General features: G+C 36.8%; 2 protein-coding genes across 2 annotated transcripts; one reads left to right on the top strand and one right to left on the bottom strand.

The window, feature by feature from the left end:
- Positions 1-59,507: 59,507 nt before the first annotated feature.
- LOC140158690 (EH domain-binding protein 1-like) lies at positions 59,508-184,165 on the bottom strand. Its single transcript, XM_072181910.1, is given in 25 exon segments — positions 59,508-60,524; positions 73,596-73,710; positions 82,931-83,004; positions 83,337-83,430; positions 84,403-84,523; positions 89,819-89,985; positions 91,540-91,605; positions 94,684-94,854; positions 100,745-100,771; positions 110,943-111,087; positions 111,583-111,738; positions 120,264-120,959; positions 121,549-121,597; positions 122,813-122,966; positions 122,969-122,981; positions 123,693-123,927; positions 127,903-128,116; positions 133,116-133,327; positions 135,733-135,914; positions 137,140-137,196; positions 137,872-137,967; positions 140,702-140,713; positions 149,253-149,310; positions 175,365-175,962; positions 184,111-184,165. Coding segments are annotated over 24 exon segments (3,312 nt in total). The 5' UTR covers positions 175,469-175,962; positions 184,111-184,165; the 3' UTR covers positions 59,508-60,430.
- Positions 184,166-260,985: 76,820 nt separating this feature from the next.
- LOC140158774 (uncharacterized) lies at positions 260,986-276,004 on the top strand. Its single transcript, XM_072182025.1, has 8 exons — positions 260,986-261,095; positions 263,230-263,637; positions 264,079-264,281; positions 267,204-267,849; positions 268,636-268,704; positions 269,594-270,837; positions 273,713-273,851; positions 274,743-276,004. The coding sequence occupies exons 1-8, from the start codon at positions 261,029-261,031 to the stop codon at positions 275,042-275,044; spliced, it is 3,078 nt and encodes a 1,025-aa protein (XP_072038126.1). The 5' UTR covers positions 260,986-261,028; the 3' UTR covers positions 275,045-276,004.
- Positions 276,005-288,358: the final 12,354 nt, after the last annotated feature.

Below are 288,358 nucleotides of genomic sequence, written 5' to 3' on the forward strand. Positions count from 1 at the left end.
ATAAAAACATAGGCCGTCCGATAACAGTTAAGTCTTCTGACACGCACACCACACCATGGAACACCAGAAAAACCGCTTAGCAGATTAACCGATTTGAAATGAAAATCTTGCATTTACATTGATAAGTATAGACCCTAAATACGCTTAACCAACTCAAAAAGGGGTTTCCTTAAACCCTTGTGCATGTCTATGTGTATATATTTACCATGTTTACTATCTTGTTGTATTATAACGGGACCCGGTCATGGGCAAATTCTTAACTTCATGGATAATCCTGAAATAATCTGGAATTTAACTGTAACGAATATAGGTTTACTATATATAATCGTATCAATGATAATTCGTCTTATGTTATAATGATATTATCCGTCAATTTGATTTGCTGCTATAGATTTGACTTATTTTATAATCAAACACTGGTATTAATATTATTATGGACGTTTATAATGTAGGTGGCTTCCCTGAAATTAGTATATTGAGCATGTAAACACACAGTCTTTTCGCATTCTAAAGGTGTGCCGATGTATGGTCGGTTTGCCGGATTTGTCTCAAGACAAACTTCCGTGCTTCTGAGAGTGGATCTTGTATATATCTCGTATAATTACTGAGAATTACTGATCGAGATAAGCTTTGTATTTCCATGTCTTGCAATTTCTGAATTCAACATAAGTTCGAGGTGTAAGTGAATCCTCTATGCAAAACGACCAGATGCCTTCTCTAGCTGTAACCAGTACAGTGCTGTCTAGTGTGTACTGAAGATAACACTGCAGTAGAAGATAGCACTGTAACCAGTACAGTGCTATCTACTGAAGATAGCACTGTAACCAGCATAGTGCTGTCTACTGAAGATAGCACTGTAACCAGTACAGTGCTGTCTACTGAAGATAACACTGTAACCAGTACAGTGCTGTCTACTGAAGATAACACTGTAACCAGTACAGTGCTGTCAACTGAAGATAGCACTGTAACCAGTCTCTAGGTGTAACGGCCAGTTTGAGTAAAGTTATTAGCCAAAACGAACAATATGAACTCCCGGAGATTCTGGGACTTTAACTATATGGGTCCTGGGAAACTTTCAAGTTCGAGCTAAACAAAAACAGTGGTTAAATATACATGTCTTTTTTTTATCCACTTCCAGAAGTGAATAGTCCTTCAAGAAGGACCTATAGGCAGAAGGACCTATGAGGCAGCAATAGCGAATGCCTATAGCTTTAACTGCATCTGAGAGTCTTCTGCAGTTCTTAATGGACTACTAGTCTACTACTAGTGTGGAACAAGTTCCTGAAGAAACAACTCAAGAACCCGTGTCACGCGACCTCTAAATAAGACCAATGAGTTTCTTGTCACACGTAGGAAGTGTGAAAAAAGTCCAATAAACTTCCGAAATGACCATTTTTGCATAAGTTCGCCCACAACAAATACATTCAGATATTTTACCATGATATCGGCATGTATGGACATCAAATGCAACGCGGCATGCACATATACAAAATGTGATGTATCAGTCATGACATCGTGTTTATTTGGCACATTGTTTGCTCATTTATGCGGAAAATTGTTATTTTTTCTAATCAAAAGTTGAAAGCTATTGTTACTTGGTATGAAAGGTGTTGCCAAGTTCACACCAAGGTCGCATATTGGGTATATTAATCATGCATTCATCGTACTTTGGTTCACATTTAACATTTTGAAGTAAAATAGAAAACCATTACCCAAGGTTGTGCACGGTGCTGTGACATTTGCAGTAATACTATAGGGGAATAAAATATGAAAGATTTGGTCGCGATGCTGCATACTACTATGCATATTTTAATATTTAACAATGATCTGAAGTATGTCAATTTCCTGCTATCTTCAGTAGATAGCACAACCGGGACTATACCATATTATGTTAGCTTATATAAACAAAACAAAACGAACCAAAAAATTTGTTTTTCCATGAGTGGAGATTAGGTTTGGTTATATAATAAAAACAAAACATCCTGCCTGCAATCAATGACTTTGTTAAACAGGACCGCCAATCAATTGGCCGCCAAGAATACTTTGAATGCAAAGAATTTGTCTTGCCTGTCGTGCCAAGATGCGGAAAGATAACAATAGTTTATACTTTATACTTTACGGCTCGCGTATCATCATCATCATCATCGTCGTCATCATCATCGTCATCGTCATCGTCATCATCATCATCATCATCGTCATCATCATCATCATCATCATCATCATCATCATCGTCATCGTCATCGTCATCATCATCATCATCATCATCATCATCATCATCATCATCATCATCATCATCATCATCATCATCACCATCATCATCACCACCACCATCGCCATCATCATCATCATTATCATCATCGTCATCATAAAAGTAGTCATCGTCGACTTACGGATATAGATTGTTTGGTGTTCAAACTGATGAACTCCTCTGAAAACAGATTGCAGTTTGACAACAACAATTATGAATTGCTTTGTAAAGTTATTGATATACAATGCACCTTCAATTGTTTAAGTTATTTCTAAACATATTTCCCAAAACATTACAACAGTGGTTGGTTAGAAGCATAAGTATATCTATCCTTTTTGGCTAGGTAAACAAAAATGACAGCAGTGTCATTTTACCACATCTCGACACGTGAAGTGCAAAGTGATACGTTTTGAAGCACACACTCGAGTTCAAATACGACATATTTACTCCTAACTATCACTCCAAAGTGCCTTTAATGCGATGATTCTTTCATTCTTTACTATACCATGAATAAAACAACACACGAAGGAGGAAAAAAACGTCGCTCGTGACAATTTGACCATGCTGATAGGGGCTGTATCGTGCATTTGTAAATTCATCCGACTCTCACAAGTACGACAGGTTTTTTGTGGCGTGTACCTCGAGCCTCTCTGCACAGATAAAATCAGTGCGCGAATACGTTGGGGACACGGGATGCGAGGATTCCTCGTTGCATGGCTGATCGACTATTTGACATTTTATAACAAAAAGGCGTATGTTGCATGGAGTCAATCTGATCCAAATTTTTGATCATATATATTTATTTAATAGCAATATAACACCTACTAAAATCTTTTTAAGAGCGCAATTTTATCAAGCTAGTGGAATGTACACCGTACGCTTTTAAAATGCCTAATATCAAGCAGCTAACCGTGCCTGAAAAAGTTCAGTACAATGATTGTTTAAATAGGAAAGGAAGATAAGAAGAAAGTTTTCATTATCTTTAAAGGTAACATCTTTTTTATTGGTAAGAGTATACGTTTCATGTTGACAAGTAGAGCCATACTGCAATGGTACCCCTCTTTCGAGCAAAATTCACTCGCAGTGTAGGTGTCGAAGGTGCACATTCGCCACATTGTATCCACAATAATACCCATTTCTGAAGATAGCAATGTAATCAGCATAAAGATGAATGAATGAATGAATGAATAATCAGCGCAGTGCTGTCTACTGAAGATAGCACTAGCACTGTAACCAGCAGAGTGTTGTCTACTGAGGATAGCACTGTAACCAGCATATTGCTGTCTACTGAAGATAGCACTGTAGTGCTGTCTACTGAAGATAGCACTGTAACAAGCATAGTGCTGTCTACTGAAGATATCACCGTATAGTACTGTCTACTGAAGATAGCACTGTAACCAGCATAGTGCTGTCTACTGAAGATAGCACTGTAATCAGCATAGTGCTGTCTACTGAAGATAGCACTGTAACCAGCACAGTGCTGTCTACTGAAGATAGCACTGTAACCAGCATAGTGCTACTGAAGATAGCACTGTAACCAGCATAGTGCTACTGAAGATAGCACTGTAACCAGCATAGTGCTGTCTACTGAAGATAGCACTGTAACCAGCATAGTGTTGTCTACTGAAGATAGCACTGTAACCAGCATAGTGTTGTCTACTGAAGATAGCACTGTAACCAGCATAGTGCTGTCTACTGAAGATAGCACTGTAATTAGCATAGTGCTGTCTACTGAAGATAGCACTGTAACCAGCATAGTGCTGTCTACTGAAGATAGCACTGTAATCAGCATAGTGCTGTCTACTGAAGATAGCACTGTAACCAGCATAGTGCTGTCTACTGAAGATAGCACTGTAACCAGCATAGTGCTGTCTACTGAAGATAGCACTGTAATCAGCATAGTGCTGTCTCCTGAAGATAGCATTGTAACTAGCATAGTGCTGTCTACTGAAGATAGCACTGTAATCAGCATAGTGCTGTCTACTGAAGATAGCACTGTGCTACCAGCATAGTGCTGTCTACTGAAGATAGCACTGTACTACCAGCATAGTACTGTCTAGTGAAGATAGCACTGTAACCAGCAAGTGAATGAATGTTGATGGGCGAGACCCGTCTTGGTCCACAAAACTGAAAAAAAAAAAAAAAGTTTGAAAAGGTCACACTTATTTGTATTATTGCATGATTGATATATAGCTCTCCTTATAAAGATGCAAAAGTTACACACAAAAAAGCCCGGCATGTAGGGGCACGCCAAAATGACCAAAATTTGTCAGGGGACAATCGCCTCCCTCTCCCACTAACCCCTGGCAATATACGCCACTGGTTTTAAGGACAGTCCCTGTACGTTATATTTATTTTTTTAAATTTTGCTCATTGTATGAGCATTCGCATCACAATAATTATACAAAGTATAATTATAACGTGGGTAATCTTGAATAGAAACCAAATTAATTATACAAATAATCCGTATCTACACTAAATATTACTGTATTATGGAACGTAGAAGTTAGAAGTACACTTTTCTTCCAAACATCATGTTAACATCATCATTACTCTTTTTTGGCAAAGTAATTCCTCACACCTTTCTATAATTTTATACATTGAAAAACTATTATGCCTAGATACACATTCAAAAGAGATACTGCCTTTTAGTAATGAATACACGCAACTTACCCAAGTGTCTGACCAGAGCAAAAGAGGCTATGATGTAATACGCAAAAGATACATTTATTCTGCATGAATGTGAAGGATGTGAAAAGGGGAGATCGTACACCAAATCAAAAGAGCGCAAGGAACTGATGGCTGAAACAACAGACTACAACCTTTTGTATCGTAGGATGCGTCCTGAAATATTCATCACCAGTCAGACTCTATCTATCTCTTTTAATATACAGAGACACAACCACAGAGAGCACGTGGATTTTACAGCAGGTCACAAGGGAACATCCATCTCGCGTAGCGAACACAGATAGGACGAGATGTTAGATATCCAATATGGCCGGCCCGAGAAAGTCAAGACTGACCTAGGGGCGATACGAGGTGGGGAATATGCATGTTTTTCACTATCTTTAACAATTTCTACTTGTGCTATCAACAGTAAGGAAAAGAACGCCTTGGGAGAGTGATGGTGATCAAAAACCCCCAGTGAGTTACGGTGAAAAAGATACAACAAGCAAATTCGCTTTTACCATCATCTATTTTTTGCGCGCTCGCTTCTGCACTTCGCTCCGTATCATTCATAGCGAGTCATTCATAGCGAGTCAGGCTTTTACCCCCATATAGATGCCAGATTTTACTAAAATGTACCCCCGGGCAGGATTTCTTTTCCTTTCTTATTATTACCTATGTTTTGCCATTAGCCTTGTCGACTACTGAGAAGTGAGATGAAAATAAAGAGTAGTTTACACGAGTATTGATGCGAAAAGAAAGGAGAGGGAAAAATCGTCGTGTTTCTTTGGTCGTATAAATTTTCGCTTGATTTGACGCTTTACGGGAGAAGTAAAATATACATGTAGCTCAGTTATACGGTATAACATGGATAGCGAGTTAATAGGCAAGGCGTTTTAACCCTTTGTGTGCGAATAGCGGTATGTCCCCCAAGTGTAATTAAAAATGTATATTGCAATTTTATATAATTTTGATATCAGGGTACATATTTGAAATTTGTCACAAAAATGCTAATGAACATCAAAAGTTTGCAAATGGTTTAGCGTTTTTTGACATGACAATCAGCGAATTTAATATTTTTGCGGAGTAAAAGTTACTTTACATGTTTTTGTACATACTGCTAAGCTAAAAAGGCATAGCGAAGAGCATATCATCCACATAGATCGCTATAGACTGATTTGAAGGCTACTTGGGGGAGACTCGGAAGCATAAGAAATCGGTTCCTCTTTTCTGATATGTTATTGTATAACGTCCATTAGCACGTATTGAGGTTATCTCTTGGGAGCTCACTACATTAATTCAATACGCATGAGACAAGGTTTACAGAAAAGTAAAAAAATCCCGGTAGTAATGTATGCCTCATTGTCTACGACTCGTTGAACTTAGATCTGGCCCCTTCAGGGGGTATGTAATGCGAAATTTATGGCCGCAATATTTGGGTGTATTCAATGCCATGGATGCCGTATGAAACAGAGAGTTGAAAATGACAATTTTATTGCCAATGAATTTGTGTGTTATTATTGCTTAGTGTATGGAAAGTGTCGGCTTCTCGTGCATGAGTAGATGTACCAAATCAGGGTTAAAATGTGCGGTGATAAAGTTAACTATCATGCGCATGATATTGGTGCAATAAATGGAGAAAACCAAGGCTTTGTGGCTAATGCTTAAATCAATTGGCGTAATTAGGGAGGGGGATGATAGTGACCTTTTACCCCTGTTTCTTTTAAATGAGCCGGTCATTCAAAGCGGTCTTTGGATACGGTTACAGTTATAATATGTTCCCCTATCACGTTCGGTTGATCTGTTTCACATCACTGCTAACCTAAAAGTTTACGACATACCTTTTAGGCTGAGGCCCTACACGTTTTAGAAGCTAAACATAAATTTCAATAAGTGCTATCTACTGAAGATAGCAAAATGCTGCTTTGGTTAGTCCTAAATACCAGAGATAAAAACAATATTAAATGATGCTATCTACTGAAGATAGCACAGTGGCATACCAGGCTGGAGATGCAAAATCTATACTAATTTAAAAGTTTATCTATATCACTACATAATAGACTTACAATTAGTTTTAAGCTATATACAACGGGCTAACTGTATCCACAAAAATGTTACTTACTGAAGATAACACTGTAACAATCAGATTGCTGTCTACTGAAGATAGCACTGTAACCAACAGAGTGTCGTCTAATGATGAAGATAACAATATAAACAGCAGAGTGCATGCTGTCTAATGAAGATAACAATGTAATTAGCAGAATTCTACTGAAAATCGCACCGTGACCGGCATAATGCTGTCTACTGAAGATAGCACTGTAACCGGCATAATGCTGTATACTGTAACCGGCATAATGCTGTCTACTGAAGATAGCACTGTAATCGAAATAATGCTGTCTACTGAAGATAGCATTGTAACCGGCATAGTGCTGTCTACTGAATATAGCATTGTAACCGGCATAGTGCTGTCTACTGAAGATAGCACTGTAACCGGCATAATGCTGTCTACTGAAGATAGCACTGTAACCGGCATAGTGCTGTCTACTGAATATAGCACCCGGTATAATGCCGTCTACTGAAGATAGCAGTCTAACCAGCACAGTGCTGTCTACTGACCATTGCTGACAGAAAATAACAACGTGGTTAAAATAATGCCAACTACTGAAGATGTTGGCTATAGCAATGCAATAGGCATTGTGGCTAAATTTATGTCATCTACTGAAGATAGCACCGTAGCTCAAATGTGCATGCTACCTACTGAACATAAAACTGAAGCTAAAATTATGCTGTCTATATAATGAAGTAGCATTATGGCTCAAATACTGAAGATATCATTGTGGCTAGAATAATATCTACCCAGCACGGAAGCTATAATAATTTAAAAGTTTATCTATATCACTACATAATAGACTTACAGTTAGTTTTAAGCTATATGCCTATACAACGGGGCTAATTTTACAAGGACGAACGTTTTTTCCTAATTCTAACTTTCACATTGATTACTGGCACTGTGAGTGGATGGTACATGTTATATATTCATAATGATTAATAGCATGATTAATTAGTCGCTAGGTTTTGAATGCTTCCATAAATCAGAACTAATTATCGATAGAATCGCCAAAAACTGGACTTGACACGACCTTGTTTTTCAACAACAACATGATGATAATTCCCCACATCATGTTCACAAAGAGACCGTTTACCGCTAAATAAACGCTCTGCACGTGCTTGTATCAACCATATTAATAAAGGCTTTCCTTAAGTCACCGAAATATTATGACCGTCAACGAAGAACCAACAAACCAATAAAAGGTGCGTTTTACTCACTTGGACGCACAGTGGTGTAGTGTCATAGGGGCACGTATCCCGCCAATCGATTTGAACATTCAGAAAATCCCATAGGAAAATTGTCGAAAAATAGTTTGTACCCCCAATCAGACCCGGCCCACCCCATCATGCCCCCTCCCCAGGATGACTCACGCTACGCCACTGTGGACGCATACATTATTATTGGAAAAAATAAAAATATTGCACGAAAACTTTGGTGAACTGTCAACCACTGTCAATGCACTTGCCATTATGTGGTGTGGATATTGATATCGTACCGCACCGGAACACCCGGGAGGAAGTCATGGACTTTTTGCCCTCAATACACCGGACCCGACATACATGGTTGAGCGTGTAATTGGCTAATAAAAATATAAATGTATCATACAAATCATATTCGTACGCTCTGCATATCATAAGTTATTGTATACGTGGCTCTATTGTAACCAAAAAAGTTCAACTATCAGTTATTGACTTTTCGCACGTGATCTTGCAGCTTGAAATCAGGCTTGAAATAAGCCGCTCAATTTTAGCGGTGGTTTTTTAACAAGCGCGGGGAAAAACTGAAAATTTTGTTTTAATGAGGTTGTAGCGGAAAAGAGGAGAAGAAGGGTAAAATAATAAAATGTGCCGTCAAATGGTAAAGATGAGATTAATTTAGATGAATTGGTATCATGTTTGTGTCGATGTTTCATCGATCTGAATTTCAAAACGATAATTCTGACTGAGGCGTTTGAATAGGTTGTGTATTATATACAAGTATATTTATGATATAACTTGGCTTTTGAGTCTTTGAGAGACCCCGTGCTGGGTTAGAGAAGCACTATTGAAGTCACGATTTTACGCGAATACGCTTCCATTAGCAGCTAAGAATGAAAATACGAAATATGCCAAAATCATTAAGTACGGTTTGGCAATTTCAATTGAGATTTCGCGCGCCTGTTGATTGTATGATGCAGCCTTTCATTGTTATTATTATTCAACATTAATTGCAACTTTATTATCTAGAACAAAGGGGACATTATTTTTTATTACAAAGTCAAAGATAAACTATCACTTTATCTTTGTCTGTAAAGATAGTTGATAGTTGAATGGATATCTTCGCAATGGGATACTTCTAAGCAAGTCATGTTGCTATCTTCAGTAGATAGCATTGATCATCATGATCAAGTCAGCATATCTTCAGTAGATAGCATTAATCAAGGTATATTGCTATCTTCAGTAGACAGCATTAATTAAGACATATTTCTATCTTCAGTAGATAGCATTAATCAAGGCATATTGCTATCTTCAGTAGATAACATTAATCAGCATGATCAAGTCAGCATATCTTCAGTAGATAGCATTAATCAAGGTATATTGCTATCTTCAGTAGACAGCATTAATCAAGACATATTTCTATCTTCAGTAGATAGCATTAATCAAGGCATATTGCTATCTTCAGTAGATAACATTAATCAGCATGATCAAGTCAGCATATCTTCAGTAGATAGCATTAATCAAGGTATATTGCTATCTTCAGTAGACAGCATTAATCAAGACATATTTCTATCTTCAGTAGATAGCATTAATCAAGGCACATTGCTATCTTCAGTAGAGAGCATTAATCAATGCATATTACTATTTTCAATAGATAGCATTAATCAAGGCACATTGCTATCTTCAGTAGAGAGCATTAATCAATGCATATTGCTATCTTCAGTAGATAGCATTAATCAAGGCATATTGCTATCTTCAGTAGATAGCATTAATCAAGTCATATTGCTATCTTCAATAGATAGCATTAATCAAGGCATATTTCTATCTTCAATAGATAGCATTAATCAAGGCACATTGCTATCTTCAGTAGATAGCATTATTCAAGGCATATTGCTATCTTCAGTAGATAGCATTAATCAATGCATATTGCTATCTTCAGTAGACAGCATTAATCAAGTCATATTGCTATCTTCAATAGATAGCATTAATCAAGGCATATTTCTATCTTCAGTAGATAGCATTAATCAAGGCACATTGCTATCTTCAGTAGATAACATTAATCAATGCATATTGCTATCTTCAGTAGACAGCATTAATCAAGTCATATTGCTATCTTCAATAGATAGCATTAATCAAGGCATATTTCTATCTTCAGTAGACAGCATTATTCAAGGCATATTGCTATCTTCAGTAGACAGCATTAATCAAGACATATTTCTATCTTCAGTAGATAGCATTAATCAAGTCATATTGCTATCTTCAGTAGATAGCATTAATCAAGTCATATTGCTATCTTCAGTAGAGAGCATTAATCAATGCATATTGCTATCTTCAGTAGACAGCATTATTCAAGGCATATTGCTATCTTCAGTAGACAGCATTATTCAAGGCATATTGCTATCTTCCGTAGATAGCATTAATCAAGACATTGCTATCTTCAGTAGATAGCATTAATCAATGCATATTGCTATCTTCAGTAGACAGCATTAATCAATGCATATTACTATTTTCAATAGATAGCATTAATCAAGGCACATTGCTATCTTCAGTAGAGAGCATTAATCAATGCATATTGCTATCTTCAGTAGACAGCATTATTCAAGGCATATTGCTATCTTCAGTAGATAGCATTAATCAAGGCATATTGCTATCTTCAGTAGATAGCATTAATCAAGTCATATTGCTATCTTCAATAGATAGCATTAATCAAGGCATATTTCTATCTTCAGTAGATATCATTAATCAAGGCACATTGCTATCTTCAGTAGATAGCATTATTCAAGGCATATTGCTATCTTCAGTAGATAGCATTAATCAATGCATATTGCTATCTTCAGTAGACAGCATTAATCAAGTCATATTGCTATCTTCAATAGATAGCATTAATCAAGGCATATTTCTATCTTCAGTAGATAGCATTAATCAAGGCACATTGCTATCTTCAGTAGATAACATTAATCAATGCATATTGCTATCTTCAGTAGACAGCATTATTCAAGGCATATTGCTATCTTCAGTAGGATAGCATTAATCAAGACATTGCTATCTTCAATAGATAGCATTAATCAAGTCATATTGCTATCTCTAGTAGACAGCATTATTCAAGGCATATTGCTATCTTCAGTAGATAGCATTAATCAAGGCATATTGCTATCTTCAGTAGACAGCATTAATCAAGACATATTACTATTTTCAGTACATAGCATTAATCAAGGCATATTGCTATCTTCAGTAGATAGCATTAATCAAGGCATATTGCTATCTTCAGTAGATAGCATTAATCAAGTCATATTGCTATCTTCAGTAGAGAGCATTAATCAATGCATATTGCTATCTTCAGTATAGAGCATTAATCAATGCATATTGCTATCTTCAGTAGATAGCATTAATCAAGTCATATTGCTATCTTCAGTAGATAGCATTAATCAAGTCATATTGCTATCTTCAGTAGATAGCATTAATCAATGCATATTGCTATCTTCAGTAGACAGCATTAATCAAGTCATATTGCTATCTTCAATAGATAGCATTAATCAAGGCATATTTCTATCTTCAGTAGATAGCATTAATCAAGGCACATTGCTATCTTCAGTAGATAACATTAATCAATGCATATTGCTATCTTCAGTAGACAGCATTATTCAAGGCATATTGCTATCTTCAGTAGGATAGCATTAATCAAGACATTGCTATCTTCAATAGATAGCATTAATCAAGTCATATTGCTATCTCTAGTAGACAGCATTATTCAAGACATATTACTATTTTCAGTACATAGCATTAATCAAGGCATATTGCTATCTTCAGTAGATAACATTAATCAATGCATATTACTATCTTCAGTAGATAGCATTAATCAAGACATTGCTATCTTCAGTAGATAGCATTAATCAATGCATATTGCTATCTTCAGTAGACAGCATTAATCAAGACATATTACTATTTTCAGTAGATAGCATTAATCAAGGCATATTGCTATCTTCAGTAGACAGCATTAATCAAGTCATATTTCTATCTTCAATAGATAGCATTAATCAAGTCATATTACTATCTTCAGTAGATAGCATTAATCAATGCATATTGCTATCTTCAGTAGATAGCATTATTCAAGCCATATTGCTATCTTCAGTAGATAGCATTAATCAAGACATTGCTATCTTCAGTAGATAGCATTAATCAATGCATATTGCTATCTTCAGTAGACAGCATTAATCAAGGCATATTGCTAACTCCAGTAGATATCATTAATCAAGCCATATTTATGTCTTCAGTAGATAGCATTAATCAAATCATATTTCTATCGTCAGTAGATAGCGTTAATCAAGTCATATTGCTATCTTCAGTAGATAGCAGTAATCCAATCATATTGCTATCTTCAGTAGATAGTATTAATCAAGGCATATTTCTATCTTCAGTAGATAACATTAATCAAGTCATATTGCTATCTCTAGTAGATAGCATTAATCAAGTCATATTGCTATCTTCAATAGATAGCATTAATCAAGTCATATTGCTATCTTCAATAGATAGCATTAATCAAGTCATATTACTATCTTCAGTAGACAGCATTAATCAAGTCATATTGTTATCTTCAGTAGATAGCATTAATCAAGTCATAGTACTATCTTCAGTAAATAGCACTTATCAAGGCATACTTTGCTATATTATTCAGGCAAAGTACAAAAACTGCATTTTAAAATTCAGTCAGGTTCATTGATTTATAATTGATACGAAGGTTTGAAGGAAGCTTATTCCATGCAACTGACGGACGATCTAATCAAGGCATATTGCTATCTTCAGTAGATATCATAAGCATATTCATATCTTATAGCACTTATCAAGGCATATTTCTATCTCCAGTAGATAGTATTAATCAAGTCCAATTTATCTTTTTCGAAAACTCAATCATTGAGACACGAAAAGCAGTGGCGGGCACGGGGGCGACCGCCCACTGACGAAACTTTGGCATTTGGGCCTCCACCACTTGTACTGTAGTTGTAAAGCTGGGTTTTTTTTGGGAATTTTATGTCTAAAAACTAAGTGTAACTTTTGTTTCTGCTCGTCGGTTTTGGGAAATAAGTTAGCTCTTCGCCTCCAATATGGACTTGCCCCTGATAAATATCCCAGCTACTCCACTGACGGAAAAACGCACGTGACGTAGACCGAGCAAATATATTCTACTCGACTACGACAGCTATCTTTGGTAGACAGCAAAACCAATACAGCCATCTTTCCATCATGTTTATATTCTGTAGCTATAGACATTATTGCTTTTTGTTTCTTTGATATTTTAGGATGCAATTGATTCACTTCATCGTTCTCATAAGTCCCAAGGGCGACCCTTCCCTTCCATCTTCCATTGTTTCTTAAATGCATGAGAAAGAAAACAAAATTCGAGCCGAGTCGACTGATTTCTATTACACGTTTCCCCAGCCAATTCAACTATATACGTGTGTGTATAAAAGCTCTTATTAAATCAAGGATTCTTATGTATAGATATTGTTTAATGAAACCAATTTCTTTTCTTTTTGTGGTAATTCAATTTATTCAAAGTTCATAAATAAGGACTGGTATGTAAACTACTAAAAAAAAGCCCCCTGCTGAAGAAATATTACATGGATACTTACTTGCATACAATCCAAACTCATGTTGGTATTGTTGTCTTTTTAATTTTGACCATTTTAGCCATTGACCGACGTCCAAAACCTCAAATCTCAACCAAAATCTCGTGCAATCTGTTCTTTCTGATCACCAACCGGAAATAAATATTGTACCCAAAATGTGTTAAATCAATCTGGAAAATTAACCCTTTTCTAATATGCTTAATCCTTTCTCTGCGAAAGTTGCACGAATGAGGTCGAAATCTTCAAGAAATGTTATAACCAAATCTTCATGACCACAAATCTATATAATGTTACTAGGCCTACATGTAAATGTACATGCGATCGCGAAGTATTGGGCGTTGTGGCTCTCAAAATGCTTAGAAAAACAGTTGTATGTCATTTGTAAGATCTTGAAAACTATATACCCACACGCGTGTATAAACCACAACGTGATGTGTGAGAAAAAACTAACCGTGGAAAACCCCTTAATCCCAAGACTTCTCTGCCAAAAATGTGTATGATATTATATCCATAAACGGGTTCTCGGAGGAGGTGGTTTTTTCTTACTTACCGTTTTAAAAATCACGATTTTATCTGTCAGCATTTATGCAAGTTTGAGTGGAGTTATTTCAACATTTTAAGCATTTTAAATAAGAAATATTTAAAGAAACGTTGACGAACAACATCACAATCATTCGACTGAAATATCTAAATCAAATCATTTCTTAATACAAATTTGAATACATTATAGTCATGGTCTTACTTTTGTTGAAATATTAAAGTTCTATGTCTTTGTCACCAAATATGATTTCCGTAATGCCTCAGGACCTACTTCCACTCCGTTGCATCCTCGTATTCAAACCTAATACATCTTGAAAAGAAGATTTTTAATCTCATAAATACCGGTCAAAGTAGGAATATTTCATTAATTAATAATTAGAACGCACGCGCCGCTCGCGTCTTGCGCACGCCCGAGTTTATATTAGACGGGTAAGTCTCCCACGGTATTTTGACAACCTGGCGGTTTTCACACAAATATAGACACTTTGGCATGCGGACTGTGGGTTTCACACCCGTAACAAATTTCTGATACTGCCCACAATTATTTGAAAACATGTCCTATAACTATAATACTAAACCAATACCAGTCAGTCATATTGTCTTAATTTCAATTCTTTTTTCAAGTTTTATTTCTTCTCGAAAGTTTTACACTAAGGATAGGCCTATGTAGGGGCCTACTATACTCTCTTAAGGGCGAACCAAAAGTGCGAGATCTATATGCACTCTAAAAAGAGTGAAAATCACTCCAAAAGAGTAAACTTTCACCCCAAAGAGTGAAGTCCACTCTTAAAGGTATGATATAAGGGGTAACTTTTTGGAGTGGTCCTTTACATGGTTCCTTAAGGTAGTACTACACCCCTTGATAAATTTGCGACTATTTTTGCATTTTTCTCAAAAAATAATAACACACTGGTAAAAAAAAGTTATGTATATTATAGGGGCAAGGAACCCAGTTACTACACTGGAATTTCAGTGACTCACGACAAGCGGTACGTTATTTATGATAAGAAAAGAGGTACCGCTAGAATGTACCTCATTTCTTAACATACCACTTGTCTTGAATCACTGAAATTTCAGTGAAGTAATTGGATTCCTTGCCCCTATAATATACATAACTTTTGTTACCAGTGTGCAGTTATTTTTGAGGGGATGTAGTACCACCTTAAAGAATGAAAATTGCACTCTTTTGGAGTGATTTTCACTCTTTTTGGAGTGCACAAATACTCACTATTTTGGCTCACTCTTTTACATTAAGAGAGTTACCGTTTTCACGGCACAGATTTTTACGTTAGGGTGCAATAATGACGGTGATATAAAACAGGTTATTTGATAGATGCACGGTAACTGTATACGGGTATCAGAAGCTTATGCGAAGGAAAATAATGACGTATAAATGATTAAGTAATTTAGAGTGTCTAAACGCCTGGTAAGGGATCTCAATCTGTTTTGATATAGGATCATAATGCGTATAAATTACCACACCACTATAAACTATATCATTTCACAATGGTCTATCGATAGGTTTTTGTTGGCAATTGTTTCAATTGTGAGCATTGAAACGAACCATTTTGAATCTGTAATTTGTGTTTTGAACCTCAAAAAGGTGTTGGTGAGGAATTTTTTAAATGTATCTATTATAAAATTTTGCACTCACTCTATGACATTTATAGGCCTAAAATTGTTATAGTAAAAAATCGCACAGACAAATACAAGAAAATTTAACGTATAAAAGCAACAGAAATAATTTAACTCACCGCAGCATGTTGGCATGACAGGCCGTTATAAGAAATGTAAATCATAAAGGCTTACTCCCGGAATTGATATCATTGTTGTGATACCATTTGCATCATTCATCTGGCATAAATGCATTTGCGGATATGATGTAGCCTATACATTTTTGCAATTGCTGATGACTTTAATAGTTGTTATAGCACAACAAAACAATCTGTAATCCACAGAGATATAGACCGCTTATAGACTGAATTCAGCGATTTCTCTGCTTTTTTCTTTTGATACAACATACTAGCTCTTTTGATTATGGAGGCTTTTAGGCCATTAAGGACCGGTTTCTCGAAGCATGGTTAGTGGTCAGGCTTCCTAACCCATCAGGTCTAGCTCAATTAGTCCTATACCATTGCTTACAATTTCACATCAACTAGAAAGATAAATCAATAAAATGAATCCACATTGGCAGGACTAGCCTTTTGGCTTCGGAAGCCTGATCACTAGCCAAGCTTCGAGAAATCGGACCCAAGTGTCTTCCCGACTGTGCTATCTACTGAAGATAGCGCAGAAGCCCGCACGTACGTATATACGAGCACCCGTGTAGGGGTACCGGGTATATTCTTAAAAAAATAAGTTTTTTGTGGTGCTTTGTATATCACCATTTAAGACTGTACATATATATGGCAACTTAAAAGTCTTTTTTTCCCCTGAGAGTGTATACATGCAGCGTCCACAATTGATAGACCAACATTTGTGATGCGATCAAGTAAAATCAGTCGGAACTCGTATATTAAATTTTCAATTTCTTTGTTTGGCTATATCTCAAAATCAATATTTCCGAGTTCCGACTGATTTTGCTTGATCAAATCACATTTATAGTAGTCTTACATGGACTCAATAAACCGAGGGTTATAATCATGGAAAGGGCTTTAGTATTTGATATTGGATTTTTATACCGAGATTTATGCACACAGGTACTCACTAAAAGTAACTTTAAGTTTAAAGTTTCTTTAAGAAAAAAACCCCGAATTTAAAAATTGCAGTAGACAGCATTTTGTATTCAACGCGAAGATAGTGGCGGGTCATGCTACAATGTTTGCGTTCAATAACCATGGATCGGATTTTTTTATTTTTTTAAATACTGCTGTGTTAAAGTTGATATTGAACGGAATTGGGCAAATGAAGTGTAAAATTGCGCGTACATAAACCACCCTTCCTTCTATTGTATGAATACGATTACGGTAATAGTTCTGAAGCTGTAGCCAAATTTGTTACGGCTTCATTACCTTTAATGAAGACTTTAGATCACTTACACCCCCCCATGTGTGCACCCCTGCATACCATCACACACCCCTACGTGCGCGGGCCATTCAACGCGAGGACTTGTTATACACACGTGTGTATTATGTGTCTGTCCCGGCATTCAAAGCGAGGACATTTTTTGGTACAACTCATTCAAAACGAGGTCTCCTCACTTTGTCGGTAAACGCGCATACAAAGTGAGGAAATGGTCTATACCCCCTACAACTCCTATAGGAAGAGTGTTTCAATTAACATATTCACAAAGCGAGGACTCTGATTTTGACCTCACTTTGTCAAAATGTCCTCGCTTTGAATGCCTCGGCGAACACATCCCGTCACACCCTCGCCCATACCCGTACTCTATCACCACAGCCATGCACCTGCGAATGCGCAGCATAAAATAAAAAATTTTGCTCTATCTATGCAACACATCACACTAAATGAACAATTATTTAAAAATAACCCGATTTAAGGGATTCCAGTCAAAAAATCCAACTAACTCGCGAAGTCAAAATATTTCAAACAAATAAGCCTTAGTTGTTAGTACAAGCCTTTATCTCATATAATTACACTAATAGTCGGACTTTTTCATACTTTTTTCGAATCTTGGGTCGAATAACAGACGGTGTGGTTCACATCAAACCGAGCGGGATTAATTCGAGACAAATCAGTTCAATTAAATTGTCATTCAACTCGAATTGTATGGACCTATTATGATAACCCATTCAACGCGTGCCGTGTATACGACAAGGAAAATGTTTGAAAAAAAGTCAACAAGAAATAAAATGTTTGTGGAATTTGATGATCATGTTCAAAGATTAGGCCTCTAAAATGAGTATACATGCCTAGTAATAATTCAATGTTTCTGGATATCAGAGTTTTTGATATTTAACATCCTTGATGACGCATATACAAACATGGTAATGAGCATGTTTTATTACATCAAAAAGAAATACAGTATCACAGCGCTTGTCAAAATGAAAATGATGCTCACTGCAAAACAGAAAATCATAAAAATGCGAGTAATAATCATGAAAAACAAACGAATCAATCATTAATAGTGCTTTTTTAAGAGCACCATGCATGGCTTTTTGTATTGGTGGTCTACTCATTCCTGTAAGCATACTATGACTTGTACTTTTGGTCAGAAAAAAACGAGGTTGTTAAAATAATGCCCAAGTTAAATATTGGCTGTCATATCAATATGTACTCGTGGTATCAGAATCACAAAGGCATGAATAAATTAATTCTTTCATACAGAAAATACTCCCCTCTCCCCAACAAACAAACAAACATGGGTATTTAAAAACATATTTATCGCCGTAAAAGTACGATTTTTAATACTTTTCGTGTGCAGTAAAACCTAGTCAACGGGATGCGTAAAATTCTCCCATAGATGACGAGCTCAGTCAAAATGAAAATATACACAAGCAGATATACAAATAAGACTGGAATGACATTGCGGTCTTAATTGGATCACAATATTATGAACATACTTTTGATAGTGGTGGTCTACTCATTCCTGTAAGCATACTATGACTTGTACTTTTGGTCAGAAAAAAACGAGGTTGTTAAAATAATGCCCAAGTTAAATATTGGCTGTCATATCAATATGTACTCGTGGTATCAGAATCACAAAGGCATGAATAAATTAATTCTTTCATACAGAAAATACTCCCTCTCCCCAACAAACAAACAAACATGGGTATTTAAAACATATTTATCGCCGTAAAAGTACGATTTTTAATACTTTTCGTGTGCAGTAAAACCTAGTCAACGGGATGCGTAAAATTCTCCCATAGATGACGAGCTCAGTCAAAATGAAAATATACACAAGCAGATATACAAATAAGACTGGAATGACATTGCGGTCTTAATTGGATCACAATATTATGAACATACTTTTGATAAAACATTTGTAAGGACATCTCACATGTTTGAAGGCCTGGCCGATGGCTAATGTTTACAGAATCAATTCAGCCCGATACTAACGAAAACATCGGATGAAAACATGGACACAAGGTGCCGAAATGAACACGGTTTAGGTCGGGGATTTTGTCCCGTATGTCAAGTTGCTATATATGACACCTTCAAAATAATGCTAAACAATGTATTCTTTTGTAGCTTTGATAAAACGCCGGCAACTTATTTGATGGGAAAACAAATCTCAATACATTGCAAGAAGTAATGTTGATAATTATGCACTGATATCAAGTAATTGGCGTGTTTGTACTAAAAAGTAAATTTTCATATGGCCATTCATATTACATTTGTACATTTTTAGCATTCGATTTCTGGAATCTTGGTATTTTACGAATAAAATAGTGCTTTGGGTCTTGCTCTAGGAAGTTACTTATGGTATATATGAAAGCATTAACTAAAAATGCTTTGTCACTAGTTGTTATTATAAACATATAAAAATTATTCTTAACAATTTGTCATTTTTATTATGTTATACGAGATTTTATTACAATTCCGCACCAAACTTTAAACCACATTTCCGCTCCAAACTTTACATTGCACCGTTGCCATGGCAACGGAGACACACCCTTCAACCAACATTTTTGCCTCTAACTGCACTTACAATAGCTCATTGTCATGTATGTTGATTTTATAAACAGTGCAGAGCAAGATCTATTTAATGCAGTGGTTTTACAATTTATACAAGTTACGATCGCCATATTTACACTTTTAGTTTGATTATTTGGAGTGTAAATGAAAACCCACTATTAGATTCAAAGTAAATGACTTCAAATGCATTTTGCACTGCTCCGCATGCATGGAGTCGCGTAAATTAATTCTTGCAAAACTTTTCAGTTGAAATGACGAGATAAAAACCAGATAAGAAAACGCTATCTTCAGTAGATAGCATTATACAGGATGTATTCGTTGTAAGCACATTGTTTATTTAGAAATTAGAATTTAATGAAACCCCACCATAACATTCAAAAGTATATAACTTAAAGGATGATTTCTTGATCCTTGCATCCTCTTTTTATGACATTTTTCAGTAGATATCTACGAAAAAGGCTTATTCCCAAAAGTTCAGTTGATTCCGATTTTGCGTTTGAGAGTTATACATGATCATGTGTATTACACTGCTCCATAGGCCACTGGTATACCAGAACGAAATTCAAATTTGACGATATTTTTGCTAAACGAATCAATCTGCAAGAATTTTTTGGTGCATAAACATTATGTAGCCAGAGGTTTCCAGTGGTATAAAAATCTCAACTTTTGTTGTTGTGAAACGTAGGGGGTGAGGCTGTGGATTACGAAATGTCCTTTTAAAAAGTGCTTTTTGCATCGCTCCGTTTGGATGTCGCGTCTCATATTGACGCATTCAAAATGTGACCATTTTCAGTACAAGTGCTATCTTCAGTAGATAGCATGTATGCCGTAAGCCGAATAACTTATGTGCGGTATATAAACTTGGCAGTGATATATGTGCTTTATAGATTCCAATATTTATCATGCTCCATTGGACTTTGTTTTTCATTTCAACTTTGTGTCCCTTAAAATTGGTCCAGTGGCTCTTGAGTCTCAGAATCTATCATTTTTGTTTTTCCACATAGGCCTCGGCTATAGTATTTACACAACTTTAGCCGATACAAAATTAATAGTGCTTTTGGAAGATGTGTGTCATGATAAATAGACCAAGTGTCAAACTTGACAGGCGGAAACACTAATTATGTTTAGCTGACTTGATCACTGCCGTGCGAAACAATTAGTCGGGCTCTCCCGAGAAACGAAACAAACAGTGAAAATCTGCGCGTAACGCTAAGTCAAGTTACGAGTGCTGGATCTCTAACCTGAAGGGAGATTTAATGTCGGCTTAAAGATCCCTCATTGCACTAGGGGCACCGCCTTGTTGACTTAAGGCCCGGAAATTAGAACTTGATAAAATAAGAATTTCAGTGAGTTTAATTTGATCTCGAATCGCCGAGGAGCTATCGTGATAGATCTGGTATGTAAATTGCGCTATTCCATTTAAATTCCACACTGTGGAAGATTATGGAAATATCTGCTACAGGGGCGGGGGAGTATGAATTTCAAATGGAATGAACACAGTAGCAGCTCTATTTTAAACTCACTCTCCCTTAGAGGGTGCATGAAATTCAAATGGAGCTGCCTAATGCACCCATTCCGTTTGAAATTCATACTCCCCCTGTGGCAGATATTTCCAAAATCTTCCACAGAGGTAATGTGGATTTTAAATGGAATAACCGATTGGAATGTAACATGATGATCATGAAGAAATTCACTGTTTACAACATTCCAAAGTAAAATGTGTGAAAATATTGATTGGAGCAATCTTAATGAGAGCAAACTCGCACAATTATCTACAAATCATCATTGAATCGTGAATTTTGTTTAGTGAAGGCAAGATTGATATGACAAATTAAGAGTCTTGTCTTATTTTTCTTTCTCCTTATGCACACCGGATCTATTTGTGCACTCATCAGCGCAGTGTAGCGAGTTTGCGAAGCGTAGAGCCATCATGCTAGTAAGGCGGTTCCCGGTTCGCGCGCTAATCCGCAAGGGACCCGCACTGCGTCACGGTTCCAACGGAAATCAAATCTCGCTTTAAAGTGTGATTGATTGGGTCTGATATCATTTTGTTTAGATTACATTTGTGACGGCCCAAAGCTTCACATATATTCCACTTAACTATGCTATCATGGCAAATGCTAGGTCCCTATGATGATGATGATGATCGTGATGATTGTGGCGTGGCATTCGGGTATAAACCGTGGGCGGCATAGAGACGCGCCGCATCATGACGATGACGACGCGGGGGGAACAAGAAGGGGAGATTCGTGATGCGAGGGTTTCTTCTTCATCAGTAATGATTACACAAACATGGTGAGCAACCCAACCAACCGTGATAAGATATCGCCAATTGCAATTTGAAAAATTAAACTATATTCCAATTGAAATTATATACACAAGTGCCAATTTGATGCGCGGGGAATGATATGGTAGCAATTATGAGTCTGTTGCGCGGCGGGGTATGGGGGATACATGTCAAGCTTTTCTGTACGCAGGCATGATTACAGCAGACAGTCACGAAATTCCATATTTTCTTTTGAAAATGTCAGCGCTCATCTCGAATACCGCCAAACCAACATGGATTTGTCTTTCATGCTAAAACGCATTTGTATGCTGATTTAATTAATTCAAGTTCGGGTAAAATTTAGAACATTTTAATAAAATATTATCGAGTGCAGCATGCAGCACTGTGAGGTTTAAAATGTTGAGGCTGTTCAGTGAGTCTAGCGGTGGTGTGCGGCACCTATTACCGCGACTACATATTTAGTTCAACCAATTTCCTATTTGCTTGAAGTCAAAAGATACCGTTTTTGATTAGAGCTCATTTGAGTGATTATATAAATTAATTGGAATAATATAAATCCTTATTTCCTGGCTTGATTTGATGATATGTAGGTGGTAAATTATAAAGTTCTCGCACTCTGCTATCTACCGTAGATAGCATAACAGAAAATAGCATTTTTACTATCTATCAAAGATATCAAATAGGCTACCATTATATTCCAACTTGTATTATCCGTTATATTACATCGGATAACACTTTTCTCAAGAAATATATAGCAATTATTCAACTATTTATTTCATTATTAGTATTATTAATGCTATCTACTGAAGATAACAATAATGCGAAGTCTGCAGAATATATGCCAATCTTTATGTTACAAAGTGTACTATTCGTTTATATTACATCTAATATAGCGCTTTTCTGAAGAAGATACAGTTATACCAATTATTCAACCGTAAAATCACTGCTATCTACTGAAGATAGCAATTGCAGCTATTATCTAAATTATCTCTGTTATCTAAAAAGATAGTATTTTGAAATGTTATTGAAAAGTTTTACATACTTTATACAACCCGACATTAAAACGTTTTCTGTAAACCCTTTCTAACATTTTGCAAATTATGTTTTCGAAAACGATTTGTGTTTGCTTGGCAGCTACTGCTTCCTACATCAATTATACTGCATTCTTATTCAATGGGTGCGTCTTGTAAAGAATTCACGTAATTTGATTGGTTTTCTGGTGTATAATATCTCACAATAGTTGATAGTGATATTTGTCAGGGCGCGCGCCGCCACGCAACGGCGGCACGCTTGTTGCTCCTCAATGATCGCGCGATAATGCGTTCGCGTAATACACGTGTGAGAACTAAAACGCGATTCGGTGGCTTAGATGTTCGTGATGGCTTCGTTCATTTAAAACAACGGGGATGTCCTCACAAAAGTAACTTTATTTTTTTCTGAAAGAAGGCAGTTTTTCTCGCAAAAATTACATTAAAACTGAATAAGAATGAGAATAAAGATAGGATTTTGTCTTTTGCCTATCAATATCGTGTCATAATGGATAGGCTGGCCAATATTTTTATCGTAGTGGATACCGGCTGCGCCGGCATCCACTACTCAAAATATTGGCCAGCCCATCCATTATGACACGATATTGATAGGCAAAAGACAAAATCCTATCATTTATTCTCTAAATCAAGATAGCAATTATTTCTATCTACAAAGATAGCAATAATTACTGTTATCTTCAGAAGATAGCAATAGAGGCTATCTTCAGAATCTACAGAAGAACATACTGCTATCTGAAAAACATATAAATGATCATCTTAAGGGGGTACTACACCCCTGTGGTAAATTTGTGACTATTTTTGCATTTTTCTCAAAAATAATAACACCCTGGTAACAAAAGTTATGTATATTATTGGGGCAAGGAATCCAAATACTACACTGAAATTTCAGTGACTCAAGACAAGCGGTTCAGTATATATGATTGGAAATGAGGTACATCCTAGCGGTACCTTATTTCTTATCATAAATAAACGAACCGCTTGTCTTGGGTCACTGAAATTCCAGTGTAGTGATTGGATTCCTTGCCCCTATAATATACATAACTTTTGTTACCACTGTGTTATTAGTTTTTGAGAAAATGCAAAAATAGACACAATTTATCGAGGGTGTAGTACCCCTTAACTCTCTTATTTTCCTCTTTGTATTGTTTTTGTACTTTTGTTAAGTCAACACCAAAAGGCTAAACTGGAATGACTTATTTCAGATGGTAGCAGTCATTCAATGCATTATCTACAGAAGATAGCAATAACTGCTATCTACAGAAGATAGCAATAACTGCTATCTGCAGAAGATATCAATGACTGCTATTTACAGAAGATAGCAGTGACTGATGTCTACTGAAGATATCAATGCCTGTAATCTACAGAAGATAGCAATAACGGCTATCTACAAAAGATAGCAATAATTGATATCTACGGAAGAAAGCTATAACTGATATCTGCAAAAGATAGCAATAACAAAAATATCAATATCTGCTATCTACAAAAGATAACTGCTATCTACAGAAGATAACAATAACTGATATTTACAGAATAAATATACCAATGACTGCGATCTTCAGAAGATATAGCAATAACTGCTATCTACAGAAGATAACAATAACGGATATCTACAGAATGAATATAGCAATAACTGCGATCGTCAGATCATAGAAATAACTGCGATCTACTGAAGATAGCAATCACTAATACTTACAGAAGATAGCAATGACTGCTATCTACAGAGGATAATAACAACTGATATCTACAGAAGATAGCAATAACTGCTATCTACAGAAGATAGCAATAACTGCTATCTACAGAAGATAGCAATAACTGTCATCTACAGAAGATTAAAATAACTGTTATCTACAGAATATAGCAATAACTGTTATCTACAGAATATAACAATAACTGCTACCTATAGAAGATAGCAATAACTTATATCTGCAGAACATAGCAATGACTGCTATCTACAGAAGATAGCAATAATTGCTATCTACAGAAGATAGCAATAACTGCTATCTACAGAAGATAGCAATAACTGCTATCTACAGAAGATAGCAATAACTGCTATCTGCAGAAGATTGCAACAACTGATATCTGCAGAATATAGCAATAACTGATATCTACAGAAGATTGCAATAAATGATATCTGCAGAAGATAACAATAACTGTTATCTACAGAAGATAGCAATAAATGCTATCTACAGAAGATAATAATAACTGCTATCTACAGAATATAGCAATTACTGTGATCTACAGAAGATAGCAAAGACTGCTATCTACATAAGATAGCAATAACTGCTATCTACAGAATATAGCAATTACCGCGATCTACAGAAGATAGCAAAGACTGCTATCTACATAAGATAGCAATAACTGCATGCAAAAGATAGCAATAACTGCTATCTACGGAAGATAACAATAACTGCTATCTTCAGAAGATAGCAATTTCTGTCTAATACAATGATAAATTGGATACAAGTGACTGAGAAGCTGACTACTGCTACCTATACCATATACATACAGAAGATATCAATTTCTGCTCTCACGAGCAGATACCAATTATTGTTATCAACAGAAGAAATAAATAACATTGAATGACCTTTGACCCGGGCCTTTGACTTCTAACTACAAATGTGTAAACTTCCAGGGAGCAATATTCATTTTTGAACTAGGCGAATCCAATTTCTTTGGAGCTTCTTTTTATTTTTAAATGTTAGTACGTCAATATTGTGTTTATATATTGTACAATATATTTGTTTGTCTTTTGGTTTGTCATTGTATTTGTATTAGGTTAATTAAGGCGATGACCGTTTCTGGCCTCCCTGGCTTCTTGGTCACCACCTTCATGTATAAATAATCTATGTCCGTAATGTTTTGTGTGATACCTTATTATAATGTTATTTTTTGGTGATTTCAGTAATTACGTCTCTCTTTTGTAACTTTATATAAATCTCTATACACGATAGGCATATACGGACATTTTGTTGATGATTATTTATAGATATTTCGCGGGCAATATCTTTTTAATTTATTTGTTATTTTGATCTTTCTTCCATTCTTTTATTCTTCCTCTCCCTATTTATTCCATAGCTCATTTATTTGTTTATACATTTCATTTGGGATTTATTGTTAATTCATTGGGTTGATTTTGGTTGTTAATAATTTCAATTTGATTTATTCAGTGATATTTTATGTAAATAATGTGTATTTTGCTTCTTTTCTCATCTTTCCTAATAAAGTTTTTCCAGCGCAGGAGATGAGGATATTTTACACTTTTAAACATACCAGTCTTTTATAATTTATCAGAAATAGTTGACTAAGTACATACATAATTATGCGGCATGTTACCGATATGTTGTCGATATAACCATGATAACTGGAACCACTGAGCTATGAGAGGGTTACCCAGTACAAATGACTATACGAGAATGTGCCACAAACACTGGGCGGCATTTTCTGCCTTTTGGTATAGCCTATCAATTAATTACGTTTTCTAGCCCAAATTTGGTATAGGCCTATTGATGGGTAATTTTTGTCGGAAAATAACCAAATTTGGCCTCACTGTAGCCAAAATTTCCAAAATGTTTCCAACAATTTGGGGGAAAATTCTTGACTATTTGAGCAAAAATGTTATTTCGACTTTGATATATCGATTCAAATTTAGATGAATAATTCAAATTCAGATAAAAATACAAATAATTTAAACAGAACCTCAAACTTACCTTTGTATTCTAAAAGCGCTGTTATCATAAATTTCAGCATGTTCGGCGGGCCCAGGCGACAGCGGAGACGGCGCAGCAGAACTCGACACAGAAAAAACAGGGGATGATGATGACGACTCCACGGTTCCTTGCTCCAAATCTACCGATGAAGTCCCGGGTAAAATTGGTGCAGAATCGGGCCTGGAATCGGGGCACTTATCCTCATTCATGTTGGCCCACTTACACAATTAATCTCTTAGCTATGTATCAACTGGATAAGTTGGATTAATTTCCAGGATTACTTAAGATTATCTCAGCAACTTAAACTATTATATAGCTATTACTGCCTTGCTTGTTCACACTTCTTCGTGTATGGCAATGGCGTGATTAGAACGCAGCCACTGTACCAAAACACACGTGCACGATATAATTGTTACGTAATACCTTTTGTTTGTTATTTGAATGTTTTTCTTTCTGTAGTAGACACACCTGGAGATCGGAGCCGGGTTCTATTCAATTAATTCATGTACAAACATTTACAATGTGGGTATACAAAGGGTCCAAAAGTACACGACCTTTATTTTAAAAACTCTAAAATAAAAAAGGAGTAAAATTATTCAGAGCTTGACTTTGATTGTTTATAACCCCTTGCTATGCAAGTTTGCCCGTATTGTGACTTTTGCTAAAAATAAATAAAAAAACCAAAAAAAACCCGATTTTTATTTATTTTTTTTTGTAGGAGAATTTCCAAGAATTGCAAAAATGTCATAGTAAAAACATCTTATGGTTTATTCTACTTTATCATTACTCATTTGTCATAATAATTATAGAGAAAACATACTGATAAACGTAAGATCCTGCTGAAATATTAATGGGAAGTTTAAATTTCTCCAAAAATGTCAATAATTATGCATAAATTAATATACTAATATTTACGAAAATGTTGCGATTTGGGAAATACAAGCAAACAAACAATAAACACAAAATCGAGCCTTTTTTGTTGATCTTAAGTTTATGCATTTGGTCACTCAACAATTGTTAAATAGAAAATGCGTAAATAACATTTTGATAATTTGTATTATTTTGGCATTTTGAAATGTTATGCGCGTCTTGAAATAGTGCAATATATAGGCCCCCTAAAGGGTAAGACGTATGTTTCAGAGTAAAATATTTGAAAATAGAAAATGCGTTCAAAATAACATTTTTGATAATTTTTGATAAGTTGTTTTGGCATTTGATAAAAAAATATTATACGCGCGCGTCTTGAAACAGTGCAATATAAAAAGCGTAAGACGTAAGTTTCAGAGTATTTAAAAAAAAATGTAAGTAGGTACAGGGCCTATATAAAATGCTTGTGAGTTTGGCATGCGTAGTTTCCCATAAATCACAATTTTAAACCACCCTAATTAATAGTGGAGAGGTAAATGGCCGCACTCAACGATGCTCAAGTCCATCTCGGTGCGACGTGGTTGCGTTATTCCATGATGGATCTATCGGGCTCAGATGGTCGAAGAGATAATAATCCATGGATGATTTTAAGAACCGTCTTTTAAGATACGGGTTGAAGTAAAAATGCATTAAGCTTTATCAAAATCATATCATCATCAAAATAACGGATTGGCCAAATATCGTTATAATGAATCTCGTTATTGACTAACCTTTTATTCGCATGGCTGTGGCACTTTGCTCAAAATAACCAAATATTAATATTTTCTTTTTCATAAAATAATACAGCAAATACGTTTTTAATAGCCTGGGCACACATTTTTAAATTTAGCAAAGTGAATGGCGAATATATATATTCCTCGGTCAACTTTATTGCATAGACTAGATATATACGTAACAGTAAGCCCTAAACAATAAGATTCTTCTTCAATCCAAAGAGGAAAGGTAAATTAGCTGTGCATTTTAAAAAGTGGAGATTTGAATTGTAACTCTCTCTTTTCCCATGCACATTGTGGATCTTGTTTTTCACTTGTACAATGTTTTAGTTGTACCACTGTAATCTATTTTTGTATGCTGCTTTTTTTGTTTTTTCATGTGATTTCTTGTGATTTTTCTGTGATTTCTTTGTTTTGATAATAAAAATACATGAAGATAAAAAAAAAGATTCTTCGAATTATTGTACCATTGTTCATTCAGGTTATTGGTAACTTTTAACAAAGAACGTAAGGGGAAAACAAGCTTAAACAACAACAATAACAATAACAATAACATCAAGACCAGCAACGAGGCAACGAAAACAACAACAACAACAACAACGACGACGACGACGACGACAACAACAACAAAAACGACGACGACAACGACGATGACAACAACAACATCAACAACGACGACGATGACAACAACGACGACGATGACAACAACAACGACGACAACAGCAACAGCAACGACGATGACAACGACGACGCCGACAACAGCAGCGACGACGACGATTTTTGTCTGCTTGATTTGTTGGACATGTTGAATGGTGTGGTGGCTGGAAGGGGGTAAGTAAAACTTTTTGATTGGTTTGTAAACTTCCATCCTCATCATGCTCATACTATCTACTGAAGATAGCAGTTTAATATCAGCAGTGGAATGCCATGAATCCGACAAGGTTGTTGGGTGGGTGGGTGGGGCAAAGATACAACAGGCATTAATATGGTATATCTTCTGAGGATATTCCTTAAACGTTTTTGTGCCGGTGTGGAGATGTGGGGGTGTGTATGTTTATGTGTGTGTGTTGGGTTTTGGGGGTGGTGGAGGTGGAGGTGAGAGAGAAAAAGACTGCAAGAAGGGTGTATATCTGGGGTGTTCTTACAGGGGTGTATATTAGGTGTGTAGGTGGTTGTTGAGAGAAGGATGTATGGTGTTGGGGTTTTTGGGTGGTTGTTTGGTGTGGCTGATGAAATTTGTTGTAACAAATGGGTGTATGTTATGGGTAGGTGGTTGTCGAGAGAAGGGTATATGTCACGATGTTAATGGTGTTGCCGGTGTTTGGGTGGTTGTTTGGTGTGGCTGATGAAATTAGTTGTAACTTATATGGGTGTATGTTAGGTGGGTAGGTGGTTGTTGAGAAAAAGATGTATATCATGATGTGTTAACTGCCGGTGTTTGGGTGGTTGTTTGGTGTGGGTGTGTTGAAATTGGTTGTAACTTTACTTTCATGTTATCGGCTGAAGGAAAGAACTGGCCTCTATCTGTAACTGGGAGATATACTGCAAAAACAGTGTTTAGAAAGTAAAGGCAAGAATGTTTTAGAAACGTTATTGTTTAGAATGGATATAAGATATTTAGAACACCATCACTGACCAATGTTCAGAAATTTGATCTTTAGCTTCTAAACGTTTTTACAAAGTGAAGGCAAAATTATGTTTAGAAAAGTGTTTCTAAACACTGTTTTTGCAGTTAATGTGTCCAATTGGATTACTTTGATTTTCATACAGGTTATTGACCTAAATCCGATATTGATAAGCTTAATATCAATTATCGAATTCATGACGATTCACTGCTCTCTCAGATCATGTCTTATTTTTCTACATTGTTCTTTTTTTGGTTCAAAACATTTTGCAAGATTAAAGATTAGCTTCGTAAACAAACAGATAATAAAATTACATCTCCTATTTTGATTTCTGCATGATATCACTTAAATCTTCCATTCTTCGAGAACAAAAATGCGGATGCGCTGCGCGTATGATCATTGTATTATATTTGTTAAGACGGACACGTTTTGACATATTTTATTACACATCATGTATAACATATTGTTGTAACTTCCGTCTTATAATAATATTACTTTGCATCTCAGTAAGACTGGGTACTTTACACGGTTTAAGTCACTAAATCAGATTATTGTCCCCAAAATTCACTGGCTCAAGAACCGGAGAATCAGAAAGAAATATGCTTGTGTTATTTGCATTACATTTTCATATTAATATTCACCGCAGCGTTAATAAATTCCACGATGAAAATTTTTTCAATCATCAACACAACATCCGCATATTTACTTTCACAATAACCAAGTAAGAAAATATTGCCAATCTGATAAGAGGGTATAATCATATTCTCTTAGGAATGTAGTCAAGTTGATCATTTTTGTTTAATTGAAAAGAGCCCGTCATTATAAAGCAAAAGAATCGCATCTTGATGCCCCGCTTTATGCCAACAGAGCGCCAGGGAACGGGTAGACATAGAGGATGATATAAGCGTTAATGGTCATGGTCATCAGTTTTTCCTGCTAATGTTATTATTGCTTAATTTAGTGCTTGATTTAAGAAATACAATCAATCAATCAATCAATCAATCAATCAATCAATCAATCAATCAATCGATCAATCAATCAATCAATCAATCAATCAATCAATCAATCAATCAATCAATCAACCAACCAACCAACCAACCAATCAATCAATCAATCAACATTGGTTAGAGTACCGGCTTCAGACAGTATTTATCAGGCTGGCCAGCTAGATACAAGTAGAAAGTGGACCAAAAGTCAACAGGAAGTGCAGTGTGCATTTTTTGTCACATTTAACACTAAAATTCACACTTTACTATGGCCCAATTTTTCGCGCGATGAATATCCCAGTAGAGTTATTTCTAGAGCAGATCAGATAAGAGTCAAGATATTTATTATACAGTTCCTCTAAATATTGCCCTACAATGTACTTATAATGTAGGCCTATATGCCACTGAACATATAGGACCAGATATTATAAAATCATGAACAATAATGCGACCATCTTCAGCCGACAGCACATCTCCAGTATAGATATCACATCTAAGATAACACATCTTCAGTAGATAGCACATCTAAGATAGCACATCTTCAGTACAAATTATATAGAATGAAATCATGTTATATAATATTAGCATTATGATATGGCACAATAAAACTACAAGAGGCTATTCTGCCTAGTCTAGATAGAGTCCAAATTTGTTATCTTTAAAGCACAATTTAGGCATTTCCTGGAGTTAGCGATTACAATGCGCATAACAGTGAACATGCTTAATGTGTTCACCAGTATAGGACCGACTATCTTCAGTAGATAGCACGAGGCCGGGCGTTACTAATGCCTATGCCTTCCGCAGAACCGATAGCAACATGAATTCTCTTGACCTATATTTTAGGTTATTTTCCTATTTGCACCAAAGCATTTCCCTCACTCATTAACTCCTGCATGTACTCCCAATATGTGCTCCCAAGGTGATCCCACGTTTGAAATACCCATGATACCCTTCAATCTACACCAGCAAGAGCACTGAAATTCACCATAGCAAGCAACGGATACCACCCGAGGCAAGAACAGAACAGAATACGGCGATGAGCCCCGGATACAATAGCATCCTGCAAGTGATGATGGGGATTAAAGAGGATTTGCGGAGTGTTCTTTGGGATCTAAGTCGCGCATCACGCCACTAAAGCACGAAGGCTTAACTGGGGACTCAAAGATCTTGAAAAATGATCCTTAAAATCACTGCCTTAAGGCATGCTTGACGTTTAAGTGGCCCATCACATGGTTTGATGTAAATGATGCACACGGTATGGGGCAAACTATACAAAACTAAGAATGAACTCAATATTATAATGCGTACCATGAAACATTAGGTACTAATGAGCTCATTGTAATTCAGATTTCAACTGTGTGGACATGAATATTTATCACTGTCAAATGTTCTGTGAAAAACATGTGTCAGGTTTACGTCCAATTTCGGTGGATAACAGATGATGCGGCTATCTTCGTAGATAGCATCAATGTGATGCTATAAGTATATATCTTCAGTAGATACTAGTAGCAGTTATTTGCAGTATAATTTGCAGATATAGCTATCTTCAGTAGATAGCAAAGGCAGTATTGCATATATAGCTATCTTCAGAAGATAGCAATTGCAGTATTGCAGATATAGCTATCTCAAGAAGATATAGCAGATGCAATAATTCAGATGAAGTAACACTACCTCTGATAGCACTGTGGAGGAAGTAGAACTACCTCTGATAACACTGTGGATGAAGTAAAACTACCTGGATAGTAACACTGTTGATGAAGTAAAACTACCCCTGATAGTATTGTGGATGAAGTAAAACTACCCCTGATAGCACTATGGATGAAGTAAAACTACCCCTGATAGCACTGTGGATGAAGTAAAACTACCCCTGAAGTAGAACTACCTCTGATAACACTGTGGACGAAGTAAAACTACCTGGATAGTAGCACTATTGATGAAGTAAAACTACCCCTGACATGCCTGACAGTATTGTGGATGAAGTAAATCTACCCCTGATAGCACTATGGATGAAATAGAACTACCCCTGATAGCACTGTGGATGAAATAAAACTACCACTGATAGCACTGGGGATGAAGTAAAACTACCCCTGTTAGCAGTGTGGATGAAGTAAAACTACCCCTGATAGCATTGTGGATGAAGTAAATACTACCCCTGATAGCATTGTGGATGAAGTAAAATTACCCCTGATAGCACTGTGGATGAAGTAAAACTACCCCTGTAAGCACTGTGGATGAAGTAAAACTACCCCTGATAGCACTGTGAATGAAGTAAAACTACCCCTGATAGCACTGTGGATGAAGTAAATATACCCCTGATAGCACTGTGAATGAAGTAAAACTACCCCTGATAGCACTGTGGATGAATTAAAACTACTCCTGATAGCACTCTGGATGAAGTATAAAACTACCTCTGATAGCACTGTGGATGAAGTAAAACTACCCCTGATAGCACTCTGGATGAAGTAAAACTACCCCTGTTAGCATTGTGGATGAAGTAAAACTACCCCTGATAACACTGTGAATAAAGAAAAACTAACCCTGGTAGCATTGTGGATGAAGTAAAACTAACCCTGATAGCACTATGGATGAAGTAAAACTACCCCTGTGTGATAGCACTGTGTATGAAGTAAATCTACCCCCGATAGCACTGTGAATGAAGTAAAACTACCCCTGATAGCATTGTGGATGAAGTAAAACTACCCCTGATAGCACTGTAGATGAAGTAAAACTACCCTTCAAGTAGAACTACCTCTGAGAACACTGTGGATGAAGTAAAACTACCCCTGATGGTATTGTGGATGAAGTAAAACTACCCCTGATAGCACTATGGATGAAGTAAAACTACTCCTATAGTGTTAGCACTCTGGATAAAGTAAAACTACCCATGATAGCACTGTGAATGAAGTAAAACTACCCCTGTTAGCACTGTGGATGAAGTAAAACTACCCCTGATAGCACTGTTAATGAGTAAAACTATCCCTGATAGCATTGTGGATGAAGTAAAACTACCCCTGAAAGCACTGTGAATGAAGTAAAACTACCCCTGATAGCACTCTGGATGAAGTAAAACTACCCCTGTTAGCACTGTGGATGAAGTAAAACTACCCCTGATAGCACTGTGAATAAAGTAAAACTACCCATGATAGCACAGTGAATGAAGTAAAACTACCCCTGTTAGCACTGTGGATGAAGTAAAACTACCCCTGATAACACTGTGGATGCAGTAAAACTACCCCTGATAGCACTGTTAATGAAGTAAAACTACCCCTGATAGCATTGTGGATGAAGTAAAACTACCCCTGATAGCACTGTGGATGAAGTAAAACTACCCCTGATAGCACTGTGAATGAAGTAAAACTACCCCTGATAGCACTGTGAATGAAGTAAAACTACCCCTGATAGCACTGTAGATGAAGTAAAGCTACCCTTCAAGTAGAACTACCTCTGAGAACACTGTGGATGAAGTAAAACTACCCCTGATGGTATTGTGGATGAAGTAAAACTACCCCTGATAGCACTATGGATGAAGTAAAACTACTCCTATAGTGTTAGCACTCTGGATGAAGTAAAACTACCCATGATAGCACTGTGAATGAAGTAAAACTACCCCTGTTAGCACTGTGGATGAAGTAAAACTACCCCTGATAGCACTGTTAATGAGTAAAACTATCCCTGATAGCATTGTGGATGAAGTAAAACTACCCCTGAAAGCACTGTGGATGAAGTAAAACTACCCCTGATAGCACTCTGGATGAAGTAAAACTACCCCTGTTAGCACTGTGGATGAAGTAAAACTACCCCTGATAGCACTGTGAATAAAGTAAAACTACCCATGATAGCACAGTGAATGAAGTAAAACTACCCCTGTTAGCACTGTGGATGAAGTAAAACTACCCCTGATAACACTGTGGATGCAGTAAAACTACCCCTGATAGCACTGTTAATGAAGTAAAACTACCCCTGATAGCATTGTGGATGAAGTAAAACTACCCCTGATAGCACTGTGGATGAAGTAAAACTACCCCAGATAGCACTGTGAATGAAGTAAAACTACCCCTGATAGCACTGTGGATGAAGTAAAACTACCCCTGATAGCACAGTGAATGAAGTAAAACTACCCCTGTTAGCACTGTGAATGAAGTAAATCTACCCCTGATAACACTGTGGATGAAGCAAATCTACCTCTGATAGCACTGTGAATGAAGTAAAACTACCCCTGATAGCATTGTGGATGAAGTAAAACTACCCCTGATAGCATTGTGGATGAAGTAAAACTACCCCTGATAGCAGTATGGATGAAGTAAAACTACCCCTGATAGCACTGTGGATGAAGTAAAACCAATCCTGATAGCACTGTGAACGAAGTAAAACTACCCCTGATAGCATTGTGGATGAAGTAAAACTACCTCTGATAACACTGTGGATGAAGTAAAACTACCTGGATAGTGGTGAAGTAAAACTACCCCTGATAGTATTGTGGATGAAGCAAAACTACCCCTGATAGCACTGTGGATGAAGTAAAACTACTCCTGATAGCACTGTGAATGAAGTACATCTACCCCTGATAACACTGTGGATGAAACAAAACTACCCCTGATAGCACTGTGAATGAAGTAAAACTACCCCTGATAGCATTGTGGATGAAGTAAAATTACCCCTGATAGCACTGTGGATGAAGTAAAACTATTCCTGGTAGCACTCTGGATGAAGTAAAACTACCCCTGTTAGCACTATGGATGAAGTAAAACTACCCCTGTTATCACTGTGAATGAAGTAAATCTACCCTAGGCCCTGACAACACTGTGGATGAAGCAAAACTACCACTGATAGCACTGTGAATGAAGTAAAACTACCCCTACCCCTGATAGCACTCTGGATGAAGAAAAGCTACCTCTGATACCACTGTGGATGAAGTAAAACTACCCCTGATAGCACTTTGGATGAAGTAAAACTACCCCTGTTAGCAATGTGGATGAAGTAAAACTACCCCTGATAACACTGTGAATAAAGTAAAGCTAACCCTGGTAGCATTGTGGATGAAGTAAAACTACCCCTGATAGCACTATGGATGAAGTAAAACTACCCCTGTGTGATAGCACTGTGTATGAAGTAAAACTACCCCCGATTGCACTGTGGATGAAGTAAAACTACCCCTGATAACACTGTGGATGAAGCAAAACTACCCCTGATAGCACTATGGATGAAGTAAAACTACCCCTGATAGCACTGTGAATGAAGTAAAACTACCCCTGATAGCACTGTGGATGCGGAAATAAAACTACCCCTGATAACACTGTGGATGAAGTAAAACTACCTGGATAGTGATGAAGTAAAACTACCCCTGATAGTATTGTGGATGAAGCAAAACTACCCCTGATAGCACTGTGGATGAAGTAAAACTACTCCTGTTAGCACTGTGAATGAAGTACATCTACCCCTGATAACACTGTGGACGAAGCAAAACTACCCCTGATAGCATTGTGGATGAAGTAAAACTACCCCTGATAGCACTGTGGATGAAGTAAAACTATTCCTGGTAGCACTCTGGATGAAGTAAAACTACCCATGTTAGTACTATGGATGAAGTAAAACTACCCCTGTTATCACTGTGAATGAAGTAAATCTACCCTAGGCCCTGATAACACTGTGGATGAAGCAAAACTACCACTGATAGCACTGTGAATGAAGTAAAACTACCCCTGATAGCACTCTAGATGAAGTAAAGCTACCTCTGATACCACTGTGGATGAAGTAAAACTACCCCTGATAGCACTCTGGATGAAGTAAAACTACCCCTATTAGCACTGTGGATGAAGTAAAACTACCCCTGATAACACTGTGAATAAAGTAAAACTAACCCTGGTAGCATTGTGGATGAAGTAAAACTACCCCTGATAGCACTATGGATGAAGTAAAACTACCCCTGTGTGATAGCACTGTGTATGAAGTAAAACTACCCCCGATTGCACTGTGGATGAAGTAAAACTACCCCTGATAACATTGTGGATGAAGCAAAACTACCCCTGATAGCACTATGGATGAAGTAAAACTACCCCTGATAGCACTGTGAATGAAGTAAAACTACCCCTGATAGCACTGTGGATGCGGAAATAAAACTACCCCTGATAGCACTGTGGATGAAGTAAAACTGCCCCTGTTAGCACTGTAAATGAAGTAAATCTACCCCTGATAACACTGTGGATGAAGCAAAACCACCCCTGATAGCACTGTGAATGAAGTAAAACTATTCCTGGTAGCACTCTGGATGAAGTAAAACTATTCCTGGTAGCACTCTGGATGAAGTAAAACTACCCCTGATAGCACTGTAAAAATACCCCTGATAGCATTGTGGATGAAGTAAAACTACCCCTGATAGCACTGTGGATGAAGTAAAACTACCCCTGATAGCACTCTGGATGAAGTAAAACTACCCCTGATAGCATTCTGGATGAAGTAAAACTACCCCTGTTAGCACTGTGGATGAAGTAAAACTACCCCTGATAGCACTGTGAATAAAGAAAAACTACCCCTGATAGCATTGTGGATGAAGTAATACTACCCCTGATAGCACTATGGATGAAGCAAAACTACCCCTGATAGCACTGTGGATGAAGTAAAACTACCCCTGATAGCACTGTGAATGAAGTAAAACTACCCCTGATAGCACTGTGGATGAAGTAAAACTACCCCTGATATCACTGTGGATGAAGTAACACTACCCCTGTTAGCACTGTGAATGAAGCAAATCTACCCCTGATAACACTGTGGATGAAGCAATTTAACTACCCCTGAAAGCACTGTGAATGAAGTAAAAATACCCCTGATAGCATTGTGGATGAAGTAAAACTACCCCTGATAGCACTGTGGATGAAGTAAAACTACCCCTGATAGCACTGTGAATAAAGTAAAACTACCCCTGATAGCATTGTGGATGAAGTAAAACTACCCAGGTTGATAGCACTGTGGATGAAGTAAAACTACCCCTGAAAGCACTGTGGATGAAGTAAAACTACCCGTGATAGCACTGTGGATGAAGTAAAACTACCTCTGATAGCACTGTGAATGAAGTAAATCTACCCCTGATAACACTGTGGATGAAGTAAATCTACCACTGATAACACTGTGGATGAAGTAAAACTACCCTGAAAGCACTGTGGATGAAGTAAAACTACCCGTGATAGCACTGTGGATGAAGTAAACTGAGAAGTGATAGCACTGTGAATGAAGTAAATCTACCCCTGATAACACTGTGGATGAAGCAATTTAACTACCCCTGATAGCACTGTGAAAGAAGTAAAACTACCCATGATAGCACTCTGGATGAAGTAAAACTACCCCTGTTAGCACTGTGGATGAAGTAAAACTACCCCTGATAGCACACTGTGAATGAAGTAAAACTACCCCTGATAGCACTGTGGATGAAGTAAAACTACCCCTGATATAACTGTGGATGAAGTAAAACTACCCCTGTTAGCACTGTGAATGAAGCAAATCTACCCCTGATAACACTGTGGATGAAGCAATTTAACTACCCCTGATTGCACTGTGAATGAAGTAAAAATACCCCTGATAGCATTGTGGATGAAGTAAAACTACCCCTGATAGCACTGTGGATGAAGTAAAACTACCATAGCACTCTGGATGAAGTAAAACTACCCCTGTTAGCACTGAGGATGAAGTAAAACTACCCCTGATAGCACTGTGAATAAAGTAAAACTACCCCTGATAGCATTGTGGATGAAGTAAAACTACCCAGGTTGATAGCACTGTGGATGAAGTAAAACAACCCCTGAAAGCACTGTGGATGAAGTAAAACTACCCGTGATAGCACTGTGGATGAAGTAAAACTACCTCTGATAGCACTGTGAATGAAGTAAATCTACCCCTGATAACACTGTGGATGAAGTAAAACTACCCCTGAAAGCACTGTGGATGACGTAAAACTACCCGTGTTAGCACTGTGGATGAAGTAAAACTACCTCTCATAGCACTGTGAATGAAGTAAATCTACCCCTGATAACACTGTGGATGAAGTAAAACTACCCCTGAAAGCACTGTGGATGAAGTAAAACTACCCGTGATAGCACTGTGGATGAAGTAAACTGAGAAGTGATAGCACTGTGAATGAAGTAAATCTACCCCTGATAACACTGTGGATGAAGCAATTTAACTACCCCTGATAGCACTGTGAATGAAGTAAATCTACCCCTGATAACACTGTGGATGAAGCAAAACTACCCCTGATAGCACAAAAATACCCCTAATAAACAACACGAAACGGAATATTAACGGCACCAGAAATTAACTTTACCCAGTCGTTGGAAGCACCAACTCGTCGACGTTTCTGAGGCAGAAGAGAAGTTTGGTGGTAAGAAAACTTCTTTCGTTTCAGAGTACCCAAAGAGCGATTCTTCACGATCCGTCGACAATCACTCACTGTGTTGACTCGTTGACTGCTTGGAGACGAAGATCCATCACTGCTACCCGAATCGGAAGACACATCCTTCTGGGGATGAACGTTGCAATCATCCGGGCATCGAACCGGAGACTTAGGATCGAACACAAACTCATTTCGATCGGGCGCCGGTGAGGTAGAACGAACACTTTCAAACTCATCGGAGTCCGAGACGGAATTATCCATATCAGTCCAAGGAAGACTTTTCAAAGTCATCTTAGGCCAATTCAGGATGCAAACGTAGTCAGGATACCCAAAAGGGTATCTACGATCGATAGCTGGTCGCTGCATGGCGTATGAAACACTAAACATCTATCAAAATCAAGATATCAAAGTGAAATAATGGCACAAGAGCCTACCTTCGACTGACCAGAGGAAAGCCGCAACAAGGTATGGGTGAATTTCGCGCCTGTTTTGTTTACTGAATCCATGGATACCTGTCGCGTAAAAGCCCTTAAAGCGAGACGCTCGCGTTTATACGCGACGCTTTAACTGTTAAGCTGAATTTATACTCGATCGCTTTTGCAGAAAAGCGATTTTCACGCATGCTCAATGTTTACTTACATTTCCAGAGCGTCAAGCCGATCAATCGATTCAAATCGCGGAGGCAAAAACGACGTCGCTTTTGCAAGTTGAAGAAATCTCAACTTCCCAGCGATATCACTTGACACGTGAATGCGTCAACCAATCATATACAACCAACTGGATCTATTATTTTGCTAATTAATTTACCTTTCTTGATTTTTAACTTTTGATGATGAATTAATTCAAAGCAATAATTATTGACAGCAACTGATGTTTTTAAAATGTATTTTGTGGCATTTAGAATATTTTAATTGTCGTCTGCAATCGCTATCGCCGTGATAAGTATAAATGCAAAAGCGACGGGCGATGCATCGCAAAATTCGGCGATTGCAAATCGCTTTTTCAAAAGCGATTAATCGCATCGCTCGGCGATCGAGTATAAATTCAGCTTTACGTCACAATTATTACGAGTCGCTTGATTGCGCGGCAGTCGCGATTCGTGCTGCAGGAAAAGTCGTTAAAATTATTGGATGATCTGCTTTGATGCGAGTCGGCTCATGTATAACTCTACCTATACTTTACTCTAATTGCAGTAGTGTTATAGCTATTTTTAGTGTCATTGTCATCAATAGCTTCTTTTTGATCATGTTGTTTAATAGCGATGTTTCTACTATTTTCATTTATAAGGAATAGTGAATCCTCCGACTATCTTCAATAGATAGAATAACATGGCAAGCAGAACAAAACACCAAACACTAACAGCTACAGCTTCTAATTTAAGTCCAATATAATTATAATGACAGACAGTTAAAATATTTTAAAATTTGATAATAAAAAGTCTGATAGCCGAAAGTTCGCTAACTGATTCTGAAAAAAAGGGATGTGAAATATGAGATATTTTTTCACAAAAATGAAAATGATTGGGACTTCTTGAAAAGACATCACTGCACTTTCTTATGATCGAAGGAGGCCTGGAATGTGATTGAAAGTTTGCAGCAATATCATCGCATGCATACAGTTTCTACCGCAAAAATAACTTCATCTACGCAGCTACTGTGAGATGAGCGTTCTGGGCCGGCCGATTAATCAACAAAGACGGGACAATTTAATTTTCTCGGCTAGTAGAAACAGACGAAGATTGGTTTCAGGTGCCCCAGAATGCCTTGCGTATATCATGTGTGTTAAAAAAAACTAATTTCAGTTTGTAATTCAGAACCATGCCATAGAAAAATAAGCGTGCCGTTGATCATGGTGAACCCGATTGCATACTGACACTTCACTGCACTAATTATAACCTTAAAATTGTAACATGCCTGCTAATACATAAATAAACTAATCAACAACATCAAAAAATAACATCACGAAAACCAACATCAACCAGCGGCCAACCAACCGCCATCCTGACCAACCAACCTAAACCAAAAGCCACATATTTTTTGAAAGATCCAGCCTTACTGATAATAGATTGAGAAGTTGTAATTTTAATATGAATGGCATAATTAAATGGAATGGCATAATTAAAAACATACAATGTGCTGTTCATTTTAATACATTGATTTTATAGAAAATTAGTCAAGGAAGCCAATAATCGCATTTCCACAGGTCGAGCGTTGGCATTTCCTTTATAGAACCCATACCATTCCTCTTGTGTGTCAGCTTTATTTGCCTCAGTATTTGAGTGCAAACACCACTAGGTCATGCTCCCCTCCGACCCGCTTTAAATCATCTATATGTTGCTTTCTCGATGAAATTCCATATTTAAAAGGGTAAAAAGGAGTTAAATTTACACTTCAAAGAGTTAACTTGTAGGAATTACAAATGCATTATACAGTTCATGTACAAAATCATGACAACACATTTGGATAAGTCGAAAAGTATGATGGGAAGGCTGTGAATCATTCTTCAAGCAACAACAATTTTCCTCCTCGATTGACTCCGGGTCACATAGGACATGGCTTTTACTGATTGCTTGCATGACACAATTAGAAAATATTGCAAATTAAAACTAGCTGTATATGCCCTAACTCAAAATTTGACGACAGAGAAGTTTATCATACGGGCTGCATAGACACGCAGAAACTGTTTGAAAATCAGAGTGATGAGACTTTAAGGCGACGAAGACCGTGGAATGTTTCCTTTTTTAAATAAATGAATAAATATTTTTCTATGGACATAGTTGTGATGTGATTAAACCCAGGACCTTTTGATATCTAGGCCGGTGCACTAAATGCAACGAAAACTTCGCCGGTGCACTAAATGCAACGAAATGCAACGATCGTCGCATATTACCGACGCGACATACAAATGTGATGATTATTCCAGAAGCTGGTGGTTTGGAGGGAGATAGGTGCCAGTGTAGTGTTTCAAAACGAAAATAATTGAACTTTCCACTATTTCAGGCAAAAATTACCAAAATTTAAGAAAGTTTTCAGTCTTTTTACTCCCATGCTCCCTCAAAAAATCAGCGTGCTACCACTGCTAATAATCTAAGAACTACCTTAAACTGAAGAGGAAAAGAGGGAGGAGAAGATGTGAAGATTAGGAAAGATGTGGAAGTATGACGAAGGATGCTAACTCAATGCCTTGCCATGCCATGCTGATGCCGTTAGTTTCCCTAAGGTTTCATTTTACTCCTCCGTTTTAGTCCGTCGGGCGTTGACTTCAAAGATCACTTTTAATATCCCCTGAGCAGAATTTCATTTTCAGTTTGCATCATTTCTCACTTCCCTAAGGTATAAACTATACCGCTCATTTCATACAGTAGCGTAACCAGAATTTAAGTGTGAGGGGGCAAAGTCCAATTTTCGTCCTCATTTGTCAATTTTTGTCCCATTTTTAGAATACTCTTCCCCATTTTATCCCTGAAAATGTCCTGTAAGGGAGGCTCCCCCCCCTTCCGGCTCCCCCTGACCACGCCACTGATTTCATAGCACAAATGAAGTTGAACTGTCTATATAGGACCGATCCCATACACTAGCATCATTATTCACTTCTCGTGGGTTTGAATAATGTTTGAACATTCAACCCCATTAGTGGTGAAAATGGTGCTCGTGGGAGAAATACATTTCCGGGATAAATTTATGCTCCTCTAGTAAGCTGTGGTGGCAATATTTGGCTTTGATTGTTGTGTTTTATTAATTACTTTAATTGAGTCAGAACTCATTAAGATGATCACCGATAAAGACAGCTAGTAATTAAATTTAACGTTCTATGCTTCAGGGAATGAACTATAACAAATTCAAAGTTGCGTAATTATACAGTACTAGATTTCGCGGTTCTCGGGTCGGGCGCTTCTCGTGATCGGCCTATTTCTAATTACCCAAACCCATATACCTGCCCTGATTTTTTAAACTATGAAATGCGTCTCTCAATGATCAAGACCCAACTTGAATGTTGGCGAGAAACGTGAACGCAAAAACGGTTCATATGCCTTCCGGAAATAGTCATGTTCTGCTGAAATAGGCCTATATGCACGTGTTTGGTGTGTGCAGATGCGTCGAAGGAATTGAATCTCAGAATTGAACCCCTTGTACTCTGACTGCTCTTTCACATGCATGTGTGGTGCGACTGAGTGATGACTTGAACTTCTCATCTTTCCCTTGTTTAGGCCAGTACCTTTCCATTTTTAGATCTTTTTAGGTCATTAGGCCATAATGCTCTTCCACAGTGCGCCGAGTGGAATTGAACCTGGGACCTTCCTTGCTATTACCTCAGCTATATACCAACACAGCCATGATTGGGGGCACCGTTTTTTTGCAATTTTCCTATGGGACTTTCTAAATTGTGCAATCGATGGGGGGGTGGCACATTCCCCCATGCCCCTATGGCGCTACGTCACTGCACATGGTCCCTGCCTTATTGTGTAAGTCCCCACCTGAGGTAGAATGATACGGGTCTGATGAGTATAAGGAATTACACTACATACACTTTTCCCTTGTTGTGCAAGTAATAAGAACTAGTATAATGAATTCAATGTGAGTGTTCTCCCAGCAGAGATAACAGGTTAGTTTCAGATGAGTACAAATAATTGAGCCTCCAATATTTTCTACCTGATGTAACAAGGAATTGAACCCTGAACTTTGTTGATATGTGAATATTTTCCACATGAGGTACCACGGTCTGATCAGGAAGGAATAGAACACCTGATCTCTACTAGTTATGGGAGTACAATATCTTCCATCTGAGGTGGCAATATATATGTCTGATAAAGTATGAGGAACTTCTTGATGTGCATGATGTGACTAAATTTCCACCTGAGGTAGCAAGGTATGTGTCCGATGAGTAAAAATTTGAACGCCTGGCCTCTCCTTTGTTGAGTAAAAATTTGAACCTGTGAACCTTTGTTATGCGAGTAATCTCCCACCAGAGGTAGCAGGGTGTCACTGATTATGAGAATAAACTAGTCTTCTCTCATGTAATGGGAGTAGCGCACTTGAGTGTCTGATCATACAGATGGGTATGGGGATTTTAATAAACCCTGACCACTCCATTCTTTGGCAAGTTACCTCCTACAACATATACCAAGGTATGCGTGTGAGTTGTACCCCTAATGAGTAAGGTATTGAACCCATGACCTTTAGCTGTACAAGTGTTCAAATAATGGTAACCACAGTGACATCTTTAGGCATGTGAAACAATAGTGATGTATTACTGTGTGGATGGATGATAGGTGTGTTGCAAATCTTCGAGTTTTGAGTCTCATTTTTCGAATTTTGAGTCTTGAGTTTTGAGTCTTGAGTTTTGAATCTCGAGTTTCAAATTTCGAGTCTCAAGTTTCGAGTCTCGAGTTTCAAATTTTGAGTCTCGAGTAAGTCGAGTTTCAAATTTTGAGTCTCGAAATTTGAAACTCGAGACTCAAAATTTGAAACTCAAGACTCGAAATTTGAAACTAGAGACTCAAAACGTGAGACTCAAAACTCGAATTTCGAGACTCTTAACTCTAAAAATGAGACTCGAAACTCAAAGATTAGCAACATAGGGATGATACTACAATTGGAACGGTGACTCTTGATGCTTTCAACCTCTAACACATGCTTACCTACATACACATTGACCTATCATTAAATTGAAGCTGTTGAAGCTATAGGCATTTCCGTATTATAACAACACATAATAAGATACATATAAGCAGTTTTCTGTCCATTTGAAAGCAATCAAACTCTAATCATGTCCTTCCACATCAGAACATTGTGAATACACACTTTTAAGGTTATATGGAGCATCTACCAAAGATGTTACTTGAAATGTTCATGTCTTAATTGATGCCAATATAAAAATATTGTTAGGGGTGCGCAAAATCCTCCGTATGGCCTTAAAAAAGCTCAATAACCCCAAATTTTTTGATTGATAGATAATGACAACACACTTACACAATATAGCCCACAACTATGTTGTTACATGCACTATACTTGTTAACTTATCACAATGAACTTTTCTAATCGGACAAAGTTTACAGTGATTGCAGCCACTGGGTGTTGGTTGGAGGGACTGACAGTGAACAACAGCCCTGGGATAGGGCTGTTGGTTTGAGACATGAAGCAACAGCCCAAGGGAGGGGCTGTTGGTTAGAGACATGGAGCAACAGCCCAGGGGAGGGGCTGGAGGATGGACGGCTAGGTGGTTCCTGCAAATTACCACTGTAGATGATTGGTGTGTGCCTTCAGGTGGTGGAGACTGCTTCAGTAGTTTGTTAAGTTACATGATGAGGCATTTTGCTGTTTAAAAGTGCATTGGTTACCTGGTAAATAAATGTCAATTACAGAAAGCTTACTACATAGGCCTATATATATCCAAAATTGCAATTCATTCATATGTTGCATAACTTGTGTCCTAATGTTCAGACATATGTATGAATCTCACCAAGCTGCCAATGGTAACATGCAATAAAAGTGTATGCCTGAAATTGGTGAAAATTGGTAATAGTACATTAATTTGCAGGCATGCCATGAGAATGATCATCCATGAAAAAACCTGAAAAAGCACTTGAAACTAGGCTAAAAAGGCCCAAAAATGGGAAAAGTGCTGAAATTTGGACCAAAAAAAAAAAGCCTCCATTCACGCTAAAAAACTTGAAAGTGGCATCATATCTTATTCAATTATCCAAATTGCAAAAAGCACAGTTGATATTGTGCAAAATTATCATCATCATGAACATGTGAACTTGTAGTAAACATTTTGTCCAATTTTACTATGATAAAATCTGGTACAATCATGCCAAGGTTGTGTCAAAAAGGTTTCACAGCAAATATAGTAAGCAAACGGGAGCAGAGGTATCTGAAAAGGGGTGGCCACAAGCACTTGTAGCAATCAACTCAATTAAAATCAAAATGCTACTAACATTCAAAAATCTGTTTGCTTGCTGTATTATGCCTATAGGCTTCACGTGACCTTATGGGCATTAACCCTTAGCATATGAAGGGCGAACACAGGACAAGGTAAAATTTGCCATTTATAAGCCAAAAAATATGTAAAATTGTATGAAATAAGAACACTTGCTTACATGCTATTGGTAGAGTGAATCTGATAGTAGTTGAAATGTAGATTCAAATAAGTTCATATTTATTTATTGTATAAATGTGAAATATTAGATATCAGCAGTATAGTTGAACAAGACCAAATCAACATGGACCAAAAAGGTGAACTATTGTTCCTTTTGATTTAGCCCCCAGTTATTACTCTTTTTCCCTGTTTTTACCTTTTTCAACAGGAACAAAATCTTGGTCAGCGAGTCGATAACCTCCAGGGTTTAATCACAGACCTCTAGTGTAATTACCGGCAGTGTTAATTAAACAGCCACTCTGGCACACTGCTTGGCTTTTAGTTTAATTTCCCCCTTATTTAGTGCTTATTTGCTACTATAGTATCGAGCTGACTTCCGTAGCCTTGAATCACGACCGTGCATGACCAGTTGCATGGGTCTACGGCTTATCTGTTCTTTATGTCTGCCGTTGGTTGCTTGATGTGATCACATGTCATTTGTTTTATTCAAGTTCACAATGTAACTTTGATTTGATTTTTTTGTTTGTGACTTACAGAACATGCAATTGTTACTATTGGTAGCCAAGCTTGCAGTATAGGTTAAAGCTTTTTACTTTATTGTTCTTTTTTATATGTGACACATTGCAATGATTACTATATTGGTTGTTTACAATGCCACCGGTTAAAACTCAAGTTTGATGGATAAATAAGCTACCAATTGATGTTACCATGGCAACGTGTTTTTTTCACCCCCTTTCATGCAATTCTTACAAGTTTAAGTTGGTAGTTATACACGAAAAGCATCTGTTTCTTGTTAAAGTTTGTTCGACTTACAGTAGGCGAAAAAATGAGACTCATAACATTGTGTATTGATGTAAAATGACATGCACGTAGTTGGGTGCAGCACTTACACTAGTTGCCAGGCATGAGAATTTTCGGTTTAAAAACTGAATTCAGTTTTTTTATAGTCAAAATTTCCGCAACTTTATTTAATTTCAGCCTGTTTTTGGTACTTTTTGCCCAATTTCACGCGCATTTTCAGTTTTTTCAGTTTTTTTTAGGAAAGTGCAGTCTCATGCCTGAGTTGCGTATTGCGTGACTGGCGCATGCTTATGTCAATTTACGCAAGCATACGTTGGGACTTTATTAACGCATGCAGTAACGAAAACCGAATAATTTCCGCCATTTTAAGCCGAACACACTATTTACCTGCTATACCACATTGAAAAAGATGATAACAGACAAAAGTACCATTATTTTTACAGTGACATTTTCAGTATAATTTTATTGACTGTAGTATACAACCAAGTAATTCATTTCATACATACACCAGGCAGGGCCTCTTTGGCCTATATCATCACATGCACACAATTTAGTATCAGTGGTGTAGCCAGAAAGGGAGGGGAGGGGAGGGGTATAGTGGGGGGGCTTGAATTGTGAGCTAATGGGCTATTCCAGTTTAAATCCATACACCCCCTATTGAAGACATGACCATAATCTCCCACACAGGGGGTGTAGATTACAAATGGAGTCACCCATTCAGGTAACCCCATTTAAAATTCACACTCCCTGTGTGGAAGATTATGGTTATGTCTTCCATAAGGGTGTATGGATTTAAACTGGAATAGCCCAATTTAGCTATTGGTTCATGAAACAGGCAGGGTAGAGTGTATTGACCCCAATCATTTATGTCCTCCTCATTGAAGTTTATACAGGTTATCTGAGGAGAACATTACATCTTTACCTGTCCCTCCCCCTGGCTTCTGACACAAGACTGTCACTTGCTCCCCACCCCCAATCACATATCTGGCTACACCACTGACATTTCACAATAATAATATGCAATTTGAGCAAAATAATATGCTTTCCTACATGCCAAATATATTTAGACTATTGTATGCAAATCACCTGATTTGTGTAATTTATGCAAATTTATGCAAATCACCTTGTGTGAATTTGCATAATTATTAAATGTCCATTTATACGGTGGCTATACCAATAATAAACATAAATAAATATTTGGTTTCTTAAAATAAATTTTAATTTTGTTACCATCAACCTTTCAACCATCACACAAGTGAACAAACATAAAATTGAAAATGGTAATATCATCCCTTTTTGTGATGAAGGTCCACTAATAATAGATTCCCTAAAAGTAAACATTTTAATCAAGAAACTTTCAACATGAGTTTTATAAGTTACTTTCATACACCTGTATGCTGAAATTTAACGACTTAAAGTCCATTTTTTTATAAGTGAGTTGTTTGACATCAAATACAAATGTACAATGTTTTTATATGAACAGAAAATAAACAAAATAACATATTATACCATTTTTTTTTTTTTTTTGGTGTTCTATCGCCATTCCATTTACCGGCGTTTTGTACATATTACTACGGCAAATTCCTGCTTCATAAGTACCTTCGTCCTAAGAACACACACATATTCCATGGATTTAGTCCATTTGGGCAATTTCTGCAAGTTTGCAAACTACATAATATGATAAGTAATGATTCCAGCAATCCCATTTGCTTTTACCCAGAATGCATTGCACTCATATATAAACAAAAACAACAAAAATCATCCCTAGACTGAACCGCAGAGAAATGTTTACAATTCTTTTGTTACACCTGTGTCAGGGTGATTGATTCAAAACACAATATATTAATTTCAAATTTGATATATTTTATTTATGTATCAGCATTAATTTATTTCAGGTACATTGTAAAGAAAGTGTTGAAGAGAGCGAAAAAATATAGCAGATATTTCAATTTGGTTACCAAGCTGATGATTCACCAAGTGCCCTTTGTCATCATTAAGCTATCATCTGATGCCCTTTTAAGCATAAACTAAACATAATGTCGAAAATGGCACATGATTCCACCAGGAAAAATACAGCACTAGCTTTCTGGTACACACTCTTAGAAAAAAAGTTCCACAAAGAACTTTAAAAAGTTCTTTCGCTGTCCGGCATGTAGAGCCTTAAATAGTTCTACAGAGAACTACAGGTCCTAAGAAGGCCAAAGAGAACAATTTTAGACATGAAAAGGTTCTGTAAGGGTCAGAAAGAACCATTTTGGGGTTCATGCAATTTCCTAGACTGAACCTTAGCTGTCCTGTATGCAAAATCTCCAGAACCTTTTTTCTGCAGCATATAAACTTCAAAATAGTAGAGATTTTTCATGTTTTCCAAACATTGCCCTCATATTGAAATTAAACTTTCTTCCCCACAACTTAAGCACTGTATTTTCTGACATATGGAGCAAATTTCCTTCTATAACAAAATTAAAAGCAATCAGTTCAAAATATCAAAACCTCATCATCTCATCCCTTACACACTCTTGTTATGCTGAAATAAAACTAAATGCAGCAACAAACGGTGTGCTAGATCTATGTTACTGTACAACACATGTGTGATATAGCATTATCTACAGTATCTATGACAGGTGACCGTTCACATCTCTAAGTTAACATTTTTTTATCTCGAGCTCCACAAGACTAACAATTATTACATAACAATTTATCAGCACGAATGATATTTTTTTACCAAAATACAGATAACTCGGCTCTTGTCGTCTTATTTGTTAAGCTTTAATCAGATACGGGTACGACAAATTGAAAGAAAATATTTCAGGCCAAAATTGTAAGGCGTTTGGTTTCTTGTTGTTCATCATGTGGTGAACGTAGCCTGGCTGATTAAAGGTATAAAATCCACTGTTGCGTTGGTTTCTTGTATCTATGCTAACGATGTAGACAAAATCCCCACTGATAAAATAATTTTGATTTTCAGAGTGATCATTATGCAATTTGTATACATACAATGTTGATTTTGCAAAACTTAGAATCTGATTTAAAAATGTTTTGCTAAGGTTGTACCCACAAAGAACTTACTGCTCATATGATAAAAAATTATTATCATTTTCAAAGAATCTCTACGGTTTTATCCTCCAGAATCAGTGGGATTTTGTTCCAATGGCATTTTTTAATCTATCCAGATTGTTGGAAAGAAGTTCATCTATATATTCATAAATGTGTGCTAATCATGAATATCATGATCACATTGCTACACTTATATAAATAATGCCAACAACAAAAATGCAAAAAAAAATCACAACAAGAAACGTATCGTCTTTCAACTTTGGCCGTACTGAAAGGCACATGGATAACAAAGTTCAGAATATCACCACAGAAGTGGCTAATTTTACATCATTTATTTTTCACACCTTTGTAATGTCAAATACTTTGGCTTGATGAAAAATGTTTTACACAGTTGCCTCCTGTTTACCTATACTCTTATATACTACATAAATTAGACGGGTAAAGTGTTACAAAAGAAAATTGACATAATTAATAATTATGCAGAAAGAATTGCCCACCATCTTACGTATATTAGGCCGTTGCAGTTGAAATCCATACACCCCCTATGGAAGTCACAACTTTAATCTCCCACGCAGGGAGTGTAATTTTCAAATGGGGTTACCTAAATGGGTGACTCCATTTGAAATCTACACCCCCTATGTGGGAGATTAAGGTCATGTCTTCCATAGGGGGTGTAGAGATTTCAATTGGAAAAGTCCATTATCATTGTCTGCAACATTAATTCAAAAAAATGTTCATCAAATTTTGGTGAAACTTTCAGCATATTCTAGCCAGTTCGGACCAAAATAAATAATTATGTAACACATTGGATGGATTCAACTGTTCTTTTTGTTGTTCCGAAATATAAAGTAAAGTGAAAAAGTAATTTATATCACACAGAAATTGACCCACTTTGGCTTGAATGTTACATACCTAGTGTCCACAATTTAAATTTTCATGCCAGCTTATAAGCATACAAAAGGGTGAAAATTAAAGGACGTCAAAAAAATAACCACATCTACTGTAATCTTCGTGGATGACACACACATACACTTATTAATCATATTCCCACGCAAACAAACACAACTTTATCTGCGATGTGCATTAACTATCTTAACATCACATGGTGAGTTCACATAAACAACAGGTACTTAAAAGGTTTTTTTCAAAAGTTTTTGTGTCCAATTTCATTGGGTACTAGGGGCTCAGTGAATACATAAAGCTTGCCGTGATTTTCAAGAAAAATATTGACAAACAACTGTAGATACTGTAAAGCTATTTAATTTCGCTAGTACTTAATTTCGCTAATTGCCAATGACCACCATTTTTGTGGGTATTTAATTTCGCTAATCCAGCAATTTATGTGTACAATTCAATGTAAAACTGTTCAATTTATGGAATTATTTAATTTCGCTAATTAAGGCTTCTAGCTTAAATTAGCTAAATTAAATCCCTAGCGAAATTAAGTGGTTTTACAGTATACGCAACATAAGAAGGAACAACTTCTAAAAATAATTTTTTGGAAGAAATCAATATAATGGTTTTTCCAAATATAACCTTCGTGGGACCAAGAAATTCATAATAACAGTTGGGTAGCCTATTTCTGATAACATTTGATATAAAATATAAAGGTCGTACAACCAAATTACTTCGACTTGTAACTAGAATTTTTTTACAATTGTACACTTTAAATGATACAATCATAATAAATTGCAAAAATCCCCCAAACATTAACTTAAATAATAAGAACTTTTAATTTTTTTTGCCAACAGAATGATATCATGGAATCGATGATCAAGCAATTGATCAACCAATCAGTTAATCATCTATCAATAAAACAATAAATTAACATTCAATCAATAATTCATTCATTTATAAATAGATCCAAGTTTTGATATATCAATTGATTGATCAACCATATCAGTAAATAAATTTGGACATTAGGCGATGAAATAAAACAAACCTGTTCTACATGTCCGCAGTGGGGGCGCCAGTAATTTTTTTTTCGGGAGGCATGTGGGAAAAGTGAATTTTATGGGGGGAGGCAAAATCAACAAATTTTGTGCAAAATTGCTGCAAAAAGTGGGCATTTTCATTATTTTGGGTTTTTACTGGGGGGGGGGGGATTTTTTAAGATTTTTACGGCCATTTAGCTTCTTTAAAAGTCCACCCACCATAGAACATGATTGTTTTATTTGTTGCCTTACATGGACTCCCAATATTTCAGAGGCAAACATGCTCTATAAACAAATATCCACCTCTTTGAGTTCTTAATCCACATAATATTCAAGCAATATTTTAAGTTATATAAAATAATATATACACACATGTAATTCTCTCATTATTAAACATTTCATAAGATTCATATATACCACATCTTTTATATACAACATCATTTTAAAGACATCCACTAGTGTTTTTTAGATGACTTTTTTCAAAGCATTTCTTGTTGGACTTTGCACAAATTTCATTATGCATTTATTATCTACCAATATCGGGACTCAGGAAGTCAATAAAATGCAACATTTCTTTTAACCACCTCTAACATCATCCTTCTTTACTGGGTTTTTTAATATAGAAAAATTGAGGAAACAAAAATTAGCATTGCAAATGATCAACTTATAAGGTTTTGAAAAAATCTATGAATCAAACTTGCTTCATTTTCTATTTATTTCCTTTAAATGAATACATAAGACAATGAGGAGTTTAGATAATCATCTACACACCACACCACAGGGCTTTGGAGTTTCTCCTTCACTTTAGGCATCATCTTCACCCTTATAAGATATAGAAGGTGTGCTCAGATAACCATAGAATTCTCAAGGATTTGCGTACTTGAGAATTGTGATTCCCAAGTCAATCCCAAACTGCAAGTTGTGTGATACCTGATGATATCAGCTTTGGAGCTACAACTAGAAGCTTACCTGTGACCTATCTAGTGGTATATCTAGTGATATATTAATTATAATTAAACCAAGGTCTGAGATGCCACTCAGTTTCACTCAAAAAACCTGAAACTGGTGAGAAAAACCTGAAAAAGCATGTGAATGCAGGCCAAAAAGCCCCAAAAAAGGACTGAAAATAAATAAAAATGTGGGAATTTGGACTCACAAAAAAATCTGAATTCAGGCTAAAAAAACTCTGAAAAGTGGCATCTCTGATAGGTTTAAGCTCAGCACTTGAAGAATGCAAAATGGCTTGTTCACATGGCAGTAGCACTCAAGGTTCACTCCGGGAATTTCAAACTGCCCCTAAATTTCTTGGGGATAAATTTGAGAACAACTTGTGGATTGGAATCCTCAAGACAGTTAACACAGCGGATTTGCCCAAGTCTTTGCTTGAGAACCGTTTGCTCAAGCAAAAAGCCATACGTGTGAACGTGCATAGAGATGTATCATTTTGTATCAGAAACAAAATGCATTAAAAATTGAAATCTTAGTGACAAGATATCGTTGATTCCGTAAATCGCAAAAAAAACCACACCAATTCCCTTGAGGTCTGGGGTAGAATTTCAATAACAATGGAAACAAAGAAGTAGCCATTGCCAATATACCTCAAAGACAATGCAAGAAAGGCATGTCCGTAAATGTACCGACTTGCATCCGCTTCATAACAAATAAAATCAATTTGTTTTTTAGTTTAAAATCTTCACAAAATTAACCTAAAGAATACTATTAGTTCCGTTTTTTGTTCATCTTTATTCCTTGAAATATCATCATAAAGCCGCATCAATTTACTCCCATTTTATGACACATTTTGGTCATTTCCCGCTAGGCCAATCGACTCATAATGCTCTGCCTGCTAGACATACAGGTTTCAACATAAAAAGTCCCAAGCTTTGCGATATTTTCTCTAAATATCAAGAGTTATCTTAAGAACCACCGAACCAACACTAGGTTTGTTTGTACTCATTTTAATGCATTTTTCATACCGATTCCAAATATGGTCATGAAAATGTACAATTCTGAAATTTTTGAAAAAAAATAAAATTGAAACCTGTCATCTGCAGTTGATACCGGTGGAGGGAGTTAATATCTATACTTTCATTCTTTCAATGGACATTCCATATTCCTTTCTGTACTACTCTTTAAATTGATACAGCATTGAAATTTGCTATTAAGGAGATAAAACAATGGATAAAACAAACAACAGGGACTGGTATTTGCATGGATGAAAATATTTAAGAACAAAACAAGAAAATATCTATTGTTGCTTGGATTTGTAAAAATGCCAGTGTCAATTGATGTGAGCTACTGAAGGAAAATAACATCATGGTTGAATAGTTTTATGGATGTCATTTTTGAAATATTTTTCAGATACAAAGTAACAAGAGAACCTCAATTTGATTATTTATTTTGCAACCAATGACAAAAAACAATATGAGGACCTTAAACTCTTCAGTTTGCAATTTGAGATATGCCTGCTATTGCTGTTTGCTACTTTAAAAGAAAAATAATGGGAGAAAACAATGTAAATTGCTTGGTTTTATTACTGTAATGTTAGCATATTTTTTCTATGATGTTTAACATGATGATAATACTCATCACTAATCAATTTCATGAGGAAAGCTCATAACTCTTTCATTCCAGGGAGTGAGGGGAGGGAGGGGGAAACATAATTTTTTGGGTAGTATGCTCCCTGTGGAACTGGGAATGGTGGGTCTTTGAGAATGAGCAATTTGGCGTTCTTTTAGAGTTGAAATATCAAAATAAAGCGCTCTTGTTTGAGAAAAATTCAGGAATCTTTTGGTCTGCATGGTCAAAAAACAGGTGTCTTTCTGGGGAACATACCCAAATGATAATTTGCCCCCAAGCCCTTTTGTAGAGCAGCACAGCATGCCAGTCCTATAATTGTGGAAGGGGCCTTTTTATGTAATACAACGCACACAGACAAAAACAAATAAACAAAGGTATGGTTGCCCCCAAAATCATGACATACTAGGCCTAAAATGAGTGGACAGACAGGATAGTTCATATATACAGGCATCTGTGCAAGACCAAATTTGGTCACTTCATCTATGCTACAGGACTTCCTTATCAATTTCTATTCCAGTTCTCATAAACCTGCACAATTTCACAATCAACCCAATTCAATGGTATCACATGCTTCGAGTCCATTTCTTATTCATTCAATTGCTATATCATCGCTTCCACTCCAATGGTTAATGAGCCACTTATGGAGCCACTTCAAAAAAACGCTTGACTTCGCTACCGACTCTCCCGGAGAAACAATATTGGATTCATAAGTGCCTCGTGTCTGTCACCAAATGGAATTGGAACAATATCAGCCGACCTTGCTGTGTACGGTCTTTTGGCTATCGATTGATATGCTTTGATGATTTGCAACTATTTATTTATTTAATTTCATATTTTTCAGTTGTTAAGAGTGTATGCAGCCTTGATATCATGACATAATTATTTCACAAGTTGTATTAATTTGTAAAATAAATGGCAAGGCTCTTTTATAGAGGAAATAAAATATGCATGTTTCTTTTGCACACATTTGTGTACATGCACAGATTGTGGTATCAAAAGGACCACGATGAACCAATACTAAGCATATTTGTACTTGAGATTAACTTTAAAAAGTCAACAATTAAATATCCCAGAGTTTTGAGACCTTAAAATGTCTATTTCAGAACCATAGAACAAATTCAAGATGGCTATTTGTTTTAACTTTCTATGCTTCTTTTATATAGGTTTCATAGGCTATGGAACGCTGATGTCAAGGAAGTTTACGGTTAAGAAAAATGTACCCAAGAATCTTTTGAATAAATCATTACCTATTTCTACTTGCTGCATTTGTAATTTCTAGGTTTTTGCTCATATTTTAGTCCTATTTCTTTATGTAAATTTAAAGAGCAGCATTGGCATTTTCCTAGAACTTCTGTGCTGGTACATTTTGAATCAAACCATAGACAGCTTACACTGAAAATCATCTGACATGAACACAGAGTAAATTAAATAATTTCCAATGAAAGAATTATGACCAAATGCCTTAACACCCAGAACACAATATTACCAAAATAAGCTCTTTCCAAGCAATAAACTACTTATTTTTAAAGATTTATTAAAAGAATAGTTAAAAAAAGTTTGTTTGTTTTCAATGATGTTTTCATATCACCTATTTCAATTCATCCAGCTCTTGCGGTAGGCATCATGTTGTGGAAAAAAATATTTGTAATCCTGCCATATATCAATGATAAATTAATAACCAATAGCCACATGCTTACCAGCGATGTGCTTGTTTACTATACCAAGAGACGACTCAAATCTGACAGTTATGAGTAAATCTCTTACAAACAAGCCCCTGCTCGCCCATATTACGATGACGACACTCACGGACCGAGAGTGCTTTTTAGTTGTCGGTCGCCGCTCACTCTCGCTCCATCCATCTACTCAATGCCGCTAATCCGGTAAAATACGGAGGGGAAATGACCCGTGTGGCAGACGGCTTATGGCCATTTGTGGAGTCCTATGTTTTTCTCTTTCTTTAATAGATACTGTAAAGATATGATATTTTGTAAGCTAATAGGATGCATCTCATATTTGATTTTTATGTTATTGTACCTTCCTTTGCTGTGGTACATGATGTCTTCGTCCCTATGCCGCCTAAGGTTGATATGTACCAATGATAGAGCATAATAAAATAAATAATAAACTAATAAGTTGAAAGAGGTGTAACGAGATCTGATTGGAGCATGCACAGCCAGCAGTGACAAATGAGTTATGACCCTGAATCTGTGAGAACCGGAAGTGATCCCTTAATTACCTTTGACCCCGCAAAAATATTACATAGTGCTTAGGATGTCATAAGGAATATTCCTGGTGAATTTCAGCTTAATCGGAACTTATACATGGATTTTGATTTTTTTAAAAATTTATGATTGACCTTTTGACCCCTTAATGACCTTTGACCTCAATGAAAAAAAAACCACATGTACAACGACAAAATGCATTGTTCCAATTTTAATTAAAAAATTCTACTATGTTTAGATGTTGAGATAAAAATTCTTAAAGTTATTTAGCCAAAAACAGAAAAGTGACCCCTTAATGACCTTTGACCCCCAAAATAAAAATACCTTGCATACATCAGGTAATACTAATTCATGTATGTTGATTATATTACTCTGGTCTGTTTAGATTTTGAGATAAAATTTTTTAAACATTTTTGATAATTTTGGTTTTTGACCGGAAGTAACTCCTTAATGACCTTTGACCCCAAAACTGTAGGCATCCTAAGGACCCTGGCTAGTAGTTGTGCATGTGTGCTAATGGCGACTCTCTGCTATGTAATTTGTAAAGACAGTGATTTTTTGAATATTTTTTACAAATTTTTCAGACTTTTACTGGAAATGTCATCTTAATGACCTTTGACCCAAATTCTGTGAGGAACTTTTAGACACTGGCTATAGATGATGCATGTGTGTAAGTGACGCCACGGTGCTATGTAATATGTGGGAGGAGTAGCATTTTTAGTGAAAATCCAAGTTTTGGCCATTAACCGGAAGTGGATGACATTTGACCGAAAGTTAATCATGTGACATCTGTGGCACCACCCAATAGTCCTAGTGACCAACTATGATCAACATGGCTGAAAGCATGTGGCTACGATGGCTGATTTAATGATGTTGACAGAAAGAAGAAGAAAGAAGAAGAAAGAAGAAGAACGCGGTAAAAAGAATGCACAGCGCCGATGGCGGCTGTGCAACAAACATTTAAGGCAATGCACATTCTTGTGCTGATTCTATAATGAAAACTGAAAACCAAAGACTATATTGAAATTCTTCGGGTGGGGGGTACTCAAGTTTGGGGGGGATGATATTTTTAAATGACCTATCCATATACCAAAATTGGCTTCAAAACTCATTAAAGCAGGCCTACCAAATGGCTGAAAATGTGACCTATGTTTGCGGCACATCCCCATATAGTCTTTTGTACCTAGTCCCCCTGTGTTATCTTTACTGAATCACCAAATTTCTCAATTGATGGAATTTTGAACGTCAAGAACATACTTGAAAGAGCACAACAATAATTCCCAAGTACAACATCTAGTATTGGGTTAGTGGTTCTTATTGGAATGCATACTGATAGCTACCGATCTCTACAACATAACATCAGTGTGTGAATGGGCATATTAATCATATCTTTTCATTCTCTTCATTGAATTTTAGTAACATATTTTGAGATTTTCATTTTATCTAATGAAGAAATGCAGGTACATCTTTCTGTCATGCAAGTGTCATCCACGCTCAGTGACCAAGGCAGTCAAATCTTAATGACCAGATCAAGATATACCTCATCTGCTCATCCATGCGGAGATATTTTTTACGCAACTGCTTTTTATGTCACCGATTCCCATGCAGTTAATGTCCATTAAAAGGAATAAAGAAGTTTTGACCTTGCTCGGTCATTTTATTAGCATTTTTGTTTGATAATGACATGGTATAAAGAAGCAAAAATTGAAACAAATTTGATGTAAATTGCTCTTGTACAAAAGAAATTGACAAAGACTTTAAAAAACATCAGGTCTTTAGGGTTTTGGTCAGATATAATTGATTTTAAGATGCAGTTGACTTAAACATGATATCCGACGTATTGACTGATATGAAATAAGAAAGACAATTGAAGCAATTTTTGATCTAAATTGCAAAGATGTTTTAAAAGCATCAGTTATTTTTAAGTCAGTCTTTTGGGTTTTGAGTCAATTAATTTTGTGCTGTGGTCAATACTAATATTTATGAAAAAAAATACAACCATTACTACAAAAAGAAATAATAAGAATATGAAGCAAGTTTGTTAAATAAGATTATTGTTACATATAACATCTAAACAAGCCTTACAACTTTTTAAATATTTTACCTCTTTGTTTTTAACCAAGAGTCATTTTTGAGTTGTGACTCCATCCTCTTTTTTTGAAAAAAAAATTGAGAAGTAAGTCAAGTCATTAGACCCCAAAAGTAAGAAAGTTGTCGCAGTCTTATGGCCTAAGGCTTACATAGTACTTGTTGACATGGAGTAGGCAGGCCATTTGGCCCAATGTTAGAAAGTTTGCAAGGCCTGACATGATTTTTGCAGGCTTTCATAGGCCTCCAGGGTCCACTTAGATGCTTGGAGAAATCTTCCACAGGTCATTTGGGACTGCCATAAATGAGACTGGCAGTGAGCCTGGTACAATTTTCTGCCTCGGGGACCACCTTATTATCGTATCATGACAGATTAAAACTTGTCTAAATCTTTCCATTTTGAAAGGAAAAAAAAAGTGAAAATTTGAATAACGAGAATGAAATGAATATTTAAATAACCCGCAGCACATGTGCCAACAGGTTTTGCCCCCCTCCCCATCTTCAGACTTGCACTACAAAAAGTTACAGATGGCTGAGTATGGTGCCTCCTGGTGCATCCGATACCCAGGAGACATATCAAATCTGTTCTCTAACCTCCCCCTACTATGGTGAACAAAGTAGTGTCTCAGAAACTGGAGTGAGATAAACACAAATATGACGGGTACTCCTCTCTACCCGCCACTCAGTCAACTTAAAAATCTTGGACTACATGTAGTGTGACATATTTATCTTGTATCATAACCTTTGCTACTCATCTGGTGTGTGAATGGAGGTAGAGGGGTTGATGTACCAAACCCCCATCTCTAAACCCCTGGGGTAGTTGTGTTATCCACGACACGATAAAGCATATCACAATTTATAGAAATACATGGAGCAGGAGGCACAAATTGATCATTTTTGTGGTTTAGCGGTTCTTAATATATAGCGGATTTGGATGTCCAACTTCTGTTGATGAGCAGACACACTGGAGGTGTAAAGAGTTCCATGTGGTTCTTACTGAATGCAGCATTTCTCATCTTTGCTTCCCATGCTTTTGTTTTTTCGTCTCTGCAATACATTGTCCAAGTATTCTTGTTCTTCCTCAGCTCTGTAATGAGACAAAGACAAAGAAGAGAAAACATAATTAATCAAACTGCACCAAAAAATTATATCTGTAAATATATGGGAAAATCAGAAGATAGAACTTGCAACCTGCATCATCACTGTAAGAGAGGGTAAGAGACAAAAAACACACAGAGACAAAGACAGACATACAACAAAGACAATATTTCAACATTTTAGGCCAAAAATGCAACTAGGCAAATAGGCAAATTTTCAGACAGACAGATCAAGAAATAAGTTAAGCCAGAGTTAGCAAATTTGACGGAATCATAGACAGACACAGATTACCTGCTATTTTATAGGCGCTGTTAGTGTGTGAGGGGGAATTCCCCCCACAATCTTAGATTTTGATCCATTAGGAATCAGAAAAATTTAAACTTTATTGGCCCAAATTTAAAAAAAAAAAGATTTTTTGCATACTCTAATAAAAAATTCCTGAAGCCGCCACCGGTCGTAAGGTCTCGAAAGCCCTATAAAAGAGAAATTGAAGAGAAAAGAAGAAAGAGAGAAAACTTATCTAGCAGTACACCTCATCCGTAAAAAACGGATAAAAAATTAAATCAAACCGACGGCATACATCATTATAAAGTGATTAATGACAGACAGATGCCTGGAGGCCATCAATTGTGTGTTGTGTGTGTGGGACGGTCAACCCCTGGTACCTTAGCTCCTCATCGACATGTTGTCTGTTGTGCTGTTGTTGTGTTACCGGACTGTATCATTGTTCCCTGTGTTTTGTTCCACCCGTATTTGACATTAATAATACATGGCTCAAGTGGATGGTTTTCATGTCAAGGAGAGATGTGGTACAAAATGGGAAAAAAAAAAAAAAAGTATAATAGTGAAAAGAAAGAGCTTGGTTTGCCTTTATCAATGAAATATGACCCCAGAGGATTAAAGCTCTCTCGGTCTCTACTCTAAGGCTGTAGCGACAACTTCCGGATGAACTTCACATTTCTCTCTTTTTATTCCCCTTTCTTCCTCTCTCTACTTTGTAAATCTCGGCACTCGTACTCGGCGGCAACATGTGGTTTTGTAAACTTTTATCCTACCCATTAACTTCCCAATAATGTACAGAGTTAGGGACGGTCTTTTGGAACTTGCAGGAGAGCATGAAATAGCTCTTCTGGAGCCTTTAGGGAGAGCTGTTTAGAACATTTACAATAGAATTGTAAGGAGAGAATGGTCAACTAAGGAGAGCTAAAAGCCCGGCTAAAAGTCACTCTCCTATATTGCTCTCGCTCTCCTCAAAAAGGCAGTCCCTGCTGAATCTATGCTGTTTTGAAACTTGAGCTATTTATCACATAATATTAAACATTCTACATGTGATAATTCTCATGGTAGAATGGTTGGCATGGTAGACTAGAGTACAATTATGTGGCAAATAAATTGGATCCGTCCTTTTTATTGGAAATTTTTGAAAACTTGTTTAGCTGTTTTATCATAGAAATATATAAATTATACATTGAACATAGGATAAGATATTGTTCATGATTTATCCTATGGAAGAATGGTTGGTATATGGTATGGTACAGTACAATAATGCAACACACAAATTTTATTCATTTTTTTAATTGGGAAAAAATTTAACTTGTTGAGCTATTTTATCACAGAAAATTGAACATTTCTAAAAAAGTTCTACATAGAATGTGATATTATTTATTCATTTTTCTATTCTACAGAACAATATGGTCAGCACGGTACAATACCGTACTGCACAGCACACAGCAAAGTACAGTGCAGTGCAGTACAGCCTAGTACATTTAAGCAATACTAATTTATCTCCTCCTTCTAATCCTACTGTATCACACTAAACTTAATATAAATATTTATTGGTACTTCAATTTTCAACCAAATATTAACAATTCCATTTTTTTGTTGTAATTAATAAAAAAAATAATATCATTTTTTACTTTATTTTAAGTAAATATGAAAGAGTCATCATCAGATGTCACAACCTGCTATCAAACACTTATTCTTTGGTAATTTACTGCCATAATTAATAGTCATATCATCAAATCATCGTTAGTAAGATCAATTCCAATTAAGGTCTTAACGAGGCGTGGCGTTATCATTGACAAACTCATCTCTTATTAAACAACACTGGTGTCGAGTTGTGTGTGAAACCACACCACTAAACACAAAATTAATGACCCATATCCAGTTCCCGATTTCATCCTCATGTGAATGAACTTGTGCTAAAGGATTATAATACAACAATGAGTTCTTTCTCTGTTTATCTAAAATCGACAGGAGTAAGATAGGATGACAAATGATGGTACAGTAAGTCCACGACATATGGTGTTACGCTGAAGACCTCGTATCACGGCTAATGTATCCTGCGCGAAACCTTGCCGACAACACGCATCAGTTTAAGTGAAAAATACTTTTACAAAATACATTATTTACCGAGCTATCAGTGTGATGCCTCGCGCAACACACTAAACAGCTTTCATTTCTTGCCCCCTAACAATATTGTCCAAGCAAACAGTGGCCCGGTGGTAGCACAATGAATAAGGGTGCTCAAATATTCATACTAGTGGTGACAAAAAGGGGGGACAGATACTGATGATAAAATGAAAAGAATGCGGCGTGAAATCGTTGGTGGGCCGTAACAAACCCTAGACAGATGTGAGGTTGACATTAAGAAGGCGGATGATGAAGAGGAGCGTACGTACGTCTCGCTAAACAGGAAGTCACTTATGGCTACTTCAAGAGGCAATAACAATATTGTTTTCCTGTCCCCGAGTGTAGCGTACGTCCTTAAGTAGAATCTGCATTTTATTGTTCAGGTTACCTGGCAATAGCTGCACCTGATGCTATGCCTGTCAGTTTACAGATGATAAATGAGTTTGGAGTTCAATAGCTGCCGTCAGTTACTAACTTAAGGTTAGCAACTATTTTAAACTGTTGCAATTTGGTAGTTCACAGCATCTTGCGAACAGGGCTGGAAAAAATTCCCTGTAAGATGATCAAAATTTCCCTTCAAAAAGACAAATTTCCCTCCAAATTCTCTTTCCCTCCAAACATCCAAATTTCCCAGGAAGGAGCTTCCCACTTTCCACACTTTTTCCAGGCCTGCTTGCGAATGGTAGTGAGCTTTGGCAAAAATTGCATAGATCATTTCATATCGAGTGTGTAGAATAATTCAAATATCACAGATACACTTTTGTAGGTCCTGTGGTTCTTGAGTTACGTTGTAAAGAGGGCTGAAACAAGAACACTTTTGTAAAACTAAAACGCACATAACTCATTAAGAGCAAAAAATCAAGTTTTCAAAGTATATGATTTGTAGAATGAACTTTTGCAAAACTTTTTCAATAACATATTGATTTAGATAATGAAAATCATTCTTTTTTTTTTTTTTGCTTCGACCAACAATACCTCGTCTACCCTTAAATTTTCAATGGTTTTTACTGATGTTTCTGTTCAATTGATATAAGAAACATCAAGAGTCTAGCAACCTGGAGTAGTTTTGGTGAAAACCTACATTTTCTGACAGCACATCTGTAATTGTCAGAATTTTTTATAAAGGCAGGAAAAGAGATACAATGTCTTTATTAAACAAACAGATGACATCTAAAAACAACCCACAGCAGCTTTCTCATTTTAATCCCCTCAATCAAATCATTTTCTATTTAAGTAGATCCACTCGTGCTGGAGAACAAATGCTCACTTTTCTTTTTTCGGTTGTTACTATTTGCCTTGTATCCATCCATCTCGAGTTCTTGATGAGCTTTAAATACACTCTAAATAGTCATTAAATGGAGGCTAGACTATTAGAACACAATACCTCACCGTTGGCTGGTAACAATGCATGCGATACCGGTCACGTGTCACAAATGCTACTAAATATGGCCAGGGATTTTTTTTTAAATACACTTTATATTTCAAGAAACAACAGCAAACCGGTCGGATTTTGTTTTACTCCGACCATCTGGATGTTTTGCAAGTGGGAGGAGACGGCAGATGCATGAGATAGCGAGATGGAGAGAGAGAGAGAGAAAATGAAATGAAACTCTCTCGAGCTGATTGATAGAAAAACAAGACTTAAGGAAAAAGAAGGAGGGGATGCAGCACTAGTTGCGAGTGAAACAAAACACAAGATTGGGTTTTGATAGCGGCCGTCATGGGGGTAAAACAAGATGGGCAGCGCCAGGGGAATACTGAGATTGTGGATGCGATCGTCCGTCAACCAGTCCCGGTGATGCATACGAAGACCTTGCTCTTTTACCCTTGCTGTGCCGAACTCAGATTATAGTCCGAAAGTTTTACAAATATTTACAACAATATTGATTTTTTGTTCATTATAACCAAATTTGATATTGAAATTATAAAATGCATTAAAATAAGTACAAATAGCCCTAGTATTTAACAAGTAGTTGCTATAATACATAGTAGTGTACTACAAGAATTCTCAGCGAGTTTCAAGCAGCAAACTCATAGCCTTGTGGTTGGCATAAAGCCCAAGGGCGGTGAGCGCAGAGGAAAAACCACTATGTTGCCGTATTGAATAGAGACATCATGAAATTCTAATGAACGAGAGCAGATTAAGACATGACAAATATAATTTATTCATACTGCCTTGGGGAAGACCATTTGTCGGTGGTACCGGCTAGAAAATCTTTTTCCTTCACTCTCTTTTCTTTTCCTATTTTTCTTTTCTTTTTTTCTCGCACATTGCTTTTGTAACAGCGTGTTTTTGTTCTTGTTTCAACACAAGCTCACATATGTACCAAGGGGAAAGGGAAGACGAAAGAGACGGAAAGCACTTGCCTCACAAGTGTGTGTGTTTGATTTCAAAACCACCAGTCGTTACAGGGCCTTATTAATACTGCACGACACACTAGAAACAATTCAATGTGCAAAACTTGCACAATTTCTTGGATATTAGCCAAAGTTTTAAAAGAAAATTTTGAGAAACACTAAACCAATACTAGGCCTATTTGTACTCATTTGGATGCAATAGTCATGCTGATTTTGTGATGTTATGGATAATGGATTTGACCTGATTTAGCAATAACTTATATCTAAAATATCAAAACTCTTGATTTTTGCCGAAATATTTTACAAAAAAATCCTACATCTGCATTGTACATCCTTGTAGGAGAAGTTATTCTGTCTATTTCTAACTTACTCAGTACCTAAGTTTACTGATGTTGAATTAAACACACTTTAATGCAGAGTTCTGAACTTTTTACATGTTCATTTTCTCATGTTCTTATTGTTTTTTTCTTTCAATTTCATTATTGCCAACTTTTTGATCTGATTAGATCAGATTATGGCACATTTGACTACTTAATTAGTACCCTTCCCTTTCCTTAACTAGTGCCAGTGGCGTATATTTCTTTTTGACATTGGGGGGGGGGATGGGGTTGGAAAAATTTCTTGAAGTATTGTGAATCAAATGCCATTTGGCGACATAATAAGTGTATATGGTACAAATTTGCTATTTGGAAGCTAAACTGGTGAAATATGGTGCAAAAGTGGGACAAATGCGCGCGAAGGGCGCGAAAATTTGAACTTTTGGGGTTAAAATGGGCAATTGGTCAGAAACCAATATTCAGGCGTCAACATTGGGGGGGCCGGGGATGATAATGTATGGACCATCCCCAGGCAAAATATTGGATCTACGCATATGACTAGTGCCTTCTGTAGGAGTTTTCTAACATATACATAATGTCTACATGTCTAAGGCAGTGTCTAAGCATCTCTAGTGTTCAGTCAACTTTGCGCATGGAATTCGGAATCACACAGAATCATCCATGTTCGATGACTGTGTAATTTGTTTGAATTTCAACAGTATAATTTGCAAGGGAAATGTAATGTTCAGTTTGATTTTAATAAGTCCTCCTTCTTGAAATGAGTTCGTTTAAGCACCCAAGCACCTATTAGGTAAAATACAATAGTTATTGCAGAATTTTGGGGTATTGTTCCATATTTTGAGATATTATTATGAATGACAAGCTCTCCCTGATACAGGCCAACAAATAAACACACACAAAAAAAAAAAAAAAATGCAATCAAACAAACATATTTGTGTTCAGATGATCAGTTATGTTAAAATGTTCCTGTTGTTTTTTGGAAATACAACAAAAATACCTATAGGCCTATTAAAACTGTAAATAATACAGGTGGAAAAGAAAACATGATATCATAATTATAGTATCAATACACTTTCAGAACATTCAATATTTCCATGAAAAGTATTTTTTTTAAATCATATACTAAGTATTACCAGTACTCCATAAGGTTTTCAATATCTTTTAGCATTCTTGAGTGATTTCAGAATAAAATCAATACTACATACTGAATTCAAAATGAATGGTATTCTATACTCCCTGAGAAGTCCCAGTTTAGTACTGTAGCATCTAAAACATAGCTACTACTAGGGGTGAACAAGCTGTGACTAGTCCAGGGATAACAGCTGGGCAAGATACGGCTGAGATCAGCCTCAAGTTTTGCTATAGTTGACAGGCAAGCTACTTGGTTTGGCGAGTTTCGAGTGTTCAAGCAACAAGTACTGGCATGTAAATTTGTGGATGAGCGTTTTCTAAACATTAGACATGAAGGCACGCTGTCATTGGCCTACTCCATTCAAAATCCAGACTACTCCTGTGGAAGATTTAGCGGAAGTCTTCCAATGTGATAGTATGTGTTTTGAATAGAATAGACAATTGGATAACGTCCATTTGAAATACTCACTCCAGTTGTGGAAGATACAGGTAAAGCCATAATACAGGGGGAGTATGGGTTTCAAAATGATTAACCCTGACCAATTATATTTGAAAAACATACTCCCCCTGTGGAAGATATTTTCAAAATTTTCCACAGGGGTAGTGTGGATTTTAACTGGAATAGCCCATTTGGTGCCATTCAAGAGTGCCTGGTCACAGCGCCATCATGTGACATCGCATGTTCTGTACTGCATTCATGTTCGTTGACCTAGAGCTGTCTACTGTCAATCGTGGACACACACAAGAAATCACTGTGAATGGGTACCGTGGACATCCACAATTCCATGGTGTGTACATTATTAACAAGGACCACAGTTGGAGGTGTAGGTGATTCGACACTCGGATAGTGAAAACTTAAAAAAAACTTTAATGTGTGTGTCCACAATTGGATAGTCAGAAAACTTAGAGTGTAGTGTTGTCCCTTGATACCGGTGTTTACTTGCAGGCCGGGGTGGGGTGGGGATGTACATCCGAGTTTGTGTTAATGCACATGTTAGGCTTGTCAATGTATACAAGAGAAAGATTCAATGACTTAAGATATACTTTCTTTAAACCCAAATTATTCTTTTACAATATTCTTTTTGTTCACACAAGAATTTTCGTTCATATCTAATGATATCTTCATCAATAAATTGGCAAAAATAAGAGCAGAAAAAATATTTGCATACTGATTTTTCTCTCTATAGCTGCATATTCAATGACAACAGTGCCTTTTGAAAATATATAGATGCTGTATTAGTATGCTCTATACCAGTGATGCATTAAGCATCAAGGCAAATCAGCCATGAAAGTTGAGGGGAAACAACTGGGTAGAATGCAGCCATGATAAGCCTCAGATTGGCTAGCTCACAAGGGAAGTCACATCATTGTGAGTGCATGGCACATACTAGGGATAAGATGCGACAGGTGCAAGCAAGACATGTAACCAAACTTTGCACATCTTTTCAAATGGAAAAAAGGATGTCAAGCATTTTGGTTCCCTAAAATGTCTTCAACCAAAATTCAATTATTTCCTCCTAAAAGTGTCTTACGAACCGTGGTACTATTACTACTATGAGTTATATGAACCGTACATCAGAGAGTAAAATAAGAATATGGGGCTGTGGAGCGAACTTCATGAGGAGCTTGACGAGCCATGGACCTTTTTGAATATTAACACATACATTTATCTAATCACCAGAACAAAAAAACAGAATCAAAACAAGACAAGACAAGACAACAGGGCAAGGACATATTGAACAAGTAGCTCAAAAACAATATTATTACTATTATTATTAGGCATATTATACTGCAACAAAATCATGTTTAATGAAAATCTCACAAACATTCCCAAATTTGTGAACAAGTTTGGGAAGAATCAACCCTTTAAAGGAATATTTCGTGATCCTAGCATCCTCTTTTTATTACATTTTTCAGTAGATATCCACAAAAAAAGCTTATTTCTAAAATTTCAGTTGATACCGATTTTCGCATTTGCGAGTTATGCATGATTATGTATATTACACTACTCCATAGGCCACTGCTGTAATTTCGTTCTGGTTTACCAGAACGTAATTGAAATTTGGGGATGTTTTTCCTAAACAAATTTAATCTGCAAGAATTTTTTTGTACACAAACATTATTTCCAGTGGTATAAAAATCTAAACTTTTTTGGAGAAAAGTGGGGGATGAGGCTGTGGATCATGAAATGCCCCTTTAAAATAGCAAAATTCAAATAAATGTGCACCAAAATGTAGGACTTATTGACAAATGATTTTAATTTCTGGACATTTTCACATTTTATTGACACTATCGAAGGCTATGAATTGAGAAAAAGAAAGAGGGTGAAGTAGAAATTAATAACAACCACACTGGATAATAATAACAGAATTGTTACTATTCTATAAAAAAAAAGCCTTGATAAAAAGGCCGCATACAATAAAAGAAACAGATTGCATTAAAATAGAATTTCAAATAAAACCAAATATACTCAAATCATTCAAACGTCAGCTGGGCAGTTGGACAGATTTTCTTGCAACTATTAAAAAAAATGCTTCGTGTTTTTTTTCTATTGATACATTCTACAACAAGAGTAGCAAGTTTAAATTCAAATGGGAGCAAATTTGTACAAATCATTTAAAATGTCAGCTGTTAAGATTTTTCTTTTCAAGTGCAGCTTGATTGAGTAGATTTAAGTTTCATTTTCAATTTCGAAGGGGTTAAGTGTAAGAAGGCCCTGCTTGCAAATAGCTGCCTTATAAACACTAGACAATTTCTGCATTCTACCTTGTACACATCTACTATATAATATGACACCTGGCAGCTATTAGCAGTTGGGTCCTTATTGCACTAAACCATTTATTTAACAAAGGAGAATCATGTTATCAAGTTTTAAACAAAGTTGTTCAAATTCTTTATAGATGTGAGCCATATTAAAATTGTACTGCAAATATTAAAAAAACCAAAACAGTTAACTTTGTTTTAGGTACAAGGTGATCAACAAAACTAAACACATTACAAATGAGAATTCTGTGACTGGATTGAGATGGACCCAACCTCAAATAAAGAATAAGAATCTTGCCTATTCTGCATGTTGAATTAATTTGAGAGTGGCGATGGCACAGTGGTATAAGGTCTTTGACTTTGGTGTCAGGGGACCTCCTGTTCAATCCCTGGTGTTGGAAAAAATTACAATCAATTATCCATCATGCATTTAAATTGTGGGACAGAAGCAGTGGATGACAAAGATCTCACAGTCAGTTCCAATCAGGTCAACACATCACATATTTAGACCCTAGCTACTATGGGCTATTTTCGGAAGGAGATAAGATTATGTGACTGCTTATAGGTTCAAATTTCAACCTGCATAATCATGAAGCTCATAGGCTAAGTGGTTAAAGCTAAAGTCTCGTAAACCTGAGGTACTGGGTTCGATTCCCAGACGGGATCACCTTTTCTACTTGTTTCCTTTACTGTTTGCGATGGCAAACCTGGTGAAAAATTATGTTTATTGCATTTTGTTCCCATCAATCACGCCACAGTTTTTCTACGATATCATGAATAATTTTGACAAAGTTGTTTCTTGATATAACATCTGCACCAATTTCCCATCTCAAAATCATCACCATCCAACACAAGCCAATAAAATTTAGCCCCAGGGCTCAAAACTTTCCCTAAAAATCAACAGCGTTTGAACCAAATTATCCCCATCTCTCACCATCCCATTTTCCCTTACTTTAATCCGTATCTCTTATTTACGAACACTTTTAAACATCTAAATGCTCACTTTGCTAATCCCAAATCCTGTCTTACCAGTCAATTTTTAATCATTTTATTATCTATATATGCATCCGCTTAACTCTTAACAATCACACAGCAAAAAAGTTTCCCCCTTTTTCCCCTTTTTTCTTCCATGCCTGCTCACAAGGGTAAAAAAGATTTAATCTGATTGTAGGCTTAGCATGCATCATGTATGCTGATATTTCCAAGATACAAAATGGCAAAAGATAAATCTGTCTATTTTTATAGCACAAATAGAGTCTATCAATTTATTGCATATTTGTAAAATATTGTCATTAATATTTTTCAGATTCCTAAATTGGAGAGGATGTGTTTATCCCTTAGGGGAAGCGATTAACACTCATCAGTTTTTAATTTATTTCTTTTACCGTTTCTGAATGTTTTTTAATCGGCTGTCAATCTAGCATTGTAGAAGAGAAGTGATTTTCAACTCGCATTGCATAATTTACCTTTGACCTCATTTCTTACAGTTTCTCATCACACATTATTTTTCTCTGGTTGTACAGCCCTCGAATTAACCCACGGCACCCATGGCATTTTGCCGTGGGTGCCCAACCCCACTGCCGTAATGCCCTCAAAATATGTCCTTTACCCAAGGCATTCACTTGCCGTGCCCTCTAATGAAGTTGCCGTCGGTGCCCCAGCCCTGCCCCTTCATTATAAAATCATCTAACTAAGTTTGTGTGTGTTTTCTTCACTTTTGAGAAATTGCCTTGGTGCCCTTCTCAAATTTTCAACAGTTGCCATGATGCCCTCTTGAAATATTACAAATTGCTGTGCTGCCTTGCCTTTTCAGTGAAAATCCAAGGCAATTATCAACTTGCCCTAAAAAGTTGCCGTGCCCCTTCAGATCCTTAATTCGAGGGCTGTGGTTGTACTTTCACTGACAATAGAAAACAGCGGTTCAAAGGGCTATTCCAGTTGAAATCCATACACCCCCTGTGGAAGACATGACTTTAATCTCCCACTCAGGGAGTGTGAATCAGTTATCTGAATGGGTGACTCCATTTGAAATCTGCACCCTGTGGGGGATTAAGGTTGTGTCTTCCATAGGAGGTGGGGATGGATTTCAAATACATCACATTTTACATTTGTCACATGAAAGCCACACATTGTATCTGGAAAATCATGGAATTCTCAACATATAAATGCCAAAGTCATGATTCCCTGGTAATATTTGTTCTGAAATAAACTGGTTTTACTGAATTTTTCCCTTTTCAACATTTTGTTTTGGATTTAATGGCTGTAGTAGGGGAACCAGTAGAAAACAGTAATGATGCTTTGTAAGAGGAATCACTGGAAATTTTTCAGTGCAAATTGGCTTACTTGTTTGTTTTTCTAAAAATCAAATTATTCATTAAAGCAGACTTTTAGAACAAAGTACAGACATTGTTGGACACAAAAATGTAAAATTTGTATTCATAGAAATATTGCACACTTCATTAAATCAAAGATGAAATAAATATATTGTACACTTCTGCGATACAATTTTACAATGTACATCTTTATCTTACAGATAAAAGGACAGACAACCAACATAGAGGGCTCTCTGACTCCAATAATGATGGCAGAGGAAGAATGTGTTCTATCTACAAGGACTCAGCTTAGAGTGACAAGTATTATAGACTTTGGGCTATTCCGGTTGAAATCTGTACACCCTACGGAAGACATGACCTTAATACCCTACATAGGGGGTGTATATTTCAAATGGAGTCACCCATTCAGGTAACTCCATTTGAAATTCACACTCCCTGTGTGGATGATTTTGGTCATGTTTTCAATAGGGGTTGTATGGATTTCAACCAGAATACACATTCATTCAATACACAAATCATGGAGAACAATTTTTATCGAGATAGAAGTTATGAAACTACCAAAACAACACAACACAACCAAACATCAATAACAATTAACATTACCCTGATATTTAATACAAATCTGATATTACTGTGCTTATAGCTTTGTATAATTTTAACTCTCTTGCTCATTATTATAAACATTGTTAAGTCATTGTCTCCATATTGTTACCATCACAACATCATCACCATCAATATCATCTTTATCATCATCCTAATCAATATCTTTATCATTTTTATCATCACCTACACCACCACCACCAACCATAATTATTATTTGTTATCAACATTATCATCACTGTCACCATTACCATCATCATCTCAATCATTGCAGCAGCTGTCCTTATTCCCATAACCATTGCCACCACCTTCATCTCCACCATTTTCATCATCATCATCATCATCACCACCATCATCATCCGAGTCACCATCATAATCTGAGTCATCATTATCCGAGTCATCATCATCAGAGTCATCATCATCATCCGAGTCATCATCATCAGTTCAGTTCAGTTCAGTTCAGTTTATTTCATCCATTCAAAATACATGTTAACATAATACAGAATAATATTTTCTTGTATAAAACAGTGTGGAACATTTTAAATTATATGACAAAAGTATGAGAAACAGAGGATGAGGATGCCACCAAACGCACAGCGTGATGACGTGGCACCCTATACATAGTGTTTCAATTTTACAATAAGCAAAACAAAATTTAATACATTAGGAAAAAAAAAAGCGAACAAAGACAAACAAGCCTTGTAAGTAGAGAAAATACAAGATTTACCAATGCAAAATTCAAAGTATACAATGCATATTAAATAAGAAATAATTTTATAACCAGTAGGCATATCTAGAATATTAAGTCATTTTAGGCAATTTCCAAAATATTACATGAAAAAGATGTATTGTAAATGTAACACGTATTGGATATAGGCCTACAACCTTGAAAACAAAACATGTATGCATGAGCAAATCAGAGGCCTAAATCCAACATTTACATGTGAATTTGTAAAAAGGCTAGTACCTACAAAGTAAATGATAAATTATCCAAGTCATAACATAACATAACATAACAACAAGTCATCATCATCTGAGTCAATCATCTTTTGAGTCATCATCATCCAAGTCATCATAATCCTCACCACCACTAAAAACAACAACAAACACAAAACAACAACTTACTCTCTTTCTTGTGCATCTAGCTGTTGTACAATTTCATCTCTCTTGTTCACCAAGATGACTAAATCCTCTAGCAGTAGCTGCTCTCTCTTCCTCTCCTCCTCTGTCTTTTGCCAATCTGTAGGAATAAAAAACCATCATAAAATTAATACAAGGGACTTTATCCATGAATGAAGTGTTAGTGGGGTAAATATACAAGGAGCAGTGTGGGCTCTTTTAACTTCTCCTTTATCAGCCCTATCCGTAACCCATATATTGCTTGGGGTCGCTGAACCTCGGGGTCACTGGACTTCATCCACTGTCCGCCCATTTGATATGCTGGGGGAGGGGGTGCTTGTGGCGGTGGTTTTGGGGACAGGTACTTGGACTTGCAAATCATTTCCCATCCTCATTTACATCATTGGACAGTCCCAATGGAAATATATCACAAAACAGGGGGAGTGTCAATTTCAAATGGATTCATCACATTAAGCAATTTTATATGAAATGCACCATTCCTCTGTGGAACATTCAGGTTGAATCTTTCTTAGAGGGTGTATGAAATTTAAAAGGAGCTACCTGATCTATTTGAAATCCATATTTGATATTTTCAACATCTTCCACAGGGGTAGTGATTAGCCCATTCAAGCTATTTTTGCCCCTTCCCTTACATGATTTACTAAGTAAGTTGATTTTCTTATCATTTTGTCCCTCAAACCCTGAATTATGTACTTAGTTTAAATGGATGATACTGGACTAGTTCTGGTTGTCAAACTAATATTTCTTGTTTCAAATTTGCAACTTGTAATCTTTGAAACACATAGATAGAAGGAGCATAAATCAGATATCACAAAACACACAAACTAACCATTGATTTTCTACATGGCACAGTATATTTAAAGGAAACAAATGTCTTTTTTCCAAGCAAATATGATTTCAATTTGCATAACAGTCACAATAATTAATGATTTTTTGCCGCCAAAACCGTTTCGCTCTACAAATCTGAAATAACATCAAACAACCTTCAAATTGTCTATCAATTCAGATTAAAGCATTAAATCTGTAAATCCTAAGGAGATAAAAAAAGGTATTATAAAAAAGAGAGAGTTTTTTGAATAGAATGTATCAAATTCTTTATTCATACAAATCTGACAATAGAATCACATAAAGAGTTCTCTGACAGTTTCATAATAAAATTCCAGAATTATCTCAGGAATTAAGGAATTAGATAAAAAGAAGCCTTTTTTCGTTTATTAAAAATCACAGATTAAAGTCTAATCTCACAACTGTTCTCTTTTCATCCCATTCTTTGGTGACAAAATTTCCTCCTTGTTTCTCTTTTCATAGGGGACAATGCTACATCATAAGAGGCTTTTGTTGCATTATTCACTGCAGTTTTTAGGTAATCAGAGCAACATTTACGTAGTCATAAAAGAAAAGATTTGTCCCGCTAAATTTTAGATTTGATTGGGGTTAAGAACATTTGGAGTTGGGTTATTCCAGTTGGAATCCATACACCCCTTGTGGAAAGACACAATCGTAAACCTTCCACACAGGGAGGGGTGGGGGTTGTTGGGTGGGGTGGGGGGGGGGGGGTTTAAAATAAAACCCGCCCACTTGTGGAAGACATTACCTTAATCTCTCACACAGGGGATATAGATTTCAAATAGAGTCACCCATTCAGGGAGCCCATTTGTAATTCACACTCCCTGTATGGGTGATCAAGGTCATGTCTTCCACAGGGGGTGAAAGGATTTCAATTAGAATAGCTCATTTTTGGTTCTGTTATTTGGACGCATAATTAGATACAATACGCAGCAGGAAGTCGTAAGATTCACTGATCTGAGCTGTCAGGCTGGCGCCTACAAAATGTGTAGACTAATCTCTTATGCGACAGCCAATCAGAAACTAGGCATAATCCGGTATGCGACAGCCAATCAAAAACCAGGCATGCTGAGCTGTACTTGTGTAAAATGGTTATGATCACTTGTAGGCATCAGCCAATCAGAATACAAGCTTGGTTTAAAAAAACTAGTGACCAAAGACCCTGTATAATGGAAAGTTTATTGCCCTTTCAAAGTAAATTACCTATTTATTTACTACAGTTTTACATCTTATTTCTTCTATAAAATTATTAGGTGATTCTATTTGCTTGTTCTTTGCAGAAGATATGTTCTAAAAAGATGTTAAAGGCTGAAACAGAAAAGGTTCTGATTGGCTAATTGAATCATGTCATCATCACATCGGCACCTCATTCACAGAACATGATGCGTAAAATTGTCGAGTGACGCAGGCTTGACCTGCTTCTTTATTACGCAAGGGATCCGGACAATCGGTCGACCAATGCGAAAGGTCTTTGCAAAATACTATGATGGTCTGTATTGATCGAATGAGCCATTTTAAAAATTATTTTACATTTCAGAAGGGCTCTTTTCCCCATTTTTTACAACAATATTCAAAGAAAGTAATGACTTTTCTGGAAAGAAAGGTTGATATTTATTTGTACAGTACAGCCTAAGAGTTGGTACCAAATTAGAATCCATAGAGCTATGCCAAAATAACAGTTTTAAGGTCTAATTATGAATGTTAGGTTAGAAATTAAGGCAGGAAGTAATGACATAAATATTTGAATCATTGGATATTATAGGGGTGTGGTATTAACAAGGTGAAATGAAGGTCTTCTATGCAGGCACCTGTATAAACTTTAAGCTTAATCATTCTGAAGAATACTGGGAAAGTTAACAAAGAGTCCTCAACAAGAAGGTCATGCTCCTGACACCCTCACATATATATGCTACTGGTGTCTGATAATATCAATGAGGTAAAACCAAAGAGTGACGACTCCACCATATTTGTGTATCCCTTATGGAGGGCGAAATAGTGTACCTCCCAATGAGGTGGAACCAGAGTACCGACTCCACTATGTTTGCGTGTCTCTCATGGAGGGCGAAATAGTGTACCTCCCAATGAGGTAGAACCAAAGAGTATCAACTCCACCATGTTTGTGTGTCTCTCATGGAGGGCGAAATAGTGTACCTCCCAATGAGGTAGACCCAAAGAGTACCGACTCCACTATGTTTGTGTGTCTCTCATGGAGGGCGAAATAGTGTACCTCTCAATGAGGTAGAACCAAAGAGTATCAACTCCGCCATGTTTGTGTGTCTCTCATGGAGGGCGAAATAGTGTACCTCTCAATGAGGTAGAACCAAAGAGTACCGACTCCACTATGTTTGTGTGTCTCTCATGGAGGGCGAAATAGTGCACCTCTCAATGAGGTAGACCCAAAGAGTACCGACTCCACTATGTTTGTGTGTCTCTCATGGAGGGCGAAATAGTGCACCTCTCAATGAGGTAGAACCAAAGAGTACCGACTCCACTATGTTTGTGTGTCTCTCATGGAGGGCGAAATAGTGCACCTCTCAATGAGGTAGAACCAAAGAGTAACGACTCCACCATGTTTGTGTGTTGCTCATGGAGGGCGAAATAGTGTACCTCCCAATGAGGTAGAACCAAAGAGTATCAACTCCACCATGTTTGCGTGTCTCTCATGGAGGGCGAAATAGCGTACCTCCCAATGAGGTAGAACCAAAGAGTACCGACTCCACCATGTTTGTGTGTCTCTCATGGAGGGCGAAATAGTGTACCTCTCAATGAGGTAGAACCAAAGAGTACCGACTCCACTATGTTTGTGTGTCTCTCATGGAGGGCGAAATAGTGTACCTCTCAATGAGGTAGAACCAAAGAGTACCGACTCCACCATGTTTGTGTGTCTCTCATGGAGGGCGAAATAGTGTACCTCTCAATGAGGTAGAACCAAAGAGTACCGACTCCGCCATGTTTGTGTGTCTCTCATGGAGGGCGAAATAGTGTACCTCTCAATGAGGTAGACCCAAAGAGTACCGACTCCACTATGTTTGTGTGTCTCTCATGGAGGGCGAAATAGTGTACCTCTCAATGAGGTAGAACCAAAGAGTACCGACTCCGCCATGTTTGTGTGTCTCTCATGGAGGGCGAAATAGTGTACCTCCCAATGAGGTAGAACCAAAGAGTACCGACTCCACTATGTTTGCGTGTCGCTCATGGAGGGCGAAATAGTGTACCTCTCAATGAGGTAGACCCAAAGAGTACCGACCCCACTATGTTTGTGTGTCTCTCATGGAGGGCGAAATAGCGTGCCTCTCAATGAGGTAGAACCAAAGAGTACCGACTCCACTATGTTTGTGTGTCTCTCATGGAGGGCGAAATAGTGCACCTCTTAATGAGGTAGACCCAAAGAGTACCGACTCCACTATGTTTGTGTGTCTCTCATGGAGGGCGAAATAGTGTACCTCTCAATGAGGTAGACCCAAAGAGCACCGACTCCACTATGTTTGTGTGTCTCTCATGGAGGGCGAAATAGTGCACCTCTCAATGAGGTAGACCCAAAGAGTACCGACTCCACCATGTTTGTGTGTCTCTCATGGAGGACGAAATAGCGTACCTCTCAATGAGGTGGAACCAAAGAGTACCGACTCCACTATGTTTGCGTGTCTCTCATGGAGGGCGAAATAGTGTACCTCCCAATGAGGTAGAACCAAAGAGTACCGACTCCACCATGTTTGTGTGTCTCTCATGGAGGGCGAAATAGTGTACCTCTCAATGAGGTAGAACCAAAGAGTACCGACTCCACTATGTTTGCGTGTCTCTCATGGAGGGCGAAATAGTGTACCTCCCAATGAGGTGGAACCAAAGAGTACCGACTCCACCATGTTTGTGTGTCTCTCATGGAGGGCGAAATAGCGTACCTCTCAATGAGGTAGAACCAAAGAGTATCAACTCCGCCATGTTTGTGTGTCTCTCATGGAGGGCGAAATAGTGCACCTCTCAATGAGGTAGACCCAAAGAGTACCGACTCCACTATGTTTGCGTGTCTCTCATGGAGGGCGAAATAGTGTACCTCTCAATGAGGTAGACCCAAAGAGTACCGACTCCACTATGTTTGTGTGTCTCTTATGGAGGGCGAAATAGTGCACCTCTCAATGAGGTAGACCCAAAGAGTACCGACTCCACTATGTTTGCGTGTCTCTCATGGAGGGCGAAATAGCGTACCTCTCAATGAGGTAGACCCAAAGAGTACCGACTCCACTATGTTTGTGTGTCTCTTATGGAGGGCGAAATAGTGCACCTCTCAATGAGGTAGAACCAAAGAGTATCAACTCTGCCATGTTTGTGTGTTGCTCATGGAGGGCGAAATAGTGTACCTCTCAATGAGGTAGAACCAAAGAGTATCAACTCCGCCATGTCTGTGTGTCTCTCATGGAGGGCTAAATAGTGTACCTCTCAATGAGGTGGAACCAAAGAGTATCAACTCCGCCATGTCTGTGTGTCTCTCATGGAGGGCGAAATAGTGTACCTCTCAATGAGGTAGAACCAAAGAGTGCCAACTCCACCATGTTTGTGTGTCTCTCATGGAGGGCGAAATAGTGTACCTCTCAATGAGGTAGAACCAAAGAGTACTGACTCCACCATGTTTGCGTGTCTCTCATGGAGGGCGAAATAGTGCACCTCTCAATGAGGTAGACCCAAAGAGTACCGACTCCACTATGTTTGTGTGTCTCTCATGGAGGGCGAAATAGTGTACCTCTCAATGAGGTAGAACCAAAGAGTACCGACTCCACTATGTTTGTGTGTCTCTCATGGAGGGCGAAATAGTGTACCTCTCAATGAGGTAGAACCAAAGAGTACCGACTCCACTATGTTTGTGTGTCTCTCATGGAGGGCGAAATAGTGTACCTCCCAATGAGGTAGAACCAAAGAGTACCGACTCCACCATGTTTGTGTGTCTCTCATGGAGGGCGAAATAGCGTACCTCCCAATGAGGTAGAACCAAAGAGTACCGACTCCACTATGTTTGTGTGTCTCTCATGGAGGGCGAAATAGCGTACCTCCCAATGAGGTAGAACCAAAGAGTACCGACTCCACCATGTTTGTGTGTCTCTCATGGAGGGCGAAATAGTATACCTCCCAATGAGGTAGAACCAAAGAGTACCGACTCCACTATGTTTGCGTGTCTCTCATGGAGGGCGAAATAGTGTACCTCTCAATGAGGTAGACCCAAAGAGTACCGACTCCACTATGTTTGTGTGTCTCTCATGGAGGGCGAAATAGCGTACCTCTCAATGAGGTAGAACCAAAGAGTACCGACTCCACTATGTTTGTGTGTCTCTCATGGAGGGCGAAATAGTGCACCTCTCAATGAGGTAGACCCAAAGAGTACCGACTCCACTATGTTTGTGTGTCTCTCATGGAGGCGAAATAGTGCACCTCTCAATGAGGTAGACCCAAAGAGTACCGACTCCACTATGTTTGCGTGTCTCTCATGGAGGGCGAAATAGTGCACCTCTCAATGAGGTAGACCCAAAGAGTACCGACTCCACTATGTTTGTGTGTCTCTTATGGAGGGCGAAATAGTGCACCTCTCAATGAGGTAGACCCAAAGAGTACCGACTCCACTATGTTTGCGTGTCTCTCATGGAGGGCGAAATAGTGTACCTCTCAATGAGGTAGACCCAAAGAGTACCGACTCCACTATGTTTGTGTGTCTCTCATGGAGGGCGAAATAGTGCACCTCTCAATGAGGTAGACCCAAAGAGTACCGACTCCGCCATGTTTGTGTGTCTCTCATGGAGGGCGAAATAGTGCACCTCTCAATGAGGTAGACCCAAAGAGTACTGACTCCACCATGTTTGCGTGTCTCTCATGGAGGGCGAAATAGTGTACCTCTCAATGAGGTAGACCCAAAGAGTACCGACTCCACTATGTTTGTGTGTCTCTCATGGAGGGCGAAATAGTGTACCTCTCAATGAGGTAGACCCAAAGAGTACCGACTCCACTATGTTTGTGTGTCTCTCATGGAGGGCGAAATAGTGTACCTCTCAATGAGGTAGAACCAAAGAGTACCGACTCCACTATGTTTGTGTGTCTCTCATGGAGGGCTTAAATAGTGCACCTCTCAATGAGGTAGACCCAAAGAGTACCGACTCCACTATGTTTGTGTGTCTCTCATGGAGGGCTTAAATAGTGTACCTCTCAATGAGGTAGACCCAAAGAGTACCGACTCCACTATGTTTGTGTGTCTCTCATGGAGGGAGAAATAGTGTACCTCTCAATGAGGTAGACCCAAAGAGTACCGACTCCACTATGTTTGTGTGTCTCTCATGGCGGGCGAAATAGCGTACCTCTCAATGAGGTAGAACCAAAGAGTATCAACTCCACCATGTTTGTGTGTCTCTCATGGAGGGCGAAATAGTGTACCTCTCAATGAGGTAGACCCAAAGAGTACCGACTCCACTATGTTTGTGTGTCTCTCATGGAGGGCGAAATAGTGCACCTCTCAATGAGGTAGACCCAAAGAGTACCGACTCCACTCTGTTTGTGTGTCTCTTATGGAGGGCGAAATAGTGTACCTCTCAATGAGGTAGAACCAAAGAGTACCGACTCCACCATGTTTGTGTGTCTCTCATGGAGGGCGAAATAGTGTACCTCTCAATGAGGTAGAACCAAAGAGTATCAACTCCACCATGTTTGTGTGTCTCTCATGGAGGGCGAAATAGTGCACCTCTCAATGAGGTAGACCCAAAGAGTACCGACTCCACTATGTTTGCGTGTCTCTCATGGAGGGCGAAATAGTGTACCTCTCAATGAGGTAGAACCAAAGAGTACCGACTCCACTATGTTTGTGTGCAGTGTTCGAATTAAGGAAAAATAATTGGTTGTCCCATGGACAACCAGGTTACAATTTCTGGTTGTCCGTCTAAGTTTTTGGTTGTCCGTATATTACCAGCTAAAAGATACACATACAAAAGTGAGTTTTGGCTACACATTTATGGTTGTCCGGCGGACAACCGAATCAGTATTTTTGGTTGTCCGGCGACTTTTTTAGTTGTCCCGGGCAACCGGACAACCAAAATTTCGAACCCTGTTTGTGTGTCTCTCATGGAGGGCGAAATAGTGTACCTCTCAATGAGGTAGACCCAAAGAGTACTGACTCCACTCTGTTTGTGTGTCTCTTATGGAGGGCGAAATAGTGCACCTCTCAATGAGGTAGAACCAAAGAGTATCAACTCCACCATGTTTGTGTGTTGCTCATGGAGGGCGAAATAGTGTACCTCTCAATGAGGTAGAACCAAAGAGTATCAACTCCGCCATGTTTGTGTGTTGCTCATGGAGGGCGAAATAGTGTACCTCTCAATGAGGTAGAACCAAAGAGTACCGACTCCACCATGTTTGTGTGTCTCTCATGGAGGGCGAAATAATGTACCTCTCAATGAGGTAGAACCAAAGAGTGCCAACTCCACCATGTTTGTGTGTTGCTCTCGAGGGCAAATAATGTACTTCCAAATGAGGTAGAACCAAAGAGTAACGACTCCACTATGTTTGTGTGTCTCTCATGGAGGGCGAAATAGTGTACCTCCCAATGAGGTGGAACCAAAGAGTACCAACTCCACTATGTTTGTGTGTCTCTCATGGAGGGCGAAATAGTGTACCTCCCAATGAGGTGGAACCAAAGAGTACCAACTCCACTATGTTTGTGTGTCTCTCATGGAGGGCGAAATAGTGTACCTCCCAATGAGGTGGAACCAAAGAGTACCAACTCCACTATGTTTGTGTGTCTCTCATGGAGGGCGAAATAGTGTACCTCCCAATGAGGTGGAACCAAAGAATACCGACTCCACCATGTTTGTGTGTTGCTCATGGAGGGCAAACAATGTACCTCCAAATGAGGTAGAACCAACGAGTAACGACTCCACCATGTTTGTGTGTTGCTCATGGAGGGCAAACAATGTACCTCCAAATGAGGTAGAACCAACGAGTAACGACTCCACCATGTTTGTGTGTTGCTCATGGAGGGCAAACAATGTACCTCCCAATGAGATAGAACCAAAGAGTTCCAACTCCACTATGTCTGTGTGTCTCTCATGGAGGGCGAAATAGTGTACCTCTCAATGAGGTGGAACCAAAGAGTACCGACTCTACCATGTTTGTGTGTCCCTCATGGAGGGCAAAAATGTGCACCTCCAGATTATTTTGTCATTAACCCAGCAAACTTGGCTTTCAATTGCATGGTTGTTTGCATTCTGCAAGTAACCCATGGTACCAAAAACAAGCGCTAATAACTGCATACTCAAGCTGAAATGTATCATTCCATTTTGCGTTTAACCAATAAATGCCAGAGGTACACTATTTTCCCCCAATGAGCAACAAACCAAAATGGCGGATTTACCATAACATTACACATGGGATAATTTTGAGTTGGTACTCTTTAGGTCTACTCTCTTTGGATGTTATAGGCCTGGCCAGGAAGCCACTCCAACACTTACCTTCAATTTCCATCATTTTCCTCAGCTCTCTGTTTAACATGGCATATTTGGTCTCTAAATCATGTTCCTTCTCCCTGTGAAACACAAAAAAACGATACACAAATAAGCACTCGAAAGAAAAACATTTTTTTTTTGGTATTAGGCCCAATATATTATATTCACCGATAAGTTGGGTACTGTGCAAAGTTTGACTCACACAGATGTGCTTGATGCTCAGCAGAATTTGGACATCATGATCAGAGGGACTGGACCAGGTCTAGTATAGATGTATCCATCATCAAAACTGCACAAAACCGTTCTCTAACTCTTGTTGATGAGTTCAATCCCATTTTTTGCATTCTTTATGCTTTTTGGCCCCTTTTTTCTTGTAGGGTAGTTGATGTTACATACATACATGTACACTTACATAGCATTTAATTGTTCCTCCCTTCTGATCAGGGCATTCTTCTTGTTGACAAGCTCAAACCATTCTTGCATCAGCTGTGCTTCATCATCATCACCTAAAGCAGTAGAACATAATAATGGGTTAATTCTCTTAAATTACTGTCTGTTCAATTGATAAAATGTGAACATTAACATGTGAAATTATTGTTAGGAGGGTGAATTGGACAAGGGTTTGGAAAGAGAAAGGAAGGACGGATGGGGGACAGGGAAGAAAGGAAGGGAGTAAGCAAGAGGAGGAAGGGAAGAGAGTGGGGTAAGATTGAACTGAGTTAGGGGAAGAGGAAAAATGAATGGCAGTGGGAGTGTAAAGGGAAAAGAAATGGCTCTACAGCTGGATGGAGGGGCAGGGGCCCAAATGGCCATTTTTTTTTGTCGCAGGTTACGGGAGGAGGGGAGCACCACCTGTCCCACATAAAGCTAAGCTACTGTTCATATCTGAATCACCAAAGCAGATGTGGATAGTGTGTCCCCTTAGGGAGGGATATATGTATTGAACTCCACCCTAAACACAGTCTGCTAGGTCTCCAATGCCAGAATACTACCACCAGGCCTGTAGCCAGAATTTATTGGGGGGGGGGGATTTTAAAAATGTGGACGCTTTTTTTTCCAAATTTGGACCTTTTTGGACTGGGGAGAAGGATTTGGACATTTTTGGACCAAAAAGTCATAAAAACCCTCTATTTTTTCGCTCGCTACGCTTGCAAATGGGACTTTTTTGGTCAAAAAAGAGGACTTTTGGCATTTTTGGCTACGGGCCTGACTACCACTGCTGTTGTGAGTGTGTACCAATGTACCCTCCTCTCAGTTACCAACAACCTTTAGTTGCAGTGCAGAGTGGGTGCAATATGTGGCTGTCATGCTCAGAATACACAGACTGAAAAGACAACTGTATTCTGCACATGACAACCGAACAGTGCACCCACTCTACATCCTAACTAAAAGTCATAACCATCTTTACCAAACTTAGCCAAGCACAGATATTAAAGACCCCAAAGATAAGAAAGAAATTTCTCACTGGGATTACTCACCTTCTTCCATCGCTCTACGTAGCGCCTTCTCCACAACTCCTGCCCTCTGGTCAATTTCAGTTTGTTCTCGTTCCAGAGCTGCATATTCTCCCAAGATGTAGTCATTGGTGTCTTCCAATTCCTGTGATTACAAGTGAAATACACAGACTTGTTTAAATGCCACTGTTAAGCTTCCACTGTTTTCACAAAATGTACACAACACAAAATTTCAATTAATTTGTATGCTGTGCATACTGTTTAAAGGCACATATAAAATTAACAGATGTGGAAATAGGAGTATAAACTGACCAGTAGGTACCAGTTGTAGTCCTACTAATTCATGGCATATTGGATGGCCATGGGGAAAGTTAGCCCATATTAGGGGAAAGTTAGCCCATATTAGCAAGACTATCCTTGCCTTCAAGGTGAAACAAACCTACTCATGTTACCCTCTGGCCATGGGCTGGCCTGGTGTCAGATCTTACCCAGGGAAAGATGACATTCCAATATATGCCTTTAAGCAGCCATTTTTGTTTCTGCTATTCCTATTTCTCTGTGGCACTGAAATGTTTATACTGCTAATATCTTTTACTCAAAAATACAGTATATTTCAGTAAACACAAGCATTTTCAACAAACAAAATTCTTTAAAAGACCATCCATGGAAAGCACAATATATTCTACCAATGGTAGTGGCATGACAATCAGATATCAAATTTGGCATTCAAATGTAGGCCTAACAATGAGCAACTCTTACATTAACTCAATATCGATCCTGTGTATATCTCCATTATGGAATGACAGCAACTGTCAAATCTGGTATTCCAAGGTTATCAATTTGCATATCATTTGCATATCTGAATATTCAGTATCATAGAACTTCAACTTTGACATTGTTATACAACTAGCTCCCAACTCATATCCACATAACTGAAAGATAGTAACTCTATCCAACTTTCCTGGTGTATCCAATTCGGTATCCGAACTTGACAATTCTAGAATCGTCAACATCCAACAATTTTAGTATCTTCTTAAATCCTGAACAGCGCATCATAATATCCTCTTTATCCAACATACAATATCTCCAGAATGAAAGGGCAATCAATTGTCAAACTTGGTCTTGTTGATATTGCATACGCCACAGTAATCTAAGTCTTTTGCATTGCATGTGTATTTCCATGTACAAAAATCCAAATCCAAATATATCCATATATTCTGAACTGCTAAAACTCTTCACTGCAAAATGTTGATGATTTTCTCCCCGACAAGATACAAATCAAACTGCCGAACCGACATGAACCATCTTTGACTCTGCATATTATCTAAATGACAAACCTCTCATTTGACATGGCCGATTTATATACCCAACACTATCATCATAAGGAAGATTAAAAAGCCGGATCGAAAAAAATAAATCTACTTTTAAGTTTTAAGAAAGAAAGATTTTCTCTTCTCAGTCTGAAAAAAAAAAATTATAATCTTACCAAGGGCTTGCTTTATCATCTTCAAAGTTATAAACCTCAAAACCTATCCGCTAATAGAATAAAACCCTTACTAAAGTTTTTATCTAGAAAATAAATACCAACACCTGTGTATAAGATCATATAAGCAGCTTGCAAAGGATAAGTCACTCAAATACAGATAAAAATATTACTAGGGGCCATGCTATCATCACGATTATGATGAGTCTGATTAGTATTTTATTAATAGTTTGTTAAAGACTAAGACCTACTTTGGGTCATTTCACTACATAACAAAGGAGTCATCAGTTTTCAATATAAATTTGACATGAAGGAGTAAAACGGGTCGTATGTGAAGCGAAATCGATTCTCATTTTTTCGCACCGTTTGTTTGCTCATTTTATAGTCTACAAATTACCGAAACTCCGATTTAAATTGGGTCTACCGTTCTTGAAATATTACAAATTTACATCATGCAAAAATAATGGCATATAAAAGAAATTGAGCATCAATTTTTAGCCGTAACTCAAAAATCTTATTAGCGGCAAACAACTCTTTTTATTCTTGAAAATGTCACAAATGCTATCAAGTTCTTACACAGGATTTTTGTTTTGGGGAATAAAATTAAACTGATGTAATATCTGAAAAGAGGTCTTAGCCTGGCTAAGCCCAGTATTAATATAGGATCATATATATGTCAAGTCAGAATATTTTACTGAAAATTTATTCACAATTTTGGATCATTTGCAGAGTTTTTGGTGTATCTGATGAAAACTAGGTAATAGCTAGCTAAATATAAATGTGCTATGCAAAATTCCCGAAATTGAGATAAAAACCTGGATTTAAACTTTTTTTAAAGTAAATAAGTAATTTCATGAAAATAAAATCGAGGTAAAATAGACACTAATAACTAATCTAGTAAATTATATTAAAGATTATTTTAAATACAACAGCTATTAGTGATCTTATTAGCCATCTTAATCGAAAGACTTAATACTTTGCTGTAGGTGTCCTAGTATGTACAAAAATCACAAAATCTTACAATTTCACCCTGAATTTCAACCCCTATCTCGAGAACTATTGCACCAAATCCAGCTACTTTGTGCTTAATTTCATGCAGATATCAAGTATATTGTATGGTAATTAATAAAATGCAAAATTCTGATATTTTCGATCAAAATTATGTTTTTTTTAGATCTTGGAACAGCATGAGATGTAAGATCAGAAATGGTTAGGGTACATAGGGTATAGTTAGCTTTGATGTAGATGAAATCTTAAGATTTGTCAAGATTGATACTGATGATTAAGACCAATCTGATTAGCAGCTTTTGAGGGCTTAGGATTTGGCTAACAAGCCGACTATATGTTTAAGTGGGGCCCATTCATATCCTTTTAATGTGCAATTATGACTAAATCTCGAGACATTCATGTTCTGAAGTATATTAAAAGAAATCTTACACTTTCAGATTTGTAACTTTTAAGCTTACATTTTGTGTGTATAATGTTCATTGGATTTAGAATTGTCATGAAAGCCACAATAAAATGAGTATAAACATGCCTAGTATTGGTTCAGTTCTTGATATAGACAATGATCATTTTAGTGGGCTGTTTCATTGTTTCGAAATCTAATGCCCCACTTTTTAAATCAATTGATATTGCACCAATTTCCATTATTATGTCTGTGCTTTTATTCCAATTATTTATATCAATTTATATAGCTCAATTACAGAAGCGCATTGCACTTTTCAGGAAGCAGTTGATCAATTTGGTCCAAGACACACCTTATAAACTATTTAGCATAATACATGTATGTATTATGCTAAATAGTTTATAAGGTGTGTCTTGGACCAAATTGATCAACTGCTTCCTGAAAAGTGCAATGCGCTTCTGTAATTGAGCTATATAAATTATTAATAGTTGAATTTACTATTGATTTAGACAATAAAAATCAGATTTTTTTTTTTTGCTTTTTACCAACAATACCGCATCTACCCTTAAAAATTTAGTATTTCAAATTCAATATTGGCAGTTAGGTTAGCTCAATCAGTGAGGCGCTAGACTCTGGGTTGGGCCTTACGGTACGAGTGCGAGCCCAACATTGTCGTAATTCTGTTCTGAATGCAATAATTGGGCAGTGGCATAGTCAGACTGTGCTGACATTTTAAGGGGCAAGAAGGAGGGGTGGGGGAGCATATGAATTCCAGACCTTAATGAGTACCTATAATGTGCCAGTTATGGCTAACTGGGGCTTATGTCCCTGCCTTTGTCTGCATGTTGGCCATTTTTGTTCTCTTTATTATTGAAAACATTTGAATTCCAACTCTATAATGTTCTCAAAACAGAACAAATGCAGGTTTTTAATCCTCTAATTAAGTTAATGCACCTTCTCTTACATACCTTGATAAAGAAACATCTACTACGCCCTTCAAAAATGCCCACCATTTTATAGTTTGCCATTTCATGACTTACAAGAAAAAAAAAACCTAAAATGATTGCACAACATAGTCCAACTAATACAATAATTTTCATCCATGCAGAGTTGACCGACCCCATTTGCAGACAAGCCCCTAAAATCTCACCGTCTCTCAAACCGTACCTAGCCGTCCAATTAACCCGCACACAGCACACTAATGTGCCCGCAAGGCTCAGCAATGCGGCACACAAGCCCAGATTGAAACATATCCCCACAGGGCCTTTTATATACATATAAGATATATATACACTCCCCGCTTTAATTTGATTGATTACTATGTAGCCTAACATGACTATTACTTTATGTCCGGGAAATTACTACCAACTGGAAGGTGTCAAAGTCACTAGCCGCTTGATTAGTGTATGCCCAGATTTCATTATACTGCTGTAAAGTTTGTGTTAGACTTCCTTCTTTCATTTAGACAAGTCAGCATTGAAATGTAGGAAACATTCAGTTGAAATAGATTTTTGAATAAGTGGATATAACCTTTCCAGATGTTTGTGTAGTGCAGTGTAGTGTTGGTGTACTTTTTCTTTCATAGTTTTAGGCCCAGCTGTTTTTAGTAGTCTTCTTTGTTTTTACTTGTTCCCCCCTCTCTCACATAGGCCTGCAGAAAAGAACATTCCCAACAGCTAACCTTTAACCCCATGGGCACTTCCGGCTGAAGTATTTGCCTGTAAGAATTATTTTGATTGGTTACGAAGGGGGCTATATCATGTATTGAGCCAATCAGAGATATGGTAAGATTAGTCAGTGCGGCTAAAGGGGATAAAGAGATTTAAAAGCTCAATTTTGATTGGTTATTCAAATTATTATATCATGTAAATACCAATCAGGGGAACTGTAAAAAGGGCACAGTGCAAATCCTGAGCATCAGGAATTCTGGTGGATCCTGGGAAGAATTCTCCCTTCCATCTTATGTGCTCATCTTCCAAACAATTCAAAGAAAAATCAAACCAAAAAAATGGGATAGGCTTAGTTTTGTTTCTTTATGCCTGTATTTTCACTTTTTTTTTCACTACTATATTCTTTGCACCATTTTATATTAGCTACCTATACAAAATGGATCATTTGACTTTTTCTGATTCAATACTTTGAATGTCAGTACAAACAGCCAACATACAGTCATTTGCCAAAACAAGAGAGGAGTTAAATGGTTAGGTGTCTGCAGGTCTGTTACTAGTGTTACCAGTTTCCAGGTTAAAGGTCAAAAAGGTTATGCCCTAGTAGTGACACTCTCCATAAATGGAGAGGAAGAGCCATCTGAAAATTCTGCGATAGGAATTTTTGTTCAAATGCAATAATGGAGAGAGTAAATGATGCCTCCACTATGGACCTCTTGCACCAGAGTCAAAGACCTAAACCAATGGGCCATGCTACTCTCTCAGGGAAGAATAATAATCATTGTACTTGCATCCAATGTTATCCTGTTAGTCATCAATTTACATGAACCAATAGTTCAAACAAATGTAGTATGATCAAACAGACAAGACAGTTCAACTTACATTATCTTCTTCCTCCTCCTGTTTCTGTAATGCACTCAACCCGTTGGGTGTTTTTGGTTCCTCCTCTTTCTCCTCTGTGGTCCTGTGTTCTTCCGTTACTGGCGTTGATGGTTTAGGCACTGGTATGGTTTCTGATTCAGGCGTGGGTGTGGTGATTGGTTCGTCTTCTATAGTGGGCATTGAATTACACCATAAAGTCTTACATTAGTCAAAATTAAATTTACTAGTGGTAGAAGTTAACTTCTTAAAATTGAAAGTTGCTCACTTTATAAAATAATAATTTATTTTCTATTGTTTTTAGCCATGTTTTTACGCATCCTCAAAAGTGTCCTTGCAACTTTTGCCTAGCTTTGCCATGATGGGTGACAGATTGGAAAAATAAGCACAGTTCCTAGTGCATTCAAATAACATACTTTTAGTCAATGGTTCTTTAGAAAACACATTATTCAACTTTCTTTTCTTCTTTTTCATGAATTGTGCATGTTGTAAAAAAATGATCATTTCAGATATTAGACTAACCCGACTCAGTTCTCGACTGAAGTCAATTGTTGAAGTATTATTTACCCGTATTACCAATCTATCTGTCGTCCCATTCCCAAATGTATTAATCCATTTACACAAAGCTGTATCGGGAATCTTGTTAACTTTCCCACAAAAAAAATGGAAAAATTGACATAAAATGGTCTAAAAAATGTACTCCATATAAATACAGTAAGTTTCCCACCACAAAATCACACATTTTCACTTCTCAAGAAGCATTCCCACATTAAATAAAACAAATAAAATTTGCATGCATAAACATAGTCACCGTAATATGGAAAATAAAGCCCAGATGTATCACAAACTGCACATTCTATACACCTATAAGGCATTTGCAATATATAGTTTAAGTGTACAGATGGTGAAAATCAAGTGAGTTGTGATACTTCAAAAGCTTTAATACAGCAAATTCATGGCATAGCAAAAAGAAAGTGAAAAGCATAAATAAAGCTTGGCAATGAAAGAGTTAATGAAATTATAAAATATGTCAGAATGCAATGTCTGAAACCCCAATGAATTATGTTGGTACATTGTTTAAACATGTTTGAAAGTGGAGTTCAAAGCCTGATATGCAGGTGATGATGTAACTTTCAAAAAGGGGGTCTTTCACGGGGGAGGGGTCTTTCAGGGGTAAATGCTAAAAATTGGGGCATATGCTAATCAATGTGAGTCTATTAGAGACAAAAGTGGAGTTTTTTGGGAAAGAAAGGGTCCATCGGAGCGAAAAATTAAAAAAAAATGAGAAAAATTTCAAGAGGAGGTCTTATGGTGAGTATTTTATCCCAGATTATGTTAAAAAGCAGGTATGTGAGGGGCAAATAGGAATAATATAGGGGGACAGTGGGCAAAAAAATTGGGTCTTAAAGGTGGTAAATAGCGCAAACATCAATTATTGAGTGCCTAACCCAAGAGGTCAAAGTCACAAGCACAATTTGGGCTATTCCAGTTGAAATCCATACACCCTATGAAAGACATGAGCGTAATTTCACACAAATGGGTCACCCATTCAGGCAACCCCATTTGAAATTCATACTCCCTGTGTGGGAGATTAAGGTTGCGTCTTACATAGGGGTGATGGATTTCAACTGGTATAGCCCAATTGAATCTCATTGTGAATCGTATCTCGTCCGTGTTGCGATTTTTGTCTGTCGTCTTTTGCCCAACTTTTTGCAGATTCTTACCCTCTATGAATATAGTTCCGAATCGCTTTGATCGTTTCAGCACCCTGTTCACCGAGTCTGTTCGTACTATAAACAAAAAATAAGGCAACTGGAAAGCTAGAACAAAGGGTTGTGCTACAAAAAGAAATAATGCTATATAAAATGGAACAAAACAGTATTATACTTGCAAAAGAAAACACAGCTAAGAAATAATTACAACAAAATGTTTAGCAATAAAAGATTTTATGTATTGAATCAGTTTTTGTTGCAAAGGTGGCGATTCTGTTTGAAAACCACACCCCTTGAGAACGATTTTGGAATTCAACTTAAATTCAACAGTTTTTGCTATTCCAGATACAACATTTTTTTCAACCCAAAGTAATGGAAAAAAACATGGAAGAACTTGGAATTCGAAAACCATATTTCCCAAATAGGGGCCAATGCACTATTCCAGTTGAAATCCATACAGCTACTGTGGAAAACATGACTTTAATCTCACACACAGGGAGTGTGAATTTCAAATGGAATTACCTGAATGGGTGACTCCACATGAAATCTACACCCCCTGTATGGGAGATTAAGGTCATGTCTGCCATTGGGTGCATGGATTTCAACTGATATAGCCCAATTTATGTATTCTATTTCACCCTTTACCACTTTTCAGCTGGATTTTTACCACAAAAAAGTGCCTGCATTTCCACATGTCCAACTGGAATTGAAATACATGTAACAGTGTCATATTCCACAGGGGTGTGTGGATTTCAAACAGAATAGCCAATTCTACACATATTAGGCGCACATTTGGAATCTTGTTCATTTTGGAAGAAATCTGTCAAATTTGCATCTAATACCACACTACAAGCAGTGACACCATTACTGCCTCACGAAACAATCTTGACTGCAAAAATTACTAAATCAATTTTGATCATCAAAAACTGATTCTTGATAAAATTTCAAGATGCTATAATATTAATATAATGCAAGAAAGGAAACAGTTCAAAGGTACATAACAAAAAGTTGAAGACTAGTACCAGCTAAGAAATGAAAGTGAAAAGCACTCAAAATACAAGCAAGCAAAAATGGTTAACCAAATTCACCACTAAAAAAAACACTATGTTTAAATGATGTGGTACATTTAATGCAAACAGCCATTTAAAGCAATGGTTTTTGAAAATGGGGGTCCAATTTCACAAAATGAAAGTAATGTTGATTACAATTGCTCATGTTGGCTAAACTAATGGTATATGTATTTGCTGCTCAGTAAACAAAACATTAATATTTGGCAAATATAGTAAAAAATTATATATGTAATGTTTGCGAGCCAGTTGTAGACATCAACAGCTTGAGAAGTTGTTTGCAACTAATACCATACTGACGCGAGTATAGTCCCACCTTCGAGTAAAGTCCCACCCCAAATTTTCAAAAATTTGAACCAAAAAAAATTCAACGATTTTGATATCATTAATAGAGTATGACATGAAAACAAAGTATCAATTATCATATTAAATTTATTTAAAAACACAAAACACCGTGCAAAATTCAAATTTAAAAAAAAAAAATTTTTTTTTAGGTCAACCATGAATGATCCTAGCATTTAGGTCTAGGTCCAGGGACACTACAAAACCGAAAAAATAAAAACCGAAAAAATTTGAAATTGAGTACTGTCCCACCCCCAATTTTGAAAATGTTCACCCAAAAGCGGGGTGGGACTATACTCATGTCAGTACGGTAAATAACATGATCATATTGCTATAGATGCTACAGGCTGGATATTGACCCTTTGCACAGATCCACCATCTAACTGCTCTCAAAACGAGGTTCTCCCTGCCCCGCAAACGCGCTATTATCGCAAAAGCACCAAAAGGCTTTAGCTAAGCGTACAGGGTAATTAAGCATGCGTATGAAAGGCGTACGCACACACAACAAATACTTTGAGGTATAAGTACAACCTTATTTTGAAATGACAGTGCAAATGGTCAATAAATAAGGAAGTTGAATGGGACAGCCAAACTGCAAGTTTTGCCAGTTAGCAATGATGAAAATTGAACAAAAGACATCTTTTTATCTTCAATTCTATTACCCCCACGACCCATTATTCAAAATCGCGCACTGTGATTTGTTGAAACGCGTCACGTGAAAGACCATTAATTAGCAATAAAGTGACCAGGGCAACAAACTTTATGTTCTTCTCGCATCACAGCGCACAGCAAAGCGTGATGCTGTATATTAGCGTCGTTACGCATTCTACGCAAAGCATTACGCTTGGTTACGTGTTCTGCAATACTCGCTATCACTTACGCTTTGGCTACGCGTAGGCGCTCCACCTTGAGGAAAACAACTTGAAATATTTGCAAAAAATGTGATATTTTCTCTTTAAATCGCACTATTTTGTGGTAATACAATAGAAATAAAGGGTGCAGCATTATCCTTTACATGCAAATAATGTGTCCTCGGCAGTAAAAACATTTAAATAATGGGTGAGGCGCGTTTTTACTGCCTCGGACACATTATTTTCGTGTAAAGGATAATGCATTACCCTTTATTTTTTAAATATATTATTGTGTGCAAAATCTAGGAGATTTAATGTGTTACATGATCCAATAATGTGAATGTGCACTCCCCATTTTGACTTCCTTGTGTAACCAGTGAAATGATAAATGGAAGAGCTGTGTATTGGGTAAAGTCCACACTCCCCCCGTGGAAGATTTTTGAAATACCTTCCACAGTGGGAGTATGAATTTCAAATGGAATTAGCACATTAAAAACCCTATTTGAAACTCACCCTCCATCTGTGAAAGATTTTCTCAGAGGGTGTATGAAATTCAAATGGAGCTTCCTAATGTATTCATTCCATTTGAAATTCATACTCCTCAAGTAGAAGATGTTTCTAACATCTTCCACAGGGGTTGTGTGGATTCTAAATGGAATAGCTTATTTTGTTTGTGTTTGTTTGTCTGATGGTTATTACTTTAATAAATACGATGAAAAAAAAAAGAACCACAAAGCTATTCAAGCACAAGCAAAATCATACGAAAAGCTACAAAATCAATGAAATATGGGTTTAAAAAAAATTAAAATCTGGTAACCACAAACTCCTCTCACTTGATGCAGACAATAGTCTCATACCTACCATTGATGTTTGCTAACAATTAACCTCACACCTACCTTTGGCGTTTGTTGGGGAAGGTTGTACCAATTCAGTGAAAGACCGTAGTGACGTTCTCATAGCTACGTTATTGGGTGTCGATAGTCTCTTCTCGGCATCCGTAATCGTGTCTGACCGTGAAGGCTTTTGTTCTGACGGCGTAGTATCAGAGATATCGGGTTTGGTGCCTCCTAAATAAAAAGTGAAAATGGATTGGAATTAGAAGTCTATATTGATGAGCTAGCAAATGTAACCTTTATTGCATTTAGGGGATTTTGATTTTGATTTGATTTGTTCAGGTTTTGACAACCCTGGATAACCCAAGAAAGCCTCTATTGAAGCTTATTTCCATTGGGGTCCATTTGAACACCGGGACGGGTTGGGAACAGTCAGGGGTTAACACCCTACTCTTTTTCAAACTGGCTGCGAGATACATGTACAGGTATGGCTCTCTGTACACGGACCGACGGCAACGTCCCCTCCGAAGGATTTGAGTACTTTCATGATTCATTTACCCAATTCTAAATGAACCACGGAGAGCGGAAGTCTGAATTTAATCTACAGAAGTTGCCAATTAATTTCAGACTTTTTTTTTCCACGTCAATATCCCAGCAAATTGCCACCGCCGGGAATCGAACCCGGGACCTCATGCACTAAAGGTAAGTACCCTAACCATTGCGCCACGCTCTCCCTATGGAGACCACCTGATCAGTGGTCTTGTAAATAGTTCAGGGCATTTCTTAATTTCCCCACTGGTTAGTAGCAAATGTGTTAAGATAGTTGATGGTCCAGGGAACTCAAAATCTTTTACCCCCACATTCCAAATGGAGATAAAACTCCTTTATATTGATTTCAAACTCGTTGAGTTTTCCTCAAGTTTACCACTTCTCTGTAGTACATTTTAAATAGCAACTCAAATGTCAAACCAATGAAATGCCATCGAGAATGATGGCATTTGTCTTGGAAGATGGTAACCCCAACGAAGCTTAATGGATAGTATTATAAAATAGATTATGAATAAAAGATGGATAATTGTACAGTAATGAAAGTGTTTGTAATTACTGAATATTCAATATTATGATAGTGGAATGTTATGTTATGTCAGTATGATTTTAGTCAACATGCACACACCACGGCAAATAACCCCGGTTAGTTAATGAACTTGATCATCACTCATTGAAAGTGTGATTGAAAGTAGTAGTAAGGAGATGGGGAGGGCGGAGGGAAGAGCATTTTCATGCCAATGTGCTGTGAATGATTATATCAGAAAAGGATTGATCATGTATCTATGAAACCCATATTACATGGACCACATATTGGCGACTGTTCACAATGATATTGTGAAAAGTATCAAATTCGGTTTAATACAAGATAAGATAGTGATAGTAAGGAGCTGTGGGGAGGGGGGGGAGCATTTTCATGCCAATGTGCTGTGAATGATTATATATCAAGAAAGGATTGAATGGGAGTCTCTGAAACCCATATTACTTGGATCACAAAATTTTACTTGAAATATTACTTGGATCACATGATTTGTTCAATAATATTGTGAAAAGTATCAAATTCATTTCAAAACAAGATGTGGTATTGAAAGTAGGACAGAGAGCAGGGGGGGGGGGAGGGGGGAGGAGGGAAGAGCATTTTCATGCTAATGTGCTGTGAATGATTATATCAGAAAATGATTGAATTGAGTCTCTGGAACCCATATTACTTGGTTACTTGCAATTTGTTCACAATGATATTGTGAAAAGTATCAAATTCAGTTATGAGGTTCAAGGAGAATGTAAATACAGAAAGGCGGTATAAATATGAAAGATTCTGAACAGGTAAAGAATTAGGTAAAGAATTATTTTTTGGTACCACTAAATCCGATGTTTGGATATGAGAAAGTTGTAACTGCTCTGTTAGTATCATGCACTTATCACCTTCTTTCAATTCAACTACCAAAAGTATCTCACACCATCAGGGACATGTAAGGGTGATCAAATCCAAAAGAAAAATACAAACAAAAAACACACATTCTCCCGCATTAAGAAAGAATGCACGCTTACACCTCCCTAATTGGTCCGAATTGTTGCAATTCACCAAGGGGTGAAACATTCCTTGTGCCAGGATTGACAAGTTTTTGGAAACTGTCATATTATTTGAGTGGTAGGCAGGGCAACCTGTCAACATTTTGATCCGTAGGCAAGGAAATACTTGTCAATAATTCCATTTGGTGCTAATAGTCAATAATTAGCTTGATTCAACTAAATAGATGCTTTAAATAGATGGATGGGACTGTGTGTATAATGGTAGGACACTTTACTATGTAAATAGTCAATGTGAGGAGCTAATGCCAAGAAAATTACTTGAGAAAGGGGTTACAGCACTTTTTCCTCCCGAGCTCAATGAGTACAAGCCTCTTGGTTTGATTTCAGAAGTTGTAAAACTTTTCGACCTACTCTGGCCACTTGCTGCCACTAGCATATAGATCTCTTCAAGTTCCAGTGCAGCTGCTAGCAGTCCATCAAGGCATATAGATGCAAGTACAAACAAGCCTAGTATTGGCTCGATTGCTCTTCAAATAGAACTTGAATTTAAAACGTTGGTGACTTCTTAAAGAGTACAACACACCCCTCGTGCAAAGTACTTTTAAATCTAAAATTGAGATTGTGTAAACCCTCTCCAAATTGTTTACCAAGTACTTCAGATAGCTACATTGAACGTTAACATAGTGCAAAGTACCCCCGAAAAACCTCCACGAGCAATTATTACATAAACAAGAAACATTGTAACAATGTACTTGTACTTCCGTTTAGTACATACAACTTCTTCTCAGCTAGGGGACTAAGAGTTTCTTACCTTTTCTGTTCCAATTTCACAAGGGTTAATGTTATAAACACACAACTATAACCTTTCAAAAATTGCGAAGAATATTTTAAAATTTCTGAACCAATACTATGCATGTTTGTACTCTTCTAAATTCATCTATTTCAAATAATATCAAAAACTAGTAAAATTCTGGAATGTTTTGAACTTTTTTGTAGAAGTTTTTGAAATCTTGGTACCCTTTTCAACCTGTTCTTTCTACTACACATTTTAGCAGGAGAGAAGTTAAACCCTAGTTAGTCGCCTTGTTTGCAGTCCAAACACCCAATGTGTGATTTGTTTGTCGTCCAAACCCATCACATCAACGATCTTTTCTTCTTGTCCAGGTGAGCCGAAAATTCCAAATTGACTGGCATATACCGTGACAGTTACACTATGGATTGGCCTACAGGGGACATGGCTATACAGCACAAAGTGGCTCTCTTTTTTTGACAAGTTCTTGAGAACTGTACTGTTCAAAAGTGGTAGTGGTTTGCTTGGTTGGTGACTAACAAAATGCTGACCACAGACAAGAGTGGTACTTGTGAGAAGTTTCCAAACTGGGCTATTCCTGCTGAAATCCATACGCCCACTATGGAAGACATGACCTTAATCTCCTACACAGGGAGTGTAGATTTCAAATGGAGTCACTCATTCAAGTACCCCCATTTAAAATTCACACTCCCTGTGTGGATGATTAAGATCAGATCTTCCATGGGGGGTGGATTTCAACTGGAATTCCCCAATTTAGACTGCCAACACAAGTGGTCTTTTCGAGAATTTTTCAAGTGTTCTAGAAATTGAAATGCTGATAAGTGGGAAATCAGTTTCAGAATCTTGATTGATATGAAAAATTTCTAAAAATAATTCTGAAGTGGTTGTTTACCAAATTGTATGATAATTTGAAATTACAGATGCTCAAAATTTGTCAACATTCTTTTTAGGTTATCTCACTATCCTGGACTCCATGGTTGTAATGTGACTGTACATTTTCTTCAATGGAAGTCCAATAGGCCTGGGGGTAAGGGACAGACAAGGTAATGAACAGGTTAGCCATGCAGGCTGGGTATGTGGGTGTACTTTTTCTAGGCGTCTGTATTGTCCATGCTCGGAATAGGGTTTTCTTTACCCTCAAATGAGGTTCTTTTACAAGAGTAAAATTAGCGGGTGGGTGTACTTTTACGGCGTTGTTCTCAGCTTGTATCTTATTTCCGTTTCCCACAATTTGGGTTGTACTATTACATTGGGGTTATATAACAGGTATATGGTGGCTAGCTACGGAATTGCTTTTCATGGTAGTAAAACGTGTTCTGTTTCCCATGCTTTCAAACAAAACAGTTAAATTTAGCTATACAATGGGCCTACGATTCATTGTGGAAATATGTGTTACACTTGCGCAAAATTGTGGGTTGTTTTTCGCACCAAATAGGCATCTTATAGGGTGTTCTATGCATGACATAAAATCCTTTTGCACTCCTGAATTTCATTAATAGAGTAATTCAAGAGTCTTCTGTTATCATGGTTACTGGTAGTTGTGTGATACCGAGGCTTCATATCATATCATTAAACAAAATGTATACCATTACATACTTACTGGTATTTAGCACAAAGAGAGACAGTTTAGTTACCCCACTACCACATCACATAATAGCCCTACATGTATCATAATAGCTATTAAAACATGCAAATCTGTCAGATTGTCAGGAAGGCAATTTAGTTTTCCCATTACCATTACATCACCCCTTTACACATAGATGTTTTAGTTCTCCCACTACCACATCACATGTAGCCCTACTATCCTATAGCTATTAAAAAAACCAAAGAAACACACATTTCTGTCTTTTGTCTACCAAACTTTTATAAACTCAGCAACCAAAACGTTAATTTTAATATGAAAACAGAGGAAATGAATGCAATCAAAATGAAACAGGTTTGGGTGACATCGTAAATGAATGATAATGATGATACCACTTTCAGATGAGACAAAATAGCTGAGGATAAAAACATGACATTAGCAAAGGGTGCTTTAGGTGTCGTTAGAAAAAAAAGTACAAAATGATCGAAGTAAGCTAGGGTAGCTTGTGTCTGTTGCAAAGTTCAAAGAATGTCTTCCTCCAAGTCTGAGTCTCACATGGCTCAGCTTCTGAGGCTGGTTGTTCTCTTAAAACCATGATCTACTACTCTCTCTGAAGTGCTCTAGTCTAAACAGGCCAGTGACTCGGCTGGATGACAGTCACTGAACTTACTAAATAGATTCATCAGGTTTGTTGGTAAACATTATAAATGATTTCATTTGAACAAAACCAAAATGTAACTCACTATTGACGGTTTCGCCTATCATGGTTGGTAGGCATCATCAGAATGATGGTTGTTGATCCTTACTTCCGGTTGGACGAATCCCGGCCGACGAGGGTATTTTATCAGCCAGGAGAAGAGGCCCGAACGTCATGAACAGAGACGAGGGGGCCCACTTCCTTAGTCACGTGTATGATCCTCTCCTGGCTGATAAAACGCCCTCGTCGGACGGAATTCGTCCAACCGGAAGTAAGAATCAACAACCATCATTCTGATGATGCCTACCGACCATGATAGGCGAAACCGTCAATAGTGAGTTACATTTTGGTTTTGTTCAAATTAAATCATTTATAAGTCACTGAACTTTTGTGATCAGAGGACTTGTGCCATGGTCATAGGAATGGAAAGTCACATGCTTCCAGCGATCAGATGGTTTGCGCAATTTTTGTGTTCATAGGACTTGCACCAGGCTCTTAAGAAGAAGAAGGCTCAGTCACAGGTAGGCCTTCAGTGATTAGAGGTATTTGCGCCATAGTCTTCCCCTATAGTCGCTAGAATTTTAGCAATAACTGAACTTGTATCATCTCATTAAGGCTCTGATAAAGAGCTAAGGCTTAGACTTGATTTTGTATATCATGAGAATTATCACATCCATATCGCGCATCTCTGAAATTTTGCTACAAAAATGGGGGTATCTTTATATGCAATTAGTCCAGTACTGAACTGTGAGGACCAGTCTACTGATCAGTATCATAGGAAACTGAACCTTCTTGATTTAACCATGAATGAGTACACTCTTTGAACTTCGCAAAGGCATTGAATATGTTGAAAAATATAAGCAGGGTCAAATACAAAGCGAGAATGGTAGTAGTAAAATTAAGATTAATAAAAATTCAAAAACTTTGGTGAGTGTTAAAACGGATTATGCTATCTTACCATACTGGTAAAAACGAAACTTCAAGCCTGGTGTGAGAAAAACAAAACCATCACGTAACAAAAGAAAAAAAAATATGTGGATGTAGGTTTGAAAGTGATCAAAGGTTTTGGGGGTCAAGCATGGACGACAGGCGTACCTGGGCAAGTTTCAAATTTATCATTTTGTTAATGCAAGAAAGTTCTGTTTTGGGAGTAGAGCACCAAAAGTCATGAAATTATATTCTAATTCAGGTTCATTTTGACCCAAATCTAATTGATCTTTCTGTATTTCAAGTTGATGATACGGGAGGAGTAACATAGTTGGTACGCCTATGGGGTCAAGTGATTGGAGGTTTATATATGTCAGGCAGCAGTTCCCAAACAACAGGATTGAGGCCCGATCTGTGATCACAGGCTCTCGATCTAAGTTTGGGAACAACTGTCGTAGGGGATCAAAACTTAAAAGTGAATGAATATAAACACATCAAAGTGATTGGAAATATACTGTGATTAAAACTTTATATGGTGAAACAAAGACAATCTCCTCAAGTGTGCCTTCAAAAAATCCCATCAAACTGGTGGAGTAAGATAACAATGGGAAGGGGAAGGGGAGAACATGTCCCTTCTCAAAGGTTGGACTCTGAAGACATACTTGTTGAGATTGCCAAATAAATTATAAAACTTTGTATATTAACAATGTCAAAATTACAAAAAGTGCTATAATCATGCAAACTAAACATGAATATACTTAGATCATGCAAAAATATAAGAAATGCAATGAAAGCTATATTTCCAACTAAATATAACTACAATGGTATTGTATTAATTATAACTGAAATAGTACTGCATTAATTAATATTCATATATGATATGGAATTAAATATAATACAAGCAAAATTAAGAAAGGCAAACTTAAATGAAAATGGTTTTAGTTTTAATTATTCATTTCAATGTTTACTGATTCAAGTAAAATCATAAGCACATATTCTGTTCCCTTAAAACTTTAGGGGAACTTAATCTCTTCTCTTCTTTACTTCACCTCTGCTCATATATCTGACAAAATATAATGTGATCCAAATTTCAGATTCAGGAACAGCACTTCATATGCACTTGCACACTACTACAAGTATGTACCTCTTACTAGAACTTATTGTCATTGAAGAAAATTGAAACAATGAGCATGAACAGAGATGAAGGGCTGTACAAATGAATCATAATACCCGTGTATGCAATATGCCTTCAAAAGGCCCAGAGTCCTCGATCAAGTTATTATCTAAGTTAACCCCTCTCTAAGGTGTACTAAACAGGCCAGTGAATCTGCTAGATGGCAGTCACTGAAATTTCATGATCAGAGGATTTGCACAATGGTCTTAGAAAGGGTCAGTCACATGCCTTCACTGATCAGATGGATTGCGCCATCATCACCCCCCGATAGTCAGTAAACTTTAGCGATAACTGGACTTGTGTCATTACACAAGGACTCTGACTATGCTATTGTACATGCAGATCATCACATCAACAACATATTATAGTGATAACTCTTGAAACATCTTCTTAGAAATAGACAATTTACTGTACGGTTAAAATTAACGAAGATAATGACTTCCTTACTGTTTTCAAACTGATCTGTGTCACGTTTTGTAATGGCATAACTTAAAACAGTAATTCTAGACCAAAGGCATATATCTAACATGAAAAATTAAGCACAAAAAAGTTGTGCAATAGCTTCCATACATTCATTTAGTCATCAAAAATCACAGATGACACTAGCAAAAGTACAAGCCAGAGGTCAATCACCATCATCCTTGGCTATTCATGATTACTCAAGAGAACCTATATATTTTGTTTAGTATCAAATTGGACTCAAAGCAATTACACTACACAATCCTGTTTTGTTTTCATCACTAAATCCACATCCAAATACCTCATTGTGTCTACTGGGATTTTGTGGAATAGTGGTTAAAGAAGATGCACCTCAGTAATCACAGAGGGAGGACAATGATTAGGGAGGACACAGGGTGATTCTTGCTTGGAGACAACTGGACTGGTTAGAGTGCATCTCACCCGGTACCCCAGGTCAACATAAAAAGTGGTAACCATGTGTGTTCTTCCTTTTTTCAAAACCCCCCTTTTCACTGATTTTTCATTGATTTTACCCCCTTTTTTGCCAAATCACTGACAAAATCAGGGTAAAAAATACCCCCCTTTTCAAGGTTTTCAATGAGAAGATTTCCAGACACCCCTTTTCAATGACTCCAAATATTTTAATATATTAAGTACAAAATGTGCAAGTATGAACATTACTTTGTGTCTGTTGTACTCCCAGATGATCCTGTGTTATTAACTGATCGAGTGTCGTGGGTGGAGTGTTTCTTTAAAACTGAGCTTGAAATTTTCGAAAAAAACTCACGGATTGCATGATAGGTTCCAAATTCGGCAGCTTTGTTAGTTTGACACATGTCAAATGCTCGGGCTGAAGACATCGATTGAAAGAACCTGTGAAATACCCTTTTTTAAAATTTCATGGAGACAATGCTCAGAATACCCCCCTTTTTCGCGATTTCAGGTCCGCGATTTCAGTCAACAAAATACCTCTTTTCCGCGAAATTTAGAACACACATGGTTACCACTTTTTATGTTGACCTGGGGTACCGGGGCATCTCATTCAAAATTGTCCTACATCATGAAAAGCTTTCATCCAATTTTAATACAATTTGCTATTATGCAGCCACATAATAGCAACAGTGGCGGGAACAGTGGCAGCGCATATGAGTCCCTAGAAGCAAGTTTATTCAACACATTGCTCTCCCCATTTCTCCCCTCCCTGAATTATCTAGCACTGCTTTCAAAAGAGGAGGAATCATCCCTCTCTCATATAAGAGGAGAAATTATGATATTTTTCAGCTAGTGTTCTATGTTTGCTTGAACATATTGAAGATATGACAACTCTATCTTTTTCAGTGGCTGTCATCATGTCATGTAATATGAACATGATGATGGACAGGGGATATAAAATTTGATTTAGTCTAAGATCCCTGTATGTAAAATGTATGATTTCAATTTCTTTGATACAGATGTTTAAAGCTTATATTTTGCTCCCATCATTTCATCCCATCACTGCTATTTTTGAACTGATCACACTATAATTTTTTCTCTCAAACATTTTTTAAAAGCTCCATTAACTGACATTGCAATCATCTAAAGAATCTTCAAACTTTCTTTGCCCATTAAAAGTGCTTTTTAGAATGACATAATTTCCAATTGACAAACCAAATTGGGCCTACTCACACCCCTGTCACTGAAATATTTGTCCCATTTCATTTCTTTTCTCACCAACTATTTCAGTCCATGCTTTTATTACTCATCCAACCCACTGCCACAATAGCCGCTTTTCAATTTCCCGTCAAAGCATCAATGCCTGGAAAAAATGTAATGGGCCTCTAAATGACTATAGAAACAAATTCATCTACTTTAGATGATGTGTTTTATGACTTTGCTCCTATTGTACACCCATATCACCTTTTTTCTCTCATAAGAATACCAAATAGTTACAATAATTCAGGCCTGGAGCTCTTTTATTCAAGACATACTTATTAACATTTGCACAATAAAAGATAGTGACCATTATTTGCCAATTCCATACTCCCATAGTTCTGTAACTGCTGTAAGATTTTTTTTATACCAATCAATTTTTTGCTGTTAGAATAACTTCACGCAAAATTTGGTTTACTTGATATCACACAAAATTTGGATTACTTGATATTCCTTAATAGCTGCTGTAAAAGTGATATCCGAATAAAAACAAAAAACTAATCTACATTGATACACAAAATCAAAGTTTTCCACACCCCCAAAAGAAAATGCAGCAGAATTATTCTCCATTACATTAGAACATATCATCAATGAAGAATTGCATCCCATTGTGGATTTGGAGACTGCCACATTTAAAAACTGAAAAATCAAGCAGCGCAAAAAATAAAAGTTCTCATCTAAATGAGCTTGTAAATTTTTTTTTATTTGCACAGTTGAGAAACCCAGATGTGCATACCACAAAGTTTGTCAAGTGAGGGTGAAGTGATTTTACATTTCTAACCCTTTTGAGTTGTCCATGCCTAATCCCCTTGGAGAATCCAGCCATTGAAACGATGTCCTCCAACGTTTTTTGTTTGATCATCTCAAGCCTAAGCCGATTTCACACAGATTGTCACAGTTTCCAATCAAGGCTTACACACTTCTCATTCTTTTCATCCTCCATATTTTATTATTATTATTATTCTTAATATTTATTATTAGATCATAGCAGTTCCCACTTCTTCAAGAGTTTTAGTAGTGTACCATATTGGTACACAATTCAAATAACATTGAAGTGTGTTAAGGAATGCTGGCCAATGTTTAGCGAGACATTTGCTCAGCAGATTTTAACAGATTAATCATAATGGCCGATGTTGTAGCTTAAACAAGTTGAAGTATCGTATTAATCCTGATTTTGGCACTCTTGGAAGGGGTTTATCCATCTAATCCTTTCAAAATTGTTGCAATATTTGATTTATATCCATTATAGTACAAGTGGAATCCCCCCTTCCTACCAGTCCCTTAGGCATCTGAAAGTTTGGAATTCCATCCCTTGTGAGTCATTGTTTACAAACTTTTAAGGGATCTTAAAATGATCATGAATTGAAACATACTTGCATTGGGCATATTCTGTGCAAAGTTTGAATTGGGGGGGGGGGGTGATTCCAAGTAGACCAACATATTCCCATCATGTGATCATCATCATCAAACAGGGTTTTTCATACTGATGAACCTCATACAACTATAAACCATCCCTTTGTATCATACCAACTATAGAGGGCGATATTAAATTGTTTGTTTTTGACAGTGAGAAGCTGATTTGCCGTAGTTGCTATCTACAATAGAGTTTACAAATTGATTTATTCCGTTTAAACCCGAAGCATGAAATAATTTCCCGAACATTTGCATTTAAATTGGTACCTCTTCAGCACTACATGCAATGCGGAGTTCCAATGTGTACCATGAAAGACACGATCAAGTGTGAGGTATGTCTTGTGTAAGAGATTGATATTTACATTGCCAAGTGTCAATTTGTCGAAATATCAAATGCCAAAATATGACAACCATTTGCACTTTTCTTTCTATTACTGTCATTTTGTGATGTGCCAAATAGCGGAGGTGTTATACTTTGATCAGCTCGTAATCGGCGGGAAATTTAACATTGCGGATTAATATCAATATATTTTATTTAGAGAATTGTCTTGTGACACATCGTCAGAAAAATCACAAATTTTTCATTCAAGTCCTATACTTGTCTACTTTCTTTAACATGCACATTGTAGATTCTCCAGATGAACAATATCAGTCTTATCGTGGATCTACTTTTTCGGCGTAGTGGTAAAAGCCTAACAATTCCCGCCGATTACGAGCTGATCAAAGTATAGAATAGGTTAGGAATATATTTAATTTTACCTGATGACCCCGTGTTGACATTGGCTAAATAAGCTCAAAAAAGGTATCATGGTTCATGCCATTTCTTGTCCTCAAATTTGACCCCCTGGCTTACTGAATAAATACTGCACCTAGTTTTCTGAACATTTCCGATCTTGATTTGAAATAGTCTGTTGGCAAATCTTTTGCGGTAATTCACAGATAATACAGGGATGAGTTATTCGCCAGCGAAGTGTTACGTGTAATCCGATTATCACCATGTCAACTGGATCACGCTTTTGAGTTTTACACCACAATCGAAATGATCGCAACACAAAGTCTATGGCATATACTACCAATTCCAAAAGGTGCGTGATCCAGTTACCAGGGAGTTACGTAACCACTACGCTGGCAAATGGTAACATGTTATTCACCATTATGCCGAAAGCATGCCAATATGACAACATCCCAAACAGGGTTGCCAAACCCGCGATTTGGTAGCCCAATTGGGCGACTTTTGAAGAGTTTTCCTGCAACTTTTGACAATTTCCTGTCCCATAGAAACCAATGGTTAAGAAAAAAATTGGGCGACTTTTCAACATCGGCTACCGCGACTTCCGATAGTTTCATGTCCCATAGAAACCAATGGTAAAGAGAAAAATTGGGCGACTTTTCGATTATTTGACCCGCGATTCGGGCTGAAATCTTTTGGCAACCCTGATCCCAAATCCAATTTTCAGGCCCTCTAGAACCTAGTTTTCCAAAATTATTGCAGGATTAGAACAAGTACAAGTCATGCAATAGGATCAACCACTGCAAAAGGATGCCAGCCATGCTCTTGACTCTCAAAAAATCATGCTCATCATTAGCATAAGATTCACAAATTCTTTAATCTTCTTAGAAGTTAAAAAAATGTTTGAATAGGCTAACATCAAATGATTTCTTGCTTTTCTTCTCCAGTAGAATTATCCTGTGGAAGTTTCAGATGATCTAAGATTTACTTCCAAATACTCAATTGTCCTATTAATAGGTAGTTTTAGACACAAATGCCCCCTCCTAGATTCTGGAGACCTAAATCTTCTTAGGATAAGAAACAAGTTTGTGTAGAGCTCAAATCAACATTTTGCTTGGTATGATAATCTCTGATTTTCATTCAAAATACATTGCCCATGCAAATACTTAGTCACTGATATAGGACTTATGTCAGATTTTACCTAATTGAGATGCTGACATTTGACTTAATACAAAGGATGAGTAGTCTGGGGGAGTCAAAGGCACAGGAAATTAGAATAGATTTGGTTTGGTGTGAAAAGATGGGATAATAATACTGTAGGTTGTTGAATCACAAAAAAAGAAAGGCCAAGGAAGTCTAATAGTCTGGGAAAGTTGATGTGGGTTGGTAAGTGGTCTGAAGAGGAATAAATTTATGCTAAATACTGATGTAATTTACATAAAGATGAAATTGAAAAGGATAAAAAAACCTTCAATAAATCTGATGATTGCAAATTGTATGTGAATGAGTCCACTTCGATTTATTTCTGAGAAAAGAGTAATCAATGGGCATGATGTGAATTTCAAATTCTGACATTGCTAGACCATGAAACAAGAAGGTTACAACAATTTAGCTACACCAGGATTTGAACTGGCTACCTCCAAGCTGATTTTATTGTCGGGGAGGGAGGGGTCCTGATTTTTTTAAATATTAAATGTTGGATCTATATAGTTGAAATTTGTTTTCACTGGGGTGAGGGGAATACACCCTACCCCTGGTGTGGTAATGAGAATCAACCCTGTTCACAACTTTTTACAACTGAGCAGTTAACTATTCTGTTATATTAAACGTTCCATTGAACTCCATTCAGCGCCATATTATTCTAGAGCACAGCCAAATCATAACCACAAGTTACAAGTACAACAAGCCCAATCTTCTGCTCAAGCCAATTCATTTATCAATATCTTTGCCTGCATTTCGTACCTCTTCTGGTTATTTTGCCCACTCCTTTACCACCACCCCTGACTTGAAACAAAAAAATCTAGTTCATATTTGTCCACTTTTCTTTCCAAAAGGACAACCACCTTTTGACCATTCAACCCATTTTTCTCTTTTCACCTTTTAGTCTCTTTTCACTTTTACCTTTTCTAAACATTCAATCATTGGAATTGTTAGTTCTCCATTTCACTCCAGAAATATTTATTGATTTTATTCTGTTTAAAGTGCCCACTCTTCTGGAAGAAGTGGTCGGGCCAACAAAAGCCTCAATTGAAAAAGTGGTGGGTGTAGAAAGAGTTGTAGAGATGAAAGAGGGAAAAAGATGAAAAGAGAAAATAATCAAATAGAAAGAAATAGAAGAAATCAATAATCATACATTTTAAGTCATGCCTCATGCTTGAGTGGAGGGCTTGATGATGATGATGACAGGGAATGCAAACCACTGATGCAATTTAACTTTTTGTTGACAGGGTTGCCAAAGATGTGATTTAGTAGCCCAATCGTGCTGCTTTTGATTCCACTGCAACTTTTAATAATTTGCTGCTCCACAGAAACCACTTGTTAAGAAAAAAATTGGATGACTTTTCAACATCGGTTCACACAACTAAGTTTCCTGTCTCATTTAAATTAATGGTTAGAAGAAAAATTGGAAAAACTTTTCGATTATTTAACCGAAATTCTGGCTGAGAATTAAACAATTTTTTCGCATTGACTCCCGCAACATTTGGTAGTTCCCTGTCCCATAGAAACTAATGTTTAAGAGAGAAATTGGGTGACTTTTCAATTATTTGACACTGGCTGAAATTTGTTGGCAACCCTGATGCCATTTATTTTTTGTTGCTATACATGACTACACCACCATTATAAAGAGATGGATATAAAATCCTATACTTGTGTAAATGCAAATTTCTTGCATTGTCTTGTTGCTATGGCAATTGGACAATAGGATGGTGCACTTTTTTTTGGCTGCAGTTGGTAGGTTGTTGCTGGGAGAAAAATAGTTTGAACCACTGCTGGATTTCACAGTATTCTGAAGGACCATTATGATTGGTCAGAAGTTTTTACATTTTAAATTTTTTAATCAAAATGGTAGTACTGGTGTTAAGCAAAGATGTAGTAATGTCAATGACGTAGAAAAACATAGATCGCTGAGCTCGAACTGGTACGTTGCCGTTTCATTGACAATCACACACTGAATAAGCCATTATGAAATGAAGGGACCTAACAAAATCAGCATCAAATGCAACTAAAATGGGAACTGAATTTACTCTAGCATGTATGGATTAATAAAATTAAATAAATTACTTGTTTTAGCATATTCAACTTTACTGTGTACCATTTTTTATCAAAAAATTGCTGAATAACAAAGGCAAGCACGCTCCTAAATCTAGTTCATTCGCCCGTTGCCATGAGGGCTCTACAGGAATGGCGACTGAAGGCGAAATTTAAGTAAAAGTGGTAGAGTTGTTTAGCGTGGCAACACTGGTGATATACCAGATTCAGGCGTGCTTGCCTTTATAATTCAGCAATTTTTGATAAAAACAATGGTATACTGGGAAATTTAATGCGTTTTAATACATGATTTGTTCAACTTTGTGTATTTATACAGCACCCAAACCGGGACCCAAACCTGCTTCACAGATTCGGCGAGCAGGGCACTCTATCCTTTCTACCTCATTGAGTAATGTAGTAGTAATTGCTTTGAGTCATTCAATACAAATTCAAATTCATCCACAGAAAGCACACCTTCAATAATTTATCACTGAATTTGCTGGGAACATAATGAAAATCATTGTCAACTCTGCACATTGTTACCCTAAATATTCAAAAAATTCCAAAACTAAAAAGCTAGTAAGAATCTATCCTACTCTTTACCACAAAATGCGCAATACGATCAATCAATCAATCAATTTATTGGAATCACTTTTGTAACAGTGACAAGTGGACATGCAAGTTTGAAATTTTGTGTTGGACCAGAGAAGAGATGTAATGAAGTCTTCTATGGTTGGGCATAATGCTGGGAAGCTCTGCTTTTTTACAGTGGTGGAAAATGCTGCCCTCATTTGGTGCAATAAGGAGAGGCTATATACATTCTCTAGCTGAGCAACTATGCCTGGTGTTCAAAGCAACATCTACAAATTTATGAACCGAATTTGTAAAAAAAAAATTTTTATTTCAAAGAATGTTACACTTAGCTTTCTACTCCATTTCAGTGCACACTGATGTGATGCTTAATGCAGTGAAAACTCTCTACTTTTTTATTTGCATAAAAAGTGAAAACTTGCTATTTAGAGCTTTGATAGCAAAATGTGCTAACGGAGTGCTTCTACGTTTGTTTCTCTTTGCACAAAACATGATACTACATGCTTATGATAGCAAAATGCAATACTGAAGTGCAAGTGCATTACTGTATGATAGCTTCTTATGTAAACAATTACGATGTATGAAGAACTTTGCAAGTTCAGATGATTTTTTTACACTGCTGTTCATGTCACCAAAAACACTGCATTGTGTATGAATATTGACCAGTGTTTAAATCATAAACTAACTATAAACAGAATTCCCTAGATTAAATTCACTTTTAGATTTCTAATGTAATACCCAAGTATATGTTGTCTGAAAAATAAGTTTATATTGTAAGCAACTTTTAATATATATATCTTACAAGTACAACTGTAAAATCAAAACAACCACCAATCATCAATATCACGTTAGTATTTAAAAACAAAACATCACAGTACTCAAGATCACAAAACCTAGTTAACCATTGACATATGACCCACTGACCTGTTGTAGCAGGAGTCTGTGCTTGGGCTTTAGCAGCCTTTGCCATTTCTTCGATCCCTTCTATCTGCGGTTTGTTGATGCCTTGCCTAGCCTCGGCGATGAGTTTACGGGCTCTGTTGCGTAGGTCTTCTTGTCTCTTGTCCTCCTGAAATAAGTGGAAACAGATCAATGTTATTGCTAAATTTAAAAAAAGGTTGAGGAGTTGAAGCTGTATTTTTTACAGGACGGAGTGCCCATCTCTCTTTCCTTAGCGATTAGGCTAGACTCCTCCGCAGCAAGTCTGTTACCTGGGTGGAGAGGAGGAATTGAGATTAAGTGCCTTACTCAAGAGTATAACATGATGGCGTCGCCAGGGTTTGAACCTACAACCTTCCGATTAATGACTTGATCAAGTAAGTGATATTTGATGAAAGAAAATTCTGATGACCAAATCAATAATTATACAATTCACACATTCAGTGGCAATTCAGCATTTATCAGGGGGCATTTCTTTGATGGAGAGAGAGGAGCTGATGTGGTCAAGATAGCATGAGTTCCTCATCTATTCTAAGAATCAAAACATTAATGTGTAGCTCTAGCCCCTGAAATTGTTTTGAGCCACAAACTTCCCCTTTCCATCATACTTGTACTAATACACTACCTCTGTAGGACTGCTCACTGGCTCCTCTACAGGTCCATTTATGGAGGCGGCTCGTTTCTTGATTGAGCTGCTAGTCTTCCTGAGCGACGCATCTCGTCTCGCCTGTTCCAGTAACTTCCTCGCTCTGTCCTTAAGATCGGCTTCCTTGGATTTCTCCTTTTGTGAAAGAAGTTGAAAAAAAGTTGGTTTAGTATTTATTATCGACTCTTCTGACAAGAAAAACTGACCAGTTGTCTACGACTAGCATAAACTCAGAGGTGCCAGTAGGTCAGGGGTTCTTAATTATACTTGCACATGGGCCCCAGAGAGCCAAACTCAGCTCAAATATATATTTTTTGAGGGCCAAACACACCTTGTTTTGCTATGTTTAACTCACTGTTAGATATAAATCTCTGTACCACTATGCCTCAAAACAAGTATAAAAATCACAGAAATTTGTTCCCCAAAATTTTTGCACAATAGGGTGAAATTTGTGAAAAGCCGTTTTTCAACACCGGCTTATTTTGTGTTTGTCTTTTAATTACCAAGCATTAACACCTTCAAACATGCTCCCTAACAAGGGTTCCCTTTCACAATACCAGTAGCCTGCTCTAATTAAGACAATTTTTCAGAAGAACGGCTTGCAACAACACAAGTACATGGAGCACCTGATAAGTACAACAAGTTCAGACGTTTGTAGATAAACATGATACAACCTGTCGAAACAAAGATTTTGTCACAGAAATGATTAATACTCAATTGTTGGGCAAGTTTTTTTTTTTTTAATCTCGCAACTTAAATTACCCATACAAATATCATATTTTGTTGAAAATTTATCAACTCTGCAGATTGTGATTTCTTTGTTTGGTTCTGCTGACACTTAACAACATTTGGCTTTATTTTATTTTTAGTGAAGTTTGATAATAGATTTTTCAATATAAAATATTGGGATTTATTACACACATCTTACCACCCAACAAATTAATCTTTAGTCACTATCATGGAGTGTATTTTAATGCAGCTAAGATGAGACAGGAGAATGAGGTCCAAGTTCATAGTTTGTTCGGCTTATAATTGAGACTCATAACATTGTGTATTGATATAGAATGATATGCACACAATTGGGCTTCGACTTTATTGATGTGCACATTAACAAAAACCAAATCATTTTTCGCCAATTATAAAAAGCCAAACAAATTATAGGATGCAGGAAGAAAACCAGAGTAGGATATGCCTGGAGAATAACCTCTATACCTGTTCACGGATTGGCAAACCATGCTCACCCACAGCACTGCAGGGATTTGAACTCAGCCCATAGTAATGTGAGGCGAATGCATACATACAGTATATGTGAGTGGTGAGAGCTAGGGTAATTCCACGTGGTGCAATCTTATGGACAAATGGCACCACTATATTCAAGATTCTTCTTCAAAGCTATTATTTTTGTAAGAATGCTATACCATTTTAAATCCTGATGTGGCAGTGACGTTCAGACAGCTGTTTTGCGAGTGCATCTATACAACGTCTTTAAGCCTGTGCATGCCAGCCTTTTGAGTGAACGCTAGCGCACAGACATCACTGCCACATCGGGGTGAAAACTGGTATATAAGCATGTTTCTTCTTATTTGAAGACATCTTGTGATGGCTTGTTTGTACATTCCAGTCTTGTTCTATATGGTGTCCATGTCTTTTTTAAATGTTATTTAAAAAAAAAATTTCTGTTAATTTTGTCGGGGGGGGGGAGGGGTATTTAAGTAAAGCTGTGGTCTGTATTGTCTACCAACTTTTAAAATTAAACACCTTTCCATTCTTATGTTTTATTATTATGGAATGTTGGTAAAAATAAACTGAAACCAAAACATTTTATGATGCAGTTTTTAATATGAAAATGAAAATTATGACAAATAATATTAGAAATAATGAAATTATGACCCATTGTTTTTAATTGCAAATCAACCCTACTAAAGGTTACCAACCACTGACCCCATTTTTCGGGCAAACAAAAAACATTTTTACGCAACATTAACCATCACCCGTGGCCTGTCCACCATGACCTTCTGCTATCAAAACCCAAATATTTCAGCTTGTTTTGATTTGAAAAGAAAGAAAAAGCCAAAGAAATCACAATAATAATAATAAAACTTTGTCCTTGAATTTGGACTCACAATCGATCCTGTCAATTGGACAATGGCGTGCAATTTGTTTGGTTTCAATTCAAGTAAGCTTAACTTGGCAAACCTCTTTTCATCAAAATCTTGTTAAGTAGTCAACGATATGCAAAATCTGTCAGCTTATAATTAACTAAGTTGAGCTTAACGAGTATAATTAAGTCAGTTACACTTAACGAGTTATTCCGACTTAATTACTAGGTAAAAGGATCAACGTGACTGATTATAGCGATTTAGGTAATTAATATATTTGCACTTGAAATCAATCTGATGGTGTTAACGATGCTTGAGATCTAATAATATTGATATTGATCTGATTAATGGAGATAAACATCCAACTGAATTTGATACAAGAAAAAAGGTAATTTTCCCCACTGTGTTATGTCAAATGGTGCACTTTTTTCAGTGACCTGACCCACAAACCAGATTGGAGTGAGTCAATTCTCTACAGATTTGGAAGCAATATTTCTTTTAAAAATACAAATTTAATTATATATATATATATATATATATATCTTATTTGGAAAGACAAGATAAAATATTTAAAAAAAATACTAATTGTAATTATACATAACTTGTTTGGGAATATAAGATAAACGTCTACATAAATGAACTTTCATACTAAAATGTTGATATTTTTGTCATAAGCCTGATATGGCCACAAAAACCCCCTAGTATGTGTGTGCATTTGTCTTGGTTTTTCTTTTTATTATTACAAAAATGTTGGTAAAATATTTTTTGAAACTTTCCTTGGAAGAATTGTATAAATAGTACTTTAAACTAATGAAAGAAATTTCATTATAATTTTAAGAATGTAATTTTTTAAATTTCAAGCATCTCAACCTTTTCAAACTTTTTTTGACTAAGTTTTAAGTCAGGGGGAAAAATACTTTCCGCATTGGATTTAAAAATCTTCGCAAGCTTTGAGACATATTCTTCCCCTAACACTAACAGGAGTAAATCCTATAACCCCTATTAGCAGAACCCATCTATACCTTAACCCCTATGAGAACTACCTGCCGATTGGCCAAAAAGAAGTTTTCATTATCAATTGGCCCAATCAGTAACATTGTTAGAATAATTTCACAACGCAAATAAATTGGGGTGAATTATTTGCAAAGCTCCATTCTGATTGGTGATTAAAATGAAGATATCATGTAATTGACCAATCAGAGGCAATGTTAGATCAGCAGGTAGTGCTCAGAGAGTTAACAATCTGGTGGATTTTTCTCAAATCTGTCAAACATATATTTTTTGTTGGAAGAAGAAATGAACTAATTTGATTTTAGTCTCAGCATTTCATAGGCGACATGTGTAAAATATCCTGACAGATTGCCTGAACATTTTACAAGATTATTCCACAACTTTGGACATAAGTCCTTGTTATCCTTCATGGGGTAAACTCTTATAAAATCTTACAAAGCAAAGCCACTGCACATCCATGCATCGCACATGATGTGATGACGCAATCACCCCAAGTCATATATGTGCATGGTTTCATTGACCTGGCCAGCAAAACGCCCATGGCTACCTGTCGTTGATGGACATGCGAGAGGTATTGGGTTCGAATCCTGACAGAAACAATGGTTTTGTTCATCTTCTCTCTTTATTCCTTCTTTCTTTCCTTTCACCAAAACACATTTAACTACACATAGCAAGGGATGGAGCTCCTTCATCACACAATCAGCTCTTTCTCCCCCACCCTCAATGTTTAACTACTGCACTCATTTATTTCTATCACTGATTTACAAGATTTGGTACAAAAACTGACAGATTGAAAATGGGCATAAAATATCATATCTGTCAATTTGAACAAAAATGCTCTCACTGGCTATCAGATTGTCAGAAAATGTGGAAATTGTTTATATCCTTCCTTATGAAGCATTGGGATATTTAAAATCAACACTACTCCTGTGGAAGATTTTGGAAATATCTGCCACAGGTGGAGTATGAATTTTAAATGGAATGAGCACATTAGGCAGCTCCATTTGAATTTCATACACCATCTGAGAAAGATTCAACCTGAATCTTACCCTGAGGGAGAGTGAGTGTCAAATGGAGCTGCTAATATGCCAATTCCATTTGAAATTCATACTCCCCCTGTGGAAGATATTTCCAAAATCTTCCACAGGGGTAGTGTTGATTTTAAATGGAATAGCCCATTACCTGGTTATTCCCAAATGGCACCATAAAGAAACCATTTCTTAAACTAAGTATAAGAAGAATGTGATTTTCCAGACCAAAATTTGGGCCTTCTCAATTTGAAGGAAAACCTTCCATTCTGCTACCTGGCCTAGTTAAGGGCTGGGGTATGAACGTTTGGACAGTATTTATTTTGAGACATTAGAGCACATCAGACATATCAAATTGCATTCTGAATACGAAGAATGTCATTCTGATATCAAATAATTTTCATTTTTTGAAATTCGCAATTTGATACACATTTTATGGCAAATCATTAAAAATTGATATTTTTGATATTTAACAGTACTTGTAAACTTTATAAATCTGATGATTTATACTTAAAGTGTATGTAGGTGGGATGAAAAGCCGACGATCAATTGAAAATTTTGACCTTTCGTATTGAAGATATGGATTTTTTTCCCAAAACACAAAAAAAAAATTAGGTCTTTTTGGGAAAAAATCCATATCTTCAATATGAAAGGTCAAAATTTTCAATTGACCGTCGGCTTTTCCTCCCTGCTACATACACTTTAAGAATATATCATTAGATTTATATAATTTACTTTCGGACTGTTATATATCAAAATTTGAAAAATATCAAATTTTTATAATTTGTCATAAAATTTGTATTATATTGTGATTTAAAAAAATGAAAATTATTTGATATCAGAAAGATATGCTTCGTATTCAGAATGCAATTCGATAGGTCTGAGGTGCTCTCATGTCCCACAAAAAATACTGTCGAAACGCAATAAACACTCATTTTGGATCCCTTAAACCACTGAATTAAACTGATACAAGCAAATCCGACTTGACTGCAAGACCAAGTCGTCCATTTGTAACAGGATGCCCTCAATACCCCAACAGATTGCCGGAAAATTTGACAAGATTATTCCGCAACCTCGCACTTCCTTCCTTGTTATGCAAATTGCGCTCCTTGTAAAACTATAACAGTAAAATTAATTACTCACAGAAGTACAAAAAATATAAGTTAATCCCTGTCATCTATATTGTCTTGTGTCGTGATAAATCACATTCTGCATTATGATTTTGCACTTTTTATGGGGGAAAAAATCACAGTAATCAATATAAAGTGATAAATGTGATATACGGATTAACACATGTTTTAAGGTAGTAGTTGACTTTAATGCAAGCCTCGGTATATGAACAACTGGATTAACAAAATGCTTAAAAACATAATCCCAATGAACTTCTACAGAATCATATTTTAAGTTAACATTGCCTTCACAGGACTAATTATATTCCCAACTAATGAGTCAATGTTCTTAGTCATCCAGTAGTTTTTAACAGAGTTTTGGAATTGAATCTAATACTGGAACTTACTTTTTGCAACTTTGCTTTGTTGCGTCTGAAACCAGTTGTGTCAGTTGCCTGATGAATTCTGGTGGTTCCAGAAGCAAAGTTGCAAAAAGTAAGTTGCGGTATTAGATTCAATGCCAAAACTCTCTATAATCTAAACTACTTACTGGCAACTTTCACAACCACACCTAACCCATTCTTCTACTTAAAAAAATACTAAACTTTCATAATCATTATTTTGAGTTAGATGCAACTGTAATTTACAAACCCTTTTTTCTCATGACAAATTACATACTGCATTATGTTTTACTATGGCGTAATAAGTTTCTTGTTTTGAAATTTGGCAAAGCACAATAAGCAGTCTACACTAGACCCTCTTTAATAAAGTATTATACTTTCATAATTATGGTTGTCAACTTGTCCTGGAAGTGACATGGCGTCCGGTGATAAATTGCACTGAAAACATTTACCAATAAGATTACTCAAATTGCAAAAGATCAAACCATGCTCAACACCTAACACATCTTTTATAAACACATATACCAAAGCTAACACTTTCCTGATCTTTTTAATGTTACATCTGTCACTAAATTCATCTTTATCTGATAAATTATATCCACCCCTTTTCACTGGTAAGCTCTATCACTGCAGAACAAAATCAAAACTTCTGACCAAACTCAAACTGCAATCAACTTCTAATCCATCTTTTATGAACAGTTATACTTTTATCATCACGTTTTGTGTCATACATGACACTGCATTTATCTCTATGACAAATTACACTACAGGCCATTTTAACTTGTATCAAAGCTATCACAATTGTTACAATATTATAAATTATTGAAAGTTGTTTTGCCAGTGAAGGCCGTAAATACTTTTCCTTGGCATGAACTCAAATTTGTTATTGTTAGGACTTAAGTCTTGCACTGCCTATGTAAATAATATATTTTATTTTAAAAACTCAATATTAATGCAATATATGGATGACTGTGTAAATGTAAACAACCCCTCCAAGGTATGTCAATTTGGGCTAAGCCAACTCTTTTAAAACAGTAATGCCTATATTTCAGCACAACTTAAAACATTTGGAAGGTGCTAAAATGCAATACACCAAAGGCAGCAAATTTGAAATTGAGATATATATGGAGTAAAAAAACCAAGAAACTACACAAGAAAATATACTTCACAAACTTTGTAACCATGTGTGCTAGACCTTTGGCGTTTTCAGTATAATGACAGTTTGTATCAGGTAATAATATAGTACCTAAATTTTCAAAAATGCTTCCTTTGGCATCCATGGAGCACATTTTGTCACAAATGTTTTGAAGTTGAATAGAGATAGCAATTTAAAACAATACAGAACACGGGAACTAAAGATAATTTTTTGGCAAAGTTTAATCACAAATTTGTATTTCATTGACCTACCTCAAACGATAACCATCAGTCAGTCACATTGATTCCCCAAAATATGAAAATAATGCCTTAGGGTTAAAAAAAAATCTACCCAAAATATGAAAATAAACCCCCTGGCTACCAAGATCCAAAAGCTAATCATGTGTAGATAGAATACAGCCAACCTTATATGTGCATATGGTCTAGTTCCGAGTGCTAAAAGTTTAATTAATTAAATCAATCTCTTTCCTTATTAGTCCCGCATCACTGATTCCAAAACATAGGGGCTACATGATTGGGAAAAGATAAACTTCCGATTCTTCAACCGCACTTAGTAAGACAGTAGCGCACAAATCAAACTAACTTCTCCCTCAGGGCTGGCGATATTAATTTGTGGAATCTACGATACGGATCCGGATATCAAGTCCGTCGGGATTGATATCAATTTCCGATGACAAGCCACAAACAAAATAATGCGCCGTTAAAAACATTGTACATCTCAAGGGTTACAAAAAAAGGAGATATCAATTTTTCTTTGCAGTTATAAAAGAATTCTTTCCCTGGACACTTGTTTTTAAGTTGGGCAACTCTATTAAACTAATGGGATTTATTGTGTTGTTTGCAGCCAAAAGAAATGGTTATATTTAAGCGGATAAATGAAAGTGAAAGTTTCCGTTGATGGATGTTTGGTTTATTTTAGAAGCATCTAGGGAACTCATTACCATTTTGATCTTGTAACTTATAAAAAGGTAGATTCTATTTTGATTCAGAACATTTAGTATTCTTTTGTTTTTGTTTTTGTTATTTTCTGCGTGGAAAGAAGGGGTATAAGTGGGGGTTGAAAATAACAGAGAAAGAGAAAGAAAGGGAAATGAATAAGAAACTGGATGGAAATTCAAAAGATATCAAGGAAGAAAAAGTGACTTTTTGCTCCTAATTTTTTGTCTTTATCTCAATTTCACAAATTGCCATCTTTGGATCAGAACTCATCCTGTAATAGCTGCCTTACAATCATTTTGACAATTTCTGCATTCTATATTGTACACAATCTCAAAATATAACATATGGCAGCTATTTCAGATAGGGCCTTCCTGACCTAAATGCCCATATAAGGTTCATACTGGCTGTTCGTTATATGTGACACAATCTGCTTAATGGGGGCCAAAGGAGGCATTTTTGAAAATTGAGTTTCTATAATTATTACATGATGCTTACATTAGGCTATCATTTACTGAAAGGTCTAGCATACTTGGTTCTAAAGTTACGAAGTTTTTTGATGTCTATTTTCTTATGTATTTTATTGTTTTTTACTCCATATTTTTACCTTATCTCAGTTTCAAATGTGCCGCCTTTGGCCCCCATGGACCAGATTGTGTCACATATTACACTTAAAACCCACGACACTACTTGTCACCTAACAGCATTTCTGATTGGTTGATAACTTGAAATGCTCATTTCAATTGCCAATTATGACTAGGCTTTAACTATATATGACTAGGCTATAACTATTTATAGTCAAACTTGCATTTGCAGATGATCTTATTAATACCCTCCTTGATTGGTCCAAAATTGGACACAATATTCATTTTGGCCAATCGGCAGGTAGTTCTCATGTGGTTAAAACCCACGCATACTCACCTCTGATTCTGGTTTCTCCTCTATACTCTCTGCCGGTGCGTCACTTCCATCCGGCGTTGCCTTAAGCCAAATCGAGGCATCCGGTGCATTGTTATCAGAACCGTCTGGTGATTTCTGTTTTGTTGAGTTAATCCTCGTAGGTCTACTTAACTTTGATGGTTCTATACTATCTATATCGGTCTCCATAAGACCTTTATTATTTGCACTTTCTTCACTAGATACTTCTTTCTCCTCCGAAGCTAGAGTCTCTTTTTCACTATTTACATGCTGCGTCTCCTCAATAGCACTTTTTCGATTTGATATCTTATCCTGTTCGTCTCCTGAAGAGTGCCTACTGCCCGCAGAAGATCGTCTACTGTTCGACCTCTTTGGGCTATCAGTCACAGCATTACCGTTAAGAGTAACATCACTAGTAGGGGTGGGCGTGCTACTCCCAGATAGTTTATTAGCAGTCCTAGCTTCCTGCGCAAAAACTTCTTCATTTACAGCGGCGTCCGAGCTATAATTACCCACAACGTAGGTGTTCTTTTTTGCCGGATCGCCGATGCGATTGACCGCCATCTGCTGACCGGTAAATAGAGTCCGCACTTGGTAGAGATAGGTCATGACGGCTAGTTTGTCCGGGACAGCTAGTAGAACCATGTCCTGTGGGTCCATGAGCTTGGGGATACCTAGGGAAGCAGCTGCATCAAAGGCCTGAGAACAAAAATTTGGATCGAGTTATTACTTTGCAGTGACGTAGGAAGTTTTTAACATGGAGGGGGGGGGGCTGAATTTTGTTAATGACCCATTCTGGAGGTGGTCCTCCTTTGGAATCAGACAATTTTGTGAAAAATAAGTAAAAAACACAAATTTTTCTGGTATTTTCGGTATTTAATCACATTTTTTTACTTCACTTCTAATTATGGGGAGGACTGAAGGGCATTCGAGCCCTTGCATCAAAATTATTAAGGGACCTTAGCCCCCAGTCCCTAAGTCTATGCTTTGACACATCTATAGAAGAAGTTACTCATACTTTGTTTACAAACTTGCTATTCACAAACTACTGATATATAGCAAATAGTTAAGAAAGAGACAGAGAGATACATACGGACAAACATACAAATAGACAGACAGACAGCCAGATAGAGACAAATTTGCTATTCACGAACTACTGATATATAGCAAACAGTTAAGAAAGAGACAGAGAGATACATACCGACAAACATACAAATAGACAGACAGACAGCCAGGTAGAGACCGAAAGACATCAAGACAAAAAGAAGACACTATAAAGATTACTCACCTTTTTGTTATTGTCCTTAATAGTGTGTGGTGACAAGGTATTAAAATCTCTGAAAAGCAAAATTTAATTTTCCATTGTAAATTTGTCTTCTTGTAAGTTGTGATACCACCTAATGTTCACTACCAAAAATGTTTTTCTCACTGCATTTTCCCAAAATTAGATTTTGTTCAGCTATGAAGTCGGATTTCTGATTTTGCCTGATATTCGCAACCCAAAGATTCTGCAAAGTTTTAATTACTAGTTTCAAATGTGCCTGGTTTTGCTCACATAGTTATGTGTCTTATGATGAAAGTTAAGAACTTGACATGGATAACACTGAGCCTACTAATGACCTACACCAAGTTACACCAAAATAGGTGCACAAAACCCTATACCATTCGGCAAGGTCTTTCAGCAGTGTCCGACTACTACTCCTGATTATTTGCGTAAAAAGAACTGGGTCACACGATGCTACACAGCTAGCTTGTCCGGTGAATTAGGTGACAATGATGACATGATTCAATTAGCCAATCAGAACCGCACTTCCATGTTTAACAGTGCCAAATCTGCAGACTGCTGAAGGACATTGGCAAAAACTATATAGTCTGTTCCTTCATGACATTGTTCAATAAGTGACTTATACTAAACTGAGCTCAAAAAGAAACTTATAATTTTTCACAAGGTCATATCTTGAAATCCTGTCCATCAAATTGAACCAAAATTACACACAGATTTACTTCAATACTCTATTCATAACACATGTCAGTAACCAAGCAGTTATCCAACTGACACAACAGCAAAATGCACTGACATGGGACAGCTTCCTGGACCACATTCACAGCCCAGCCCTGTTTCATGAAAAAAGTGTATGAAAAGCAGAAAGCAGCACCGTTTTATCATTTGTGCAAGGATCTTGTGTGCATTCTCACGAATTTTTTGTCCTGGGTGCCAAATGTTGGGCTGTGAAAGTGAAGGAAGTCCAGGAAGCTGTCCCATGACAGTGCATTGTGCTGTTGTGTCAGTTGGACAACTGCTTGGTTACTGACATGTGTTTTGAGTAGAGTATTAAGGTAATCCTGTGTGTAATTTTGGTTCATTTTGATTGACAGTATTTTAAGATATGACCTTGTGATTCACAAGTTGTAAAAAATTATAAGTTTCTTTTTGAGCCAGTTTACTACCCTGTATCCCTTACTTGAAGTACGACTTCTTTACAAACTTCGCTATTTCCTGATGATTCTCTATGGTACTTGTCGTATTCTACAATTGACAGACCCAAACTTACAGCAAATCTGGTCTAAAATGATGAATGATTGCACAAAATGCTAGTCCGTTCCTCCACGACGTTGTTAGATTAGTTACTTTGACTCCCCTGTAGCCTTGTGTGACCTCTTTACACCATTGTAGAAGCTGCTGACTTGGTGCGTTCAATTGAATTTCTTCTTTGGACTTGTCTGAAAGAGGCAGTGAAATTAATGTGATGATTATCCTTGGCAATGCCAAGAATTTTTTCTGGGAGAAATGGGGGTTTAAGTGAAATTTTTTGGGACATAGATCAGAAAATGTTCCTAAAAATGTGCTGATTTTTGTGGATTTTCTGTGATTTTTTTTCCTGACTGGGGAAAAACTGGGGGATGCACCCCCCCCCCTTAACTGATGACAATGGCTTGGGCCTTTAGCTACAGCACCTCCAGCAAGGACTAAAATTTACCATCCACCATTTCCAAGTCGTTTCACCTGGCACTTAAAACGAAGGGGCAGCAAACTGCCTTTCTTACAGTGCCTTTGATTGGTGAATCACATGATATAATCATCTGAGTAACCAATCAAAATACAGCTTTTAGATCTCTTATACAAGGCTAATCCCCTTCAGTCCCAGTGACTATTCTTTCCTTATCTCTGATTGGCTCAATACCCTCTTTGAAACCAATAAAAATTGTTATAAAAGGCTGATATTTCGGGGGGTAGTGCTCATGGGGTGAATAAAACCATTTTATTACATCAAAAAGATAATTTCTAAACAATAAGCCCCATCAGCAATGTAACTTCTGGTTTTTGCAACTTTGAACTCTGATCTATCAAGGAAATTGTTTTTTTTCTTTAAAAACTAAATCTATCCTCAACTCTTTATAGATAACAAAAATAATAAAAACAAAAATGCTTACTATTCTTTCTCTCTTAGCAGGCGATTGTGGTGGTTGTTCTTCCTTCTTTGCCGTCTTTGTTGGAGGCGCATCTCCTGAATTAGTGATACCCTTCATACTGTGTCTTGTTGATGCTGCCCTATCTCTACTGATAGGGGGCGCTGGTGCTGGTTCTTTTGTCGTCGGTGACCCCAGTGGACTTGGTGCTTTCGGTGCTTTTCTCTTGCTGTTTCTGTGCATGATGCCACCGTTAATTCTACGAAATATAAGTAAAACATGTAAGGAAAACTGTCTTAACTATAATTCCAGACCAAATTTTAAAAAACTAGTTTGTGTATGACGTACTGTCAACCAGACCAAAAATGTCGTACTGCGCAGGTCAGCAACCAACCAGGCTGTGCTTTTGCCCTGACATCAGACACAAACTGGTCTTTTTAATTCAGTCTTCAATTATACCCCCATGTTTTCAAAATGTTTACTGTATGTGAATTTTCACTATCATTTATATGCGACATGTTATAATCCAACAAGGACAAAGGGCAGCAATTTTGAAAACTGAGTTACAGTCATCACCAACTTGCAGTAACTAAGTTTATTATTGCTGAGACCTTTATATCCCTTGTGTTATGTAGGTCCGAGTATTGTCATAACTTAGCCACTCCTCACCCTCCTTCTGACATGGGAGTGAACAGTCACTATTGTGGTGAATGGGAAAGTTAAAAGATTTTGAACCAGCAGCTTAAGTTTTTCGCGAAAGAGTTCCAACTTGTAAAATATTGCCCAGTTTGATATTTTCTCGATTTTTGTTCAAGAAAATATTAATACATTGTTTCAAACTGAAAAACTTGAACAAAAACTGCAATTTCCCTATACACTCCAATGCAATTTAAGTTTCATTCCAGTAAAAGGCAAGGTGTCCGACCGACAGAATATTTACGCGCTTCCAATTTTACAATTTCTGACACGATCAAGGGACATGAGTCGAATGTCGGTAATATTGATTTTGAGATATTGGCAAAGAAAGTGTTAAAAATTCTTTTCTTTTATATTGTTTTCAGCGATTGATCAATTGATATAAATTCACAATGAAAAGTCGTATCAACATGTCCTGTTTAGAAACATAGGTAAACTCATTTTCGACCAGGGTCGACATGTGACTCATTGGGCTATTCCATTTAAAACCTGCACTACCCCTGTGGAAGGTTAAGCTGAAGTCTTCCACAGTGGGAGTATGAGTTTTGAATAGAATAGACAGTTGAGTAACTTCCGTTTGAAATACTCCCTCCAGTTGTGGAAGATATAGGTTAAGCCATAATACAGAGGGAGTATGGGTTTCAAAATGATCGGCCCTGAACATTTAGATTGAAAAACATACTCCCCTTGTAGAAGATATTTCCAAAATCTTCCACAGGGGTAGTGTGGATTTAATCTGGAATAGCCCATTCCCCTTGATCATGTCACATTTTATAAACCTGGTTGGATTAGATTACATCCAAGAATTATTTGATGTCTATGTGAAAAATGCATTCACAATAGAACAAACATGCCTAGTATTGTTTCAGTAGTTAATATTGGATTAGTCTTTAGTTCTTTGGAGAGAATCTTGGCTTCATCACCCAATGGCTGCCACTGGGAATGGGTTGGAGTGTCTGCAGGTGCAGTGATTATGGTGCCCACTGCAGGTGCCTCAGCCATGGTGCCTATCATCACATCTCCAATTCTTCAAATCCAGTTATAGCATGCTTCCAGATAAGATATCTTACCCTTCCCAGAATCCTTTGCAACATGACGCATCACCTCATTTAGGCTCATTATAATGACACAACTATACTTTGTACAGGTTCCCTTTGTTTTAATGTTGAGAATATACTGGCTAAACATGGGTCGATAGTCAAGAAATAAACATACTTTGCAAGATCTGGATGTGCTGTTCAATGAGGTACTTTGTGTCACTATCGACCCATGCTGCACTAGATAGCAAATCAGTACAGAATTTTGAAATGGAAGAAATGCATTGTGGGAAGTGTAAGATATCCTCTCTGGTATGCTTCAATTCTTGCCATCCGAAATTGTCAAGAACTCATGTTGTACATTGTTATTTGCTTAAAATCCCACATTTCATGAAAATGTTTCATCCAAGTATGTCCGACTCTGCCTGGTTTTGATCAGCTCTCAAGGACCCAAATGTAGATTTGACAAACAAAAATGCAGGTCTACAGTAGCTGGCAAAGAAGAACAATACTCCCTTGCACCGGTTGACATGCATGCCCTGTTACTCAGATGGGGCTTTGTGTTCTCTTTATGAGTGCCGTTCTGCGTCAAATGAAGCTTTGACACATAATTGGCTGATCCAATTACCGTTGCTACAATTGTGGGACGATTGAATTAGCCAATCAGAACCCCACTTCCATGTTTACGCTGTGTATGCGCTAAAAAGGACCGTTCTTCTCTGCAAGCAAGTTAGGATTTCAATTCAATTCAATACTGCACAATATCACCCAAATGATATTGAATCCACATTATCAAGTTCAATAATTATACAAATGGTTAGCATTTGTTGCAGCCTATCATGCAAAGCTGATGGCATACATTACAGAAAAAAAAATCTGCATTCGTGCATCAAGTACTCACATTTTACCGCTAATCTTTCTAGATAGAGGCCTATGTGCATGATGTTTTTTCGGCCTTCAGACCACCAACAGGAAGTTGTACAAAATGATCAAAATAATAATTCGAAAGAATGAAAAAAAAAGGTAACCAGAAAAATAAAAAAGTAGCCAGAATTATTTGTCGAAAACTAGCAAATAGGGTACCAAAGATTGTTTTGGTGAGAGAACCATTTTGACAAAAGTCAATTCAGTATCAGTTTCAATATATCCTGTGTAAATGAGAGTTTTATAAAATTATATCATTAAAGAATTTGAACATCTGTATTGAACAGACATTTTCTTTAATCCGATGTCATCACTTTGGTCTATTTTAATCCATTTTTGCTTTTGTTTAAATCCAATCAATACAGAGTCTTGTTTATCATCTTTACTCTGAATGTACTGCATGTCAGTCAATCATTTAGAAAAGTTTGCCTACTTGAGGCAACTCTTCAGCTATGATATTTCCAGAGCAAGAATATGATCATTATATTTCTAGTCCAATATGTCAGTATTCACCGTGTGTGCTAAAACATAGTGATTGGATGATCTCCTGTTTACCGCAGAGGATACTGGTTGCTCAGTAATGCCACTTACTTTTCCAAGAAAGCTTGTCAAAACAAGACTTCAGATTATATTGCTCCTCACCTCTCTTCATGGATTTGATGATCTTCTTGGAAAACTAACTGGCATCTAACCACATTAGCCTTTTATATGGCTGCATAAAGTGGGTAAAACCATATAAATTTGCTGGGTTTTAACACCCTTGACATACTGGCCATCTTGTACTGCCCATTGAAGAGGCTAACAGCGTGGCCTAGTGGTTAGAGAGTCCGCCTCACGATCGGGAGGTCGCGGGTTCGAATCCTGGCCGGGCCATACCAAAGGCTTTAAAAATGGTACCTACTGCCTTCTTGCCAGGCGTTCGGCATTGAAAGAATGGAGTAGGGAAAGTTAAACACATGGCTACCAGTGGACTAACCCCCTGCTGTAGCTTTTCTGCTTGCACACATGTGGCCTAGGGTTATGAAACTGAGATAGGCGCCGCCCAATGGGCCGAAAGGCTTGGGAAGGATTTAACTTTAACTTTAACTGTGGTAAACAGTAGATCATCACAATATTGTACAGAAAAAGGCATCTACCAGATGCCAAACCATCTCCAGCGAGTACTGATAATATATTGGTCTAGAAGTTTTCACTATAGGCCACAAATGTTGAGCCATGCTGGATTTTGCTTGAATCCATCACGGTCACCTGTTCTCACAGGCATTCTCAAAGTCTCTGTATTGGTGTAAAATCACAGCAATGGGCTGTTCCAGTTGAAATCATTACACCCTCTATGGTAGACATGACCTTAGTCTCCCACACAGTGAGTGTAGATTTCAAATAACGAATCACCCATTCAGGTAACCCCATTTGAAATTCACACTCCCTGTGTGGAAGATTAAAGGTCATGTCATCCATAGGGGTGTATGCATTTCAGCTGGAATAGCCCAACAAGTTTTTAAAAACAAGTATCCGCATCGTCTGCAAAAAATTGAATTAAGTTAGAAACTGTTACAAACATTTTGCAGCAAACTTACTCTTCCAGTCCCGGCTCATTCTCCTTGTCAGGTTCCTCTATTCTCGTTAATTTTGGTGGTACCGTCTTTTTGCTTGGTTCATCTCTTGTTGTAATAATAGGTTCCGAATCGTTCTCTGTTAGCTCTGAATCGTCAAAAGGGTCGCTTGACCGGCGCGATGATGCAAAACTGTTGTTGGAGGAACGTGTCTTCCGTGAGTGTCTGTTAAGAGGGTCTACAAAGACAGTAATCATGTTCACAAAAGGTTAGGTTTCAAGTTGAATAAAGTATAAAATTAAGTTCAATATTCACATAATTTTGAGGAAGAAAAGGGACAAAAACTGTTATTTTGCATCATATTTTTACAATGTGACTAGATTTGGCATACGTCTAAGCATTCAAAATCATGTGTACATGCAAATATATCACTCTTATTTTACTCTTTGGTTTTATTTTAATTATAATTAATTGATGGAGCCATCTGAAGTCAAGTCTTCCATTGGGGGTGTATGGATTTCAAATGCAATAGCCCAATTTGAGCTCTTCAATTGGTTTATCGCAGAGAACAAAATGATGGGCTATTCCATTTGAAATTCATACCCCCTGTGGAAGACAAGACCTTAATCTGTCACACAGGGGGTGTAGACTTCAAATGGAATCACCCATTCAGGTAACTTCAACTAAATTCAAAATACATTATCCTTAATGTGAAAGATTAAGGTCAAATCTTCCATCTGGGGTGTATGGATTTCAAACAGAATAGCCCAATTTGAATTCTTCAATGGTTTATTGCAGAGAACAAAATGATAGGCTATTCCATTTGAAATCCATACACCCTCTATGGAAGACAAGATCTTATTCTTGTACACAAGAGGTGTAGACTTCAAAGACTTGTAGTGTGAGTACTTTTTCTGAGTACGAGTACGAGTACCTTGGCCATGAGTACAGTGCACGGGTACGAGTGCTTGGCCATGAGTACGAGTGCACGAGTACGAGTACAGCAAAATCATAAAGCATGAATACGAGTACGAGTACTTAGGCATGAGTACTGATACAAGTATTGATGCATGAGTACGAGTACGAGTACGAGTAATTAGGTATGAGTAGGAGCACGAGTACAATTGAATACCTGAGTGGAAGAAGGGCCCAACTCCATCAAAACTGTTTTTGAGATATTAAGAAAAAACTTAATATTTGGACAAGTTTTATAGACAGAATGTTTTCATCTTCAGGGGACCTTTAATACAAGAACATACAATATTACATACATTCAAATTATGTATAATGTTTCCATGGCAACGGTACTACGATCTTAATACGAGATGGAGTTGGGCCCTTCTTCCACTAATATACTGCAAGTGCCAGTTCATGAACAAAATTCCTCGTTAACCCAATATTTGTGGAAGAAGGGCCCAACTCCATGGAGTTGGGGGTTTCTTCCATGAAAACCATGATTAAGTGTATGTGGAAGACTATTTAGATAGTGGATTTTAGCTCATCTTTCACACACAAGGAAGAACAGCCTGCTGGCAATAAAATGGTGGGTCTAACTAATTTTTGTAAAAAATTGGAGTTGGGCCCAGGTATTCAAGTCGGGCCTGAATGGGCAAGACAAGAAAATACAGTCAGATCTTTTGTGATAGTTTGATAGTAACAACTTACAGGAAAACTATCATGAGTATTTTCTACGAGTACGAGTATTTTTTCATGAGTACGAGTACGAGTAGATTGGCATGAGTACGAGTATGAGTACAGCACAATTCCAAACCATGAGTACGAGTACTTGGTCATGAGTACGAGTATGAGTACGAGTATTGATGCACAGTACGAGTACGAGTACTAAAAAGTACTCGTGCTTTCGAGTACGCAGTATTGTACTTTCGAGTACTACAAGTCTGCAAATGGAGCCATCTATTCAGGTAACTAAATTTGAATTAATAATCCCTATGAAAGATTAAGGTCAAATCATCTCTTTAATCAGCTTACAGTAGAGAACAAAATGATGACACAAATTTTAAGTAACACATAGAATGTTACAATTTTTATTGAAATTAAAGCTGTGCATATTAATATTCTAGTTATGGTTTCATAGTTTGATACAAGGTCATTTACACATTTGTAATATATAAAGCGAATAAGTCAGCAAGCAAGAGTGAATAATAGAATACAAATGTGACACGATCAAGGGAAATGAGTCGGATGTCGCTAATATTGATTTTGAGATATTGGCAAAGAAAGTCTTAAAATTCTTATGTTTTATATTGTTTTCAGCGATTGATAAATTAACGTAGCTTCGCAAAGAAAAGCCATATCAACATGGGGTTTTCAGTTTCTGAAAGCTCTAAATGTCCTCTTTAGAAAGAAATTTGAAACTCATTTTCGACCAGGGTCGATATGTGACTCAATCTCCTTGATCATGTCACAAATATGAGCAACTGAATCATAAATTGTAGCGCCTGTTGCCTTGACTGATCACAGATAACACATCTGTATTAAGGTAGCGATGCTTCTCAATTATAAACTAACCAAAGTAAATAAAAATTCCCTTTAAAAGGGAAAGCCAGCTTCAATGTAGAAAAGGTCTTGTAATTAGTTTGGGTGAAAGGCATATTTTTAGGATCACGCTTACATCCATTATGTTTCATGACAGCAAGTTTATATTAAAATATGACTAAACAAGAGCAAATAAATTATGTGGCGTAGCAGTTCATATTTTGAAACACACTCTATTTTAAAACGTATAAGTAACAGTGCCCAATAATAAAAGATTCCACCAAAAAGTTTAAAAGATGTAAAAATGCTATAATTTGATTTATCCCCATATTTTTAATCTTCCTGGATCAAGCCAAAAGAAATATTTTGTTCTATACAGGTTTTTGTTTATTATATAAAACTAGCCAGACATTTAAAAATATAATTTCCTTAGAAAAAATACTACCAAGTGCAAATACAAAATATTTTGGAATTAACAATTTAAAATTGACACTATTACTATGCGATGCAATTTTGAATTGTATTTCTTTGCACTCATTATCTTGAAATAGTACAACTGTCAGAAAAAATTGCATATCAAGAAATCGCAATCCACAAAGATACAACAACAAGTTTGAGAAAAGGATCAGTATCCCTTATTTCAAGAATATTCAAGAAAAAAAGTCTACATTAAGTGACCATATGCACAGAAAATGCCTTACGGTGTGAAATTAGTAGCATTTTATCTGATTTGAGTTGTCATGGCGATTTGAGATAAATGGATGATAAATTTCCTCATCTAGAATCATGATATAAGTCAAGATGATGAATAACCTGATGGGTTGTGCATGGTCACAAGAGGGCAGTAGATACAAATGATGGTCACACACAGGCATCTCAAAACATGATCAAAGGGATGAGTTGGGACGGTCTATAAAATTGATTTTATAACAAATAATGATGAGGCAAGTTCTTTTTGCTTTTTACTGTCCTCTGCGACATTCCAGTTGTGTATATCTTAAAAAAGAATCACAATTATACTTCATACTTAAAATGTTATTTCAAAAGTATTGTACTGCGAAACTATAGAAATTTTTTCGTGAAAAAGTGAATTATTTCGAATTGTACGATAAGATCAAGATCTTGTTAGTAGTATGGTTTTAAAAGTATTTTGATCTTTTTTCCTTACTTTTTTCCTATCAAGATGACATTCTGTAGTAAGGAAAATATCAGGGCGTTCATAGTTCAATCTTCAGTCTCTCTAATAAAACGGTAAAAGTGGACATTTGTGTTCTTAAAGGGGCATTTTGTGATCTACAGCCTCATTCCCCCACTTTTCTAAAAAAAAAAGTTAAGATTTTTATATCACTCAACTTAAATTTTTGTTAGGGGTGTACAGCATGGACTTTTGGGACTAACTGATTTTTTGGGCAAACTAGGGGCAACAACATATTTTGGGGGTCTAGTGAATTCAAATTGGGCCAAATTATAGGCTGGGGAGCAATAAAATTCCAAATTTGCCAAAATTTGAACTAAAGAGCTACAATTGTCAGAGTTTGAGGCTAACAGAACTAGAACATGATTGTGGGTTTTAAGAAACTGCAGGAAAAATGGACCCTTGATCGCTGCACATACCCGTACCACCTTTACAAGTGAGTGACCCCCTGCCAACCCCTATTATACCTTTATTTGAGCAAAAAAATGCAACACTTGTCGATGACCAAGTTTTTCTAAACTACGATCAAAGAATTGATCAATCTCAAATTCGTCAAAGACCACTGTATTGGCTACTACTACCACGTGCAAAAGATTATAAAATCAGAATATCGCCTATAAAAATAATCTCCCGATCGGTTAAACTCAAATCACAATGCTCATATATCCCCCATCTTGAGCCCATTATAACGATGCAATAATAAAAACAGCATCCACTTTTATTGATCATCCCCCTTTTTATCATCTAAACTTTACAAGCATACATTAATTATTCATAAATCATCACAAAGGAGGGTCCACTTCAGGGGGTTGGTGGTCGCAGGCTGGGACTGAGGATTTCTTAAGGAGCAGGGTCAACTGAAAACAAATCAATTGTATCGATTTTTGTTGAAATGTGAAGAATTGATTGGAATAATGGAAATATTTCTGAGGTCACACTCTGAATGAGCATTCCAATCTTTGATGTTCTTTTTGGTTATCTTATTTCATCCTATTGCACTGACCATGTGGCACATTGTATTGACCCCTCCCATAGCGGAGAATCATCCTGTCTCTTTATGCCGCATTTTAGGGTCAGGGACGTACTTGGGTCATTGCGTTAAGGTGGGCAACATTTCCAAATTGTTCTGCTGACTCGATAATAAAATGACCTACTGGGACAACAAGCGCAATATTTGCAATTCAAATGCAAAAAATAGTAAAACTGGTCAAAATCAGGACAATTATGGCCTGAGGCTGGAAGATGCATGTTACAATTTTTGATCAAATTTATCCCCATATTTTGCCTTGACCCCCACTTGGTATTTGGTAATATTTTGCCCATGAGAATTGAGATAACGTTTCAGAACACTAAAACTGACCACGCTGATGTTTTGTGAACACTTATTAAGTATAGCAACATTTAGGCCTATGTCTGATGTTGGCCCCTCCTTTGTTGCATGGGTAGACAAGAAACTAAGAAAATGCATAATTATATTCCTTACAGAAGTGCCCTCTTGCTTCAAATCCTTACAAACAAATAAAATAAATAACAAAACATTTCTCACCATCTAATTCTTCAAAGGCATCTTCGTCCAGATTAAACGGATCGTCATCGTCGTCCATCTCTGTCAACTTGTACTGACTCGTCAGCTCTGAGATCTTGCCTGGCGTTAACTCCCTGTCGAATTCATCATCCTCATCATCAAAGTCATCTAGATCTGCAATGTCTGGCTGGTGGAAGCTCAGAATACTGGCTAAACTTTGCATGTCGTCATCTCTGTGGGAAAAAGACAAGAAAGATATATAGGAGCAAGAGAAGAGAACTTTTCTTAAGAGCTGGGGTATGAGCATTTGGACAGTATTTTTTGTGGGACATGAGAGCGTATCAGACATATCGAATTGCATTCTGATTACGAAGAATGTCTTTCTGATATCAAATAATTTCAAAATTCGCGATATAATACACATTTTATGGAAAATGATTAAAAATTGACATTTTTGATATTTAACAGTCCTCGAAGTAAACTTTATAGTTAGTCACCTGAAAAATAATACTTAAATCAAATGATATGCTTAAAGTGTTTGTAGCTGGGATGAAAAGCCGACGATCGATTTAAAATTTTGACCTTTTGTATCGAAGATATGTATTTTTTCCCAAAAACAAAATTAGGTCTTTTTCTGAAAAAATGTATATCTTCAATATGAAAGATCAAAATATCGCGAATTTCAATAAAAAATTTTATTTGATATCAGAAAGACATTCTTTGTATTCAGAATGCAATTTGATGTCTGATGTGATCTCAGGTCCCACATAAAAATGTGAAAACGGGTGAAAATGTCGCTACCCAAGCCCTTAAGTAACTCTTATGGTCCGCATGCACAAAACAAGTTAGACCAGGTCTAACTTTAGACCTGGTCTAACAATGGAGATTAGTCCTACAGAGAAGGAATTTTTTGGTACTTACATGCCTTGTTCTATATTATGGGAAATCCTGTAAAGGGCAAATACATGTAGCTTAATATTAGATGGCTGCAATTTAATATTTAGACTTTGCTAGGAGTCAAGGAGGATCTCTCCCTAAATCTAACCTCCTTAGTTAAACCAGGTCTAAATTAAAACCGGGTCTAACTTGTTTTGTGCATGCAGACCTCAGAGTATATATGACCTGATCCAGTCCACTCAGACTGAATTCAGATTTTTTTTTTCAAAATTGATTTATTACCAGGTTTATATGAAGTAAAAAATTCCCTTTTTATCAGTCCAAACTCCATTTTTATAACTCATTTTGTTGCAAAGTTACAACATTTTTACAAGTTCATAGTCTAACTGTGATTAACTATAACCCTAACCTATTTCTGGCTATATCTCAGTTTTGTATTTGCCGACATTAACCTGAGTTGACTAAATCGGGTCACATAATAGTTTTGTTCAAAAGTCTCCACCGATCTTTGATTCGTTCCAGAAGTATGATGCATCATGATAAAATTGTGCCATAAAAGTGCCGTGTGAACGCTTGACCATGACGGCCTTCTGACCGAGAAGCCTAAAATCTGACATAAACAAAACAATACATCAACATTTCCTCTTGAAACAAACTTGCTCAAAATATCTTGTTACATACCAGAAATATGCAAGATCTTGATCCTCACCAACAAGAATGCCAAATAGCGTGGCTGATAACAAAATGATCATTCTGCATTTTCTTTGATGAAGTTTGGTAGAAACAATGACAGAAACTGGTAGTGACAGTAGTATGTATATGTTGTTGTGCAAAATTAATGATTAATTTGTTTAAATAACACTATACACACCATGGACAATACTGTCATGAAATTATGAAGTCTTATCTTTAATATAGTTCAAAGGTTTGACAAAATGTTGATAAAAGTTTTGATAAAATTAATACTATTTTATTTCTATTCCATTTGGTTTTGTATGAACTTGAACTTCCAAAAAAAAAGTTTTTTAAAGTTGCAAAATAAACAGTCTAGCCCAAATATCTTAATATACAACTAGATTTGAATTTAAATTGTGAAAAAAACCCCCCAAATATATATGTTGGAGGGGAAAAAATATAAAAAGTTGGTCTAAATAACTTGGACTATGTTAACATAAAACACCATCTAAACAGATAATAATAGATAAGTGTCTGCTGTGTTTGGATTCATATTTGCACTTGCACAAGATAATTATTGGCGATCTGTTTTCTTTTTCCAAACATGTCAAATAAAATCTTAATACAACAGATTACATATTAAGAAAGTGTAGTAACAAATTTAGTTTTAAAAGTAATTATATTGAGACAGGTTCTCATATGCCATTCTCCAAGCACCTAATGTACACAATGAAACTATAACTCTGTGAGTGGAAGGAGAGGGGTAAGTTACCCCCAGGCCTGGGGTTAAAGGGCCCAAACATATTAAAAGAAAAAAGACAGCAGTAGAAAATGCAAATAAATATGTGGACATCTCTCATTGCTGTTGCAATAGCGATTGTTAACCCCCAAAGAAGTGCTGAAAAATATTTTGTGTCACCCTCTCCTTGTCAGATTCTGTCCACAAAAAAGGGGGCCTGTGCGTATTCACGATACCCCAGGTCCGTAATGGCTCTTGGCAGAACTGTCCAGAACTTATATATTTCCCAACTAATGACAATACCAATTAGCAGTACCCTCTACTTACGTAGCAGACCCTTCTTTGAGCAGCATACATGATATTGTAAACGACAATTCCCCCGACACACATTTCTTGCTTATAGGTCTTAACTCTATCTTTCTTGTTTCTTGTGTAGGCACGAGGGTGGCAAAATCCTTCATGTTGATGGTGGCCTGGGCTAGTGGTCGACGCTTGCCTTTCCTGGATTCCTGGAGATATAACAGATTTAATACAAAGATAATAAGTCAATTTTACAAGTATCTGTAATTAAGAAAATGATTCAATGATGAGGTACACATAAAGTATGTCTGAGACCTTGCAAAGATTTTAAAATCCAATGCAGAATGTGTTTTCCCCTTTTCGCCCTCCTATCTATGGGTATTGCAAATTTGATAGACACATGGGGCTGCCAATAGGGTGCTGACCGTGCTGGCGACTGTAGACTCAACGGCTACGAGCACCCTTAAACATGTACAGTAGTCGTGTTCACATTTTGAGTTACACCCGGCGTAAACTTACGCTAACATTGATAAAAATTCCACAAATATTTTCGCTACTCCTACCGTGTGACCACATCCAGCCTACTCCTAACACTACGCCGAACAGTTCCACCAAGCATTCACTTCTGGTCGGTGTACACATCGGCTACCACTTCCGGTGTTTCCATGACCTTTTTCAACCACGCAATATGTAATGTCTTAGTTCTGACCAACAAAAGGTCAAACTTTCACCGGGTGCCAGGAGTAGCAGCGTTCACATTGCAACTTACGCCTGGCGGAGGTTACACCCAGCTTGCTACTCCTGACTTTTGTCAGGAGTAAATCGTCGGATGTACGCCTGGTGGAACTTACGCTGACCATCGTTCAAACTGCCACTACTCCTGGCAACGCCTACCGCTACTCCTAGCAACTTACGCCGACCATGTTCCGCCAGGCATACGACCGACAATGTGAACACAACTAGTATGTGATGCTGGATGAGTACAACAGTCAAATGTGTGAAAATGAAAATTGTGTGCAATGGGTAACCTGCAGGTGGTAGTGCTCCAGCTAGCAAGGATGTGTGATAGCTTTCTTAGCTTTACCTACTGCTGAAGGGGCTGACACATATCGCAAATTTCTGATCCCAGGAGGATTTGTGGAGGAAAGGCAACTGTGTTCAAGAGCTACATAATGTGGGAGGATGTATCCTATAGACGAATCCATCGAGCCAAGTGATGGTCAGAATTCAGTCGGCCATTACTGGGTCCTGTCTGCACCAAAATGGTGTTGTTACTGCCCAATTGGGTGGATTAAATCCGCTTAAAAATCGATGTTAAATTGTATTGTGTTGTAAACTTTCATCATTCTTTTGTCTACGGGTAACACAGGTAATGGAATGCAATGTATATGTGTAAAGTTGTACAAAGAAATAGCAAACAATGTAGACACTTACATCCATGATGATGAATGTCCAGTCTTTGTCTTCAAATGTTGCATCAGGTCTGTTTTCCTGTAAAAATACAAAGAGAAACAATCTACTAATAAAGAAAAAATTAAATTCTATACTACCTGAAGTTCAGGCAGATAGTTATCAAGTACTTGGGTAATAGCCTGACAAGGCTTTCTTCCTATACTTGACACATGTTTTATCTGTGTTATTTCATATAACAGTAGAGCAGGGTTGTAAGGAGCATGTGTGGCCGAGTGGATAAGGCGCCCGACTCATAATACATAGGTTGTGAGTTCGAGCCCGCTTTCGCGTGCCAACGTGTTGTGTCCTTGGGCAAGGCACTTTATCCTCATTGCCTACTTGGGGGATGTGGTTGGGTTGGATGGGATATTTGTATAGTTGTTTGTTTCAATGTTGCAATATTGGCGCTGATTAAGCTGCTGCCTGCAAATTGCATAGTGTCTGTTTAGGTGTGTTTAATGTACAATTCTAGCAATTTGACCTGCGGGTCACGATTAGAGTTTGAAATAAAACCTTCCTTCAAGGAGTCGCCAAATATTGGCTTGAGTCAAGTCACTGTACAAAGTCAATGGGGTAGAGTCAGCTGAATATCGTTCAAGTCAGTTGGCTCATTTTACCTCCAGTCATGACTCATTACAACTTTGCAGTAGAGTCTTTACAAGTATGGGATTTATATAGAAAGATATGTCATTGCAAAAAGCGAGCTACACTTACCCTGAACATTGTGACAGATATTTCAACATTTTCAGGTACCGTCCACACGATGGTTCCTTGGTATGGATCCTTGATTCCTGGTACCCATTGATGAAGCTGTGGTAAACACAACAAACAAAAGTTACATGGTATCATCAAGAAAGGAAACACGAAAGACAACTAATATTAAAGTGAAGGAAATTAAGTGAAGTCTTTTACAGGAATACTAATGGGTTGCAAGAAGAGTAGCAAGGATTAAGTCCAAGTTTTAGATAGACAGACATGGACCGAATTTGAACTCAATTCAAGCCACTATACCCATGTCCAAATCAACATGATCAGCACAAAGTATTTAACGTGGTGAGTTTGATGTCTTGGGCAGTTATCCCATGTTGCAAGTCTTAGTCTGTCATCATGAATCAGCCAAGAACATCATGCAATGGGCTATTCCAGATGTATTCCGCATCCCCCCTATGGAAGACATTTAAAAAAAATACAATTCCAGCTGGAATTGAGGTGTGTCTAGAATTCCAGCAATCATTTTTAGCAAAGATTCCGGCTGAAGGGTATGGAAGACATTGAGATTAGGTGAAATTCCGGCTGCTAAAATAAACGAAAAAACAAGAGTGGGGATTGTGAAAGACCATGATGTGCCTATGGAAGACATTCACATTTCTTAATATTCCGGCTGGAAAATGGTCAAAAATGCTCCATTTCCAGCAGAATCTTCACTTATGATCACCATCTCGATCATAACCTATGAATGACATTTACTTGAATTCTGGCTGGAAACAAAAAATGTTCTAATTCCAGCTGGAACCCTATGGAAGACATTTACATTTACGTGAATTCCAGCTGGCCATATTAGACATATTACCACAATTCCGCAGTGTCTCCCATGGGGTTTCCTGACATGTGAATTCGGCTGTCAATTTAGCCCTGAATTCCGGAAGTGTCTTCCATAGGGGGGGGGGGGGCGGAATACATCTGGAATAGCCCAATGAGAAAATTATTGTATGGAGCAACAGACATCCATATGAAGTTCTTGCAATAAAACAAAAAACAAACTAAAAACCCACATTATGAGCACATTGTTCTTACACCATAGATCATGCTTAAGTAAAATGGACTCAAAGGTAACAAAAAATGATCATGTAATGCTGCATCAATAAATACCTTGACAACATACCATCAGCATGCAAATTCACAAAAATAAGACAAAAATGACTTAAACACAAAACAAGAATCTGTTAATACAATATACAGCTACAACTATTTACATCCACAAACAATCATGCAAACTATGATAGCATACATGTGACAGGGTCTTACCTGGGTAGGGTCACTCTTCAGATGAAGAGGACACACAAAGGTCCATTACGACATGTGACATGGTCTTACTAGGGTTGGGTCAATCTTCAGATGGGAGAGGACACCAACATGGTTAAGTAGCCTTTCCTAAGTGTTTTCATATGACGCTAAGCTTTCAAAACACACCCAATACTGGGGTTAGTGGGTTACTGATCTTAAAGGAGGGAGGGTAAAACCCTGTCTGACACATTCACATATAATCAAGCAGTACATTTCATATAATAAAGCAGAAAAATTTATACCTGTTAAGGGATCTTGAATGAGCGTTTATGGCGTTTCGACAGTATTTTTTTGTGGGACATGAGAGCACCTCAGGCGTGTCGAATTGCATTCTGAATACTGAAGCATGTCTTTCTGATATCAAATAATTTTCATTTTTGAAATTCACGATTTAATACATATTTTATGACAAATTACTAAAATTTGATATTTTTCAAATTTTTGATATATAACAGTCCTCGAAATAAATTTTATAAATCTAATGATATATTCTTAAAGTGTATGTAGCTGGGAGGAAAAGCCGACGATCAATTGAAAATTTTGACCTTTTATATTGAAGAAATGGATTTTTTACCCCAAAAGACCTATTTTTTTTTGGTGTTTTGGGGAAAAAATCCATATCTTCAATAATGAAAGGTCAAAATTTTCAATTGATCGTCAGCTTTTCATCCCACCTACATACACTTTTTAAGTATAAATCATCAGATTTATAAAGTTTACTTCAAGTACTGTTAAATATCAAAAATATCAATTTTAATGATTTGCCATAAAATGTGTATTACATTGCAATTTCAAAAAATCAAAATTATTTGATATCAGAAGGACATTCTTCGTATTCAGAATGCAATTCGATATGTCTGATGTGCTCTAATGTCCCACAATAAATACTGTCCAAACGCTCATACCCCTTCCCTTAAACAAACATTTTTTTTAATTCCCTCTTTTCCTCTTTTATTCTTTTCAAAAACACACTCAAATATTTTTGCAGCTCTATCTGCAATAGTTGCCTTCTAGATATTTCACTATTTCTTCATTGTACACATATGACACCTGGCAGCTATTGCAGATAAGTTATTGCACTTCTTCCCCTCAACTTGTTTCTTGCTTTCTCCATCCCCTTATTACTCTCTTTCTGATTTCTCTATCACCTTATTGCTGCTCCATTTGAACTTTTTAACTAACTTTTTCTGAAGCCATTTTATCTGCCATGTCTACATTTTCTCTCTTCATTCCCTTTTCTTCCGTTCAAACTCATTTATTTCACTTCCAGCTTTCTTCACTCATTCCTTTCATTCATTCTTTCCTTCATTCCTCTCAAAAACAAGCAATAAAACTTCAGCCCTTCTTTCACCAAGTAGATGATGCATGCTTAACAAATATAATTCATGCAAATGAAAATACAATGGACATCATCATCAGACATAATCATACAACAAACAAACAAACAAGGCATGACAAGAAATATATAATGAATCTATACCTCCGTTGACATCTGTCAGTGTATGCACCCATAGCAGGCAAGCGACACAGTGTTAGCAATGGACAGGAAAAACATCAGGTTAGTAAACCAGTAAGTATCAATTGTTTTGTAATCATAATTTTTAATAACATACAAATACATAAACTGTATTGTCATAAAATATGAGTTAACCCAAACCCAACCAAAAGCCACAAAAGGCTATATCACCAAGCATCTGCGAGTGCAAGTATCCCATGTTTGATTGCATCATCATGCGTAAGCACATATGGGCACAGAAAGCTTGGCCGGCCCGGCCCGGGTACTCCTGTGGCAGGCTATCGCCATTCATGTGTCTAGCATCTGAGGGCGGGGTTCAAAACTTCAACTAAAAATGTTTTCTCTTCATCTTCTTCCTTCATTCTTTCCTCCCTCTCCATCCAGGAAGTTAAGGATATTACGCAACTACTTTCCCCCCTTAATTGATGCGTTCACTACCACTGACCCAACCAAAAGCGCCAAAAAGCACCAAGTAACTGCCAGCGCAAGTATCCCACATGATGTGATTGCATCATCATGCGAAAGCACATATGAGCACGGAAAGCTTGGCTTGCCGAGGTACTCCCCGCAAACTTTTCTTGGCAAACTGAAGATATCTTGAAATGCACATTTCGGGACTGGGGCTATGGGGAACATTTTGGCAATTTTTGACAACTCAATGAAAAACAATGTGGAAAGATTGTAAAATTCATTGTTTCAGTCAGATCCATGCAGTAGAAGTCAAAATATGCCTTCAAACAATGGTAATCCCTGTATGAAAATTAAATCCTGAGGCTAAACAACAACATTGTCATCAATAATAACAGTAAAACTAATATTAGAGTGCAGATTTAGTCAAATTAATGGCAGATTTTGTCAAATTAACAGCATATTTGAGTCAAAACTAATGACTGATATTGTCAACATTGCCCATACATGTATACTCAAAACACTTCATTATGTGATTAAGGCTAACATTCTATATACAACAAAATTAATATATCTTTTATTAATATGCCTGATGGGTCCTAAAAATCTGAAACAAAAAAAATCTAAAAATATTGGGGCATAATTAGTTATGTTAGTTGACTTAGTCAACATTCTCATCCAACAAACACATCTAAAGTGGTTTAAGCTTAAAATTTTCATAATGAAACAATTTGTTATTTATGAAAAATCCCTACAGGCTTCAATGTGAGCTAAATCCCAAGTTTTTGGTAATAATCCAAAAAACGGCCCATAATCGCTTTTTAATACAGTTTTAATTCCCATGTTAACAAAACCACTCCTCCTCCGACCCTCCTATGAACATGTAGCCTAGAGTTAAGACACACTTTAATTCTCTAACATAATGAAATTTCAAGTCTGATTTCTCAAGATATGGCCTCTTAGTTTCCTTCATCTTTGTGACTGTTTTACGGAATAAAAACATCCCAAAACGTGTGTGCACGCAAACACGCGTCTGCCACTCCGCCATAGCTGTAAGGGACAATTGGCAGTTGGGAGTTGGAAGGAAAATTGTTATAACCCTTTTTCTTGTTCTAGTAAAAACAAAGTTCAAACTTTGATATTTCTTTTTGCAGAATCCCATGGGATAGCAATACAAAACTGGTTTTGTAATCTTGATAAAAAAAAGCATCCTTAAATTTGAAAGTAAATGACACCCCTGGGGGTACTTTGCATATCTGCACTACATGTAAGTGCCACCCTCAAGACCCATTTTCAAGCTCTTTTCTGATTTGGAAGCCCCCACCCCCTCATGCTCTTTTTTTCCAATCTGGAGACTCGACCCCCTATTTGAAGCCCAGAGTCTTCTGGTGACATTTTCCTTCAAATTTCCTTCAAAATAGAGCCCAATTTTAGTTCTAAAGACCCCATTTTATGACTGGAGCCTGCATTTTTGAAATCTATGCATCCCTAACCTACCAAAGAGTTATTTGAGTACCACCTCAATTACACCCCACTTTCCCTATTACAATGTTCCTTTATGATTTACTACCAAGTATTTCAAATGTACAAATTTGAAAATCTTGACATATTTTTCTCTTGTTTGAAATTTAAAAAGGTGGGAGTGAACACATTTGGTTTTTCAATTCATACATGATTTCAATCTTGCATTCCTCTTTTCAAAAGTATGTATTCTACGATTAAGCCAATTTTGTCCATGATACATTTTCCAATTTTGGCTATTTCTAATGTTGAATGTCACTGTGATGTTACAATTAAGTCAAAGCCCCGCTTAGTTAGGTATATACATTTTTACCAAGAATGAAAATATACTTGAATTTCCATCAAACCTACATCAAATTGCTACGGACTGTTTAAATCAAATTCAGCGAGTTTGTTTGTTCTGTAAGTTTGTTCTAAAGAAGGAAAGCCAGAGGCTCAAACTCCCTGTCAGCTTCAGTTTAAAGCTTTATACTATCCAACACCGAAAAGCTTTCTAAGCGCTACACCTTCTCAGCCAACTAAATTCCTTGTAAACCAAAAAAATCCATCCAAATCTAATGTTTGCTTATTGCTTAACCAGTCAATTTTTTGTTGATTTTTACCTAAAAAAAACCCCTAAATACAATTATTCCTTCCTCAAGCTGTACACACAATACTTTTCTTTGCACCATTTTGGACGTCCTTCCTCACACGGGACAGTACGTGTTTTGTTCCACTTTCCGCTGGGAAAGCTTGTGATTATTTTGATTGCAACTTTTGGGGAATGCGACTTTGGTGGAAAATAAAATATATATTATGAAGAAAAGTAAATAAAAAAAAGTTGTTCCCAAAAGGATTAACAGATTTACTATGGCAGTAAATACATATTATGAAAAAAAAGGAAACTGGATTCCCAATACAATTAAATCACCAAGGATGTCCAAAAACGTTGCGTACTTCATTGTTTACTTAATCTTAAATACTTCTTTTTTACTAAAACAAATCATGACTAAAATTTGCTTAACAATTGTTATCCAAGCTATTTTGAACTTGTGATTCAAAAATTTGTGATTTCTTTTTTACTGATTTTAAAATTATCTTAAAGTGACAAAATTATATTACATTTTTGTTTTACAAGGTATAGAATCTCATCATTTGTAAGTTTTTAAAGGGTTAACTTCCTACAATATTTGGACCAAAATACTACTAGAAAGTATTATAATAGAACAGTCCTTGAAGCTTACAAAAGTATTTCATTTTTTAAACAAAATGGGCAAAAAAAAAAAAGTACAGCTGCAATATAGTAAGAGAGATTCAATATAGACAAAATAAAAAGTTCAACAATACAAAATGGCATTGAACAAAAAAAGTTTAAAAATTGGCAATCTATTGTAGGGGTGGAAGTGGACAGTGAATGGTATAGCCTAGGGATCTTTATGTCACGTTGGGATCTGAGCGGAAAACGGTCAGAACTATAATAGCTGCTGGGTGTGGTATTAATATTACAATTGTGGCTGTTTCAAAAGTTTTCTGTCCCTAGGCATTCCAGTTTCATTCCATTTTTTATACAAGTGTAATGCCAATTTTCAAAAAGCGGGGTTACGGAAATTTTAGAATGTATGTTATTGGGAAAAGTGAAACCAATTCCTGAGCAGGACTAAACTAAGGAATTTTGTGTTTTCACGCATGTATGGAAGAACCCATCTGGAGAATGGCCAAAGAATCTTCTAGATTTTCTCATTATACTAGTAAGCCTAAAAATGCACAAATATTTATGGATGTCTATTTCTTTAGGACTGGGGAACAAACTTTGAACAGATGAATTATCTGAATCTTCCAAATCTGTGACATGATCAAGGGAAATGAGTCCAATATCGCTATCAAATATCAATCTTGACTTAATTGTTTTGTTTCTTATTGTTTTCAGCAACTGATAAATTATCTCTTAATGTTGGTATAACGAGAAGTTTGCATAAAAACAGCATTTTTGGAGAGCTGATGTTAAAAAATTTGTAAAAAGAATAAAATTATTCCCCTTGATCATGTCACATACACCTTTATTATATTCTCCACAATCATTAAGACACAGGCTAGGCTATATCACAAAGGAGCTATTAGACTCAAGACTTATTTCCTGAGTTCCACACCGCTGGCGCTTTATACCATGTTCATAACTGACAGATCACATAATAACTTTGTTGTTACTGGGCGGTGTGTACAACCAGGGGTGCACATTTTGGCAACAATTTGAAGGAAAAAGAGAAGAAAAAGAAAATTTACAGGAAAATTTGAGAAGTGGAGCGTTTAATTATCAGGGTGTGCTCTAGGGCTTTAATTGCTTGAAGTAATTTAAAAGTTCTCTGAATGAGTGCAAAACTATAAGTGTGGCTGTGGTAGCTGAGGATTTATTTTTTTATTCTCCTAACAATAGAAGCAAATTACTTCAAATTTGTCATTGGGATGGGGTAGCAATTAATGATAATTGCTTTTTTGACAATGATTTGGACACCTTTTGTAATTGGTTACAAATTAAAAACGGAAATCGATTTGCAATTAGGAGGACTGGAAATGACAATGGTTTTTGATGGTTTATCAAAACTAGTAATGATGTGCAGGTGGACACATGGGTACTTGAATGTATTTAATTTTGTCAAGTACTACATTAGCTATCTACAGATTGAAACTGGAATGAAATTAGCATTGATCACTTTGTGAATTGGTTTTCTTTTGATATGGGATCTTCATAATTTTGGTGAAATTTCTGACTACATTTATCACCAAAAGATAACTTTTTTTGTCCTATGCTGGTTGGATGGCAGATTTCCCACTAACTAATTACCTAAATCCAGATTCTGGAGAAAACCCATAATGTGTACATCCATAATGAAAAGCATACACTTGTCGGCTTCTACATAAAATGTCTCTTTTTACATTATTAGCTAGGAATAAATCCAGACTCATCTCAAGTGGAGGGCATTTCAAAATCATCTCCAAGTCACATGGTTTGGGTATACATAGAACATTTCCTAAACCATGTGACTTGGGGATGATTTGAAATGAACTCCACTTGAGATGAGTCTGGTATTTATGAAGAGCAACAATGCATCCTTATGATATGGATGTATACACATGTGTCTAAACTATACATAAACTGCCAGTGAATTATTTTGGGAATAATGTATCTCAACAAATACCTTGTAAACATTGGGCTCAAAAATTAGTTTTAGCTAATCTCATCTTCCTTTTCTGAAACAATTTTTATTGGGGAGGGAGGATTTTGAAATAAGGAAAGCATTGTTGACTTCTTGAGAAAAGTTTTTTAGAGTAGTGCTCTTCTGTATGCTTTTCAATAGGCTCACCACATAGCACTATTGCTGTCTGTTTTAAGTTATAATGTGTGAATTCTGCACAGTCTTTACTCAGGGCCTTGTTTAATTAACTATTTGACTGGACATGACTTCCAATTTTGTGTCATATTGACTGGACATGACTTCCAATTTTGTGTCATATTGACTGGACATGACTTCCAATTTTGTGTCATATTGACTGGACATGACTTCCAATTTTGTGTCATATTGACTGGACATGACTTCCAATTTTGTGTCACATTGACTGGACATGACTTCCAATTTTGTGTCATATTGACTGGACATGACTTCCAATTTTGTGTCATATTGACTGGACATGACTTCCAATTTTGTGTCACATTGACTGGACATGACTTCCAATTTTGTGTCATATTGACTGGACATGACTTCCAATTTTGTGTCATATTGACTGGACATGACTTCCAATTTTGTGTCATATTGACTGGACATGACTTCCAATTTTGCCTCACATTCCCAGTTTAAGGATAATATTAATGCTTCATGACATTTAACTCTGTATTTGGGAGAAGAAAAAATGGTTCCACAATTTTCTGGCAGCATGATTATTTCATGGCCAGTAGTTCTTGTTATGATATAAGAAAACTTTTGAAAAAAAATCTAGCAGCCGTATTGAAACTGAGAAAGGATTTAATCCATTCTGCCAATTCTCATTATACTTCTAGGCAGTAATCATTTCTGAAATGTTGACTTCTTGTAATCCTGGCTACTAATCCTGCTGATTTACACCACTCCAAATCCACTAAAAAATATTGTCAAAATAAGAGATTATCCCGTAACAAGTTAAGTTTGCGCCAATTTGTTACCCAGGTACAATTTAATCCGAAATTAGCGCACTTCTGATAAAAAAAAAGTCAGGGTGTCAAATAGGAGAAAAGTACACATGGCATGCAACCTTATTTTCAGTTATCGGTCAATACACACGACTGAATGAAAAGCACAATTTGAGGGTCATCTACCTATTTTGACCGTTCTATTTGTGCAAGCAAGTGGAGTATAATTCGTCCATATAAATTGTAAATTTTGAAAAAGAAAAAGAATGCACAGACAATTGTTCTTATCAGTAAAATCTAGGCCATATCAGCACTCACCTTCTCTTGGTGAAAAATAAAAAGAATATCATAAGGACCACTGAGTTTATTGTCCCGCAATTCCTATTATTTTATTGGTCCTTGTGAATGTTGTGGTCAGTTCGCTGGGCCGTATAAGGGGGTGGCAATTTTCGGGAGTTAATTGGTAGTGTTTTATTGACCGTTTACGCCAGGGGGCACTTAACCCGTTCTCCTCGTAACTTTTTAACTGCAGCTTAACAGATCACAAATGTATTGGGAAATTTAAAAAAAATCATATAACGATTTCTGACATCCATATTAAAAGTCAGTCAATATAAGTACAAACATTCCTATTCTTGATATAGAGGTTGATATGATAACTTGTGACAAATTAGAAAGAAGTTGCCACACATTGCCCTTCAATGAAGCCGCACTCACTGTATATAAATTAGTTCTTGCTCATTTTAACCTTATTTAGGGGGTGTTATTTTTGTGTAAAGTGGGGGAGTGGTGGTTACTTATTTTCATTGAGTATGACCAACACCTGGTGTTAAACAGGCATGCGGTAGAAGATCGTGATCGGTAATCAACAACAAAAGACCCTCATTAGCATGGTTTGATGATAGAACAATTGTCATTTTGGGCTTGAGCGGCCATCAACAACACTGCGGTTGCGTGGAGCGTTTGGCCCCACAAGTGGAGCGGAAATTTGGTGGGTTGGCCAATCATCGGTCGTTTGACCTGCCGTGACCCAGTCGACAACTTTGAAGTGGACTTTGTGACCTCTTAGCTCGGATGCGTCCAAAGAGAACAAATATTCTGGTTTTGATGCCTATTAGAGCTTGTTATTATGACAATCAAATTCTGACTTGCCGAATCAATTTCCACCCACTTTCAAGTTTGTTTTTGTGGCTTTGCAAAACTTGCAAAATATGACAACCAAATTTTCATTGTGCTATATTGCGTAGTCCCGGCTTTTCAAGTTTGTTTTTGTGCGGCTTAATTCCGAAAACTTTTCAGATTGGCAAATCATCCTTGGTATCTTTAACCTTTAGGCCTACTTCTTTTGTAGTCAAACTCAAACTCAATAATTAGTTTTTTTGGAGGAAATAATAAACATCTCTTTAGTGTTTGATGGTTGTATTATACAGTTATGATTGGAAGTATTTGAAAACATATTTTGATCTAAATGAAAAAATATGATTTGCAAGATTGGCAGAAAAAAACAAATATCATGGCAAATAAAGTTCTTTTAGAGGACAAATATTTCTGACAATGTTCATAAAGTGTATAAAATTGTTAGCTTCCTCAACAGTGACCCAGATCACTGTTTTCCCCAAAGAAACTAGCTGTAGCATCATTCCCAGATGTGATCACTATTCACATCATCATTATCACACCCTGGGAATGAGGTTACACCATCTCCAAGCAGGGTTAGCACTAACCTGCATTTGTGGGTCGACTGTAACTTTTTGAATTCTTCAGAGTTATGCATTGGGCATCGTGCGTATACGGGCGTGAATGCTGATTGGCTGATCAGCGTCATAATAACAATACGGGTGACCCATTGGTCATCGGTGCGTAGAAGGGGTGGAGACTGCACCTCTTCTACGCGATCGACAACCAGGAACTTGGAAGAATAAAAAAATATACTGTACGGCAACCAAATTGCATTTGCAGGTCTAGGACCACTAAATTTGACCACTTGGGACCCAAATTTGTTAAAGTTCTAACACAGTAAAGAGTTTGTAGACCCCTTCCAAGACCCACAAGTTTTAGAGGCTAGTGCTACACTGTGCTATCTAAGTGAAATGAACTCCATACCGTCTAAGCAACCTCTAAATCTAAGCTCCTAGTTGTCATGGTTGTGGGACACAGATCTGCATGATACAGGCTATATCAAAATGATTGGTACCAATCAGTTATGATGCTTATTGAAAAGCCTGCTTCTTCCAAATGCAACATAGGGTTCTTTTAAAATGACTATAATTTATTGTTATATGACTGTTTATGACATTAATCAACAAATTACGCAGATCCTATGTTGCATTTTGATGTAGCAATCATGTCCATAATCACTGGAAACCGATGGGTATCAATCATTTTGATACATCTTGTAGTTCAACTTCAAATTATAGCAGCAATGATGTACATTAATTATCATGTTACCTGTGTAGAACTCTTTCTTTCTCTTCTCGTCCATATCACACACAATTTGTCTGGTTGCCTGTAAGTAAAACAAAAAGACAAAATAATTAGACAGATGACAAAATAATTAGATAGAAATTAGACAGAAATCATGGAGGGGGAAACAATGGCAATACATAACAGGGGTGCCCAAATCTTTCCCCCACCCCATCCATTTCCCCCATCAAAATAAGTACTGCAAATTTTTTCACTTTTGAGGCAAACATTTTTATATAAAGCCTTGCATATTTTAAACATTTCTACCCCCCCCCTGAAAAAAAAATCTGCCGCTGTCACTGGGGAAAAACCTGCCATCGCAGTCATCCACCACAAGGAATGTTGTGTAGTTAGGTTGTTGTTTATTTGTACAGTTTCACCACACTGTGTTCCATTGTAAGCTCCCATTATGCATGTCATAACAACTTATATCAAAACCCTTTTAACTGTCATGATCACACAGTAACTTATTAATCAAACAGGTAGTTCATACTTTGAGAATGTTACGGGAAGTCTGTTCTCTTCATTTCTGCCTTGTAATTTGAAGAGCGCAATCTCCGCAAAACATGCAATGCATATCCGATGCTGTTTTTTAATATATAATTTGAAATTAAGGGATGAGAGATGTGTACTAGTATTAGACAATTTTTCCAAAGGCTTATAATTGTAAATTGTCCTACTCCCAGCATGACTTTACCAGACTGAATGCATATGAAGCGTGCCAAAATTGTTAATGTTGAACTGGGCCAAAATGAAGTGCATTTTGATTTGATTTGAAACAGGCCAAAAGCAAAAAGAAAAATCACAATTTTGGTCAACTTTCTCCACCTATTTTGAGCTGGGGGAAACACTCTATACCACTGAAGTATGTTATTGTAAGTTTCAAAATAGGGACCATTTCAAACTATAGTCTGTGTTACAAAACTGATTTTGAGCAGGATGCTCAAGTTTGACTAAAAAGTGATATGATTTCGAACTGTTTCATTGTGAATGGCATCTCCAAGGCCATATTATGCTAAAGCATATAGAAGATGCATTTCTTTGACTGTCACTCTCTACTATTAAAATCAGTCACATAGCTAAGGACTTTTTCAAAAAGGGAGGGGGGGGGAGCAAAGGCAGGCAAGATAACTTTCAAGGACATGAAGCAGGCAAAATTTTAACAAACATTGTCCATATTGGCTAAAAATATTGAAAAACACTGAAAAATCTTCAATAGCAGGACCAGCATCCCACAGGGGGAGCAAGAGGGGATAAGACTCCTCACTGGGGGAAGCTTCCCCATTTCCCCCCAAATTTAGAAACCATCTCCCAATGTTCCACAAATGATCTGCTGCACCTGCCTATGGCTAAAAAGTTGTTTCCTTTTGGGTTTTCATTGGACTGTTCCAGTTGAAATCCACACACCCCCTATAGAAGACACAGCCTTAATATCCCACACAGGGAGTGTGAATTTCAAATGGTGTTACCTAAATGTGTGACTCCATATGAAATATACACCCCCTGAGTGGTAGATTAAGGTAATATCTTCCAATAGGGTATTCCACACACCCTCTATGGAAGTCTTCCACAGAGGGTGTGTGGAATTTAACTGGAATACCCTATTTCTATTATCCACTTTCTTCTACCCCTTCCCCTCTCAGAGAGTCTCTCTCATATCCACAGAAGGATATATACCATAGAGTAATATCTGTACTCTTACTCTAAAAAATATGGACATTAGGGTATATCGCACAATCATGAAATACACCTTACTTATCAAGCAAATAAAACACACATTTACTTGAACTTGTGAAAAACAGGTTTCTGTGCCGTAACAATAAGAGTCAACGGCAATTTTGAATGGGCAAATCTTGGTTAATCAAACAGACCAGTCATTGATGCTTATTGGTATCGAAAACGGAGAAACAATCACTTTTTGTTTCACAAAACAAATAAACAACTACACCTGTTTTTCAAATATTCACGGGCCTATATTTATTCTCTATTCTTCGCCAAAGTCTAACAAGTAATAACTGATTTAGTTCTAACGTCAAAAAATAATATACCTTCGTGGATTTTTGAGTATTTGCGACTAAAATTGGCAAAGTCAGTGAACTCAAGGGAAAGTGAGAGAGAAATAATTCTCCAACATTCCCAATTGATATACACCATCCATCTTAGTTGTTTACTATTGTGTAGGGTTTGAGGTACAGAATAGCTGCGATATATCACTTTCTACAGCAATTTGTCGCGGCGAGAACTTTTTACGACAAACCTGACAACAAGTTGTATTACATTGCTGTGGTTGATGAATGGGTTTGGCGATTCGAGTTAGCACCAGAATATATTAGGTGGTCTAGCGCCAATGTTCTCGATTACCGCCCCTACTATAGCCGGTATGTTGTCAACGATCAATGTTAACTATGTGACGGGTTAGACCCTTCATTATACACAGCTAAGAAATTGCTTTGAAATAATTAGGTGTGTGGTTTGTGATTTTCAAATGATCGCTAAAGCTACACAGTCATTCTTTTAACAAAACTTGCTTCATTTGGCTGTGCACCACCGCACTAATATATATGTCAACGCCCTCCTTATAACGCTCAATTGACTTCCGTACTTTTCAAACAAACTGCCATCTATTGTGCAAAACCGAACTAATAACAATAAAAAAGAGAGAGGGGAGAGAAAAAGGCAAGCCCTGGTGAAAGAATGGGGTTCAGTGCCTCTTGTTCAAGCCGAGGTTTTTCTTTGCATTTATTTCCAGTCGAGTACGCCGGCTGGCTGACCTTTTGGCCCGAGTCGTTTGCTAACTCAACCTTTTCATACAAGCCCAACACCTTTCATCTATAGCTCACCACACAATACTTCCTCGACGATGACTGACAGCAGTTTGTTAAGATATTGTGCTGATTATTGGTACAGCGGAGATCCAAAGGAAGCCGCCCGCCTGCACGTGTGTGCAGCTACAACTGTCTGAGCTCGTTCTTGATGGTCAAGTTTATTTGTTTCCAGGGGGCAAAAACTTTTTTTTAATTCAAGATATTCTGTGGCTTTTATTAAGCAGCAAATGTTTTACGCAATAAAACTACAATTGTATTATGCATTGAATTCTTTTAAATTAAGGGGGCTTTATTAGAAAACCAGAAACATCAAATGGGAATGATTAAGTACAAGTTTTGTTGTAAATAAAAAGACCATGGCCTGACAGTTAGTTTCATGTCCCTTTATTGTTTGTTTTTTGCTTTGTATTGTGACTTTCAAGTTGAAATAATTTTTTAAAACTTGGCATACTCAATATCCATAATAAGAAGTAAGTTTAATTTACAGGAGAGGTCTTCATGGGCTACAGTTTTCAAATTTAAGGCAAATATTTATGATGCAATACAGCCATGGATCAGTACATGGGCAAACTATGGAATAGGGGGTGGTTACATGACACCATTTCTGGGAACAGGTTTTTTGCCCCTCCCCCTCATATATGAATAACAGAATACTTATATCGTTATTTTTTCTTGGTCCTCTTTCCCTGGAAAGTTTAAGGGTTTTCAAGAAGTATCTTGTGACTTAACATAAACATTCTCATATGTAGTCCTGATTTAAGACTTTCCAATTATAATTGCTATCATTGCTCATATCATATTGGCATAACTAAAGAACTACCCTTTGCAACCTTTGTTTTAAGGGCAAGTTAGCATTTAAGGGTAGGATTATAAATTAGGGTTTAGGATTAGGGTTAGAATTTGGAGTTAGTGTTAAAGATAATGTACCTGTTCTAGATAGTGTTATAGGGTGCACAGGGTATTCTAAGGTTAAGATTCTACTAATATTTCTATTCATCAGCCTCCCCCACTGTTTAATGTTTATACTTTACCCATTTAAAACTTACTCTGGATGTTACAGACAGTAAGTACCCTATCCGACCCACTCTCCTTGCCATCTATACATTCCGTCTATCACACTCATTAAAAACAGATATTTCAAGAAAAGAATGAGCTGGTCAAATTAGTCAACTAGTTCTAGGCTTCAAAAAGGTGAACACTAGTCAATTACACGCATTGGCATTTTTCAAGTTTAATCCTCATTACTTTTCACCAAAAGAATAGCCCCGTATTTCAGAGTCGACTGAGCATGTAAATGATGCCCTGAGCAATCCAATGCCAAGTTCACACACACACACAATAAAAAAGAAAGAAGCCTTGAGCAACGAAAGCCAAGTTCAAGAAAAATAATAAAAAAATTGTTAGAAGGGCGTCCCTCGTAACACAGTTTTTTCAATGGAGTTCATAAGAGTGCCGACAATGTTACCACCTTGTAAACTCAGGCAAGCTTGCGTTTACCCTGCGAGCGATTTTCAAACTTTTTTCCTTCTTGTTTGCGAAAAAAATGAATCCGGGGATGCCCGCTGGGCCTAGTCACGACTCGGTGTGTCAACACAGGTGTGCTTTTAGTCCGAGAATGCCTCGATTTTCCTTCTGCTTTTGTAATTTTTTGTACATTAATTACCATCATGTTTAGTGACATTTACATCATGGGGTTCCTTGGACTACAAACACATTATGCCAATAACAAGCAAAGTGGAAACCCAAAATACCTGTGAACACATCACATGTATACAAGAATCACTCCAGTTCATTCCGTTCAATCTGTTAAGTTTGACACCTCCAAATCAGGGGCAACGCTCAAGGCGCAATGTTGCCGACGGGATGTTTCATTGTACCACGACAGGAAAAAGAGAACGAGAGAATGAGCGAGAGGAAAAAATACCTTTAGTCTGGCTTTCCTGATATGTTTGTCAATAGCGGTAGTAATAGTCAGAACACCTGATTGCTCGCCGGTCGAATTCCTATGTCACTTTTTCTGAATTGTACAAACTGAACAAGGCACTAGTGTTTTCCTCGACATCACAGCCAATGTGTGAAAATCACGCTACTATACATAACACCAGTCACATAAAACTTGCGGTACTTTAACAACTTTAAAAAGGCAACTTTTAAAAGGAACATTTTATAAGGAATAGCCGCGTTCTTTTCTCTTGCCATGGAGAATGTCCAGAAATAATCCACTATATTGAAAAAGAAATCAAGTATTAACAGCCAAATATTCGGTTTTACACATGTTATTAAGGCTTAAAAGCTTGTTACATGTATGTAGGGTTAAATGCTTGTTATTTTGAATTCAATACATGTTATTTTGGGTTACGGTTACACTGAGAAACTATGTCATGTTTAGAAGCAAAACAAGTAACAATTCAGACCATCCTAGCGAAAATAGAGATTCTTTACAACCACACTAAACAGTGCCCACCATCTTTTGTTTAACCAAATTTGATTTAGAATCTAGTTTCATTACATAAAGTATCTACAACAACTACGCTGTACTTTCCTCTATATACATTTTTACACGTTATCCCGGCTTACAATGGGATCATATGTCTCTTAAACAAAGAATCAAGTTTTGTTTGAACTTTTTTTGAGTAAATTTTGGGGAAAATCTGCAATAAGTAGGTCAGTTTGATGCCTGTGTCACTTGCGGCTTTTACAATGACATCATCTCTCGAGGTACCGCTTCAGTTGGGATAACAATCCCTTGCAAACAAATGAACTGAACCTCCGAACAGGGAAATGGCCATGACCACATTCTGTACAAGTAGTGATATTATAACTTGAAAGCTTTTATTAGATCTTATCAGAACAACTTTAAAAATCCAGTTATAAAATATGCAACTTGTCAGGGGTTTAACATGACAATATGTTTTAGTTCTAGGATTTTTGAAAGATTTCTTTCTTCTTTGATAACCAGCTGTTAAATGTTACAGATATTATAATATTTAGTACTAGATGCTATCTACAATAGATATATGTAACATTTAAAGTTCCTATCTTCATAAGATAGCTGCAAGAAATGACATTTCCATGAATATTACACATACTATCATCACCACATAAGATAGCTACTACCCTGTGTTATCATCTCTGCAGAAGACATCAATAGCATTTATGAGATCTTTATAAGTTGGCTATTGCACATGCTATCTTCATAAGATAGCAATTAGACTATCTTAGTAAAATATTGTTTTAATCGTAACATAGTCATACCCATTATGATTAAAGATGTTATCTTCATAAGATAGCTGTTTAAAATTACATTTTCATAAGGCAAAAGAAACATGTTGTTTGATTGTCCATAAATCCATTCCAAGGTGTAGAGTCAGTCAGTCAGATTTATAAAAAAAAATGAATAAATAAGGTCAAAGCCAAAATAGGTATTTGATTAGCTTAATAAATAGCCCAAATAGGTGTGAATTGGGATATTTATCTACAGTAATACCACTTCATTCAGGTTTTAAAACAGTTTAGAAGTATAAAGAAACAATTAATAAAAACTTCAGGATGTCAAAAATGTTTTTTTTAAACCAACTTTTTTTGGCATTTCCAAAAATTTTACCATTTTCAACAAAAATGGTGGATGTTTGCTTCTGACCACACTGAGTGTGAAGTAAATACTATCTTCAGGTACTAGACAGTCACCGATGTAATACAAATACCATCATGGCATACATGTATAAGTCAGAACCAAAAGGTGCCACATTATGATGTTCATCTCAGTCGCTGCTTATGTTATATGTATATGGAGGGTTTAGGACCAGGAGGCCCTACCTGCAATAGCTGCCCTATAGAAAATTTGATCCGTTCTGTATTCTATATTGTAGACATCTGAAAAATATGACACCTGGCAGCTATTGCAGATAGGGCTTTCTTGCCCTAAAACCTTAATATGGTTACGCAGAGGTTGTTGCGCGATTTTGTCGTTCATCCGGATTGTTTTTTCTTGTAATTTCTGATGAAATGACAGAACTATAAAGCTTAAAAAAGCCACAATGTGTTTCCAGTTCATAGACTATTGTAATAGACACCCGCTTCATATGTTGTTGTATTATAGCATGGTTATGGCCGATTCTACAGGTGAAGCATGCTGTGTGCTTAATGGTACGAAGAAAATTGATTGGCTTGAAAATTTGGGTAATAAAACATGATTTTTAGGAACAAAACGAAAATGTTTAACTGCTAAACCACTTGAGACTGGCTTTTCAACCACAGCAATCAAACTTTTGAGATGGTAAGGAGGAAATAAGTATTGAGCAATTGTGAATTCAAGTATGGTGGATATCTTCCTCCTTGCTGAAAGTTTTTGGGGCAGGGTGACTGAGGAATGTGGTCAAAAGGCCAAAATGGAACCCTCAGAAGATAGCAGTGGACAAAATTAAAGTTTGTGGTAACAATGCACTATGAATAGATGAACAAGTTAAAAACACCTTTGACCGAAGCCAGGCAAAGCCCAATAGTACTCAGAGGCTTTTAAATTAGAGGGATGCAAATGAATTTGACAGGACAGGCATAATGGCAAGTGGTCTGATTTTATTCCGATTCACATGCAAATTCAATGCTATGTTCTGACTTTGTGGGTATCCAGATCAAAGATGACAGGAGAGCCCGGTGGTAAAACATTTGGGATTTTCAAATGAACCTTAAGAATTAAGTGCAGTTAGGACACTTTCCATCCCTTGATCCCCCCTCTCCATAAGCAAAAGTTAGTTCGTGCACTTTTTTCTTTTTTACAAAATGAAGATGCAAATCTCTGATCAAATTTACACAGACATTATAAGCTGACAAAATTACTCTCATAAAATAACTACACAGCAATTTTCTTCTTCACAATAACCGCTTTCTTTCATTGATTTCAACAAATAAAAAAAAAATCTAAACATAAATCATTGCCATCTATAAAACTGTCATTTCTTTTATTCAACCTCTTTATCTCTAGGATTTATTATCAAGTCTCCAATTTTCATCCGCTCTAACAGGTTTAAAACAACTTTGCAAAACTGTAACAAAACTATTGTATGTTTGACAATAAGAAGTCATTATGCACCAAATTTCCATATCAAAATTGAATTTTTGAAATAAGGCTGAAAGGTAGATAAAAGAAGAATTGATACATTTTATGGGGTTTTAAATCTTTAAGGCGCAATTATGATGACAGGACATGGGTTTTCCCAGGGGCTCTGATCATGGTCATGAAAAGACTTTCAAATATTGAAGTGTATTGTGTGCTTTCAGGATTGAATGGGGTTAAGAGGAATCCCCTGATGTGAATGAAGAGGACACTTTTCTTTCCTTTTCTTGATCTGTTGAAATTATGGGATTTAGATTGATTTTTGGAGTGGAATAAGGATGAAAGGAAATTAAATTTAGTTTCCAGATGAGAGCTTGTGAGGAAGTTTACAAACTGTCAATCAATGGAAATCAATCTAATTGGGAAGTTTAGGATAGTTGGTCATCTCGTCAATATTAAGATTCTGTGCCTACCCCTCCCTACCCATTTAGAAAATGTCCTCTTTCCCCTCCCACACTGAAGGCTAGGATAGTGGTCATCTCGTCAATATTAAGATCTGTGCCTACCCGTCCCTACCTGTTTAGAAAAATATCCTCTCTCCCCTCCCCCACTGTAGGCTTAGGTTTAACTAAAAGTTTATTCTTCCCACCTTCCCCAAAAAACATATTTATCATATGTTTAGTGCCAGAAGTGGGTAAGTGAAACAGCTGCCAATGTGTAGTTACCAGTGTAGATGAGAACAATATACTGTGTGTAAATTGTCAAATGTTCACAGGGCAGCTATTGCACTTACCCACTTCTGGCACTAAGCAGTCATTGTGCTGATCCACTTCCTTGTGTATCCTTAATTTTAATGACTTTTTTTACTTTTTGTAACGAAATGACTGAAATATTTTTAAGTACAACTTTTCTTTAGAATCTGGTTAGCTTCAGTCTGTGGCCCTCATAGACTTAGCGAGCGCAACACACGAGCGTGACGCAACCTCTCTGGACAGCATACTAAAGTAACAGAGCCTGAAAGTAATGCTAGAATCGAATAAAGTACAGCTTGTGGGTGGCGTACCTTGTAAAACCTAGCCCTATTTTAAAGTGACTTTAATATATAGGGAAATCTGAAAATCTCTTCTAGTCATAATAAATCATACAGTTTCTTACCATGTAACATTTGTGGCCTGTGATAATCCACCTTCGACTTGCTTTCTATACCGAGATTTGTCAGCTCCCTGCCCCAAGTAATAGCTCCTTTAATTTATACAATATCGCATAAAACAATTACAAATTGATGGGATTATTATATTTGTCTTCCCTGGGATTACAACACCCAATGTGTCTAAATAACCAATGGATTAAGTTGCTTATAGACTAAGCTAAGAAAATGACCAAGGTTTCCAACACAAACATAAGCTTAACGCTGACACAAGTTGCACACACTCCTGCCACCATTGGCCACAGGTTTTTCAAAACATACTTCATGTTATAGCTACTTATCAGGCTTAAACATGGTGCTAAAGCTACTATAATACTAAAGCCCTCAAATCCCCAATTTTAACAGTGCTCTAAGGTTTATAAAGTGATTTAGTTCAAGCTGGCAATAGGGTTAGCAGCTTAGCTGCCCTTAAGCACTTTGTAGTCCTTAATAAGTTGATAAATGTCATAAGGCAATTATAATATTATTACAAATTTGCCATAATTAATACAATAAAACTTACACCTAGGAAATCCCTATTTTGAGAAGGTTTGGCCCAAATTATGTAACTGTTAATAGTTTTCATAATCGTTGTTATTTCTTGTACACATATATATTGGAGTGCTACAAGATGTAATGAGATTTGGCAAGATGAGATTACAATTATTTGTAAAGTCAAAGCAATTATTAAGCCTTTGCAGCATTAGAGACTGGAATCAACAGTCTTTTCTCATGTCCTAAATGGCTAGAGCAAATATTGTACCTTCCAAAAAGGACTGTCAAAATATGAAAGAGTTTGTAGAAATTGGCCTAAGTTGTACCGCTTGACGTACAACGGGATGGCCGAAGTGTGAACCATAACCCTCTCCTAATTTGAATCATTGTCGACTTAAGGCGATATAATACCCCGATTTTCATCAGTACCCCTCTTCTTTTTTTTCTTGCAAATTTATTAAGTACATATATATGTTTATCACCTCATGTCCTGAACTTATCAAATATATCTACATATAAAGTGAATTTCAACAATTTTAGTAAGTCATTTTAGCCCTATATATTTTTTGTTTACTGTAACCTAGTAACTCAGATCTGTGTTTCATAACAAACCATAATTTATTCTTTTGAAAATGTTCAAGTAGGGTACATGAATAGAATACATTAAATCCTTTGTTATACTCTCTATAGAAAATCTATAGTGGTGCATGCAAAATACCTACCATGATATAACACTGAATAAATTAAATAAACACTTATACAATGGATGCATAGTCATTAGTTGTTAGGAGAAGAAAAGGCTATTAGGTCACCGTATGTCAGGTTATAGGTCAATTGGTTCAGGTCAAATTTAAGCATCAATTTTGAATACACATGTGAGAGTCTGTGATATCATATGAGGCATAATTTTGATATTCTGTCTTTAACTGGATATATATCGAGAAGTGCATGGTGGATATACTAATATACCTTGGGATGTAAATGGTGAGTACAATTTAGAATGCCTAGTTGAGACGGATTTCACAAATAAATATAAAATAGTTACCAAAATCACAAAACTTAAGCTTACGGAAAACTACCCAATATGGTTATATAGGTGACAAGAAATACAATTTTTTTCATCATTGCTGTAGTATGGTTGTTGTAACCTGTTACCTATGGCTTAATTAAGTTTCAGTGCAATAATGTCGCAAGTTAAAAATGCAAAATATAGCTCAACATTGAAAATAGAAGCATTTTAACCAGTTCCTTTTTTGATAGTTGTGGAGCACCAAGTTCATGAAGTCATAAAAGAAATCAGGAACCACTTATTCCCATTTTACATATCAACTTTATTTCCCTAATGTGTTAGCAACACATATCCAAAATTTTAACGAAATCCGTTGATAGTAAGCTTTCCAAAATGAAGTGAATTTAAATCATCAGTGATGTACCTCCTTTTGGCTTCTATCTGTAAAAGCATGTAAGCTACATTGATACCGATACCACCAATAAAACGAGAAGATTTGCCCCTTCATTTTGCATACCACTTTGTCCAATTTTTTTTTGTAATTTCTTCACAAAATGCAAAAAAATGCAAAAAAAATCAATGGGTGTAGTACCCCCTTAAAGGAAGACCATTTAAAACATAATACAAGCAAATGCGGATTGGAAATAAGAGTCATATAATAATTACACCATAACAGCTACGTACAGGCAGCTTTGTGCTCAAGTTGAAGTCAAATATTTCAATTTAAAGCAACAGCATTATGCACAGTGATTGGCAACACCAATCTCTCCATGGTTTATATCACTGAAAACTTTCAAACTAACCAAAAGCATGATTGATAGTAGTCCAATTCGGAACTTTTCCCATACTCTACCTGATGCACTGAAAGTATCCAAACGACATCTTCCGACAACTTTGCCACTGATGACAATGTTGCCACTGATGTACATACAAATATGTATCTCAATAAGATGGCATTTAATTATACTTTTAGCCTGTGTTTATGGAAAACACTAATTTGTCCTGACCCCCTTTAATTTCACCCCCTTCATTTTATATATGATTCAAGTTACTTCACTGCCCAACCCCAACCCCACCCCCCATATATATATTTCACTCTTTTCCCCATCAACACACCCACACATCAGTAACAACAACCAAAGACCACCAAGTTTTTCAAAGAAACATCAATGAAATTGACTCTAATAATTACAGAATTACACAACCAGGTCTACTCTGGTGTTTTCAAAATCTTGGCAGTCTCCATCCAACCAAGAGTCCAACCTTGTTCCAAATCAATACAATTATTTCCCGAATCAATATTGCTACCAATTTTACCATGGAAAGAAACAAAGTTCCATATTTCTTTCCAATTTTCCTTTGCTACAAAATGACATTTTATGTTTGTTTTTATATTCCAGGCCTACTGTAAAACTTGTAAAATCATTTTTTGAAAGGACAGAGTAGAATTATTGATATACTGATCGCCTCAAATCAGAGCATAATTCTCGACTATCACGATAATGCGCGCTTAAGCGGCTTAAAATCCTTACTAAGGAGCACTAAATGACTTAGATTTCGGATATCGGTCTGCTATTGCATGTAAGTGTCTTAAAGAAGGAACTAAGCAAACATCAATTCGATATTTCAGATCAATATTCCTATAAATATATTACTTAGAAGAGATGGATTTTCCCCTTTTATTACTATTGGTAAATCTCACCTGCTTAAACCACCAGGGGGCAATGGAATTATGTAATCTATAAAGACAACGATCATTAAAGGCCTATCAAGGAGAAATGGGGATGTCACCTTTTCATGTCTGAAAAGAACATTCCTTTTTTTGGACTTTTAGATCACATTGAGAGAAGGTGAAAAAGACCTCACCTTTCCAGACTCAGACAGACCTTGTAATATACCCCTACCATTGATCCTTGCTTAGAATAGGAACATGAAGGCTAATAATTCATTTCCCCATTACTAATTGCTTGCTGCTCATTACTTGTATTATCATCTGATTGAATGAATGAATGAATGAAAGAATGAACAAATAAAATAAATAAATAAACAAACAAACTAACACACTGCACAGGATCTCTTGTTCTATGATATGTAATTAGTTGATTTATGATCAAATTCTCTCTAACATCTCTGAGTACAGTTACTCCCTACATGTACATTTCATACTTTGGCTCTCTGTGAGTAAATAGGATTTATCGTCTGGAACCCCTGACCTGGAGTGATCCACATTTTATGCTGAAACTGATTGAGGGACCTACATTTTATGCCAGAACTGATTATACCTACTGTTCATGATCTCAACATTAAAAAAATTACCTACACCTATTTGCAAAGACATTTCGACTGCCCGATTTGGCACAGTTTATGGCATTAACATGAAGTCAGGTTCTGATTGCGTAATTGAATCACATCATCATCATCACCTCATTCGCCAATCAATCTGCAGGCATGACCTATTTCTCTTTACGTGATTGGTCAGTCAGTGCTAATAAAAAGATCATTGCTCTTTTCTGAGAGCCACTGCCCACTTAGGGCCAAGACACGTCTTACAAACCATTTTAACATCATACAGGGCAGTAGCTCTGCACAGGTGCAGTACAGCCTACGTATAGAATAACCAATGAGTATGTTTTACAAGCTAGCTCAATTTTTCCATTAGAATAGAATTATGAAACTGCAGGGCTCTTATTCGGACCGTCACACAACCGACTGAGCTATTTCAAAGACTACTCTCGATTTAGGGGGACACAAGCCGCCACTCACAAACCGCAATGCCCCACGAATAGCGAGCAGAGCGAGGAAGGAGCGGACAGTTAGTTGGTCCGTATGGGTAATATAGGTACATGGTCTGTAGCACAGACTATATGGAGGGTCACTTCTTATTTAATGATAGAAAAGGTTATAGCTGATATATTTTGCTGGATCCAGGAAGAGATTATCTTTCTGATTGCTCTTTTCCTGTCCGCACTCTTGAAAATCAATTACAACAACATTGTCTTGCAGGGTTTTTTTAAAGTGTTGATGGTCGCAGCTGCTTGAGGACACAAAGAAAACAATATTTACTCATGACTAAGAAGATGACAATGATTACTACAATATTGGTCCCTCTTTCATTTTTAAGGATCACAAACAAATCAACCAAAACTTTTATCAAAACATTCGCATCAATGACTTTTGCTCTCAGTCTCAACCATGCAAAGAAGATCCTTGTTTTTCTTAGAATAATATTAATAACATCATTTGTCCTTATTTATCACAACAAAGCAACAAAAACTTTCGAAAACCATGTAAACTTTTCATTTATATATACAAACACCCTACATGCACCAGGATATGCATACTCATGCTACTGCAAGTTTTGATGATATGCCATACTCTGGCCATAAATATGGTATGTAATGATGTAAAACTGCTCAGCCTTTAGCTTAGTCAATCAAGAAAAAGTTTAAGGGGAGAAAAGTTTACATGCATGCTTGCAAAGTTTCCACCTGATGGGATACTCACCATCTGTAACAATCTGAAATCAATACAATTGGTCATCCTTCAACTGGCCAAAATGAAGGAGTGGACACTACAATAGAACATGGCATCAATAACCTTTTATTTGCCGATGTCCAGTGCACACAACTGGTTTGAAATTTCATGCAATTTTCTAAATAATCTCACTTAAGGGATCTAAAATGACCGTTTATTGCGTTTCGACAGTATTTTTTGTGGGACATGAGAGCACCTCAGACCTATCGAAATGCATTCTGAATCTGAAGCATGTCTTTCTGATATCAAATAATTTTCATTTTTTTAAATCACAATATAATACAAATTTTATGACAAATTATAAAAATTTGATATTTTTCAAATTTTGATATATAACAGTCCTCGAAGTAAATTATATAAATCTAATGATATATTCTTAAAGTGTATGTAGCAGGGAGGAAAAAGCCGACGATCAATTGAAAATTTTGACCTTTCACATTGAAGATATGGATTTTTTTTCCCAAAAGACCTATTTTTTTTTGGTGTTTTGGAAAAAAAAATCCATATCTTCAATACGAAAGGTCAAAATTTTCGATTGATCGTCGGCTTTTCATCCCACCTACATACACTTTAAGTATAAATCATCAGATTTATAAAGTTTACTTCAAGTACTGTTAAATATCAAAAATATCAATTTTAATGATTTGCCATAAAATGTGTATTAAATTGCGAATTTCAAAAATCAAAATTATTTGATATCAGAATGACATTCTTCGTATTCAGAATGCAATCGATATGTCTGATGTGCTCTAATGTCCCAAAATAAATACTGTCCAAACGCTCATACCCCACCCCTTAATGCCATTTGGAATCGTAAGTTCAATGCATTCATAGAGGACCATCATACTCAGTATTGATCAACATAGTGGGTATACTATCACAGATTTTTGTTAGTTTGGGTAAATCTTTAGCTTTCCATTTTCGCCAGCGCATAGGGCGCTGGTACCTAATTCTGAGATGGGGTTTGTGTACACTAAAGATTAGCTAAGATTATAGCCTTCTTCTATTGGTATGAATTATTGTTTTTACTTCTCGTGGTGGAAATGTTTTTGATGTCTGCTAATTTGATTTGCAAGGAAAAGAATGTATGTTTTGCCGTTTCAACGAATCTAAAACGATTGAGTATTGCCAAAGTTATGTTTGAATTAATTATGACTTAAAAAGTTATCATAGGTTAGGCCTACACATATAAACATAAACTTGTTCAGCAATCAGCATATCAAAAAAATGACATGGTCAAAGCGGGGGAATGATCACGAGGTCATATCAGTGGACTACTGATAGCATGATGTTTGGTTGCCTGTGAGTGCATAATTGATATGTTGATAACAGATCTATGATTTTGTGGAATCAAAATCTTCATTATATGGACCACATTGAAGTCAAAGTAATTATCTATCCTATCCTGTATCGTTTTATGGATACAATTGACTCAAAATGTTATTGATGATATTATTGCTATCTTTAACATCAGTTTTGTCTTTTCAACGGGAAAAATCCGATTGAAAATAAAGTTTTTAGGGCTAGCTATAATATTGAACAATATATCCCATATTTTGACATGCACTTATAGAAAATAAATAAATTATTGTCTTACTTTATAAATGATAAATACTGTAAAATGACACATAACTAAAGTGAGGCCAATTTCTATCTTTTTATTTGATTCATAAAATTACATTCAACAAAATGATTGAAGACTGAGAAAACACACAATGCAGATTACAGAATGGAGTAGGTAAGATGCCATGTCCATAGCTTTGCAGGAGTTTCGGACTAACAATCAACACATTCAAAATATACAGTTTAAAAGTGAAGATTGTAGTGAATGATCAGTCCTTTATCATGTGCTTGCCACTATCTACTTTATAGTAAACTATACATTGCGAAATAATATAAAATTAGTTAACATAACAACTGCAGTGTATTTCTTGATTTTTATAATAAGCATGGGTAAAAAGCAGTAAAGACAAAAATACAGAACAATTTGGAGTAATGAATTAAAGAGTTGACAGGAGTTATAGGAGTTAATGTGTTTTGCTGTTTCAGTGTGCATGTTCTCACCATTGATGGTTTGGTGAACTGTCATGTAACATGGATGTAAGCGTGATCCTAAAAATGCCTTTCACGGTGACCCAAACTATTTACAAGACCTCTTCTGCATTGACGCTGGCCTTCCCTTTTAAAGGGAATTTTTATCAAACCATATCCTAAACAAATAACAATGATCATGCATTCATCATAGCTGTATAATCCTCATTCTTTTACTGACAGCATAAGCTATGTTTGTTTGGTGGTCAACAGAGCAGAGATTTTTTGTAAAAATAACAAAATTTCAATAAAAATTAAGCTCTTTTGGAACTAGAGAAATAAGTTGTCATTATTTAGTGATGAGACAGCAAGGTCAATTGTTTTGATAGGCAGAAGAGGCTCAATTTGTAAACCACTCAAGGATCTATGCATCACCTATCATAATCATCAGCAAAATAAGTTCCTAAAAAGTTTTAACCTTCAAAAATAATTATTATATTTACTTGTTAATGTTCAGATTTTTTTTTTTGAGGGTGGAGGAGCTGATACTACATAATGGTAGAGAGAGGGATAGTATTTTGTGATTTTTTACTGGCTTTCATTAAAAAAACAAAGTAGTGAAAGTGGCAACAAATCTTATTTTTGGTTGATTCTCTCCTGGTCCCTAGTCCAAAGTGTCTGATGAACTTATCATGTATACAGTACATACATAATTCAAATTATTTGTCATAGATTTCATGAACTCTGTCCAATAAGTCTTATGTTAAAGCATGGATGGTGTGAATGTTGTTTGTTTGTTCTTGTATATTTTTCAACAACAGCGTAGAAATTATGATCAAAGATGGAAAAAACACACAGCCAGTTCACGTCTGACAATCCTGTCAACCAAATACCCTACGGCCTGTGATTGGTGATAACTAGGCGGATCCTTCCGGAGATATACGCGATGCTAACCAATCCCAGGACGTGAGGAGTTTGATTGAGAGGCACATCAGATTCGACCTAGTTTTTTTAAACATTATTTCTGCCTCTGATTATATAATATTATTCATTTGCTCAGTTAGTAGAGCACTAGCCCCGAAATTCTGCATTCCTGGTCCTGGATTTGATTTCTCAACATTTGTTAAAATGAAACAGGCTGTCATTGGGCTAGCTTATTTCTTGAAGTTGGAACCTGTATATGATCTAAGCACAACCAGACCGCTTCAACAGGTAAAAGGTGACTCACTCTCAATCAAATTTACTTCACTGCGCAACTTTTACCAAAAAAACCAATTATCCAACTAAAAAATTGAATTGAATAGCTATCAAATTAAGTGGTGTTTCCCAGATCCATGCAACAACCTGTGTTGACCTGTAGTTTTTATGCGCAACTTCAAACAATCACAAAAGGTGACAATAGCGCTACACAACAACCATGAAAAACCTAATTAACCTGAATTTCATTTCTTTCTTGGATGAAATTGGTTTAGATATGGCAAGCAGGCCAGGGAATAGAACTTTTATTTGCTAGACCTACAAAATGAGTCGATGATTGGCTTGGTATTGTTAAGTTTGTCAGCATGGTTTATCATGCAGAACATTGAAGGAATTTAGAAAAATATGTTTTGGTAAGCAAGGTATAAGCAAATCACACTGTGAAAAATGAATAACTAGATGGAGTCATGGAGTAGGACTTTATAAACATGCTCTACTCTAAGAACCACTAAAACCAAGTGACCGCTCTACCCAGAAAAAAAGGAGAGTGGTCACTGGGTTTTAGCTGTTCTTGGGGTATAGCATTTTATGGATTGCTATCTATTACTAGTATTATAGGGATATCATGGAGCAAGGGTGCAGATGGGTCGAACGGCACAAGACCCCCCCTTTTTTATGACCCCCTGGCAAACAAATGGACTTATTAGATAAATATAGATAACTAGATCTCCTTCTCTCTAGCTACCAGCTAATGATCAAGCCAATGGACCTAAACATTTGTCCCCAACACTAAATTAGGTTTTTCAATAAGCTAAAAAAATGTTCTCTCAATTCCAAAAATAAAACTTCCAATTTCAAAATACACTAAGGTTAGCAATGATATTATTAATTTCTTAAAAGTTTTCCTTACTGTGGGCAATACTCGACCTTCGTGCACAGACTGTATAGACAATCAAAAAAATCGGCTAAATTAGTTACACACATTCCTTATGTCAATACACTAAAGAATTCCAATCAAGGAGTTCCATACTCCAACCCTTTTTAAGTAACCATTATAATTCAATGTATGTTTAAACATCACAACAAAGGCACAGTCTACTTCTTATGAGGGGCTGTCTCAAACCAGTGCCAAACCATGAAACTTTTTTTTCAACCAACAAAACTTTCTGACCATTTTGCCCTGAGGGGGAGTATTTCAAACATTTCAATTAAAGTAGAGCATAGCAAAGAAAAGTATGAAAGAAAAAAAAATAGAAAAGAAAAAAAGAGAAATGTATAAAAGAAACCTATCTGTAACTTCCCCTGTATTGAAACCAGTCACAATAGCTGCTGAGACAAGTGAAAAAACAGTATCTACTGAAGATAGCTATAGCTGCTGCAAGTATCTTTTACAATTTGAACATATGCTGCATAATAATGAGTGAATGTTCTTAGTCATTAGTTGCAAACAGAATTTTGGAAATAAGTATAAATAATACAGGAACTTATCTGACCAGTCCAGTGGGTCAGTTGCCTGATGAAGTCCGGTGTTTCCAGATGCAACATCGCAAACTTGCACAAAGTAAGTTCATGTATTAGATTCATTTCCAAATTTCTATATGCTGCACAAGTTTGCTTAAAAATAAAACTTTTTTAATTCATCCATAGATTTGTAGAAAATAAATATAAGTTGAATTACTTGAATAATGTAAAATATGATTTTTTTTTAAATAGTTTAGCGCAACAAACTTTTAGGCTTAATGGCGACAGTGATACAGTATTTACTATCAACACACTGAGATGATGTGATGGTACACTGTAAATAATTTTAAGAAGAACCAAGATTCATGACTATAAATACCATTAATTTATTTACTTTTTTCACTTTGACAAGTTTCAATGCAGCTTTTCAATAGTGCCTATCAGCACCACACGAAGCAGCTATGAGTTGTTGTATGCAGATACGCCTTTGTGGCACACCCAACAAAGCATGTCCCTCTGGCCTATTCTTATTCACACAATAACTCCTTTTGGAAAGAACCATGATTCAAATTTGTTCACTGCTGTTTCTCTCCTGATTGTCAATAAATTCCACAATGTAACCATATTTTTTTGTTGAAACTTTGTGTGTCTGTGGAAAAAATTGCTTTTATGATGCTTGGTATATTATTAACTGATATTTTATGGTTCCAATCATTGAAATTCCAAATTATAGCAATCCTGTTGACATTTGATGTTTATTTCAATTAATATACTGTTGACATACTGGTAGTCTAACATTTAAAAAGGAAAACATGCCAGAGCGGTTCTTTTGGGGTGAACCAAACCTCCCTGGTTATCAAATTAATAAGTTACAAGGTTATCTCTGAATTTGACAGTTGCTAATTGATGTTTAAATGTTGTATATGAATTTAGCAGCTGTCAAATTCAGAGATAACTTTGTCACCGATTAATTTGATAACCAGGCAGGTTTGGTTCACTCCAAAAGAACTGCTATGGTGATGATTCCTCTTTAAGCCTGACAATTTAATATTTGGAACATTGTATAAATATACTATTATTGTAACTTTGAGTTCACTCATATTTTTCTTTTTTCACATTTCTAGTTCTTTGGCACAGCCAACTAATATTGTAAAATTATGCCATTATTATTTAGACACCCGTAACTACCCTCCAATAACAACAACAAACCGCAAAACAAAATTGGAACACAATGCACATAAAATGTATGGACCACAACAGGTAAACATTTCAATTTCAACAGTTTTCATTCAGTTTCAGTTTACAGCAAACGGCAGCTGAACTGCACATTTTTCAGTAATGTCCAGATTTAATCTGGCTGACTATAGACCAAAATGTAAGTAAACGATAAACATAGATTGGGAAATGAAATTTATTGTACTTTTTAAAGGTGAAATAAGTGGGTTATGAGAGAAACTCGGATGGTAACATGATTTCATATACTATGAGTACATTTTTCTAACAGCGTGGTCAATGCACTAAATTTTAACTAAATAGTCGAACTTGGTCAAACAATGTTGCAATAAAACCCGTAATTTGCTTTTGTTTTGTTGTTGTTCCTTTGTTATATTTTTCTTGGGTTTTTGTTGGGTTGACACAGATAACATGAAGAAATTGTAAATAGTTTAGCAATAGTTTTTCTTTTTCAAGAAATAATTGATGAAATATTCAGACAGATATCTACAGAAAAATTATCTACATGGAAGTGAGTATTTTTTTATCATGCTGTATTTTGGAGAAGAAAAACATTATTGAAGTTCGGAAGTTTTTTCTATAAAGAAATTGCAACTTATGAAACTAATGAAAAATACAACAGAATGTACACAAAGGCTTCCAATAGTTATAAATGTATAAGCAGTTATATATAGGCTTAACGTGGATTGGATAAAATACTGATCTTGTCCAATTCCCAACGACACTACCAAATAATAATATCAATAGAGGGCAGTATAGCACTCCATCTAACAGACAGCGAGTTATTTTGAAATCGGTGGAGTATTATGAATTTGTTAGATTATTGGTTTACCTATAGAGGGGGACATAACAGTATTTTGAACAGACAGATAATGGTAAAATGCAGACTTGAAGAGATCTCATGATTTTCAATTACAATTGTAAGAGCTGTTAAAAATCTACTTACTTTTGAAAAATTTAAAAAAAATAAAATGATTAGAAAAACAAAAAAAAAATAACCCTGTTTTGGCAATGTTAATTTCAAACTCATTTCAAATTTGAAGCTAGCACAGGTTTTCCAGAGCAGAAAACATCAAACAAATTTAATTTTTTTCACCCAAAAATATCACTCACTTTTGGGGCAACTGAAATATTTTAACAAGCAGAATCTATGCTTAAAGCCATATTGTACGATCTTATAATATGAAATTGGTAAAAAAATTTCAAACCTGATTTTTTTTTGCATATTTGTAATGTTTACACATGTGCCAACTTGCACCTAAATGGAATCGGCCAAATTTGTTGTCTTTGTAGGTCAACAGAGCAAAGTTCGACATATTATCATAATTTAAAAATTATGATAATACGTCCTCCCATACAACTGCGTGTTAAATGGCCAAAATAACCAGTGCGATTTCTTTCACTTTACCTTGTTATTTCAACCTAAAATGGACAGCATCCCTTCCCGTCAGTTATTACTAATATTATTTCAATATTTTGAATAAAGAATAACAAAATCAAAATTTGACGGAAATCGAACATTAAGGCTTTAAGTTAACCATTGGGACAACTTCAATTTTGTCCTCATTTTGGACACTACAAGCAATGCAATCTTTCCTTTAATACGCTAGCTAGAACATTGATCACATTGATGAGTGTATGTTTACCTGGATGTGCATAGTGACAGTTAGCGATTAGGGTATGTGTCAACCATTGATTTCCTGCCATACATAATAAAGACAAGGGATATCCTTTAAGACTCTAGTATACGGCAAAGATACTATAGTGACGTTCTGACTTCGATTGAGCGCTTATAATATAATGGTAAAACGAAGAGCTTCTCTAAACCTGGACTTACTTGAAACAAAATGTCAGCTAGGAAATTAAAGCATCATCACAATGGATATTTTGCCACTGCAAAACTAAGTGTTTTTTGTTTCTGCATGCTAGCCATAGGCTTCAACATGAAAAGTCCAGGTTTTGAGATATTTTCCCAAAATACCAAGAGTTATCTTAAGTTTCATTGTGTATGTTTTTTCTCCCTCCACCAGTTCCAAGCACAGGAATAAAAAAAAATTAAAAAAAGAGTTATCTTAAGAACCACTGAACCAATACTAGGCTTGTTAACTCATTTTAATATATTTTTCATGCTGATTCCAAACATGTTCATGAAAATTTACAATTCTGAAATTTTTGAATTTTAAAGAAAAATTTGAATCTTGTCGTCTGCGTTTGACACCCGCGTGGAGAGAGTTAAAAACTCTTGGTGAAAACAAGAAATATTATTAATTACACTGAAAAATTAATGCTCTCAGGGCAACTATTATTTCTAAGGTTGGAAAAACTTTATAGAGTATTGGTCAAGATTGAGCATACAGTTTGATGCAATTTGAAAACCTCTCATAAAATTCAACTGAATGGTTACAATGTGCCATGTTGGATGTGCGTGTAATTCCATGCGTGCCACTGCATCCTATAACCTCCCTACGGGTGTATTGTCATGGCTGATGAGTGCCAGGTACACAGCGTTCGTCTTGTTATGTTCATTCAATTGAATATTAGCATAGGTGTAGCATAACCTAAGTGCGAAATTGTCATTCTTCAAAAAAGCCCTTGTAGAGAGTCTGTATGATAACAACATTGTAAGAATGCAATGGTATATATATATATACAAATGCAGAGAAGAAACCAATGTCCCACTTTTTAGGGTGCAGACCACAGTGGGTGTTGACACTGGAAATTGGGATTATTCATCTATGTAAATGAGCAAAATTGCAACCATGGATGAGTCCCACTCAAAGACTCAAACTGGGTCAAAACATTGATGGCAAAAACATGCTAGACCTGGTTTCCTGTTGTACTGGGAAGTGGTGAAGGAGAAATTCCCTTCTGGTACCTTGTAAGCCTTGGCAAACATGCAGGCTGCTTACAGTTGATATGATCCAATACTTCCTACATGTACATGCCTGCCAAGTTGACCATATGTGTACTGTTGTTTTATTACAGTACAGGCTGGGCACGAAAACATAAAGCCTACTTAGAATGAGCAGGTCTCCTTTTTTACTCCTTGAAAAAGAAAAGTTTTGTCTTTTCGAAACGTCGGGTTTTTAACTCTGTTTGTATATTTTGTGTTACTCCCCCATTGGATGTTGTGTCATATTTTCCCTGTTTTTAATTTTATCCATTGCTAGTGTGACACTGTTGTATCCTTTTGGATCCATCCTTTGGTTCCCTGCTGGTCAGCTGGAACAGATTTTCCCTGTTTTTATATTATACTTAGAATGGTAAATATTATTTTTCCTTGGCAGTGTATATGGATTCAATTTAGTATTAAATGGTCAGAGTATTGGGAGATCTCTAACTGTGCCCATGGGTTTTTTGCTATCTGAAGGGAAAGAAGAAACAAAAAAGGAGAGAAGATGAACAAATAAGTCACTTGGTATCCCCAGGATTCAAACCTCGAACCCCTCACATGCCATGCAGAAGATCACCAGCCTCTAGCTGCGGGGGTTATGTTGTTGGGCCTGGCCAGCGATTCCCTGGGTAAGGTTAAGTAGCATTGAGGTCCCTTTGAGTTGCTAGCAGAAAAGCTTAGTTGTTCTGCAGCAACCTGGATCTTTACCCTTGTCTTCTAAATCCTTATCACATGACTGCATACCGGATAAATCACAAATTTTAGGGGACCAGGAAAGATCCAAGTTATTGCCTCGCTGCCTACAGATTATCTAGTCCAACACTTTCCTCATGCTCTTGTACTGATAATTGCCTAACTTATTTCACTATGGACCACAATGGCCTCATCTCAATGGCACAGTTCAATAACCTCAATTAAACAATCATAGTGCAAAATTTGACATCAAGTTGCAGAATATGAGTTTTTGTACCCAAACTTCCAATGAATGTACAAATGTATTGGGGTTAAAGACTGCCCTCATAGATGAGAATGTTATGGACCCTAGTGTTCATCATAGGAAGACTTGTGATTTTGCCACTCAAAAGAGGTGTATGTGTCTTCGCGAACTTGAAGGTCCCCAGATGTTGGTAACCTCATGATCTTTGCCAAGCTATTTTTAGATTTTAGCTCCCAGGTACCTGTAGAGCTATTTTGCATGTGCTGATTGGTCAGTATACAAATATAAACTGTCTATTAGTGTGAAGGTCAAAATATAATCACTCGGTGACAGATGGATTGTTCCATTCCATGAGACAAGCATGGCACAGATCGAACGATACATCTTTCACCGAGTGATTATATCTTGACCACTGCTCGAATTTAATACAGTTTATAATATTTGTTTTATCATATTCTAACAGGGATAACATTAATTAATATTAATTAAAAAACTTGATGGAAAACACTTTATCTTGATGATGCAACCAGAGTGTCATTCCGACTGTGATGACAGCATGATAAACACTTTAAATGAGTTGCAACATATCAGGTGTGCCAAAAAGTTATGTTTGGAGTTTGAAGGTGCTTGCTATTCCTAGCTTGCAATTATGTCCTCATTCAGCTGCAAAGGAATGACCAGAACATCATACCATAGAATTCCGTCTTCAAGCATATATGTGACATAATCTGGTCCATGGGGGCTAAAGGAGGCATTTTTGAAAATTGAGTTACTGTAATTATTACATTATACATACAATAAGCTATCATTTACTGAAAACGCCTAAGGTCTAGCATACTTGGTTTTAAAGTTATGAAGTGTTTTGATGTCTATTTTCTTATGTATTTTATTGTTTTTTAACTTTATATTTTTACCTTTATCTCAGTTTCAAATTTGCCACCTTTGGCTCCCATGGACCAGATCATGTCACATATGCCTCTAAATGAGTGTTTCTTGATGAAAGGTAGACACCTTTCACATAAAATACAATTGATTGGTCTTGGAATAAAATACATTGTATACAACCACCTGTACCAGTAATATAGTTGCTCAAACTCCAAATACGGTAATGTTTTTGTGGAGGGTGTGGACCTATCTTCCTTCTCTTTCACCAAAAAAAACCCCTCATTTACAGTCTGTCCACATATAAGTACAAACCAAATCTGTGGCATCAGGGGTCGATGCTTTGCATCACACGCACTGCGTGCTAAAAAATGTGATGCGTAACGAGCGTGGTGCGCTCGGCAAGTACAAATCACGCAGCAGTTGGCGCAACAAAGAAGCATTTACGCACGCATTGCCCCGAAATAATTATTCTCATACCTCCAGTTTCTGAGGTCTATTTACTTTGTACTTCTATATAGACAGACTGTAGAGACATATGCTTGTAGATGGAATTCTATGGTAGTTCCTCACAGAACTGGCTTTGACCTCTTTACTTTACACATGATATTGTGCTTGCCCATCAAAGTTACTGTCGCATTTTCACCTGTTATTACATGCAAAAAAGCTTCAAGGCACATTGTAAGTGGCAAAATTAATCGTAAGTTACAAGGAGATGTATCATCATCAATGGTTGGTAATTGATCCACATCAGAAGTAATTGAGATTCGCAACAGAAGGCCATCATAAAGTTACGATGAGTGATCCGCTACAACTTGACGTAAAATCTTACAGGCTTTGAGATATTGATCCCTACTCACAACAGAAAGCTATTATCACTTCCCATCAATTGATCAATCACCTAAATTACCCTTTCAATATGCTAATATAGCTATATGAACGGTACCAGTGGCGTGCTAATGTAGCGACGGAAATATTTTTTGCCAAAAATTGCTGACCTGATTTTTTGTTGTTGCCCAGAGCCCTCAAGAATCTGAAAAGATTACCAGATTTGGGCCAAACTTTGAACATGAACTTTGTTTCTTCACCCTTCACAAGCAGTGCACACAAAATTGTCAATTGTTGACCCCATTTTTTTCACCAGGGCCCGTCATGTACCGATGGTCTAAGATATGCCGACGGTCCATGAGCAGGAGAGGTCAGCCACCACTGGTTACGCCACTAAGGAAGACTGACATGCTTATTTAAATGCAATTGGGATTCGATGGATTGATTGGAATCGTAGAAAACAATGTGATCAACCACAGTCCCAGTGAACAGTCCTTATGCATACAGCATCTTTCAGATAATACAAAACTTACCATTTATTTGTCACTTCCACCATCAACTCATGGTACGAACACGTAAACTTGAACTTTGCAGCCCTCTTCCCGACACGCTGTAACCGTTTCCACACTGACGCCATGATGTTGTTGACACGCCGTACCTCTTACACCTATATAAAAATCCAAGTATGTGTATACAGGGCAAAACAGCCCTGTAGTTTCAAGCAATAACTTGCTTTCAGTATAGCTGTTGCTTATTATTCTCCAATGTGTTATATATATCCAAATGGACACATCCCTGCTATGGCTCTACATCGATAAGATTACACGTCCTTGATTTTGACAGAAAATCTTAATGCAGATGCACACTGTAGTTCCAAATATAAATCCAACTTATATGTTTCAGGATGAAATAGCAATTATTTCCAAAAACTGATCACATGCAGGCCAATGGCCAGTTGTATATATCCCTGTACACCGTCACACACAAATATACACATAGAGCATCCCTGTTGTATATATCCTGTTCTGTTGGATTGGCTGACACAGGAACTAGCTGATTTGAGGAGCTTTGCCGACTCACAGTTGTGGGTTGTTCACTTGGTTAAGCTATTGCACGCTAACTGTATAGGATCTGTAATAGTGTAAAAAAAGACAGGAAGAGAAAATGGGAAATAAATCATAAATTCAGTGCTATGTGATACAACTTGTTTTGATTTTGTTACAAAACATGGGTGACCTCATCTGATCTAATCTGTCACTTATTGGCATTGGTGATATTGCAGTACATGTGCTAGCAACAAGACAAAATAAGTCTAACATTTATAGATCTGTCACATAATGACAGCCCTACACTACAACAAGATTCCTATTACAGCTGTCTGCACAGGTACACTGTCGCCGAGGTACCTGACTGGTACTTACAGAGTACCTACACAGTACCAATTTTGCTCCTTCACCGGACTCACAAGCAGTGGTACTGCACTGGTACCACACCGGTAATCCCCTGGTACTGCACAGTACCAGCTAAGTACCTTGGCGATTGTGTACCTGTGCAGGCAGCCCCAGTAGGAATCTGATACTGTATCTATCTTTTGTTTGTTCTTGACTTACCCGTTGTTCTCATTATGTAGTTTCCAACATTAGAATAGTAAATCTTAAAAACAGGATTTTTTGACTAAAATCACTAAATTTTGTTATTTTTGACATGTAGCCAAGTCAATAATAATTTGATGAGGTTCAATATAATCTACAACCATACTTAGTAAAGGTGCCATAAAAGCAATATCTGACAAAGAAACATGAATCCACCCAAATGACTTTATGAAAACAAAGTTATGCCATCACAATTCTCCAATTGTTATAATAAACTTTGAAACAGGAAGTATTCTTAATTTCATAACAATGAAAAGTATTGTTGCCAGATCTAAGCGCAAGCCCAGTGTAATAATAAGATAAAATTGGCTATGCTCCCATCTTTCATAACTTGACACTTTTTTACTACCATTTCAAATTTCTTCTGTTATTTATACAACAAATATCCTCAAAATCACTCATTTATGTACTGAAACTGATATTGAAACTATTTAATCATAGGCCTTCAATGATCTAACTTGAACTTGAACTTTAAAAACATACCATGTCATGTTCAGTAATATCAGCAATTCAAAGTCACATGTTCATGCTGCAGTTTCACAAAAACAAATATGCTTTCTGCTTTGCTCAGATATTGCCATCAGAAAAACTTTACATTCATTAATAGGATGATAGCTTTCAACTAATGAGTTCATCTAATTATATACAACTTCCCCTTGTTATTAAGAACATGGATTAATTGTACATGTTATTGGAACAGAGTGACAATACAACAATTAATTGATTGTGCAAATGTAACGGTCAACTAATTAGCAAGCCATGAACTTCCTGTCAATTATATTGCATGAAACTGTGTTGTTTGACCTGGTAATATTTCTTGCCTCCCATTTCCCTTTTCTTCCCTTTCATATTTCTTTCCCTTTCTTTTCTATTTTTTGGCTTGTTGGTATGCTATAATTATGCTATAATTTGTCTTAATACAATGCTTTGATAATTTAAGATGTTTCTGAATAAATTATATCATTGGTTTTATGGATGTGTGCATGTGCAAGGGAGGCGGGAAGATTGTGTGTATAATTTGTATGCAGATATATTATTTTATGGGTGCGTACGTGTTTGCCGGCAAATGAGGACACACACAAATTCTTAATTCCAACGCTGTCTGGTGCCTTCATCGAGGAAAACAAATTGCATGGTGAAAAATGAGGGAACTTTTACAAGTCAAAAAGCATTTTCTAGGCATTGTTAACATGATGCCTTCAGGAAAGAAAGTTTCCCATTACTAAGACCTAACTTTTGAGATGGTTTGTTTGTTGAAGGTACAAAATTAACCATAGGGCATATTGTTTTACAGATGTGTTCAGAAATTTCAATCATCATAACAACTTGTAAACAAAACAAAAAGTTTGATAGACAGGTGATGTCAGACACAAACTAGTATTTTTAATTCAGTCTCAGAGTATTACTCTATTAATTAAGAGTGATTAGCAACACTTTATTTAATAACAATGAGTGCTAATTTTCTTAATTTCTTTTAGTATTTTGTAGTTGTCAAATATCTTGTATTTATCCTGTTCTGATTACTAGCAATCACCCGTCTTTCGCAGTCAAAGTCTTTGTTGTTGATGTATAAAATCATGCAATTCAGTTCACTTAGCTGTGACTTGTTTTTTTAAATAAAATTTAAATAAAATACAGAATATCTTTTCCCCTTCTTATATTATATAGTGCTGCTGGAAGAATTGAACTTTGTGTTTGCATGGGGAAATAGTGATTGTTTCCTCATGTGTGAACTGTATAAAACTAACTTTTAACATTTGGTTTTGGAAACAAGATGCCTACCACATGATTCAAAATCGAAATAATTCCATTTCAAAGATTTCCATAAACTTTCTCCACATTATTCTGGTTTTTTTCAATACTGAAGCTTGGAACACACTGAAGTCTACCACTGATTCGAAAAGTGCTAACCACCAAGCGGTCTGTAAGCACAGTCTGTGTTGTGATGGATAACAAAATTCTATATTATATCAAACCCAATTTCATAATCATAGAGAATTTATTTGTACAATTCATCCCCCTGACCTTGTCTCGTAAGGGAGCTGGGGGAAAAATTTTAAGCTCTATCTTCCTCTCTCTTCACAAAAAATCGGCGCTCCGAGGGATTAGAAATATGCAAGGCACCTAGATGTCTACTTGTAAGCCTAGATTGTGTTATGATAGGTAACAACGACATTGTATCAATCATAATGTTTATAATCATCAGTCGTCTTATTACCCTATATATAGTATTGGAAAAGGTCGCGCCTAGCTCGGAGGGATTCGTATAAAATTGGGGGAATGTCAAATGAAAATTGTGACGACGACTCCTTGCTTTGACCGCTCTAGCTGTTATATCGCAAAATGGTGTATATTTTCTATGAAGATACTTCTGAAGTTTGCATGGAAAAAATGAATTTAGAAACGGTGTAGGGATTTGACAAATGTGAGAGGATATTATTATTGTAGCACCGTTTAAAATATCTACTATAATGATTACCATTAATTTTAACAAAAGTGAAAATTGCATGAGAAGTTAAGGGATTTAAAACATTGGTTATGAACTCTGTACATCATTAAATTACAGACACTTTATTTGTTTTAACATGTGGTGAATTCAAAGGAGTATTTCTTGATCCTAGCATCCTCTTTTTATGACATTTCTCAGCAGATATCCACAAAATAAGCTTATTCTCACAATTTTAGTTGATTCCAATTTTGCATTTGCAAGTTATGCATGATTATGTGTATTACACTGCTCCATAGACAATGTGTTGTAATTTCGTTCTGGTGCACCAGAACATAATTTTATGATATTTTTGCTAAACAAATTAATCTGCAAGAATTTTTTTGTATATAAACATCATGTAGCCAGAGGCTTTCAGTTGTATAAAAATCTCTTGAGAAAAGTGGGGGGTGATGTGGATCATGAAATGCCCTTTTAAGTTAACTGCATTTTGACACTAGCTTTTTATACATAAACCCTATTTATGGTAATTTCTCCCGATTTGACCGCTCCATGGTTCACTTGGATGACAAGAACCGGAAATTATGATGTAATTGTATTTCAAATATATATCTCTGTTTCACTTATCAAAACTGTTGTGCTGTTTAACATACTGTAAACTGATATACAAGTGAAATGACAATTATTTCAGAATCATGTCCAACCATAAACCAACATATTAAAAAAAAGAAAAAGGTATGAGGATTGAAGCACAGAAGATATGACCTTTTGTTACACCAAAAATAGACATTCCTCTCCCCTGATAATTCCATTATTGCCCACATTGGAGCAAATTTGCCGGCATACCTGACAGTAATGAAAATCTAATATCCGAGAATGTGTTGTGTTAGATTGGGTCTGAGATGGCAATATAGTACAGCTAGACTCCGGGCATGAACTGATGATGGGTCGCTGTATGGACTGATGGACAGACAGGCAGTGTTGCCTAATGTTATGTTCTTAAAAACTGAGTGAACTAGAGCGAATTTAGCAAGGGGCAGGCGTCATTACTCATGTAATGTGGCCCACTGAGGAAAAAATCATGGAACCAGCCGACAATTTTTGTCCTGAAGTGTCGCCCGACATGCCATATGAAAGATGAACAGAAAATACTACATGGTATCTGTGAAAAAGTAAGCTCATCATTTACACTCAAAATATTGCCATTTCCAATGTATTGTCATCAAAATGCAGTGCAAACTTTTGAATCTTGAATTTTAGCAATGGTGTTTCTAGATTTTTTAGTGTTTTTTTCTCAATATTTGTAATTATCGTAATATCGTTAAAAAAAGGTCCTGGTAAGCCCAAATTGAGTCCTGGTTCTGACTAAATTCAGGTAAACTGGCAGGACTCACTTTTTTCCAAAACTGAGTCCTGGTAGCGAAAGTGTTTTAATATCACCCTTGGACGTGAATCTATGCTGTTTTGACAATTGCTTTGAGAAAGGGAGCTTATTATTTGTAAACTCATAGAATTTATATATGTGGAAGTCATCATTGTGGGTAGTTCAATACCACATCACAAAAGTGAGCTTTTTGATGATGTTGCTTATTATCGAGTTGTTTTGAATATACACACCAGCTAGCAATCACTGGGGCCCAATTAGGTGTTTTCTCCACATCACAAGCATCTCTGGGTCAATTCCACCAGGAAATGACAATATAGGATAACAGATAGATAAATGATTACGGACATCGGCTGGCCAAATTGAAAATGAAACGATGTCCACTGGTAGTGTATTGATTTGTAAGCACTGGTGAATATAATGAGCAAGCTGGGATAATTTATTTATTTTTGTGAGCAGGAGTGTGTGGAGGTGAATGACTTGGATGACTTGTTTGTGTAATTTCGTATGTATGTTTCTTTGATGCATTTAATTTGAGGAATATCTTTTGAGGAAAAGTTATTTTTAGGATGGTAGTATTGTCATGTTTGAGTGCCTTTCTATTGAGGAAAGTGAAGGTGAATGACTTACTTTAATTTCTTTTTTTTTCATTTTGACATTAAAATTACATTTTAAGATTTGAATGTGTGTGTGGGGTGGGAGGCTTATGTAGGCATTTCTGATTATGTGTGTACACGAATGGATATGTGCTTGTGGGGGTGCATGTACATGTGGTTGTTCATGACAACCGGGGTTGTCCTCAGTTCTCAAACTGTCACATCACCCCCTTCTGAATAATGCCAAAAATACGCTTTTTACAACCGGGGGTAAAGTAGAAGTCCCTGATTAGGCAAAAACAATGTGTAAAAAAATGGCAAAAAAGAACCCGGTTAGGCGCCAAACAATTTGAGCTGTTTGTTTTTGTCCCTAGTTGCCTAATAATTGTCCCTGGTTGACACACACTGCTTACAAGGGTATGGGGTGTGATTACAAGCTCTATCATGTTTTTCATCTCCTTGTTTAGAGGTGGTTACACATACAGGGTGTGGGGTGGGGGTGTGCAATTTTGATTTCATATTTCACGCAGAAAAACAATTGCCCTATGCAGTAAACAACCATTAGAGATTCCAAATCAATCAATACCTAACATGGCACACTCATAACCCCCGCATATCCAACCTATGTTTGATCAAATTTGCAAATAAAATTTTTTTGCAAGACTTAATTAAGGCAGCCTGATGGGCAAGTGAAGTAAACATATCATTGCAAATTACCAATATGAAGAGGTATTGATTTAAATAATGGTTAAAGCCTGGGTCAAATTTAATATAGTGCCCAGCGTTTCTGAGAATAATTAGATTTGTCCGGAAGGTTGATACAGCTTAATGCAACAAATGAATATTGGTGTAAGCAGGATTCAAATGTCAAATTGCAATTACATTGGAAAGCTAGATGACAACTCGATTTTATTTAATCTTTTTTTTTTCACTTGCTGACATCAATGTACAATCATTTGAAAATGATTTATTACAGCATTAATGAATTTTCGGTGTAAGTAGGATTTGAATGTCAATTATTTTATTCTGAATTTAGACATAAATTTTAATTTCTCACTTGGTAACAGTAATTGTACAGTAACTTCAAATTGATCTTTATAATGCTACAAATAAAAGAAAAAAAGATAAATAAGGAATGCCTGCAAGATGCTGCATATGCCAATTCTAAATAGAAATTCTAATATGTAAATGGTTGTCATAATTTAAATTACCCTTGACAAATAAGGTTGACATTGGATCTAAAAACAAATTGAAGTAAATATTGTGGAATGAATTAGAATACAGAAAGAAAGGAAGGAAGGAAGGAAGAAAAAAGGAAGAAAGAAAGAAAGAAAGAAAGAAAGAGAGAAGGAAAGAAAGAAAGAAAGAAAGGAAGAAAGGAAGGAAAGAAAGACAGAAAGATACTAAAGAAAACAAAGGAGGAAATAAAGGAAAGCATGAACAGTAGGAAAGCATGAACAGTAAAAAGGAAGGAAGCAAGAGAGAAAGAGAAAAAGAAAGAAGAAAGACAGAAAGATACAAAGAAAGAAAAGGAAGGAAATAAAGGAAAGCATGAACAGTAGGAAGGAGGAAGGAAGGAAGGAAAGAGGCAAGAGAGAAAGAGAAGAGAAAAAGAAAGAAAAGAAAGAAAGAAAGAAAGAAAGAAAGAAAGAAAGAAAGAAAGAAAGAAAGAAAGAAAGAAAGAAAGAAAGAAAAGAAAGAAAAAAAAGGCAGAAAGGAAGAATAATTGAACAAAAGAGAGAAACAGAAAGAGATACAGAAAGAGAGCGAAGATATATTAACAAACTCCTCCTCTTCTGCATCTCTTCAGGTGATTCCAATTGACCATCAAGGAGGCAACTACCCTTCTGTACTGCAATAGATCACCATAATATAGGGTAATTACCTCTAGGGCATCAGGCGCTGGTTCATATGACCCATCACAGCCTTACTTAAATGGCCGTCAACATTCTACCCCAATTACTCTCGCCATTGCACTGCATGTTACCCTAATTGTTGTCACAATATCGAGGATTTAGTGCAAAAAAGTCCTATCTGCAATAGCTGCCAGGTGTCAGGTGTGCACAATATAGAATGCAGAAATGGTCAAATTGTCGATAGGGGAGCTATTCTTGCAATACACCCTCGTTACATCTACCTGCATGGCTAATGCGCAAGTATGCTTTCTTACATAAACAAGTTAATGTTCTGTGGATGGACGTGTTGGATTTAGGGCAAAGAATCTCAACTAGGTATGATGAGAATGGAAACAAAAAGTATTTTCATTTGACAAGAATTACATTTGAGATACCGTCTCTAATTTCGGAAATATTTTTCTACAAATTACGAGAACCAATGTTTTCGAGGAGTAATATCTAGGAATGTCATGTGCTCATCTTTAACCAATCAGAAATCTGAACAGAAGAATCAATGTGTGAGGTATATATAGAGGCATATATTAATCCAATAATTACCTCTTTTGGATATACAATTTAAAAAAATTATCAAAACAAAATTTGTGTGAATCAAAGTTGAACAATTTTCAAAGTCTAAACAATAGATTTTAGTGACACAATTTTAAAAATGCTCTCAAGGCTTCAACATCACATGACAATTAGTAAATCAATGTTTAAGGGGGTACTACACCCCTGGCCAATTTTGAGCCTATTTTTGCATTTTTCTCAAAAATTTTAGCGCATTGGTGACAAGTAAGATATGTATATTATAGGGGCAAGGACTGCAACTACTCCACTGGAAATTTTATTTCAGCACAGGCAGTTGTGGAGTTACAGTCAAAAATGAGGGAAACCCAATATTTGATCAATAAATCAATAACTACTTGCTTTGAGTTGCTGAATTTTCAGTGCAGTAGATGTAGTCCTTGCCCCTATAATAAACATATCTTACTTGTCACCAATGCGCTATAAATTTTGAGAAAAATACAAATATAGGCACAAAATTGGCCAGGGGTGTAGTACCCCCTTAATGAGAATCTTAAACATGGTTACATATTTAACAATCAATGTTGATACTCAAAATCTTATGCCACATGTGCTTGCAAAAAGTAGATATCTGTTGATCCTGCGTAATTTTGCTTGTGAAAATCAGATGTGCAAGTCCTTTAGAGCATCCGTGAAATTGACCACATAAAATCCACACAATCATTTCCATCCATCTAAATTAACAGCCATTTAAAAAGACATTATAATATACCAACCGTACCTACAATTCATCCAGTTGATTGATCCGACGATTAATAGACAATTGCAGTCTCTGTCCTTCACTCCTCCGCAAGCTGAAAGGATAGCAATAACAACACAGTGAGCTATTAAATCAACCATTTGTATAAGAGACTGGTGACCTATTTGCCGCATTGCTTAGGCAACAAAACTTTGATACGATTATCGGTACATTAAGTGGATAATGGTGCGTTTTTAATTGAATGAACCTAATATTAAATATATATTATGTTAAACATTGAGAGCAAATATGCATGAATCTGTACAAGATGAGATCAGAACTCCATCCGTTTATAACTTAGTAATCAAGCTAAGCTTGGTTGGAATTAACAACTATACTATTTTAATGATTTCTAGATTTTACCACAAAACAGGGAAAGCGAGGTGAAGGATTCACATAACTTTTGAAGAAAAATTGAAAATCGTGTGAGTAAATCATTCCCTAATAAGTAATATGCAGTACCGTTGCATAGACGCACTTCACCTGTCTCGCACAGCATTGCCCTAAGGCAATCTGAACCGGGAATCTGAATATACCTGTAAGCTATAATTCTAATAATCTATCAAATATGAAAATAGAAAATCATGTAACTTTAGAACAAATTTTGTACACTTGTTTTTAATCTGTCAACAGAGCACATTATCTGTACAAGCCAAATTACTTGCACCATCATTAGAATACTAATGCATAAAATTTTCAGAATGAAACAATATATACCACCTTTTTTGTTGCAATTTACCTGTGTTGACAAATTTAAAATAACATTAGCAGTGGCATGTTCACAAGACCTCATCAACCGCATCGTCACTATATGCAATTCTTGCTCACATGCAATTAAAATTCACGCCTAAGCTTAGTCCCATATGATTTTATAATAGTTTCCCAAAATTTTGTTTTTACATCAGGTGGTGCTGACATAGCCTGACACATGTAACATTGCATTGATATAGTGTGTCTCATCTCAAGTTACGCCATATTGGATTTTGCAGTGGCAGATTTGAATCAGTGTGTTTAAGCGGTAGCGTCGCTAGCGTATGGACAAATTGCTCTTCTACATGTGTGTATATGCTCCGCGGCATTAGGTTAGGATGCGCATTTCAAATCTGCCACTACAAAATCCAAAATAGTGTTACTCTCAACTTGAGTTGAGACACACTATAATGGCCATGTTACAATCAAATCATTAAAGCAATATACTCATGTGAAATAAAAACACCCCTCCCCTTGAAACAAGACAAACTATCTTGTTCCATTACATCGGGTGAGCAACCTTTTCACCTTAATGGATCAAATACAGTCCCTATCAAGTACAGATGAAAGCATTTGGAAACAGCACAATTACATTTTTAGTAAAAATGTGGAATGGCTGCAATGTGCGAAGATGGGACATGGCCCAGTCTGTGTGAGCCACAGAATTAGAGAAGGAGAACCGGGACTCCCTATACCGCCACGTACAATCGCGTCGTCAGCTATGGGGTAAACATTGGGGGGATTAGAGTCCTTGCCGACGGTGCGCGGAGACGAACAAAAACAACCCTGCGTCTCATCTGAAGCGCCTTGGTACTCAAGCGTGCAGGTCGCATCAAGTGCGTCTCTCAAATGCGCCCATCATCCATGTCGCGCTTGCATGACAACGAATGCCTCGAGGGCATTCCGAGGGAAACCGAATACCCCCAATTTTTGCTCCATGCCTGTATCAAGATGGCGGTCGAGTCCCGGTTCTCTGGTTTTAACGCGGCTCTGTACTCTAGCCATTGTTTCTTTCTCAAAATTGAGTTTTTATGATATGTTTGTACCTTGTTATGTTTTTTATAAATACAAGGAATGAAAATCCAGATTTGTAAACTCCAACTGCAATATTTTAAGGATTTTATTTCACTATTCCACTCGTGTTTGAAATTGAAAAGGAAAGAAAATCTTTGTTGTACCAGCAAGGTACACGCCACAACAACTCATCAAGCGTTGTGTATCGCGCAATTTGTTAACGCACAAATACGCGACGCTTATCTACATGCGAGGCGCATCTTATGGAAACACCACGGAAGCACTGATTTCACAAAAACCTAGTGGTCAAATGGCTCCGCTTTTAGCTGATAAAATGTGGGTTTTTTCAAGTTCTTTCCCCGATTTAAATATCAAGTTATGAATGGATTTCGCTCAAACTTCTCAAGGGGCTGTGGATTTACCCGATGTTCACGTAATATAAGTTACAAAAACGAAAACTGTCGCATTTTCCTGTGAGATTCGATGAAAGTGCAAAATGTGACCACTTTAAACTTCAACGGCCATTATTTCAATGTTCATTTTCTCGGTAAAATGACGATTTAGGTACACGATAACTCAATAAATACAGCATCTATAGGTAAGCAAATATGATCATCGTAAAAAGCATGATCGACTCAAGAAACGGTTTTCATTTTTTTTTATATTTTGGTCTATTTCCGATTTTGGGCATCATTTTGTGCAAATAGGCGTTTTTGAATTTTAAAAAGTTCATTTTGATGCCTTATATGGTCAATATCTCAAAAAATAAGGCCAATATCAAAAAAATAAAAAAAACGCTTTTGGAATGGAGCCTCAAGATTGAGCTAAAAACAAAATAAAATATTTTGGAAAGAGTGTTTTTTGTTATGATGTACCTAACAAATATTGCCAAAAACTCACTTTTTGTGATTTTCTTCAAAATTGTTGTTTTTACCCCAAATCTGTATTTATATTAAGATTTATTGATGTCTTGCCTTCATAAAATGTATACTTTTATATGTTTTATGCGAATAATTACAAAGTTATTGCACTTTTACTACATGCATGTCTGAGAGTACACAGCCACCTTAATTCTGTGGTGTGAGCAAGTAGATCGGAAACTCACTTGATTAACAGTGGACAATACCTTGTGACATCATCTGCATGCAGTACATCCACACCCCTTCTAACATAAACATTGTTAGCCTGTGATAACATGTGTGTAGCTTTAATTTGCACGATATATGCAATAATAAGAGCAGTCTTGTTAAAAACCCTTGCAGTACACTGTAGTTGTATAGGTTGTAAGGGGGAAAACGTTAAAAGCTTCAAGATGGTCTTACCAGCCACACCCAAATTACCATCATCGGACCACATGTGCAGACTGTAAAGTTGCCCACTCTTCCATTGCATTCTCTTGCATCTGACAATTTTATCGTGCCAACATAAAATTTTGTTGCGTTTTCACCAATATTATCCGTACTGAAAGTGCACCTTTATTCCACTTTCACAGGTTTGTATTGAGTCTATCTATGTGAGATATCATTTGCAAAGGCTATATAATGAGTTCGGTTGTACTGTTCACAATATATAAGCAATGGCCTACTTACACCAAATGAGTAATACATACACTAAGATCCACAACATGCTCATCTATCAAGGCACAGTTCTATAACCCAAATACATTTGCACATTCATTGAATGACCTTTGAATATTTGGGTACAAAAACTCATACTCTGTAACTTGAGGTCAAATTTTGCACTATGATTGTTTAATTGAGGTTATTGAACTATGCCATTGGGATGAGGCCATTGTGGTCCATAGACACATAAAAGGCGTGTACCAAGAAGACTGATCACGTTTGCTAATACAGTTGGTGCTGATGACTACAGGATTTTTGCATTTAATTGTCAAAACATGCCTGCCGCACACATCGATGATAACTAACGATCGTTATTATTGGGCATGTTGAATGGTTACCAAAGAATCAAGGTTGATGAATGGATACACTAACGATGTACTATAAGAGCTGTGCCATTTAAACTACATTTATAATGAAAGAGGGGAGTCAGCAACCTTATTTTTAACAACCGTGACCAACCATATGAGGTTGTTTTTTTCACCACAAGTGTTACCTCAGCTATTTTCCTACATTTTTATTTTTTATTACTTTTTAGGTAGTATTGAAACCAATGAAAGCAAATCAAGTTATTATTTTTTCAAACCAGCCATTTAGCCACCATGATGGATTTCAAAATGGCTGCCATTTTCACTATATTTTGCCTAGATTGATTTGAGTTCCTTTGTCTCAATACTACCTGAAACAAGAGCACCAATGGCGCTGTGGCTCTGTGCTTTTTTGAATGTGAAAGTAATTGCAGTCGAGTGTGCAACAGGTGAAATCATATACATTGTATGTGCCAGATCACATGCAATCATACATCTTGCTGGTTGGTAGCTATATCTTATTTGCAGAGCATAATACATCCATCAATAAGTTTCATATCCACATGAGGTTTTAGTAATTTGACCACAGATGACCCCTGAGTGACCTTGGATGACCCCAAAACGACATTCCAAAAATTTGGCTTGAATTGTTGACTGTACCCACCAAGTTTCATGCCCATGCGAGTTTTTAGTAACTTAACCTTAGATGACCCCTGGGTGACCTCGGATGACCCCGAAATGACCTTCCAAAAATTTGACTCTAAATGTTGACTGTACCCACAAAGTTTCATGCCCATACAACAGTTTTTAGTAATTTGACCTCAGATGACCCCTTGGTGACCTCAGATGACCCCAAATAACCGTCTAAAAATTTGACTCTAAATGTTAAGTGTACCCACCAAGTTTCATGCCCATACAAGTTTTTAGTAATTTGACCTCAGGTGACCCCTTGGTGACCTCGGATGACCCGAAATGACCGTCCGATAATTTGACTCTAAATGTTGACTGTACCCACCAAGTTTCATGCCCATACGAGTTTTTAGAAATTTGACCTCAGATGACCCCTTGTGAGCTCAGATGACCCCGAAATAACCGTCCGAAAATTTGACTCATAATGTTAAGTGTATCCAACAAGTTTCATGCTCATACGACAGTTTTTAGTAATTTGACCTCGGATGACCCCTAAGTGACCTCGGATGACCCCAAAATGACCGTCAGAAAATTTGACTCTAAATGTTAACTGTACCCACCAAGTTTCATGCCCATACAACAGTTTTTAGTAATTTGACCTTAGATGACCCCTGGATGACCTCGAGTGACCTTCACCCACTAACCAATACAAACTTGTTCTGTCTGGGGTCAAGATGCACCCGCCCACCAAGTTTGAAGAACTTGCGACCCCTAGTCTCCGAGAAAAAAGGTTTTTGCATATTATGCATAAATTATGCAAATTAGGTAGGTAATTACCATATTTTGCGCTGAAAATCGAATCAGGTCGAGATCCTCTGGTCATGCTACCCCCACCACGTTTCATCATCATAGGGCTTAGCATTCTTACGGATCCCCAGAAACAGCTTCACAAGGCGGATTTCTTCAGATTTCCAACCATTTTGTAGAAGCGTTCCGCATAAATTATGCAACTTAACAACTAAATGCGCATACTTTTCGCCAAAAACTAATCAGGTGATCAGCAGGTGTGTATCATTCCTGTCACAAGGTTTCGTTACCATGCGCCGCTATCAACTTGCGCTGATATTCGCATAAATTATGCAAATTAGCTATGTTAATTTGCATATTTTCACCGAAAACATATGATTACGGAGCAAACTTGGATACCCTTCCTCCCACCAAGTAGCGTTCCCGTAGGTCTTACGGTTCCCCAGATACAGCTCCGGACGGACATTCGGACATCCCACCCCCACACACAGACGGAAATAGTGATTACTAAGTCCCATCCTGAACAAAGTTCAGAAATGAAATTTTATCAATTTGCGCTGATTTTTCGCATAAATTATGCAAATTAGCTATGTTAATTTGCATTATTTTTCACCGAAAACATACAATTACGGAGCAAACTTAGATAACCTTCCTCCCACCAAGTAGCGTCCCCGTAGGTCTTACAGTTCCCCAGATACAGCTCCGGACGGACACACGGACATCCACACCCCCGGACAGACAGAAATACTGAGGCGAGACAATAAATGAAATTTTATAACAAATTTTTGTGACTTGAGATCATTTGCATTTTTTTGTAAACACCAAAACTGTTCTGTCCTGACATGTCTGTTGTGTCATGTGTGTTGAACCCGGTCCAACCGAACAATCGTAAGTTCTGTTCGGATCTGGATCTGCCTGGATGCTGTACTCCGATTAAGCAGGACTAGCCTACATCACATCAGTGTTTATTTCTGATAGATTTCACTTCATGATTTTTTCTTCAATTTCATCACTTACGAAAGTACAAAAGTAGACAATCTAGTAGTCAGTATAACCTCGGAGCAGTTCGTGGTATGCAGTGAGACCTACGTTACATGGAATAGTAGTACATGGCTTCCGAATTTGGAACTTCACATGTTCAACTTGTCATGCCGGTCGAGTCCCGTTTACAACTAAAATCAAACCACTTCTAGATTAAGTCCATCGCTGAATTTTACAAATAACTTAAATAAACATCTTTATATTTAATTAAAAAATATTATGGTATGCTCGTAAATGCTTCGAATGACATTTACCAGAAGCTCATGAGCTCATGTAAACAAACTAGCGTATTTTCACCTCGATTATGCACCGTAGCTCTCTGTGGTTGAGTTTGCAAGGTCAGTGGGTCAGTGAACTTAGTCTCCTATGCAGCCAGTTTGGTTACGCTCCTCCACAAAAATGTTTGTGTGGAAGGGGGAACCAAACTGGCTGCTGTGGAGACTACTGCAAGAATCGATCAATCACACAAAACTGTTTGCTGATTGGTTCAGAAATGGTGATGTCATCAATCAAGAAAAACTAATCGATTTATTGGTTCAAAATAGCCTCATAGAAAAGTACGAAGTTTGTTGAGCATCGCAGCTTATCGGTAAAAACGTGACCTTTAACAAAAAAATCGGCACAGTGCTTTCGTACTGCACTTGCATAAGCCAAATAGTCCCCAGAAAAGTCATTTGTTCAGATTTATTCGGGATTTATTCAAGATTCAGACATGTTCTTGACTATTTTTGACATTCCTTACCTATCTCTTTATTGAAATTATAAAGAAATAGTGAAGAAAAGTTAAGAAGTAGTCAAATAATTTCTGATCTGAACTAAATCTTAAGAAATGTACCTCCATTGGTTTCCGTCTGTATTACGCATCTTAAATTATACAGACCAGAATAATCTCAAGCACACACAGGGAACCAAGATATAACTCGATTATCGTGACTATTTTGGTCTTTTTTACCCAAAAATAATACTTTTATCGCCTGAATTTCAATAAAATCTGGAGTGCAATCGATTCAAAAATAACTTAGCCAAACTTAGAAACGAAACTTAAGCCTTCATATCAGTCATTAAATGATCCTTAGCATAAAAACCAACAGCGTATTGTGGCCTGAAAATGAATGCTAGTTAGTTGCATGACAAAGGCACTGATAAGCTCCGCTCAGAGCCAAAAAACACCCCAAAATCAAAATGTAGCAAAATAGTTGACAAATGCACCAACGAGCTATTCCAGTTGAAATCCATACACCCCTATGGTCGACATAACCTTAATCTTCCACACAGGGAGTGTGAATGTCAAATGGGGTTGTATCTGAATGGGTCCTGAATGGGTGACATCATTTGAAATCTACACCCCCTTGTGTGGGAGATTAAGGACATGTCTTCCATAGGAATTTATGGATTTCAACTGGAATACCCAAATGACACAGCTTGCCCAAGGAAGCAAAATGCTTCAACCAAACCTCAACATACACCTATTTTTATACCTTTTTATCGTATCGATATTGACAAGGTTGTGGTAATGCTCTGCATGAGTTTGGTCTACGTCCACTCAGCCATTCTTACAGATAACTACTGTACTGCTGGATGTCTGCTGGATGTCACCTGTAACATGGTCAAAGAAAAGAAGAAATGGTTGTTTAGAAAAATACCAAGAGTAAAATTGGAGAGTGTACATACATGTATACATCAGTATTGTAGTCAAGACCTCCAAACCTGAAACCCAGCCAGACCCTTATTTCCAAGATCATGACAAAATATCACTTGTGAGACAGAGACGGAATAATTCTTTGCGGTTTTTCTGCCTATTAATACTCTTACTCATTTAAAAACAGGCTACATAGATGTTGTCATGCTGCAAACAATAGGGTGTTTTCAATTTCCACAACAGATAGTTCTGCGATGGCAAAACACCAAATGTTGTCATCGTCGCCATGACAGTTGTCAGACCCTTCATGTGATGTAGAATTTGGACAACAACGCATTTCAAAGTCGACGACGACAACACAGGTGTTTTACCATCGCAGAACCATCCGTCATGAAAATCGAAAACTCCCTAATAATAGCACAGAAAAAATCAACACTTCCCTCCACTGAATCTCAAAATTGACTTGGGCAAAAAACAATGTATCTTGTTTGATTATACATTATGTATTATGTACATGCACCCCCACACACCAACCCCACTCAAACACACCCCTACACGTTTTCACCGACAACCGTGGACCCACACTCACAGACATATCATAATCCAAACATGGACTTCTGTGATATTTCACCGCTAACCGTGGACCTGGTATGACACCTATGATAGAGGACCCTACCCCATATGCAAAGTTATGTTGTATAGCACCCTCTGCCGCTGTCTAACGACCGTGGACATCCATGTTTTGCAATGTGTGATTTTTCACTAAATAAGTGTGGACTCAAAGTCCACGTTTGTAGGTGAAAACAAATGCATCCCACAGCCCTTCCTACAAATATCCAGATACATACATCCAATCAAAACATAAAAATTACACTTGGTTTGTTTATACACACAACCTTGAACCATAATTCCATCCTGACCCACATATATTATATCAGTAGTGTCATCAAAGACATTTGCCGCACAACGACCTCGGGATCCACTTCAATTAGAAGATACTGATATATCAGTATCTCTTTGATGAATTAAACAACCCTGGTAATATTGATTTTCAGTGGAAAAGAAAAAAAATATGCGCACACAATATTGTTGCTGTATTGAAATTGATATTCCAGTTTGGTAGGACAAGTTCAGCTGAGGTCATACTTTGTATAGTGCTATTTCCTATTTAATAATACACAGCATTTTGATGCACCAATTGTTTTCAATGGTAATAATGTTGGAGGATGCAATGTTTTGAAGCCTATTTGGTACATTAGTAAAAGCAGGGTAACTAATGATACCCACAAGTAACCTAATTGAATACTAAAAATTTCAGGGTGAAGTGAGAAACCCAAGACTTGAAAGGGGGAAATGCTCCCTACCCCCACCCGCATGATGTCACTGCATTTTTAGTATAAAATAAAAAAATAACCAAATTACATGACATCGCACTGTAATCAAAATATTTAATTCTCGATCATGAGAGCATGTAACTATTGCATAAACTGCGTCAAACACACTTTTCGTGGAATAACACAAATGCGCCCAACTCTTAAGCTAGTCTAGCGATGGCTGTACTGTGATTGGTCAGTTGTCAAATTGTCACCCTTAAGCCTCCAGCATACTTTCCTGCCGCTTGCCGCTGCGGCGAGCGGCAGGGCGTTTCAACCAATTACCAGCCTTTATTGTGTCCGTTTGTCTGCAATACGCGTGCGCCACGCCGCTCAGCGGCAAGCGGCAGGGTAGTATGAAACCAGCATAACTCCAATCAATCCAGACAAGAAATTTCTTTTAAAAAAGACATCACAGCATGGATATATTTTAACACATTGAAACAAAACACGGATTCTTCCTTTTCGGCAATTGAAAAAAGCAGAAATGTTTCAGGTCTGCAATTCATAATGGTCATTGTGTTGTACACTCACACAAATATCTGTGCGTACCGAGTGGGCTCAGATTATCGAGAATTAGATATTTTGATAATAACAATGAACAATCCCAATCTATCCAACACATAATAGATTTATTCAACTCAATTTCATTTTGCTGTTAAATCGAGCATGCGAGGCATATTTATGTATTCAACACATTCTGATTCATAACATGATATGAGCTACATTAAAGGTCCGTAACCCGATCGACAGCATCATCCCCGATTTTTTTCATTGTTGATGAGGTTTTGGTATCACATAATAGATACTATTTTTCTCATTACTATCCTGAAATTTGACGCTCCAAGTCGATGTATTTCGAGAAATCATGAATCACAGCGGTTTTTACAGGTATACCAGTTTGTAAACAATGGTAAATACTTGGATTTCTGGGAGGGAATTATGAGCGAAATATCAGTCACCGCAACAGCTACTTTGGTTTCAGCGTCATACACATTCTGTGAAAAAGCGAACCACACTAACTGCTGAGGAGACGGTGCGCCAGTATATAGTTATGAAAACGGCAAGAGTAAGCGTGGTGTGTGCTAAATAGCTCAATTGACTAGCGCGTTTGTTTTTTACCCGAGAGGTACCCGGTTCAAAACCCGGTCTCGGAAGGTTTTTTTTCCTCTCCATTTTACCCAAACTTTTTTTATATTCATTTGAAATGTACATATTGCACGGGGAAATATATTTTGTTTCCTTTTTTTCTGAAACGGTACCGAAAAAAAAAAAATTTCCGTTCAATACGGGCCGGGCATTGTACAGCATGTCAGCATTCGTCATTGCCTGCCCAGAATGCAATTCACGTATACCAAGGTATTGGATTGCAAATTTGGCTATTTATTCACATTTACGCTGAAAATGGTCTCGTTTTTTCACAAAGCAGCATAAAGGAGGCGATATTTGATATTATTATGTAATTTTAAAGACAATCCATATCCAAAACCAATAGGGTTACCCCCCTTTAATAACTGCAGCAGCAGCCCTATTTCTCCACACCAGAGCACAGAACATGCTATTATTAAAAGCAATAATCATGAACCATGTTCATGATTTTACATCTTTCAGAAAATACAATACTTTTAAAGCATGTTTGAAAAAATATTGATCACCCATGTCTACAATAAAGCATGTTGGCAAATTGATAATACAAGAATCAATCTTTTTACTGTTTAAACTACAACATTTAAAATATGTCACAAAATCTATGCATATCCTAGAATATGACAACCTATATTTCATAAATATTAACCACAAAATTATTAATCCATTCATGTTTTATGTACATTTTAAATTTTGTACAGTTTGCTCACAATTTCTGGTTCGATAATTTTTCAAGTTGTAATTTTTGCATACAATAAAGAAAAATGATGTTTGTTCACACATTTTACATAATTGTTTGTTGTAAAATCTTTCTTCAGAAAAATGTTGTCAACAACTTGCACAAAATTTACAATATCGGTATTACCAAAATTGCAAGATCAAATCTACAGCAAATTATTTATATTATCGCTAGTGATATTCAAAGCTTTCTCTTCAAGGGTATTCAAGTCTTCTATTCTAGCCGTTACTTTAGAAATCTGATATTTTGTGAAATTAACTTTCAAAATAATCAGCTTACTTCCCTGGGCCACGTCCAAATTAAGACCAAAATAGAAATGATTATTATCGTACCATAGTGATCGCAGCCTCGCTGATATACAATAAAAATAGCAACCTAACACATAAGTATCCACTGCTTTGAAATTTTGAGACAATTCCGCACATGAAAATAGCGGGTTTTGTCATGTACTACATTTTGTACATGTGGACAGACAAGCAGACAGTTTCTATAGTTAATCTCTTCATGCTGACATCACATGTAACAAACAGCGGGAAAATTTCACCGAAACAATTACACAAATTTGAGATTGTTCATTTTTCTTACCATATTTGAAATCAACATGAAAAATGCATTCAAATGAGTACAAACATGACTGGTATTGGTCCAGTGGTTCTTGTGCCACTCGTATATATGATATTACATCTAAAATGCGAAAACATGCAAACGTACATGTGAACAGTGATGTCTATTATATAGCTCTCTGCAAAATCACTAATCCCAGCTGTTAGTAAAATGTGTCTATATTTATTTCAATTGCCATTCTACTGTTATGGAGAACCGTGGACCGGACAAAATATTTCACGTCAAATAAAAATTCACGTCACACACAGTTCAAACCGGAAACGAAGATTTAAACACAAATTAAATCATAGTCAGTTGCAGTACCAATGTATGAAAAATGCTAACAAGTGAATTTTCAAATGTATAAGTTAAGTTGGGAAATAATGAAATCACACAAATTTAAACCAGTGAAAATTGATGATGATTACTGAGCTTTGTGGAGGTGGGAGGAAATGAGAGTAATTCTACATGAAAACAACACCAATAATATCCATGAAATCATTCTCATCATTGCCTGCTCTGATGTCTCAATTTATAAGTATGGTAAAGGGCAACGGAAAATTCTTGTTTTTGCTCGAAAAAAAAAATGACAAGGAAAGAACTTGGGCTACTTTCAAAATTAGAAAAAAATACACAATTGAAGATCCAATTAATTGAGACATGAGGAAAATCTTTTTTTAGGTCTTTGAAAATATTCCTAGCATATTATGTAAGCGCAAAGAACACTTTTATTGTTTCCCATGACATAAATTTAAAAGAAATCGTTACTTACATAAGAGTTCAAGAAGGCACAGCAAATTATGATTTTTCCTCAAATATTTGTATTTCACTCAACTTGAAGACCTTAGAAATAGAAACCAAAATTGTTTAACATTTGCTAAATTACCTTGCTATTATACTGACATAATAGACCCTGATTTATAAAAATTTTCCTATCACAAAATTATGTGGCATAGCCAGAGAAATTAAGGTAGTAGAATGAAGGGGGGGGGGGGCACTAGTGACCTAGCATGCATCATCCATGATTGGGGGTATCAGGTGACCAGGTCTGATGAGGGGAGGGGGAGTACAAGTCATTTTTCGGCAATTTTCCTAATGGATTTTCAAATCGATTTGGGCCACACGCCTCTTCCCCTAGGATGCTATGGGGGGAACCATTCAAAGGGGGTAAAATTGGCATGTTTGCCATTGATGATGCTTGTACAAACTGCTCAAGGACCAGGGTGGGTGGTAAGGGTCATGGATGAGGGGGAAATCCATTGCCCCCCCCCCCCAAATCTGGTTACGCCACTGTTTGGCCTTTTCAATCATAATATTAACAAAATACCCTTTCATATAAATTAGCATGAATCAATATCTACAAGCTGGTACGTATGACCTTCCTTGATTGTCGCGATCAAACCGTTATAAGCTGGTACAAATCTGGTCAAATCCTCCCTGGACCATCATAGTGGATGTCTAACCTGCTACAGGCTATATCTACAATCATATAATTGTATGCCGATTCCGACGGTCATATTTACTGAATATCACTTCACAATTGATATTGATCATATTGAATTTTCAATGTTCATTTAAAACACATAAAAAAGAGTACTTCTACATAGATTGACCCACACGTGCTTATAAATGATAGTTCTATTGGAATAGACAGATTCCGAAATAACTTTTAAAGTCTTTTATCAATCAACATAGATCTCAAATATCTGCGAATAATTAAATTATTTCAAAACATATGGCGATATTAAAGGTAGCATTTAAAAACACTGGTCTACTATTTTCATCAAGAATCTACCTAGCCCTACTATATAGAACCTTTTGATCATGGCAATCCCTTAAACCCTCATGCGTTATATCCAGAGAACTGCTAATTGCTTAACCCAGTAACAGCTGGGATTAGCAGTTCTCAGGGTATATCGTGTTGGAGTAAAGTAAAGCGTGTTTAAAAGGCTCAATAGTAGGGCTAGGATCTACCATCTTTTTTGATATAATGCCGAGTAAGCAAGTCTAACTGCACTCTGTTGTTCAAAAATGAATTTTGAGGAAGTTGGTTCCACCCAGTCACAATGTCTCAAACTGACTAATACTGTGATCTTCTGCAAGGAAGCATGGCTCTCTTGGTTAACCTAAAATGACCAATATGAGTTCAAACACCATGATGACATTTAAACATTAACTTAATCATGACAAATACAATAAATATGAAAGCAAAGAAATCAATCTTCCTTTGATAATATTGTTATAATTTTACTCTGATCATGGAACAAGTTTGTGAACACCTTGGCAAAGTATAACATGTTGAAGCCTTGTCACCTGTCATTTTAGCGGGTTAGAATGTTGGCAAGAATCCATGCAGATTCTGGCAGAAAGATTGCATGATTCTTGTAAATTGTCCAAGTCTATGCAGTAGATAATTCATTAATTGGGAAAAAACTACTAAGTATTTATTCCTGCAAAATCATTTGCACATGATGATCACATTGTTAAATACAATTCTAGTCATTTATATTTAAAAAAAAGAGCAAAAAGAATGGCAGCGGGTAACAATTGTTTCAATCTGAGTCTCCCTTTCTCCATCTCTCTCAATTCAAACATTGATATAGGGTCAGTCCATATCAAAACAGATTGAATGTACACCCACCCTCTTGGATTTTGCTCTCCTTTGGCTCAGGGGTACCTTTCATGGATCCCTAGGTGAGGTCACAAGAAAAAAATTCAAATTCCATTTCGTTTGCGAATGGCGGGCAATCAAAGTTTGGCGACCTCGACCAAAATTGGGAATTTAAGGGTCCAAATGACAAAGTGCTCTCTTTGAGGGCACTTTCTTCTTAATTGAATCAGTTGTGATCCTCTTTTTGAATGTGGTCACTCACTGGCTGTGTCTGAAATACCTAATGCCAAAAAGATAGATTTGAATTTCGTTGGGATTTCAGAGGGGTCAAAATCAGCACTTCGTACTGTTCAATCAAATTATCTTGATTTTGAAGGACCCATGATAATGTCACAGTGCACTTATAGGTCCTAATTATGTTCAGAATGGATTAACCATATGCCAATGTCTATGAGCAATTCAAAAAGAGAAATTTCTAGACCCCTACAGAATTTTAGGCCACCCCTAAAGTGGTTCAGCCACAAATGGAGCTTAAAATCGGCAAATTTTGACCCCTAATAACTTTAGGTGTACACCAGATATGAATTTCTAGTCTTTTGCATCTGAAAGAATGTAGTTTAATGTTACTAGGAACATAAGATTTGTTTTGTATTTTTGTGTTTTAGTATTAAGTTGACGCTTTCAAAAATAGTCATTTTTGCCTAACATACCATGCATACAGGATACGGTACAAAATGCCAATTTTAGTATAATATTTTTTATATTTTGATCACTTTATAGCCATTTGTATTATTTATCCTGATATTTCAAGTTGCTTTTGAGTCAAGTAATAAGAAAAACTACTTTCTAATCCTCTGTATGGATTTTAAGGGGTCAAAAATGCACTTCCTGGCAACGATGCACATGCAAAGTACAGGTTATGGGGTCAAATGTTCAGAATGCTCCCAATTATGTCAAGTAATATATCAAATTACTCGTATGGTCATGAGGATTCCAAAAATGTATAGTTTGTTATGTGTCAGACCTTTCAGGAGGGCGCTAGGACGAAAAATGTTCATAGGTCAACGACCTTTTTGAATTCTGACCATAGTTAAGGGCTGGGGTATGAACGTTTGGACAGTATTTATTTTGGAACATTAGAGCACATCAGACATATCGAATTGCATTCTGAATACGAAGAATATCATTCTGATATCAAATAATTTTGATTTTTGAAATTGCAATTTAATACACATTTTATGGCAAATCATTAAAATTGATATTTTGATATTTAACAGTACTTGAAGTAAACTTTGTAAATCTGATGATTTATACTTAAAGTGTATGTAGGTGGGATGAAAAGCCGACGATCAATTGAAAATTTTGACCTTTAGTATTGAAGATATGGATTTTTTTCCCAAAACACCAAAAAAAAATTAGGTCTTTTGGGGAAAAAATCCATATCTTTAATACGAAAGGTCAAAATTTTCAATTGACCGTCGGCTTTTCCTCCCTGCTACATACACTTTAAGTATATATCATTAGATTTATATCATTTACTTCGAGGACTGTTATATATCAAAAATTTGAAAAATATCAAATTTTTATAATTTGTCATAAAATTTGTATTATATTGTGATTTTCAAAAATGAAAATTATTTGATATCAGAAAGACATGCTTCGTATTCAGAATGCAATTCGATAGGTCTGAGGTGCTCTCATGTCCCACAAAAATACTGTCGAAAACATAATAAACGCTCATTTTAGATCCCTTAACAACGTCTGATTTTGGTAATTTTGGTGTCTAATTATATATGTTTTCTTGCATGAGAAATACAACTATAAGCAAATTAATAAACTATACAAGGAACCGTAACAAAAGCATCCATATTGTAATAAGGAGGTCATTGGTTCCTTGTACAGTTTTTTAAGTGCGTAGTTGTATTTCTCATGCAAGAAAACATAATTAGACACCAAAAATCACTAAAATCGGACGTTGTTAACTATGTAATAACAGGATAAATAAGACAATTTGCTATAAAGTGATCAAAAATAGAAAAAAGGGTATGTTGAAATTGACATTTTGTACCCATAACCTGTACATTATTAGTCAAAATTGGGATTTTTGGGACCATCAACTTAGTATCAAAACACAAAAATACAAAACAAATCTTATGTTCCTAGTAACATTAGACTACATTCTTTCAGATGCAAAAGACTAGAAATTCATATCTGGTGTACACCTAAAGTTATTAGGTGTCAAAATTTGCCGATTTTAAGCGCCATTTGTGGCTGAACCACTTTAGGGGGGCCTAAAATTCTGTAGGGGTCAAGAAATTTCTCTTTTTTGAATTGCTCATAGACATTGGCACATGGTTAATCCATTCTGAACATAATTAGGACCTATAAGTGCACTGTGACATTATCATGGGTCCTTCAAAATCAAAGATAATTTGATTGAACAGTACGAAGTGCTGATTTTGACCCCTCTGAAATCCCAACGAAATTCGAAATCAATCTTTTTGGCATTAGGCATTTCAGACACAGCCAGTGAGTGACCACATTCAAAAAGAGGGTCACAACTGATTTAATTAAGAAGAAAATGCCTCTCAAAGAGAGCGCTTTGTCATTTGGACACCTTAAATTCACAATTTTGGTCAAGGTCGCCAAACTTAGATGGCCCGCCATTCGAAACGAAATTGAATTTGATTTTTTTCTTGTGACCTCACCTAGGGGTCCATGAAAGGTACCCCTGAGCCAAAGGAGAGCAAAATCCAAGAGGGTGGGTGTACACTCAACCTGTTTTGATATGGACTGACCCTATATATATATACCCCTGCACACATGATCATTATAATTTGAATACAAATATAGCGCTAATAACATTAACCCTACTCAATCTTCACATGTATAATTTGTTTAACAGATTCAGCAATTAAAACTGACATATATAATTGGTTAAATGTGATCATGGTGATAGGAAGACACCTAAAACAACCACACTTGTCACACTGCATCCATAATTGGGTGACATGTGACTGATAAAATAAAACATACTTACACATTTATGAACAGCCTCAGTTTTCCCCCTCCCACAAATGATTTCTAAGACATCAATGATCACAAAATTAACATCCATGCACATCAGTGACATTTGATTTGGAGCGATGTCTTAATAGATTTACTGTAGTGCAATAATTAAACAAATTAAGACATAATCTATAATAATTTAATTAATTTAGAGCACGACTACATCATGATATAACTTTCTCTCAGTATTACACTTCGGCAACATGGTTTGCCAATATCTAGGGTGGCGTGAGCGCAGCTGGCCTGGTGACACAATGCAAATTATTAGATGGATTATTGACTTGACATATTTAAATAGGCCAAATCATATAAACACAGTTAATGGAAATTTGAACATGCATGTAAATCCACAAATTTATGAAAAAATAAAAGCAAGTTATTAGAAATCTAATAATGCGTCAGTTAGGGACAATGTGAATTAATGATCAGTGATGCTGATCAGTGATGGTATTGATGATTATGATGATGATTACAATGACTGATGATGCATGCTGCGTATCACCATCACTCAGGAATGCTTATACCACCAATTCTTTCAAATCTTCTAAAACCCTACCTCTTCCCAAAATTTCCACATAGGTCTACTCTCTGTGGTTTCTTCTTGTGTTTTTTTCCTCTCCTAATGCTAACCTTAACCATAATCCTAACCCTATCCCTAGGCTTAGTCCTAACCCTAAATTTTGTGTATAATTTACATGAATGAGAATCCCTCTTTTGCTCCTTCCTTTTCTAAATGCCTTGCATCCTATAATATGCTTTTTAAATCCCTATGACTGATAGGATGATAATGATAGCAATAGCACCAATAGCTATATATCATTTAATTCTAATTATTTTTTGTTTCATATAATGCTTATGAAGATGAAGTCAAAACATATTTGGCTTATTGACTGTACTTTTATACAGATGTAAATTGTCAAGTTGATTACTGTCAATTTTGACAGACTGGCTGATAATATGCTGTGACTCAAAGTCAGACAATTTGAGGAGATGAAATCCGAGCCATTGGAAAACACCTCTTGCCTATCACCAATGGGTGTGTCCCAGTGATGATGATGATGATGATGCTATAATACCTCCACAACAAGTTTGACATTGAACTAGATCTGCAGACAGAGGTAACCTTTCATATTGATCACTGTAATCATATGAATTTGGGGTGGAGTAGACAGAAGCATAATATTTTATCAACATGACTCAAGACCATGGATAAAATATATTTAAAAAAAAAACAAGTTTAAACCAATGACATCTAACTAATGATGACCAATATGCAGGGCCGTCGCTAGAGGGGGAGGGGTATGACACCCCAATACACAATTTTTGTCGGCAAAATTGACTGTTGTCGCCAAAACCATGTGATTGTCGGCAAATGTAGTGAAAGCTATGTGATTGTCGGCAAATTGCAAGAGTCATATAAAAGATTAAAAATATGTTACGAAATTGTGCTGTTGTTACGTAATAGGCCTATTGTTAATGTTATAGTAGTTACTAATTTTTTAAAAATTTTATAAAAAAATTGACCGCTATGCTACCTCCCCCCCCCCCCAACTGTTTAGATTCTTGAGCGCCGTCCTGGCTAAAAAAAATTGGGTCTACACTTCACAAAATATTTCCGTCGGCAAAACATGCTGTACCACCCCCCGAATCATATTGGTCTAGCGACGCCCCTACCAATATGTAAAACAAGTAACACTTTTCAAAGAAGTAAAATATGCCCTTTACCAATACATAACTGGTTGCTTAATTTGTTATTGAACCGTGTCACCTTCCCTAGCTCCAGGGCAAACAGAGAAATATCTTTTTGATTGACAACGACTCATCATATTTATCCATCAGAAATATGCTTAGGAAAATTATATGCCCTGTGAACCTAACCTATTTCGATGGGGTTGGGATTTCTGATTTTCATGTAAATTTCAGAAAACTGTTCATATCGTAAATATTACATATCACAGGAGCGTTGCACTTTTAATAAATAAATAAACAAACAAATAAGAAGAAAAAGTGAAGGAATAAAAGACCTTGATATAAACTGGCAAATAACTTGCCGAAACCAATGACCGTTAACCATCATCTCGACAACAAAATGGAAGTGACATGTGTCAGTGTGTAAACACTCTCTCTCGCTCTCTTTCTCATTTACCCTCATACTGCTAATTAGGACAACATCAAATTCAAATACATGGCCAAGTTCCTGCTTCTTGAAGCTATGTGTATCTTTTGATTTCAAAACTTAGTTCTTGCCAATTATATCATGTGGTGATGTAAACAAAATTACATACAATAAGTTGGTAAATAGGTTTGGCACTCTGCACAAGTGAGCTCAATGTAGCTCATTGTGTGTGTGTGTATGTGTGCAAGTCACTCAGGGATAACCAACCAACCAACCAAACAAGATTCTCACCATCATGGTCATTAAGTATACTGTAAAAAGTGTCACCATAAATTGGACCAAAATGTACATGCAATCTCTTAACCCTATACAAACCAAAAGATTTACTCAATAAGACCAACACATTCACTAGTCATTTCTATTTAAAACCTCATTGCTTCCATCCTGGTACAACTGTAAAATACTATATATGCTACATTTGTTATGTGCCATAGGCACGTGCAGTAAAACAAATAACTCACTGTAACTCTCTATTTCAATGGTGACAATATAAACACAGGTAAAATAAGGTTTGAGCTATTGTTTTGTATGTGTTCTCTCTTGCATTGCTCTGGAATAGAGTACATGACCAGACTTTGCTATGTCAAGCTAGAAATCTGTGTAAATAAAGCCATCCATGAGGTGCATATTTATTTATTCTGCTTACAGTTCATGAAGTTTACAACTCCATGTATACTATTATAGGCCTGTTCCTTTGAGTGTGTAATATTTTGACAACATCTTCAGTGAACACCCACACCCACAAATACCGGTGCACACCAGCAACTGGGGAATTTGTGTATTGCTATCTAAACCAGGACATTGGAATCGGTATACAATGGACATACCAAGGACAAAGTAGCGAATTTGTTGTATGAAGCCATGTATGATGTACAAATGTGTAATATGCTCAGCAGCTGCAGTATTTCAAACAGAGGACGAGCTCGATTGCATGTAGGTCCAAAGTTTAAAAATGTGAAAAGTCCTGTGTGTGTCCTCATTTGATGACAAACATTGATTCACCCCACATGTCATACAGGACATACAAAAACACTCTGTACATGCACAAATGAAGGCACGTACACAAATACACATGAAAAGTTTTAATTAGTCATATTGATCATAGATAACCTTGAAATTGAGAAAAATCTGATAGTAAACATGCTGATAATCACATGCTGTACTTTGTGTGAACTCTCAGAGTCAAGTCTAATTTTAATTAATCTAGCAACACCTATGTCTGATTTTACTTGGCCGAGTTGGCTCACATTAGGAACTACATGAAGAATTGTGCTCTATTTAGTATTTAAAATCATGATAATACCATAAATATGGGCATTAATATCATGCAACTTTGAGAAAGTACTCGAAATTGGATTTTCAACCACATAATATAGGTTTTCCCGTCCAATTTCAAACTTTGGTCGTTCAGTTTAGTATAAGTGTCATTCCTTTTCGCGAAATTGAATGAACGCTACATTCTCGATTTCAATTTAGCAAATGTGCAATCTATTTCGCTTAATACGCATTCAAAATTCTAAATAGTGCACCCAATTTCAAGACATTGTGCAGCCAAATTCACGTGGCCTTGAATTCAGAGCCTATTTGGAAATACAAATTCATATATGCGAAACAAAATGGAAAAATGTTCAATCGAATTCGCAAAGTGCAGAATCAAATCCAGAAGTTCTTAAATTTTTTACAATGGTTCAAATATAAAAATGCTATTTATAGTACACATTAGATACATGTATCGTCAACATTGTTCAAACAAGCACGTTGCTATATTAAATGTGAAGGGAAAAAATGTTAAGTCATGTTTAAAATTGCCGTATGCATAGGCCTATAGTAAAAAAGAAAATGAATTATAACTAATTATAATATTTTTCCCGGTTTAGTTCAGAAACCATAAAGTGATGTATATGTCCCATAGTTCAATCAAGCTCAGTCTGGTTAATCATATAAATTATAAAAATATAATGAAACTCTTCCTTTAAGTTAATGCTACTTCTTCTTACGATAGGTCTTTTTTTAAATCTTCGTATTTTTAATTGTATAATATATATGTATAGTATAAGAATAAAAACTGAATGAACACAGTCAAAACAACATCCAGAAATTAAATAGCTTAGCATATTTTGCAGTCGACTTATAAACATATCCTTTACATCACAACCTGTTTAATTAGACCCATTTCGTGTCCATTTCATTGCGTGAAAATCTGAACTATATATAGGCCTATAGTATAACATTTTATAAATTTTTATTCGGGGGTGGGGGAACCGACCATGATTGGCGGGCACCGGGTCTGATTAGGGGCACAAGCCGTTTTTCGCCATTTTTCTGTGGGATTTTCGATTTTCAGATCGATTGGGGAACGTGCCCCCGTGCCCTATGACGCTTCGCCACTGGATTAACTGACATGTTAAAGTGTTAATATTGCTAACACCCGAACATGTTAAACGACGCTTTAAATATATTTTAATGCGTTAGTGTGTTTAAAACAATATTAACATGTTACATTCAGTATTTGTATATTTGCAAGCATTAATGTCTTTATAAATGAACACTGTACCTAAAGTAAACTTCTCATTACAAGCATTACCCATTAAAACATTTGTGTGTTTATTCTGTATTACATAGGGTTACTCACTTTTTTTCTGCTGCAACGTAGACGTAGGGCCTATAGGCCTATGTCAGTATACTTGAAAATGCACATAATTTCAAATTGAATTCCTTTTCGCTAATTAGATTGTCAATGCATGAAATTGAAAATAGGATTAACAACGTTTACGCAATCCCCGTGCATCTTTGGCGAAATTGATTGCCTATTTCTTTAAATTAGACGTCTAATGGTGAAATTGAAACATTCGAGAACGAAATTGAACTCACAATAATGAATTGTTCTGATCATACATTAATTTGATTGAACTAAAATGAAATCGATTGCTCACAATGCGAAAAAGAAATCGGGATTCGTTGCTATCATTCAATCTTGCGCGAAAACGAATGACACTTTTATTAAACTGAACGACCAAAGTTTGAAATTGGACGGGAAAACCTATATTACACTGAAGTTAAATAAATAATACATAAATAAAATGAAATAATACACTGCAATAAGTTGGTTGAAATCAGATTTCCAGCAAATAGGAATTTTTGATATCGATCAAAGGCAAGCCCAATGTTGGGAAATACCGTACATTATTGATGAAAAGTTGGGCGAAACAAAGGTAAAATCTATAATGTTGGGCGTTTGAATTTGCCCAACAGTTACATTGGTAGGGATGCATATGTTGGAAAAATTTGCAGTGTAAATGCAACAATAATACTGAAATAATAAATGTATCGCATGATAGTAAATCTTCATACTGATACTTGTTTTCACAAAGATAAATCTTCCAAATCAAATTATTTTTAAGCACACAAAGTGTGAAATTTTATATTGCTAACTAACAATTTGGCACTTCCATACCCTACTACTAAAGTACTCACCCTCTTGATTATGAATGCAATATCGCAAGCTACTCTCCCTAACTAAACAAAAACTTGACAGCTTTCAACAAGGTACAGTAACAGAAAGTCATCATACAAAACAGTTGAAATTGCATATAATAGCACAGATCTGTATTTGAAACTAATAATTTTGCGATAGATGGAAAAACAAAGTACTGCAGAATCAGATTATAGGATATGTGAGCAATATTTGTGTTCTCCATCTCTGACATATCTAGAGCATATACACTAAGGGAGGTTGATTTTGGAACTGGGGTCTGAAACAAGTGGAGATATCTGTGAATCCATATAGAAACACCATTGCAACAAGTCATTTTTGTGGAAATTACTGTAATTTTTGAGGAAATCCAAATATATTTTGGAAAATAAACCTGTCGAATTCGGCAACCTTGCACAGTGTTATACTATGGGAGATTATGGGCTGATTTATAAGTACTGGTATTATAGGAATTATAAATACAGCCCAGCTCATTATTTGGTATCAGTCTATTTTTACATTGAAGGCAAAGGATTCTTTTTGTCTATTGATGGCACAATATCATCAGTAAGTACCAACATCTAATGTCAGTAATGATTATGATGTCACCATCAATTGTCTTAAATTGCTATTTAGGCCTATGTCAATTTTTAGGAACGGTACAGAGGTCAAATGAAAAGCCGTCAGTAATACAAGCAGGATGTGAAGATGTTGAGGGTAGTTTGTTTTTAGGAAAAATAAGATAATGAAACAACCAACCTATGTAATTTAGTAGAACATGGTAATTTTCATGTAATCATAGAGTCATCCCAGTCAAAGGGGCAACGAGAATCCTCCTTGGTAAAGAAGTTGCTAGTGTCTTGAAGGAGTTCAACAGTGTTCATACCCTGAAAGCTGTCCTTGTTGACAACACAAATGCAATGGGAGGTCTCGTGACAGTTCTAGAAAATGAAATTAAGAGGAAACTACACAACATTGGCTGTTCATTTCATCAGAATGAGCTTCCTTTCAGAGCAGTATTTAAGCACCTTGATGGCAGTACTAAAAGTCCATCCGCTTTCACTGCCCCCCCCTGGGAAAATTGTGTGAAACTGATCATCAGGATTTGCCACAGGTGAATTTCATTTTCATTTCATTTCATTTCATTTTATTTGCCAGAAATACACATAATACAAAACAAAATTCATACAATATAAAAGTACAATACAATCATGATAAAATACATTTAAAAAAATGAAAATAATGAGGGAAATCGATTTTAAATTAAATACAATCATTAAATTTAATTAAACAATAAATTGACATTCCTACCAATAAAATATCAACAGCAAAAGAGGGGGGAGCATTTGGGTGAGGTGTGTAGATGAACAGGATACAAGTCAAGAACACAGGGACGAACAAAGAACGAGAGTGCCCTGGCAGGAAGACCAAATAGTAGCAAATGCCACTTTCAAGTGGTCAACCTAAAAGCACTCCATGAAGAAACAGAACAAAAGCGCATGCATGCTGTTCTCCAACCATCTCATCCAAAGGCTCCAAATCTAAAGAAAAAGAAAATAATGATATTGCACATAATAAATTATTTACATTTACATTTAGTTACTTTAATCATACCAGCCAGCTGGATTGTTTAAAATGTAATTTACAGTTAGATAAAAAGCTAGAAAGACTGATATTCAACTTATCTCTAATGTGGAGAGGTAATGATTGGAATTGCACGGAAAACGGGTATAAACATTATATTTGAAACAATCTGTCCTACCAAAATTGTGGTGAAATTTTGTAGTGTCAGTATGATGAGTGTTAATTTGAACATAAACAAAAGGATCCACATCATACACACACGATAGAGACATTTACTGACAAAAGCTATGGCTAAGTAATGAAATCTGTTTTCAAGTGATGAAAGTCCTAGTTTTTCCAGTCTGAATTGGTAAGTAAGCTCCCCCTAGGTGCTGGAATGCATGAACGTGCCAACCTCTTCTGAACATTTTCAAGACGGTTTATCTGACTTTGTTGATAGGGCAGCCATGCAGGAGCACCATACTCAAGAATGGGGCGGCACAGGGTCTTAAAAAGCCTAGTTAAAATAACAGGGTCATTGCAACGGACAATGCGTTTAATAAAACCAACAAGCCGAGATGTTCTAGAGGCAACATGATTAACATGGTCATTCCACTTGAGATTAGAAGAAATAATAACACCCAAATACTTATAATTTTGAACAACACTTAAATTTGAGTTGGAAATTTTGTATGAAGGAGAAGTGCCATCACACGTAACCTTTTTACTTAGCCTCATGACTTTACATTTAGCTGCATTTAAACACATTTTATTTGTGGTACACCAAGAAATTATATAATCAAGATCATTCTGCAAGATGGTGACGTCATCTTCCGAGTGGATGGGCCTATAAAGCAGAGTGTCGTCAGCATACTGGGGAGGTTAGACTGAACAAAATTGGGTAAATCAAGAACAAACAAGTTAAATAAAAGGGACCTAAAACAGAACCCTGAGGGACTCCCGATAAAACAGGCAACCAATTGGAAGAAGACCCTCTAAACTGAACACATTGAAAACGCTGATTGAGAAATGAAGAAATCCAGTGCCACATGGGGCCACAAATACCATAATTGTGCAACTTACTGAGGAGAATTGAGTGACTGACTTTATCAAATGCCTTACTCCAATCAAGGAAGATGACGTCAACAACTGGAGGGGATCTCACATCAAGCAGTTGAGCCCAGTGGTGGCAAACTGAGCTGAGGAGGGTTGTACAAGATCGACCTGCGACAAAGCCATGTTGCTGCTTAGAAATTAAACCAACGTCACGCATGTAAACAATCATTTGATTTGTAACCACCCTCTCCAGCAGCTTTCCAACCACAGAGCACAACGTAATAGGTCGGTAGTTCTTGATACTAGAGATGTCACCTGACTTGTGAATCGGTACAACATTGGCTCTCTTCCAGTCCTCCGGAATAATACCTTCTCTTAAAGAGCAGTTAAACAGCAACGTAAGAGGCAAAGCAATCTCACCGGCTGTAATCTTAAGCATGGTGGATGTAATTCCATCAGAACCAGGGGCCTTACCAGATTTAAGACGGTTAATGAGATCAAAAATCTCATTGGCATTAGTGCTAATGGATGACAGTTGATGAGAACCAATGTGTCCTTCACAAATGGTGTTGCAATCAGAATCAGCATCTGTAAAGTTTGAGGCAAAAAATTCATTAAAAGTGTTAGCAATTAAGGTTGGATCTGTGATATCATTGTTATCAACTTTAAACGAGTTAGCACACTGTTTAGCTTTGGATGCCCGGACAAAGGACCAGAATTTAGTCCCATTATTGGAGTCATCAGCAGCAATATCAACAAGATAATTATGATAGTCTTTTCTTACTTGGGATTTAAGTTTATTTCGGCACTGCTTGTATTTGTTGAGTTTGGTAACATTATTAGGTGATCTACGGTAAGAACGGTATAGCTTGCGCTTCCTTCTGGCAAGATTGATTGTTTCCAATGTTATCCAAGGTTTCTTTGGATTCATCTTAGCCTTCCTTTTTGGAACAAAGTTGTGAATGCATGCAAGAAATTTGTCCCGGAAAGCACACCAAGCATCATTGATGGATTTATCCTCGATAAGTGCATGCCAATTGATTTTATTAAGATCGTTTCTAAGCCCATCAATGTCAGCCTTGGAATATTGAAAAAATGTGCCAGGAGGAAGAGCAGGTTTAGGAGTAACAACACTGAGAGTGAGATGAATACCAGAATGATCACTGCCAGTTATACCATCATGAGGAGAGACCCTTTGAATAATATTTGGGTTGTTACAGTACAGGTGATCAATAATGGTACCATCCACATCTACATCAGAGTATCTTCTTGTGATAAACAAGAGTGAACACAAAGGTGAACGGCCCCTTGATCAGATGGAATTTGATGAAGAGTCACTGGATGATCTCAGTAGTGACCAGAGGCATCTGCTAGAGTATGTTTATGGCATTTCACATGGAAAGGTCAGCCCAAGATTTGCAGCCTGGAAGATAGGACCATTGAATCATGTACATTGGTTGACATTAGCAATAAGACTGATGTGTCTGTGGACCAGAGGTGCTTATCCTGCAGAATTACAAGAAAGGCTTCACCATGCTATCAAGTTTATTGTTGAAGTGTATGCAGTAAGTTGGTTTGAGATCAAAAGGGACAGCATGTTCCATATCCAGCAGCTGTACATTTTCAACAGGATCCAGAGGATCAAGCTGCAGTCTGAAGAGATCCAATCTATCGCTTTCAGCAACCTCTAGTACAATGCATTTGCATTGCTTCCTGAGAATGTACTGTACTCCATGGTGAAGTCTTGTCTATCAGAAGTGAAGAGCCAGCAAAGAAGTGCTTAAAGAAGATCACACCAATTAATACTGAAGCCACCCATTGGTCGGAACTTATCAGCCTGTCTCAAAGTGGGATCTGTGAACCAGCTCCTGACCAGGTGCTTCAAGAAGCATTGCTGAATGGTTCCAAAGTAGCGCAGCCTGACCTGCCTTCACATTCCAAGAGTGTTGAAAGAGCTGTGAAGCTGACATCTGAAGCTGCCCACACTGTGCATGGTCTGGAAGCAAGGCAGAATCACATCATAGCAAAAAGCGTGAGTCGTCAGATGAGACCTTCCGTTGCTTCTGAGGGATCTTACACTCAATATTATGAAGACCTTGGAATCTAAGCAGAAGTTAAAATGAAGTGGGGTCATTGAAATTGAGAACTATTCTGTTATTGTTGATATTAGAATGACTCCTATATCTTGTATGGATAACATTAATGGAACAAAGTTAAACATAATGAGCAAAAAAGTGGCCTATTTTAGGGTTGAAGAGTACAAATATACAGCACTCGCAGGTGTGATAAGGGGTTAAATTTGAAAATGATTTTCTGGCACTCTGATACATAATGGTTATTTTTCACATCAATAGAATGAAACATTTTTCACATGTAAAATATTGATACCAAAAAAGTTGCAAAAATGTAGGAACTTAATATCACATACAAACTTCCCATAGTAAATGTGGTGCAAAGCTGCCGAATTCGACAGGCTTATTTTTGAAAACTAAAATGGATTTCCTCAAAAAGTGCTAGGAGGTAGAATTTTTTTCTTTGCATGGTAGTTAATGTTATGTCAAGTCACAGATATCTCCATTTGTTTCAAATCAAATATCTAAAAAAAGTTGAAAATCAACCTCCCTTAATATACACCCTCCCAGCTATGGATAAAAGACATTATTAGAGGACTTATTGGAAGGAAGATGAGAGATAAATTGACAACATCCCAGGATGCAATGGACCATTGACCCTCAGGTCTCTTGACGTATCAACAACATTGGATTCAATAAAGAGGGGAAACATATAGAACTACTATGTCACATCGTGCTGCATAAATATATCATTCCCTATTCCCAGAAATTGTAATTATTCTGTAAATATGGCCATCTTCTAACCAATTGCAATTGATTTTTCCCTATTTCTTTGTAACTGAACCTGCAAAAGTGATGTTTTGGTCTGCTTCATTCCTTTTCTTCCTTCACCTACAGAAATTCAGCACAGATTTATGGTAGTGGCACTAGTCAGCACAGTGACCTCATTTAAAAAAATGTGCAATTTAGTCCAATCAACATTCATTACATGATAGAAGATTTGCTGCCCAGCTAGCAATGACAGTTCCTGATAATCATTTTGTATGTTTGAGACCCAACAGAACCGGGTACCTAATATCCTTGGCAAGATGTTTTTTTTAATCACTTAACTCATTACACCCAAATATAATTTGGGTAGCTGTTAGTTAATCATGTTAAAACCAAAAGCATGTGCACATTATAGAAGTACAGGAGACCTTGTTGCATCATGATACTTCTGGTTTCCATCAATAGCAGTGGAATCATTACTGACATGAGCTGGTACACCATCAGGTGAAGCTCAAATTCAAACAAATCACCACATTTATTTTTAGGTCCGACAATAAAAATGCTAAATGCACTATTATATCATCAGTACTATTGCATTATGGTAGTGATTCAATAGTCGCATGTTAACAGTGTCACCTGTCACCTGTCCATCATGTAGTTATGTAGGAAATATTACCAGCAACATGAGAAAATATTATTAACATGTACAATATGGAAATGGGATTCTCTCTTGTGTTCTTCATCTTCAATTGCACTTTCATGATATTTGTACGATCAGAGACGATCAGAGACGTACCGACCAGGTACATTAGTCCCTCCCAGCTCTAATTACAGGAAAATATTTATCAAAAGTTGTAATGTTTATCTTCATTTGGCCCAGTTTGAGGTCACAATTGTCCTCATTTTGGCCCATTTCAGCATTAAAATTGCACATTTTCACACACATTTGTCTCAGTAAAGATGTTTCAGTAGTGGGTCAGTGTGACAACTTGGGAAATTTTTCAATTTCCCCCTACTTAAGGTTAAACAAAATCTTTTCAGGCTTTGTCAGCTCAAAAAATATATTATCATCTTACACGTAAGAAAACATGCATACCAATCATGTGAATTAAAAAAAGTGTAAAATGACCATTTTAGCTTATTTTGTCACCTTCAGTCATCTCCTATTGTTCAATTTGTTTACCGATGCTTGGTAACAAATTTGATTGACAGGCAGTAGCTTGTCATCTGTCATGCATAACACAATTATCTCTATTATAAAACATACTATAAAGATGTCCGCCTCGTGTCAAATCGCCCGTCAAATCGCCTGCAGTTGCAAGCTCGACCGCCCAAGACGCTTTTCGGCCTCAAAGACACTGCCCCATTGTAATGCAGCCAGAAAAACCCGACCGACCCTGTATAGTTTTTGAGGCCTGTGATTGGTTTGGGGGGGGGCACCCAGGGGAATCGGGTGGGAACATCTCCAATTTTAAAATGAAAACCTTAGAATACTGACTGGATGAGTCGGCTAGATAATGGTACTCATTTAACATGCATGTGGTCAAATCTTTTATATTATTGAGAACATACGTGCACCTTTTCAAGCTTTTTCATGTCCAAAATTGATGAATTTTGATCCGTTATCGGACAGCATGTTATATTCATAATACTGATTGTGTCGGGTTTTGCGTTCAAAAACTCATCTCTTTTTCCTCAATGAATATTACCCAAGGAAGAAGTATGTAATGTGTATTAATGAACGATGATGTTTGAGATGATGCTATACTGATGTATATAGGCCTATGTATACTCTAATATCAAGTCATGTTTAAGTCTAAATGGAAGCAAATTTCGGTCAAAAGGTTTGATATGAACCTTTTAGCGGTATCCTTTGGCTTTATGTGGCTGTCGGGGTGGACTTGGGGTGGGGGTGGGGAGGTTGGTTGGGGGTGTGTAGGCCTATGTATTTCCCTTGGGATAGGCCTACTATTTTAGTCCCAATTTGTAGTGACATCACTCTGTATGTTTAACAGACCAAATTTTACAAATTATTCTGATCACACAATGTATTCTTCATGCACATTAGTACTCCCCCCCACATGGGCCCCTCCCACATACCCGAAGGGGGGGGGGGTCAACAATTTAATGAATCATTGTTTTTATATTGCCCATTATATATATCAAGTTCAGTCATGTAGGCCATGTTATTAGGCAACAAAAGAACTTTGAAGAATGTCTCTCATGTACAAAAGTATAGGAAACTGCAAATTTAAAACCACTTTTTTAGGGTGAAGGAAGCATTTTTTTCAAAAAAAAGTCTAAAACAGGTTTTATGTCAAAAATGGTCTCTTTTGGGGTGCTAAATCTGCTAAAATGTTTGTTGTCCTGAAATTTTAACTAAAAGCACACTGATCGTCAAGGCCCATGATGGGGTGCCGGTTGGTGGGGGTGGGGTGGGGTGGTTTAGGCAGTGGATGCCAAGCACAAAAAATGATTAATTATTGCCTTTGTTGTTTGCTTCACATATATCATGCGCATCAGCCATATTGGTCATGTAATAAAGCCAAAAACATTTTTTAAGCGTGCCTCTTGTGCATAAAAGTATAGGAGAACTCAAAACTTTAAAGCATGTTTTCTGGCAGAAGGAAGCACTTTTATTAAAGTGTGTAGAACAAAGCCAGGAGCTTTGAAATGTTCTTTTACCCTCTGAAATGGCCTTTCCTGTGGTGCTAAATGGGCAGAACCCATCTGGCTTCAGGGGGCTTCACCCCCTTGACCCCCACCGGGGGCCCTTAAGCAGGCCCCGGACCCCCGCCCGTGGTTGGCGAGAGCTCCGCTCGCTACCCTCGCTTCGCAAAGTTCAGGATTTTTGGGGTCAGCCTGTGACATCTCTGAGTTTAGTCCCAATTTGTAGTGACATCACTCTGTATGTTGAACATACCGAATTTTACAAAATCTTCTTATCATACAATGTATTCTTCATGCACATTAGTACCCCCATGTGGGCCCCTCCCACATACCCAAGAGGGGGGGGTCAAAATTTGATGAATCATAGCTTTTATATTATGCATCACATATATCAATTTCAGCCATGTAGGCCATAGTATTAGGCAAAAACAAAACTTTAAAGAATGTCTCATGTACAAAAGTATAGGAAACTCAAAGCTTTGAAGCATGTTTTCTGGAAGAAGGAAGCACTTTTATTAAAAGTGTAAAACAAGCCAGGAGCTTTGAAATGTTATTTTTACCCTCTGAAATGTCCTTTTGGTGCTAAATCTGCAGAAACCATATAGCTTTGAGGGGGCTTCGCCCTCGACCCCACCGAGCTTAGTCCCTTAGCGGGCCCGAAACCCTTGGCCGACAGCTATTTTGGGGTTGCCAAAAATACCTACCGTATTTGCCAATTTGGTAAAATTTTTGATGACCAAAATGTAGGCAGTCATATCTGATGACCACAGATAGTTTGTTTACCCGAGTGTCAGAAATATATTAAAAAATACTGATTTTAATACAATTTTAGTCTGCTTAGGGGTAAGGTGTATCGGTGGTGGGGGAGGGGTCATAAATTTTTGTTACCAAAATGGGGGGGGGGGGGGGGTTGCAATTTTATTGCCCGCTTTATTGACGCCTTGACTTTTTATAAAGTTGGAACCCCTCTTCTGAAGAAAATGATTCTTATTTCACACAAAAATAATAGGCCCCTAACAAAAACAAAATAATAGGCCTACAATAACATCATTAAAAAGTGAAGTTAGGCCTACTTCCTTTCCCCTACCCCATGATCGTACATCCCGAGGCACGATGTTTTATGCTCGGCACTCGACCAATCATGTGAATGAGAGGAAATTCGTAAAAAATATAAAAGGTAGGCCCACCTTATGGACCCGGGCCCGTTAAAAGCAAAGCCGAACGTAACAGAGACCTTAGGCCTATCCGGGAGGCCTATAAAAGTGAGTCCGAAAAAAACCGAAGGGCCTTTTTACGGGCTCCTCCGACCCTCCAAACTCCACGGCCAAACTGGACCCTTTACCGCTCCCTTCTCCCCCCATTTTGGGATCCGTGCAATGGCCAACAGCAGTGTAGGCCTATAGGGGAGTAAAGTTATCATTTGATCTTTTACAGGAGGCGGAGGGGCTTGATTTTTACACATACGGGCCTACATTATTCTCCTACCCCTCGCGCACCAATGTATTCATGAAACTCCCTATTTACTATTAGGCCTAGGCCTATTCATTGAAGTTTTGCAATAATTTTCATGCTCTTTTGCTATTGTATTTCTTCTATTGTTCTTCTTTAATATAAAAAAATATACTTATTGCTTTACGTAGGCCTATTTATCTAATTTCCTTTATTGTATAGGCTATAGATTTATTTTAGAGAAAGGGAGCTCTCCAGTGGTGTATAGTCATAGGGGCATATTCCCCAATCGATCTATCTTAAAAATTCCCGTAGGAAAATTGTCGAAAAACGGCTCAGTCGTGCCCCTCCCCCAATCAGACCCCGGTGCGCCCCCAATCATGGTCGGTGCCCCCCATGTGATGAACCATACTACGCCACTGATCTGTGGCGTAGCGTCATAGGGGCACAGGGTAACATGCCCCCAATCAATCTGAAAATTTAGAAAATCCCATAGGAAAATTGTAGAAAAATGGCTTCTGCCCCAAATCCCCAACCAGACCCAGTGCCGCCTCCCCCATCATGTTCGGTGCCCCCCAATATGGTGACCTACGCTACGCCACTAAGAAGAGAGGGTGCAGGAGAAAGAAGTGGAGGCGGAAGAAACTTACGGCATAGAAATTGGAAACAGTTGTTTGTCATAGTGGTGCAAATTGGTATTGGGTCGAGTTAGTCTTGGCCATGCCGTTAGTGTCACCCGAGGTCGTGACCTCTTATATTTATCGTATTTATGAAACGTGTGTGCCGGAGAAACATCTCGAGGAAATAATACAAAATTGTTAAATTTTCACCATTATGCTGAAATCATGTAAGTATTTAATTGTTGGTTGCAATGTCACACTAATCAATAATTACCATGCCAATTGTGCAATCAACAGATTGAAAGATAAAGCTAATACAAATGATTTTGTTCACGTGTATGACTTGTCATGGCCGTAACCCGAGTCTTGAAATCCGTGAAAATGACAGCATTGATGTGACAAAACACACAGATATTTCATTTTTGGCTAATCCTAGTAAAATTAGCATACCACGTGTGAGTTAAGAAGGTATCATAGAAATAATGTAGCTAAGAATTCTGGCGATAACATCAGACACAAAACGAATATTATTGTTGCAAAATGACAATAAAGTGGTACCAGATTTCACTCAAATTCTGTCAATGCATAAGCTTATAAAATGAAATTCACACAAGCTGTGTTTTAAATTGATAGGAACATTATTATATTGACCTGTTTATAATCGGCAGGCAAATCGAGAGAGAAATCGGGGCTTGTGTCAATAAATTATGGCCTCTGTCACAAAAAATCTTCATGCTCATGATACGTGAACAAAATTGAAACACTTTCAAAGTACATTTGTGTATGAGCTAGATTAATAAATAATAATTAATAATAATGCTTAGAATGTTAGCTTCGAGATGACCTATGATTTTTAGGCCTCGATGTTTATTTTCTGAGAAAAAAATGGTTTAGGTGGCTGCGTAACAGCCAATTTGAACCTAGAACCATCCAAATTCTGTGTAACCTTAATCCTTCTTAGGCAGTGTTGTCCGCAATGCTGAAATTCTCTGCGGGTAAATTAACTGGACACGTTACACCATGTGACTCCGAACACAGGGTATAGCCTATATTTTTGAAATTACGTTTTGATGATATTGTGAAAAAATTATGATTGCTGAAAATTCAATAAATTTGCTATGCATAAATTTCAGTTGGAATTGCAGCCAAGAATACTATTCCAATTCAAATGACCAAGACTCAAATAGTGAAATCAATGCTGGGGTTCAGCGATCAGGCTGAAGGTTACACTCACATTGATACGCATTGGTCACGTCCATTAAATTTACTTGAGAAAATTCACTCTGTATTGCTGGCTGCTAAACAAGAGATTTGTTCATCTTTGCCAAAGAATGGTTACCATTCGAGGAGAATTAAATTGTTTTGAAGAGTACGGCCATGTCAAGCATTATTAATGTACAACCAGGCAGCTCACTAAACTAAGCATCTCCCGTCTACATCACACTTAGCCTGCAGCCATAATCGGCCCAATGCGATATTTGACGTCTTCTATCACTTTTGGGGATTACACATTTTCAACTCACCAATTAGGCTCAGCCCTTTTTTCCCCACAAGTTTTACCAGTGGCGCAATGGGGGCGAAAATGTCCCCAGTCAGAACTCCTCCCCAGTTTCCCCAGTAAAAATCCAAAATTATGTTGGTTGATTTTGAATTGTACAGGTTTGATGTTTAAAAAAATATGTTGAAAACTAGGATTGGGAATTCTATCAAAATTGGACTAGCTATTTCCGAGATATTAATTTTCATGTTGCTCTATTTCATGCCTCATTTTGGTTGATCATATCACACAGCTAGCTACTGCTATACATTGTATTTGGTGTGATCAAGCAAAATTTGTCTGAAGTCAAGCATATTCAATTTTCATTTTTCTACTAGGATGTATACAGCATTTGTGATTCTATATTTTGCAGGAAACCCATTGAAATTGGACAATTCATTCCAAAGATTAGGGCGGTTGAAGGGTTTCCAAAACAATAGGAAATATAAGAAATAATTACCTTTGTTTGGCTATATTTCAAAATCAATATTTCCGACTTCAGACTGATTTTGTTTGAACACATCACATATGGATACTCCTGCACTCTGAAAGATAAGATAACCATGTTTGCTATCTGAAAGTGTAACAAAATCTTATATTGAGAATGAGACCCATATTATTGGTCAAGCTTTGATGAAATCACAGATTTGTGCTGGAATATAATTACGTTTATAATTATAATTATAATTATAATTAAGTGACAAATATTAATGGTCAAACCAGTTGAATGTATGTTACCATGGACCAAAGTATGTGTCCCTTACAGACCAACCAAGGTAAACAAACAAACAAACAAACAAACAAACAAACATATGAAAATGAGTCAATTGTGCATTGAGTTTCAAGATTTCATCTCTCTTATAAAACAAAACTCTAGAAGCAAAAATATTTTGGAAATATTTTTCTCTTAGGTATTCAGGCTTCAGCACAAATGAAGATTTCCGGAACCTCATAAATGAAAGAAAAAATTTCAGATTAATTTAAACCTAAATGTGTGTACTGCAGCCCACAGGAAACTTGTTTCTTTTTGCAACACCAAGTATCTAGTTGAGTAAGGCACAGCTATTCACATTATAAAAAAGAAACTAACTAACAAATGTTGACATGATGATCAGTAGGCAAGAGGTATACAGACTGTTGACAATCTTTAGACTGATAAATTAAGACCGTTTAAAACGGATACAGTGGTTACAAAGAAATCCAGGACTCTTGAAGCAGGTCTTGCTGTACTTTGATCAGCTGGTAATCGACGGGCCTTATAACATCGTGCATTAATATCAAAATATTTTATTTCGAGAATTGTCTTGTGACCTCTCGCCAGAAGTATCACAAATGATTAATTCAAGCCCTATACTTAGTCTATTTTATTTAACATGCACAATATAGACCAGACAGGTCAACTATATCACTCTAAACGTGGGTCTACTTTTCGGCGTATAGTGGTAAAAGCCTAACAATTCCCGCCGATTACGAGCTGATCAAAGTATACTGTGTTCATTATTATTTACACACAAGCGAGAGGATTGCACTGTTTATTTATTATATAGCATTCATGATGTAGCTATGTTTAAGTGTGCTGGTGCTGGTTGGCACTGAGTAAAGCAAATAACACTTAAAACGGACAATTTTTGAATTGCAAATTATTTTCAAGTGTTTACAAGAGCAAAATTATGTATCTGATACTGCATCAGATATGCTGATCTAGATTACAAAGCATTATGTTTTTGTTACATAAAAAAGCTTAATAGATTTGCTGCGATGTCATTGAAATAAAAATAGGGTTTTTTTTGCAAATATGGCTATTACATCATATCTTTATCGCTACGTGACCTGACATATCCCACAATGCACATGCACATATTACTTGCCAGACTTCATGTGCACGACACACTGCATTAAAAATGCGCATGGAGATATAGACCAGATGGCCCTTATTAAAGTGCATTATGGGACATATGGTAAATGGTCTATTTCCACTTGATCATGTTTATTAGATACAAACTCAAACAAACAAAACAACAGTTTTGAATGAATAACTAATATGCAACCAAACAAAACCAAATAAATATGATGGTAAATCATAAACTATAAAATTTCTAAGTCTGACATATTCTAGACAAAAATTCATCAATATATTATAGAGTATGAGAAAGTCATAGGAAATCAAATATAGACAAGTAAAAACCTTGGCTTTTCTGAATGCATAGTCATGCACAGAAGGTAAGGTTTAATTGAACCATAGATGGGGCCATAGACCAGCGTACATGCATGAAATGATGAGTTCAAAGATGTCTTTTTCTTGGGCCTAAATTGACTAGACATGGCAGGTAAAAGCAGACTATTGTTCCAACATAGAACCTAAAATAACTGTTTTGGAGGTTGATAATATGGTGATGTTTTGGAGTTAGTTTTTAAGGTCCCATTTATAGATGCACAGAACAAGACAGGGTAGACAAGGTACTGTTGGTCGAAGCAGCCACAAAATATCGATTTTCATTATGTAAATCAAAATATTATTGAAAAATAACACTTTGATGTTTTGAAAAAGTTCATTCTACATACTTTCAAACCTTGCTTGATTTATCGCTGTTAATGAGCTATGTACGTTTATGTAAGTGTTGCAGGTGTTTCAGCCCTCCTACATGTACAACATAACTCAAGAACCACAGAACCTACAAAAGTATATCTGTGATATTTGAATTCTTCTACACACTCGCTATGAAATGAGCAATGCAATTTTGGCCAAAGCTGACTACCATTCGCAAGATGCTGTGAACTACCAAATCGCAACACCCCCAGTCTTAACCCGGGTCTTAACCATAGTTACCCGTTCCTCGAACTTGTAGAATATATGTTGTATAACTTTGATGAGCCTTGCTAACTTTCTACAAGTACCATATTCTTTCCAATAAGCGCCCATGCCCCAATAAGCACCCACCCAGTGTATTTTCAATTTGCTAAAGGGTTCCATTAATGTTGAAGTGACAGATCTAGATGTCGATACAGTGAAATAGCTGCAGGACTACAAGTCCTGCGTAAACTTGCAATACATTTTTGCATCAGAAAAGCGACTAGAACGTCCCAGGACCCTTTTATAACATACATAAATTTGTCTCTTATAAACGCCCCTCATGAAAAAATTAGGTAAATGAGGTAAAAAAAATAAGCGCCCACCCAAAATGACTTTGTTAAGCGCCCTGGTGCTTATTGGAATGTATACGTTACATGTAAAAAAGCTTTCAAACACTACAATTACAAAACCTACACAATCATACACCACCATCTTAACACCCATAACCAAGTTGGCATCCAGTGCCTCTCAAATTATACCATTTTCTTAACTCATCCCAGAAGTAATTTGTTTCCACATTTACCTGTATGTACCTGGTATAGTCAGTCTGTCATACATGGTTTTATACATGCTTCAGTTAAATCACGTTTGGCTGGTGAACAACATTCAGCTCGGATGGTGAATGTACTTCAAGCTGTTGGCTCAGACTGAATGTCAAGGTTTTGTGTTCATTTAAGCTTCAGTTGGTTTTCTATAACAACATTGCCAGACAAAATGTGAGCGTTACTCGTGTAGTGATTGAAGCAAAGCAATCATTATCAAATAGTTTGGGCTTTGATCACTCCCAGTCACAGCGCTCGAAATAGGCGGGCACTTGGACCAAAAGCTGGTGAAAATTGCCAGAGTCGGCTAAAATATTCTTCTTTTGTGGGTCTGTGGAATTTTGTCATCATTCAGCAAGATGGACTTAAGGTTAGCAACTAATTTAAACTGTTGCGATTTGGTAGTTCACAGCATTATGCAAATGGTAGTGAGCTTTGGCAAAAATTGCGTTGATCATTTCATAGCGAGCGTGCAGAAGAATTCAAATATCACAGATATACTTTTGGAGGTCCTGTGGTACTTGAGTTATGTTGTAAAGAGGGCTGAAACAATAACTTATAATACAATAATACATAACTTATTAACAACAATAAATCAAGCAAGTTTTCAAAGTATATGATTTGTAGAACGAATCTTTGCAAAACATCAAAGTGTAATTTTTCAATAATATATTGATTTCGATAATGAAAATCGATATTTTGGCTGTTTTGACCAACAATACCATGTCTACCCTTAACGCTGACATCAACATCGATGGCATTACATGATGTTGATTTGCAAGCTTGAAGTCTTACAAACTGTCACAAAATGTGGACCAAAGTAACATTGAAATTTTATTTGAGTTTGGGCCACGTAAAAATCGACAAGGGCCCATACTAAGATTCAAAATTGACAAGGGCCCATAGATTTCACATTTTTGGCTTATTTCAAGCACTGATATTCACTCAACTGTTTGGAGAATTTTGAAGCAAAAATATCAAAATAACATCAGAGGTGGTAAACAAACAAAGAGATATAAGTAAATACTTTCTAACTAAAGGATTTATCTGATTTAAAAGTTATTGTCTGGCACATGCATGACATGTCAACGTTGGTCAAATGCTCCAATGGGTGATGCAATAGTATATCCATGCAATTAAAGCACATAAAGGATAGCATGAAGCATGTCAGCCATCAAAATAGCCCATAGGTATTTACTATTTATTCTGGATCTGTACATGAACTAGGTTGAGGGCAAGGACTTGTAATAGCCAGTTGGTGCTGCAAAAGTCAAGAGATCGAGACGGCTATTGTGTACCATGATCAATGAAATTGTCATGCTGAATTATTCAGAAATGTGCACTGCACTAGTTTATACTCAATAGTTGGTACGGTATACTCACTAATATGAAACATAAAAAGGCACTCAATGCAGTCTTCTCTGACATTTTCTTCAAGATTTCCAATTTGGCACCTTTTTCAATTCTGTAAAGGTCTGATATTTTATTGGGAGACGAGAAAAAATATGAGCTCAAGTTCTTCTGATGTTCTGATGCCAAATCTCAGTTTTGATGGGTAAAGTGGGTTAGGTCGTAGTACAATATTAGGAAATTTACTTTCCTAAAGGCATCATGACAACAATGCCTAAAAAGTTGCTTTTTGCCTCCTAAAAGTATCGACATTGTTCGGCATTTTCTGTGATTCCTTTTTACGATAACCAATCACAGGCTGTGGGGAGTTTGATTGATAGGATCGTCAGATGAGAAGTAGTTTCTTTATCTCTGACCTTTATTATGGAAACAAATTTAAAGTTAAAAAGATTAACTGACAAAGTGGGCTTTTGTTGACCATAATGTAAACCCAAAAAAACATCAAAATAACAAATTTGCAAAAAACGCGAGCAATAAGATTAAAGAAAGTACTTTTAAAACTACAATGCCTAAAAAGTTGCTTTTTGCCTCGTAAAAGTACCGACATTGTTCGGTACTTTTACAGAAGCGTAGACGTCATTCACTGTACTGCACTCCTCTGTCGGAGGAGAAGCAGAGGCTTCATTCTCTGTACTGCACTCCTCTGTCTCTTGCCTCGTAATAATATGTAACTGCTACATTGTACCATAGATACAAATAGCGGCATATTTCATTATCGCAACATTTATGTGCTTCACACACATGATGTGTGACCAAGAATTAACCCGCTTATTTATTCCTATCTGTCTATCGGCAGTCTCAAAATAGCCTAGGTTAATAACAGCAGCAGCAATATTTATCTGCACTCCTTAGAGGTGCACTTCCATTTAAATACTGCCTATAGTATGTACCAATAAAAATGTTATGATGATACAATATTCATGTACAATGCATATAGCCTTAACCCTGTATATGGTGTGAAATTTTTAGTATATTCCTATGTCTGCAACTGTACATGCAGTAAAGTCAGTTGTCTATCTACTCTAGATAGCATTAAACCTAACCGTACCAAACATTAAAAAAAACACGATTCCAAAAGCATATATGCATAGGCAGGTATCCCACGTGATGCGATTGCGCCATAATGCGAACAGTCAAATGGCGACAGAGAGCTTGGCCGAGCAAGCTACACCCCTGTGGCAAGGTAGGCCTGCGCACGTCTCTGGCACCCGAGGGGTCAGTGGTTCAAAAGTGTACCCAAGAATGAAGTTTTCTCCTCTTCTTCTCTCTTTCTTCCTTCTTTCTTTCCTTCCCCCCTCCAAAAAGCAACTGGGGCATTAGGGTTCAAATATCCTGACCAAATTGTTTTCAAACAAAATTAGAATTCCCCCTCAAAAGGTTACCTAACCACGCCCTTACAAGTTGACCAGTAGTCCATTTCACTACCTTTACAAAGCTTCGTAAGTTTCAAAATCAAGCGTGACTTACAACACATTGTGAAATCCATTTCACCAAAATGTTCCCTTCGTAAGTAATTCGCTACTTGCACGGTTCCGCCATTATGCACTATGTGCGGGAGAGCCTCGAACTGGCAGCATACATGAAAGGAAGAATTATGTAACCTTACACAGAACGTTATGACTAGTTCAATTCCCATTCATGTATGCTGCCAGTTCGAGGCTCTCCCCCACATAGTGCATAATGGCGGAACTGTGCAAGTAGCGAATAGGACCCTTAAGTCTAGTCAAAGGGTATTCATAACTAATGAATGGTTACTTGAGTTACAAAGGGTTTTAAAAGTTAAGCAAAATGGACCCACGGCAGGCTAAAACCATCCAAAACCATCATGCTTCACCATTATTGTGATGTGCAAGAATATTCCAAAACTGATTTTGTATTATTTTGAGGCTTTAAACAGTTACTGGGCAGTCGGGCTGGCCAAACAAGTTACCAGTCCGACAAAAAAAGTTACCAGCAAGATTAACAAGTTACCTACTGTGGGCTGCCGGGTGGTGAAGGCAGATATTTTGAATGCTGTTTTCAAAGCAACATTTTAATTTACTATTACAAACATTGTATGGCCAAATTTCAATAGGACCCCCAAGCCAATTCTACTAGCATTTTATGATTGTGGTATAACCTATTTTTTTAATAAATAAAATGGTTCATCAGACATTGCTTTTATTTAAAAATTATATAACAGCTGGCTTTTTCCCTTAAAAATAGCAAGATACATTTTTTCATGAGACAACATGCATAGCATAACGAAATGGGTTTCCACAAACCACCAGCATAATTTCCATCACTAATGGAACAACATCCAATGTCTTCTTTTAAAGGAGTACTGCATGATATTTTGGTAGGAAACAATGTGTATTATTCATCAGTTGATGGATATGTATGTACATGCAAGTTACCTAAAAAGGTTTCCATTGTTATGTTCTATCTGTCATGTTAATATATCCTTTTTTTTCCTTGTGTGAACTGTATCAAGGAGAATTTCTCACTACATATTGCATGCATGTCATTAAGGGATCGGATAGCAATGTGTGCACACTATTTTTTGTGAGACATGAGTGCACATCAGACATGTCAAATTGCATTCTGAATACAAGGAATGTCCTTTTGATATCACATAATTTGGACTTTTTGAAATTGGTGATAAAATACACATTTTAATATGCAAATTATTAAAAATTTATATTTTCATATTTAACAGTCCTGGAAGTAAAATTTATAAATCTGATGATATGAATTTAAAGTGTAAGTAAGCTGGGAGGAAAAGCTGATGATCTTTCAATATCAACTGATCTCACAATGATCAGTCAACATTAATAGGTAAATTTTCACGGGAAAATTTTCTGGACACGTGACCAATGCGTATCAATGTGAGTGTAACCTCGAGCCTGATCTCTGACCCCGGCAGTGACCTCGCTATTCAAGTCTTAGTAATTTTGAATTGGAATAGTATTTTTGACCGCAATTTTGATAGAAATTTGTGCATTGCAAATTTATTGAATATTATGTTATCTTAATTTTTTCACAATATCATCAAAACGTAATTTCAAAAATATCTATCTACGGAAAAAAATATTTATCTACGGAAACTCTTACCATAACATTATTAACTTGCGACAAGTAACTTATTTTGCATCAAAGAAGGAATTCTTCCTATTCAAATACATTAGAAGAACACCCGCTGTGCTCGGGGTCACATTCCATAATGCTAATGTCTGCGCCCATGGGTGTCACGTGTCCAGAAAATTTTCCCGTGAAAATTTACCTATTTAATAATTCTGACTGATGATTGCAACGAGAACTGCTCCCATCCAAAAACTGTGACTGACGTCTCGAAAAAGTCAGAGCAGTCACTGGGGATGTGTTGTGTTTTATGAAATGACATGGTGCATGGTGTGAATTGCTTATCAAAATGGGAATGCAAAGCAGTTTAAAACCTGTAAGTTAAGTACCTAGTACGGTACTAAACAAGTTGTATTCACCAGTGCTCACCCAGTAGTTAGAAACTTCCCATTAACAAAAATTTTCCTCATTTCCTCAGATCTCGTATCACTGAACCTAAGCTATACTCAAAAATTGCCTCTTTATAAAATACAATCCTTTTTCATATTTAAGCAAAACAGAGCAAACCTATATGCCTAATTGCTATTACTTCCAATGCAACAGATACTATCAAAAGCCCTGATGAGAGTTACGCCTCCTTGTGTCGAGATGGATGTGTATCTGGTACGGATGTGTTTGTCGGCAAGCGCAAGTGAAGACTGGGTGTCCGCCTCCATCAAGTGTTTTCCTTATCATTGACAAGTGCTCTTGACGTTTCTCTTTCTGAAACACTTCACAATATCAATGGACAAATTGAAAAAAACATTTTCTTTTTCGCAAAATTTCCGACCATATAAAAGCTTCAAACCAGTACAAAATGTTCAGTGAATATTGCTTTCACAGTGATATTTGGCAAAAGATTCTGTCTCTCAAAGCTGCTGTGCAGATTCATTTATTAGTTGTTCATACTTGTATTGTATTTTTTTAATACTATTTTCTCTCTCATTTGACACAATCCGGGGTTATACTTTCTTGGCATTTCAAGATATCAGATATGCCCATTTAAGCCCAAAAGGCAAGCGACAAGGTAAATAAATATTGACCCGGGTCTTAAATGAGAAGTGTTAACCCCAGCTGGGGAAAATATTTTTACTATATTCTTCAATTTTTTTCCTCGTTCACTTGACACCACTCAGCGGTTCATACCTTTGTGGCATTTAGAGATATGTCCATTTAAGACCAAAAGGTGAGTCAGGAGACTAAGCAAGTAAGGAAGTAATTTAGATACATTTCTATAGGCTGGACTTCATTGACCAGCAAAAAATACGATGTAATTATTTGTATCCATATTATTCAATAACCACTATTGGTTGCATATGTGTAAGGACATTATAATTATAATTTACGAAGCATTGATTAGTCTCTGCATAAATGCCACTGACACAATTTGCTGGTCTGTATATGCAACAATGAAATCAAGTCACTAAATTTGACAGTGAAATAAGGCTAAATATACCACATTGTCTTGAGATTTTATCATCTTCAGCAACATGAGCAAAGCTCTAGATTCGATTTTGCGTATCTGTTATAAATATGCAGTTCTGATACCTTCTGCTAGGAATATGAAAAATTTGAACCTACATGTAATACATATTTTGGACATGTTGCCAGGAGAGAAGGAGTCAATCTAGAGAAAGTGATAATGTTCGGAAAAGTTGAGGGGAAGAGAAGCAGAGGAAGACAGAGACTCAGGTGGACAGATGGAATTGTTTCGTTAACCAAAATGTCAATTTACAGCTGTTACACCAAAGCACAAGATCGACATGAGTGGAGAAACTTCATCAGAAAGGTCACGAATACTCAGATATGAGTAGATCGACGACGACGACGACGTAATACATATACATGTAGATTCAATCGTCCGCTCTTCTCCAACGTGCCTCAGTATTGGCTAGATCATTATGCTAGTAGGAAGGTTGCCGGTTTGAATCCGAGCAGATACACACTTGTTTGTGTTGTTGTGAGGGGGGGGGGGGTATACTATTCAATGCTGCTCTGGGAAAGACTAAAATTTGTTCATGAGCAAATCTTATTTTCTAAGAAAGTTCTACAAAATTAGATGATATTAGATGGACATGTTGGCTTGGGGACTGGGACAAATTACATACCGCACATGTACAAGTATCATGTCACCAATATAAGCTTTCATGTTCTCCTGATTTACACCAAAAACATGAACAATCAGCCTATCTTGGGCAGGCACATTTTAGCCCCTGTTTTAATTCCTTCAGGCATCATTTCATTCTGTCATTTCCTAATCTATCAAAGTACCTTTCAAATCACCCTACAAATTCCTATCAAAATGCAAGTAAAGTCGCCCCTCCATTAGCAGTATAACTTCCAAAATGGTAGAGTAAGTAAGAAAATAAAACACAATTTTCCTTAATTTTGCTTTAAAATCAATGATCGCTTCTGCTGCATGTAAAACACAATGTAATTTCATCTGACCACTTGTCAGGACATGTCGCAAATACAAAGCAATTGTTCACTGTTAATACCTGTGCACACAATTAATAATAAAGCCTCCTATTATATCAAAACAATGAAATTAATTGTCTGATTTATTAGAATCTGATCAATAATTTCATTCAAATATTGATGCTGCACATGATTTGACTAGCATTATTATAAATGGATGATTCAGATACATGTGCGGCACAGGGTTCAAATTCCATGTTATTGCATGTTTCATTACCATGGCACAGTGAAGAGGTTTACAAATTAAACAGTGCTCACACACAGACACGAGAAAGTCTTGTATTTTTAGCTTCACAGACACTAGGTACGGCCTGTACGCTATTATTATTATAGATCTACAGGTTCCAACAAGATACTGTTAATTTTAAGTGAAATGCTATGGAACTGTCTAAGTATCTACACAGAGTAACAATCTAACTACACCAAGTTATTTTTTTTTACACAATTTTTTTGTACCATATCCTAAAATTAGTATAAATTTTGGTAGTTGGTTTAAAATATGAATGTAATATGTTCCTTTATATTAGCAGGCAAAAAAAGTGTGTCTTATTAGCTTGCGAAAATTTTGAAATCCAAAGCAGAATCCCCCCTAGCCCCCCAAAATAAGTTTGAGATGCTCAAAACTGTCAATACTTTGTACACATAGTGAAATATTTTCACTAATATAAAGTGTCAATCATACAGTTCTTGCAACAAATGCTTTTTCATATTTTCACTGATAAGTTTTGTAAAAAATATATAAAAAATTTAATTTAATTTCTCGGAGACAAAAGCACACCGCAAAACAATGTATGCATCAGTTTTGAGGCATACTTTCTTATGGCTTAATGGTTTTGTTGTTGTTATTGCCAATAGTAACACATACATATGTACATGTACTGTTTATTTCTTAATTGACATCCCCTTACCCCACCCCAGAGTAATACTTTATTTCACAAATCTCCAGACAGTTTAAGTGTAACTGTAATAACATAATTTACACCTCAAAAATACAAAACTAGGTTTCATGTAAACAAACTACCTGATCCACAAAAGTACCAAAGTTCCAAATCTGGTACATAACAATCTAGATCCCTACACAACAATCCACATGCTACCTGTTATCAGACTTGGGTCGCTAACCCCCAGTGTAAAGTGTATGTAATCATGTCTAAAGCACTCCTATGTAAACAGATATTGGCTGACCGTTATTTAACATGATGCGCTTAACCAGCTTCTGGCTACGGATATCGATACGGTACATGGTACTTGTAAAATGTAACCATATCTAAGCTGTGATATGCATATGTATTGACGTGTAGCCCTCACTCTCCCTAGTCTGTTACTGGTTACAATCACTATAGACCACAATGGCCTCATCCCAATGGCATAGTTCAATAACCTCAATTAAACAATCATAGTGCAAAATTTGATCTCATGTTACAGAGTATGAGTTTTAGTACCCAAATTTTCAAAGGTCATTCAATGAATGTACAAAATGTATTTGGGGTTAAGAACTGTGCCCTGATAGATGAGCATGTTGCGGATCCTAGTGAATGTTCGTAGAGTGGCCTCAAGTGGTATGGATTAATGAGTAGAAATAAGGAGAGTTGTTTTTAACGAGAAGCTACCTTTAGTATTAGTAAATGTGATGCTCTCCAACGCTTCTGGGAATGGACATTGATACATGGTATTCTCACCGTACCAATGTAAGTCTATCCTAACCCAGATATGCCTACATGTTAACGTAAACCTGATTTGTCTTCAATGTATCAAGTGTGGCCTCTAGTGACATGCTGTTTAGCAAGAACAAATCAAGTGAGCTTTTTGTAGGAAAATGTCTTGTAAATAAAACAGTAAACACAATGCAATGGTACAAGCTTTTGGAGATGATACATTAGGCCAAGTAAAATAAAAAACATGTTTCACGTCCGGGTTTTTGAAAAAAAGGAGGAAGAGGGGGCTTTTTATTTTTTATTTTTATCGCAAAATCGGTAAATACCATAATTAGAGCTATATGAACTCACTTGGAGTGTTTAGTTGTCGTATGGGAGTCTCCGGCCTCGGGCCTGCCGGCACTGCGGCCTTGATGTTTTTTGTTGATGGTGGGGACAGCGGTCACACTAAAAATCTTGCCCTGCGGGGGCCTTTTATATTGGAACTCACTTGGAGTGTTTAGTTGTCGTATGGGAGTCACCGGCCTCGGGCCTGCCGGCCCTGCGGCCTTGATGTTTGTTGCTGATGGTGGGGACAGCGGTCACACTAGACATATTTTTTGAAAAGTTATAACTGAATTTCAAAAAATAAAAATAAAAATGAAGAAACCTCAAAAAAGGAAGCGGGAGGGGACGTGAAACATGTTTTATTTTTTATTTGGCCTTACTAAAGATCATTACCGCCAATCCAGATTGAAATGTTGGGGGGTGACAATTGACCTGAATAAAGTTACAAAGTGGCTGAAAAGACCAAAAAATAAGCTTAACTAAAACACAGTTTTTTGGGGGGTTGAAATTCAAAATGGCCGCACTGATGACAGTGTGTTGTCCTGATTTTTGAAGCAAAAATATGATTTACACAAACAAGAATGTGAATGATACATATTTGCTTTAGCTGAATGTACTATAACTCATCTTAATAGCAATATCAATCTGGTAACTCTGCATCAAATAACTCACTATTCCACCCACCTCTAATCATCCCCTGTCTGTCTGGTCACTCTCCTAAATGGATACATTTATGTCACTCCCTTTACATACACACACAAAGAGGATTTAGATACAACATGATGTAGGTAGGGTACATACAAGAACATTATTGTATGCACTTGACACACATATTGTGTCACCAGTCAAGGATTTAACGAGCAGCACCGCATTATTAATTTTGTAACCGGACTTTTGTACTGGTCATATTTATGTATTTTTTGGGTGGGGGATGGTACCTGTACAGTGTACACTGAATCTTCTAAATATTTGTTTGTTTGTTTTTTAATTGTTTTTTGAAGTACAAATCAACACCAAAATCTGTATAGAAAGTAATAAGGGCAGAGTCAAATAATGATTGACTGCTTTACCCTGTATCTAGTAGATCCACTATACTGGGGACACTACATTCATACATTGAGCAGCATATTTTCTAATTGGAGAAATTCTTACAAATTCCAATATTATCTGCTTAAGTTGCATCTCATTAATTGCAACTCCATATTTGGATTCTGTAATAGGCACTGGCAAGAGAAGTAAAGAGCAAAAGCAGGTCCACCAACAAAGACAATTGGCTATTCCAGTATACACCCCTATCAAAGAATCTCCCACACAAGGAGTGCAAATTTCAAATTGGTTACCTTAAGCTTAAGGGATCCAAAATGAGCGTTATTATGTTTCGACAGTATTTTTGTGGGACATGAGAGCACCTCAGACCTATCGAATTGCATTCTGAATACGAAGCATGTCTTTCTGATATCAAATAATTTTCATTTTTTAAAATCACAATATAATACAAATTTTATGACAAATTATAAAACTTTGATATTTTTCAAATTTTTGATATATAACAGTCCTCGGTAAATTATATAAATCTAATGATATATTCTTAAAGTGTATGTAGCAGGAGGAAAAGCCGACGGTCAATTGAAAATTTTGACCTTTCATATTGAAGATATGGATTTTTTCCCAAAAGACCTAATTTTTGTTGGTGTTTTGGGAAAAAAAATCCATATCTTCAATACGAAAGGTCAAAATTTTCAATTGATCGTCGGCTTTTCATCCCACCTACATACACTTTAAGTATAAATCATCAGATTTATAAAGTTTACTTCAAGTACTGTTAAATATCAAAAATATCAATTTTTAATGATTTGCCATAAAATGTGTATTAAATTGCTAATTTCAAAAATCAAAATTATTTGATATCAGAATGACATTCTTCGATTCAGAATGCAATTGATATGTCTGATGTGCTCTAATGTCCCAAAATAAATACTGTCCAAACGTTCATACCCCAGCCCTTAATGGCTTACTTTATTTAAAATAAACACCCCATGTGTGAGAGATTAAGATGATGCTCTTATTTTATAGGGGGTGTATAGATTTTAACTAGAATAGCCCAACAGGTCCTTACTTTGAACTAGATGTGTAACATTAAATTTGATGTCAGATAGCGTTCATGACAAGATCGGTCTTGAAACTCGCTCTGTCCCAGATACCTACAGAGCACAGGGTGGTGCTTAATGTAGCATGGTTAATCACTTAACGAGACTCCTGAGAGTAGCTTATCATTAAGTAAAACAGACAGCAATTTGGGTTCACCCGCTAGGTTTTTGACACATGCAAATAAGTAAAGATCTTTGCGCTACAGAGTGGCTGAGAGTGTGCTGCATGTGAATGACATAAAAAACCCGGGATAAAAACATCTTTTTGCACATCTGTGTGTCAATTTGAAATATCTACCTTTTCGTGTGGGCATGTGTGTGGGTAATATGGAAACAAGTCTAGATCTTTTTTGCTGTGTGTAGGCCTATATGTGAATATATGTGTCGGGGTGGGATGGGGGTGTGGGGGGTGAGTGTGGAGTTTTGAATGGTGTGTGAATGCGTGAGCCTACATACATTGTATATATGCCAGTGACAACATCATTGCATAAACGGAGCTTCTTACTCAAGCTTAATTAAACCCATTTAATTAATGCAGATTCTTGATCTTCAATATATCCCTAGATATTGTGTGTTTTTCAAAATATAAGGCAAAAAGTCAAAATATGGAATCACTTCTTTCACATTTTCATTCTAACATTTTTGTTCAAGCATTTAAAGTGCAAACATGACACTGAGGTGCCTGGGGCTATGATGACGTTACTCACATCTACACAGCCCCTTGTACTAGGCTTGCTAAAAATAGGACTGTCCAGACAGTCCAAAAAGGGAAGGAAAGACTACAAATACACAAACCAGACCTTTGAGGTCGCTTGTGTGATGCAGCACATAAAATGTGAGGGATTTACATGTTAGGCTACAGACCCAATACATCCTGGTTTGTTTGGCAGATATCCCATGCAAGAGCTGCTATGCATCAGAGATAGTAAGGTGTATTTAGGCCTATCTTGTGTTGTGTAAAACACACTGCTAAAACTAGGACAGGATTAGGTCTGTGGGTCTGTGTCGATTATTTATAGGCTGATGATTTGCTGATGGCAAACTGTTTTTGGTAATTTTCTGATTGCAAGATGAAACCCCAAATCCAATAACTCCAATCTGAATCTTGTTTTAGGGATGAAATCAAAACTTCGACCGAAGGTCAACCGCCGGTTCCCATTGTTTCGAACAATAGCAACCGGACGGAACCGCCCGGAACCGGCGGTTGACCCCGGGTCCAGTTTTGATTTTGTTCCTTAGCACCCATGTAACACAGAGCAGCTAATGTTTGTAAGTTCTTGTATCAAAGAAAAAAGAAAAGTACATGAAGCTGCACGGTTCTGAGTCACCATTACCAAGTCTATTTATTGTATGAAAATAATTACATGTTTTTCTCCAGTTTTACTGTCAAAGCTTCCATCATAGAGTTAGACAGTAGAGAGAATGCTTTCATTTGTACCCATAGAACAAATGTAGGATTTGATACAAAAACTAAAGCTATCATAAACTCTGACTGATTATACTGTGGTTCACTTTTTATTTTGCTGGTCGCAGTATCAAATCATGTGCGTAAAGTTAATTGGGCAGAGCATACTCAGTATACACACGCACAAGGCGGCTCTATGGCACGCTTGCGTTAAAACCGCGAAAAAACGTTTGACGTCATAACCGAACTTGAGGTGAACTAAAGTGAAGTACGCAATCTAAATTGGCTTATGAAGTATTTCCTCTCATGTGATTTCATTAGCATGAAGAATTTTATAGTAAACCAATTTGTAAGGCAATTAGCTCCACGAATGAGAACAATGTATCATAACAAATACATAGAGAACAAAATATGTTTGTCTGTAGTACACAAGCAAAGTTCATTCAAACCAAAGTGCTATCCTCAGGCAAGGAAGACGGATCTTGATGCATGAATCTAGCTACCTTACAACCTCACTTAGAAGTAGCTTACAACCTTAAAGCTTTTAAGTTACACATAAGCAGCAAAGAACTGTCATAGATTACCTGAATAAAAACAGTTTTTAGCATGTGTGTCTCAGCTCCAACGTATGCGGACATTAGAATCATGTATATATTCCACATGCACCCTATACCATGATAGCTATCATCCAGGCACCCTCTAATGGTATGACAAGCTCACAGATAACTAAGGTTAAGACAGCGTAAACATCGAGGAACCTTACAGTGCTATATCCATATGGGAATGACTCTCGTTTCCCCTCAGAATGAACACAGGCAGTCAAAATGGGCTATGTTTAGCTCAGATTATATTATACACAGGCAATTCATATCCTCGGATATCTCAAGCTATCTCAAGCAGTTCTATATTGGGGATTCAGGAATTAGGTGCCCCCTCACAGGAAACTAAGATGGCATCTTTCATAATGACATGCTCTGAATCACCGAGGTCATCTGATTTCTGTGCTACTGTTATGGTCAACTTCTACACATAATGCAAATATATGCCCAATATTTGAATCGTTCATATTTATCTCACTTCAAGATCTTCATATAAATATTGTGAGCCATGATATAAGATTGTATCTTGACAGGAATATTAAATTACCAAAATAACTTTCAAAATAAACCTGACTAAAAAAGAGTGCTTTTTGTCACAAGCACCCACATTTATTTTGAGCTTTGAGCTAGTACTAAGTACTGAGACACACCACCACCTTTCCCCTTCAACAAGCTCTGTTGTGATACAGCTAAACAGGTCTTCTTAGAATACCAGCTGAAACAGCTACCTACAACACCTCGGTGGAGTGGGGCATACACTTTCGGCTAATATCGTTAAGTGCTTGCCCAAGTGCTCACCACATCAACAATATAGCTACCCAACAAACACAAAACGTTTTACAGAAAATGTTAAACTGGCGGGTTATATAAACATCATTCAAAAACAATTTGATGCATAACATTCTAACATAATGTTATTTTTAAAGTATTGCCCAAGTAATTTACATTGTTTGCCAAAAATATTTTACAATAACATTTTGAAAATGATGTAGTGTTTTTATAAAACATTTTCAAGGGTTTGCATAAAACATTTAAATGTTTTCATGGCCATTAAAATCCTGACATTTAAATGTTATTTTACGTTACGACAAAAACCTAAACATTGAAAAAAAAAATCAAATTTATATTCATTATACGATATTTCAATCCTATTCAACCTTCATTGATATCTAAGAAGATCCATAAAAGCACATTGTCTACCAAACATTTGCATAAAAATAAAGATCCGACACACAATAATTCCCTTTCTCATTCTCATCCCAACATATTCAAACACTATTACACTCAAATCATATTACAATAGCACACACATAAAATAAACCTATCCTTTCCCCTCCTCAACATAATATTCCCTTATCTACCCTTTGGGCTGTTTTTCAAAGAACCGGGTGAATGAAAGCAATCCTGATACGTTCGGTATACTTATACTATTTTGGCAGTTGCTAATACCACGGTTATATGGAATCTCGACTCTGGATAAGACACTGTAATTCAGTAAAGAAGCCAGTCATTTGATCAAGCAAAATGACTCACTTGTCACGCAAAATCAATCAATCTTTCTTTTTTTTTTTTCTTTAGACACCCATTTGTGTTGCTCATTTCAATGCAAAATTAGATTAGATGTGTTGAAAAAACCATCAATTTTTATGGTTTCAGAGTTGAAATGAATGACATGATATTGCTGATGATTACTATTAAATAAAAGAGTAAAAAGACACATGCATGGAATAATGTGTTTTGGATATTACTTTTCAAAATCTATTTGAGAAAATGCATTTTTTTATTAAACCTTCTGTAACTTCACATTGAATCATGCATTTATTTGTTTTCAAACAAAATACTCACACACATAATAATCCACTGTACAGGAAATTCAGAATTTAATTATTTTCCCAGTGGCCTAAATCTGATGCATCATGCATTTAATATTATATTCAATTATAATGACAGACTTTGAATGCTTTAAAACTTTGAAATTATAGCTTGGAGATTGCATAATTTGGATCATATGAAAATCAAAAATTTAATTGAAATCAAATGAGCTGGGGAGCACCTTTACAATTACCAAAGTGAAATTTACAAAAATGATATTAAGTTTTATATTTATAAGATGATTTTTTTTCTAGTTTGTGTAAATGAGTCTTAATAAGATGATCTAAGTAATATGAAAACATCAACAAACCTGGGGCAGATTGGGCCAACTGAATTAAATTTTGTGTTTCCTGATCAAATATCTAAAATGGAGGAGGTGAACAAGTAAATTGCAGTTGAATGCAGTTGAATGTAGACTTATCATCATGATAAATAGATGACAAAATTTTGTGATACTTACAATGTGATGTGGGGTGGGTGGGTGTGTGTGTGTGGGAAGGAGTGGGTGTGTGGGGAGGTGGTGTGGGGTACGTTTGTGAGGCCATCCAAATGAGGACACACACAGAAAGTGTAACTTTTTTAGAGAAAGTGAACACACTGTAACAACCGAGAAGGTTCAATCTTCTTTTTTAAAACATTCCGTCTTCAGATACATCAAACATCCCTTTTAATTAGATTTTCAGCACATTTGCAGCTTTCCCACAAAACAAAATTACAGCTCACCCGCCGAAATAATTCGCAAAACAATTCGAAAGCAAACATTGTCTAACAAAAATGTTGTCACACAAAAAGACACAATGTAGACAACATGAAACAAGACTGTGTGATTTCAGGCCTTAGGAACACAAAGACAGGTGCGCGTCACCACTTACCTGTCAGATTAAATTTTTCTGTGCAAATTGAATCCCCCAGAATTATTCATAATTTACCCCATCTTACATGCTTTTTGATTAAACCAGGCACATCAGTATATGGCATGGGAATGTTGCATTAGAATGTATACATAGCGACTGCTTAGTGCAGAAGTTGTGCAATAGCTGCTATGTGTAGTCCCGGGTGTGTAGCTTCCATGTGTAGATGAGTACAACATACTGTGTAAATTGCAAAATGTTCACAGGGCAGCTATTGCACTTGCCCACTTCTGACACTAAGCAGTCGATAGGGATGCTGCTATAAATGATGATGCACTCTGCACCGGCATTACACATTTCTGTGCAAAATCCATCTCCGGGATTATAATTTTACTGTAATGTTAATATGCTATTAGAGTCAAATGTGTTCCTGCTGTTGAGTTAATGTCTTGCAGATGACATAATAATTTTGAAATTTTGATGTGAATGGGGAATTGATGTGACAATTTTTAATTAAAATATCTGAAAATTTTATATGAACCATTTTGATACACTGTAAATGTTAAGCACTTTCTAATTAAATTTTAAAATAAAAACAACTATTTCATATACAACTTAGAATTCCAAGTTGCAGATTGCAGAAGGAACAGATTCCTTCCTCTCCATGTAGGAGTATCTTTGAAATAATTTTTAATCACATTTTAACAAAAAAGAGGCATTGTTGAAGGGCAAACAATTTGCAATATCGTTAAAAATGGGGTATTCCCCACCCCACGAATAGTTCGCAAGATGAGATGCAAAAAGGGGGTAGTTTCAAAGTTCGTCGATGAGCATACCTAAATGTACTCGTGGCTACACAGAGTGCAGGGACCAGGCCCAAAGTAATGCAAGATATGCAAAATCCAGAAATAACCAGAAATTCAAGTGATGAAATGATACCATTGCAAAAATGGAATATGGAGTACCGACCCAGCTAGCCTCAAATAAAGATGGGCTCTCAGGCCATGCCAGACTCGCTGTGGAAAAGGTATGGTGATCCCCCACAACATTTCACGGTGGAGTCTGGCGTAATCGCTAACAAAAGAGAGATGGGTACTCTATCATACAGGTTCGACTCCTTTTTCTTTTTAGTGTGGTTCGATTCCACATACCGTCAGTAAGGACCAGAATACCCCAAATTTATTCCCCTTAACTGACTGCGCTCTTGCATATGGCGGTAGGGAGTTCTCGCTCTCTGGTTTAAATTCTGTGGAGAACCCTCAATTCTTTGGACCCAACATGAAACCCTCAATTTAGCAGTTAATCTAAGGCAAATTTGAAAAGGCAGGCTCTACATTGTATGCAATTACATGCTTTTGAAATTTGAATGGCTTCTGAATACACAGAAATTATGTTGGGCACCAACTTACTTGGGCATTTGTTTAATTTTGAGGCCTGATGACAACATGCCAATCAATTTTATAACTTATTTAAGGCTCTCACCAATTCCCAGGTTTCCTGAGTTCCCGTCTGTCCTTGGCCTACCTGGGTCAAAATTTCAGTTTGAGTTTACAATCTTGAATTGTAAAAGTTATAGGCCCTAAATTACTGAAAATTACTTGTTATTCAAGGTTGAAACCAGAGAAATACTGCTACTAAAAATAAACTAAAAAGTAATTAAAATGTACATCTTTATCCAGCTTTGAACAAAAAAAAATGCAATTTTTTTTTTTGTGTTCACAGATTCCTGCCTGAAAATTCAGTTGTGTACCCGAGTACATAATTACCTGTTAGATGAAAGCCTAACTACAGTTTTATGAAATACCTGGAGGCTGGAGGACTCACAAATATGTTGGATCATTATTTTGCTCCCCCCCCCCTAATAAACGCCTCCCCTCTAATTTTTTTGTGAAAAATTGACCAAAATGCAAACATTTCCATGTTATATTGTGTGGGTAAGTTTAAAAACTTGCATCAGTGTAATTTTGATGTATTTACCACAAAAATGATATTTTCCATGGGCGTCGCCATTAGTGTCTGACCGATCAGGTCCCTATCTGAATCGGCCGATTGGCCGATCAATTCCCTCTTTGATCTGCCGATTCGATCACCGATTACCAATTCCCCAATTGTAAACAATGGCTGCCATCGCCATGAGCAAATTTCACCTGTATGTTGAAAGGGTACTTGTACGCAAAGTATTACCATAATTATGTATGCTCTGAGCACAAAAATACACTCCCGTGCTCATTTACAATACCCGGTACTTAATTTGACCATGATTATTCTAAGTTCAATTTACCTTTTCCCCCTGATATCCGAGTCCGTCGAATCATTCGATCGCCATTTTAATATTGTGTTTACGTTAAGGCTGGCATTTTCGGGCGGTATTTGGGTACCGCCGAGATTACATTACCGGGCAGGAAATACCCTGCCCGGTACCAAATTAAAAAAAAAAAAAAAAAAAAAAACATTTTTATTTTTTTAAGTTTTTATTTTTCGGTTTTGTAGTGTCTCGGACCTAGACCTAACGCTAGGATCATTCAGGTTGACCTAAAAAAAAAAAAAAAAAAAATTTCAAGATGTTTTGTATTTTTAATATGAAAATTGATATTTTGTATTCATGTCATACTCTATAAATTATTTCAAAATGCATTCAAATTCAATGCATTTTGAAATCATTAATAGAGTATGACATGAATACAAATTATCAATTTTCATATTAAAAAATACAAAACATCTTGAATTTTTTTTTTTTTTTTTTTTTAGGTCAACCATGAATGATCCTAGCATTTAGGTCTAGGTCCACCGACACTACAAAACCGAAAAAAAAAAAAAACTTTTTTGTAATTTGGTACCGTTTACCCGCCAAAAAACGCTGCCGGGCCCCGGGTACAAAATTACCCGAAAATGCCTAGTTTACGTTCAAGTCAGTATTGAGTTTTGCACACGGCCCGTAGCTCTCTCCAATCTGACACGCATATGTGTGTAACCCGGAAGTGTTGAGTTTTGCACGCGGCCCGTAGCTCTCTCCAATCTGACACGCACGTGTGTAACCCGAAAGTAAGAACTACAATAATTGTACATGTGCATGCGGGGAATTACCTGATTATCTCAGCTGCGTGCCTGAGTCACGGTATGATTTTATATACATGTTTATCGCCTACAAAGCTTGTTCTTTTGCTAAATTTCGCTTGATTTAACCAGTCTAATTCAAAGAAATATACCAATAAATGAATACTTGTTAAGCTTCAACAATTACTTTCATGATATTGGGTGATCGGTGCATTACATCGGCGGATGAAGGAAAAATCGGCCGATGCAGATCACTACCGATAAGGAAGCTACCGATCTGATCGGTCAGTCTCTAGTCGCCATAATACTAGTATTCATATAGCCGTAAATCCTTCCTTTCTACAGGAGCACCATCAGGAAATTTAACCTGATTTTAAAGTTGTTTTCGCTGACAATTCACCTTCAATTAACGCCCTCACTTTGGGAAAAATGCAACGCTCCCGGGCGTTTATTACAAACAATACGGTATGTTGCTGGCTGATACCACAATTTGCCGTAGAAGTGACGTCATAATCAAATTAACTACCATACATGTAGCAATAGATGAATACAATTTTTCAATAGATTGCCCTGCACTACAACGTTCACACGGTACCTATGCATTGAAACATAGATGTCAAAGAAATGCTGATCACTTGCACCTGTAAGATAAGTATCTTTGAAAAGAGCAGTTAATTGGATTCAATCTATGATTGCGGACTTGATGAGTGCAACCTGCTTGAAGTGCAGGGCGATCTATTCAAAAATTGTATTCATAGGTCCACAAGGCTTGACATTACCTTCTATTGATCAGTATTGACCAATTCCCATCTATAAAGCAAATTATTCAAATCCCAGCTGCTCATAAATTAAGTACATCAGTTAATAAAGTCACTGAATTTACAACAGACACATACATCATAAATGTACAAATTGGACATATGAAACATTAACAAAATTCACATATTGTAACACATTTAATATTTTTGAATATACCCAACTCTATGTAGTATGTACCCTTACAGCAGGGCACGCAAGAAAGCTATTGACCAACTGCAATGTGTCGAAGGCTTGCACAAGCTCATCAAATTTGTGTCACCATGAAAGTGAATCCAGAACCCTAACACACAATATGAAAACTGTTGAAAATAGCCTTAAACAGTGGCATGTGGATGGGGGTGCTTTAGGGGCTGAAGGCCACCCCTGCACTGTGATAAAAATCATGTAAAATCAGCCATTTTTTGGTGATGTTAGCCATTAAGGGGGTACTACTACACCCTTGGTAAATTTGTGACTATTTTTGCATTTTTCTCAAAAAATAATTACACACTGGGAACAAAAGTTATGTATAGTATAGGGGCAAGGAATCCAGTTACTACACTGGAATTTCAGTGACTCAAGACAAGCGGTACGTTATTTATAATAAGAAAAGAGGTAGGGCCTACCGCTATAATGTACCTCATTTCTTAACATATTCTTAAAACCAAATGTAATGGTTTTGGATTGCCTGTATCATAAAATAACACCCGAGTACTTGGTTACTTAGAGCAGCCAATTTTATGATTGAAAATCCATGTATTGTTATGTTAATAGCTGCCATATATGCCTATTGCGTAATGTTCATATGGGGTATTCTTTCAAACTTTTGGGCCACGGAGGACCCATAAGACGAACTCGGAATTAATTCAAATTTTAGGAATCTTAAATTATTTCATCATTTGGCACATTTTAAGACTGGCTGCATAAAATGTGGTTGACAAAAGGGGGGCATGAATATGATGCACTCTATATGTTTGAAATGGAAGATATTATTGTCAGCATGTCACTGGAGTTCAATTGGAACTTTAATACATTGTCACTTACACTTAGTATTGGCTCCTGATGTATCCAATATTTTACACTAGTTACAATCTATAGGACCAGGAGCCATGTTTGGGACAGCTCCTGGTCCAGGCATATTTAATATGTGACGTGTCATGTCAAAAGGAGACACTTTTGGGCAGGTTCTCAATTGTGAGGTTTTTGCATATCGTAAATATTGAGATATTTTGCTACACAACGCCATTTTCCCCAATGAAATCGGACAATCCTAAGCGAAGATAATGAGTTCGTAAGTTATGGTATTATAAAGTTGGAAATTGAGATATCGGCCTTTAAAAATATTATTGACAATGTTGAGAGTAGGAATTACCTTGAAACGTGTCTCAAAAAATACAAGATGCCAGTTATATTCTGGTCTGAAACTATCAGACAATATTTTAAACATTAATAACATCACAAATTCGCAACAAACCCAAATTGTGAAAAAATCCCCACCGGGAAGGTTTTTGGCTATTTCTCCATTTACGATCCTGCCCAAAAGTGTCTCCTTTTGACATGACACGTCACATATAAGGCCTGCAAGGTTAAAATTGCTAATAGCAAAGTAAACTTTTGCAACAAGGTAATGTTTTCAGATGTACAATGTATAAGCATACCTTTTATTCCATCAAACAAGCTGTATTTTGTTCCAAAATGCCAAGGTTGTAGCATTCTTTTAAATTTAATTTTTTTTTGTTTAATGATTTTTTCATCATAAGAAGAGCAAAAAAAAAAGCTCCATGAGCTCCGCTTCGCAATAATTTGCCACCTGGCATAGAAAATGGTCTAGCTACAACCACTGCAAAATGCAATAAGTACGTTTTTATTACAATTTTGATGGATAAAGGAGTTACATTTCTGCATTTTTTCAAGATGGCTAATTTCTCAAAAAACATGACATATTTTTCCGAGAAAATTCTCTCATTTCTCAAATTCTTTGCTGTTTTCGCTTGTTTTCAACAAATCTTTGGGAATCCTGATGCATAAACCTTGATGCACGATGAAAAAATGTGTCCTTATATAGTGATGTGGTCTAAAAGTCAGGATGACTGATATTATTGGGCGATTCTGACTTTTACACCCCCCTCGCTACATATTAAAGGACTCAGTTACTTTTGTAGTAAGGTTTAATTTTGCATTGAGGTAAAAACAAGTAGCCAATCACTTTGGGTCAAGGCTTAATGCATTAGAAGGAGGGCAGGGCTTCAATCAATGAGGTAAATTATTATGGAGTAAAAAACAAGGTCAAAGACAAAGCAACATTTTGTAAACAAGATGGAGACCCGGGATGGAGAGCTCTATATATTTTTTTTCAATTGGAAAAGTATTCAAACATAAAATAAGAATAAGATGATCAGAATAGAGAAAAGTCAGAGGTCCTGGAAAGTGATAAAGATGGTACTATGGCTGGTCACCTCAGATTCATATCACGCATGCGTAATGACGTCAGTATCAAGCTGCTCATTAAATATTCATGAACCCGACCACATGGTCACAATCGGTGGATCGGAGTGGTTGGAATTAACGCGACGTGGTTGACCTTACGAGGTCAGAGATATATGCATATTCATGTTTGAATGGCTGCTGGCTAAACAGCGATGCAGATTATATAGTATTCATCAACAGGACTGAGAAATGCAACATTTTTGATGTCTGTACCGGGGATTTTCAGACACAGAGATTTCTAAATTTGTCCAAAGGTAACCAAAGGGTTGGGGATTGCATTTTTAACTATCACTAAATGTTTCGGAAATTGAGGTCGGCTAAAAAGTAGACCATTTCGGGGAATGTAATAGGTGTACATGTCACATTTTGAACAGTGAGCGAGAAGTGACCCACTTCAAGGCTGTCAGCACAAGTATTGGGCCTTGCTCAGAATACGTATGAAATAGGTCTTAAGGGCAGAGTAGCCTAATGGGAAAGAACATGGACCTTTTTGAGCTTCATTATTTCTGAATTGTATGTCCAAAGTATATAAAACTATACATTTTTGGAAAGGAAATGAGTCAAGGAATCCCATGGTGACGTCAGATTTGTTCAAAAATCTCAAGTTTTTGAACAATTTACGAATATTCACTTTTTTTCTTTTATTTTTTTGTGTTAACTTAGAAAAAAATCCGTTCGAGTAAAAAAATTCAGTTAGCTTTTCATGAAGAAGAGACATTAACTTAGGGAAGGTTTTTTATTTTTTTTGAAATTCGTCTCTTTTTCAAATATTGAAAAAAACATGTGAAAAAAAGCCATTTTGTCACTCTATTAAGCTAAAAATTTAATAGTGTATATTTTTGTTTAAAACAAATATTTTGAAAAAATGAAAAAACCTTCCCTAGACTTTGATGTACTCTAAAGGATAGTGCAAAAAGTTTACCCTTTGCTTGCATATTTTTTGTGTTATCTTGTTTCAAAAATCGCGCTATATTGTTATTAGTGAACTCTGAGAAATCGACGTTTTAGTACAAAAATGTCAAAATTATGCACAAAACGTCCTTAAATTTTAAAACGGTAAGACTTTCACACTTGTAAAAGCTGTATCTGGTGCATGGTCGAAATATGCATCTTTTTGCACCAATGAATCTATAATCTCTGCTTTCAGTGCGCCAAATTCAAAATAATTAAAAATCCAAGTGGTATTTTGACTGCAAATTTTTGTTTTGTTTACACCACATTTGCTGGCGTTAACAACATACTGATTGCGCTTTGATTTTGTTAGACATACGCGCAGAGTTGCACCGCGTCACGCGTCTCGTTTTGCGCTTGTACTCACAATATTTCGCATTCGCATTTCTGACTCATTATTTCCGCCAATTTACTAAGCTGTCTTGAGCCATGTGACTTTTTAGAGTTGAAAAGAGTGAAATAAATCAAGCAAAAATACGAATAAATATTAGCAAGTTGTATTTTATCAGTTTCAAGTGAAAGAATACATCTTAGTGTTGATAAATATCAAAAAATCGGTCGTGGACGAATGTGTCTTCCATTACTCTGGCCTTAACACGTACTACTGGCTGCTGGTTGTTTGAGAAATTAGAAAAATAATGCACTTGCGCTGATGTTGATGCGTCTCATGTCTAATGTGATGCCCCTTCGGGGCTTGAGCATTAATAGACGCATCAACATCAGCGCGTGTGCAATGGTGCATTCATTTTGTCTAATTTATCTCCCAACAAGTAATACGCGTAAACCTGCAGAGTAGTGTGTATTGTTAAAGGCTTATAATGTACGATTTCCTTCAAATTTTAAATTTGTCATTATATACCGTACTCAAAATGCTGAAATAATACTAGTAATAATGATCGGGAATGGTTTCTGTCCATTTTGAGCTGAAATAACAAGGTAACGTGAAAGAAACACTGCTTGTTATTTTGGCCGTTTAACACGCAGTTCTATGGGCGGACATAAAGTCATAATTTCTTGAATTATGACTTTATGTCGAACTTTGCTCCGCTTACCTACAACAACAAATTTGGCCGATTCCATTAAGGTGCAAGTTGTGACATGAGTAAACATTACAAATATGCAAAAAAATCAGGTTTGAAAAAAATTAAAGAAATTCATATTATAAGATCGTACATTATGACTTTAATGTTTGACAGAACAGCTGAAAACATTGAACATGTATTGTTTACAGAAAATACAGTACTGGCTGGAATCCACCGGGCAAAAATTGCGTGGGTTTTGCACGGCATTTTGCATGGACCGCTCAAAACGATCTTCACAGATCATACCGATTTGCTTGCGCGGTTTGCACGGGTTTTGCGTGGTACCATTAAAAGTTGTGCTAACCAGCCAACTGCTCGCGCGGTTTATGAGCGGGTTGTTGCACGGCATAAGCCTATTATAGATCTAATTTGCTCTTCTTTGTCAAGCACTTGACAAGTGACACACACATTCGGAAGTGGTACTTCAGTTCGCAATGCAATCAATATGTATTGTAGGGCCTACTAGTTACACGTTTAAAATATTAAAATTACATAAATTTGTTTTCATTTTGTCTTTCATAAAGATGTAACTTGTATTAAATTGAGTATAAATTGATTAACAATTTATCATTATTCAATTAATAATAGAGCTAGGGGCCAACTTCAAAAAAGAAAAAATATATCAAGAACGATCGAGATAAAAATAAAATGCGTCGATGGAAGAACATATTAATGAAAATTTACTTATCATTGGGCTTAATTTTCACGATTATCACTTTGTTTGCGACAAAATATCGTAAAAAGTATAGACCCATATTACATTCTGCCACTACCAGAGTTGAAGAGAGAAATAAACTTCACCAAGCATGGCACCAAACCATCCCGAGCTCCGATCGCCTGAGCTGAGTGCCTTCCAGCAGTACGCGTATCGGACTATCTTCGCCGCAAAAATCATCATCATCATCATCATAAATTCATGTTTCTCGCCGAGTCAATTTATGTAAGTCCTGAGTGCCGTGTGTGGGTCTGAGGACACGGCATTTATTCGACTTTAAAATCATCTTACCTTTAGTTCTATATTTATTAAATATATCATCAAAAATATAAAAGCTGCAATTTATTCCAGAAAGTATGTCGATAGCCGTTTCATTTATAAATGGCCTGCCATCGAAGGCCTTTCCATGATCCATCTTATTCTTTGAGGCAATAAAACCCCGGGATGTAATTCAAACGTCATGAACATGCATGATTCACAATTTTATATTTTCCTGAAGAGCTGTCAGCTGTTCATTCCTATTCTAATACTCTAATATTCTAATTTATTTATTCCAGGTATGTGCGTGTGAGAGAGTGATCAAGAAAGACACAAGAAGAGGTGTTGAGAAGATCAAAGTTCCTTCTTTGTTGTAAAATTCCCCATGTCAACAAGAATACAAGGTCATTCGAAGCATTTCACCAGTCGTCGTCATTTTAATTGAAACGCACTTGTTTGTCGCATGCTCTTTATAGTCAAAACATTCCCAGGTGCAAAGCAATGAATTTTGTAGAACATCCATAGGGTCACCGTCTAGAGCTTGGTTTATGCCATGCGCTATACCACATTCCATTCATACCATGTCCGTGAGTCCGTCCACCAAGATGGGATGGTATACCACAACACGTGTGTGCTTGTCATCATAGATCGATCGGAAGACTAGAGATTGCATGATACAATACAACTTGTCCCGGGTAGTTTAGCCTATTTTAAGTTTTTTACTATTAATTATCATATCCACAAATCTTTCAATAATATAATTAATATTCTTCCCACGAGACCACTAGTTGACATCGAAATCCGAATAACGAACAAGCCGAATGCGTCGATGTCAACATGAAATTTTTTTTATGAATGGGGAGATAATAAATAAACCTAGGAAACAAGCGAAACAACCCAATACGCGATCTCATTGGATGGCATTTCTCAGGCCCTGGTATTTCCCCGGGGTATTTCTTTGCGACCCTGTGGATCACATGATCATTAATTATTCATAATTTTAAGGGGCTGTACAATAATTATGAGCCGGGGAGGGCAAAGCTTTTTTGGCAAGCGGGGGGTCATTCAAGCAATTTTAAGCAGGGGTGAGGCAAGTAATTTTTTTCATGTCTTTTGAAACTTTCCCCCGCTCATAATTAAATAAAAAATAAACAAAATAAAAAATAAAAAATATTGTCAAAAACCTGAGACCAAAAACAGTTGCTTTTCCATCACTTCTCGCGAGACATTTCTTACCTATTTAAGATAATATTCCACCAAAATCGTTGTTATCATCCCGGGAATTTAAATATCTTTCGTTGGTATTCTAAATTCATGAAATTATCCTGGCACTAATTATAATATCAAATCAAAACATGTGTATACGGCACTTTCCCTTTCCCACACATCGCACGCACGGTCTAAATATAGATTGGGGCTGACCTAGATTAGCACCTTCACCACGCAAGTGCCAAGACCAGCTGAAGGGATAAGAATATTTTATTGGTAATTATTTTTCTTAATTGTATTGAACTTTCAAAGTTTCGCTTTAATATTTTTCTTTGTTTTAAAATATTCACAATGATGTTAATAAAACCGTCAAAATATGCAACAAGATAAAATCTGTGTGTCTTATTGCGTTTTTCATATTCAGCAATGATTTCACACTCATCAGAATATTGATAGCCAAAGCACAGTCCACACCCATTTGCCTCATTAATTATTTATTAGCTCAAACCAACGATCCCCTCAACTTTATGTCTGGCTCAAGATCTGCATGCGGTCTGACTAGAAAAATTAAGATGGCACTAAAAAAAGAGTAAATATTTGGAATTGAAAGAGAGGCGGGGGGGAGAACCGGAGGGGTGGTGGAGGGAAGTAATAGAGGAACTTCAAAGAGATGGCAGGGTGAGAGAAAGAATGAGTATTGGGAAGAGAGAGAGAGAGATGGGTCTTTTTAAAAGTTTTAAAAGATACCCAGGAAAAGTCGAATTTTATTTTAACAAAACTAATACAAAAACGGGTAATATTTGGAATTTAAGAGAGGGGAGTGAGAGATGGATGGAGATAAACGGGAGGAGGGGTAGAATGAAGTAATAAGGAGGTGGAAGAGACAAATGGCAGGAGGGTGAGAGAAAGAAGTAAGGGAGAGGGTGAGGTAGTAAAAGTTACACCAATACACCAAATGACCCTATTTGGCATAAAATTTCATTAAAAATAATGAAATATATGCGGCATTTGCCAATATTATTATTTTTATTATTATTATTATTATTGATCTATTAAAATATTTTGAGCATAAGTCAAAAATTTCAATTCTGTGTTTTGTATGAACTTGAGTCAAGTTTTTAGAAGGAATTTTAATCCAACACTTTCATCATCTTCGCGATTTTTCTGTCATTTTCAGTTCAAGCAAATAGGCTAGATTATTTTTCTTTGTAATATTGCCCTGAAGTAAATATTGATAAAAGTTGATGAACCAACCCGAAATATAATAAAGTGATAGTATAGAGCTGTAATCCCTTACATAATTACGCAATCATCCAACAAAAGAAGTGGGCATTTGCTAGGAATTTCCGTTCTTTTGAAGGAGCACCAGTATGATACATTTTGTATGCGTGCCTGATGGATGTGGTCAATTGGCTTCACAGCACACCAAATGACCCTATTGACAATTAGTATAAAATTTCATGAAAAAATATTGAAATATATGCGGCATTTGCCAATATTATTATTTTTATTGTATTATTATTATTATTAAGTTTTAAGGTATTTGACCTCTGGGTGACCCCGAAATGCCCTTCAAAAAATTTGACTCTAAATGTTGACTGTACCACCAAGTTTCATGCCCATACAACAGTTATTTGACCTCAGATGACCCAAAAATGACCTTCACAAAATTTGGCTCTAAATGTTGACTGTACCCACTAAGTTTCATACCCATACGACAGTTTTTGCTAATTTGACCTCAGATGACCCGTAGATGACCTCGGGTGACCTTGACCTACTAACCAATACAAACTTGTTCTGTATGGGATCAAGATGCACCCACCCACCAAGTTTGAGGAATGTGCGACCCCTAGTCTCCGAGAAAATAGGCGGACAGACAGACTCACTCACAGAGTCACAGACAGACAGAGGCACAGACTACCAGTATTATTATATAGATGTATGAATGTCACAAATCATGAAATTTCTTGCCAGATTCTTTACGAAAGAAGTTTTTTGTTTTTTCCTAATAATAATGTTAGGCCCATTTTCCGAAGAAAAGTAACTTGGTGACGTCAGATTTACTAAAGAAAAAGGTGGTATTTATTATTTAAAGAATAATACGCATAAATTAAATGAAATATTAATCAAAACGCAAAATCGTAGTATTTAAAAAAACAATTACACGTACACATTAATAACAATTATATATAAAGAAAGGTGAAAGAAAATGTTAATTGATTTAAATTTGCCCGTGTTAAAAAAATAATCACACACACCACAGATCCTGGAAAGAAATGGGGTTACCATGGTGACCTTGGCTGAAAGCTGACTAGCATCTATTGTTTGAGCGCCACGCCCCTCCCCCCAATAACTAGATCGAGGGTCACCCAGCGGTTAGTAGAGGTTGTTTACAACTATTTGCGCACTTTCCCACACTATCTGAGGGTCGTGCCTACGTGCATCAGGGGACCCACGTGGTCACGTGCTCACTGTGCAGTAGAGCACGCACGGGCATGTCAAAACCCAGGTCAAAATAAATATTATTAAATGATTCAACCGGGATTCTGTAGGGGAAATATTCTTTCGGAGTTTGTATTTTTAAGCTTTTAATATATTTTTAAGCTTTTAATATCAGCATTTTCATTTGAAATGAAGTTTGGATCATGGGTTTTGGAATCATATAAAGCAATTAGCTGGAATAAATTGCATCATCAATCACAGAACTCACTTTCGAAAAGTTGCATTTGTCTCGCGCCTATAAGTAGGTGAATGTTATGACATGGTGTGACATCAAAAATGTTGGGAGTGGACTTTCTTATTATTGTTTTTAAAATACATCATTTGATGTTCACACCACATTCAAAGATAACTCTATACGCTGCGATGCGGCAATTGTTGGCCAATTTGAATAATTCAAATAACATGAAATTGGTCATAATCGGCTGATAAAAGATGATAAAATATTGGTCGGAGCAGCAATTGCAAGGATCTCTGGTTAGTCAGCTCATAAAGGATTAATAAGTCGTGCCAGGATCCCGGGCCAGGATCCTCTGTGCCAGGAATCAGGATGATCTTTTCGGCTGCGGTCTCAAAAGCCTTCCGATTCATCTCTTGCCAAGGCGCATATCGGGGTTGTTTGGCAGCTGCCGCATGCCGGGCTGGGGCATTGGAAGACCCAAGGGTGCTTTAGGGCTTCTCAGTCCTGGGGGGCTTCGGCGCACTTGGCTATGGATCATTGGATGTATAATCTCGTGCACTTTTAGTTCTGAAACGAAAAGGAAATACATGTAGAACAAGTATTGTGAGATCGTAAATATGTGTTTGTCTCAAGGTAAGAACAAACAAGAACAGCTTGAAAACCTGGCCCGGGAAAACTGGGTATCAAACATGTCGTGAAATAATATTGAAAACATAAAATAATTTTGACTGCAAATGTATGCGTACAGACACACATCACTGATGTAACGAATGTTGAATTATATCGGCCATCTTCTATGTATCGGTCTGTAAAATTTGTAAATGGCAAGACGATTATGTTTTGGGTGAATAATTTGCTATTTCATAAGATTCATGTGTGGGGAAATTTGATGCACAAACCGATGACTCGGAGACCAGCGTATCACGGGCTGACGTTGCTATTTCGTAAGTGCGGGCAAAATGTCAGGTTCCCGGTTGGGTTCTTGCCAATTTATCGCGGAGAAGTTTTAAAGTTAATAATAGCGCTTTCGTACAAACACAAGTTTGAGCATAAAGCGGGATTTTTCTCAAAAATTTGCTGTTTGTATTTTCATTTTTGTACATGTTTAAAAACAGGTTGTCATATTTTTTTTATTTGTTTTGTAAATTAATTGCGCATCGTCGATGTTTTAACTTTTGTCGTTCTTCTAAACATGGAAATAGTATAGTAGGCATATAGATCTTTTGAAGATAATTTTCATGTTCCAAGCTAACATCAAGCTGTTCCGTGCTTCATGTCATGATGTGTCAATCAATAACGGTGAAGGTACATCTCGTTGAACTACTTCAAGTGATGAAGCACTTGAAGCGAATAGGATCAAGCCGTGCAAAACTCATGCGCGGTTTTGCGCGGTACAGTCAGTAGAGATGCTAGTCACATGGAGAGGTTCATCAGAGATGACCGTGCAACAACTACCGCGCAAAAACATCAACCCGCGAATACCGCGCGTGCGTTTTGCCCGGCCCGTGCCGGTGGATTCCAGCCAGTACTGTAACACAGTCACAAGCACTTGACTTGCTGATAAAGTTTAATTTACAGTTTAAAAGGGCATTTCGTGATCTACAGCCTCATCCTCCCACTTTTCTCAAAAAAAGTTGAGATTTTTATATCACTGACACTGGAATACTCTGGCTACATAATGTTTATGTACAAAATATTTCTTGCAGATTAATTCGTTTAGCAAAGATATCGCGAAATTTGAATTTCGTTCTGGTGCACCAGAACGAAATTACAACGTATTGTCTATGCTATGGAGCAGTGTAATACACATAATCATGGATAACTCATAAGCGCAAAATCGGAATCAACTGAAATTTTGGGAATATGCTTTTTTCGTGGATATGTACTGAAAAATGTCATAAAAAGGGGATGCTAGGCCTAGGATCACGAAATACTCCTTTAATATATTAGTAATTTTATATATCTTTATATTACATGTCATACATGTAGTTCGGGTGGTCTAAAACTAAAATCAGGACTCAGGAACGTTATTTGCAATTCCCCAGCCTGACACACATGCATTGACAATCACAGGCCGTGCCAAATAAATGGCCGAGACAAGCAATTGGCAAGGGCGAGTTCATAAGTTCGTAAATTGTTTACAAAATTCTTTACCTTGCTAAAAACACGTCTCCAAAGCAGAAACGGCGAATAAATGACTGCGAGCTCCTTTGTAAGACCTTCGATTTGGTGTATTATTGGTCCACGCCAAACCCGACAAATTTCCAACAAATTAGATTTACTTCACATTTGTCATAGCTGATTTTCGCCTTCATAGAAATAAATTTATTTACCTCTGACGTTATAAATACCGCATGGTTCATGGTCTTTATGATTCTTTCAATAATTTATATTATATCTAATCAAATTAGTTTGTTCCCTATTGTGACACTTTTTATGATAAAAATATTTTGAAAATATATGTAAAAGGCTAGAAGTAAATTTTATAAATAATTATGAAGAATTGCATATTTTTCATATACGTTAAGCCTGCTATATAAAAAATAATTGTACACGAACTGACAGAAATTAATTTTCTACTTTTGTAACATCGTTTTACGGCATAGTCCATAAAAGGACTGATACTCTACATTGGATCATAGGCAGTGTGCGTTTTAACGGAGGCTGTATCAAAATCAAAATATTGTTGCCAGTTGGAAAATCATACAATCCTGCATGTGAAGTATCTGGAATCACCACACACTGACACATGATTTTTTTGGTCATTTTCCCCATAACCAGCTTGGCTTTGTGACATAGGAGTGTCTCGAGCATTGCTGTCTAAAGGGCTGTGCAATAAGAAAAATGCACAACGATCAAGTGTTGGGGTCTCCTTTATAGAACCAAATCCAAACGGTCGAGCAGTCACGTGTGTTTTCATTTCATTTCATTTTCATTTCAAAACTTTTCGTGATCCACAGCCTCATCCCCCCACTTTTCTCAAAAAAAGTTGAGATTTTTATATCGCTGGAAACCTCTGGCTACATAATGTTTATGTACAAAATATCTCTTGCAGATTAATTCGTTTAGCTAAGATATCGTGAAATTTGAATTTCGTTCTGGTGCACCAGAACGAAATTACAACGCATTGTCTATGGAGCAGTGTAATACACATAATCGTGTATAACTCACAAACGCAAAATCGGAATCAACTGAAATTTTGGGAATAGGCTTTTTCGTGGATATGTACTGAAACATGTCATAAAAAGAGGATGCTAGGATCACGAAATCCTCCTTTAAACACGGTAAAAATCAAATTCAGCATAAATATTCCACTGATCCGTAGGCCTATGGACACACTCAAAATAGATCATACTGAATTAAAAGGTATTGCACACAAATGCAAAATGTTACAAATTATAAAGATAGGAGTACAAAGATCCACATTAAAATATTCAGGACTATAGCAATGAAAAAGTAGGTAATGGTGAATCCAACGGACGAGGACACAAAACACATCAAGGATCAATAAATGATACAAGAGGATACCTTGAATAAGAACAACAGGAAAGAAAAAAGCAAGGTACACCAACTTGATGTGGGGAAACAAGTAAAATGCAGACTAGACAGTATGCAGGGGGACACAAACAGCAAATGTAGGCAGAAGAAGTAGGCAAAGTTCGATAGCCAAAATTTACCAGTTCCAAGGCCCACAGAAGTAAGTGCTGAACCTGCAAAAACAACAAGGATCAATGGTAATACAAAACTGCACTAGAACAAGTGATGAAAATCACTGTGCAGACAAGCTTAACCAAACATCCAGTGTAGGTACAAAACAGGCAAAGTTCGATGGCCAAAATTGCCAATTCCAGAGCCCACAAAAGTGTCAGGAAAACAGTACACTGGAAGTGATGAAAATCACTGTGTACATAGCAACTATAGCAATGATTTTTAAAGAAAGATACCAGTGGCCGCTGCTACCCTGGGGGGGGGGGGGGGCGGAAGAAAATGCAATTTTGCCGCCCTTCCTCAACAGCCCGAAAAGGTTGACCCAATTTTTTGTTTGGTGGTTTGAAAAAGTGAAGATAAGCGCTAGCGCCCTAAAAGCAACACATTTTGATGTATAGTAGGCCTACATGTACCATTTTTTCAAACATTTTTATGCTTTATCAAATTTTTTTCTTTACTACTTCTTTCCGGGAATTCTTTTTGCCGCCCCTTCTTCTTCCGCAGCCCTTTCGTTTTGGCCGCCCTCTGCTCGCGATGCATAATATTAAAACTGACAACTAAATTGAGATGATTTAAAACTTTGAAATACAGAATTGCACAAATAAACGAAAGATAAAATTATAGAGGGCGATGTATTTATTATAATATGAATCGAGATACATTGCACGTCAAGTTGTTTTTAATTCCTCATGCAGGGAGAGTTCCATGCAGTGGCACCACAAATATATATATATACGAGATGGACCTCTTTCTAAAAGCTTCTAAAGTTCGTTATGGGTTTGGGGATATGGGATATCATAGTCAGTTTCTTGTGTCCCCGTATAATAGCTATGAACCACTAGCCTGAATCCTTCTGGCCTCTAATGGCGGCGCCTTTTTTACCCACAATCCTTCACGTTGCCTAATACAGCACAGTGGAGCGGCCGTGCGTGAGTATTCGAGGACTGGAGGATCGAGTCTAATGAACCACTAGGGGCGTAACCAGACCTGACCTTCCGGGGGGGCAAGATCTTTGATATTAAACCGCGATGTAATTTGGCGCCTTGATCATTCATGATTTTGAACGTTGTTGTGGCAAGATGGAAATGAGACTTTCTTTATCATTATGCAAGAAAACTTAAGTGTATAGCCAGAATTTGACGAAAATCGTACATTAAGGCTTTAAGGGGGTACCTCATTTTCTATCACAAGTATTGAACCGCTTGTCATGGGTCACTGAAATTCCAGAATAGTAATTGGATTCCTTGCCCCTATAATATACATAACTTTTGTTACCAGGGTGTTATTAGTTTTTGAGAAAAATGCAAAAATAGTCACAAATTTATTGAGGGGTGTAGTACCCCCTTAAAGTCATAATAATTATGACTTAAATTCTAACACTTTCAAACTTGTTATAGATCCTAATGAATTTCATCGGCTGAATCCAATTAGATTTGGGGCATGTGTGAACATCACAAATATATACCTATGCCAAAAAAAAATCAGGTTTGAAAAAATTGACCAACATCGAATAAACATTATATCATGTTTATGACTTTAACCCAGTTTTTGTTACTTATTTGAAAAATTATCCCCTTTCAAAGAAAGTCATGAAAGAAAAGTGTTTTTGCTCACAGCCATTTTCAAAAGGTCTTTTTAAAACAGGAAATTGAATTAAAATGTCACCTTTTCTATATACCTGTCTTCAATCACTGCAGGAAAATGAAAGTTTTTTCAATTTCTTCCCCCCTGTCTTCAATCACATGAAAATGAAATTCTTTCAACCATGCTGTTGCAGGGGCCACTCACGTATGATACCGGTATAGTGTACGCATGCGTGACCAAGTTTCTTTTAACACCCCTAAACGAGTTTTACCCTACCAGCAAAATTACTTAAAGGCCCATTCAGTGATTTGCTCATCCGGACGATCGTAAAAATCATCAAAATTCAGATTTTGGTACCTTTGTAATTGGCATAGATGTGCTAACATAGCCTGCTAGTGGTTCGGTCGAAAGCCGTGTATTTTAGACAAAATAAAGCATTTGCATGATTCTGGACTTTTGATACTGACAGTACAAAAAGTCCGACTCGAGATCGAAAGAAGCTCACTCTCCACGTACCAACACGCGTTGCGTATTGTTTCTACTACTTATTACATCAGTAGCTACTATTTTAAACAAAATACACAATTTTAACTGTTTTTCATATTTGAATTGACCGTTAGTTTGCCTCGGTGACCTTTAATTGCTTATTTTGTTTTCTACTACAAAATTGTAGCTTAAAAGCGTCTGTTTTAAATCAATTTAGACTCTACTTCCCCGTGTTAGAAACACTGGACTAGGAAGTTTTCCAGTCGATTGGTGGCGCACTGTACGAAAATCTCGATTTTCTGATTTTCTCAGAGTTGAAGTAGAAAAGCTTTCTAAAACTTCTGTTTTTTGACTAATTTGTCGATGTATTCAGGGAAAAGTGGTTTAATGAAATTCTGTAGACTTATTCTTTATTTCTAAGCAACTCTGACAAATTTCCATTTTTTTATATTTTCCTGTGAAATCACTGAAAGGGCCTTTAATAAGGTACTTTAATATAAAATTTACCCCCTAATGAGTTTTTGGCTTGAATGATACATCAAATTATTCGTCTGATCATAAGGATTTCAAAAATATATAGTTTGTGCTATCTACAACCTATAGTTACCGAGGTAATCTATCTCATTTTTGGGGTACAACACTTTTTGGTTGTGGGTTGTATAGGGGTAATAATTTCAACTTGCTCCGATTTTGTTGAAATCGAAATGTTGTCAAATGTTTGTCTTCACATGAAGTACATGAGAATCAAGAAAAGGTATACCATACTTGCTATATCTAAAATGTAGGCCTACCCTTTACTTGTTATGAGCAATATAGACTATGCCATAGTCGAATTTGGGTACAAATATGTTATTATTAATCATGATGAACGCATTCCGTTGAACTCAGAATTATACCGATGTTTATTAAAATCTAAGTGTTCAATAGTAAAATGGTCATAAAGAGTTTATATAATTAGATGATTAGTGACAATAAAAGTTATTGAATGCAACATATCTTGCATATAAATAATGACTCACTTCAATACTAAACAATTCTGATTTTGGAATATACCAGTGTATCGCGAAAGCCCGAGTAAAAAATCCACTTGGGAAGCTAACAAACAGAGGGAGTACTATAGTACGGTGACTGAAAATATCAGATGTGAAAATCTATCAGTTGCACACAAATTAATACAAATCAGCGTTTTATGCTTAAATGTAATAGCCAGAGTATGCAAAATGGGCAAGTGGACTATGGAGAAGTCTATATATATATGAGCAATGGAAGTTAATGATCAACATGATATATATAGTGCATCGTTATTGACAAAAATTGGGCAATAAAAACCTGGGCACCTTGGCATTGAAAGTTATAAGAATGAAATAAAATAAATAATAAATGTCTTTCCCCATTACAGCCTAAATAAGCTAATTAATATTGACCACTGGGCATAGACCCTACCTATTTTGTGACGCGGGGTTTCCCATAACGAAACATCCTACACATGCTATATATACGACGTAATAATATAGTATTATTCCTTATTTGACACGTTTTTACATGACGAGCAATTTGAGACCATTTTTTGTTGAAATCGGCGCATTTTTAATTTTTGGCCCCTGCGTGGCCAAAAAAACCCGGACCCAGAAGCTCCCAGACCTTTTTGCTTATAACTCACGAACGGAATCGAACGCTATGTCGCAGGTAGTTTATTTTTTATAGAGTGGTACTTAATATTAATTTCTGAATCCTTGAAATGAGAGAAATAATGTGGTGGATGTGCTTTTTAAACTTTGAGCAACAAACATTTTTGTTAACAATTGTTTGTTTGTTTGTTTAAACGGTCACTGAGACACGCTTTGAATGTGTTATCATCCCAGATTAATGCAGATTATCATGGTTAGGCCCCGGGTTAGGCCTATAGGACCATATAGACTATGCCATAGTCGAATTTTATTAAAAATATGTTATTATTAGCCATGATGAACCCATTTCGTTGAACTCAAAATTATACTGCACATGTTGTTTATTAAAATTAAAGTATTCAATAGAAAATGGTCATCAAGAGTTAAAAATATCAGATAATTAGTGACAATAAAATTAACTGAATTCAACATTATCTTGCATAATTATAATGACTCACTTTAATACTGAACAATTCTGATTTTGGAATCTACCAGTTTATTGATAACGAACCCCGAAAATCCGACTATGGACTTTGAATTTTAAGCAGAACTTTACCCCGGGACTTTGCTCTCTAGAAACACACAGTCAAACATATTTGTTTATCAGTCCATTAACCACAAGTACTAAGCACGGTATGTTTGATGAGAGATTAACTTTCGCGTCAACACAAAAGCGCCGCAAATACCACAGATATTGTGTACGCTGTAGTTAATGGTAATGGCGCGGGCCCGGAAGATTTAAACAATAGCGAGATATGGGCGACAAAACACAAGGCAGATCCTTTAAAGATGCATTACATCATGGCCAATTTTAGTTAGGCCAGAAATTGGCCTAACTCTCCATAGAGTCCCGTGTTAAAAATCTTAACCGCAAGGCAAAGTCAGTAGTCCACTTGGGAAGCTAACAAACAGAGGGAGTGCAGTGACTGAAAAGATCAGATACATTATGTGAAAATCTATCAGTTGCACACAAATCAATATAAATCAGAGTTTTATGCTTAAATGTAATGGCCAGAGTATGCAAAATGGGCAAGTGGACTACGGAGAAGTCTAATAGGACCAAAACTAAAAGGCCACGCCGAGTTAAGAGTGCAGTGCAAACGATTCCTTCCTTGACTTGTTTTTTTATAAATAATTATGACAAGCAATTTGAGACCATTTGCGTTGAAATCGGGGCATTTTTAACCGTTTTTGTGTGGCCACAAAAACTGACCCTCCAGAATGAATGGTAGGCCCTGTGTCGTAGGTAGAACAAACTAGGCCTAGTACTTTTTATGATATCTTGATGATGAGAGTTATCATTTGGTCAAGTATGCTTTTTTTAACCAGATTTGAGCCGGGCGCGGTGGGACTCTCATCTACTCTAGGTTCCAGAGTAAAAAATAAGTACAGCTTGTCTGTACGCAGTGCGACAATACTCATACATATGAGGGAGGCACTTATAAGGAAGAAGAAGAAGAAGAATGAGAAGACTCACTTCAATGATAAAATGGAAATATGTATACGGTGTGTAGCGGGATGTGCCGTACGGTGAGAGCAAAATGTAAAAAATATGGGGTCATTGGGTGAGAGCATGATTTTTGGCATTGGGTGAGAGCAAAATGTACAAAATATGCCGTCATTGAGTGAGAGGACGTTTAGACCTGAATTAGAGGGACATTGGGTGACTTTTTCGACCTTTGGGTGAGAGCCAAAAAAAAAGCCTCAGTCCAACATTGAAATTCTAGTTGAAAATAGTTGCAAATGACTTTGTTATTTCAAAATAAGTAACAAAATCAGTCATAAAAGGAAAGTTGCTGTTCAAATTGTGTCGAATGGAAAAGTAACTTTCTTTTGGGTGTGTGTTCGAATTTACATGGAACATAGAAGTACTTTAATTCAATTCGGCAACAGTATAATTGACAGGAAACAAACTCTCGCGAGAAAAGAATCATGAATGCGAGAACGCAAAAGCTTACCATAGACCCTAATAGGATTTTACATCCGGGATCTTCTTAATAATGTGATGGTCATTTAATAAATATTTTCATTAAAAAAGCACAAAATTGATATACTGTTGCCAAAAATAAATATAATCATATTTTTGATAATATATTAATAACAAAAGTATAAAAATAAAAGAGTTTGTTTGTGTTCAATATGAAATACCTAGGGCTATATTTCAATGGTACATCGAAGACTTAGGTAACATTGCTGGTTCGTCACAGCAGACGACCCGAGTATGAGAGAACTAGAGCAGACGCAATTTTTTTCATGATGCCTTCAAACCGTAGAAAACAGGTTAATCCAACAAAATCAGTTCATAACATTGAACCAGATGGTAAGTGCATCTATTAATGAAGGATGATTGTAAAAATATTCCGTATTGTGGATGAAAATGTCATGCAAATATGGGTCCCAAATTGCGACTGTCACCAACCACTTCCACACACAGTCAATTGTCAATACGTTTTCCTACAGAACAGAACTGGCCTGCACGGCTGCAGGGAGCTTACCTGTTTACCTGTTTACCTCTGCAAAAAATAACTGCTTCATGATGTCAGTGTAAGGAGTCTCATGTAAAACAAGCTGGTTTTCATGCCCCCTTCTGCTCCTGCTTGGTTTTGGCTTAAAGTATTTTGACCCATCTATACTCGACTATAGCTAACCGGTCATGCGGTTCATGATGATCTTCTGAAGCCTTCAGTGAAGGGTTCTTGTTCTGGTCTTGATTCTTCCCTCTTCAATTGTTTCCCAACTGAGCTGCTGTAACATCTCTGTGACACTCGATGTTCGATGAAAATCACCCATCACAAACCTTGCTGCCCTTCTCTGTACTTTCTCCAGGAGATCCTTATTCTTTACAGTGCCTGGATTCCAAGCAGCGGAAGCGTATCGTATTGAAGATGGGGTTTCACCATTGAGTTGTAGAGCTGCTCTTTGATCTTGTTGGTACAGTTGTGGAAATTCCTCATCAGGAAGTTGAGAACTCTAGTAGCCGTTCCGACTGCGTAGTGAGTCTGGACATCCCAGTTCAAGTTGTTTTGGATATGAATGCCTAAATATTGTGTGGAGGTGACTTCTTCCAGTGTAGTGCCTAGCATCTGGTAGGTTGGGTGACCAGGATCCCGTTTTCTGGAGATATGCATAACCTTGCACTTGCTGGCGTTAAATTTCATTCCCCACAGTTCAGCCCAGCTAACTAGCTTATCAAGATCTTCTTGAAACTCCACTTCGTCTTGTTGCGACGAGAGGGACGAGTTACTGGTGTCAGGTAGTGATCACTGGGGATGTCCACCTCGTTGTTGGTAATCTTGTACATGAGGGTCAATCTGGCTGCTCTTCTGTCCTCTAGTGATTGCCACCCCAGATCTTGCAGGAGGTTCGTCACTGTGCCTTTGGTGCGCTCGTAGTTTGATTTCACAAACCGGGCTGCGTTGCGCTGGACCCTTTCGATTTTGGTCTTGTGATTTTTCTGGTGTGGATCCCACACTGTGCACGCGTATTCTACATGTGGTCTTACGAGGCTGAAATAAGCTGTTTCTTTGAGTTTCTGTGGACAGGAATACAGGTTGCGGCTTATGACTCCCTGCATACGACGAGCTTTGGATGTCGCATGTCCAATATGTGAATTCCAGCCCAAGTCATCTTGGAGGTGGACGCCAAGATAAGAATGAGACTTCACCACCGCAAGTGTTTGGTTGCACAACTTGTAGTCTTGATGTTTAGGGCTACGGGAGTTGGTGACATGCATTACATAACATTTGTTGGGGTTAAACTGCATTTGCCAGTCTTGTTGCCATGTAGTTAGTCTGTCCATGTTCCTGTCAATTTCCAGTTCCAATTCGCAAAACACCAAGCAAGGCAATCTGTAGGAGTTTTTTCCCTTGCCCTGATAAGAAATTAAACTTTTTAAGTTTTTGAATTGTTTCATGAACTGATTATGTATTTATTTTGTTTTATGATATGTTTTGCGATTTCCATTGAGTACAACGGTAAGTGTCCCCTTCATGTCCGAGGGCACAAGATGGAAGAACCGATGGAGATGGATGGAACATCTCGGCAAAAACAACCATTGAAATGGGCAGTGGCGTAACTAGGCCTGGGAAAGGGGGGGGCAACATGCCCCGGGCGCTACCACTAGGGGGCGCCAAATCCCCGGGGCCAAATCGGCATCACTTAATAAAAAATATTGAACCTACCCTACCAATTGGCATGCATGAGAATGATAGCAATTTCATGTGATAATTAAAATACACCCCCGCGTGGGCCATGTCTAAGATATTCTCGGGGGTTATGCCACTGGCAATGGAATGCAGCAATCTATCACAGACTTCAGTCTTGATCATTTTGGTTCGCCTAGTTGCAACCCGGCGAGATCCTTTACGTGAACTGGTTTGCGGGTTCGTGTCGTATTTGAAACCCTGAAGTACCATATTTTAAAAGAATGTTTTCTTGTCATTGTTTTCCTATAGATAAAGCAGGCCCATCCAGTGGGAGTCCTGGTGACAAAAATGAAAAAGAAGTTGAGTACCGAGAAGTCATTCTGAAGATGGGACGAGGCATAGGTTACTACATCAAGAATTTCATCTACATCAAGAACAGAGAGTGCCATGGAAAGATCTTTCTTAGGTGCCAACATAGAACAACATGTAGTGCAAGAGCATACATCAAAGTTAGAAGCAAGAGAGCCATAGTCACCCAGTCTTATCATCCGCATCCTCCACCAAATCATAAGACAATTGAGTTTAAGACGACACTGCCGACAAAGAAGGGTTCCTCGTCTGCAGGTAAAAGCACACCAAAAAGGACATCGCCAAGAAAAGCCACTGCTGTGAAAAGTGCTAAGGAGGTACAGGAAGAGGATGAACCTGAAAGTGAAAGTAAGAAATATAAAAAAAAACCAGTAATGCACCCATTGGGTTTCAAGTTTGAATAAAGCAATACAAACTAACAAAGGTGATGTGCTCCTCTTGTTTCAAAATGTTTCAATAATGTTGAAAGGACCGGTGTTGTTGCACATAGGGCTATTCACTTGGAGACCTACCTGATTCCTGAAATGATGTTTCATGAACAAAAAAGAAGACTTCAATTCTGAGCCTGACAATTCTTATAGAGAAGGAATTGTGAAAGCCCTAGGGGTCACGGTTACTTTAAATAGCCAAAAATAAATACCCAACAAAACAATTTATTATTTTTTTGTATATATATTTCACCCCATATATTTCTGGGCAAGGTTTATTTTTGTTTGTGTTTGTGTATTAATATTCAATAACATGATGGGTTTAATTGAGAGTTTGATTAACTCCTGTTTCTTCAAACAGAAAAAGGAGAGGAGGAAACAGCCAAATTGAAAAGGGGGTCACCAAGCAGTGATGAATGTGAAACAAAGGTATCTCCGCCTGTGAGAGAAAGATCGCAGAGGGTTAGAAAGTTACCAGCTCGTTTACGAGAAGACCCGTCTCCGATACCATTCATTGGAAAGCGGAAGAAGAAAAAGAAGTTGCTGATTCTTCCCCCTCGACAGGTTGGTATTATTCCATTTTATTCCAGGTTGACTGATATGTCAGTAGGTTTCTGTTTCTCTGTATTGATGTCACATCTGTATTTTATATCCAGATAATTTAGTTTTTAATTTACACCAGTCTTATTAGAGGAATTTGGAATTGTTTTTTTGTTTTTGTTTAAAAAGTAGCATTTTGTTTTGCCAGATTACATGTAACTTCTTGTTTACATGAACATGTGCTACACGTATGTGTATACAGTAAATTGCTTAGGCATTCAACTCATAGGTCTGATTCTGATTCAGTAGGGTTGCAGGCCTTCCTTGTCAGTGGTACTTACATTACTTAATATCTTGATCTTAATATCATGCAGCAGAGCCATCATACCTGTGGGAAACATTTCATGGATCATACCAGTGACACTTACTGGGAAAAAAGAACAGTGCTTGTTTACATTTTGAGAGTGTTCACAGTGTAAACACGCAAGCAGGGTTCTGATTGGCTGATTCAATCATCTGACAATCATAAGGCACCAGAAACAAATTTGTTCGATCTTTGGATTGACCGCCGATGCTGCTTCGATGCTTGTTATTAATGAATTAACAACTAATTAGAATTAATGCTAAATTTATACTTTTCAATATCAATACAGGCAAAGATTTATATATGGTCATTTTCACGGTAAAGGGTGTAACTTTTGATTTTTAGGGTCAAAATTTCAAACCACTTAAATATGTTTCTGTTTACTGTAATCATGCATAGAAGCAACTTAAATTCCAGTAAAATAGTGTTTCAAGGCTTAAACCTTTTGATTTCTGATAAAAAATTTGACATTTCCATAACATTTTGGTTAAAATAAAAGAAAAAATGTATTTTACATAAGCTCAGAAAATTATGACATGAAAGCTGGAATACATGTGAAATCCCATTCCAAAGTAAGTCAACAGATATAAGTTAAATTTTATACCATGTTTTGCTATGTTTGTAATTGCAATTTTGAAAATTTTTAACATCAAGGGTCATTTGCAATGGAAATTTCCCAACCTTAAACATATTTTTTAAGTTTTAATTGGGTTCCTAAAATAATTTAAATGTCTAACTTCATGTACAAATACTACTTGATGAAAGGAACCTCCCAGCCAAGTTTCACAGAAATTAGAGTTATTTTTTAGAATTGGCAATTCAAGCGATTTGTGTTTCGGAGGCTTCAGTTAACAACACAGGTGATCATAAAAGTAAAATATTTGGCTAACTACTACAAGTTGACATGAAAAAATAGGTAAAAAATATCACAATTACCAATTTTCATGCTTTGCTTCTAAGTATTGAATTTCAGTTGTGACAAAATTAAATTATCACAGCAAGTCATTTTTTTTGTTTCGGAGGCTTCATGTTTACAATGGTTAAACATGGCAGAAGTAGTTTTTTTGAAAACAACACTGTTGGGATCATCTAAGCTGTTATTTTCTTGTGTGTATTGAATCAATGATTCTATGCGGCAGATATTGCAGATTTATAACATGATAATTTTTTCACCCATTTGTTAAGTATGGTGTTATTTGCATGTGAAGCCTCCGAAACGGACTTTCTTGGATATCAGTATATTTTTCAAGCATTAACCATAATATCAATTTTTTTTTTAATTTATGACATTCTGCACATATCATGCAACAATTGCAATGCAGATATCAATATGGAACATACCAATTTAGATATGCATAGATGATAATTAAGTTTACTGTTGTTTCGGAGGCTTCATTTGTTTCGGAGGCTTCAATTGTTAACGGAAAGTTTGTATTGGGTCCCATTTTCAAACGGTGATATATATCTCCATGATTTAAAAACAAGTGACTTGAGGATCTACTTTGCTACATTTTGATAAATAGATTGGATGAGCTCTTTTATTTATATTTGCCCAAGCTTGCTGAACAGTTTGTTTCGGAGGCTTCAAAAAGTTAACGGAAAATCGGCTCTTTGAAGTCAAGATTTTATAAAAATTTTAAAAGCTTGCAAATCAACTAATTTTTGTTACCCATTTCAAGTTAAGATATCAACTGTTATGAATCAAGAAGAAGTGAAGAAATAACCAAGAATTATGAACCAAAGCTATACCCACAAAGTTTGTTAACAATTGTTAACGGAAAATGAAGCCTCGAACGACAAATATCAAGTCCGGTTCTCAAAAATACAGGGCTGTTCACAATTAAATCTAATGTGGCAGTGTTTACTGAACATATGACCGTACTTTCAGGATAAGAAAAATTATCCATGAACTAACTGAAGAAAACACAGGGTTTTACAAAAATGTTACTGTTTTTTACAGTTTTTCAAAATGGCAATATTAGGTACATTTAAGCCTGCTAAAACTGAACGCAGTAACTCCCGAAGATGATTATGCTACCCAAGGTAGCTGCTAACTAGATGACTTATGTGGCCAAAAATCATGGAATTCTGTGGCTTTATTAGAAAACTACGGATCAAAATGTTAAAAATCCAAAGTTACACCCTTTACCGTGAAAATGACCATATGTGTTATGTTATCACAATTAATAATGGCCAATTAATTGATTTCATTTATAATAAGGATCGACCAAGCATCAATGGTTGGTCGAAAGATTGAACTAATTTGTTTCTATTGCCTAACAACAAATTTATGAACAAACAAATCATCTGATTTGGCCAATTATGTGTCAAAGCGTTGGGTCGGTGCAGAGCAATGCTCAAAAAGGGGTGCTACGTTTGTGTAAGTGATTATCGCTCAATAACAGGGTGGGTTGTATCAGAGCAAGAGAGTTGTTCTTTTCTGAAAGCCAGTGTAATGAAACACTTTCAATTAAAAGCTCAATAAGCCTCCATATTCAAATTATTGTTAAACAGTGTACCTCCGTAGATTGGTGAATGTTTGATGTATTATGCAGTTTTTTTACATAATTTACTCATTTCAGAGAAAGAAAAAGGTTAAACCCATTGAAACTAAACCAGAGCCTGTAAAAGTAGACTTTGATGTTCCATCTGAAGCTAGCAATGTTGACTCTGATTCAGACAATGAAGACTCAGACGAAAAAGACATGTCAGATTCATCACCGGGTAGATCACCCGGTAGATCACCCTCAAGATCGCCTAGGCAAAATAGATCACCCAGAAAAGGGTCTCCTGGAAGTTCAAGCACCAGTCCGAAGAGCAAAGATCAAAAGTCTGCTCTAGAAATTTTACGCCAGTTGACATATGCTGCTCTTGAAAGTGAACCAGATGTTGATGAGGACAACGATGATATGGTAGTCAATAGTGACGATGATGATGAAGAGAAACCCAAGGTGTTCGAAAAGAAAGAACCAAAACAAAGAACAATTCTTGATGTGGATCAGCTGCGAAAGTTATCAGCGACTGCGCTGGTGTTGAAATTTTCCAAACATACAACCAGTAAAGTTCCTAAGGATGCAAACACATACACATATCAGCATCAGTATGCTTGTACAATGCTGCCAGGTATATGCAGTGAGAAATTTTGCGGGAATGCAGTGGATACGAAGCCACAGATTAAAAGACATCTACTTAGGCATATTGGGGAATTGCTCACAATGACAAACCAAGGTGAGAAAAGAAATAGTTACTGCAATCAAGGAACAAGAATCATAAATCCAAAGAAAATTGGTTTTTAATTGTTGTTGAAAAAATGAGAAATCTATGAAATCAATACTTACAATTATTTCCCAGCACACACATAAGTAATACATTTTCAAATCTCATTTTGCTGCATCAAGTCAAGTGATGCTTGAAAAATGTTATTATTAATACTTGCAGAGATTGCAATGACATCAAATTCCACATGTTTTGAATGTAGTTGTCTTTCTTGCATATTCATAAGGATTAATGTTATTATGTTACAGGCATCACATGCCTCCACTTTTCCATGAAAAATATATGGTGGGATTAAGCAAAATCAATCCAAAGTTGGGCATATTCAATTTTCAGTTTTCGATATGATAGTATAGTATTCAAGTATTTTGCAAAGAAAACCCCATTAAAATCGAACATTTAGTTCCAAAGATATGGACAGTTGAAGTGTTTTCAAAACAATAGACATTAAAAGAAAGTTTTGTCTTTGTTTGTCTATATCAGAAAATCAATATTTCTGACTTTCGACTGATTTTGCTTGATCACACATCACATAATGTGTATGCTTTGAACATAACATGTTTACAGAGAACATGATGGGTGCAAATTTGTCTTGCTCATTTCATTGACCTTCATATGATGAGTTTGGAACTATGTGGGGTACCTCTTTCTTCATAATCTGTGGAAATCACCATTTGGAGTAGCAATCCTAAATTTGGATTTAATGCATTTCTGTTTTCTGGTTACTTGCCATATCCACAGTTTCTCCAGCAACGTCATTTCCAGGTTCAGTTCAAAGTCAAGCCAAGAGACGAATGCCAACCACTGAGGGTAAGCGAGACAAACAATGGGGCCCAATATACTTCATGTATGATGTATGTAGGCCAGTTAATTACAGTAGGCTTGCCACACTTTGTTTATTAGGCCCAGAGGAGATTCAAAGAGCAGATATTAAACAGCACATCTGATCAAGGCTAAATCTAACTGTTAAGTTGTAAGTTAATTTTTACTTATCACACCAAACAATATAAACATTGTCCATGCCTTTATCATCATCACATGATCACACAATGTCTGTCATGTGGGGCAAGTTCTGCCTTTCTGGTTGTCATTGATACTCAAAAATCAGAACATCATCAGCTGTGGTGAATTTTCTAAGAAAACAATAGACTGCGAGTAACCAGACCATAAGAACTAGACACAGATACAAGTGACATGAAAATGCCAAAAACCATTACAATATGAAACTAAATCATACGGATATGAAGATCTCACTGAAATTTAGACTGAAATAACATTGGAAATATGTGTTACTTTTTGATTCAGGCATGCTAATGACTATTGTCCAAATATGCCAAGAATGTACTGAAAGAAACACCTCTGAAATTTACTGGCCAAATGTACCAGCCAATTGAAATAGAATGGAAATTGAAATTGAAATAATTATGGAAATAGATTCAATGGATTCAATGGTGCCTTGGATCATGGCTTATTTTGCTGGTCAATAGCTACTTTTTACAACAACACTGAAACAAGTTTCTTTTTTTTTTGTCATTGTGATTTTAAGTGTTACTTAAAAATTTCTGTGTGGGTTTTATAGTATTGCAACTTTAATGCACATCATGACTCATCCTGCTCATTTTACCATATGACATTTCATCCTCTCCTTATAAGCTAACATCCATGTCATATCTTTGATTTGTTTGTAAAATCTTTGCAGAAATTGAAGAAATAGAAGACCTTGACTCACCTATTGATGCAGATGTGACAAATGAGGAGCCTGATGATGGTGATGATAACAAGGAGTCAACTTCTACTAAAGATGACAAGACAGAAGTTGCTGATGATTCCTCAACACCAGGCAAAGTAAAGACTGTATCTTATGAGATCCCCTCATCTCATCAACCTAACAAGGCAGTTACGGTAGCACTCCCGAAAGAAGTTGATGTCAGGCGGTCAAGTTTTACAGTTATCAGATCAGCCGAGGGAGTTAATGAGGTTGTGTTACTCCCAAAAGGCAGACTTATCAATTTATCAGCTATACAGCCAAAAAGTGATGATGAAAATGAGGAGGAGGAGGATGGGAAGGCAGAATATGACAAAACTGAAAAAACAGAAGATGCTCCCGATGGAGACCAGAAAGAGGACAAGAAGAAAAAGAAGTTTTATTATCCAAACTACAATCGATTGCGAAAGAAGGGACTTTCAAAAACCAGGGCATTTCACATGAGACAATCCGCTGTTAGATTAGAAATAGTGGATGATTTTGATGGAGATATTGATATTGAGGACACGGGGGATGATGAGACAGATTCAAATGGCAGTGACAATATTGAGAACAAAGGAAAAGAAGGAGATGCTTCGCAGGAAGAGAAAATTGAAACTGAAGAAGTTTCTCTGGGCGGTGCATTTCAAAGTCCTGATGCTGATTCACCAGCACGTCATCGAACTAACGTTGTCCCTTCTACCTCGCAAGAAATAGAATGCGATATCATTGTCAGAACTCGTAAACACCCCGCCAACAAGAAGCCAACACTGCCGCGGTCTGTAGGACAGTCAGTCAAATCAGCAAGGCAGTTGAATAAAGTTTTGCACGGAGATGAATCTAAACCAAGAAATATCGTTGCCATGGATCCTCCAGGGGATGATCATAACTATGCATGGCACCCAACAAGGTATATCTCAGGTCCCACTCATACAGACTCAAGAGGAAACCCACTTGAGAAACCAGAGGAGAAGGATGACAAAGAGGAAAAATTTGACTTGGACCCTATATTTTATCCTTTCCAACCGGGAAGATCGTCATCATCATCACAGAAAAAATCCAAACAGCGTCGTCCTTTGACAAAGACAATTCCTGGTGTGGGTAAAGTTGTCAGTCACTCTGCTGGGGTTGGTAATCCAAGATGGGCAAAAGGAATAGGGAGAGAGAAGAAAGAGACAGATGAGGAAAAGAAAATGAAGGTAATGTAGAGACTTTTGGAAGTAGCTTGTATGAATTAATATTTCCACCAATTAAAAGATAGTACATAAAAATACAATAGCCAATAGCTTAAAGTAAATCAGTTTCCCTTGGCCTTGTTATAGTTACGTATTCAGTTGCTGCAAGATAATCTTTTTTGTTAAGGTTTAAAATAGAGGGGCAAAGACAATCATCATTACATACATTTGGTGATTCCACTAAGGCGCTGTGACGAGCGTGCCAGAATTGGCACAGAACCCTATAGGATCATTTGGGGTCACCAAGGGGTCATCTGAGGTCAAATTACTAAAAACTGGTCGTATGGGCGTGAAACTTGGTGGGTACAGACAACATTTAGAGCCAAATTTTTGGAAGGTCATTTTGGGGTCACCAAGAGGTCATCTGAGGTCAAATTAATAAAATTGGTCATATGAGCATGAAACTTGGTGGGTAGGGGAGATTGGGGTTAGTTGGAACGCGGGGTAAGTTGAAACATTGCATTTTTTTCTGACACAAAAAATTAATTTTGTAAAATACTGGCACCTAGTAATAGGTATTAGTAAGGGTCATCCACCAAATTAGCAACAGCACTGATGTCCCACCAGTGTTGGCTTGGGAAAGGAATATCTGTTTTTTGTCTTATTTACTAATTTTATACCCCTCAGAAAAGATGCGTTATCTCCATGTTGTTTGAAGATTCAGGAGATTATTTTTTGAGTATCATAAGCACTAGTAGTAAGTCCCAGAATAATGCTTTAAAAATAAAAGTTTCATTGTATTTCTTATTTTGTGTAATGAACTTTGAAATGTAAAAATAGGCATCGGGGTTAGTTGAAACTTTTGAGGTGGGGTTAGTTGACACGTGAAAATCGCATAGAAAAATATGGTTAAAAATTTGACTTTTTAAAAATTTGTGACATGTTTACCATTTCTTCAATATTGCTTTAATATGGTTTAAAAGCAATAATACAAGCAAAAAGTGCACACAGAAAGTACATTTTATAATATTTAAGGCTTATCATATTTTGGTCCATGGTGACACTCGTCACCTTGTGTCCAAAGTATTGACCCGCACTCCCACATATTTATTTATTCATTTTTTCACTTTGACACTGATTGTATGTTAAAGGGTGCCTTCAAGGGAAGTATAACCCTAACAACACAATAATAATTATTTTGAAATTTTTACAAGCCATGTTTCAACTAACCTTCACCCTATGTTTCAACTTACCCCAGGGGTGGGGTTAGTTGAAACACTTTTGTTCAAATTTTCAAATTGGATTATATGAATAAACATAAGCAGGTCCAATAAAGTTTAAGGCTGTATTTGTAGCATGTATGTATATGTTTATACTGATATGGTTAGTGTTTCTTGAAAGTAATCGGTTTGCGTTAAAAAGACGATTTTGTGAAAAATGTTTCAACTAACCCCAATCTCCCCTACAGTCAACATTTAGAGCCAAATTTTTGGAAGGTCATTTCAGGGTCATCCGGGGTCACCAAGAGGTCATTGCAAGGTCATTTTGGGGTCATCAGGGTGGACGCATCCCATTCGAAAACCGCGATGTTTCTAGTTGAATTAGCAAACAAGGGATCAACGCTTTAAATAATAGTGGGCAGCATATCAATTTTTTAACAGTGATCAGCGGCAGCAGGATAAATAAGCATAAAAAGGCTGGCATATGGGGTTAGCTAACAGTGCAAGCTGATGATCACCTTAAAAAATTGATATGCTGTCCTAAAGCAACAATCCCTTGTTCGCTAATTCAAAAATAATTAATGCGTAACAGGAATTTACCAAAAGACGAATACGGATTGGCTGTAGACAGGTGAACTCATAGCAATATAATCCATGATGCTGCCTCCCAAAATTAAGGTGACAGTTGATATTAGAACCCTGTTAAGGGAACTGGAATAAGCGTTTTGAGCGTTTCGACAGCATTTTTTGTGGGACATGGGAGCACATCAGACCTATTGAAATGCATTCTGAATACGAAGAATGTCCTTCTGATATCAAATAATTTTCATTTTATGAAATTCACGATATAATACAAATTTTATGACAAATTATTAAAATTTGATATTTTTCACATTTTGAGATATAACAGTCCTCGAAGTAAATTTTATAAATTTAATGATATAGTCTTAAAGTGTATGTAGCTGGTAGGAAAAGCCGATGATCAATTGAAAATTTTGACCTTTCATATTGAAGATATGGATTTTTTTCCCAAAAGACCTAATTTTTTTTTGGTGTTTTAGGGAAAAAAATTCCATATCTTCAATACGACAGGTCAAAATTTTCAATTCATCGTCGACTTTTCATCCCACCTACATACACTTTAGAAGGTAAAAATCATCAGATTTATAAAGTTTACTTGAGTACTGTTAAATATCAAAAATATCAATTTTAATGATTTGCCATAAAATGTGTATTACATTGCAATTTCAAAAATCAAAATTATTTGATATCAGAAGGCCATTCTTCGTATTCAGAATGCAATTCGATATGTCTGATGTGCTCTAATTTCCCACAATAAATACTGTCCAAACGTTCATACCCCACCCCTTAACACTTCCAATTTTGTCGCCTATACAGAATACACCTTTACTTTCCCTACTGTTCATTGTTTGGGAAAAACAAACTATAATGCTCACATTCATGTCTGCGATTTTGCACATTAAAGTGCTATGAAAATGTAATTCAAACCTGCTCATAAATATAGCTTTAGTTTAGTTTTGATGAAACATACAAAGTGCAAGAACATATCATGGACTTACCTAATGGTGATGAATTACTTATGATTAAATAAAATGGCATACATGCTCTAAATAGGAAAGTTAGATAAATATTTTGCATTGTTTCATTTTTTCCTCCAGAAAAAAGCATTGGAGTTACTGAATGCGCTGCACAAGAAGCAAGCATTCAAGGGCCGTAAAGGACCTTTCAAATGTCAGTTATGTGGAAAGAATGTGACTGCTGCTGGCACATTAAGGGCACATTACAGAAGTCATGCAGGTAAGATTTAGATTCTAGTTGAAACTTAACAGCATTACCTTGGATATTACTGTTTTGTTAAGTTTTTTAATATAGACACTGTATCAGTAATGTTGGTCAACAAATCGTTAGGAAATAGAAATAAATGGCTTATTATGAACATCGGCTGGTCAAATTCTTATAATTGTTAGATAAGTATATTCATAAATGTAAGAAATGTAAGCAATTAATAAGGAATATGTCGGTGTATTAGATGAGGTTTGCAGACAAATAAACAACATGGGTGTATATTGTTTTAAAAGCACAAAAATGATAACTGCTAAGGCTGCTTGAAGCACGGCTTGGAGCAGAAAAAAGTTATCTGCTAAAATTAAACAAAGGCAGATATGTGCTCCAAGCATCTTTATAGCAGGTAATGTTTTTTTTGCAAGCAGTCAATATACTTCATAAAGATGGGAATTGATTGATGAAACTGATCACATTTGGCTGATCCATTTAATATCACAAAGTTAGGGAAAGTGAATTGGCGTATCGGTTGTTCTCTCGCCTTGCACCACAAAGCCCCAGCCATGCCCAGGATTCTATGCACTTGGTTTATCCTGATTCATGATCGCTCTTGAAGGTTTTTTCCAGGATCTCAGGTTTCCTCCTGCTTTGTTTGGTTATCACTGAAAAACCGTCACCCAAAGGAATTAGGGGAGCTGTGCTGATAGTTTTGCACCGGGTTCGGCTGGAGTGGAACCAGCCTAGTTGATGCGATCAGATTCTGATGATTCACCAGTGGCAGCAAAATTAGTATTACAGTGAATCCTCAGGAAAATTGTGTTATTTAAATCCAAATTTATTTATTATTATTTAGTTATTATTATTATTGTTATAAAGTTAGTGATTTTATTTACCCTACTATTGCAGGTATCAAGCCATACAGATGCAAGTTATGTCAAGCCACCTTCACCCGATTACACAGCCTGAAATATCATATGATGATCCACAATCAACAGAGCAGATTTGTGTGTGATCACTGCTCGCGGGAATTTAGGCATGCCAGTCACTTCAGGGAACACTTACGTCGTCATACTGGGGAAGAGCCATTTGGTTGCACGGACTGCCCAGCAAGGTTTAAAACTAGAAACACATATAAAAGGCATTTATTTGCCAAGCATGGAAAACTACTCACTGCTGATGGTATACAACTGGTACCAATTGACTCGTAGTCAATGCATAGTCTTCTTGGCAGTATTCACTTCAGAGGTCATTCATCACACTGGTCTGTCTTGTCTCAAGTTGAGAGTATCGCCATGTTAGATTTTGTAGTGGCAGATTAAAATTGTGTGTGCCAACTTAATCCTGCAGGGCGTATACACACAGTTTTATCGGTACACTGGTATGCAACCGTGTAAATGTTCTGATGCAAATTTGCCACTGGGAAATCCAACATGGCGTTACTCTCAACTTGAGACAAACTATAGTGTCATTTGGCAGCATCAATTTGTAAGTGATATTTTAAAACAAGATTGTTACAGAGTATGAGAATCGGTACTTTGAGCAGTACCAAATAGGTAGTCATAACAGTGTACCATGTTTTCTCTAATAAATGCTCTTCGAATAAACATCCCCATCATTTTTTTCAAACAAACTGTTCGAAATGCTGAAAATATCATACAGACTAGGCCCGACAAGCACCAGTATTTTCGAACATGTGATCTGGGGGTGCGATGGCTTGAAACTTGCAAATTCATTAGCAACTGATCCAGTAACCTGCCAAATTATAGTGGCATTTTGAACATTCAATGAGTGTAGATTTTTTATTCATCAGTAAAATCAAGTTTCACAAGTTTTCACAAGTTTTCCATTGTTATTGACAATGTATTTGTGTCGAAATTTTGTGTATGTGTGACGCTGCAGTTGATGCACTTCTAGACGATATTAGCGATTCTGTCAGTTGGCATCACTTGCAATAGATCACTTCTTCCCATTGGTTGCTTTTGCTGAGATTTGGCTGTTCCATCTCGCCCCCTCGGACACCAAGGGGACACTTACTGTTGTACTCAATGGGGGAAATCACAAAACATGCCATAAAGTAAATACCTCTTGATGTAACAATTCCAAAAGTTCGCTTTCTTATCAGGAAAATCAACTTTAAATAAATAAAGACAAAGCAATTTGGTAATTTCTCTGCTTAAACTGAAAGACCCTGTACAAACCAATATGGATTTTGTCCCCTATGACAGACATGTGAAGTGGGTAAGTGCAATAGATGGAACAACCCGACCAAGAGAATGGAAAATGCAGTTCCCCCACAGTGTTTATAAGAGAAAATATGGTAAAGTGATTAGGCTTATTAGAATTACATGGAATTTCTTTGAAGCATAGTTGAGCAAAAAACAAAACTTGTCTGCCTGTTTGGTACTGAGCAAAGCATACTCATAGCATATATGTAATTTGTGTCACTCAATGCATAATACAGGAATACATGTCATGTCATTCACCTCAGGGGTAAAGATATTTCAAGACTCAAGAGACAGCACTATTATATTATAGTGGGGATTTTTTGTAACTGTATAGCAGAAAGTGAGATTTTATTGTTTTGCCAGAAGTATGTGCCAGTGTTATTTTGGCATGTACCTCATCACATCAGTACCGAGGTTAAAGTTGTCAATCATGCACAATTGATGAGGAAACTGCACTAATGCTAAAAATACGCTCTAACAGATTGAAGTATTAATTAAAAAATTCACAGGGTGTGCAAATTTAAAACAAAAGGTGCTAATAATAATATGAAATACTGTATCTTATTTAAGATAAAGAATGCATCTGCAAGTTGCCAAGTGCTGTTTAATTTTATTGAATTGATGCGTAATAAGTTAATATTACAGAAATTCTAAGTTATCATGTCAATCAAAACCAATAATTCCTTGCATGTGTACAATGAAAAGTATCTACAGTATAATGAATGCTTCCTGCAATACTCCCACAGCTTGTCCATAGGTCCTAAAACTCAGTTTTCCATTGTATTTAGTGAAACATCAGAGCTACAAGCTAAAAACAGATTTGAAAAAATCTTGATATTATGCCAAATTATTATACTAAATATTGAAATGCACCATTTTATTCCAAACATAGTTTTTAGCCATAAAAACTATAAAAACTTTTCTGTACGAGTGTACATACAATGTAAACTACAGTATTGGTTCCATTAACCGTCCATGCCCCTATAAGCGCCCACTCAGCAACTTCACAACACAGCACACTCAGCGACTTCACAATACATGATCCTCCATCATAAGTTCAGACGATGGTATTGCCAATTTCAAGACTAACATTTATAACATATAGTAGAACTAACTTTGCCCATTGTTTGGAAGTTTGATCATTTCAAAATGATGTTTTAGTTTAATCAAATATGTTAGAATTTACACATAGTGTATTGCCAGAAAGCCTTCTTTCCAAATGTGTTGTACATATGGATCGTATTAAGGCACTTCTAATGTACCCTGATACAAGTTTTGGGTTTGCTTACTTTTGGGACATGCTATACATGTGTAAAATATGTATTGTAGCCTAATGGGACCCAGCTATGTTTGCTGTTGTATGTACACACAAAAAGGGAAATAAAAATCAACTTTATTTCCAAAGTAGCACATTTATAATAACAAAGTTAAGTGTAGGAGGTGAGAAGGCAGATGATTTAATGTTGAATTCAGATCTAAAAGTCAAGTCCCAGAAAGTCTTTATGATTATTAGCATATAAGAAGCGAAAAATGTGTTAGTGGCATTGATATGAAGCAGGTATAATTGGAATCGGTATGTCTGATTTCAACAGTTAAGAAAATGGTCAAGTTTAAATCTTTACAATTCAAAAACTGATTCTTCCAAAGCAATACCTCAGGTATTGTTGCTGCACCCTTTCTTTATATTTCTAATTCCATTTGATAGATAAACAGTAAAAACCATCTTCAAAACAAGAAGTATAATGGATTATGTGATCAGTGAACAGAAAATGTGTATATATTTGTACAGTCAGATACGGAAAGTATTTTTTGTCACATATAACCTATGTACATGATAGCTTTAGACTATGTTGAGCTTATCTTATTTTTGTGGATATATATATATACAAGTGTATAAATATATTATTGTAAATTTGTATTTTACATGTCATGTCAACAACCACCTCTAGTTATTTAAGATGTTAATATTTAAAATTTATAACAATACATGAAGAAAACTGTTTGTGTGTTTAAACTTCTATACTATACAAATGCTATTCCATTTGAAATTCTCACACCCCTATACATGACCTTAATCTCCCTTACCTGAATGGGGGACTCCATTTGGAATCTACACCCCTGTGTGAGAGATAAAGGTCATGTCTTCCATAGGGAGTGTATGAATTTCAACTGGAATATCCCAATATGTGCAGTTTATAAAAGCACTTCCATGGTAGTCCATATATAATTGTGACGTGGTTTGTCAAAACCAGGTGGATATTTGGACATAGAATTTTCAAAGGGCAATATTATCAAAATGGAAAATCAGATTGGTGTTCAATTTGTGCCATTACATTGAACTACTTCATTCAAAAGCACAGGTGAAAAACTATTAGTTATCCCCTGAGGTGTTATTGACCTTTGACCCCATAAAATTCCATGCCCAAATCCATCTGGTTTTGACATACCACATCACAATTTCATCATAAGCAATTATGTTAACTTATGCATTTCAGGTTTTAATTATTTGAACTACAAAATTTTATTTTTACAATGTAGGACCTAACAATTTTATTAAATTATACCATATTTGAGCTTAACAACAGTGGGATCATGATAGGTCATAGTTTTCTAATAAGCATCCTGAAATCTGACGTTCCAGATTGATTTATTTCTGAAGAATTTCACGATATCTTAAGTTAATGACCACATAATGGCTTTGACCAATGATTTGTTTACCATGAATCCGATGTTTTCCTGATGTGTTATATAGGGTCCACAACTTATAAGTTCCCCCCTAAATACTTTTTAAAATAAATCAAAAAATATTAGACGAAATGCAAACGTGTAAAAAGGTATGGGTAGCCTTATTTATTTTACAAATATGGACCAAGTTATAGCGTCACATGTCATTGCATTCAGTCACAATGGTTCATTATGTAAAAAAAAAAGTGACCACTTTAAACAGTGTTAAAAGTTGCATCTGAGTACATAGGAGTCAACTCTTAAAAAAAACATGACTGCTTTGGACTCGGGTGCAACTTTTAAAACAGCCTCTTTTCTTACACAAGTAACCATTGTGACTGAACGCAATGATGTGTGATGCTAAAATTGGTCCACATGTGTAAAACAAATAAAACTATAAATACCTTTTTACATTTTTACATTTCTTAAAATATTTTAAGAAGTTGTGAACCCTATAGTATAAATGCTGTTTAGTAAAGAAGTTTGAACCAACAAGAACTATTTGTATTGATATGTGAACTGACCTTTTCAGTAAATCCCATAAGCCTTTGCGAGTACACTTGATATGTCGTCATTTGACGTCACGCCGATCTGCGCCGATGCGCACATCGTTTATCGGACATTGTTACTGCGCATTCCAAGTCGGTGTGGCGTCAAATGACAAGTTCTTAGGTGAACTCGCAAAGGCTTATGGGATTTACCAAAAAGGTCAATTGGTCATGGAGCCCATCATGATTAGGAATATAGATAGCAATAAGTTTTATGAACAAGAAAAGTGGACAGAGAAAGTCAGCACTGAAACTGATGGTATGTAAAGGAGATGAATAATCAGTATATTTTCATATTTAAAGGGATGAAGTAAATCCTAGTCTCCTAAGAAATGGATTAATGAAAACAAGCACAACCCAAGCAATTAATTGACACATTTTCTTTAGAACCACTTTTTAGAAATTTAAATTGCAATGTTAGATACATTATCTGTACAATAATTTGTCAAGTTTTTACACCATGATCTCCAGTCAGTTGTTACCTGATTAGGCAGTAAACATATACCGTGAAGATTCGCCTGATGAAGCATATGGGCTCCTTTGATTTAACTGGAAATTTAGGCATAAACTAAAAGTTCCCTCTCGTAAAAATCCCACCAGCAAATAAGGGCACAGATGCTTCTTGTTGGGATTTTCAGAGGAAGGGGCTCTCTATTTGTATGGGAAGTTTAACCTAAAGCAAAGGAGCCCATGTGTGCCATTAGGCAAATATATTAAGGTAAGTTGTCAACTCTTGGTCTCTAATTTTAAGTTTATGAATCTTAGTTTGGTGCAGATTATAGTCACACATACTGATCAAGTTGTTTGATTACTGTACAAAAGTTATCTGTGTGGCAAATAGAATATTCTCATATTGAGGTTTTTAAATTATACATATTTATCACCAATATGACATGCTTATTATTAGTAGACATGTTGTCGTATTTATTCAAATACATTTGCAAATAGCATTGTGTAAGTTCTGCCACCAGCGTAAACCAGTTCTATTTAGGTGACATTTTTTAAGACAATGTTTTAATGGAGCATATTATTTTGATACAATGTGGTTTTGAAAAAGAGTACCATGGTTGTTTTGATATGGCTTGTTCTGTAAACCGGAGATGCAACCACTGAATTCAGTGACTTTATGGTCAAAATTTCCTTTTTCCTTTAATTTCAGTCCATTTTGTCCTTTTTAGCCCCAATTCACAGGGTTTTTCAAACATGTTCAGGTTTTTTTCATGGATGTTCATTCTTATGCCTGAATATTGAAAACAGTGACTTAATGGCTCAAATTTCAGCCCATTTTGACCTTTTTAAAGTTTTTTTTTAAAAACTTCTGTGGTCGTGCCTGTGCGTATCGCGCACACGGGCGTAAATGCAAAAGCAATAAACAATCACGCTGATTGGCTGATCAACGCACTTTACAATAAGCCGGCTGACCCATTGGTCTTGGCGCGTAGCGTAATAGGTGACCCTCTGCGATCGCAATTCACCAGCGCGATACCACGGACCACGGAAGTTTAAAAAAGCAACTTTAGCTCCAATTCACCAGATTTTTCAAACATGTTCAGGTTTTTTCATGGATGTTCATTCTAATGCTTGAAAAGTGAAAACAGTGACTTTATGGTGCATATTTCAACATTTTTTAAATTTCAGCCCATTTTGGCTATTTTAGCCCAATTTCACAGTTTTTTTGCAAACATGATAAGATTTTTTTCATGTTCATGCCTGAATGCAGCTAGCTCTGATGTCATTATTTAGCTAGCTCAAAATTATAAGATATACTGAAGTAGTATGTATATTTTTAATACCCACAATGCAATTGTAATAAGTTAATGCTGCCATTTACCTTTCAGTTGGAACCTTTTTTCTTTTTTGTTAATCCAAAAATAAAACAGAAATGTTAACTTAACATGCCGTTTCCACTGTTTGTTTTTTATGTTTTGTATTTGTCAGGTATTTTACTGCACTGTGGTAGTATTATTTCTGGCAGATTCTGTTGTCTTTTGACATTTGTGAGGATTTACATGTAGTAGTTGAACCCCAACACTCCAAGGTACTACAAAATACTGTAAGATATATGCACTGCGCATGCATGGATTCCATGTGGTTTAATGATGCAATCACTCTGACAGTGATACATGTGATGTGATCAAGCAAAATGAGTCGGATGTCGGGAATATTGATTTTGAGATTTAAGAGAGAAGTAATAGAGGCCCTGCATGAAATTATCGATTGGCTCCAAACAAAGGATTTGGGCCGGTGTCCTTCACCGTAGTAAGTGGAGTGCAGTCCATTCAATCAAATGTTGTCATCAACCTATTTGATCGTAATGCAGGGTTATGTGTGTGAGACGAACTGTCATGGTAGATTGCAATCATGCTTTTGTTGAATGCATTTGAGTAGTCCGCCATATTTACGAGATGATACGTCACATGCAAGGCCTCTATTCATTGGTAGAGCACCAGTGCAGTCACCTTTGGAGCCTTATTTCACCCATATACAGATGAGCACTCCATCATAATGCCTCTTTGAAGGTGTCTCGGGAAGTATTTCTTGAGCTGCATATCTCCTTGTCTTGGGTAGGCAATAGGCATCAAACAATTCTCTGGGGTCTCTGGACTTGGGACCAGACTCTGGTGGGTTAAACCGGTTTTTCAGGGATCCCAACTGTCCCGCTTCCCTCAGCATATTCCAGTGCTGAAATGAACTCCATCAGCCAAAATGATCCCGAGCACCTGCGTACACACCAGCGAGCTCAAAAGGACATCCTCAGACGTGTCCATGAAGCAGGAATCTCTGAGGTCTCTGGACTGGTGGGTTAAACTGGTTCTAAGGGATCCCAACCGTCCTGCTTCCCTCAGAGGTAGATTTAATTAAACCATCATCAGAGATTGGGCACTCCATCCTATATAACCCAGCAGACCCTTGAGCTAGAGTCAGCTGAGCAGAGCTTGCCCTGCTGGAAATGGGATGTGCAATTTCAATAAGGACATTGCCTCATTTCAAATGTTTAGTTTTAGTTTTGGTTTTGATTTTGGTCACGTCGTTTCCTATTGTCCTGCCTAACCACTTGAATCACAAGATATCGAACTCATTGTTTCTACCTTTTGTTTAAAACTAAACATTTGTGACAGGTAGTTTCTGTTTTGGTTTCAGTCTCTTATAAGTGGTGTGACGAAGAAAATTACAGGATTTGAAGTTACCTGATCTAAGTATACAAAAGAAATGTTTAAATTTCGCAGTGCAATATTCACGAGCAGAGAAGTCGAACAAAGCAGTCTACGTTTGAAAGCATTGATTTAGTTTGAAAGCATTGACTTGAGACTACGAAATAGCCGTGGCTTATTTCATTGTGAAAATATATAGACCATCGAAATATTTCCACAGACATTACAATAGACACTTGAATTGAGTGATACTTGAGTGATATAAACACTATTATACACAACTCTATTTATGTGCATGTCGCATGACGGAAGATCAATATCATAAGAAAGCTGGTTTAAATTGACTTTTATTCAATTTATTTATTGGAGAAGAGAGAGAGAAGAGATCGTCAGGGAAAGGGTGTGTGTGTGTGTGGGGGGGGGGTAAGGGTAAGGGAGAAAGAGAACAGAGGGGAGAGAGCATTAGAAGTGGGAAGGGAAGGAGGGGGAGAGGGGAGCTCAAGAGTGGAGTGGAATTATAGGGAAGAGTCGATATCGAGTGTGGGGAGGGAGGAGGTTATATATAGGTGGCGGAGGGAACGTAGGTAAGAGGTATGGGTTGTGCTTTCCGGGAATAATCTAATTCATAATCAAATCATCTACATCATCATGCATCGTTTATATTTCAGACAAATAAACAAAACACCCCCCCCCTTACCCCTCAATATATGCACATGATTTCTACATGTAGGCCTCGTATAGAACTCGGGTGTAATTATAAGGTGTCATGAAAGTGTGCCACCTACGGCAGAGAGCATCAACTGTCGCCCGCGTTGAAGATATCCGATAATGACAATGTTAGCACAATAGGCTATTATATACGTATGGTTATAGGCCATTATACTTTTGGTTATATATACCCTCTTGTGTCCTCCCAGCACAATAGTGTTATGATTGCAGACCAGTTCATCTCCACTTTTTAATCCCTTGATTTTTGGTTTCTGAACAAAGAGAAACCAAAACTAATGATTTGAAATGAGGGAATGGCTGGTCACAGGAACCTAGTCTTACTATCAGTTGGAGTGTCACCATCTGGAGTACGGAATTTGATAGTAGTCATATAGTTGGTAGCTTCTGGAGGGATGTACGACTTTTGATTTGCCTCTTCAATGAAGGGCATATGCCATTTGCTACATCTTTCAGTGTCTGATCATGTCTCCAGTTGTATCTACTACTCTGCAGAGAATAGTTTCATCCATTTAAGATATGGAATAGAGCTATAGAGTCATCATCATCATCGGCTGCCCATCGAGTTCGATGAAGGCTCAGTTGTCGAAGTTGATGGGTGTCTCTTTCTCCATCCTTCAAGGTACTTCTCCTTTCGCTTCCGCTCCACTGTTTTCCCAGCATCATGGATCTTCTTCCTCCAATTGACCCGGTCACTAGCTTTCGTCTCCCATGTATCAACATCCATGTCAGCTGTCTTCAGATGACGCTTCACAACATCTCTGTACCGAAGTTTCTGTCCACCACGTTTTCTCTTTCCTTCTGTGAGTTCAGCATACATCACAGCTTTCGGTAGTCTTTCATCAGGCATCCTCACGACATGACCGGCCCATCGCAGTTGGCTTTTCACTAGGATGGCTTCTACGCTCTCCATTTTGGCTCTCTGAAGCACCTCTCCATTAGGGACTCGGTCCTGCCATGTTATTCCCATGATCCATCTAAGGTGGCGAAGTTGAATGGAAGTTAACTTCTTGATGTGTCTCCGATAGAGTGTGTAGGTCTCAGTAGAATACAGCAGACAGGGTAGGACAAACACGCGATACAGTTTACATTTGGTCGCAAGTCTTATACCACGCTGGGACCAAACTCTTTTTTCCAGAGATCCAAAGGCACTGGTGGCACTCTGAATTCGTCTTGTGATCTCCAGATCGACGGAATTGTCCATGGAAATCACACTCCCCAGGTAGGTGAAATTGGTGACCGATTTGACAGGTTCCCCATGTATGTAGAGATCAGGATCTTGGTGCTGAGTTCCAGGAGCAGGTTGGTAAATGACCTCAGTTTTACTGATGTTGATTGTAAGGCCAAATGCAACTGATGCAGTCACAAAACAGTCCAACATGTTCTGCAAGTCTTCAATGGATTGAGCTACCAGGGCGGTGTCACCAGCATATAGAAGCTCTTGCACACAGACTTCTTGACATCGGGTCTTGGCACGTAGACGGGCTAGATTGAAGAGTTTGCCATCTGTCCTAGAACGGAGGAAAACTCCATGCTGACCATCTGATAGGTTGTCAGATGACATTTCCAAAACAGCTGCCAAGTAGAGGCCAAACAAGGTTGGTGCCAACACACATCCCTGCTTAACACCATGACAAACCGGGAAGGACTCAGTTGTATCACCATCAACTAGAACAGTTGCCTGCATTCCATCATGAAATTCACGAATGATCTTGACAAAGATGTCTGGACAGCCATAATGCTCCAGTAGTTTCCAAAGTAATTCTCTATCGATGGTGTCAAATGCTTTGGTGAAGTCGATGAAGACTATGTAAAGTGGTCTTTGCTGTTCTATTGATTTCTCCTGAAGCTGACGCAGGGTGAAGATTGGATCAATTGTGGACCGACTGGCTCTGAACCCACATTGGCTTTCAGGTAGTATCTTACTGGCAACTTGTTGTAATCTGGCTAGGAGAATCTTTGCAAGAACTTTACCAGCAGTTGAGAGCAGGGATATCCTCGATAGTTACCACACTGAGTGCGGTCACCTTTCTTAAAAATGGTGACAATCATTGCATCCTTAAATTCTTGGGGCAGTTCAGCTGCACCCCAGCAGTTTTGGAAAAAACTGCACAGAGCTTGGATGATGCAAGGCCCGCCAAACTTGTACACCTCAGAGGGAATTCCGTCCATTCCATGAGCTTTACCATTCTTCATAGACTTGACAGCATCTTCAATTTCTTGCGTGGTTGGCGGCTTTTCCATTCCAGTTTTGCTTGATGATTTTACAAGGTTATCCAAGACATTTGGTGCAGTGCTAGAGGGTCGGTTAAGGAGATCCTGAAAATGTTCCTGCCATCTGATCTTGATGTCATCTTTGTCAGTTAGAAGAGTTGTACCTGAGCTATTGAGAAGAGGAGAGGCAATTGAATGCCTAGGTCCATAGGTCCACAGTTATTATGATGACATAAATGGCAGGATCCAAGGTTGGTCTTTCCCCAGAGTCTCAAATTAGCTGGTGATGGAAGGTGGTCGTAGATGGCATTGACATGGAATGATAGGAGCTCTTCCAAGATGTATCTACTTGCATGGCAGAGTCCCATCTGAGCCATTGTCCTTGTTTGGCGCAGCCATAGAGGTACACAAGCATGTCATCTTCATCTACATCTTTTACCAGACTAGTGAGGCATTTCCTGTGTTCTTGGGGTTTCATGTCTCTTAATAGTTTCTGGTTCTTTTGAGGCTTGTTCTGTCTGTTTGACCTCTGCACATCTCATTCAATATCAGATGTCGCTCTATTTGTTCAAGTTCGCTGACTCCATTCCACCTTGATTGCTTTGCTTTTCTTTGGAGGCAGACGTCTTTGTAGAGAGTCTGTGTTTTCCCATCTATATAATACTTGTTGAGATGGTGCTTGGTGACTTGCATGCATTTCACATAAGTGGTGAGTCTTTTAAGGGGAAGCCCGTACTTCTTCCTGCTTCTGTATAGAGCAAGGTTAGTGGTACATCTGCTTATTCCTGCCCATCTTTTCAAGTATTTGATGCAGGTTGCTTCCAAACCTTCGATGTACGTAATTGGGAAGTTGTAGATGGTAAACTCCCATGTCATTTTGGGTAGGATTGCATTATTATATGTCCACATCTTCTTGATTCCATTCAGTGGGCCTTTGTCTGTCTTTTTCAGCATGTCTGTTTGTTTCTGCTTTACAGACTCTCTGATTTCCTTATCCTTCAGATTCGAGGAATCGCATGGACTGGTCGTAGATATACACAATCTCTTCTCCATCTATTGTCAACTTTGGATCGTATGCCACATATTGGGTTTTATGTCCCTCTTGCTTTTGTTTTTTATTTGGGACAAATCTCTTCATGGCATGGGATCGACATTTGCTTGGCTTTGTCTTCATTGATCGAGTCCACCTCAGGAAGTCATTAACGACGTTGACTAGTTTCTGACAGTCTTCTGGGTTTCTTGCAGTTAGAGTAAGGTCATCAGCATAAGCTTTGACTGAAGATTTGATGGATGAATCCTTCATGCAGTGCCCCAGATAGCTGTGTTGGTAGAAGATCAAGGACAAGATTGAATACTGCCAAGAATAGGATGCAAGATCGTGGACATCCCTTGAATACTCCTATGCTGCAGTGTATCCAATCTGTTGTCCATGCCTTAGTCTTTACATAGATGTAGATTTCATCATAGTAGTTAAAGATCATCTTCCTGATGTGGTCGGGAACATGGTACCATTTTCTAATGCAAACTGGATGAGGTTGTGTGGCACGGTACCACATGCATTTTGTAGGCCAAATTTTCCATTCTTTTTGGCGTCTTGGAGTATCACGGAAAGTGCCTCATTATCAGCGTTCTTCTATTGAATCATTCCGGTTAGAGATTAAACCGGAATATTCCTGCTCACCGTAATTTTCTACTGCGCTAAATACCGGGTAAATAACCAATGGCGCTGATGTCATTTGCATATTTGCCGGTTGTCATCCTCCCACACCACGATTAAACCTTTCAAAGCTTCAGTACTTCACTATGGCGAACCGGAATACGGAGACTGTGGTTTTCTATTGACGTAAGCCGGCTCTCCTCTCCGGGAAAAATCCTAGTTTTAGCAGGATAAATGCCTGCGAAACAATAGCGGAGAAAATTTAGCCGGCATTCGCGGCCAAATACCGGAGGAGGGCATTTTCTACTGGTATTTTTTAATCCCCAAACGGGATAAAAGCCGGCTTTTTACTCCAGTAGAAAAACGCTGAAAGTTTTACACATCCTGATATTTTCTCAATAAACCCTTTCTGGATAGATTTGTCAATATATGCATTCTCAGTCAGGTAACTTACGGTCCTCTGAACTAGGAGTCCCATTCCAACGTTACCACTTGTATTCTTGATTGTGATTGGTCTGAAGTTGTATTTTCATCTTTGGAAATAAGAATGGTTTCTCCAACTCGCCAACTCATCGGAATGTCACCCATTCTCCAGATGTTGCAGATTACTTCGTGGAGGAGTTCTGTTGTTTTAGGACACTTCTTCAACACTAAGTAAGGGATGCGATTGATTCCTGGAGTACTGGAGTTTCTTCGTTTCATAAGATAATTGGTCAGTTCTGTGAGACTTGATGGTTTAGTATTAAAGGGTTGTTAGGACGTGGCGGTCTTTTCATCCACTTTCAGTGGGTGATACTTGTAACCACGTTTCTTGTCATTGTTGACAGAATTGAAGTACTTTTCTGCAGCAGGTTTATGAAATGTTGGGTTTTTATTTGTATCTTGGGTTAGAAGTTTCTTAGCAAACTGGTGTGGATTCCTTCTAAAATTATTGTGAGCTTTGCCGCTTGAGGCTTCCTCCAGTTTTCTCAGTTCCAACTTCCTTGCTTTGTTATGTAATTTAATAAGCTTATGGAAATCTTTCTTCAGCTCCTTCTTCAGAGCTTGTTTGAACCGACGTTTGGCTTCCTTCTTTAGGTTTCTTAGTTTTCTCTGTTGCCTGGAAGATTTCGGTTTATTACTCGCCTTCCTTGATGATACTGGCTTCACACCAAACCTGTTTACTAATCTCTTGTACACGAGGTTCTCAAGGTTGGTAAGTTGTTCTTTTGGCAAGCCACCTATTTCAAGTGGTAGTTCCTCATAGAGTTGATCATCCAAGCCTTTCCAGACTTTG

The sequence above is a fragment of the Amphiura filiformis genome, chromosome 1 (assembly GCF_039555335.1).
Source record: "Amphiura filiformis chromosome 1, Afil_fr2py, whole genome shotgun sequence".
Lineage (NCBI taxonomy): Eukaryota > Metazoa > Echinodermata > Ophiuroidea > Amphilepidida > Amphiuridae > Amphiura > Amphiura filiformis.

Excerpts from the sequence above, each read along its gene's own strand:
- LOC140158774 (XM_072182025.1), top strand. The coding sequence starts at position 261,029 with ATGATGCCTTCAAACCGTAGAAAACAGGTTAATCCAACAAAATCAGTT. Across the intron at positions 261,096-263,229 it reads TCATAACATTGAACCAGATG|ATAAAGCAGGCCCATCCAGT; the intron begins GTAAGTGCATCT and ends GTTTTCCTATAG. Across the intron at positions 273,852-274,742 it reads ACATTACAGAAGTCATGCAG|GTATCAAGCCATACAGATGC; the intron begins GTAAGATTTAGA and ends CTACTATTGCAG.